This window comes from Suillus discolor (genome assembly GCF_016758755.1).
Source record: "Suillus discolor strain FC423 chromosome Unknown F5147scaffold_26, whole genome shotgun sequence".
NCBI lineage: Eukaryota > Fungi > Basidiomycota > Agaricomycetes > Boletales > Suillaceae > Suillus > Suillus discolor.
In genome coordinates, this window is record NW_024541273.1 from 4,025 (window position 1) to 272,830 (window position 268,806).

The 268,806-nt window shown below is 47.1% G+C and overlaps 69 protein-coding genes across 69 annotated transcripts; 35 read left to right on the plus strand and 34 right to left on the minus strand.

The window, feature by feature from the left end:
* Window positions 1-773: 773 nt before the first annotated feature.
* Window positions 774-1,222, plus strand: F5147DRAFT_612359 (uncharacterized protein; the record flags this gene model as incomplete). Its single annotated transcript, XM_041432460.1, has 2 exons — window positions 774-950; window positions 1,004-1,222. Coding segments are annotated over exons 1-2 (312 nt in total), but the record flags the coding sequence as incomplete, so codon positions are not given.
* A 987-nt stretch (window positions 1,223-2,209) lies between these two features.
* On the plus strand, window positions 2,210-3,387 carry F5147DRAFT_164271 (kinase-like domain-containing protein). The gene is made up of 7 exons (XM_041428348.1): window positions 2,210-2,437; window positions 2,499-2,529; window positions 2,580-2,617; window positions 2,667-2,696; window positions 2,766-3,031; window positions 3,088-3,191; window positions 3,242-3,387. The coding sequence occupies exons 1-6, from the start codon at window positions 2,363-2,365 to the stop codon at window positions 3,104-3,106; spliced, it is 459 nt and encodes a 152-aa protein (XP_041292981.1). The 5' UTR covers window positions 2,210-2,362; the 3' UTR covers window positions 3,107-3,191; window positions 3,242-3,387.
* A 276-nt stretch (window positions 3,388-3,663) lies between these two features.
* F5147DRAFT_635607 (kinase-like domain-containing protein) lies at window positions 3,664-4,559 on the plus strand. The gene is made up of 5 exons (XM_041432894.1): window positions 3,664-3,744; window positions 3,796-3,826; window positions 3,879-3,916; window positions 3,967-4,194; window positions 4,242-4,559. The coding sequence occupies exons 1-5, from the start codon at window positions 3,715-3,717 to the stop codon at window positions 4,458-4,460; spliced, it is 546 nt and encodes a 181-aa protein (XP_041292982.1). The 5' UTR covers window positions 3,664-3,714; the 3' UTR covers window positions 4,461-4,559.
* Window positions 4,560-4,584: 25 nt separating this feature from the next.
* On the minus strand, window positions 4,585-7,254 carry F5147DRAFT_693906 (uncharacterized protein). The gene is made up of 5 exons (XM_041437276.1): window positions 7,135-7,254; window positions 6,859-7,083; window positions 5,411-6,808; window positions 5,215-5,359; window positions 4,585-5,164 (listed from the first exon to the last, which is right to left on the minus strand). The coding sequence occupies exons 2-5, from the start codon at window positions 6,946-6,948 to the stop codon at window positions 4,725-4,727; spliced, it is 2,073 nt and encodes a 690-aa protein (XP_041292983.1). The 5' UTR covers window positions 6,949-7,083; window positions 7,135-7,254; the 3' UTR covers window positions 4,585-4,724.
* Window positions 7,255-7,875: 621 nt separating this feature from the next.
* On the plus strand, window positions 7,876-10,055 carry F5147DRAFT_652630 (uncharacterized protein; the record flags this gene model as incomplete). Its single annotated transcript, XM_041433653.1, has 7 exons — window positions 7,876-7,878; window positions 7,932-8,724; window positions 8,845-9,115; window positions 9,137-9,463; window positions 9,618-9,664; window positions 9,702-9,776; window positions 9,907-10,055. The coding sequence occupies 7 exons, from the start codon at window positions 7,876-7,878 to the stop codon at window positions 10,053-10,055; spliced, it is 1,665 nt and encodes a 554-aa protein (XP_041292984.1).
* Window positions 10,056-26,185: 16,130 nt separating this feature from the next.
* On the minus strand, window positions 26,186-26,434 carry F5147DRAFT_576684 (uncharacterized protein; the record flags this gene model as incomplete). The annotated part of the gene is made up of 1 exon (XM_041431341.1): window positions 26,186-26,434. A coding segment is annotated over one exon (249 nt), but the record flags the coding sequence as incomplete, so codon positions are not given.
* An 867-nt stretch (window positions 26,435-27,301) lies between these two features.
* Window positions 27,302-28,543, plus strand: F5147DRAFT_693974 (uncharacterized protein). The gene is made up of 4 exons (XM_041437277.1): window positions 27,302-27,627; window positions 27,683-27,697; window positions 27,748-27,851; window positions 27,913-28,543. The coding sequence occupies exons 1-4, from the start codon at window positions 27,328-27,330 to the stop codon at window positions 28,352-28,354; spliced, it is 861 nt and encodes a 286-aa protein (XP_041292986.1). The 5' UTR covers window positions 27,302-27,327; the 3' UTR covers window positions 28,355-28,543.
* Window positions 28,544-29,582, minus strand: F5147DRAFT_693977 (uncharacterized protein). The gene is made up of 4 exons (XM_041437278.1): window positions 29,379-29,582; window positions 29,313-29,327; window positions 29,152-29,255; window positions 28,544-29,100 (listed from the first exon to the last, which is right to left on the minus strand). Exons 1-4 carry the CDS (start codon window positions 29,571-29,573, stop codon window positions 28,563-28,565), a joined length of 852 nt encoding a protein of 283 aa, XP_041292987.1. The 5' UTR covers window positions 29,574-29,582; the 3' UTR covers window positions 28,544-28,562.
* Window positions 29,583-30,349: 767 nt separating this feature from the next.
* On the plus strand, window positions 30,350-31,719 carry F5147DRAFT_164568 (Chloroperoxidase). The gene is made up of 4 exons (XM_041428349.1): window positions 30,350-30,766; window positions 30,838-31,041; window positions 31,093-31,306; window positions 31,358-31,719. The coding sequence occupies exons 1-4, from the start codon at window positions 30,544-30,546 to the stop codon at window positions 31,581-31,583; spliced, it is 867 nt and encodes a 288-aa protein (XP_041292988.1). The 5' UTR covers window positions 30,350-30,543; the 3' UTR covers window positions 31,584-31,719.
* Window positions 31,720-33,858: 2,139 nt separating this feature from the next.
* Window positions 33,859-35,545, plus strand: F5147DRAFT_836894 (uncharacterized protein; the record flags this gene model as incomplete). Its single annotated transcript, XM_041444030.1, has 9 exons — window positions 33,859-33,912; window positions 33,964-34,181; window positions 34,234-34,361; window positions 34,415-34,538; window positions 34,598-34,804; window positions 34,861-35,156; window positions 35,207-35,339; window positions 35,382-35,444; window positions 35,513-35,545. Coding segments are annotated over exons 1-9 (1,203 nt in total). The 5' UTR covers window positions 33,859-33,911.
* Window positions 35,546-40,039: 4,494 nt separating this feature from the next.
* On the plus strand, window positions 40,040-40,397 carry F5147DRAFT_694002 (uncharacterized protein). Its single transcript, XM_041437279.1, has one exon. The coding sequence runs from the start codon at window positions 40,125-40,127 to the stop codon at window positions 40,302-40,304; it is 180 nt and encodes a 59-aa protein (XP_041292990.1). The 5' UTR covers window positions 40,040-40,124; the 3' UTR covers window positions 40,305-40,397.
* F5147DRAFT_694004 (uncharacterized protein) lies at window positions 40,287-41,957 on the plus strand. The gene is made up of 7 exons (XM_041437280.1): window positions 40,287-40,540; window positions 40,598-40,713; window positions 40,742-41,069; window positions 41,127-41,330; window positions 41,379-41,592; window positions 41,643-41,802; window positions 41,828-41,957. The coding sequence occupies exons 3-7, from the start codon at window positions 40,742-40,744 to the stop codon at window positions 41,948-41,950; spliced, it is 1,029 nt and encodes a 342-aa protein (XP_041292991.1). The 5' UTR covers window positions 40,287-40,540; window positions 40,598-40,713; the 3' UTR covers window positions 41,951-41,957.
* Window positions 41,958-42,177: 220 nt separating this feature from the next.
* Window positions 42,178-43,188, minus strand: F5147DRAFT_694008 (uncharacterized protein). Its single transcript, XM_041437281.1, has one exon. It carries the CDS (start codon window positions 43,097-43,099, stop codon window positions 42,614-42,616), a length of 486 nt encoding a protein of 161 aa, XP_041292992.1. The 5' UTR covers window positions 43,100-43,188; the 3' UTR covers window positions 42,178-42,613.
* Window positions 43,189-43,497: 309 nt separating this feature from the next.
* F5147DRAFT_576638 (tRNA-guanine(15) transglycosylase-like protein) lies at window positions 43,498-45,191 on the minus strand (the record flags this gene model as incomplete). Its single annotated transcript, XM_041431335.1, has 3 exons — window positions 43,498-44,817; window positions 44,879-45,062; window positions 45,127-45,191. Coding segments are annotated over 3 exons (1,569 nt in total), but the record flags the coding sequence as incomplete, so codon positions are not given.
* Window positions 45,192-46,452: 1,261 nt separating this feature from the next.
* On the plus strand, window positions 46,453-47,099 carry F5147DRAFT_694019 (kinase-like domain-containing protein; the record flags this gene model as incomplete). Its single annotated transcript, XM_041437282.1, has 4 exons — window positions 46,453-46,483; window positions 46,531-46,568; window positions 46,620-46,820; window positions 46,898-47,099. Coding segments are annotated over 4 exons (342 nt in total), but the record flags the coding sequence as incomplete, so codon positions are not given.
* Window positions 47,100-47,171: 72 nt separating this feature from the next.
* F5147DRAFT_164806 (uncharacterized protein) lies at window positions 47,172-47,814 on the plus strand. The gene is made up of 4 exons (XM_041428351.1): window positions 47,172-47,213; window positions 47,284-47,353; window positions 47,415-47,600; window positions 47,665-47,814. Exons 2-4 carry the CDS (start codon window positions 47,336-47,338, stop codon window positions 47,710-47,712), a joined length of 252 nt encoding a protein of 83 aa, XP_041292995.1. The 5' UTR covers window positions 47,172-47,213; window positions 47,284-47,335; the 3' UTR covers window positions 47,713-47,814.
* Window positions 47,815-48,439: 625 nt separating this feature from the next.
* On the plus strand, window positions 48,440-49,734 carry F5147DRAFT_164750 (kinase-like domain-containing protein). Its single transcript, XM_041428350.1, has 7 exons — window positions 48,440-48,570; window positions 48,620-48,676; window positions 48,727-48,912; window positions 48,964-48,994; window positions 49,048-49,085; window positions 49,136-49,360; window positions 49,408-49,734. Exons 1-7 carry the CDS (start codon window positions 48,553-48,555, stop codon window positions 49,627-49,629), a joined length of 777 nt encoding a protein of 258 aa, XP_041292996.1. The 5' UTR covers window positions 48,440-48,552; the 3' UTR covers window positions 49,630-49,734.
* Window positions 49,735-53,133: 3,399 nt separating this feature from the next.
* F5147DRAFT_760873 (uncharacterized protein) lies at window positions 53,134-53,819 on the plus strand (the record flags this gene model as incomplete). Its single annotated transcript, XM_041440503.1, has 4 exons — window positions 53,134-53,221; window positions 53,281-53,517; window positions 53,575-53,602; window positions 53,644-53,819. The coding sequence occupies exons 1-4, from the start codon at window positions 53,150-53,152 to the stop codon at window positions 53,817-53,819; spliced, it is 513 nt and encodes a 170-aa protein (XP_041292997.1). The 5' UTR covers window positions 53,134-53,149.
* A 2,467-nt stretch (window positions 53,820-56,286) lies between these two features.
* F5147DRAFT_164867 (Chloroperoxidase) lies at window positions 56,287-57,334 on the plus strand. Its single transcript, XM_041428352.1, has 3 exons — window positions 56,287-56,705; window positions 56,777-56,980; window positions 57,032-57,334. The coding sequence occupies exons 1-3, from the start codon at window positions 56,483-56,485 to the stop codon at window positions 57,223-57,225; spliced, it is 621 nt and encodes a 206-aa protein (XP_041292998.1). The 5' UTR covers window positions 56,287-56,482; the 3' UTR covers window positions 57,226-57,334.
* Window positions 57,335-61,150: 3,816 nt separating this feature from the next.
* F5147DRAFT_576633 (uncharacterized protein) lies at window positions 61,151-61,429 on the minus strand (the record flags this gene model as incomplete). The annotated part of the gene is made up of 1 exon (XM_041431334.1): window positions 61,151-61,429. A coding segment is annotated over one exon (279 nt), but the record flags the coding sequence as incomplete, so codon positions are not given.
* Window positions 61,430-61,761: 332 nt separating this feature from the next.
* Window positions 61,762-62,583, minus strand: F5147DRAFT_635631 (uncharacterized protein; the record flags this gene model as incomplete). The annotated part of the gene is made up of 1 exon (XM_041432895.1): window positions 61,762-62,583. The coding sequence occupies one exon, from the start codon at window positions 62,581-62,583 to the stop codon at window positions 61,762-61,764; it is 822 nt and encodes a 273-aa protein (XP_041293000.1).
* A 3,703-nt stretch (window positions 62,584-66,286) lies between these two features.
* F5147DRAFT_694062 (uncharacterized protein) lies at window positions 66,287-67,219 on the minus strand (the record flags this gene model as incomplete). The annotated part of the gene is made up of 4 exons (XM_041437283.1): window positions 67,043-67,219; window positions 66,863-66,986; window positions 66,682-66,809; window positions 66,287-66,629 (listed from the first exon to the last, which is right to left on the minus strand). Coding segments are annotated over exons 2-4 (219 nt in total), but the record flags the coding sequence as incomplete, so codon positions are not given.
* F5147DRAFT_164951 (uncharacterized protein) lies at window positions 66,880-67,846 on the plus strand. Its single transcript, XM_041428353.1, has 3 exons — window positions 66,880-67,219; window positions 67,278-67,573; window positions 67,624-67,846. Exons 1-3 carry the CDS (start codon window positions 67,055-67,057, stop codon window positions 67,793-67,795), a joined length of 633 nt encoding a protein of 210 aa, XP_041293002.1. The 5' UTR covers window positions 66,880-67,054; the 3' UTR covers window positions 67,796-67,846.
* Window positions 67,847-77,630: 9,784 nt separating this feature from the next.
* Window positions 77,631-78,097, plus strand: F5147DRAFT_694075 (uncharacterized protein). Its single transcript, XM_041437284.1, has 2 exons — window positions 77,631-78,008; window positions 78,078-78,097. Exon 1 carries the CDS (start codon window positions 77,645-77,647, stop codon window positions 77,861-77,863), a length of 219 nt encoding a protein of 72 aa, XP_041293003.1. The 5' UTR covers window positions 77,631-77,644; the 3' UTR covers window positions 77,864-78,008; window positions 78,078-78,097.
* Window positions 78,098-78,366: 269 nt separating this feature from the next.
* On the plus strand, window positions 78,367-79,461 carry F5147DRAFT_576478 (heme-thiolate peroxidase aromatic peroxygenase; the record flags this gene model as incomplete). Its single annotated transcript, XM_041431322.1, has 4 exons — window positions 78,367-78,589; window positions 78,648-78,851; window positions 78,900-79,113; window positions 79,164-79,461. The coding sequence occupies 4 exons, from the start codon at window positions 78,367-78,369 to the stop codon at window positions 79,459-79,461; spliced, it is 939 nt and encodes a 312-aa protein (XP_041293004.1).
* Window positions 79,462-79,688: 227 nt separating this feature from the next.
* Window positions 79,689-80,699, minus strand: F5147DRAFT_694081 (uncharacterized protein). The gene has a single exon (XM_041437285.1). It carries the CDS (start codon window positions 80,608-80,610, stop codon window positions 80,125-80,127), a length of 486 nt encoding a protein of 161 aa, XP_041293005.1. The 5' UTR covers window positions 80,611-80,699; the 3' UTR covers window positions 79,689-80,124.
* Window positions 80,700-80,907: 208 nt separating this feature from the next.
* On the minus strand, window positions 80,908-82,910 carry F5147DRAFT_635640 (tRNA-guanine(15) transglycosylase-like protein; the record flags this gene model as incomplete). The annotated part of the gene is made up of 5 exons (XM_041432896.1): window positions 80,908-81,893; window positions 81,954-82,136; window positions 82,170-82,328; window positions 82,390-82,573; window positions 82,642-82,910. 5 exons carry the CDS (start codon window positions 82,908-82,910, stop codon window positions 81,009-81,011), a joined length of 1,680 nt encoding a protein of 559 aa, XP_041293006.1. The 3' UTR covers window positions 80,908-81,008.
* Window positions 82,911-83,604: 694 nt separating this feature from the next.
* F5147DRAFT_576470 (uncharacterized protein) lies at window positions 83,605-84,134 on the minus strand (the record flags this gene model as incomplete). The annotated part of the gene is made up of 3 exons (XM_041431321.1): window positions 83,605-83,757; window positions 83,807-83,929; window positions 83,997-84,134. The coding sequence occupies 3 exons, from the start codon at window positions 84,132-84,134 to the stop codon at window positions 83,605-83,607; spliced, it is 414 nt and encodes a 137-aa protein (XP_041293007.1).
* Window positions 84,135-87,381: 3,247 nt separating this feature from the next.
* F5147DRAFT_165055 (uncharacterized protein) lies at window positions 87,382-89,274 on the minus strand. Its single transcript, XM_041428354.1, has 2 exons — window positions 89,101-89,274; window positions 87,382-89,039 (listed from the first exon to the last, which is right to left on the minus strand). Exons 1-2 carry the CDS (start codon window positions 89,261-89,263, stop codon window positions 87,406-87,408), a joined length of 1,797 nt encoding a protein of 598 aa, XP_041293008.1. The 5' UTR covers window positions 89,264-89,274; the 3' UTR covers window positions 87,382-87,405.
* Window positions 89,275-90,309: 1,035 nt separating this feature from the next.
* Window positions 90,310-91,491, minus strand: F5147DRAFT_760881 (uncharacterized protein). Its single transcript, XM_041440504.1, has 2 exons — window positions 90,804-91,491; window positions 90,310-90,749 (listed from the first exon to the last, which is right to left on the minus strand). Exons 1-2 carry the CDS (start codon window positions 91,372-91,374, stop codon window positions 90,625-90,627), a joined length of 696 nt encoding a protein of 231 aa, XP_041293009.1. The 5' UTR covers window positions 91,375-91,491; the 3' UTR covers window positions 90,310-90,624.
* A 1,609-nt stretch (window positions 91,492-93,100) lies between these two features.
* On the plus strand, window positions 93,101-95,981 carry F5147DRAFT_694101 (kinase-like protein). Its single transcript, XM_041437286.1, has 11 exons — window positions 93,101-93,665; window positions 93,721-93,745; window positions 93,801-93,868; window positions 93,929-94,035; window positions 94,087-94,116; window positions 94,171-94,453; window positions 94,510-94,583; window positions 94,636-94,716; window positions 94,766-94,981; window positions 95,032-95,179; window positions 95,235-95,981. Exons 1-11 carry the CDS (start codon window positions 93,198-93,200, stop codon window positions 95,745-95,747), a joined length of 2,013 nt encoding a protein of 670 aa, XP_041293010.1. The 5' UTR covers window positions 93,101-93,197; the 3' UTR covers window positions 95,748-95,981.
* Window positions 95,982-96,002: 21 nt separating this feature from the next.
* Window positions 96,003-98,575, minus strand: F5147DRAFT_165103 (uncharacterized protein). The gene is made up of 6 exons (XM_041428355.1): window positions 98,546-98,575; window positions 98,342-98,484; window positions 96,896-98,281; window positions 96,710-96,848; window positions 96,272-96,658; window positions 96,003-96,214 (listed from the first exon to the last, which is right to left on the minus strand). The coding sequence occupies exons 2-6, from the start codon at window positions 98,396-98,398 to the stop codon at window positions 96,090-96,092; spliced, it is 2,094 nt and encodes a 697-aa protein (XP_041293011.1). The 5' UTR covers window positions 98,399-98,484; window positions 98,546-98,575; the 3' UTR covers window positions 96,003-96,089.
* Window positions 98,576-99,678: 1,103 nt separating this feature from the next.
* Window positions 99,679-102,117, plus strand: F5147DRAFT_165133 (Sodium/calcium exchanger protein-domain-containing protein). The gene is made up of 17 exons (XM_041428356.1): window positions 99,679-100,066; window positions 100,121-100,241; window positions 100,291-100,316; window positions 100,367-100,424; window positions 100,473-100,521; window positions 100,580-100,589; window positions 100,638-100,659; window positions 100,706-100,863; window positions 100,912-101,030; window positions 101,083-101,126; window positions 101,174-101,253; window positions 101,303-101,392; window positions 101,445-101,491; window positions 101,547-101,586; window positions 101,644-101,690; window positions 101,753-101,820; window positions 101,867-102,117. Exons 1-17 carry the CDS (start codon window positions 99,728-99,730, stop codon window positions 101,878-101,880), a joined length of 1,332 nt encoding a protein of 443 aa, XP_041293012.1. The 5' UTR covers window positions 99,679-99,727; the 3' UTR covers window positions 101,881-102,117.
* A 407-nt stretch (window positions 102,118-102,524) lies between these two features.
* On the minus strand, window positions 102,525-102,972 carry F5147DRAFT_773437 (fungal hydrophobin-domain-containing protein; the record flags this gene model as incomplete). The annotated part of the gene is made up of 3 exons (XM_041441462.1): window positions 102,525-102,575; window positions 102,630-102,791; window positions 102,850-102,972. The coding sequence occupies 3 exons, from the start codon at window positions 102,970-102,972 to the stop codon at window positions 102,525-102,527; spliced, it is 336 nt and encodes a 111-aa protein (XP_041293013.1).
* A 2,406-nt stretch (window positions 102,973-105,378) lies between these two features.
* Window positions 105,379-107,640, minus strand: F5147DRAFT_799396 (Sodium/calcium exchanger protein-domain-containing protein; the record flags this gene model as incomplete). The annotated part of the gene is made up of 16 exons (XM_041443242.1): window positions 107,580-107,640; window positions 107,157-107,477; window positions 106,982-107,102; window positions 106,907-106,932; window positions 106,799-106,856; window positions 106,686-106,753; window positions 106,570-106,591; window positions 106,362-106,523; window positions 106,196-106,253; window positions 106,100-106,143; window positions 105,973-106,052; window positions 105,834-105,923; window positions 105,735-105,781; window positions 105,640-105,679; window positions 105,536-105,582; window positions 105,379-105,472 (listed from the first exon to the last, which is right to left on the minus strand). Coding segments are annotated over exons 1-16 (1,299 nt in total), but the record flags the coding sequence as incomplete, so codon positions are not given.
* A 1,063-nt stretch (window positions 107,641-108,703) lies between these two features.
* On the plus strand, window positions 108,704-109,177 carry F5147DRAFT_165223 (uncharacterized protein). The gene has a single exon (XM_041428357.1). It carries the CDS (start codon window positions 108,855-108,857, stop codon window positions 109,131-109,133), a length of 279 nt encoding a protein of 92 aa, XP_041293015.1. The 5' UTR covers window positions 108,704-108,854; the 3' UTR covers window positions 109,134-109,177.
* A 59-nt stretch (window positions 109,178-109,236) lies between these two features.
* Window positions 109,237-110,443, plus strand: F5147DRAFT_694134 (uncharacterized protein). Its single transcript, XM_041437287.1, has 3 exons — window positions 109,237-109,401; window positions 109,460-109,631; window positions 109,699-110,443. Exons 1-3 carry the CDS (start codon window positions 109,391-109,393, stop codon window positions 110,080-110,082), a joined length of 567 nt encoding a protein of 188 aa, XP_041293016.1. The 5' UTR covers window positions 109,237-109,390; the 3' UTR covers window positions 110,083-110,443.
* Window positions 110,444-110,830: 387 nt separating this feature from the next.
* F5147DRAFT_694136 (uncharacterized protein) lies at window positions 110,831-111,257 on the minus strand. Its single transcript, XM_041437288.1, has 2 exons — window positions 111,127-111,257; window positions 110,831-111,071 (listed from the first exon to the last, which is right to left on the minus strand). Exons 1-2 carry the CDS (start codon window positions 111,200-111,202, stop codon window positions 110,860-110,862), a joined length of 288 nt encoding a protein of 95 aa, XP_041293017.1. The 5' UTR covers window positions 111,203-111,257; the 3' UTR covers window positions 110,831-110,859.
* Window positions 111,258-111,675: 418 nt separating this feature from the next.
* Window positions 111,676-114,114, plus strand: F5147DRAFT_694144 (uncharacterized protein). The gene is made up of 10 exons (XM_041437289.1): window positions 111,676-111,816; window positions 111,864-111,946; window positions 111,996-112,063; window positions 112,112-112,231; window positions 112,281-112,503; window positions 112,555-112,769; window positions 112,822-112,986; window positions 113,038-113,694; window positions 113,742-113,835; window positions 113,888-114,114. Exons 3-10 carry the CDS (start codon window positions 112,007-112,009, stop codon window positions 113,968-113,970), a joined length of 1,614 nt encoding a protein of 537 aa, XP_041293018.1. The 5' UTR covers window positions 111,676-111,816; window positions 111,864-111,946; window positions 111,996-112,006; the 3' UTR covers window positions 113,971-114,114.
* On the minus strand, window positions 114,115-114,819 carry F5147DRAFT_694151 (uncharacterized protein). The gene is given in 4 exon segments (XM_041437290.1): window positions 114,115-114,557; window positions 114,610-114,661; window positions 114,698-114,718; window positions 114,732-114,819. 1 exon segment carries the CDS (start codon window positions 114,468-114,470, stop codon window positions 114,126-114,128), a length of 345 nt encoding a protein of 114 aa, XP_041293019.1. The 5' UTR covers window positions 114,471-114,557; window positions 114,610-114,661; window positions 114,698-114,718; window positions 114,732-114,819; the 3' UTR covers window positions 114,115-114,125.
* Window positions 114,820-115,378: 559 nt separating this feature from the next.
* F5147DRAFT_694154 (permease for cytosine/purines, uracil, thiamine, allantoin-domain-containing protein) lies at window positions 115,379-117,838 on the minus strand. The gene is made up of 11 exons (XM_041437291.1): window positions 117,528-117,838; window positions 117,391-117,481; window positions 117,231-117,338; window positions 117,114-117,173; window positions 116,942-117,061; window positions 116,855-116,891; window positions 116,765-116,796; window positions 116,510-116,716; window positions 116,408-116,453; window positions 116,076-116,353; window positions 115,379-116,004 (listed from the first exon to the last, which is right to left on the minus strand). The coding sequence occupies exons 1-11, from the start codon at window positions 117,688-117,690 to the stop codon at window positions 115,626-115,628; spliced, it is 1,521 nt and encodes a 506-aa protein (XP_041293020.1). The 5' UTR covers window positions 117,691-117,838; the 3' UTR covers window positions 115,379-115,625.
* Window positions 117,839-118,138: 300 nt separating this feature from the next.
* Window positions 118,139-120,354, plus strand: F5147DRAFT_694158 (Mob1/phocein). The gene is made up of 4 exons (XM_041437292.1): window positions 118,139-118,538; window positions 118,596-118,731; window positions 118,793-118,875; window positions 118,975-120,354. The coding sequence occupies exons 1-4, from the start codon at window positions 118,234-118,236 to the stop codon at window positions 120,209-120,211; spliced, it is 1,761 nt and encodes a 586-aa protein (XP_041293021.1). The 5' UTR covers window positions 118,139-118,233; the 3' UTR covers window positions 120,212-120,354.
* A 350-nt stretch (window positions 120,355-120,704) lies between these two features.
* On the minus strand, window positions 120,705-121,686 carry F5147DRAFT_694160 (histone-fold-containing protein). The gene is made up of 4 exons (XM_041437293.1): window positions 121,481-121,686; window positions 121,351-121,422; window positions 121,166-121,302; window positions 120,705-121,112 (listed from the first exon to the last, which is right to left on the minus strand). The coding sequence occupies exons 1-4, from the start codon at window positions 121,505-121,507 to the stop codon at window positions 121,037-121,039; spliced, it is 312 nt and encodes a 103-aa protein (XP_041293022.1). The 5' UTR covers window positions 121,508-121,686; the 3' UTR covers window positions 120,705-121,036.
* Window positions 121,687-121,691: 5 nt separating this feature from the next.
* On the plus strand, window positions 121,692-122,620 carry F5147DRAFT_694161 (thioredoxin-like protein). The gene is made up of 4 exons (XM_041437294.1): window positions 121,692-121,853; window positions 121,907-122,061; window positions 122,111-122,173; window positions 122,225-122,620. The coding sequence occupies exons 1-4, from the start codon at window positions 121,788-121,790 to the stop codon at window positions 122,439-122,441; spliced, it is 501 nt and encodes a 166-aa protein (XP_041293023.1). The 5' UTR covers window positions 121,692-121,787; the 3' UTR covers window positions 122,442-122,620.
* Window positions 122,621-123,758: 1,138 nt separating this feature from the next.
* Window positions 123,759-125,741, minus strand: F5147DRAFT_652660 (amidase signature enzyme; the record flags this gene model as incomplete). Its single annotated transcript, XM_041433654.1, has 6 exons — window positions 123,759-124,016; window positions 124,076-124,520; window positions 124,569-124,656; window positions 124,712-124,787; window positions 124,849-125,641; window positions 125,707-125,741. The coding sequence occupies 6 exons, from the start codon at window positions 125,739-125,741 to the stop codon at window positions 123,759-123,761; spliced, it is 1,695 nt and encodes a 564-aa protein (XP_041293024.1).
* Window positions 125,742-127,705: 1,964 nt separating this feature from the next.
* Window positions 127,706-128,050, minus strand: F5147DRAFT_773446 (uncharacterized protein; the record flags this gene model as incomplete). Its single annotated transcript, XM_041441463.1, has 4 exons — window positions 127,706-127,765; window positions 127,821-127,829; window positions 127,886-127,914; window positions 127,969-128,050. The coding sequence occupies 4 exons, from the start codon at window positions 128,048-128,050 to the stop codon at window positions 127,706-127,708; spliced, it is 180 nt and encodes a 59-aa protein (XP_041293025.1).
* Window positions 128,051-129,301: 1,251 nt separating this feature from the next.
* On the minus strand, window positions 129,302-130,331 carry F5147DRAFT_652661 (Chloroperoxidase; the record flags this gene model as incomplete). The annotated part of the gene is made up of 4 exons (XM_041433655.1): window positions 129,302-129,527; window positions 129,578-129,791; window positions 129,834-130,037; window positions 130,109-130,331. The coding sequence occupies 4 exons, from the start codon at window positions 130,329-130,331 to the stop codon at window positions 129,302-129,304; spliced, it is 867 nt and encodes a 288-aa protein (XP_041293026.1).
* Window positions 130,332-133,069: 2,738 nt separating this feature from the next.
* F5147DRAFT_773448 (uncharacterized protein) lies at window positions 133,070-133,402 on the minus strand (the record flags this gene model as incomplete). The annotated part of the gene is made up of 4 exons (XM_041441464.1): window positions 133,070-133,120; window positions 133,178-133,186; window positions 133,244-133,266; window positions 133,321-133,402. The coding sequence occupies 4 exons, from the start codon at window positions 133,400-133,402 to the stop codon at window positions 133,070-133,072; spliced, it is 165 nt and encodes a 54-aa protein (XP_041293027.1).
* A 576-nt stretch (window positions 133,403-133,978) lies between these two features.
* On the minus strand, window positions 133,979-136,457 carry F5147DRAFT_694186 (uncharacterized protein). Its single transcript, XM_041437295.1, has 9 exons — window positions 136,189-136,457; window positions 135,988-136,130; window positions 135,766-135,930; window positions 135,689-135,716; window positions 135,493-135,638; window positions 135,246-135,440; window positions 135,014-135,191; window positions 134,834-134,953; window positions 133,979-134,774 (listed from the first exon to the last, which is right to left on the minus strand). The coding sequence occupies exons 1-9, from the start codon at window positions 136,430-136,432 to the stop codon at window positions 134,248-134,250; spliced, it is 1,746 nt and encodes a 581-aa protein (XP_041293028.1). The 5' UTR covers window positions 136,433-136,457; the 3' UTR covers window positions 133,979-134,247.
* Window positions 136,458-136,745: 288 nt separating this feature from the next.
* F5147DRAFT_612440 (uncharacterized protein) lies at window positions 136,746-138,747 on the plus strand. Its single transcript, XM_041432461.1, has 7 exons — window positions 136,746-136,842; window positions 136,891-137,083; window positions 137,143-137,287; window positions 137,344-137,562; window positions 137,619-137,881; window positions 137,938-138,087; window positions 138,143-138,747. Exons 1-7 carry the CDS (start codon window positions 136,789-136,791, stop codon window positions 138,397-138,399), a joined length of 1,281 nt encoding a protein of 426 aa, XP_041293029.1. The 5' UTR covers window positions 136,746-136,788; the 3' UTR covers window positions 138,400-138,747.
* A 2,072-nt stretch (window positions 138,748-140,819) lies between these two features.
* Window positions 140,820-142,310, plus strand: F5147DRAFT_635689 (kinase-like domain-containing protein; the record flags this gene model as incomplete). The annotated part of the gene is made up of 8 exons (XM_041432897.1): window positions 140,820-140,938; window positions 140,993-141,228; window positions 141,281-141,346; window positions 141,407-141,592; window positions 141,648-141,678; window positions 141,732-141,769; window positions 141,823-142,038; window positions 142,092-142,310. The coding sequence occupies exons 2-8, from the start codon at window positions 141,004-141,006 to the stop codon at window positions 142,308-142,310; spliced, it is 981 nt and encodes a 326-aa protein (XP_041293030.1). The 5' UTR covers window positions 140,820-140,938; window positions 140,993-141,003.
* Window positions 142,311-152,582: 10,272 nt separating this feature from the next.
* F5147DRAFT_694256 (glutathione S-transferase) lies at window positions 152,583-153,529 on the minus strand. Its single transcript, XM_041437296.1, has 5 exons — window positions 153,429-153,529; window positions 153,315-153,367; window positions 153,016-153,252; window positions 152,806-152,959; window positions 152,583-152,757 (listed from the first exon to the last, which is right to left on the minus strand). The coding sequence occupies exons 1-5, from the start codon at window positions 153,494-153,496 to the stop codon at window positions 152,688-152,690; spliced, it is 582 nt and encodes a 193-aa protein (XP_041293031.1). The 5' UTR covers window positions 153,497-153,529; the 3' UTR covers window positions 152,583-152,687.
* Window positions 153,530-153,658: 129 nt separating this feature from the next.
* Window positions 153,659-153,948, minus strand: F5147DRAFT_694264 (uncharacterized protein; the record flags this gene model as incomplete). The annotated part of the gene is made up of 1 exon (XM_041437297.1): window positions 153,659-153,948. A coding segment is annotated over exon 1 (196 nt), but the record flags the coding sequence as incomplete, so codon positions are not given.
* A 63-nt stretch (window positions 153,949-154,011) lies between these two features.
* F5147DRAFT_694268 (uncharacterized protein) lies at window positions 154,012-155,001 on the plus strand. The gene is made up of 4 exons (XM_041437298.1): window positions 154,012-154,316; window positions 154,374-154,699; window positions 154,782-154,826; window positions 154,885-155,001. Exons 1-2 carry the CDS (start codon window positions 154,277-154,279, stop codon window positions 154,529-154,531), a joined length of 198 nt encoding a protein of 65 aa, XP_041293033.1. The 5' UTR covers window positions 154,012-154,276; the 3' UTR covers window positions 154,532-154,699; window positions 154,782-154,826; window positions 154,885-155,001.
* A 7,103-nt stretch (window positions 155,002-162,104) lies between these two features.
* F5147DRAFT_694304 (glutathione S-transferase) lies at window positions 162,105-163,044 on the minus strand. Its single transcript, XM_041437299.1, has 5 exons — window positions 162,944-163,044; window positions 162,831-162,883; window positions 162,532-162,768; window positions 162,317-162,470; window positions 162,105-162,268 (listed from the first exon to the last, which is right to left on the minus strand). Exons 1-5 carry the CDS (start codon window positions 163,009-163,011, stop codon window positions 162,199-162,201), a joined length of 582 nt encoding a protein of 193 aa, XP_041293034.1. The 5' UTR covers window positions 163,012-163,044; the 3' UTR covers window positions 162,105-162,198.
* Window positions 163,045-163,163: 119 nt separating this feature from the next.
* F5147DRAFT_694312 (uncharacterized protein) lies at window positions 163,164-163,408 on the minus strand. The gene has a single exon (XM_041437300.1). The coding sequence runs from the start codon at window positions 163,377-163,379 to the stop codon at window positions 163,191-163,193; it is 189 nt and encodes a 62-aa protein (XP_041293035.1). The 5' UTR covers window positions 163,380-163,408; the 3' UTR covers window positions 163,164-163,190.
* A 909-nt stretch (window positions 163,409-164,317) lies between these two features.
* Window positions 164,318-166,386, minus strand: F5147DRAFT_652668 (uncharacterized protein; the record flags this gene model as incomplete). The annotated part of the gene is made up of 8 exons (XM_041433656.1): window positions 164,318-164,380; window positions 164,433-164,459; window positions 164,530-164,601; window positions 164,679-164,988; window positions 165,041-165,850; window positions 165,900-165,961; window positions 166,097-166,140; window positions 166,221-166,386. The coding sequence occupies 8 exons, from the start codon at window positions 166,384-166,386 to the stop codon at window positions 164,318-164,320; spliced, it is 1,554 nt and encodes a 517-aa protein (XP_041293036.1).
* Window positions 166,387-171,980: 5,594 nt separating this feature from the next.
* On the plus strand, window positions 171,981-172,307 carry F5147DRAFT_576486 (uncharacterized protein; the record flags this gene model as incomplete). Its single annotated transcript, XM_041431323.1, has 1 exon — window positions 171,981-172,307. One exon carries the CDS (start codon window positions 171,981-171,983, stop codon window positions 172,305-172,307), a length of 327 nt encoding a protein of 108 aa, XP_041293037.1.
* An 11,355-nt stretch (window positions 172,308-183,662) lies between these two features.
* F5147DRAFT_576667 (uncharacterized protein) lies at window positions 183,663-183,995 on the minus strand (the record flags this gene model as incomplete). The annotated part of the gene is made up of 1 exon (XM_041431337.1): window positions 183,663-183,995. The coding sequence occupies one exon, from the start codon at window positions 183,993-183,995 to the stop codon at window positions 183,663-183,665; it is 333 nt and encodes a 110-aa protein (XP_041293038.1).
* Window positions 183,996-185,035: 1,040 nt separating this feature from the next.
* On the minus strand, window positions 185,036-185,431 carry F5147DRAFT_553589 (uncharacterized protein; the record flags this gene model as incomplete). The annotated part of the gene is made up of 1 exon (XM_041430453.1): window positions 185,036-185,431. A coding segment is annotated over one exon (396 nt), but the record flags the coding sequence as incomplete, so codon positions are not given.
* Window positions 185,432-193,679: 8,248 nt separating this feature from the next.
* Window positions 193,680-193,829, plus strand: F5147DRAFT_561916 (uncharacterized protein; the record flags this gene model as incomplete). Its single annotated transcript, XM_041430604.1, has 1 exon — window positions 193,680-193,829. A coding segment is annotated over one exon (150 nt), but the record flags the coding sequence as incomplete, so codon positions are not given.
* A 371-nt stretch (window positions 193,830-194,200) lies between these two features.
* On the plus strand, window positions 194,201-194,596 carry F5147DRAFT_576678 (uncharacterized protein; the record flags this gene model as incomplete). Its single annotated transcript, XM_041431339.1, has 1 exon — window positions 194,201-194,596. A coding segment is annotated over one exon (396 nt), but the record flags the coding sequence as incomplete, so codon positions are not given.
* Window positions 194,597-199,387: 4,791 nt separating this feature from the next.
* F5147DRAFT_773466 (uncharacterized protein) lies at window positions 199,388-200,743 on the plus strand (the record flags this gene model as incomplete). The annotated part of the gene is made up of 4 exons (XM_041441465.1): window positions 199,388-199,669; window positions 199,723-200,004; window positions 200,063-200,210; window positions 200,265-200,743. 4 exons carry the CDS (start codon window positions 199,388-199,390, stop codon window positions 200,741-200,743), a joined length of 1,191 nt encoding a protein of 396 aa, XP_041293042.1.
* A 7,267-nt stretch (window positions 200,744-208,010) lies between these two features.
* Window positions 208,011-209,814, plus strand: F5147DRAFT_773469 (uncharacterized protein; the record flags this gene model as incomplete). Its single annotated transcript, XM_041441466.1, has 4 exons — window positions 208,011-208,172; window positions 208,223-208,454; window positions 208,560-209,137; window positions 209,191-209,814. 4 exons carry the CDS (start codon window positions 208,011-208,013, stop codon window positions 209,812-209,814), a joined length of 1,596 nt encoding a protein of 531 aa, XP_041293043.1.
* A 7,791-nt stretch (window positions 209,815-217,605) lies between these two features.
* F5147DRAFT_836934 (uncharacterized protein) lies at window positions 217,606-218,179 on the plus strand (the record flags this gene model as incomplete). The annotated part of the gene is made up of 1 exon (XM_041444031.1): window positions 217,606-218,179. The coding sequence occupies one exon, from the start codon at window positions 217,606-217,608 to the stop codon at window positions 218,164-218,166; it is 561 nt and encodes a 186-aa protein (XP_041293044.1). The 3' UTR covers window positions 218,167-218,179.
* A 2,090-nt stretch (window positions 218,180-220,269) lies between these two features.
* Window positions 220,270-221,282, minus strand: F5147DRAFT_799464 (uncharacterized protein; the record flags this gene model as incomplete). Its single annotated transcript, XM_041443243.1, has 4 exons — window positions 220,879-221,282; window positions 220,666-220,827; window positions 220,460-220,607; window positions 220,270-220,405 (listed from the first exon to the last, which is right to left on the minus strand). Coding segments are annotated over exons 1-4 (780 nt in total), but the record flags the coding sequence as incomplete, so codon positions are not given.
* Window positions 221,283-227,952: 6,670 nt separating this feature from the next.
* Window positions 227,953-228,925, minus strand: F5147DRAFT_652676 (uncharacterized protein; the record flags this gene model as incomplete). The annotated part of the gene is made up of 3 exons (XM_041433657.1): window positions 227,953-228,206; window positions 228,250-228,387; window positions 228,844-228,925. 3 exons carry the CDS (start codon window positions 228,923-228,925, stop codon window positions 227,953-227,955), a joined length of 474 nt encoding a protein of 157 aa, XP_041293046.1.
* Window positions 228,926-230,813: 1,888 nt separating this feature from the next.
* Window positions 230,814-231,910, plus strand: F5147DRAFT_576545 (uncharacterized protein; the record flags this gene model as incomplete). Its single annotated transcript, XM_041431329.1, has 2 exons — window positions 230,814-230,941; window positions 231,589-231,910. Coding segments are annotated over 2 exons (450 nt in total), but the record flags the coding sequence as incomplete, so codon positions are not given.
* Window positions 231,911-242,477: 10,567 nt separating this feature from the next.
* F5147DRAFT_773479 (uncharacterized protein) lies at window positions 242,478-244,668 on the plus strand (the record flags this gene model as incomplete). The annotated part of the gene is made up of 3 exons (XM_041441467.1): window positions 242,478-242,775; window positions 242,854-243,092; window positions 244,267-244,668. 3 exons carry the CDS (start codon window positions 242,478-242,480, stop codon window positions 244,666-244,668), a joined length of 939 nt encoding a protein of 312 aa, XP_041293048.1.
* Between the last annotated feature and the right edge of the window lie 24,138 nt (window positions 244,669-268,806).

Here is a 268,806-nt window from a genome sequence, read left to right on the forward strand (position 1 = left end):
ACATGAAAAACTTAAATATATTTGTATACTTAGCCTTTCTACTGATACTGACAAACTGGTATAAGTCAAATATCTTGCTGGACTTGAGTGTGTTAGTGCAAGTCTTGGAAAGACTTGGCCAAGTACCATAAGGTTCTTCAACAATGTTAAGTTTTTCTGATGCCTTAAGTTGTTGAACTGCCTGCCTCTACATGACTTGGACTTAGTCAGGCCAACTCTATTTTCCATGTCCTAAGGTGTTGGCTGATACTGATGTGTGTGTATAGGGAGCCTCACTTGAATGGTCGGCCAGTACCAGTCCCACACCTCTGGCCAGCACCAATATACATGTGTAGGCAGTGGTCGGCCAGTACTACTCCCACACCTCTGGCCAGCACCAATATACATGTGTAGGCAGTGGTCAGCCAGTACCACTCCCACACCTGTGGTCAGCACCAATGTACATGTATATGTAGTGGTCGGCCAGTACCACCCCTACACCTGTGGTCAGCCTTCACGTATAGGCAGCCCCACTTCAGTGGTTGGCCAGTACCACCTTAACACCCTTGGCTGGCACCAATGTGCATGTATAGGCCGGTGCAGGCTGGTACCCATTCTAGGGCCATTTGGCACATCCAGGGCACCACTTCTACATAGGGCTATGACTGAAGTATGTGGCGACAAATCTTTCAAGAGATGGTAACTTTCCTGCTTGTACAGGAGGCCTTGGAGATATCTGGAAATGTCTCATGTCTACGCAATCTGGGGCCCAACGTCCGGTAAGTTTACAAACAGGGGATGTTACAGCTCCAGTGTTACGGTCATTTATCACAATCAAGGTCGCAGTCAAATCCATCAGGGTCTTGTCGGTAACAGGTATGCACAGTGGGGTTCTATCCAAAGGGTTTGTTCTGATTAGTCCGTGTCTCCCTCAATTTGCAGATGTAAAAATATTAAAAGCAATAGGCAAGGTGAAGGCATGAAGTAGTTCACCCTTGCACTCGCTGATGGATTTACTTACCAGAAAATTCGTCGCGAAGCCTACGTTTGGATTCCATTATTGCATGACAACATTCTCCCTCTGGAGGGTATTACCTTTGCCGAAGAATTTGGGTTACTTCCCGCGTTGGTCACTCCATGGATGGAAAATGGATCACTCGATGACTATTTGAAACGCGAATTTGTTGGTCTCTCGTGGGAAAGGAAGTTAAGTATGGTATGCATTTTATATATGCGAAGACGCGTTCAACCCTGACTCGACACTGCAGGTAAGGGAAGTGGCAGCTGGTCTCGAGTATTGTGGGTAGCACTCAGCTCTGCACTTTTGTTGACTGATCTCCTGTAGTGCATAACAAGGGTATTGTCCATGGTGACCTTACTGCTGTAGGTTTCATTCGCCGTATTCTACGCATAAATGACGGTTCCACATTTTAGAACAACGTCCTAGTCGGTAGTGATGGGAGGCTTTGTCTCGGAGATTTCGGTCTCTCGATGATCCTCGCAGAATCAGGCAACGCTACATTTAACTCGTGTCACGCGGGCAATGTCCGGTGGATGCCGCCGGAGGCACTTCGAGATGGGGATGAAGATGACGATGACGATGAGGCTAAAGATGAGAAACCAACCAAGGCCTGGGATGTTTACTCGTATGGTTGTATTATGATGCAGGTGCGTTGTGTGGTCTCATTCAAATGCCATGTTACTGATACCATGCAGGTGTTTTCCGGCAGACAACCTTATACCTGGATCTCGAGTATTATACAGGTTATGGGAGCAATGCAAAAGGGGCGCAACCCGTTCCGAGGCTACCAATCGGCTGGTATCGGCGACGAGATACAGCAGATTGCGCAACTATGCTGCTCAAGGAACAGAGAAGACCGTCCGTTGATTGGCCAAATTATGGAGTTCTTGTGGTCACAGACAAACATTGTGAAGACTATAAAGACGATGCTGTCGCAACTTCCAGTCACAGTGACACAAATATCGCAAGGAGTTCTCACGAAATGCGACTATCCCAATGGTTTGGACGTACTTGGTGCGGCTTTGAAATGCAAGTGGGTGCATGAGTCGAGGGAGACTGAGGTTAGTGTATTTTTATGGATCTACGGATCTATATGCAACGCATCAATCGACAGGTTGCAGTCAAGACTTTGAGGGATAATATTAACGGTCACAATGACATGAACAAAATATCTAATGTGAGTAAACACACAGTTTAGCATCGCTGTATAGATGAATCACCATTAAATCATGTATTGCTCGGCAGAGGATTTGTCGTGAGGTGTATGTCAGGGAAGGGTTGAGGCACAAGGCCATCCTTGCCCTCTATGGAATAACTGCAGGTTTTGGAATCATCCCGGGCCCATCCTTTGTATACCCATGGATGGCAGGCGGTTCGTTACGCGACTACCTGAAACAAGAGCACTCCGTTTTATCTGCACATCAGAAGCTGGATATTGTAAGTCATTTCAAAGTCCGTGGCATACTTAAATTCTTCGGCTCTGACCTCGAATGGGCAGCTACTAGAGGTGGCGCATGGTATCGAATATTGTCAGTGTCCCTCATAGCTGCGCGCGCATGGAACTCACGCGCGACTTTAGTACACAAGCAGGACGTTGCACATGGCAATTTAACGGGTGTATGCTTCCATTACATGTGTTACGCAAAGATTCTCACCGCATCCCTAGGATAACGTTTTCATTGACGGTTCAGGCCGTGTGCGCATCACAGACTTCAGTCACTCTGTAATACTGGCTGAAGCAGATAGTGACATGTTCAACGAGCAGCTCCCGGGAGATGCAAGGTACACTGCACTCGAGTCTATTTTCACGGGTGGCGGGACAAGAGCACCAAAGCCGACGAAAGAAGGAGATGTGTACTCATATGGTTGCGTCGCAATTCTGGTATGTTATACGGCTCATCTACTTTTGCATTTTACACCGCTATTCCCTAGGTATTGTCGGGAAAGGTGCCGTACTGGTGGATTTGGGAAGAGAACCAAGTACTTGCAGAAAAAGAAAAGGGTACATCACCTTTTCATCGTACTGCTGAGGTATGATCCTTGCTGTGTTTCTCTTACGCAGCCCTCAAAGGACCTTTGATCCAAAGATTGATGAAGCGCACCTGAACTTGGTGCAACAATGTTTGTCGGCGGTGAAATCCCGTCCTTCAATTGAGAAGGTTCTCTACTTAGTTTTAGTCCAAAGTTTCGGGTGAGTTACTAACCCTTCTTTCACGTCGCTGTTAGGCTCATCATCTTCAGTGCTGCTGATCTGACGACCTCGGTCAAACGACTCGATAATGTTCACCAGAACGCTGGAGGATTTGCAAATGTTCATAGGTGCAGGCTCTCTCTAAGAGGCATCGATGCCGTTCAACCAGTGGTTTTCCGCTACCAGTCTTCTTCCAGGTCAAATTGTGTTGACGTAGGTGTCTTGTCCGTCATTTCAATCTGCCTTCTCATAGCAATCTAGGTCGCAGTCAAGGAAATAATTTTGAGAGGCAATACAGACACGTTGATAATCATCAATGTCAGTGGCCATGATTTCCACCTTCATTCAACTGACTTTAGTCCTTTAGCGGTTGTCCAGAGAGATTAAGGTATGGTTGAAACTCAAGCACGAGAATATCGTTCCTCTCTGGGGAGTTGCAGATGGCTTTGGCTCCCTCCCAGCGCTTCTCTCACCATGGTTAGAAAATGGTGCGCTGAGCAGTTACCTCGAACGTGAGCACGAAATGCTTTCTCACAACAAAAAGTTTGCACTGGTTCGGTCAATTTCTCATTCTACCATAGTCCGCATGCTGATGTCTCTTTAGCTTAAGGACATAGCTCAAGGGCTTCAGTATCGTATGTTCGATGTTTTGTCGTTGATCCAAGAGTCGACTAACGCAGATTGCAGTGCATTCGCGGTCAATTACCCATGGTGACTTGAGCGGCGTACGTACACATTTATGAGTCATGTGAAAGCCCAACTGAAGCTTGTTTAGAACAACGTTCTCGTTGATAAAGATGGAAAAGCAAGCCTCACTGATTTTGGTCTTTCTGCTCTCGTTCCCGAGAGAATAAGTCAAGTAGCATTAAAGCCAACCTGTTGCGGAGGCACCGCACACTACATGCCACCAGAATACTTGGCGGTCGATGATGAGGGCAATGCGTCAGCGCCGGTATTTTCTCCGAAAAGTGATGTATACTCTTTCGGAGGGATCATGCTACAGGCACGTAACATGGATCATCAATATTGAATCAGCTCATATTTCTGCAGGTATTGGAGGGCAAGGTCCCATACCATTACATCCACAACCAGTTCGCCGTAATGAACAATATATCACGCGGAATAAAACCCAGAAAGCCACCCGCATCTGTTGTCATTGACAGCGATTGGAATTTCATGCAGACCTGTTGGTCAGGAGATATGGAGCGTCGGCCCTCTGACGAAGACATCCTGAAGTTTGTGGAAGGACGGACTAGAATTCAGTCCTAGTTAATCTTACCTCTGCACTTGTTTTTCTGTCGTGTAGATTAGGAACCATGGACGTCGCCTGGATACAATGTCTGAATTCCAATCGATCGATTCTATCACTTCTCCGTTTACATAATCAAGATTAGTATGGTATATTTCCTGTACAAAGTAAAGCAAAGTCACAGTCAACAAAAGCTACTAGACATATAGCACAAAGGACCGTTAAATATCGTAGCACGCATTCGTCATCCAATGACTCTGAATCATAATCCAACTCCTAGTCGCCTAACGCTTTGAATCATTAATTTCATCTTCATCAACAGATACCTCATCATCCGAAAAATACTGGTCCACAAATGCCATACGCAACGCCGTACTTGGGCTGAACAGTGTGAACTTCGACTTCCCCAGGTGGACCTTGACGACCGAAAACATATATCCTTTCGGTGGCGAGTCGCTTCGTTGGCGAATCTCGTCAGCGATCTCTGGCCATATGGGGTCATGCCCAGGAAACTGCTCAAGCTTGTGCACGGGGAGCACGTGGACCTCCGGCGGATATACACTCAAGTCTAGCATGAGCACAAGTTTATCTCTAAATGCAGGGAACTGCTGCTGTGCTTCACGAACGCGCGATTCTACATCTTTGGCCATTCCCGTGATTTCACTGGTTTCGAAGCCTGCAATGACTTGAAGACTCTGACGGATATCGCGTGAGCCCCACGGCCCTGTTGGCGATTCGAACGAGAATTATGAGATGAAGACTGAAGGGACTCACCAACGGTGCACCTTAGAACTTGACACCACTTCTTGTGTCCATTGTGCCACGCGGTCCTTTGGCATTTCTCCGAGCAATAGATCGATACCAAGCAGCCTGCGCACCGACGTTTTTTGCTGACAAAATTGGATGTGCACATTGGACACTGGCGCACATATGAGCACCCACATGATGGAACTAGTAATGATTAGCGTACTCCTGGACCACTGCACCTGTATTCGTGGAAGTTTATAGGTTCTACACTGCGATGGTCCATAGCATCGATAGTAGATGTCAGGACGAGTTCGAGAGCAACCCCCAACCCTTTGTCGCGTATCTCTCGTTTTTCCATAGGAGCACTTTGCATGCGAAACCAGTGTCGGAAAATTGATTCAACGACCCTGTGATACATGAAGAATGTGGCGAGGAGAAAGAGTAACTCTATGTCACCCAAACGGCCACGGGTTGGGTGATCGCGACGATTGGCGTGAGGCGGGCAAACAACCCCCTTCTCCAACGTTTGAATGAGGCCAGCATCGATTGCCTGGCACACACATGTCACCCCGTCATCTGCATCGCGAATAGCAGATGCAATGTACGCGTACCCCGACCACAGAACGTTCTGCCTACCCGCGAGTCCCAGCTGGGGATGAAAATCTAATTCCCTGTTTGCTTGCACCAAGATCTTAGGCAACATCTGAGCGATCGCGTCCACCACCGTGCGAATTGAACCTTGGCGGATAAGTTGTGCGCGGCATGAAACGTCTTGGCGACTGATAACCTTGATGAACTCGAAGGAATAATGGAGACCAACAGTGTAGAGATGAAGTTGTTTTATGCTCCGATCGCCTGTCGTCCATGATCGAGGTTCTTCTACAGCGGCAGCATCTCTGGTAATCCGACGGATGTATCTGAGAAGGGTGAAAACAACGGGTTTCACCCCTCCGGCAGCTTGTATATAACTCGATAATGGAAGAGTGATTTTGTCTGGATCTTCAGATTCAGATACGCAAACATGGTTTGTTAGCGCAAAGGACGCCCGGAGCATGGAAACAAGGCCGTCCGTTGTATTTCCAGGATCGCCTGGGAGCACATCTCCCTGAAGGTTTCCAATCAATATCCATAACTGCGCAACAAAGTGCTGCACAGAAATAGAAGAACGGAGTAAATGACGCCCTTCTTCCGATTGGGTGCAGATTAATGAGAGCGGAGTGATGCACAATTTCGCAGCATCAAACACATTGCAAAGATCAGGGCGCGGAGGAGTAACTGAGACATCATAAGGAGGAGGGAGGCAATTTCTAGCGAAGAACCGCATCCACGGGTATACTTCGTCCCACTTCCTCACAATATACTTTGTCACGGGATCGTCCTCGCCCTCAGAAGTTGAAGGAGTAACCGTGGAGATTTTCACCAATCCCATGAGAGACCACTTTGCACGCATGATGGCAGGAATAGTCTTGGGATTGATGTAGTTTGGTACTTGAATTGAATCAAGCGTCGCGTGGAAGATGGGTGCCAAGCAACAATAACGGGAGGTGTGAAGCATCGAAATATAATCAACCAGCCTTCCCAGATCTGCGGTGGATCCCTGTAGAGCCCTCTTTGCAGTGATCTTGAATGCATATTAGTCATGGAACGAATTGGTATGATAAGGGATCCAACTTGTGTTGCCACTGGCAGAGACTTCAGCGCTTGTGTTTCGTCTGCACTGATCCGCAAACTTGATCCCACTACAGCAAATGACCGTGACATTATGGATGGGTGGTATGGAATCTGAGAATGTGATGGGCTTTAGTGAGGGACAGTTGGAAATTGGTCGATATTTAGTATATAAGTTGAGCTTTGGGACAGTTATCATGCCGTGGTCAACACCCCAATTACAAAAGCCTCGTGTCTGTGTTCTGATGAGTGCACGTAATATCCATTGAGTGGCCTTACTGAAGCAAGCCGTTTCTTGAGCCATTAAAAAAAAGACCAGCTGCAGTATATCCGTAGCTTGTAGATGGCTGGATATCATTATTGTCGTGGTGGTCATTTGGTAGTGCGCTTGGTGACAGAGGAAGTTGAAGTATTATGTAATACTTAACTGAAACTTATCTGTTGGGAGCGTGCATGTATTGCACGTAATAAGAACATCCATTCGTCCAAATCCAAGCAATCGAATCACCATATCAACACTTCAAATGAAACTCTAAACGTGATTCTGCTCGACGAGCACATTCATCAAGTACTCAGGGTGTCTCATGCACTGCATCACTGCCTGGGCCAGCTGAAGCGTGTACACGTTCCTGGAAAGTAATCGTATTCCTGCGTCAGTTAGCATGATATTCTCCGAGGAACGTCAAGGACGAGGCATGGTTCTAATACGACTCACTGTGACTACATAGCAAATGTGCAACTTACTACGTCCTCTAGCAGTGCCATCCACGTTTGACATGGGTCCGACGGTCTGAACTTGAATGTCATAGCATTATGGCTGTCGTCCTTCTCGAATAGTAGTATGGCTACGGGAGACTGACTATCATAAGCAGTACTTGACTAGCTATAATAGCATATGCTGAAGGCCTACTCGGAGAAGCGGCGGACTTCGAAACAAACAAATGAGTGCAAGACCGTACCTCCAAGTCGATCAATCCATTCCAGTTATTGTGATCGTACTTTCGAGCAACTTTTGAAGTGATGGTGAGCACACACCACTGTTTTCCAGCGATATACTAACCTCATACTGGACACAGGACAGATCGATCAGTCAGGAAAGTGCCGTGTCTGCTTTTTCGACTGCCATCATCGCGCGTAGTTGTTATCTGTTCTTGGATTCAGGCCCAAAACCCCGCGCACCAGCCACTGACCTCCCTACTGAGATTCTTTTGAGGATCTTCCACCTGGTATACGCGGGGAACAGATCCCTACAGCTGGAATCATTCCACTCCGAGCACTTGTGTGAAGACTGGACACACGAGGAGCCCCTCTCCCCTGCACTGTTTCCTTTTGCTATCGCTGCAGTTTGTTCTCGTTGGTGTGATGTTGCAGCGACTGTTCCCGAGTTTTGGACTCGGATGACAGTTACGGTGGACAAAAATCCTACCGATATTGCTGCCATCCGAGCATGCCTGCGGTGGTCACGTTCGCTTCCGCTTGATATCACAGTCACGCGCAGCATCATTGATCACAACACTCCTGATGAGGTCGAGTGTCAGCGCGCCCAGAACGTCAGGGCGTTGCTACGGCCTCACTTGAATCGCATCCGTCGTCTGCACATCTCGGTGTTGCACAGTGCTACACTTCCTTTCTTGTTCACCAACCTGGATGGACCCGCCAAATTGTTGCAGAGCCTTAAGCTGGAGAGCGCTATCGACGATGGAGATTCCACACAAATACACCCTTCCCGTGGACCCCTCGTTACGCCAGTCTTAGATACACTTGACATCAGCGGTCGCTGCCTCCAGGATGGCTTGCTGAAAAGACCAGCCCAAACCGCTTTGATGTCAAAAATCACATCCGTTAACATTTCACGTTACCGTCCTTCCGGTGCAAACGTAGAGGGGCTCTCCTTGTGGCAGACACTCCGAACACTCAGCTAGCTTCCTACACTCAACGATCTCACTCTCTGTGATGTTCACTTTGACACAAACCAAAAAAATTTAGCAGGGTCTACGTTTTCACTCAGCCGTTTACAAACTCTCGCGTTCGAGAAGCTGGATAACAGCCATGTTCTCAAGGTTGTTTTTGCAGTCCTCATCGGAGTTCGTCTCTCGTCCACAACAATCACAGACTGTAAAGTCAACACTCTTGGTCGCATCGGCTTTACCGACTACCTTACGTTCGAGAACATGGACGTACCCAAAAATTTCATCAACATGCTCTACCATTGGAATGGGAGCAGTCTCACCCTTGACAACTGTGATGGCGTTGATGATAGGTTTTTTGACGTCATGAGTAGGCCTTTCAAGAGCACCTCCGAGGAAGAATGTTATATCGCGCCCAGGATGACGAAGTTGCAATTGCTGAATTGTGATCGCTTCACTGCTCCGGCGTTGAAGAGATTCATCCAAGCACGGATACGTGCTGCGAGTGCTCCGCAATGGGGTTTCCTGAATCCGCTGGCGACCGAGTCTGATGAAGAAGATATGCTCATGATGAACACGAAGGCGATAGGCTGGCTGGATGTCAGAGGTCGTGGGCCTGTGATCACGAAGGCAGATGCAGCGTGGTTATCGGAGCACGTCCAGATGTTTAGTTGGGACGCTTTGCAGCCAGATGGGAAGAGGTATGTGGTGGAGTATTATTCGAAAAAGGTGGTGGTCAAGTAGCATCTCTCTTGGTTATGCCAGCAGTTGGAATCTTTTCTTTTTCCGTCGTTCTTGAAAGCTTGAAATTTCGTCTTTGCTAGCTGCACACTCGAATGTTTTTGCATATTACAGACACAGCAAGATTCTTGTTATTTTCGACCCAAGCTTCGAGGCTCAAGGTAGCTAGATACATATCTCATAATCATCCCAGTGTAGCCCTCCATAACAATATTTTGATTCCTGCTGACCCACTCGAGTATCCCACTCCACCATTTCTGACGGTGTCGAGCTGTAAGCTCCGTGCCTGGTAACATGTATCATACGAGGTAATAGCAGTTGATAAAAGTCTTTTGGATCGATTAGAAGGTTTGCTTCGGGTCGTCTTTAAAATCTGCTACACAATATAATAACATCCATAAAGTAACGCCGATGGTTCTGTTCCATGTCGCCCCTCTGACAAGGCATTATGAGGGCCGACCTGCAGCAGGAACTTTGTTTATCACTTGGATGATATTTGAATTTTGGATTATGGTCGGTGGGCAGACGGGAACTACAAGATGCTCTCCGTGAACTCACCAACTATAATGATCTCTTGAGCTTACACCGGGTGCACCTCTGACATGCATGTGGCATTGTCTGCGGGACAATGCCCGAACCAACATTAGTGGTTTACGCTCTGAAAATAAGAGACTAATGCTAGAACTTCAAGTTGGCACGAAAACATAGCGGGCGCTGCTGTAGAAAATAAAGAGAGAAATAAAGACAGTGAGCGATACATGGCTGGTAGCTGGCTTGCCTGTTATAAGACCTTGGAAACAATCAGTGGAATATACAGCAGGTGTTTTTGCGAGAAATGATAATGATGACTTGCAATAGCAATGTAACATGTTAGTAGGTGTGGAGGTGATGTAGGGCTAGTACTACGGCACTGCAATTTGAGTCGGAGTTCGAAGACAAAGCATCTGCCCATCATCGACATCCGGGGTCTGGACTCCGCATAAGTTCTCAAAATGTATTATTCTCTGAAGTTCTGAACCACGAACCTGCAGTGGCCACCTCTGGACCCACCCGAACCTGAGGCCTGCGACTGTCACTGGACCAAACCGTGGTTCGGTTCGAGGTTCAGATCCTGAACCAGATGGTGGCAACTTTAGGTACTTAGGTGTGAACAACCTGTCACTCTTTCGGTCTATGTGGCCAATACGATCCGAGCATTTACTGAACAGAAACTGCTAGCGGTCAGCTGCTCAAGTCACTTAGATGTGACTACCTTACTGAATCCCGTCGGATTCCTACTTAACGTTACCCCAAACATGCTTTTCCGAGGCAATCAAGAATGGCGAATACCCAGTGAGCGTTCTCATCATGAAGTTCAACTATCAATTATCGAGCAAGGTCCAAACTTTCTTGCAAACTTCTCGGTTTGTCGATGTATTTGAAGTCATCTCATACTACCCCTAGTAGTTCAAGCCCTCGAATCGATGCACTACTCAAGACGACTAATCAGTCGATGGGGATAAGTTACTCTTCTGAACTCAATGCCTTACTTCGAAGTCCGAGAAATTGTGGTAACTTGTGATTACTTATGCAAAGTCAGGACCCAGGGAACTGAAGAACCTCGGACGAGTGAGAATGCTAGAACATAAGTATCGCGAGTTGTAAGTAAGTGATAACAATACTATGACCGTGGAAGCCACCACTGGGATGCCTGTCTTTTCGTTCACAAACGGATGAGCCGTCTTGTATCTCATGATCATTGGCCTAGGCCTTTACCACAGTATTTGGCTTCTTTTAATATATTTCGCTTGCAAATCTCTGGTTTCTGTCAAAGTTTAATTCGGGGATACTCTTCCAAACTCGTGTTCACCCCTGTGCCTGAAGGCCAGAGCAATGATTTTCCCTCCTCCACAGGGATCGTTGCGGTGGTTGAGCGCTGAGCGGTTTTATTTTGAAGAGGTGATGTGATCAAAAATGTGGGCGTTACAATCCTTCGCGCTAAATCTGTTCTATTGAGGCGTAAGTATTCGCGCCTGTTTCTGTGACTCATCAATAGTGCGACGAAAGAACAAAAAGCTTGGATTAAAGACAACGGCACAATGATTCATGCTAAAGTCATATTCCTTGCAGTAACCTACATAGCATCAACCAGTTACACCATAGTCGGGCGTACGAATTCCCCGTGATGATGCGAAGATTGCCAGGATATTGGTATTCAGCGCACCGTAAGCTCAGTCAAACGCGATGCGAGTCGCACGTCCCCCTTTGCGCATATAGACAAAGGCTGCCAGAATTCCAATCTCTCTAGAAATAGTTCATGCACGTTGTGCTCACTGCTCACATGAGCAAAGTCCTGAATGTCACGTCCACAGTGAGCACGATGAAATGTCATCACAATTACTGTATTCGGAGCGTGCGGTTCAACCACGAATGTGTAGTCTGCTCATTCGTTTGCTGACCATGACTGACTTCGAAAAGGCCCATCAATTCGATAGCAGAGTTAGAACACTTGCAAATTTGCAAGCGTACATACGAAATTTGAAAAGAAGCCTCGCAACTATCCGATATCGATATCCAACCTCCATGAGAAAACCATTACAGACCTCCGAGAAAATTTGATAACTTAGGGTTGCGCAAGAATGGTACGTCTGCTATGACCGCGCGGAAACATTTCAGGGCAACACCGTTCTTCATCTTGCCCTGGCAGAAGGTGCAACTTCATTCCCAACGAACATGAAATGTAAAAATGGGATTGGTGCGTCTGGTCTGGGCCGAGTTGAATCATGTAAAGCCAAAAGACTGGTTTCTAGCGTAAACTCGACAATTCATTTGTCATCGCATTGCTGCAGATCACACTTTGAATTATCAAACGCTTACCCAATCAAACGTTCAGCGGAGCCAGTGGGGAGACAATGAGCACTGCATTGATGAAAGGCGTCTGTGATCAGTGCGGGAAAGCGGGCGTTCTGCAGTTGCCCCGATTCGTGGGAAAGGTGCAGAAAGAGCACCGTAGCGGCCTTGCAGGTTCAGGGGAAGGCACTTCTATTTCAATTTGCTTGAAGGAGTGTTTGTTATATTTGCATAGTGAGCTCGTTACCATTGTCGTGCTTGTTTGAAACACATACGCATACTACACGTCTGAATCAGGAGGAATGTTGTACGAAGATGATGCAATCAAGAGTCTGACCGTAAATTTTATGTCAAGGCGAGGTACTCGTACTTGTTCGACGCCAGTCTTGTTGTAATTAGCCAGGGAACTCGGATAGAGAAGTGTTCCGAGTCGTGTCAAATTGTTCTCTCAACATGATTACTGGGGCTCTGACAGCAAACCAGATGACACCGCTCGAAAAACGTTCGATCCTGCCGTCATGATAGAGTCGCAGTTTACCCGTGACCGACCTCGAAAAGGCCCACCAATGATAGCAGAGTTAGAACAGTTAACCACATAGAAATCTGCACATAGCGTACACACCTGCAGCGCAGATCTCGAATCTCCCGAAAAAAATCGCTGGGAGCCGGAGTTCACATGTCACCGGGGGGATGATTGTCTAGAGCGTTATTCAGAAAAGCATGCGGTGTTATGTTCCTAAGTACCTGAAATGTGACGAGCAAGGTACATACCTGTAAGAATATGAGCTTTATGTATGTGTTTAGCGTCTAGTGAAGCAGTATAAAACCTACAATGAAACGTACAGTGTACACACCACTTCAGCTACATCCAGAATCATTCCACCAAATCCACTCACCAGTGATCAACACCAACAACCTCTAGTAAAATGGCACATCTCACTCCTATCGTCAACCCCACTTGGGTGTTCGAAGATCGCACACAGACGATCTACGCAGCCGCAGATATTCCCAATAGCGAACTGATGGTGACCTCTTCTGAGGACAGAATGGTCCGTCTCTGGGACTTGAAGACAGGTAAAGTATTGAAGCAGTTGGGGGGGCACACCGGTGATGTGATGGGATTGGCGGTATCGCGAGACGGAGAATTGATAGCGACTGGTGACGAGAACGGCGAGCTCATCGCCTGGCAGGCAAAAACCGGAGAGTCTCTCACCAGAGTTTCCAAGGCCCACGGCAGTGCAGTCCGCTCCCTGGACTTTTCACCCGATGGTGCATTCGTCGTTACCGCGTCGGCGGCACGCAACGACCAAACGGTCAAGTTTTGGAACACCAAAAATTGGGAGCAAGCCGCATCTTACGCCTGCGGTGATACTGTCCGCTGCGTTCGGTATGCGCGGTCCAGCGTACATGCGCTTGCAGTGGCAACAGATCAAGACATCCAAATTTACGCCGACGGCAAACTCCAAACGACGTTGAAGGGTCACAGTCACGGTACTCTGTCACTCGCCTGGTCTCCTGATGCCAAGCGCCTTCTTTCGGGAGGAGATGACCATGATCCCAGCATTAGGGAGTGGGAGACATCGAGCTGGACGCAGGTCGGTGAACCATGGACGGGTCACACGTACAAAATCAACTCCATCGCCGTTCATTCTGCTGGCACGCACGCGGTTTCTGCCTCTAGCGACAACTCTGTTCGTCTTTGGCAGCTCTCCGATAAACAAACCGTTGCCGTTTTCCAGCACACTTCTTCTGTCATTTGCGCAGCCTTCTCCGCGTATGGCGCACACATCCTTAGTGGAGGTTATGATAAGAAAGTCTCGGTGTGGACGGCACCCGCAGGCACTTTGCCAGTACTAGACACTCCCGACTTTTACTTGAAGGAAGTCGCGACAACGGTAATTTCTTGCTCATTAGTGAACCTTCGCCATCTCATTTGCATTTTTTGATGAAAAAGGTCCCAGTCACTGAATACAAGGTTCAAGAGTCTACCATTGCTGTAGGAACCCCCGTTTCCAGCTCTCACCTGCAGCAATCGTCTTTGACGACTGTCCAGCTGCAGTCAGTTTCGCATGCTCCACAGCCTATCACCACAGTCGAGCAGACAATTACTAAGATCCAACAGTCTGTTGCGAATGGGCAGACATCTGAATCTGTCCACACGGAACAAGCTCAAATTTCCCATGCTGAACAGTCTCTGATCAACTCCCAGCAATCTCTTTCCGGGGCAGCAACATCCGTCCGCACTGAACAATCTCAGATTTCCCATGCCGATCAGTCTCTTTTCAACTCCCAGCAATCTCTTTCCGGGGCAGCAACATCCGTCCGCACTGAGCAATCTCAGATTTCCCATGCCGAACAGTCTCTGTCCAGGGCAGCAACATCTGTCACCAAGTCGGATCAGTCTTTAAATGGCGGGCAGGTATGATTCCACCCTTTACTTGTATGGCGTCATTCAAAGCTTTTTCACGCAGACACTCGTAGTCACCGAGTCCGTGACTGCAAGTCCCCATTCCACTCTGCCTGTTTTGACGACTGCAAGCACCGATTCCAAATTACAGCAGTCTGTTTTGACAGCTGCAAGCACCGATTCCAAGCTTCAGCAGTCAGTTTTGACCACCACAAGCTCCGATTCCAAGTCTCTGCAACCTGTTTTGGCGGTTACAGTTGGAAACTCCGATTCCAAGTTTCAGCAGTCGAGTTCGACGACCGCAAGCTCCAATTCCAATTCTCAGCAATCGTCTTTGACCACTGTCCACTCGCAGTCTGCTTTGAAGGCAGAACAGCCTATCACCACGGTCGAGATTACCAAGGTCCAACAATCTCTTGCAAACGGGCGGTCATCTGAATCTGTCCACACGGAACAATCTGCCGAACAGTCTCTTTTCAACTCCCAGCAATCTCTGTCTGGAGCAGCAACATCTGTCACAAAGTCTGATCAATCTGTTCTAAATGGCGGGCAGGTATGACTCCATTTTTTACTTGTATGGCGCCATTCAAAGCTTTTTCACGCAGACACTCGTAATCACCGAGTCGGTGACTGCAAGTCCCCATTCCACTCTGCAGCCTGTTTTGACGACTACAAGCTCCGATTCCAGGATTCAGCAGTCAGTTTCGACGACCGCAAGCTCGGATTTAAGGTCTCAGCAGTTGACGACTGTTCATTCGCAGTCTGTTCTGGAGGCCGAGCAGCCTATCACCAAGTTCGAGCAGTCTGCCCTCAAGGCCGAGCAACACCTGTCCAAGGCAGGACAATATGTTGCCAAGTCTGAGATAAAGGTCGAGCGGGTTGTTTCAAAGGTATGATTTCATTCTTTACTTGTACGGCGTCACTCAAGCTTGTTCACGCGGCAGACGCTTGGCATCGCCACGGCTGAGCTCCTTGCTATCACCAAGACCATCCGTACTGCATCGATCAGAGGGGATTTGTCTACCGCTGAAAGGATCCTTACTCAAGAGATTGCCACCGACGCCAAGAACTTCGCCTCCTATGCCAATCGCTCTTTCATTCTGGCACGCAAACTCGACTGGGACAATGCGCTTCATGATGCGACCAAGGTAACAACGACTCATCATGCTCTAACTCAAAACCTGCTGACTTCAATGTTCTCGTAGTCCCTTGTCATAAGGAAATCGTTGCCTGGTTATATTGCCAAGGGTATCGCTCTCTGCGGAAAGCAGCGCCTCGATGACGCGAGGACAGCCTTTGACTTGTCATTCACGTTTACGCAGGGAAACATGGATACTACTGTCTTCCTTTACTTGATCAAGGCACGTTGATTTTTTCATCTTGCGTACTCCGCGCCTTACCGTGTTTTAGGCTATTGCGCTCTTCAATGCTAATAGACACAAAGAGGCAATGCTGCGTGTGGACCAGCTGGCTGCTGATCCTTCTGCCGATCCCATCGCTTGTGGCATCGTTGTGGTGAGTCTCCTGCTGGCAATCACGCTTGTGCTCGTCCGCTGACTGGTGGATCTGCGCTTCGTGCATTAGGCGAGTCTGCGACTCCAACTAGGAATCATTGCCTTTAATGGCGCGCGCCATAATGAGGCGGTTGAGCACTTCAGTGTCGCTGTCGACGCTAGCGCTGTCTTGGCTAAATCCCTCGTTCCTACTGCCTTGGAGGCCTTCACTGTGGTGCGTTGAATATGTCGTCACCGAAAAACTCACCGATCCTCAACTGTGCCTTTTTGTAGCTCTTTGGATGGGACATCGCGGCGTTGTGGCCAACCTCCAACAAGAGACTGATACGTGCGCTCCTTGGGGCTGGCAGGCTTGGAGAAGCTTTCGAATCGTACCGTTTCGCGATGGACACGAGTGCTGATATTACGAAGTCCAACTTACGTTCTTGGGCCTTGAGTGAGTCTTCCCAATGATGCTACCCATGCTACAGTGCTCAACCTTTTTTTCACTCAGCTCTCTCGTTGTGATAAATGGCGTAGTATGTCTTCCATGTGGGCTGTTATATATTTATATATCAAAACACGGGTCACTTCTATACTTCTGTGATTATGCGTGCCTGTTACTTTTATCGCTATGCTAACTTCCCAGACCAATGATTATGCAATGCTTTTTCCCTTTATGCTACCGACAGTGTGACTATTCTGCGACAATCTGTGTGTTCAACGTGTACCCTTCTTCAATCTATTCCCGTTCAATCTCTGAACACTTTGATCGAGAATCGCTATTGAAACTGATCGTCAACTGAACAATTCTTTTAGACTTCCTGGTTGTTCAAAGGTCTATTCACATGAGAAATGAGTTGTATGTCCACCGTTGTCTCGTCCTCTCCATCCGATGTTACTCTCCGGAATACACGATACACCATCATCTCTTGGATTACTCGCTTAGTAGTTATTTGGGCCAGCGGACGGGTACTCTCGCAATTTAGCCTCCACTTGCGTTCGCCTTTCAGACACCCACCAATTTCTGGATAACGATATCGGTAGTAAGTATTAGCAGCCAAACGGAATACCAGATTTGAAGACTTGGGTGCTAGTAGAAATAGACGTCTAGACACCCACCGACTGTCGTTGACCTTATATGTCGCCCCCCAAACTAACATAGTACGACTCTTTGACAGAATGTGTCTACGATATATCATGCTTAACGCCGCACGAAGCGTGAAATACCTTAATGCTTTAAATCAGTCCGAGGATGCAACCAATCACAACGAACCTTCTTCTCTCAGATCTCAGCGCTCGACCGGTCGGCTTGATCATAGCTAGTCAATATTCTGTCGTTCAACTACTAGTATTGGTCCTCACAAGCGCCATCTAATGGAAGCGACACATCAGGAGCATTCCCCATCCCAGCCTACTTCATTTCGATCTATTTTGACGCAGCTCTGCAGACAGGGAGCAGACTTCGCTATCACTGCTTACGCCACGCGCTGTTTCTAGTAGATCCTTTCCATGCCAGGAATCTGCATCAATAGTACTAGTGCTGGGATATTTCAGGTCGCTGGCACGTTTAGCGCCCAGTCTTTAGTCAAAATAGGCCTGCAGGGGTGTATCGTCCCTGCGAGTCTCTCGATTTGTTCGACCGGCAGAAATGGTTCTGCCAGCCAGATCTATAAATCGTTTAGTGACTCATCGGTGCTAAGAGCTGTCGAGACAAGTCCCAACGATCGACCCTAGTGAAAATCGGACAAGACGCCCTCGTACAGAGACGGATTTGTAAGTTTCGTGTAGTCAGTAAACTCATATCGATGGAAATACATGTTATACAGATACATGTTGAACAATCTGTGCACGATTTGAGCAGTACGTACTCAATGCTGCGCGAAATCCAACTTCAACGTTTCAATGGGTCGCCTTTCCAACAAACATCAAGCTCCCCGCCCAGAAGACCATTGCACCCACATTCCAGACAACGGGGCCGACTTCCCCAGTGGTGTTGTCAACCCGTGGCGTGGACCCGAGAAAAGCAGCGCAAAGAAAGGAGGTGCACGAAGATAGATGGATCCGAGTGCGTGGGTGACAGTCATGGCGGCGAATATTGATCATGAGAAGAGTCAAAAACAGGTGCGGGGGAAAGAGAGCTGAACTGAGTGTGAGTGCGCCACACATCTTCCTTCCTTCATGACTGATGCGAAGCAGGACGACGCAGACCAAAGAAAAATCCACAGCAGTTCACTCCTTTATACACAAAGTCTTCCGCTTCGCCAGTTGGGCCTTGTGCTTGCGTTTGGATTGGTTGTACTTGAGATGCTTGCGCTCCTGCTGGTTGACCTGATTGCGTTGAACTGTTGGCCTGGTTGCTGTTCGTATGTTGCATAGCTGCGGCCGCTTCCGCATCAGACTCGGGGACAATACCGATTCTCTGCAATGTGTTTTAATGCGAGGGAAGAGAAGGAAAGGCGAGCCACTCACATTTTCATCTTGAGCAAGAGGTACATCGACTGTGCGCATGGAATATGCTCCAGAAAACAACTTGAAGTTGAAATTCCAGTGTCGGGACTGTCGTTGGATTGGTTGGGATGCATTTGCAGGTCGCGTGTCGAAATGTATGGAACTGAGCAAACGATGCCAACGAATAAGAGACAATGGGCTTGCGCGAGGAGCTGAGCGACGAGACGCGTGGTCTGATTCGTCGCCAAAGAAATCATTGCCCTGTATCTTGGTGTCAGGCGAGAAAGGTCAAGAACCAGAAAGTACACTGACATATCTTGCCAGTCCAGTTTTTTTGGCCTGCTGATTAGACGCAAGACGGGGGTCAAAGGTCTAACGACATGAGAAAGGTGGAGTTGCTCACGATTGGTGGGCGCACAACTCTCGGTTGAGCTGGACGTCCCTGGTAAAAAGTGAGATGTGTTGTGAAATCGAAGCAAAGAAGAGTTGCCTTAAGCTTTACATTCCCATCATCTGCGCCCTAGATGGTCAAAACCGTTAGAAAGGGAAAGTGGACAACAAAGCGCATAGGCCCACGTACCACAACGTTTTTGAGCGCCACCTCCAGGCTCCATACATAGATTTTCTCGTCTAGTCCAGCGCTGGCAATGTATTTTCCATCGCGGGATATGGCAACAGCCCTGAGTTCGTCATCATGCAAGAGTGCATCTCCGATTGGCTGATTTATCTTGAGATCCCAGATGCGAATGGAGCAGTCAGCTGATGCGCTAACAATATAGCTTTCATTGGGAGTAAGACAGAGGGAATTGATGGCGCGAGTATGACCCAGAAGAACAACGAGTTCCTGTCCATCAATCACCCGCCACTTTCGGATGGTCTGATCAAGCGAGGCAGAAAAGATATGTGCGCCATCCTTGGACCAACACAATGACATCACCGCATGGTCATGTCCTTTGATCTCCATGAGCAGCTTGCCGTCCTTTGACCATATGCAGATCGGACCGTTCCCACCGCTCATGAATTTGTCACCTTGTGGAGAGTATTTGACGGCATAAACCCATCCGTGACTGGTCTCTATTGGTGGTGCTATTTGTCGACCAGTATTCGGGTTCCAGCGTCGTATGATGCCGTCTTGCGATCCACTTGCTATCTCCAGGGAATTGCGAGACCAATCAAGGCACCTCACTGCAGCATTATTCCCATCCCAGGGGTCGCCGATCATGCTGCCCTCCTTTATATTCCACAGCTGCAGTCTGCCGCAATCTCCACTTGCACAGACGACCATTTTTTCATCCGGAGACACTGCCATCGAAAGTATCCCTCCCCCATCGCTATTCATAGGTTTTCCCACTAGCTCTCCGTCTCTTTTCCACTGACGAATCAAACTATCTTCAGACGTGCTCATTATATTGCCACTAGTACCCAAGTAGGCAAGGCTCCATATGCATCGAGAGTGACCCTCGATGATATACTCGGGTATCAAGCTTCCTGCCAGACGTTCTGGCTTTGGTTTCTTCCACGACGTGGTCCGAGTATTGTGGTTGACGAAGTAGGACCGACCAAGTGGTGATATATGCCATTCGCATCCAGAAACAGCGAGATCTCCAGGATAATCTATGTTTAACGGTGAGTTCATCGCTCCTTGTCGCAATTTCATCCCTCACCAAGTCGCACTCCTGGTAAAGGCCGGTTCCATGAGACTATCGTGAGCGTGTCATCTTGATATACTGTGTCACTATCCGGCGACATTTTATACTGTTGCCACATAGGAGGAAGCGCTTCATTCCCGCCTGATTCTAATTGAGTAAGCTGGTGGGTATCACCAGGTGGCTGCTCACCTTCCCAAAGTGCGTCCTGGCGGTGCTGTGCACCATATGGTGGTAAATATTTTGCGCTCGTCCGATATATCGATGTGTCCAATGGTGCTTCTCCCTGTCTCCTTAACGTGCTCGACTCGGCCTCTTCGTGTGGCATGACCTTGATTGACATAGGATACTGGGCTGTACAAACGGTCTGAACAGAGAAACACTGCACAAAGTGGGCAATCGAGGGGACGGAGAGATACGCGTTGAAGCTAATAATGAAGAGATCTGCTATTTGGGTCAGTTGTGCATGCTGTAGTTGCGGACGCCTTGCTGACACCGCATGTCAATGGCTGTGCCACCACCGGATCAAGTACTTACCTCGGTCCGGTTCAAATTTTGAGGCAGTTCGATGTATGATATGTACGTCTCGTCAGCGAGTGGAATTATATGATGTTTGTTTGAGCAGATGCATACCATATCGAATCCGTACGCTGTGCATAACGCGTAACAGCACTCCCGAGCAAAGCCCTATTTCCGCCAGGACTGACGGGTAATTACAGAAACAGGGACATATACAAGGATCGCTTGATGTTTGCTGCGAGCAACATCCCCGAGCTGGACGTTCATACCGCTAGTGTCTGGACTCGGGTTCTGAACCATCTTGCGATGATACCACAAGCCAGGCAGCCCATCCCCACCAGTGTCACGTCCTCATCGAACCATTGGGTTCCATGAAATGAAGCCGATTTTCCCGAGCCCGTGTTTTCGTGTAGAAGAGCATAGGAGGAGGGAGAGAGGTGTGTGTATCAAAAGGGCACACTGGTGCTGAGCGTGCAAGTCACTGTTCAAATTGCAGACACTGATGCTATGGGAGAGGGACTGAATATGTGATTGGTATGCACGTTCGATCTACATATGAGCGCGACGTGACGTAGCTTCTCTGAAAAGCTTATTTCAGTATTGAAATATTGATGCGGTGCCATTTCCGAGTGCAAAGACCAATGTGCACGTGGTGGCTGTGCTTCTGTTGTGCACAAAGTCTTCCCGTCTTAGTAAGCAGATCTGTCAAAATTATGATGACGACCACCATTCCTTCATTAAAAACTGTGGTCACGCCATTGCTTGCCTTGAGCGCGTGAGCTCGTGCGTAGTACAGTCGTTTCATCGACAACACCATTGTCGACCAAGGACATTTACAATTTAGCCTTGAAACAAACAGTGATCCAACTTGTCTCAGATGAGTCGGCGCCAGAGCATCCAACTATCATGCCTGGAATGAAAAGTCAACCTCTACTCGACCGCCCTATCCGGAGCATCCTGTACGGTCTCTACAGTGAGTCGACACTGATATAGGTCGTACTCAATCTCATAACGCAGGTATCTGAAGAGAGTGGTGCTCCCGGAGCTAGTGAGTTCAAGGGAGGTTGTACTAAGCGAACGCTCTCGCAAGTGAAAATTGACCACCGGCTTCAGACGGCGACCAAAGCTGCGCGAAAGGAACGGGCTGTGTTGCTCGCTGCGCCAAGGAACACTTGGTTGTGGAGAATGCCGACGCCCCTTTTCCACCTAAGCCCTTGCCCGCCTCTACTCTCTCGAAGTCAGGATTACTAGGATTGCCTTGGCTCACGGCAGCCGACGTAGGTGTTGGGGAAGATTGAAATCATTTGAACAAACGAAGGCAGCGCGCGAGGAAGGAAAAGATGGGGCGTGATCTGACGTGGATGTGGACGCTGCAGGCTACGCATTGTCATAGTTGGTTCGGGTTTCTCGTCCCAGTCTAACCACAGCAGCTGAACAGGGCAATATACCATAGACTGAATGGCACGCCACTAACAGTAATTTCTTGTCAGGCAACGTACTTTTTTCGCTCAGTACCCGCCTGTCAAGAAATTTGGAGAAGAGGAGCAGATGAACGAGGAGTTTGCCAAGGAGCACTTGAACCCTCAGGTTTGTGCATGAAGATGGACCGGAGAGGGTGTGGGTGTGGGTTGGACTTCGATCCAAGTATCGAATTCGCGCAGGAATTTGTGTTTGCGGACGGTAGATGGGGTGTCATACCCGTCTTCAAGTTGCCAACCAAGGTCCTCGCCTGCATATCTCAGTAAGCATATTTCGTACTTCATAAATTTCAACCGATGGCAGAGCTTATAGGTGTTGGACTTTTCCACTGCTAGGCGAAAACACATCATCTGTTAAGAGTCACTTCGGTGGATTGCGAGTCCGAAATGGCAACCGACTAGCAACAGCGGAGAACTCCCTAACGATGGGGGTGAATTACTGATAGATACTTGTACAAAGGTATATCTAAGGTATGGATTTCGGCACTGAGCTTTGCACGCTCTCTGGCAGCAGGTTTGACGCTTTCGAATTTGCTTTTCGAATGCCGGACCCAAACATTGTCAGTCCGTGCCCATCCACTAGCACATACTACTAGTTCCCAGCCAGCCTCCAATCATGCGCACAAGCCCAAACCCTCTGCTGTGTCCTTTTCTCTTAACATTGCAGCCCTTCGCCATCATATCCCAATAGACCAGTGAAATTCAATAGTGCCGGTGCAAACTATGGTATTATTAGTATTCTTTTGCAAACTCTGACCCCGTTCGTATTCGATCTCATGTGCCTTTCGTATATTCTACGCGGGAGCTACACAGACACTAGCACAACCTCATGCTTGCTTCAATCATGTGATCCTTGTGAGAGAAATATATCAATGTCGTTGCGCATGTACATGAAACGGGACGAACTATATCTAAAATGCTTGATGCGTAAGCACAGATAAAAGGGAAGAGAAACGTTCAAGTAACATGATTTTTAGATGATTTCATGACTGATGTGAAGTGGAACGACGACCAAAGTAAAATCCACAGCAGGTAACTTCATAGGAAACTTCTCCCCTCCCACTGGTTGACTGGTGTGTTCCTGTTGGTCGTGCTTGAGACCCTTGTGCCCCTGCCAGTGCTTGAGATGGTTGTGCCCCCGCTGCGGGTTGACCTGTTTGCATTGAACTGTTGGTTTGGTTGGCGTTCGCACGTTGCATAGCTGCCTCCACTTCTGCCTTGCTGGGAGGGGCAATGGCGTATCTCTACAATTGTGTTGTCAATGATATCAAAGAATACGGATCATGATTGCGAGCCACGCTAACATCTTTTTTGCGGCCAGGAGCTACTTCAACGGTGTGACTGGAATTTCCTACGGAAAATAAGTTGAAATTCCAATTCCGGGACTTGCGAGGTGATGGTGGGGGCGCATCTGTAGGTTGGGTACTGAACCGGAGGGAACCAATTAAACTACGCCAATGAAGGAAAGATGAACTTGCAGGCGGAGCTGCGCGATCTGAATCATTGCTGAAGAAATCATTGCCCTGTATCAAAAGTCGGATTAGCAAGAGCTGGAGAACGAAAAATTCTACTAACGTATTTCGCCGAGCCTTTGGTATTGGCCTATTGTTTGAAGTGCAGATGGGCATTAAGGATCTAGCGAAACATACGAGAAAAAATGAGGTTCCTTACGATTGGTGGGCGCACAACTCTTGGTTGGGTTGGACGTCCCTGATAAAAAGTGAGATGCAGTGTGAAAGGGAAGCAGAGAAGACTTGCCTTGAGCTTTGCATTCCCATCATCTGCGCCCTAAATGATCAGAACGGTTAGAAAGGGAAATTGGACAACAAAGCGCATATACGCACCACAACGTTTTGGAGCGCCGCCTCTAGGTTCCATACATAGATTTTTTTATCTGGTCCAGCACTGGCAATATATTTTCCATCGCGGGACATGGCAGCAGCGAAGATTCTGTCATCATGCAAGAGTAGATCTCCGACTGCCTGGTTGGTCTTGAGATCCCATATGCGAATGGAGAAGTCATATGATGCGCTAACAAGATAGCGTTCATTTGGACTAAGGGAGAGGGATTTGACAGAATTGGTATGACCCCGAAGAACAACGAGTTCCTGCCCATCAATCGCCCGCCATTTTCGGATGGTGGTATCACCCGACGCAGAGAAGATATGTGCGCCGTCCTGGGACCAACACAATGACGACACCCAGCCTTTATGCCCCTTGATCTCCATAAGCAGCTTTCCGTCCTTTGACCATATGCAGATCGGGCCGTTCCCACCGCTCATGAATTTGTCGCCTTGTGGAGAGTATTTGATGGCTCTGACCCATCCGTGGATGGTTTCTATGGGCGGTGCTATTTGTCGACCAGTATTCGGATTCCAGCGTCGTATGGTGCTGTCTTGTGATCCACTTGCTATCTCCAGGGAATTGCGAGGCCAATCGAGGCACACCACTGCAGCCTTATGCCCCTCCCATGGGTCACCGATCATGCTGCCCTCCTTTATATTCCACAGCCGCAGTCTGCCATCTACACTTCCACAAACAACCATCGCTTCGTCCGGAGATGCTACCATCGAACCTATTTCTCCCCCATCGCTATTCAAAGGTTTTCCCACTGGTTCTCCATCTCTTTTCCACTGACGAATCGAACTATCATCAGACGTGCTCATTATATTGCCACTAGTACCCAAGTAGGCAAGGCTCCATATGCATTTGGAGTGACCATCGATGACACATTCCGGCATCAAGCTTCCTGTCGGACGTTCTGGCTTTGGTTTCTTCCATGACGTGGTCCGAGTATTGTGGTCGACGAAGTAGGACCAACCGAATGGTGAGATGTGCCATTCCCATCCAGGCACAACGAGATCTCCAGGATCATCTATGTTCGATGGTGAGTTCGTCGTTCCTTGTCGCAATTTCATCCCTCACCTAGTCGCACCCCTGGTAAAGGTCGGTTCCACGAGACTATCGTGAGCGTGTTATCTTCATATTCTGTTGCACTATCCGAGGTCGTCTTGTACTGTTGCCACATAGGAGGAAGCGCTTCATTCCCGCCTGCTTCTAATTGAGTCAGCTGTTGGGTATCACCAGGTGGCTGCTCACCTTCCCAAAGTGCATCTTGGCGGTGCTGTGCACCATATGGTGGTAAATATTTCGCGCTCGTCCGATATATCGATGAGTGCAATGACGCTTCTCCCCGTCTCATTGACGTGCTCGACTCGGCGTGTGGCATGACCTTGATCGATATAGGATACTGGACTGTGCAAATGAACTGGACAGAGAAACACTGCGCAAAGTGAGCAATCGAGGGGAGGGAGATATACGGCTTGAAGGTGATAAAGAGACCTGTTATTTGGGTCTGTTTTGTATACTGTAGTTGCAGGCACCTTGCTTGACACCGCATGTCAATGGATGTGTTACCATCAGATCAAGTACTTACCTTGGTCCGGTGCAAATCTTGAGGCAGTTCGATGCACATTGGTCTGTTATATACGTCTTATCAGTGAGTGGAATAATATGATATTCGTTCGAGCGAGTACATACACATATCGGACCTGTACGCTGTGCCTAGCGCGTAGCAGCACTCTCAAATAAACAGTAGTGACAAGTGATTGCATGACTGATGGGAACAGGGATATATACATACGGGAGTTGCTTGATTTTGGCTGCGCAATATTGCTATAATCAACGTCCCCGGGCGTTGATAGTGTCTTCTCGTCTTAGTAGGCAGAGAATTTTGAACGTTCGACATCAAAGCCGAAGTCATGTTCAGATGAACGACAATGAGCTTCACCGGCTTGCCCATAAATTGTAGTCAACAACCATAACCTTGATTTGCTGACCAGAGGAACTCTGATGTAGGCTACGTGGCGTCAATCTGAACGCTGTCACCTGTCTGCGTGACCTGCTGCACGACTTCACCCACAGCCGAACCGTTGCCGCGCTTTTGTGCACTAATAACAACCTCCAGCACGCTCGCTAGGCCCGCCTTCCACGCAACAGGACGCTTTTCCAGTGCCTCCCACTGTTCTCGCTCAAACGTGCGCGCTGACGAACGGGAAACATGCAGAGATCGAGTAGTCTGCGAGAGCTTTCCCGAAAGAAGACGCACGGATCACTATTCAAAAAAAGTTTGAGATAATTATAAACGGCAAGATGTCAAGAGGACGTACCATCGATCGCACACTTCTCTGCTCGACTGAATTCAATCGGCAGGATCGAGGTGACCTCTGAATATGGAAGGTCATGCATGTGACATGCCCGACGTGTGCAAATTACAGAAGACAAAGATTATCACGGCTAACGCGTGTATCGACCATGAAGATAAGGCATGGAATGAGGACCCTAGCAGACGATCGAAACACCAGACTCCCAACTTCCTCGAAACCAATCATCTACAATATCAATCTCAGTTTAGGGTCTCTGCCACTCATCGGTGATTGGAGTGTATCTGCGTGAATTCCCGTTGAAGTCGGTGGCTTTCATGAGTAATACTTCGGGCCGATCTACCAGGCGGCATTCGTTGACTAGAGGATCCTGGCAAGGATCTCCTACAAATCTCCAAGAGTGTCAGCACACGTAGTCCTGCGGCTGTCCTATGAGTAAGGACTAGATTCCGATGTGACAGTAATGGTGAGGTTGTGGGACGTTGAGACGTGCAAACCAGAAGACCCGGGACAACAGATGCTCAAACTCAAGAGTGGCTTCAACGAAATTTGCGGGCGGAGACAGGAATCAAATTAGGCTGAAATTCAGCTTATGTAAAGCCTTCAGCTCGTTTATTGAAGGCCTGGCCCGCCGCCGCCATGTACCTTGTACATAGCACGCACCGGCGTATCACCTAGAATGAATAATATCTATAGATCCCATGTATAAGAACTACTGACACATGTCCTATGCAGTAGTAGAATGAAGATATTCTTGTGTCGAAGACAAATAGTAATAATCCAATGACCAACGACCAATTTGAACGTCAACAGGTTCAACTGCCGCAGCCATCAATCGATGAGATCCAGAGGGTCTCCATCCTCTCTTCCATTCCTCAATTTCTCCCCATGGTCCTCACGGCACAAGAACATCGTACTACCGCATCGCAAACACTACTATGCCACCGAAAGTCCAAAACACGATGATGGCAAACCGTCATGGATTCACAGTCTCGCACTCGGTTTTTCATCGTGGATACATTCGCATAGAGACCCCGTACCACCTCAGCCCACTCAAAGTTCAAAGGGCAAAACGAATCGTTGGGTCCACTATACCGCACTTGGGTTATGGAGAGATGCTTCGCAGGACCAAATCAAAGTCAGTCTTCAATCTTAGTTCGAGGTTCATTCTAGTGGCTGATACGGCACCATAGAAAAGGTACTACGAGGTGTGGTTTGGTCATAGTCGATGCGTATCGTTGAGGTGACGCGCGTGTAGCTGAGCAGGCAACATCATCCTGACGTCTCTCAAGATCCAACTTCCCCCGAAATTTTTAGAAAGGTTACTGAGGCTTACGCTGTGCTTGGAAAGAAAAAGGCTCGGTGCGCTTGTTTATTTTTCACTCGGCCAACTATAGTATACTGGTTCTGAACATCATCGTAGACGGAAATACGATCAACATGAGCAGCTGCATTCTGCTCTTATAACGGGACTGCGACATCAACGGGCGGGAGAACTTGCCTCGTCTGAACCCCGGCCGGTTGATCCCACTTTCTGGGACCCAGTCAAGTCAGGCTCATCGATGATTTATCGTCCGCCTGCTGGATACTGGTCGGCGATGAACAAGCTCACGCGAGATAGGGAGTTGAAGGAAAGGGAGAAGGCGAAGTTGCAAGCTCAGGCGGCTTCGTCCTCTCCTCAGAAAGCCATGCCTTCTCATGACGGACCGGAAGAAAATGAGACTGACAGTGAAGTTCGGTTAAGCGAATTCCAACTGAAAGTAATCATTGTGGCAGTCTCTGCGGCATTCGCAGTAATATATGTGGATCGGGTCAAGAATTGGGTATACCAGGGCGCAAACACTGCAAGAGAACAACGAGAGTGACAGTAGTGCATCACAGGGATGTATAGAAGACCCTACGTCACAATCTGCTATAGATGCCTGTGCCATTGCTGAGCGCTGATGGATGGTAGATACCTGCGGGAGGTGTAGACGGACAGTCAATGTATGTATCAGGAAAGTACCGTTGTAGTATTAGGCTTCCAACTAAGTTTCTATGCGTTTCGACAAACTGATCGCAAAATTGATTGATTCATGCATGCGCACTGCCCCACGGCGCACCCGCGAACTGGGCTATCACTAACATGAAAGTTAAAAGTCCAGACACCGCAAACACACGCCCTACAACACTCTCCGCTGCAACTATGTCCTCGTCCGTTTGCGTTCTTTTTAGGCGTGGTTCTTCTTTAGTCATATTTTCATTGTTACCATCAGACGGGCCCGTTCCTGGTGAAGGATATGCAGACATACGACCCGTTGCTCGTTGGACGTGTGGGCTGGAAAATGGATTTGTGTGCGACCACGTATAGGACGTGCGCGAATGGGCACCGGGGGGAGGTTGATAGTAGGTGTATTTGCCTGCTCGAGCATGCTCCCATGGGTGGTCATAAGCTGCGTTTGGGTCATGCGCATGGCTGAATTTGGGGTCACGGTGCTGATGCTGACGTGCATTATTTTGCCATGCACTGCGTGACCCTGATCTATTGGAGGGACGTGCTGTAGTAGCTTGCGGGTGGTGAGAGGATGGTTGTGACGGTGATGCGTGGCGGATACTACGATCGTACTCTCGCCTGCCATCAAGTTATCAGGTCAGTACATCAGGCGAACGCTTTGAGACGTACCGCTTCCGATCATCCCCAAGCACTGCATAAGCTTCACTCACTGCGTGAAATTTTCCCCGTGCCGTACTGTCCTGACTGACGTCAGGATGATATTTCTTGCTGAGCTAAGAGTTGGCGATCTTCATCAGCAGACATCCTTGCTACCAATAAGGACGACTCACTTGGTAGAAATGTGTCTATCATGAGTTTGTGAGGGACATATAAGAATTCAAGAGAATGACCCATGCCTTTATTTGAGCCTTCGTCGCGGTGATTGGGACTCCAAGGGTTGCATAATGATCGCGCAAGTGGGCTGCTCGTCGACACGTGGATGAGAAGCAGCGGGCATTACGGTGTCCTTTATATCTCATTGCTGAAGTCATGAAAGGGAGCTTGTATGAGGTGGAAGCAAGCCCTGGCGTGCATCTTGCTGCTGCTGTCATGTTCGCTATCAAAGCTGAAGGAACCAAAGAGAACGTCCAGATTAAGCACCGAGATCACGTGATTCGCATTCGATTTCAAATTTTTGATTCCTTCGAACGACTTCACATCTCGGAATTCTACTGGTGAAGTATCCCGAACGTATCCTTCTAGAATTGACCTGTGCGATCGCTATAGGTTGATAACATCATTTCACAAAAAAAACGTATCGGTTACTCGTCGAGTCCGGACAGACTGGAGACGCTCAGCGTCAACTTAAATTTGATTTCGACAAAAAAGGACTTACCATGACGGTATGGCTATTGTCCAGCGGTATCGGTACCAGACACTTCTTGCTACTTGGCTTGGTGAGGAGACTTTTCACTGTCATTCGAACTCAGGTGTTTCCAGGTTCCTAAAACACCGCAAATACGAAACACTGCTGGGGACCCCTTTGATCCTCCCATGTGGTTTTTGTATGTGGTTTTCGGGATTGGACAAACAGGCGCTCCGAGTCGCAGGGCTGCGTCAATATTCAAGCTATCAAATGCCCAAAATTACAATTACAATCTTCTTCGGAACCGCCACGAACTCTCAGATCTGAACGTTGGACCATTCATTCCTAGATCGGAGAAGCTCGATGAAGCCTAGGCCACATTCGGACTTGAAAGCGATGTCTGTCAGACGACTCTTTCTTTCAATTCCTCCGAGTTCCTCTATGGTCTGGCTTAACCATACGATAACTAAAAAGCTATTGATCTCTCCTTTTGTCCGCCACTAATGTTGGGCCCTCCTACACGAGCCTCGGTCTATACTTGGGGGACATGGGATTCCACAGGCCAAACGTTTAGCACCGAGATACATAATCTTTTCCGTCAGTCCTATGACACTACTCCTGACGTTATTCGGATCCCTTGTACACTTAAGCTCCTTTGAACCGTACCTATTCATCTCTCTTCCTGTCCCCGACTTAACACCTTCGACATAGCTATAATGGGCCCCTTCTCCATCGTGTCCCGTCTTTTCCTCGATTTCGGGATCTTATCTTGGGATATCCTCCTTACGCTCTCCAATCTCGTGAGGAGGAAGCATCGCATCGGGCATGTCACCCCCCAGGGCCACCCAGGCTATGGAAAGCACTGGCCCGAGTATAGCCCTCCCAAGGAGACCGACTCCCGCTGCTCTTGCCCTGCGCTCAATGCGATGGCCAACCATGGTGAGTGGTCCTGCCAGTCTCTGTGCTTAAGCCTAGGTGGTAGTATTAGTGTTGACGATATTAAAACCCAGGTATCATCCCACGCAGCGGCCGCAACATCTCGTTTGTCGAGGTTGGCGATCATATCCGGACAACATACAACTTCAGTCCTACCTTCTGCTCATTTGTGCCGCGCTTTGCCGCTCGTATGCTCAAGAAAAACTACAACAAGGACTTGTTTGATCTGGAAGAACTTGACCTACATAATGGTATTGAACACGACGGATCCCTCTTGCGTGAGTGATTTGATATCCTTGTTTGTGTATGTCTGAATAATTCGTCTTTAGGCCTCGATTCTGCTCTCGAACAGGCGCAATCAACGAAGCATGTACCTTTCATTGAAGAGTTACTTGCGGCGGCTACCGGCAGGGACAAAGAAGATAACGCTGTCATCACTACCAAAGATCTCTCCAGGATACTCGGCAAGCGACGTGCAGTCGCACGCGCAGTAAACAAGGAGTTCTCTCTCAGCTTTTTCCATAAGATCTTTGGAAGCACGAAGTACGTTACTACATCATTCATTTTGAAGCACACTTTTGAACGTTCCGTTAGTGCCGCGACCCTAGTCACCGTCTTTGGAGGCCGTGTGGACGAGCTCCATAGCTTCCTCCATGAAGAACGACTCCCAGGGGGCTGGGAATCGCACATCCGCCAACATTATGGAATAACTCTGATGCAATTAAACAAGACTATACTAGGAATTGAGCTTGGCGTGTGCGAGCAGGATTGGGCAGAGGCTGCACGGGAGGCCGCAGAACGTCATAAGGTTTCTGTCTGAAAATGTGTCCCGAAGCTACGTGCTTGAACGTGACGTTGGAAACTCGTCTGACGTTACTGACCTTATCTGCTCTCACTTTAATGTTCCTAGTCGTTTCACTCACGATTGACAACAGAGATCACCCGTTGCGTTGCGTCTGATCTGATACTAGTAAAGACGCACGTTCCTCGTGTTCGAGAGATTGTGCAGACGCTTGAGATTGCATGAATAGCTTGAAGACTCGAACACATCCTCAGTCACGAACCTGTCAACGACTGACGAGCTCCGCAGCTGGCCCCTTGAATTTGATGCAGGTGCCTCCAGCTTTCAGGCAAATTCCTCAAAGACAAAACGCTTCTCTTCATGTTCGATCTTCGCGGTTGAACAAGCTGTTGAGCTTGAGCCGAACAATTGCAAATTCTGAACATGGCTCGCAAGGCAGGTATAACAGGTGAATACTCAACAGATACCCAATCAAGGACCTCATCGGCGGGTGCAGCTCACCCGGCGCAATGACCGACCATCTCGTGACTATTATCATGTGAATCTCTCACACCACCATCGCCTCCAATCCTAAGTAAGTTCTTATTTGTGTTAAAAGCTGTATCGAGCTTCGACGCATTAGAGTCTTCCTATGTGTTTGTATGGATTCCGAGTTCTCACTCAGCTAAGAAACCATCTCTCATGAACAGCAACATCATGTCATGTATGTTTCCACACATACTGTGTTCTCGTTGCTTCTGGCTGGTTGCGTGAAGCGAGTCTTCGGGGAGTCACGATGACAGATGTGGTGAATAATCTGCACCGATGCCTGTCATTCCCGTCGAACCAACTGAATTGCTACAGAGCGACGAGGGCAAGTGGTGACATTTCAAGTGGTAAGGATTATGGGTGAATGATTGGGCTCGTCAGGGAGGTGCTTGTCTTCTTCGGCACCTATCGGTTTACCAGCGACACAGATTGTGACCGAAATTTGGACACTCAGCACTGCATGGGAGGTCCTCGCACTGTGTCTTGTATTTTTCAATACTCGCGTCAACGCCGACCGAGTGATCCATTGGGGATCTTCGTGGTGTTGGTAAAACTTGGCACTTTGAGTTCGGTGATCAGATTTTCTGCTAACGTTCTGAACTTCTGCACGAGGCATGTTTGCAACCGCTTGCTTGCCTGTGATTAACGTCTCAATTATACCACCCCGGTCTTCCTTCACTCATGCAGATGTTTACACACCTTGTCTGTGGCGTTCGGTACGAGTACAATCATGTTGTGCAGGAACGAACACGTACATGCATCAATCGGCAGTGGTACATAATATCTGTGGTGTCGAGCCGGATCAAATTGGAAGTTTCATTCATATTGATTCAGCGTTTCAGTTAGATTTAGAGAACACGAATAGGTCTAGACAAAATAACATGTTGCAACTACTTTGTCTCAACTTTGTCTAGCCAGAAGGATGGTCGAACACAGGATGAACGATACAAACGGGAGATTATCGAGCGAAAAAGACGGCTCTAGTAAAAATTCCGCAGCAGCTCACTTCATACATATATTTGTGTCCCATCTGAAGCGCTGATAAGTTGTATTCATCTTAGGACAGGCGGAGGGGATGATTAGTGTTTGTTTGACCCCAGGGCCCAGGGAACAACGAGAATCAAGTTACTGTTTTGAGAAAAAGAACAAACGCTCGCGAGAGACCAAAGAGCTTTATAAGTGCCCAGGACAGATGTGATGACACAACAGACTTCCGACTAGTACTGTCGTCTGCAAACTCAATCTGAAATCATGAGTGACACAGGTAGGGGCGAGGCGCAGCTTCATTTAAGAACCAGAAGCTTGGGCATATAACAACGGAGACAATAGAGGAGAACGAGGCAAAAAGGAAGCACTCGATTCATTCTCGTCGGACCGGCAACCAAGTGGAGCCGTGACGAATTTACCCTAGGCCTCATGTTCACTGCCACTAGTACTGGACCTCTGGAGCATCTGCATCATTTGAAGGGTCTGATCCACGCGTGCTCGCAACAAGTTCAAGTTCCAGAACTCCATGTACGTAAGTATACAGCATACACGAGGTTTGTACATGCACGATTGGACTGTGTTCTACACAGCTCTTAAGTACTCCCTCGCTGGGCCCCTCCGTCTTATATTCCCTGGACCTCTTACCAGCTATCATCTAACCCACCCGACAAAATGCCCTCTCCGTCAGCCAAGGCTTCGATCAAAGCTTTTTTCAAGGATCTCGATCCCAGCAAAGTATTCGCAATTCGGTCGAAGCGCCCCAACAGACGCACACAGTGCAGCTCGACAACCCACCACGAAGACCATGACTCCATCTCTGCAGATATTCCAAGCGAGTTTCCCGTTTCTTCATCCACTCTCCATTCGAACTCATCACTACTAGTGCACCCTGGTTCTCTGGCGGTGAATCCAAGCCTCGAATTCTCCATCGATATTTCCTCCGCCATAGCCACCCATGGCAATTCCTTTGCCCGCACAGCTTCCGACATGGCTCAGACATTTTTGCCTGTCGTCCAGGCCGTTGCAGGTGCAATTCCAGTTGCCGGTCCTGCGATGCAAGCCGCTATCAGTGGATTATTGTCAATCCTTCAAATTGTAGATGTGAGAGGTTATTTTATTACCAGGATGTTTCTTGATTTAAAGACTATCACAGAGACGTACTCAGAATCAGGCGGACCTAGATCGCCTCAGAACACGACTTCGTCGACTAAGCTTATATCTGTACAACGCCCCGTCCACCCAGGATCCCTTTGAACAAGACCGGAGAGATGCGATAATGAAGTATATGCTTTCTTGGCATGTTCTTGACTTTACTGACATCGAGTCGCATTCAGGATGCTGCTAGACATACATGCCAAAGTAACACAGTTGTGCAACCGTGGTCTTGTATACACATCTGTCACACAGGACATCGTTGGATGCTCCAGCGAAATAGAGGATTATCTGGCGGATTATTCGGTTGTGTTCTACCCTCTCAAGACTGTCTACATGCACTCACCATTCCACTTTATTACTAGTGGTCATCTCAAATGCAAAATCAACACGACATCAACGAAGTGCGGAAAACTCTGGAGAAGCAACACGAAATCTTGATGGGAATTGGGAGCATGGTCTTCACTGGGCAATCCTCTGTGGGGCCGATTGTCACACTTGGCTTTGTCACACTTGTAGACGCAACAGACCGCTCACATACAATACCGATGGACGTCTGCGACTCGTTTGAGGTAAGCCTCGCTATGAGATTCATCTTGAGGGAGCTTACTCGTCCAATTCTCTTCAGCGATTCAATGAGCAGCTGCAGCTTCTATTCAAACACAACTCGAACCAAGCTCAAATTCAGAGACGGTATATGGAGCAAGGACAATACGATTTTTGCATTGACAACGACAAGCAAGTAATCCAACTTACAAGCCATGAATGGCCAAGAATCGAAGCAGGCATGACGATCGTCATGAGGGTCATCCTTGAACAAGAGACGCGGCCTGAAGTTGAATACCAATGTCATTTTTGCGGCGCTGTCAATCGCGTTGGCGCGGAGCCTTCACTTCGACCTCATGCTGGTTGCTCGATCAATTGGTGAGTATATTTGTTTTTTTCTTGGGCTGACAGCACCTAACAACCGAAAGCCGAGTATGCAAACGACGATTTCAGATCTCCCGCGGAAACAGTTCAAAGCAGAAAACACAATCCTGCATTGGCTACATCCCCGGAACTGAAGCAGAGATGCACCTTATTCGCAACTTTCATGTCCAGCAAACGGTATGTTATCATGAGACTTCGCTGACGGTCTTGAACTGAAAGCGCAACAACCCTAACCCTAACCTGTATGCTGATGGTGCTCTGGCCGTGTCCCGCTCTCAGTTGGTGCGTGTTCTCGTCTTTTGACCGGCTAACTCGACGCTGATGGTGCTCTGGCCGCGTCCCGCTCTCAGAAAGTGCGTGGTCTCGTCTTTTACGTTGCTTAGTCGACGCTGATGGTGCTCTGGTTACGTCCTGCTCTCAGGAGGTGTGTGGTCTCGTCTTTTGACCTGCTTACCCGACGCTGATGGTGCTCTGGCTGCGTCCCGCTCTCAGGCGGTGCGTGTTCTCGTCTTTTACGTTGCTTACGCAACGCTGATGGTGCTCTGGCTGCGTCCCGCTCTCAGAAAGTGCGTGGTCTCGTCTTTTGACCTGCTTACTCGACGCTGATGGTACTCTGGCCGCGTCCCGCTCTCAGACGGTGCGTGTTCTCATCTTTTTGCCTGCTTACCCGACGCTGATAATGCTCTGGCCGTGTCCCGCTCTCAGTTGGTGCGTGTTCTCATCTTTTCACCTGCTTACTCCACGCTGATGGTACTCTATTTGCGTCCTGCTCTCAGGCGGTGCGTGTTCTTGTCTTTTACGTTGCTTACGCGACGCTGATGGTGCTCTGGCTGCGTCCCGCTCTCAGCAAGTGCGTGGTCTCGTCTTTTGACCTGCTAACTCGACGCTGATGGTTCTCCGGCCGCGTCCCGCCCACAGTTAGTGCGTGTTCTCGTCTTTTGACCTGTTAACCTGACGCTAATGGTGCTCTGGCCGCGTCCTGCTTACAGCAAGTGCGTGTTCTCGTCTTTGACCTGCTCACCCGACGTTGATGGTGCTCTGGCTGCGTCCTGCTCGCAGCGAGTGCGTGTTCTCGTATTTTGACCTGCTTACTCGACGCTGATGGGACTCTGGCTGCGTCCCGCTCTCAGCAAGTGCGCGTTCTCGTCTTTTCACCTGCTTACTCGACGCTGATGGTGCTCTGGCCACGTCCCGCTCTCAGAAAGTGCGTGTGCTCGTCTTTTGACCTGCTTACTCGACGCTGATGGTGCTCTGGCCACGTCCCGCTCTCAGGCGGTGCGTGTTCTTGTCTTTTACGTTGCTTACGCGACGCTGATGGTGCTCTGGCTGCGTCCCGCTCTCAGGAAGTGCGTGTTCTCGTCTTTTGGCCTGCTTACCCGACCCTGATGGTGCTCTGGCCGCGTCCCGCTCTCAGTTGGTGCGTATTCTCGTCTTTTACGTTGATTACGCGACGCTGATGGTGCTCTGGCCGCGTCCCGCTCTCAGGAAGTGCGTGTTCTCGTCCTTTATGTTGCCTACTCCACGCTGATGGTGCTCTGGCCGCGTGCCCCTTGCAGCGAGTGCGTGTTCTCGTCTTCTACGTTGCTTACGCAACGCTGATGGTGCTCTGGCCGTGTCCCGCTATCAGCAAGTGCGTGTTCTCGTCTTTTGATCTGCTAACTCAACGCTGATGGTGCTCTGGCCACGTCCTGCTCTCAGGGCGTGCGTGTTCTCGTCTCTTGACCTGCTTATTCGACGCTGATGGTGCCCTGGCCGCGTCCCGCTCTCAGTTTGTGCGTATTCTCGTCTTTTACGTCGTTTACCCGACGCTGATGATGCTCTGGCCGCGTCCCACTCTCAGTTGGTGCGTATTCTCGTCTTTTACGTTGCTTACACAAGGCTGATGGTGCTCTGGCCGCGTCCCGCTCTCAGCAAGTGCGTGTTCTTGTCTTTTACGTTGCTTACGCGACACTGATGGTGCTCTGGCCGCGTCCCGCTCTCAGTTGGTGTGTGTTCTCGTCTTTTGACCTGCTAACTCGACGCTGATGGTGCTCCGGCCACGTCCCGCTCTCAGAAAGTGCGTGTGCTCGTCTTTTGACCTGCTTACTCGACGCTGATGGTGCTCTGGCCACGTCCCGCTCTCAGGCGGTGCGTGTTCTTGTCTTTTACGTTACTTAGTCGACGCTGATGGTGCTTTGTTCGTGTCCCACTCTCAGTTGGTGTGTGTTCTCGTCTTTTACGTTGCTTATGCAACGCTGATGGTGCTCTGACTGTGTCCCGCTCTCAGTTGGTGCGTATTCTTGTCTTTTGTCCTGCTAACCCAACGCTGATGGTGCTCTGGCCGCGTCCCGCTCTCAGGGCGTGCGTGTTCTCATCTCTTGACCTGCTTACTCAATGCTGATGGTGTTCTGGCCGTGTCCTGCTCTCAGGGCGTGCGTGTTCTCATCTTTTGGCCTGTTTACCCAACGCTGATGGTGCTCTGGCCGCCTCCCACTCACAGCGAGTGCGTGTTCTCGTCTTTTGACCTGCTTACTGGACGCTGATGGTGCTCTGGCTGTGTCCCGCTCTCAGGCGGTGCGTGTTCTTGTCTTTTACGTTCCTTATGCGACACTGATGGTGCTCTGGCCGCGTCCCGCTTTCAGCAAGTGTGTGATCTCGTCTTTTCACCTGCTTATTCGATGCTGATGGTGCTCTGGCCGCGTCCTGCTCTCAGACTGTGCGTGATCTCGTCTTTTGCGTGGCTTACTCGACGCTGATGGTGCTCTGGCCGCGTCCCACTCGCAGCGAGTGCGTGTTCTCGTCTTTTACGTTGCTTACTCGACGCTGATAGTCCTCTGGCTGCATCCCGCTCTCAGCAAGTGCGTGTTCTCGTCTTTTACGTTGCTTAGTCGACGCTGATGGTGCTCTGGCCGTGTCCTGCTCACAGCAAGTGCGTGTCCTTGTCTTTTGACCTGCTCACCCGACATTGATGGTGCTCTGACTGCGTCCCGCTCTCAGGTGGTACTTTTTTTTTCTTTTAGCCTGCTTACTTGAAGCTGATGGCGCTCTGGCCGCATCCCGCTCTCAGTTGGTGCGTGTTCTCGTCTTTTGACCTGCTTACCCGACGCTGATGGTGCTCTGGCCGCGTCCCGCTCGCAGCAAGTGCGTGTTTTCATCTGTTGGCCTACTTACCCGACGCTGATAATGCTCTGGCCGTGTCCCGCTCTCAGTTGGTGCGTGTTCTCATCTTTTCACCTGCTTACTCCACGCTGATGGTACTCTATTTGCGTCCTGCTCTCAGGCGGTGCGTGTTGTCATCTTCTGACCTGCTTACACGACGCTGATGGTGCTCTGGCCTCGTGCCGCTCTCAGTATGTGCGTGTTCTCGTCTTTTATTTTGCTTATTTGACACCGATGGTGCTCTGGCCGCGTCCCGCTCTCAGGAAGTGCGTGTTCTCATCTTTTGACCTGCTCACCCGACGCTGATGGTGCTCTGGCCGGTCCTACTCTCAGCAAGTCTGTGTCCTCGTCTTTTACATTGCTTGCTTGACGCTGATGGTGCTCTGACCGTGTCCCGCCCTCAGTTGGTGCGTGTTCTCGTCTTTTGACCTGCTTACCCGACGCTGATGGTGCTCTGGCCGTGTCCTGTTCGCAGCGAGTCCGTGTTCTCGTATTTTGACCTGCTTACCCGATGCTGATGGTGCTCTGGCCACGTCCCGCTCTCAGCAAGTGCGTGTTCTCGTCTTTTGACGTGCCTGCCCGTCGCTGATGGTGCTCTGGCCGTGTCCCGCTCTCAGATGGTGTGTATTCTCGTCCTTTGACCTGCTTACTTGACGCTGATGGTACTCTGGCCGTGTCCCGCTCTCAGTTGGTCCGTGCTCTCCTCTTTTACGTTGCTTACTCGACGCTGATGGTGCTCTGGCCGCATCCCGCTCTCAGGAAGTGCGTGTTCTCGTCCTTTATGTTGCCTACTCCACGCTGATGGTGCTCTGGCCGCGTGCCCCTTGCAGCGAGTGCGTGTTCTCGTCTTTTGACCTGCTTATCCGATGCTGATGGTGCTCCGGCCGTGTCCCACTCTCAGGACGTCCGTGTTCTTGTCCTTTGGGTTGCTTACCTGACGCTGATTCTTCGACGAAGTCCTGCCTTGTCAATGTGGCAGCTTGTGATTTCAATGCTGGTGGTGCTTCAGTAATGTCCTATTCTCATGGGGTGTGTGATGTCATGTATTGAAATGTTTGTTCTTTTTTGACGTTGATGCCACCAGAATTAGGTTTTCCGTGATGGCCCAACCAAGTCACGTCCAGGTATGCCATGCTATCTTTCCTGGTGAATATCCACGTCTAACTTTTTGCATTGCGCTGTCAGACGGTGAGTGCGTTTCTATGTTATGCATGTCTTTGAGTTGATTGTGAGTAGCAGGGTATGCGCATAACAGGATCGAGGAGATATAAGAAGACAGTGACAATGATTACAACGAGGATTTTTCAGCTGACGATGGGGAAGATTATGATGAGTGGGATGATATGGAGGACCATGAGGCCTGAGGAGACCATGTTTTATGGCAAGCTTTGAATGATGCGAGAAATTGCTATTCCCTGTACAATTGCAGACTTGGCTTCATGTGCTTTTAATGTTTGTTTCCCTATGTATATGTATGAACAGCATCTTCTTCTAGTGAACCTGGAGTGTCCAAGCTCAAGATTACTCTGTTCGAAATGCATGCCAAAACTCTGCTGTGCCTCACGTATTTTGTTTTGCCGCCATCATCTTGTCCTAGTAATCCCTCAACGTTTTATCCCGAGCAGTAGCTTCCTGAGGAGTCTGTATAACCATTTGAATCCTGGGCCTTAGTTGTTCAATATTCAATACGTCATTCCAAATTCAAGCGTTCCGGAAGGAAGCCGTCGACTTCCGATCGACTTGCCATCAACTTTTCAACTTGTCACTCATCGACACAACTTGCGTTTCCACCGTGTTCTTACAGTGCCCACATCATATCTCTGTATGGTACATTGCGCTACACTGTGTATAGCTATGTGTGTCTGCACCATGGTGGGCCTTCACGCGTACGGTTCAAGCTTCGCGTTGCGTTCGAACGGTACCAAGGCGTTTAGCATTCGTTATGCGAATGGTATTATTCCTTTCGGCTTGAATTATGCTACCCACATGTTAATTTATTACTGACTAGTATCCTTATTCTTGGCAGTCACGATCCTGTCGACAACTGGCGAGCCCTAGAGTTATGCAGATGCCTCCGTCTTCCGAGTCCAGGAAATGAAGCATTTAAGTTTCTCAAGCACGATCGAACCATTCTCTTCGTATGTGATTTCCTGTTTTCTCTTGGCCAATGGCCGGAACAATTGCGAATCCTGGACTTTGGATCATGATGCATCGTGGCAGAAACTTGATGGTGCCTATTGGTAGGTGGCCTACATAGCCTACTAGCGGATATAGAAGAAACCACTCTTTCCCTTCAGCTTGAATTCAAGTTCCTTCAAGATATTTCCTCTTGGAGAACATTAATGCGACTCCTGGGCCTGCAGCTACTCGAAATATAATGGATGCGGTGATACAGAGCCTTCTGATCAAAACAAACTCGAAGCCTTGTGACTGTCAACACAATGACACCAAACATTGCTTGTATCTCATATATTTACTCAAGCTTAGCACAAGCTCCCGTCTCCAACTACACCTTTAAACATACCTATTCACACGGAAATAATATGGGCTTCTTCTCTGACTTGTCCCATTGTTTCTTCGATGTTGGGATCATGGCTTGGGATGTGCTCCTCACGGTCTCCAACCTCGTGAGGAGGAAGTACCTCATAGGCGATGTCACCCCTGAGGGCCACCCAGGCTATGGACGGCACTGGCCAGAATTCATACCTCCCCAGTTAACCGACTCCCGCTGCTCTGCCCCGCATTCAATGCGATGGCCAACCATGGTGAGTTATTCTATAATTCTGGGTGATGAATCTCATTGGTATGACGGTATCTAAAACCTAGGCATCATCTCGCGCAGTGGCCGTAGGGTCTCGTTTGTCGAGCTCAACAACCATGTCCAGGCAACCTACAACTTCAGTCCTACCTTCTCTTTTTTCGTGCTGCACTTTCTCGCTCGCATGCTTAACAGAAACTTCAGCGAGGATACCTTTGATCTAGAAGAAATCGACCTGCACAATGGTATTGAACATGACGCCTCTCTTTTACGTGAGTAATTTTCTCCGCTTGTTCTTATGTTAAATAATTTGTCTTCAGGCCTCGACACTGCTTTTCAACCAGACCAATCGATAACACACGTACCCTTCATTGAGGAGTTACTCGCGGCAGCGACCGGCAAGGACAGGGACGGCAATGATATCATCACCACTAAAGATTGCTTTAGGATTCTCGGCAAGCGTCGTGCAGTGGCGCGTGCAGTAAACAAGGAGTTCTCGCTCAGCTTCTTCCACAAGATCTTTGGTAGCACAAAGTATGTTATTGCGTCATTCATTCCAAGCATCCTTCTGAGCGTTCTGTCAGTGCCTCGACCCTAATCACAATCTTTGGAGGTCGTGTAGACGACCTACACAGCTTTCTTCTTCATGAGCGGATCCCAGAGAGCTGGGAATCACGCATCCGTCAACCTCATGAAATGACTATTATCAACCTCGACAAGACTGTTTTGAGAGTTGAGGTCGGTGTGCGCGAGAAGGATTGGACGTAAGCGGCACGAGAGGCTGCAGAAAGCCATTGTAGTGTTACTCTTGGATGAAATACTCATGACGTGGGACACTGCATCTGGTTTTATTATAACCGTGGCACTTGGTACATACTGTATCATTCGTTAATCGTTATATAGCAATGATATATTACATATCACTGCTGTACGACGATTAACGAATGAGTAGTAAGATGCTATATTGCCTTTTGAATGTATATCTTGGTCGATTCCATCGTCTTTTGATAACTAAAATAATGCATTGCAATGAAACCACCAGCGTGATCGATCGAGGGGTCACTTGATGTTCGTCCACTGCTCCACCTCAGTCCAGATTAGGACAGTGATGCGCTTTGGAACGTTGCCACAAGTACTCGTACTAGTAGTAGTATAGATCCGCTATGTTGCGATAGTGCATGTTATTGTTATATTTCTGTATGGTACACCGTCCGCTGAGCCGTGCGATTGTACCACTAGTATGTATATTGCAGTAGCTTGAGCAGAGGAAGTAATCGGAGGGTACTAGTAAGCCTACCCTACCCTGGGCCCGTGCTGTACTTGCTCCGAGTCAATCCGATTGCTCTTGAATATGGATGTAGTCCGATAAGTAGTTAGTCCGAGGCGACACAAGGAATTTAGCAGTATGCAACAGCCAGCTCATTGTGAATGGAAATGAAATGACATTGTCGACTTGGACTCCTACCACCGATGATATGACTACTTACTGGAAGACCAGATGCAAGTACGTGTGCTACGATGAGCCTCGATTTCGTTCCAGTAGGGGATGAATTTGTTACACGCTATTATTATTGTCTCTTTCGTCATCCTGTAGACGCTTGAGGCAGTGAAACACCGCATGAATGCCTTCTCGAACAGCATCCACGTCCTCAGCCACAACCCTGCCAACGACCAACGAGCTCTTATCAGGATGCCACCGCAATATGGAGCCGCGGATCCTACTCTTCTTCGTAACAGCATTACTCCGAACAGAAAGAGACTCGAACAGGAACTCCGAAATCGCAGGTAACGTGAAAGCATCGGTATCTCTGGAAGAAGGCGCTGTCCGAAGCGGCCACGGGATATCTGCGAATGAGAGAGCTTCATCCGACGCGGCCAGCGCTTTCCACCGCTCATCGTAATCCCTCCATCTGCCTATTTTTGTCTTTTCTTCTTCTTGCAGCTTGAGCTCCGCGCGAATACGTTCTGTGCGGGCTTTATCGCGGCGCCCTTGTGCGTCGCGCAGAACTCCGCCGCCTCGAACCCACTCTATTTCGCTCATCTCTATGAGCTCCTGCTCCTTGTGAAGTCGATTGATACGCTCTTCATCGTGCGGCGGTTTCTCGCTACGCGTCTCGTCCCCTTTCCCAGGTGTGCTTTTGTCAACGAATGCTTCTTTGGTATTGGGGGACTGAGGTATGAATGCGGGGTATGGTCTTGACGTGCCTGATATCGGAGGAGGAAACGCGAAGTACCCTTTTGTGCTCATGCAGGATGTCAATCAGTGCAGATGAACGACAAGGTTGAACATGTCTGTTGATTATGTCATCCTAGGAACGGCCATCTGCTATCTCTGACAATACCAAGTAGGAACATGTATGCATTATGGTAACGGGAATGTATGTAACCGACGTTATGAAACTTACTGTACAATTACTGTACCTCATTAGAATGTACCGATCAAACTTTCTTTTCTTTCTGTGCCTCCCGCGCCAATCTTCCTTTACCCCGTGCGTGCTTCACGTCCTTCCAGTTTTCCCGAGCAGTATGGAACACTGACATATCCCCATCGTAAACCTCTTCAAACCTTGTGACCTCTCGGGCAAAAATGGTTGCTACTTCATGTTGATCAGCATGACCCGAAAGAATCGTTCGCACTCCAGTAAGCAGGGCATCAAGGACGGCGACATTATGTGCGACAAGGAGTGTGTGTGCAGACATCTCGTGGGTGTGTAAGAGGTGGTGCAGGTAGGCTCGTGTGAAAGGAGGTGAAAATCGTTCCCGGCTCATGCCGTCGTCTAAACGCGCTTGATGCGACTGAACGTCAACTTTGCTATGGTAGATAGGAGACGTGAGGGCAACTGGAGAGCATGCAGCGCAGGGGCAAACGGGAGTTTGAGACGAAGATGTTCTATCGCAGCCAGCGAGGAAGGCGTCTGACAACCTGACGAAGTCGTAAGCGTACTTCGCATCGTACAGGTTGTGACCAATGTCGCGTTTGCGATGGTCTGGACCACTGTCATGACTGCTGGGCACTGGAAAAATAAAATCGAGAGCCACTCCGATATCAGCTGCTTTTACAGCCCATCCCGCATCGGATACATCGACTCCAACATCTCTGATCAAACGCAGGATTTCGTGAGGGGATCGAACGTCCGTGACAAGGCGTGGTTTTGCGACCGGGAGGGGATTTAATGATGCACGGAGGAGTTCATCCAATGTGGGGGTCAGGGAGAGGAAGGAAAGAGGCTCGATCATGCTGGACGAGAGCGATGTGGGTGTATGAGCCGCGTTAGGCGTTGGCGCTTGTGCTAATGATTCCGAGTTCTGTAGAATCAAAGAGCTCTCTGCGATTTCGATGCCTCCGCCCTTATCGTTGTGGGTCAACGAAGGAGCTGGTCTGACATGAAAGGCGGCTAGGTCAAATGCATATCCAGCTACTCCTTCATCCAAACATAACAGTGGTTTCACAGCGTTCGCTTCCAACCCATGAAGAGTCTCCATGAGACTGTGCGAAGAGGCTCTCCTTGCGGAAGTCGAAGTACCACCAGCCATATGCACGAAGACATTCAAAGCAGCAGGAGTTGACTCCGTGGATGAGTCATCCATCGTGATTTCAACAGGACGCAACAGATCTGCGAGCCAAGCCGCACTCCGCTCGATGCTTTTAGTCATGCGTTTCTGCGAGTGCGGGGCAGCAGTAAAAGGCGTGTCACTGAGAGCAAATGCGATATCAGGCCGCATTGTCAGAACGTACGATCGCCAGTCTGCAGGCGTGACCTAAAAATGAAAATGAAAAGCCTTGATAGAGGAGACTCTACCTTCATAAACGAATAATCACCTTCCTCACGCCACGCATGCATGAAGCTGAAACATGTGAATTTCCATTTGGAGGCATCTCTCGAGCATCCAAAGGATCACGAAGCGAAAGCGAAACGATATGTTTCGAGCTGTCTAATCCAAAGAAATCATGTAGTGGCTGCGATCCCGCTTGATAAGTGGGTACTGGGGGTGTTTGTTCGAGGCTTGAAGTCGCAGATCCGAAGCATTATTCACCATCGGGGATAGCAGGGTGAAATGACAACTCACAATGACTCAAAAGATACGTTGATCCAGCTGATACCATTTGCAGAATATTGGACATGGTCCGATGAGAAAATTAGGTGTTGGGATGTCGATGAGATGGTTGGATGGAGTATCGGATGGTCGTGTCAGGCACAGCCTACCAACGCGGGGCCCGAACTGTTTCCCTTGGTCCAGGATGAAAGTGAGTCTGGGAAAGCGTGAGCCAATGCGCTGGGCTCCTCCAACTTGTGTCTGAGTCATAGCTAATGTGGTGATCTGATATTAAGATAGATGCAGAGGCGTTCTTAGAGAAAAGTTATGATCTTGTAGTATATGGGTTATGGTGCAAGCTGCAAGCTTGATCGATTGATCCCCGGAACTTTGAAAATTGAAGTGCTCCAGGTTCGTCAGGAGAGATATCCTTTGAAGGTAGAAAATGGTACGAGTCGAATAGATCACGTTTCTGCTTCAGAGCCAAGAAGGGCATGCATGTATGGTTACTATCATACTATGGTAGAATGTTACTAATGAACTCAATATTCAATCCGTGAATTGTAAACCTAAATTTACCGTTATATATATACAGAGAAGCTTCGAAGGCTGCAGACAACCCGAACAATACTCATAGATAAGAGCATAGCCCGATAGGTGATAGATCGATTCTTTTGCGCGTCTGGACACCTCTGGACACTTGTCCAGGTGATGTCCTTATCTATCATTTAGGGAGAGCGCTCTGTACTTACACCCTACTTGGATTTGCTATTCGACGTATCATTTGCACCCACACTCTCATCCAAGATGCCACCACACAACATTAATTTCAAAACTCCTCTCCGAGAGATCCCAGAGGCAGAACTCAGGAAAACTCAGAATGTTCCTCATCAAACCGGTGGCTTTGGTGATGTCTGGGAATGTATCTGGTCCACCTCTAATCCCCCTGTCACAGTGAGCCCAACTCCAAGCAAGTGTGCACGCAAATTGATTTGCTTATTTCTAGGTTGCAATCAAGGTAGTGAGGGTTGCTGACTCGGACAGTACGGCATCGGTGGAAAGGACTGCATTGGTGAGGTCTCGATATAGCATATCAACGTTACTTGCTGATTTCTGGTTGACAGGCTATACGGCGCCAGGCCTACGTTTGCGCAAATTTGTTGCACGACAACATTCTCCCTCTTTACGGTATTGTGACAGGGTTTGGAGTCCTTCCTGCGTTTATTAGTCCATGGATGGAAAATGGAACACTGCACCATTATTTGAAATTGGAAGTTGGTCTTTCGTGGGAAAGGAAGTCAAGTATGGTATGTATTTCAAATCTGCGGAGACACGTTGAGCCCTGACGTAACATGTCAGGTAAGGGAGATAGCAGCTGGTCTTCAGTATTGTGAGTGATGCTCTGGTCTTGCGCTTCAACTGACTGATTTACTGTAGTGCATGACAAGGATATTGTCCATGGTGACCTTACTGATGTAGGTTTCGTTCGTCGTACTCTATGCAGAAATGACGGTTCCACAATTTAGACCCACGTCCTAGTCAGTAGTGACGGGAGGCTCTGTCTCGGGGGCTTCGGTCTCTCGATGATCCTCGCAGAATATGACAACCCTACATTTAACTCATGTCACTCAGGCAATGTCCGGTGGGCGGCTCCAGAGCTATTTGACGAATACGCCAAGCCAACCAAGGCCAGTGATATTTACTCGTATGGATGTATCATGATGCAGGTGCGTCGCGTGTTCCCATTCAAGTATCACGATGGTGATATCAGGCAGGTATTTTCTGGCCTTCAACCTTATGCCAGTTTCGTGGAGGCTTTCCACGTTATAGCAGCAGTGGTAAGGGGGCGCGAACCGTTCTCCAGATTGGCTACTAGTATCAACGAAGAAATAGAACGGTTTGCACAACGATGCTTGTCAAGGAATATGGAATACCGCCCGTTGGTTGGCGAAATAGTGAAGTTCTTGTGGTCACAGACAAACATCGCGGAGACTATGAAGACGATGGTGTCGCAACCTCGAGTCACAGTGACACGAATATCGCAAGACGACCTCACGAAATGCGAACATCATCCATATGATCTGGGCGTCCTTGGTGCGGTTTTGAAATGCAAGTGGGTGGTGCGTGGGTCTGGCGAGATCGAGGTTAGTGTATATGCATTGATCTACGGAATTGTATGTAATACATCAGTCGACAGGTCGCAGTCCAGACTTCGGGGGATAATGTTGACAGTTACAGTGATATGAACAAAGTGTTTGATGTGAGTGAAGACACAGTTCAACTTCGCTGCACGGATTAATTCATGATGTATTGCTTGGCAGAAGATTCGCCGTGAGATGCATGTCAGGGAAAAGTTGAAGCACGAGACCATCCTTGCCCTCTATGGAATGACTGAAGGTTTTGGCATTCTCCCATCCCTTGTATACTCATGGATGGCAGGCGGTTCGCTGCACGACTACGTGAAACAAGAGCACTCTTATCTACCTGCGCGTCGGAAGCTGGATATCGTGAGTTGATGATTCAAAGTTTGTGGCATACATAGGTTCTTCAGCTCTGACCTCGAATGGACAGCTACTGGATGTGGCGTATGGTATCGAATATCGTCAGTGTCTCCCATAACTGGTCATGCATGGAACTCACGTGCATCCTTAGTACACAAGTGGGACGTTGCGCATGGCAATTTAACGGGTGTATGCTTCGATTACTTACGTTACGCAAAGATTCTTACTGCATCCCTAGGACAGTATTTTCCTTCACGGTTCAGGCCGTGTGCGCATCGCAGACTTCAGTCACTCGGTAATCCTGGCTGAAGCAGATAGTCAGATGTTCAGGGAGCAGCTCCCGGGAGATGCAAGATACACTGCACCTGAGTTTATCTTCACTGGTGGCCAGACGGGAGCACCAAAACCGACGAAAGAAGGAGATGTGTATTCATATGGCTGCGTCGCAATTCTGGTACGTTGTGCAGCTCATCAACTTTCTATGCATTTTACATTGCTATTCTCCAGGTATTGTCGGGAAAGGTCCCGTACTGGTGGATTTGGGAAGAGAGTCAAGTGCTTTCAGAAAAAGAAAAGGGTACATCGCCTTTTCTTCCTACAGTGGAGGTATGATCCTTGCGATGTTTATCTTACACAACCCTCAGAGGGTTTTTGATCCAAAGATTGATGAAGCGCACTTGAACTTGGTGCAAGGGTGCCTGTCGGCGGTGATATCCCATCTTCCAATCCAGAAGGTCCTCTACTTAGTTTTAGTCCAAAGTTCCGGGTAAGCCACTAACCTTTCATGCATGCCACTGTTAGGCTCATCATCTTCAGTGCTGCTGATCTGACGACCTCGGTCGAACGGCTCAACAATGTTCACCAGAACACTGGAGGATTTGGTATTATTCATAGGTGCGACTTGAAGCTCGATCTAAGAGGCATTGATGCCGTCCAACAAGGCTATCAGTCCCCTTCCATGTCAACTCGTGTCAATGTAGGTGCCTTGTCCGTCATTTCGTTCTACCTTTCTAATAGTGATCTAGGTCGCAGTCAAGGAAATAATTTTGAGAGGCAATACAGACATGTTGACGATTATCAATGTCAGTAGGCATGGGTTCTGCATTCAATCAACTGACTTTTGGTTCTTCAGCGATTGTTCAGGGAAATTATGCTATGGTTGAGACTTGAACACAAGAATATCGTTCCTCTTTGGGGAGTCGCAGATGGCTTTGGCTCCCTCCCAGCACTTGTCTCGCCATGGTTAGAAAATGGTGCGCTGACCGGATACCTTCGACGTGTGCACAAAAGGCTTTCTTACAACGAAAAGTTTGCACTGGTTCGGTCAATTTCTCATCTTACTATAATCCGCGCGTTAAGGTCTCTTTAGCTCAAGGACATAGCTCAAGGGCTTCAGTATCGTATGTTCGATGTTTTGTCGTTGATACGAGTCAGCTAACACAGATTGAGGCAGTGCATTCGCAGTCAATTATCCATGGTGACTTGAGCGGTGTATGTACACATTTAAGAGTTGTGTAAAACCCCAACTGAAGCTTGCTCAGAATAACGTTCTCATCGATGAAGACGGAAAAGCACACCTCACCGATTTTGGTCTCTCTGCTCTCGTTCCTGAGAGAATAAGTCAAGCATTGATGCCAACCAATTGCGGAGGCACCGCACCCTACATGGCGCCAGAATGCTTGGCGCTCGATGACGAAGGCAATGAGCCGGCGCCGGTATTCTCTCCGAAAAATGATGTATACTCTTTCGGAGGGATCATGCTACAGGCACGTAACCTGGATCATCAGTATTGAATCAGCTCATATCTCTGCAGGTATTGGAGGGCAAGGTCCCATACCATTACATCTCTGGTGGCTATCTAACTTTACTCACCTTGATATTACGCGGCATAAGACCCGAAAGGCCGCCCGCGCCTGTTATCAGGGACAGCGACTGGAATTTCATCCAGAGTTGTTGGTTAGAAGATATGGAACGTCGGCCCTCTGACGCAGACATCCTGGAATTTGTGGAAGCACGGGCTAGCATTCAGTCCTAGTTAATATTGCCTGCATTCCATTGTGTGTAGATTAGGAACCATGGACGTCGCCTGGATACAATCTCTGAAATCCAGTGAAATATTGATCGATCGCTTTTACCACTTCTCGGCTTATTCAACCCACAAGATTAGTATTGCATGTGTCCTGTACAAAGTAAAGCAAGGTCATAGTCAACGAAAGCTACTAAACATATAGCACAAGGACCGTCAAACATTATAGCACTTATCCAATGACTCAGAATCGTAATCCAAGTCCTAGTCGCCTAACGCTTTTGAATCATCGATTTCATCTTCATGAACAGATGCCTCATCATCCGAAAAATACTGGCCCACAAATGCCATACGCAACGCCGTGCTCGTGCTGAACAGCGTGAACTTCGACTTTCCCAGGTGGACCTTGAAACATATATCCTTTCGGTGGTGAGTCGCTTCGTTGGTGAATCTCGTTAGCGATCTCTGGCCATATGGGGTCATCCCCAGGAAACTGCTCAAGCTTGTGCACGGGGAGCGCGTGGACCTCCGGCGGATATACAGTCATGTCTAACATGAGCACAAGTTTATCTTTGAATGCAGGGAACTGTTGCTGTGCTTCACGAACGCGCGATTCTACATCTTTGGTCATTCCCGAGATTTCACTGGTTTCGAAGTCTACAATGACTGGAAATCGCGTGAGCCCCACGGCCCTGTTGGCAATTCGATTAAGAAGTATGAGACGAGGACTGACTCAGGGACTCACCAACGGTGCACCTTAGAACTTGACACCACTTCTTGTGTCCATTATGCCAAGCGGTCCTTTGGCATTTCTCCGAACAATAGATCGATACCAAGCAGCCTGCGCACCGACGCTTTTTGCTGACAAACTTGGATGTGCACATTGGACGCTGGCGCACATATGAGCACCCACATGATGGAACTAGTGACGATCAGCGTACTCCTGTACTACTGCACCTGTATTCATGGAAGTTTATAGGTTCTACACTGGCAGTCCACACTAGCTAGCCGCAGAGTACGGTCGTGGCATGACGGGGCGACTCGGCTCGTTAGATGGGGGTGGCCAGGCGCGGACGACCACTGATGTTGACTGGAATGCTAGAATCGAGACTGCTTTTCGTCTCACACATCATTGGCTTGTATTTTCTATTTATGATGCGCATGATGGTCGCTCTCGGGCTCGAATTCACAGCAGGCGAAAGCAACAAAAGCTTGGTGCATAGTACTGGAAACGCTCCCTTCCTGACGGGGATCAACGTTCAAGTCGGATCAAGACGCACTCGGTTATGACTGATTGGGAGCACTCTTGCTGAACCGGTGATGGCGAACTGCCTCGTGTCTTGGGCGTCTATGGAGACGAAGAAGGTTAGCGCGTGAAGGTAACATAAAAACGCACAATACACGCACCTCTGTAACACACCCACAATCCCTCAACACCATCAATGTCCAGTAAAATGTCACAGCTCATTCCAAGCACCACACCCATTCGAACTTTTGAAGATCATGGGGGGCGCATAACTGCAGTCGCAGTGTTCCCCGACAAACGACGAATGATTGCGGGCTCGGCGGACAATACACTTCGTCTTTGGGACTTGGACACAGGTGCTGTGTTGAAGAAGATGGAAGGGCATGGCAGGAAGGTGCAGGCATTGGCGATGTCACGAAATGGTCAAATAATAGCAAGCAGTGATGAAAATGGAAAGGTCATCACCTGGCACGGTGAAACTGGCGAATTCATCACTCAACCGATCGAAGCCCACTCCAACGCAATCTATTCTTTGGATTTTTCTCCGGATGGAACGGTGCTGGCCACTGGTTCATATGACAGCACGGTGAAGTTTTGGAGTACCAAAACGTGGCAGATGCAAGAAGATACAATCGAGTGTGGCAGTAATGTCTACTGCGTTCGATATTCGCCTTCTGGTGAACTTCTTGCCATCGCAACATACCAAAATATCCAAATTTATAATCCAGGCACAAGGGAACGCGTCGCATCTTTGACAGGTCACAAGTCATTATGGAAGGTGCCACTCGCGTGGACGCCTGATGGCACACGCCTTCTTTCTGGAAGTGGTAATTACATATGGGAGTGGGACACATCAACCTGGCAGCAGGTCGGTCGTCCCTGGGAAGGCCACACTGGTTATATTATCTACGCCATTGCCATTCATCCCGCTGGCACCCTCGTTGCTTCTGCATCTGGCGACACGCGTGTCCGTCTCTGGCGGCTCTCAGATCAACGAACCATCGCCGTCTTTGAGCATTCATCCGCCGCGACATGTGTCGCGTTCTCTGTGGACGGCAAGCACATCCTCAGCGGAGTTGAAGACAAGATCTCAGAATGGGCAGTACCCAGCGAGGCTCATTCAAAGGCGAGTTTCCATTCTGACTCTCATTACGCAATTCGAGCATCGTTCGTACAGATCCTTGACATTACAACAGCCCGCGATGCATGTCTAACTGGGGATTTGTCTGTCGCTGAAGAGCTCCTCACGCAAGAGATCCGCACCAACGCCAACGACTTTACTTCATATGCTAATCGTTCGTTCGTTATGGCACGGAAGCACAACTCGGACAACGCCCTTGAGGATGCAATCAAGGTGCGATCGACCCACCCATCTTACGGAAGGCTAACATTCATCCGTGACATAGTCAATCAACATTAAACCATCATTGATTGGGTTTATCTCGAAAGGCATCGCCCTCTGCGGAAAAGGTCACATCCAAGAAGCAATGGTTGCATTCGACGTTGCATCCACGTTCACAAACCAAGATTCAGAAACCAACCAATTTCTTCTCTTGATCAAGGTACATTTAATTCGTCTCCCATGCTATTTGCTTCATCCGGTATTCCAGGCCATCGCACTCTTCAACGCAGATCAACACGAGGAAGCAATGCTGCTCATCAAAGACCGGGATGTCGCTTGTCCGAATATCGATCCTCTTGCGCGTCGTGTCGTGGAAGTGAGTGTCATGTGGCCACACTCGGTCATCAATCCTGATATTCTCAACTTACGCAATAGACATATCTACGTGTTCAACTTGGAATCAAAGCTTTCGATGGCGCGCATCACGACGAAGCCGCTGATCACTTCACTGCCGCTATTAACTCAGACGCTTTCTCATCGAAATACATTCATTTCGCATACCAAGACTTGACTGTGGTGCGTCGACATGATGCATACATAATGCTGTCCATAACCTAGTTCTTTTTGCAGCTCTTCGGCTGGGATCTCGAATCCTTGCTGCTCACTACGCACCAGAAACGGTGCCAGGCTTTCCTTTCAGCAGGTAAACCCGACGAAGCCCTTGAAGCACACACACACATGATGGACGCCATCGACGACATTGCGAAGGACAGCTGTCTCGATTGGTCCAACGGCAAGTCTTCCATCATGTCACCCACGACTATCATGCTCACCCGCGTGTCACTCAGAGTTCAAGGAGAAATGCAGCACGCTCGCTGCGCACAACGACTGTATTCTTGGTGTATATACCTCTTTCCTTACCTCTTTCGATACTGACTATTATGCAGGCAGAGATCCCCGGCCAAGATCACGATGGCTATGATGCAGAACCCAATTTCTATGGAATGCATCAAGTGCGTGCATAGGCGTATCTTTCTGTTCTCTCTCACATAGTTTATTACAGTATTCTCAGGTTTCCGGGCCAAGATTTCAACAGCGAGCTGGGCGCCTTGGGCATCTCAAAAGACTGAGGCTCGCTATGACGAGGAGGTTTCAGTCAGTTCCTACACCTGCACCTGCACCACCCGCCACCTCACCACCCGTCGCCACCACCACTACCTTCAAAACTTACCTACGACGCATATTTACCCTACCACTCCATCATGCAACGCCACCTGTTGTCGACGTTCCTTTTGCCCAAGGTCGACAGGTGCGCTCGGTTATTTTGTTCGGACTGTTTCTTGGTGTCTCATATTCAAATCTACAGCGTAATGCTGCAGCGGGTGCTCCTGGGAGTGAGCACTCCTTGATACCTGATGAAGACCCTCCTTCACAGGATCCCAATACGCAACAGCAACATCAACCAGTAGCAGTTCAGGTAGACACCGGCGAACATGGAGGCGGCTTGTCCTGTTGTTGTTGCTGCTGCTGCTGCTGCTAGAAGCATTGGTGAACGTCCATGGGTATCTCAGTTTTATCGTTCATCTTGTCATGATATCCACATTGGCTTGAAGCGGTAGTTTATCGATCGGCATCAGCATCCTTTAGCTCACTTTTTGTCCTCCTCCGAGTCTACAGCTGATTGTGAACCTTGATTCTTTCACATGTAAATCTTGACTTGCGCACAAGTTACTGAGTTTCAGATATCGTGCTCATGTGCAATCACAGGGCCATTCCACATTCAAAGATGTCTCGTCGACTGTACGTAGTACTGGCAGGACGTGCAGCGGTTCATTCAAGTCTTCGCCGGCATCATTTTACACAGCACCCTTGCTGTTCTTATCTAGAAAATTTGCGTTACCGAGAACATTTCTGGACGGTTTCTAAATACTCTTTGTGTGACGAGTAGAACTGGCCACAGGCTGCTCAGATGGGTCGTGCTCTAACCGGTGCATAAACTTGACTTCGCCGAATTCACTGTCATAGTACGGGGCAGAAATACTCAGGCCCTGGGGTCAGTTCTGCTGGTTACAACCGGCAGGCAGACATAACTCTTGTCCGCAGCCAAGTTACATCTCCACGCGCAAGCCTGGAGTCGTGCCATGTTCTGCTATCATGATCCGGGTCTCTTGATGTTCTTTGCCATTCCCGCATCGACACATGATGCATCGATGAGCGCTCAGCGGTGAGCTACAGCCCCGGCCTGCCATATCATGGTCTTAGCTGACTCTGCTCGACGATCGATCGATCTTCCCGCTCAGAATTCAGCCTCCCATCCCTTCATTTTTCTCGCAGCTTGATACAATTCCTGCAAGGGCCGGAAGGCCTGATGTTTGGGAGAGATGAGCGATGGACGACAGTACTAGTATCCAGTTGCCTACCAGTTGCTTGTTATATTTGAAATCAGGAGACCGGGAACGTCTTGATGAAATGCACTGGAATTTCGCTTACTGGGAGATCACCCCTCGAGTGTAGAGGCCAAGGCGTTTACTGGCCAAGTGCACTTTGTCCATTACAGGTTCAGAATATCAATTCTATGAGGTGGTGGCTATCGCTAGTGACTCCGGTATTTTGCGATGCTCCAGTTCCATTGGCAAGACCTAGTATGCTAGCGTAACCGACGTGGAAGAATCAAGGATATTGTTGCCTTTTCTGAGGCAAAGCCGCCACCACAAGGCGCGTGAAGCTGCCAGTCGTTTTGCTTTCATCCGCAGTGCGCACTAGTGACGCCCGTTACATCCCCCGCTGTCGTTCTTGTCAAAGGAGGGCCATTCGTATTCAGTTTATCTCGTGGAAACTGGTCAGACGAAGGCATTTGTAATACAGTGGCTGGAGTGATTGGAGCGTACTAAGAATAGAGACGCGACTGCCACCTGTGTTATTTGTGCATGATGTGCCAGCCTGAGTGAGCGCTTTGAGACGTACCGCTTCCGATCATCCCCAAGCACTGCGTAAGCTTCACTTACTGCGTGAAAATTTCCCCGTGCCATACTGTCCTGACTGACATCGGAATGATATTTCTTGCTGAGCTAAGAGTCAGCGTAAACCATGAGTAGGATCCTTTGCTATCAATAAGGACGACTCACTTGGTAGAAATGTGTCTATCATGAGTTTGTGAGGGACTTGGGACTCCAAGGGTTGCATAGTGATCGCGTAAGTGGGCTGCTCGTCGACACGTGGATGAGAAGCAGCGGGCATTACGGTGCCCATTATATCTCGGTGCTGAAATCATGAAAGGGAGCTTGTATGAAGTGGAAGCAAGCCCTGGCGTGCATCTTGCTGCTGCTGTCATGTTCGCTATCGAAGCCTGAAGGAACCAAGAGAACGTCCAGACTCCAGATTAAGCACCGACATCACGTGACTCACGTTCGATTTCAAAATTTTGATTCTCTGAACAACTTCGCATCGAATTCTACGGGTGAAACTCCCGCATCCTTTAGAATTGACAAGCTTGTCGCTATAGCTGTTGATAACATCATTTCACAAAAAAAACACTTTGTATCAGTTACTCGTTGAGTCCGGACTCCACTCGAGACGCTCAACGTCAACTTGAATTTGATTTCGACAAAAATGGACTGTACTGCTATTGTCCAGCGGTATCAGTACCGGATACTTCTTGCTACTTGGCTTGGTGAGGAGACCTGTCACTGTCATTCGAACTCAAGTGTTTCCAGGTTCTTTGATCGTCCCATGTGGTTTTCGTATGTGGTATTAGCATTTGGGGATTGGACAAGCAGGCCTAGCGCTCCGGCTCTCGGAAGGCTGCGTCAATATTCAAGCTATCGAACGCCCAAAATTACAACTTCAATCCTCTTCGGAACCGCCACAAATTCTGATATCTGAACGTTGAACGTTAACATTGGGCCATTCATACCTAGAGCCGAGAAGCTTGATGAACTTGAAAGCAATGACTGTTGGACGAGTCTTTCTTTCAGTTCCTTCGAGTTCCTCTATGGTCTGGCTTAACCATGCGTAAACTAACAAGCTATTGATCTCTCCTTTTGTCCGCCACTAATGTTGGGCCCTCCTACATGAGTCTCGGTCTATACTTGGGGGACATGGGATTCCACAGGCCAAGCGTTCAGTACCGAGATACATAATCTTTTCCGTCAGTCCTATGACACTACCCCTGACGTTATTCGGATCCCTTGTATACTTAAGCTCCTTTGAACCGTACCTATCCATCTATCCATCTCTCTTCCTATCCCCGACTTAACACCTTCGACATAGCTATAATGGGCCCCTTCTCCATCGTGTCCCGTCTTTTCCTCGATTTCGGGATCTTATGTTGGGATATCCTCCTTACGCTCTCCAATCTCGTGAGGAGGAAGCGTCGCATCGGGCATGTCACCCCCGAGGGCCACCCAGGGTATGGAAAGCACTGGCCCGAGTATAGCCCTCCCAAGGAGACCGACTCCCGCTGCTCTTGCCCTGCGCTCAATGCGATGGCCAACCATGGTGAGTGATCCTGCCAGTCTCCGTGCTTAAGCATAGGTGGTAGTATTGGTGTTGACGATATCAAAAACCAGGTATCATCCCACGCAGTGGCCGCAACATCTCGTTTGTCGAGGTTGGCGATCATATCCGGACAACATACAACTTCAGTCCTACCTTCTGCTCATTTGTGCCGCGCTTTGCCGCTCGGATGCTTAAGAAAAACTACAGCGCGGACTTATTTGATTTGGAAGAACTTGACCTACATAATGGTATTGAACACGACGGATCCCTCTTGCGTGAGTGATTTGATATCCTTGTTTGTGTATGTCTGAATAATTCGTCTTTAGGCCTCGATTCCGCTCTCGAACAGACACAATCGACAAAGCATGTACCTTTCATTGAAGAGTTACTTGCAGCAGCTACTGGCAAGGACAAAAAAGACAATACTGTCATCACCACCAAAGATCTCTCCAGGATACTCGGCAAGCGGCGTGCAGTCGCACGCGCAGTAAACAAGGAGTTCTCTCAGCTTTTTCCATAAGATCTTTTTATTTTTTTTATTTTTTTTTTAATCCTTGTTTATTGTCCTGCGGGGCAGGGCCCTATGGTGGACACTACTTGCTACTTGCTACTTCGTGGTATGTACTCTTCCGTATTGTTATATCAACTCTTTACAATGGTCCCGGCTGATGCGAGGACAGCGGAGCCTTCTTAAGGCTTTGCGGGGTTATTACATTGGTGTTTGTGTTTCCCTTGGTTCTATCTCGTCTCTTCGTCCTCTTCTGGGGGCGACACGTCTCCGAAAATTGGCTCGAACCTCCCCGTTCGTGCGATGTACTTCAGCGTTGCTCTCATTCCTTTCCCTTCTCCCAGGAGATACTTGATGTTGCACTGACGCAGGCCCACTTCGTCTCTGAGTCTGTTGCGTTGTTGGGTGAATGCCGGGCATACCAGCAGGAAATGGTGAACGGTCTCCTCGTGCTCGTTGCATATCTGGCATTCTGCTGACGGAGCTTTCGATATGCGGTGTAGGTATTTGTTCAGCGCCACGTGTCCTGTGCGTAGTTGAAAGAGTAGCGAGCCGTGTTTTCTGGGTAGTGTATTGATGATTGTGGTGAATTTTCTCGACGGGGCTGACTGGTCGATTGATTGGAGTTGTGCGAATCGAGGGGAGTTGCGCATGATGGTATTAGCCTCGCTTTTGATCTCTCCCTGGAAGTGCTGCTTGCGTGCTGCTTTGCTGTGCGGTTTTGCTGTGCGGTAGGACTTTGATTCTTCCTTCCTTGTCTAGGAGCGACTTGGGGAGTTCCATAGCGCCTGATGATTCTCCCGCTGCGGCTTTCTTTGCTTCCTTGTCTGCCGCTTCATTCCCTTCTATCCCTACGTGCCCCAGAGTCCATCTTATGGTGAGCCGCCCGTCGTCCATCTTTGGGAGCGTCTTGCGAAGGTCGTCGTGGAATTTGTCCACCAGGTAGTGACCTGGTTTGGATCTGAACGCGGTGGTGGACCGAATCGCTGCCTGGTTGTCTACTCCAAGAGACATGGTGCCTCCCCTGCGTCCTCTTTCTTCCTTCAGTATCTGCACTGCCAGGATCATTCCCACTAGCTCTGCTTCGTACACCGTGTGCTCTTCGACCTTTCCCAGGTACATCCTCTTTGCTTTGACCACCTCCTCCCCTCTCATCAGCACAGCCGCTCCCCCCACACCTCCGTCTATCGCAGATCCGTCTGAGTATAACTTTAAGTCTTCATCGGTGAGCGTATCATCTGTTATTGCGTCCAGTGTGGTGTCCGCTATACGAATTTCGACGTCCGGATCCCATTTGGGATTGTGTCTGACCGGTTCGATTTTCTCGATCTTGAATGGATCTGTTTGGAACTCATTCATCAGCTTGTGTAGGGGTGATGGATAGCGTTTTCTCCCCTGGAAATTCCTACTTGCGCTGTACTCGTATGCTGACTTGATCCCCTTTGCTAGTGGGTGTGTCACCGGGAGCGATGCCATTCTCAATGTTGCCTGGTGGCATGCTTTCCTCAGAGTCTGTTGAAACGGAGGTATGTTAGCGTGCGTGTCTAATAAATCGGTCGCGGATGATCTTAGTCCCCCTGTTATCAGTAACATGGCCATCCTCTGCACTCTAGCCATCTGGGAGGCGAAACCTCTGGCTCCCCGACCTCCTCCTTTCGCGCTCTTTCCTTTGCTGACAAGGCCTGCGCACCAAACGTCGGCTGCATACAGCATTTTGGGTATGACGACGCTTTCGTATAGCTTCTTCATCAATTTTGCGTGGATGCCGGTTGTTGGGCGTATCATGCGCCTGCACGCCAGTACGTACTTCGTGCCCTTCGCCATCGCGTAAGCAGCGTGCTCCTTGAAGTTGAGGTTCTGGTCGATGATTACTCCCAGGAACTTGTGCGAGCTGGATGGTCTGATGGTGTGGTTGCGGATGGTGATTGGGATGCGGGGAGTTGGGATTGTTTTGCGATTGTCTAAAGGGTCTGGGATGCGTTTGCTAGATAGGCATATTAGTGCAGTCTTGTCGAGTTCAAACTCAGTGTTATGTCCTTCACTCCATTCTAACGCTCCCCCTTGCCTCTCCATCATATGCTTCAGCTTATTGTTGGCCTCCTCGTAGGATCTGCCTCTCGTGGCTAGCGCTACGTCATCTAAAAATCCCAAACTTAGCTCTCCCTTTCTTGGGTTGGGGTCAGCTATCCGTAGGACATCTGAGTTGTAGAATATGAATCCGAGGGGTGACAATGGGCATCCTTGGTCTATTCCGTCTATCACATTGAAGAGATTGGACTGATAGTCGTCAAAGAACAGGTATGTTGATCTGTTGTCTAAACGGCGTCGGTACCATTCTACATATTCACGTGGGATTCCGGCTTTCCTCAGGTTGTGCATGAGTTTGTTCACTATGACGCTTGGGAATGCTGCTTTGACGTCCAGGAACAGCAGTGAGACATGGTTGTTTTGTGAGGCCCATGAGTCGGTGACGAACTTAGTGAGTAAATGCAGGGAGTCCACTGTTGAGCATCCTGGTCGGCCTCCGAAGTGCGTGGCTGGAAGAAGGTTGTATCATTCTGCGATGTACGTTAGGTCGTCTGCTACACATGAGGATAAGATCTTAGCCATGGTGTCTAGAAGAGTTATCGGGCGGTATGCTTTTGGGGCGCTGTAATCTGGTCTTCCTGGTTTTCGTAGCACTATGGTAGATGACTGTTTCCATTTGTTTGGGTAGATGTTCAACGTAAAAGTTGCTCTGAAGATTTCGCCCATGAACGGGACTAGTAGGTCTGCGCATTGTTTGAATACCACATTGGTGACGCCATTGAGGCCGGGGGCCTTGTGTGCAGCTAGCTTGCTTATCGCGCGATGTATCTGGGCGTCTGAAATCAGTGCAAAGTCGCAGACGGGGGGAGGATACTCGTAGTTGGGGTCAACATGGTCATTTTCCGGTGGTGTCCTGAAGAATACGTCGTATAGTAGTTCACTCTTGCGTGCATTGTCCTGAGTTGCGCCGTTTTGGTTGTCCGCTCTTGGGTCCTGAAGCGTTTTGATTCTCGTTTGAATTTGGTCGTTGGGGGAGCTTGCGGCGTATCTGTGAAAGGTCCAGGTGCCTGAGGGATCCAGCTTGTCGAGCCACTCCTTCCAGTGTTCCGTCTTTGCATTCTTGATGCTCTCCGAGAATCGGTTGCGCGCTACCCTGTATTCCTCATGTATCGGATCATTTCTTCTGGCAAGGAATCGTTTGGCCTTGCGGCCTAACTTGTGTACCTCCTTGCGTTGAGCATCAAGGGTTTTGGACCACCATCTCTTGGCGTATGGGGATGGCTTCAACTTTGGTACCTTTTCTGCCACTGTGCTGGCGATGCATTGCGTTAGTGAAGGCTGTCTCGAAGGATTCGCGGCTGGTGAGTTCTCTTGGCTGTGGGATTGAGTCAAGTTTGTTGGACAGAGTTTCGCGGAACTTGATCCAGATGACTTCTCGGAAGTTTGACCTTGGGGTTGTGACTATTCGCTCGGGTGTGAGGTCCAGGGTGCTGATAATAGGAAAATGATCAGTTACTACCGGTCGCAGGTGATACTCTACACTGCATTTCGTGAAGGACTGCGCTAGCTGGGCGGAGCAGAATACGTTGTCCGGGCGGGTGAGGTTCTTGGTGTTGGACGCCTCTAGTGTTGCTATTGCCGGAGGGAGTACCTGCACTAAGTTGTACAAAGACAAGAGATTGATTAGGGCTCCTGCAGCATCTAAGTTCGCTGCAGTGAATAGATGCGTGTTATGTGTCATTTCCCACATGGGGTGGTGGCGATTGAAGTCGCCTATCCATACTATATGTTCATTCGCATCGCTGTTGTCACCTTGAGCGACCCTCGGCGCGCGGTTGCGTCTGGCGTTGTCTTCTGAACGCATGTGCGGTTCGAGGAAGTTGATTGTGGAGTCACTGTCGCAGGGGTTGTATATGTTGTATAAGCGTACCTTGCCAAATTGACCTGTGAGTTCTAACGCGGTGATATTGGGGGACTTGACCGGTACTATGTGCCAGTTATTTTTGGATAGTCTCTTGTTAACAAGGGTGAGCATTTGTGATCGTCCTGCGCTGTTGTGGTGGTCCGTCGGATAGACTACATCCCAGAACTGTTTAAGGTTAGAAGTGTTAGCGAGATTTACAGGGTTTAAATATGGTTCTTGTATACAGGCGATATCATACTCGTTCAGATTAAGGTTCTTTAACATATGTTCCCACGCGTTGGGCGATTTGCGTAAGTTTTGCTGCCATATCTTGAGACTGTCGTTTGCGGGTTGGGCTTCATTGTTGCTGTTATTCATTGGTCGTTATAGTGGTCTTGATCCCATCCTTCCAGGTTGTACTGATCATATGGGGAGCCGTATGGGGACTTGTTCCAATCAAGTTGCGGGGCGTGCTGCTGTTCTTCCTCCTGGTTGCGGCAGGGCGGTGGTTGTGACGGCTGCTTGCTGGCGATCCAGTTGTCTGGTAGGCGGGATTGCCTCCCTAGTGGTACGTGGTTCGCGTTCCGGTTGCCTTGGGTCCGACGGGGTTGTTGGTTTCAGTTCACTGTTCGCCATTCCCACGTTGGAGCATTCGGGGGAGGGTGGTGTTGTTGGGGCGCTGCCTGCTGGCGGGTCAGTTGTTCTGGCTCTCTGTCATTGGACAGTCCTTGGTTTGTCAGTGTCTCCCACGTGAGTGGATCTTCCGTGAGGTAAAATCGATACTTAGCATCCTCGTTCCGTTTCTTGTGGTTCTCCCATTTGCTTGTGAATGTGGGGCAGTTCCGACTCCAGGCGGCGTGTCCTTCCTCTTCGCAATTCTTGCAGCAGTATTGATTCTGGTCAGTGACTGAGCATGTTGATGTGCGGTGTGCTCCGCAGCATGTTCCGCAGGAATCGTTGTCTTGAGGACAATTTGCTGCCACATGCGATCCGTCGAATGAGTGACATTTTAAACATCTAGTGGGTTCCGAGATTAGTTTCCTCCCATATACCTTCTTGCCTTCCACCGAGAGCCCAAACTTGATTGCTTGGTTTGTGCTCTCTTTCGAGCCGAACGTGAAGATTGCGTGCGCTGTGCGCTGGTCTGGGTTGCGTCTTGCCATTGGCTTGATGTATCTGGCTCTGTGTATTGACTTAGATTTTAATCCGGCCTTCGTTTCGACCTCTGCTAATGCAGCGTTGTTCTCCGGCGAGAAAGCTATGGGGATGTTTTCGACTAGCACATTAAATGACCGGTCCTTGATGACGGTTTCAATACCGAAGTGTTCCAGGAACTTGCTTCTGTGTGCTGGGACGTTTAGCCATTGGACAGATTCTGCGGAGTCAAATTTGTAGAGGGCTCCTCCATGCGAGAGTTTGCAGGCTGAGAGGACAGCCATCTTGTCAGGGACCTCTGTGTTGTCCTTGGACATGAATTCAATCGCCATGGTGGCTTTCGCTACTAGTTGTGCTTCTGTTAGGTCCTTAAGAGCATTGGCAAAGAGTGGGGATCTCCTGTCTACTAAAATCTGTCGGGCTTGCGCCTCACTTTTCACCAAAGCTTTTGTTAGTAACGGAGAGGGGCTGTCCTTGGTTACAGATGCATATGACCTCTGGCCATTGGAGCCAGGCACATTGTCTGGTACGGAAGTCTGCTGTGGGGTAGCCAACCGATTGCTTTTTGCCGCCTCCACTAGTTCCGCCAATGATGATTGAACCTTCCTACGCACCTCTTGCACTGTGTCTTCCATGTCCTTCTTATGCTTCTCCAACAGGTTTTCCAATACTTCTACTTTCTCGTCCAACGTGGCGACTGGTCCTCCCATTAGGGCTTGGGTCTTGGCTATGATACTTTCGGTGTCGATGTTCTTATGGGCATCATGGACAGCGTATGCGAAAGCTCGCAGTATGTCCGTGTGCGTGGCTCCGAGGTTGGCTGCTGCGCTGAATTCAAAGAGTGCGACCGAAATAGACATTAGCGTGTTGCCGGCCGTGGGTAAGTTGAGGCCATGCGATGTGAGTGTTTTCCTCGCTGTGACTAAATTGTTGACGTCGGTCTTTGTTCCGAGACCTAGTGCGTGTTCCTCTATTGTCTTGCTGGATGAGAGTAGAGGCTTGCTTGCAGTGGTTTTGCGGTTGCCTCTTCCTGTTTGAGTTGCTGTGGCGGTATTGGTTGAGTCGTTTGACGGCATGGTTGGTGTTGAGCAGTGAGGGTGGCGTTCGAGCCGTTGAGTGACTGATGATAATTAGGGTCGAGCTTGAGGTTCCGGGTGTGCGCAGGGCGCCGTTGGGCTGCCTTGGCGCCGTTGAGCGCGTTTGATGCGGTTGTTTTCCGGGGTCCTAGTCGGGGTGCCACTTGGTACGGGTCCAAGGGGCGTTCTTCCATAAGATCTTTGGGAGCACGAAGTACGCTATTACATCATTCATTTTGAAGCGCACTTTTGAACGTTCCGTTAGTGCCGCGACCCTAGTCACTGTCTTTGGAGGCCGTGTGGACGAGCTCCATAGCTTCCTCCATGAAGAACGACTCCCAGAGGGCTGGGAATCGCACATCCGCCAACATTATGGAATAACTCTGATGCAATTAAACAAGACCATACTAGGAATTGAGCTTGGTGTGTGCGAGCAGGATTGGGCAGAGGCTGCACGGGAGGCTGCAGAACGTCATAAGGTTTATGTCTGAAAATCTGTCCCGAAGCTACGTGATGTTGGGAACTCGTCAGACGTTATCAACCTTACACACATCGTCTGCTCTCCCTTATTGATCGCGACACCTAGTACCCTTACCAATGAATATGATGAGTTCATCACCTTTGAATATACATTAATGTTCTTGGTTGTTTCACTCACAATTTACAATAGAGATCACCCATTGCATTGCGTCTGGTCTGAGGCTAGTAAAGGTGCACGTTCCTCGTGTTCGAGAGATTGTGCAGACGCTTGAGATTGCGTGAATAGCTTGAAGACTCAAACACATCCTCAGTCACGAACCTGTCAACGACTGACGAGCTCCGCAGCTGGCCCCTTGAATTTAAACGCAGGTGCCTCCAGCTTTCAGGCAAATTCCTCAAACACAAAACGCCCCCCTTCCTGTTCAATCTTCGCGGTTGAACAAACTGTCGAGCTTGAGCCGAACAATTGCAAATTCTGAACATGGCTCGCAAGGCAGGTATTACAGGTGAATACTCAACAGATGCCCAATCAAGGACCTCGTCGGTGGGTGCAGCTCACTCAGCACATTGACCGACCATCTCGTGACTATTATCATGTGAATCTCTCACACCACCATCGCCTCCAATCCTAAGTAAGTTCTCTACATAACTTATTTGTGTTAAAAAGCTGTATCGAGCTTCGACGCATTAGAGTCTTCCTGCATGTTTGTATGGATTCCGAGTTCGCACTCAGCTAACAAACCATCTCTCATGAACAGCAACATCATGCCATATATGTTTCCTTACATACTGTGTTCTCGTTGCTTCTGGCTGGTTGCGTGAAGGGAGTCTTCTGGGAGTCACGATGACAGATGTAGTGGGTAATCTGCACCGATGCCTGCCATTCCTGTCGAACTAACTGGATTGCTACAGAGCGACGAGGGCAAGTGGTGACATTTCGAGTGGTAAGGATTATGGGTGGATGATCAGGCTCATCAGGGAGGTGCTTGTCCTCGGCACCTATCAATTCACCAGCGACACAAATTGCGACCGAAACTTGGACACTCAGCACTGCATGGGAGGTCCTCGCAGTGTGTCTTGTATTTTTCAATACTCACGTCAACGCCAACTGAGTGATCCATTGGGGATCTTCGTGGTGTTGGTAAAACTTGGCACTTTGAGCTCGGTGATCAGATTTTCGTTCTGAACTTCTGCACGAGGTATGTCTGCAACCACTTCCTTGCCTTAACGTCTCCATTGTACCACCCCGGTATTCCTTCACTCACGTAGATGTTTGTACACCTTGTCCGTTGCGTTCGGTACAAGTACAGTTGTTGTGTAGGAACGTACACGTATACGTATCAACTGGCAGTGGTGCATGATATCTGTGGTGTCGAGTCGGATCAAATTGGAAGCATATTGATTCAGCGTTTCAGTTAGATTTAGAGACACCGAATAAGTCTAGACAAAATAACATGTTGCAACTACTTTGTCTAGCCAGAAGGATGGCCGAATACAGGACGAACGATACAAACGGGAGATTACCGAGTGAAAGAGACGTGTCTAGTAGAAATTCCGCAGCAGCTCACTAGATACATATATCTGTGTCTGAAGCGCTGATAAGTTGTATTCATCTGAGGACAGGCAGAGGGGATGATTAGTGCTTGTTTGAGCTCAGAAAACAACGAGAATTACTGTTTTGAGAAAATAGTACCCTCACACGCGATCTCAGTGAGCATGTTGCTCTCGGTTGAACGTTGCAAAGTTGTCCACAATGAAGATGAGATTAGGTACGAACCGGCAGGATATTGATTACACATAGAGTAAACGCTCGCGAGAGGCCCAAAGAGCTTGACCTAAACAGATGACGTCACAACAGACCTCCCACTAGTACCATGTCGTCTGCAAACTCGATCTGAAATCAATTAATCACCAGTGATAAGGGTAGGGGCGAGGCGAGGCGCCGCAACTTCGAACCAGAAGCTTGGGCAATGGGCATGTAACAACGGAGACAATAGAGAAAAAAGAAGCACTCGATTCATGCTGACAAAGTCCAAATGAGGTCGTCGGACCGGCAACCAAGTGGAGCCGTGACGAATTTACCCTACTAGGGTCTTTGTTCACCGCCACCAGTATTCGCGATCGCTGGAGCTGCAATATTGTTTCAATGTTTCAAGGGTCTGATCCAGGCGTGCTCGCAGCAAGTCATTCCAGAACTCTATGTACGTAAGTATACAGTATACACGAGGTTTGTACATGCACGATTGGACTGTATTCTACACAGCTATTAAGTACTCCCTCGCTCCCCTCCGTCTTGTATTCCCTGGACCTCTTACCAGCTATCATCTAACCCACCCGACAAAATGCCCTCTCCGTCAGCCAAGGCTTCGATCAAGGCTTTTTTCAAGGATCTCGATCTCAGCAAAGTATGCGCAATTCGGTCGAAGCGCCCCACAAAGAACAGACGCACACAGTACAGCTCGACAACCCACCATGAAGACAATGACTCCATCTCTGCAGATATTCCCAGTGAGTTTTCCGTTTCTTCATCCACTCTCCATTGGAATTCATCACTACTAGTGCACCCTGGTTCTCTGGCGGGGAATCCAAGCCTCGAGTTCTCCATCAATATTTCCTCCGCTACAGCCTCCCATGGCAATTCCGCCCGCACAATTTCTGACGTCGTTCAGACAGTTGGTCCTTTCGTCCAGGGCGTTACATCTGCAATTCCAGTTGTCGGTTCTCCGATCCAAGCTGTTATTGGTGGATTGTTGACAATCCTTCAAGCCATAGATGTGAGAGCTTATTTTATTACCAGGATGTTTCTTGATTCAAAGACCGCCACAGAGACGTACTCAGAATAAGGCAGACTTAGATCGCCTGACCTTACGACTTCAACAACTAAGCTGTTATCTGTGCAACGCCCCGACCCCCCAGGATCCCTTTGAACAACACCGGAGGAAAGCCATAATTGGGTATATACCTTCTTGATGTGTTCTTGAATTTACTGACATAGAGTCGCACTCAGGATGCTGCTAGACATGCATGCCAAAGTAACACAGTTGGGCAAGCGTGGTCTCGCATACGCATCTGTTACACAAGATATCACTGGATGCTCCACCGAAATAGACCATTATCTGGCGGATTATTCGGTTGTGTTCTACTCTCTCAAGATTGTTTGCATGCACTCACCATTCCGCTTTATTAGTTGTCATCTCAAATGCAAAATCGACACGACATGGACGAAGTGTTGGCAATTCTACGGAGGCAGCAGGATTCTGTGGGACCCACTTCCATGCAGTTAACCGCACTTGGTTGTGTGAAAATAGTAGACGCAACAGGCTATGAACATCCAATATCAGTGACCTTTTGCACCTCATTTCAGGTCTGCCTTCCCAACGTAAAATCCGTATTGGGAAGCTTGCTAATCAAATTCTCCATAGCAACTCAATGATATGCTCCAGGTTCTGTTCAAATCAGAGTCGATCGAAGCTCGAATTCAGAGACGGTATATGGAGCAAGGACAATACGATTTATGCATTGACGACGACAAACAAGTAACCCGACTTACAAGCCATAAATGGCCAAGAATCGAAGCAGGCACAACGATCGTCATGAGGGTCATCCTTGAACAAGAGACACGGCCGAAAGTTGAATACCAATGTCACTTTTGTGGCGCTGTCAATCGCATTGGCGCGGAGCATTCACTCCAACGTCAGGCTGGTTGCTCGATCAATTGGTGAGTATAATTGTCTTTTTTGTTGGCTGACAGCGCCTAACAACCGAAAGCCGAGTATGCAAACGACGATTTCAGATCTCCCGCGGAAAAAGTTCAAAGCGGAAAACACGATCCTGCATTGACTACATTCCCGGAACTGAAGCAGAGACGCACCTTATTCGCAACTTTCATGTCCAGCAAACGGTATGTTACCATGAAACTTCGCTAACAATGTTGAACTGAAAGTGCAACAACCCTAACCCTAACCTGTATGGTGATGGTGCTCTGGTGGCATCCCGCTCTCAGCTTGTGCGTGTTCTCGTCTTTTACGTTGCTTACTCCACGCTGATATGGTGCTCTGGTGGCGTCCCGCTCTCAGTTTGTGCGTGTTCTCGTCTTTTATGTTGCTTACTCGACGCTGATGGTGCTCTGGCCGCGTCCCGCTTGCAGCAAGTGCGTGTTCTCGTCTTTTGACCTGCTTACTTGACGCTGATGGTGCTCCGCCCGCGTCCCGCTCTCAGTTTGTGCGTGTTCTCGTCCTGTGACCTACTCACCCGACGCTGATGGTGCTCTGGCCGCGTCCCGCTCTCAGGGGGTGCGTGTTCTTGTCTTTTGACCTGCTTACTCGACGCTGATGGTGCTCTGTTCGTGTCCCGCTCTCAGAAAGTGCGTGTTCTCGTCTTTTGGCGTGCTTACTCAGCGCTGATGGTGCTCTGGCCACGTCCCGCTCTCAGATTGTGCGTGATCTCGTCTTTCATGTTGCGTACTCGACGCTGATGGTGCTCTGGCCACGTCCCGCTCTCAGATTGTGCGTGATCTCGTCTTTAACGTTGCTTGCCCGACGCTGATGGTGCTCTGGCCGTGTCCCACTCTCAGGCGGTGCGTATTCTCGTCTTTTGACCTGCATACCCGACGCTGATGGCGCTCTGGCCGCGTCTCGCTCTCAGATTGTGCGTGATCTCGTCTTTTGCGTTGCTTACTCGACGCTGATGGTGCTCTGGCTGCGTCCCGCTTGTAGCGAGTGCGCGTTCTCGTCTCTTGACCTGCTTACCCGGCGCTGATGGTGCTCTGGCCGCGTTCCGCTCTTAGTTGGTGTGTGTTCTCGTCCTTTGGTGTGCTTACCCGACGCTGATGGTGCTCTGGCCCTGTCCCGCCCTCAGAAAGTGCGTGTTCTCGTCTTATGGCCTGCTCACCCGGCGCTGATGGTGCTCTGGCCGCGTCCCGCTCTCAGAGAGTGCGTGTTCTCGTCTTTTGACCTGCTTGCCTGACGCTGATTCTCTGACAAAGACCCGCCCTGTCAAAGTGGCAGGGTGTGATTTCAGTGCTGCCGGTGTTTCACCGCCAGCGATTGCCTATTCTCATAGGGTTTGTGATGTCATCTGTTGAGTTGATGCCGTCAGGATCAGTTTCTCCACGATTGCCCAAGTCACGTTTCACCCTCGCACGGTATGTGATGCTATCTTTCCTGGTGAATATCCACGTCTAACTTTTTGCATTGCGCTGTCAGACAGTGTATTTTTATATTACGCATGCCCTTGAACTGATTGTGAGTAGCAGGGTATGCGTATAATCGCATCCACGAGGTATAGGAAGACAGTGAGAATGAATCCAATGAGGATGGAGCGCGCTTTCAGCCAGCGATGGGGAGGATAGAGGAGTGGAAGGATAGGGTGGACCATGAGGAGACAATGTTTTATGGCGCGCTTTGAACGATGCAAGAAATTGCTATTCCCTGTACAATTGCAGACCTGGCTTCATGTGCTTTAATGTTTGTTTCCCTATGTATATGAATAGAATCGTCTTCAGGTGAACCTGGAGTGTTCAAACTTCAAGCTCAAGATTACTCTGTTTGAAATGCATGCCAAACACTCTGCTGCTGTGCCTCATGTATTTTGTTTTGCCGCCATCATCTTGTCCTAATCCCTCAACGTTGTATCCCGAGCTGCGTTTCCGCTGTGTTCTTACAGAGTGCCCACATCATATCTCTGTAGGATACACTGCGCCACACTGTATAGCTATTGTTGAGAGCCGAATCGTCCGAGGGAGTTGAGAGAGAAGAGGCCGAGAGATCCGACAGATAGGTACGGCCAGAGGACGATAAGGTTGCTGGTCCGAGCGCAAGCCAGAACCGGCCAATGGGCAGCGTCGACATGACGTCGTACTGCGCCCTGAAATATACGTCAAAACGATATCTCTTTATTTCTGTTCGTTACTCACCTAGTATAAAGCCAGGCGGCTATCATAGCGACATCTCAGTTCTTCAAACGAGACTGAGATGTAAGTCCTAGTCGATTCCTGTAACGTCAGCGTTAGCTGACCAAAAGACCGTAGCGTACCTTGTGTTTCTAGGTACTGCACATGTCAATAAAGAGTTCTTCAATAGGGTACGGTTGAAAAATCCCCGCGACTTTTCAACAGCTGTTTATAAACAGACTGCCTCAGACCATTTATCAACAGGTGTTTTAAACAATTTTCAACTAATAGTTATTAACCGGTTGAAAAATATTTATCAACAGTGTGAATAATGTTTTCGCAGTGAAAAAATGTGAAAAATTAGAATATCCAGTCAACGGGCCTCATTTTCGACAATGGCGCTTTGTTCTGGTCCATCCAAAAGTCCTCTGAGTTGTCACTGCTGTGTCCAGTGTCCTCGGCAGGCACGTCATTGGTAGTTTGTTTGACTCATGTGGTAACAGCACGAAGAAGGTCTCTGTTGATATCACGAAACTTCACCGTCGGTTGTCGGTCGATAGGGTTCCTTTCGTGGTCTCATCTTTTCAGCCCAGCAGTGAATGTCATACTACTGTCCAATTTGAATCATGTCAACAAGTGTCTGAGCAATCTGGTTAGCACATATCGCCCATGTGAACTTCGATCCTGTCCGTTTGTCTGGCATGGAGTTAAAATTAAGGCTGGCGGGGTCGGAAGGGGTCCGATTGTACTTTTTCGAGCCTCGCAAGTTGATTCAAAATATTCCCACACGCCCTGGATTTATTCACAATTTTCAACAGGCCTTGGGACACGATGACTTTTCAACAGTGTTATTAACAGTTATTAACAGGTATTATAAACAGCTGTTGAAAAATATCGACTTTTCAACCGTACCCTATTCTTCAAACGAGACTGAGATCGTACCTTGTGTTTCTAGCTCCGTCTTAACGTTCCCGCAAAGTCCGTTCGCTATAGCTATATGTATCTGCACCATCATGGTGGGCCTTCATGTGCACGGTTCAAGCTTCGCGTTGCGTTTGACTCAGTACCAAGGTGTTTATGTGAATGGTATGATTCCTTTCGGCTTGAATTTTTTGAATTTTTTGGGTTTAATGTGAGTTATACGAAGCTAATTGGCCGAAAAAGCGGTTGCGTGTCTGTCGCGGAACTTCGAGTCCTCAAAAGTGACTCATCCTCTACTTTGCAAGCCTGCATGTGCGCTGGTCTAAGCCCTGCTATGGTCGTGCGGCCACACATGTACTTTTTAGGCTTGTTTGTCGGGCAACAATCCCAATATTCTTTCAAACTCCTCCTCTCCTATAGCAGAGTTTGAGGTTTGCCTGGCGAGTGACGACTGTAAGGGGCTCTCATCTCTTTCTGACCTCCTCTCGTCGTCTCGCCAGGTAGGTTCTCTTTAGTTTTATATTATATGATTAATCTCTTTCTGACCTCCTCTCATTGTCTCGCCAGAAACTTTTTGTGTCATAATTCATAATCTGTCACGAGTTCCAAATACGAACCATTATACTTTCCTAAATTCGAAGTCCTTTAAGCGCACAAGTATAGCGCCTGTAGTATGTACCTAAAGATAAACCTAAGAACATATTTATAGTTGAAGAAGCGCCTATGGCGTCTATTGTAGAATTACCGAATTCCCCTGTACCTGAATCACGTGACTTATCAGAAGATGACATCATGCCACACGACACTCTTGGAATGTTCCAGAGTCTTACTGCGGCTGCGGCACATGTTATGACATCTGTTACAGTAACATGGCATGAGTCCCCTGCCAGCAGACAGCCCTCCGCCACCGCACAGCTATAGACGATACCGGAGTCTCACCAGCTCTATGACGATAGATGACGATAGATGATGATAGACGATAAGCGGCAACTGCCGGCTTAGATAAGCGGTCTGGACCGCATATGACGACACATGATGACATAGGTCTAGAAGACCTATTTATGTTATCAAGATAGAAGGCAAGCCTCGTGTTGCCTCATGTACTGATAGAAGGGTGCCGCATAGACCCTATCTACAATAGAAGCCCGCCTCATGGACGCTATCTCTGACTCATGTAGATAAGCAGATTAGAACCCAGCTTCGAGCTGAGCTTAGATACGATAGAGTAGCCTTATATAAGGTCGAAGATTAAAGTAGATGTTCCTTACTTTAATCTTACTAGGTTTACCCTTGAACTCCTTGTCCCGCTAAAGCTACCTGCTCGACATCGACTCGTACCTTCAGTGACGCCTCTCACTGTCTGTAAACCGCTATCATCTCAGCGTAACCCCTCGTTAACCACCATGAGCTACGTTCGAGTACACAACCTTTGCTTGTCTGTAAAGGCCGACGACTCTCAGCACTCGGTACCACTGTCATGGTTGTCGCTGTTTAGATCATCCTAGTCGCACACAACCGTGTGTCGTAACAACATCATAGTTATATATAGAATCATACGATACCTTTAATTATTTTCATTGGTTAGTTAGTTCATACTCAGTTTCGATCTCCATCTCAATACATGTATATAGGTAGTGTCTTGTAGTCAGTAGTTCTTTAGTTCAAACCTCTTGTATCTCCAAGTGAGCAATCCAAGACATACCTGCTGCCCATCCTCTGTTGTGATCTTTCTTTGTTTGAGTCCTAGTTTCTGCCCTGCGTTAATTCGTTTAAAGGGTTGTGACATAATCACTTCATTTTCATCAAAATAAATTCCTCATGTCTAATAATGGAATTGGGTCATCACAAGCTATCTCCAGCACATCTCAAACCACTTCGTCTGGAGTGGAAGAAATTCCCGCACATTCGGACTCAGAGTGTGTTGAAAAATGTAATGAGATTATTGAACAATATCGTCAACGAGAAAACGCAAAGGCAGACACCATCCTTGCCTTGCATCAAGTCCTTCTTGAATCAACCAGTATCAGAGTCAGAGGAAGCCTCCCAGAAGCCCTGGCAGTTTATGTCGATATGCTCGACTCCGTTGATAGAGCGAATGGAAAGGCTGCCGAGCGGGGAAGTCAAGTTAGGAGAGGGTCACCTGTTTGTGAAACAGAAGAGCGAGACCTACCTCCAAGGGAAGAGATTCAAGAGGATGAAAATAGGGTCAGAAAGGAATGAGCAGGTTCCGAGTCTTCTGACGAGGATGAACCTCGAATCAAATGATCTCGAGGACACCTCAATACCTCCAAGTTTCCATGGCATGAAAAGCGAGTCAGTGCCATTGCCTCTTTGGCGCCAGATATCAGACAAACCTTCGACCAACTTGAATGATTCGCAGTTGACCCCAAAGCAGTTGTTTGGGACATCTTATCCATGCCTGGATGTCCACCATTCCCTCCGGAACAATGGCTCAATATTGTCCAATGGAAAGTTGTCGACTTGGGAAAGGTCCTTGAAGCCGCCCATTCCACGGACCTTGAACCCAAACAGACACACGTCATCGACGACAAAGTTGAACTCTCATTTCGGGCAAACAAATCTTCGGTTGGAATCCACTCAGCCTCAGATCATAACATTGCCTTCACCAAGTACATTAATGCCCTTACCTTCGTCTTTCCACAGCATTGGGAAGAATACACCAGTTGGAATGCTCACATGTCCGGACTCTTTCATGCCTTCGAAACCTCATGACATCATCGTGTCATCGAGTACGATAAAGCGGTCCACACCTTGGTGTCACTCCAACAACACTTATGCCTCACTGATCATTCCGCATTTGGAGAACTCCAATACACCTTCTTGTCCTCCTTTGGCGTGGGTCCCAATTCCTCCGAATCAAACTCTAGCGGAGGAGGGAAGTCAGATTGGGCAAGTGGGGGAGGAAAAAAACGAGACCCTTGTCACAAGTGGAATCGAGGAACATGTCTCAAGACCTCTTCGGAATGTTTCTTTGCCCATTGCTGTGACCGAAAGGGTTGTCGCGGAGCGCACAAGAAAACCGACTGTCCATGGCTCGGTAAGATTGGAGAAGGATCAAAATAGTCTTATTGCAGCGTCTCCTTGTCATAGGAGAAAGAATATCTGGAATGATCGCTCACATCCTCAAAGTCCGACTGCTCTGTGGACAGAATCTGCTAAACCTTTGCCTCGGCCTCCAAAACAAGAATTCAAAAATCTTTCAGCGCTTCGCACCATCTCGGATTTTCCGCATCTGTTTCACGTGTCTACCTCTATCAACATCAAGGAGTTTGAGTCCTTGCTTTCGGACCATCCTAATCCTGACTTTGTTAATTCTGTTTGTCTCGGTGTAAAGAGTTGATTCTATGTGGGCGCTACAAAAGTGTTACCTTTAGACTCAGAGTGTGAGTGAGATGTTCGTCCCAAAGAGACTGCCTATAGAAATGCTCCTTGATATAAAGCAAGGGATATCTTGTTAAGATCGAAGTGAGAGAAGGAAAGTTACCAAGAGTGCACTCGGTGTTCCGAGGATATGTCCGAAGTACCGAAGTACTTGTCTGAAGTGGTCCGAGGGTGGTCCGACGTCTAGAAACGAAGGTCCGAGGTTGCGCAAAGCGTCCAAAGAGCTTCTGCTGAACAGCGAAGGTTCCGAGAGAAGTATGGCGGGTGTATCGAAGTATAAGACTTGCGAAGTATAACTAAGCAAAGACTATCGGGAGAACTCAGAGACAGCGAAGAGCGAAATGGCAGCGGTCAGGCCAAACAATCATTCCGAATGAACAAAGATTGATTGTGTGAAGTATGACTATCCGAAAGTGACTCTACTAACTATGACTTGTAGCAGGGAAAGTGAAGTCCAGTGCGAGTATCTAGAGAGGCAGATCATATCCTATAGCGTGAAAGTCCGTAAACTGCGTAGGCAAAACTAGTAGCGAGATAAGACATCCGAAATGTAATAAGACTCGAGGCGAGCCGCTACAGAGATATGCATGTAATAAGGTGCAAGGTGTGTTGTTATACGTGTAACTGATGGGCCGACGACATATGTGCCCCTAGACATAATCAATAACAGATAACCAAGTGAAAAACGCACCAGCGAAGTCAAACAGACACAGACGGGACATGGTATGGAGGATCGGAACTGTATACAGGCCTCAGAAATAGATGGACGACCTCTGGACGACTCAGACGAGCGCGCGGAACCCTCGGAAGGTAAATGGAGTGTCGAGGAATATGTGTGTGAAATACCTATGGAATTGGCAGGATACGAGCTCAACGCCGATCCGAGTGCTACATCGGTCTTCGTGAAGGTTTCTGGCCGTTCGCTGATACGCACTATGGCGACTGGCCCTTAACTTTCGATAACTTTTCATGTCCTCTCAAGTCTGCTGCCGAAAAGGAGTTTGTAAAATCTCAAATCGATAAAGAAGTTGCGCTTGGTTGCTATTCGGAGGAGTTTGGACCAGATCTTTTACCAGGGATGTATAGTATGCCGGTACATGCTGTGCCTAAGCCTGGGACTAGTAAGTTCCGCTTAGTTACTGATCACAGCGCTGGAGTGTATGCTCTTAATTTGATGATCTCTCGGGATGACATTGCCAGGGTGACTCTGGACAACATTCAGCATCTTGGGAGTGGTCTCTGACACTATCGTCGATCTCATTTGGGAGGGGACTTGCAGCTTTGGAAGGCTGATGTCTCAGAAGCGTATCGTCATATGCCAATGCATCCGCTTTGGCAGATAAAACAGGTGGTAACCTGGGAGAATAAGCGGTTCATCAATTGCTGTAATGTCTTCGGTGGTCGCACTTCCCAATGAATTTATCACACTTTCATGTCTCTCGTAATCTGGATCGCCACCGTTAAAATTCTCATCTTCTATCTCTACATCTATGTCGACGACTCTTTTTCCTTTCAACGAAAGGAGGAAATGGAACTGTATGCACCTTACCACAAGGTGTTGCCTCGTAATCTTTGCAAGCTTCTTCAGCTCTGGGACCATCTCGGAATTCCGCACAAAGAATGAAAGCAGGTCTTCGGAATGGAGTTACCTGTTATTGGTTTTGATGTTGACCCCAACCTTATGCACATTAGGATGTCAGACCAATCGCGTTCAGATCTCATCGACAATCTTCATGGCTTTGCTATCCAAGGCACTCGGTGATCCTTGCAGGACTTTCAACGTCTTGCAGGACATCTTAATTGGGCTCTTAACGTTTATCCGTTGTTACGTCCTGGCCTTTCAGCAGTATATGCCAAAACGGCAGGCAAACTGGAGCAGAGAGCTTCAATCTGGATTAACTGGGATGTCGTTCGTGAGCTCACGTGAGTCATCAATCATCTCCTTACCTCTGATGGGATATACTTCATCCGCTCTCTCGCCTGGGACTTTCATCATATGTCTCAGGCTACGTTAACCATATATACTGATGCCTCTGGGGATGGGATGGGATATTGGTTCCCGTCTCTGAACCTTAGGTTTCAGTCTCGCCTGCCTGAGGGTTGCCCTTCGGGCACCATATTCTTCTTCGAGGTGTTGGCTGTCACTGCCGCTATTCTAGACACAGTTGCGCGGCTGCATCCCTATGACCGATTGGTGGTGTTTACTGACAACATGAACTTGGTCGCGATGTTCAACACCCTCACAGCACTACCTCCATATAATTGGCTTTTGTTGATTGCCATGGATGCTATCCTGGCTTTGCACGTGGATCTGCGTGTCTTTCATGTTGCGGGAATACATAACACGGTTGCTGACTGCCTTTCGTGCTGGAAGAATGAAGAAGCTGTTCGAGTATCTCCGGGATTACTCATCTCACCTTTTCAACCCCCTCGGAATGCGCTGGGGGCAGCGAAAAAATGATCTCTCAATCCTCTAATGCCAGGCAGCCGCTCCAGGAGGCCTGGTCCCTAGAACGTCTCATACTTGAACATTCTATTTCTCTTGGTTTTGCTCTTGATCCTGCAACCTCTCGGGCTTACTCATCTCATCTTAACTCTTATTTGTCTTTCTGCGCAACGCATCACTTTGCCGTGGAACCAAACACTGATACTCTATTGTTCTACGTGGTCTACATGTGCCAACACATACAACCTCGTTCTGTGGAATGTTATCTGTCAGGGATTGTTAGCCAATTGGAGCTGTACTTTCCATCCATTCGTCAAATTTGTCAATCTCAACTCGTGAAATGTTCCTTGCAGGGATCTGCACGTCGGTTTGGTCGCCCTGCAATTCAGAAACAGCCTCTATTACGCGATGATCTAGTCTGCATTACATCTAGCATGCCTCATCCGTTGTCGTATGACGACATCCTGTGGCTCACTCAACTCTTATGCGGTTTCTTCGGCCTCATGCGTTTAGGCGAGCTAGTGTGGCCAGACCAAGTTGAACTTCGTGATTATGCAAAGTTGTCTCTGCGTCACTCAGTTCATTTGAATGCTGATTATTTTTCATTTCTTCTGCCTCGCGATAAAGCAGATATTCATTTCAAAGGGAATGAAGTACTTATTCAACGGTGTGAGGGTCCCGTTGATCCTCTACAAAATTTTACGGCATACCTTGCCATTCGGGATGTCAAATTCCAACTGCAACCTTTCCTTTGGTTGCGCAGCTCTGGTAAACCACCCTGTCGGGCATGGTTTATGCGTCATTTGCGCGTATTTTTTGATGTCTCCATTGCGGGACATTCATTGCGCGCTGGTGGTGCAACTTCTCTTGCGGGTGCCAGTGTCTCACCATCCAGCATTCAGCGAATTGGGCGTTGGCATTCAGATACATGGGAACGCTATGTTCGTAAGAACCCGGTTTTGCTGCAAGTGTTGCTGTTTGGTGGACATTCTATTCACGATGGTCCGGCAACTTAATTTGGTGTCTCTTCCATCGCTTCGCTCAATTATATTTATTTATTTTCAAATCATTATTTATTTTCTTTCCCTCCCATCCCTCCCTTATTTATAACGTATAGCGGTCGAGAGTTCATGTCTTTCTATTGGTCGTTTTCTTGTTGTTATGTATTACTAGTTTTTCGGAGCGTCACGGCTTTTTCTCGCAGGTTTTTGGCTAGGCTCACTCTTCATGTATTATTAGTTCAAATTTCCATAGGACTCCCTGTCGTCTGCAGGGAGTCGCGTTTGCACCGGCTATCTCCACGCTTCCTCTGCCTTCCGCACGGGCCAATTAGGCTACCCACATCATGATGTTAATTTATTACTGACTGGTATCCTTATTCTTGGCAGTCACGATCCTGTTGACAACTGGCGAGCCCTAGAGTTATGCAGAATTGCAGATGCCTCCGTCTTCCACGAAATGAAGTTTCTCAAGCACGATCGAACCATTCTCTTCGTATGTGATTTCCTGTTTTCTCTTAGCCGGAACAATGGCGAACCCTGAACTTTGGATGCATCGTGGCAGAAGCTTGATGGTGCCTATTGGTAGGTGGCCTAGTACATAGCCTACTAACAGATATAGAAGAAACGACTCTTTCCCTTCAGCTTGAATTCAAGTTGCTTCAAGATACTTCCTCTTGGAGAAAAATGCGACTCCCGGGCCTGCAGCTACTCGACATATAATGCATGCGGTGATATGGAGCCTTCCGATCAAAGCAAACACAATCACACCAAACATTGCTTGTATCTCGTATATTTACTCAAGCTTAGCACAAGCTTCCGTCTCCAACTACACCTATCCTCACGGAAATAATATGGGCTTCTTCTCTGGCTTGTCCCATTGTTTCTTCGATGTTGGGATCATGGCTTGGGATGTGCTCCTCACGCTCTCCAACCTCCTGAGGAGCAAGTACCCCATAGGCGATGTCATCCCTGAGGGCCGCCCGGGCTATGGAGGGCACTGGCCAGAATTCATACCTCCCCAGTTAACCAACTCCCGCTGCTCGTGCCCCGCATTCAATGCGATGGCCAACCATGGTGAGTTATTCTCTAATTCTGGGTGATGAATCTCAGTGTGACGGTATTTAAAACCTAGGCATCATCTCGCGCAGCGGCCGTAGGGTCTCGTTTGTCGAGCTCAACAACCATATCCAGGCAACCTACAACTTCAGTCCTACCTTCTCTTCTTTCGTGCTGCACTTTCTCGCTCGCATGCTTAAAAGAAACTTCAGCGAGGATACCTTTGATCTAGAAGAAATCGACCTGCACAATGGTATTGAACATGACGCCTCTCTTTTACGTGAGTAATTTTCTCCGCTTGTTCTTATGTTCAATAATTTGTCTTCAGGCCTCGACACTGCTTTTCAACCAGACCAATCGATAACACACGTACCCTTCATTGAGGAGTTACTCGCGGCAGCGACCGGCAAGGACAGGGACGGCAATGATATCATCACCACTAAAGATTGCTCTAGGATTCTCGGCAAGCGTCGTGCAGTGGCGCGTGCAGTAAACAAGGAGTTCTCGCTCAGCTTCTTCCACAAGATCTTTGGTAGCACAAAGTATGTTATTGCGTCATTCATTCCAAGCATCCTTCTGAGCGTTCTGTCAGTGCCTCGACCCTAATTACAATCTTTGGAGGTCGTGTAGACGACCTACACAGCTTTCTTCTTCATGAGCGGATCCCAGAGAGCTGGGAATCACGCATCCGTCAACCTCATGAAATGACTATTATCAACCTCGACAAGACTGTTTTGAGAGTTGAGGTCGGAAGGATTGGACGTAAGCGGCACGAGAGGCTGCAGAAAGCCATTGTAGTGTTACTCTTGGATGAAATACTCATGACGTGGGACACTGCATCTGGTTTTATTATAACCGTGGCACTTGGTACATACTGTATCATTCGTTAATCGTTATATAGCAATGATATATTACATATCACTGCTGTACGACGATTAACGAATGAGTAGTAAGATGCTATATTGCCTTTTGAATGTATATCTTGGTCGATTCCATCGTCTTTTGATAACTAAAATAATGCATTGCAATGAAACCACCAGCGTGATCGATCGAGGGGTCACTTGATGTTCGTCCACTGCTCCACCTCAGTCCAGATTAGGACAGTGATGCGCTTTGGAACGTTGCCACAAGTACTCGTACTAGTAGTAGTATAGATCCGCTATGTTGCGATAGTGCATGTTATTGTTATATTTCTGTATGGTACACCGTCCGCTGAGCCGTGCGATTGTACCACTAGTATGTATATTGCAGTAGCTTGAGCAGAGGAAGTAATCGGAGGGTACTAGTAAGCCTACCCTACCCTGGGCCCGTGCTGTACTTGCTCCGAGTCAATCCGATTGCTCTTGAATATGGATGTAGTCCGATAAGTAGTTAGTCCGAGGCGACACAAGGAATTTAGCAGTATGCAACAGCCAGCTCATTGTGAATGGAAATGAAATGACATTGTCGACTTGGACTCCTACCACCGATGATATGACTACTTACTGGAAGACCAGATGCAAGTACGTGTGCTACGATGAGCCTCGATTTCGTTCCAGTAGGGGATGAATTTGTTACACGCTATTATTATTGTCTCTTTCGTCATCCTGTAGACGCTTGAGGCAGTGAAACACCGCATGAATGCCTTCTCGAACAGCATCCACGTCCTCAGCCACAACCCTGCCAACGACCAACGAGCTCTTATCAGGATGCCACCGCAATATGGAGCCGCGGATCCTACTCTTCTTCGTAACAGCATTACTCCGAACAGAAAGAGACTCGAACAGGAACTCCGAAATCGCAGGTAACGTGAAAGCATCGGTATCTCTGGAAGAAGGCGCTGTCCGAAGCGGCCACGGGATATCTGCGAACGAGAGAGCTTCATCCGACGCGGCCAGCGCTTTCCACCGCTCATCGTAATCCCTCCATCTGCCTATTTTTGTCTTTTCTTCTTCTTGCAGCTTGAGCTCCGCGCGAATACGCTCCGTGCGGGCTTCATCGCGGCGCCCTTGTGCGTCGCGCAGAACTCCGCCGCCTCGAACCCACTCTATTTCGCTCATCTCTATGAGCTCCTGCTCCTTGTGAAGTCGATTGATACGCTCTTCATCGTGCGGCGGTTTCTCGCTACGCGTCTCGTCCCCTTTCCCAGTTGTGCTTTTGTCAACGAATGCTTCAATGGTATTGGGGGACTGAGGTATGAATGCGGGGTATGGTCTTGACGTGCCTGATATCGGAGGAGGAAACGCGAAGTACCCTTTTGTGCTCATGCAGGATGTCAATCAGTGCAGATGAACGACAAGGTTGAACATGTCTGTTGATTATGTCATCCTAGGAACGGCCATCTGCTATCTCTGACAATACCAAGTAGGAACATGTATGCATTATGGTAACGGGAATGTATGTAACCGACGTTATGAAACTTACTGTACAATTACTGTACCTCATTAGAATGTACCGATCAAACTTTCTTTTCTTTCTGTGCCTCCCGCGCCAATCTTCCTTTACCCCGTGCGTGCTTCACGTCCTTCCAGTTTTCCAGAGCAGTATGGAACACTGACATATCCCCATCGTAAACCTCCTCAAACCTTGTGACCTCTCGGGCAAAAATGGTTGCTGCTTCATGTTGATCAGCATGACCTGAAAGAATCGCTCGCACTCCAGTAAGCAGGGCATCAAGGACGGCGACGTTATGTGCGACAAGGAGTGTGTGTGCAGACATCTCGTGGGTGTGTAAGAGGTGGTGCAGGTAGGCTCGTGTGAAAGGAGGTGAAAATTGTTCCCGGCTCATGCCGTCGTCTAAATGCGCTTGGTGCGACTGAACGTCAACTTTGCTATGGTAGATCGGAGACGTGAGGGCAACTGGAGAGCATGCAACGCAGGGGCAAACGGGAGTTTGAGACGAAGATGTTCTATCGCAGCCAGCGAGGAAGGCGTCTGACAACCTGACGAAGTCGTAAGCGTATTTCGCATCGTACAGGTTGTGACCAACGTCGCGTTTGCGATGGTCTGGACCACTGTCATGACTGCTGGGCACTGGAAAAATAAAATCGAGAGCCACTCCGATATCAGCTGCTTTTACAGCCCATCCCGCATCGAATACATCGACTCCAACATCTCTGATCAAACGCAGGATTTCGTGAGGGGATCGAACATCCGTGACAAGGCGTGGTTTTGCGATTGGGAGAGGATCTAACGATGCGCGGAGGAGTTCATCCAATGTGGGGGTCAGGGAGAGGAAGGAAAGAGGCTCGATCATGCTGGACGAGAGCGATGTGGGTGTATGAGCCGCGTTAGGCGTTGGCGCTTGTGCTAATGATTCCGAGTTCTGTAGAATCAAAGAGCTCTCTGCAATTTCGATGCTTCCGCCCTTATTGCTGTGGATCGACGAAGGAGCTGGTCTGACATGAAGGGCGGCTAGGTCAAATGCATATCCAGCTACTCCTTCATCCAAACATGACAGTGGTTTCACCGCGTTTGCTTCCAACCCATGAAGAGTCTCCATGAGACTGTGCGAAAAGGCTCTCCTTGCGGAAGTCGAAGTACCACCAGCCATATGCACGAAGACATTCAAAGCAGTAGGAGTTGACTCCGTGGATGAGTCATCCATCGTGTGTTCAACAGGACGCAACAGATCTGCGAGCCAAGCCGCACTGCGCTCGATGCTTTTAGTCATGCGTTTCTGCGAGTGCGGGGCAGCAGTAAAAGGCGTATCACTGAGAGCAAACGCGATATCAGGCTGCATTGTCAGAACATACGATCGCCAGTCCGCAGGCGTAACCTAAAAATGAAAATGAAAAGCCTTGATAGAGGAGACTCTACCTTCATAAACGAATAATCACCTTCCTCACGCCACGCATGCATGAAGCTGAAACATGTGAATTTCCATTTGGAGGCATCTCTCGAGCATCCAAAGGATCACGAAGCGAAAGCGAAACGATGTGTCTCGAGCTGTCGAATCCAAAGAAATCATGTAGTGGCTGCGATCCCGCTTGATAAGTGGGTACTGGGGGTGTTTGCTCGAGGCTTGAAGTCGAAGATCCGAAGCGTCACTATTCACCATACGGGGATAGCAGGGTGAAATGACAACTCACAATGACTCAAAAGATACGTTGATCCAGCTGATACCATTTGCAGAATGAACATGGTCCCTTGAGAAGTGTGGAATTACACCACGAGATGTTCCGATGAGAAAATTGGGTGTTGGGATGTCGATGAGATGGTTGGATGGAGTATCGGATGGTCGTGTCAAGCACAGCCTACCAACGCGGGGCCCGAACTGTTTCCCTTGGTCCAGGATGAAAGTGAGTTTAGGAAAGCGTGAGCCGACGCGCTGGGCTCCTCCAGGTTGTGTCTGAGCCATCGCTGATGTGGTGATCTAAAGTTGAGATAGATGCAGCGGCGTTTTTAGGGAAAAGGTATGATCTTATAGTATATGGGTTATGGTACAAGCTGCAGCCTGCAGGGCTGAACTTTAGGAAAAATTGAAAGGGGTCACCGTTCAATAACGTTCAATATTTCAATATTCAATTTGTATATTGAGACCAGTGCTTATCGCAGATCGGAGTCCAATCGGAGCTGTTAGATACTTTTTTTCCCACATTTTTCTACCCCCGCGGTGTTTATGTGTCCCGAGTCATGATGGCGAACAAAAACAAAATTTCGGATCAGTCAAAATGTTTGAGCTACGATTTGTATGTACATCATCGGTAGCCATCTAGGATAAACCAACGGAACAACAAAGAGCCATGCAGATTACAGTAAAAATATATATGAAAACAATGCCACTTCCAGATCCATAAATTGCAATAAAAACTTGATGTCGAGTGTATAAGCACCCGAATGCAATGCCTGAATGTGATTGAAGGTGAGAAAACAAAAAAATAAATGTAATGCCCGATGATATGCTTAGTGGTATATGCTTATGCTCGATGCCTGATATGAATCAGGATGCTAAGTAACAAATAATGCTTGGTGACAGCTGTGAGGACATGTGTCAATCAAAGATAGCCGGAGGGTGAAACGGCATACATGTCAAACGAAGGGATGTATCGCTGCTAAGCATCGTCACGAAGGAGACACAATTTGGGCTGCCAACTCCCCTGTGACACACGATGCAGTGAGACAAGAGCGAGCTGCTCGATGCGAATTCCATTAGGACCGATACGCCATCTCGAATTCGGGGGATCGCATTGAGTTTTCGCATGCTCCTGTTTAGGGTTAAGTAAACTTCAGACATGATACTCTTAATAGGCTGACCTTAAAGAAAGAGTGAACAGCGCCCGCAACTTTGACCGCCAGTCTTTCGCGTGTGTTCGGCGACCTTGTTTTCTTCCAGTCTTTAGAAGCAATTTGCTTCGTAAAAGATGGGTATCCAGGCCACTGATAGATCACATCAAATTTTCGTAAGCAATGCTTGGAGAGTACTTCAACAAGACGGATCCTTTACCTCAATGCGAATAGAGATCGTATCCCCAGACATGTCCGAGATGCGGTCATCACGTGCCTGGAGGTGGGTTGTCTGCCGATGTAGCAACTGTTCCAAAGGGATGCCAGCTCCCTCTGCGACGTTGAAAACGACTGGCATTCCACTTCCGGTGGTGAAATGAAAAGCATGTGTGGTCCCTACATTGTACAACTCTTGGGGGACTGTCGAACCTCGACCAGGAACATTTGATGAGATCGATGAAGTAGTTGCACTACTAGTCCCTCCAGACGACGGCAAAGAGTGGACGTTAGAGGCGCCGGTGATGCGCGGTGTGACCCTCCGTCCGTGCTGCACGATACTGTTAATGATATCCCCACCAAAAATCAAGATATTACACACCAGTATACCATCCGCTGAAGATTCCAATGGACGTTTTTGCGACGGGGAGATTGGGGATTGCCTGGAACCTGTTCCTGTCATGGAATCCGGGCCGTAGAAGCCTGGGCTCTGAGACGCCCTGTTTAGGGGTGTTGCCTGAGAGTGGCTGTAAGCGGTCACACCGCTTGTATTCAATGGACTTAACGTCGAGGGACCGCTAACATCCGACGCTACCATCGGGCTGTATCGCGGACTGTTTCGTAAACTTGACGTCATCGGGCTTGTGAGTTCCGTAGGTGGGGCGGGGGGCAATGTTGTGGTCAAGTAAGACTGGGGTTCTGGGAGGGGCGGTCCTACAGGATTGTCCCTGATGAGCTCCTGTGCTACAGGAGCCGACAACACGGGATCGAATGGCGTCTGGTACAGGTATCCAGTGTCATTCATCTCATGGAACGGGAGTTGATGGAAGTAATGCTGTGGATACTAGAAATCATCATAAGCGATGACACTCATCGCTTCTAGCTGGTAACTCACTGGTAGATTCGGCGGTACGCCACCCGCAAGGTTGTCATACATCTGTGGCGCATTGTGCTGGGGATCGTACACGTAGTCGCCAACGAGTCCAGTATCTCCAAACTCTGTAGCAGATGGTATCTGATTATACATGTCTTGTGGGATTCCGTGATAATCTTGTGCGCCACCGAAATCAGTGAAGGGGTCCTCCTGATCACCGTGGGGAGGGTAGCTATACATTGATATAGCGCTTTGAGGGGTTTGAGATATAGAGGCTATGGTCGCTCACGATGAATTGGGAGAGGACATGAGGGTGGAAGAGATGAGTTTGAAGAAATATGGGAAAAGCAAGCAGTCCGTGATTTAAAGGATGCCAATAGCCACCGCCACAGAGAACATTTTGACGGGGCCACGAGATGTTACGAAATACGGGCTTCGAGGATCGGTAAAATGGCCAATAATGCAGTGCAACCCACACATCCAAAAACAGCACACGTAGTGGATTTGGAGGGTGAAGCGGCGGAAGCTGAGAATGATACGAAATAGTGCCCAAAAGGTACATGGCGTCCGGGGGCTGTGACTTTCAGTGCCGACGAAAATACGGGCTCTAGAAAAATACGAGGAAGGTCGAACAGGGCGGCAGACCCCAGAACCAGCACGCGGGGCGGAAGGCACTATTCGTTGGTAGGCTGATGCGCTCAGCCCAATAATAGCGATACGTAAGGTCGAAGCGGAGGAGTGCATCGCTTCACTGCATGCTGGACGGGGAACGTGGTTGCACGGGCAACAGCCTGGAATATGTACACCCCTGAGTAGGGGCAGCAATGTGTACTTCATTTACATTATGAGGCTTCAGTACTCAGTCGAGTGGCGAGTCACGGTAGTCAGAACCATCATTGATCATCATCAGGAAATACAAAGACTGCCTATTACAGAATTCAGGACAGACACACACATATGACAAGTTGACAACGCACATACAAACAGGACCAGGGCCTTGAAGACCATAGGATATATGCTTGAAAATGGTTTGCGGACGGTCCAAGCATAAGGTTCAGCCTCTCATGCCACATGATACATCCTCGGATCGCGGATGAAGCTTAAGGAAGTGTGCTGCGGTTGTACTGGATTTTTCTCGGTTTGAGAAGCATTCACAAGCGGGCTCTAGCGCATCGTAATTCCAGGGTGACTAGTCCACAAGTCGAAGACAACAAAAAGCGCGTGTATGGTTGTCAAGATTCAAGAATGTGATAGTTCGGGAGAGTTCGGGGTCTCTGCTGTAGGTCCCAACAACTGTTACGTAAGTGAATTTCAACACAGCATAATATTATTAGTACCGTTTCCGCAGTTCGCACGCACACAGACAAGTTCGGATTCAGCAATATGCAGCTGTATCTTAGAAGCATCTATATCCATTTAATTGAATGGCCAATGGCCAGCCCGCCTCTGGTGAAGGAGCATTATCACTGTCCTTGGGTTATATCCAGTGCGCAAATGATCATTGTTCAACATCAATACGTAGCGATTCTTTTTCCCCCTTCAAACCACCGGCGAAATCCTGTCATCTTGTGGAACTTGCCAAGTTGCCACCTTAATTTGCAAGGTAGCCGAAAGGTCGATGAACAGACACTCATTCAGACATCCACGGTACGTCTCTCGGCTGAATAAGAATGTTGGTCGCTGCGTTACATTGCAATTTGTAACATGAGCGACAGTTTCCACCAGCGGATCCATGTAATTTTTCAAGTCTGCAGACCTCCAACAAATCACACGCATGCGTCCCATCCTTTTCCAGAATGTATTAATCGCACTGTCCGCACAGCAAGAAATTTTCTTTCACTCTCATACGAACTTGAACATGAATCTGAACTGCGGATGTGCACAACGTTCACGGCGGAGTTTCCGACATCCGGTGTACAAAATATTGTCATCTTTGCAACGTCTGACTCCAACGTCAAAGAGGTCCACAGCCCCTTCTGCGGATGACTATCGGACGTACGATCAACTTGTCATTTCCACAAAATCTAGGCCCCAGGAGATTATCGCTTACGGCACGGTTTTCGCCGACTCATCGTGACGCCACCGAACACACTTGTATACAAATGACTGCACCTGTCCCCCTTTGCGATAATGCACCGCTTTTCTGCCTGTCTCGAAGAGCAGAACCAGGGATGTATTTTGTGGACAGCAATTCAAACTACTGGAAACCAGGCATATGCAAACCTCAAAACCCCCGCGTAAAGCCAAGCAAAGCTGTGCAACGGTATAGTAATTCGACTCCCGAATTTGCAAACAATGTTAATGAACAGCCAGAACTTTGTTTTTTCTTATCTCAAACCATATGCGCAATCCAACAAATCGAGATTTTAACATCGTTTCTTGGAGGTCGTCTCTTCATCATGTCGTGTCCGTCAATTGTAAAGACAAAGTGTAAACGAAGTAATCAATGCGGGGTATGGAACACATGGGTACTGGTACAGTGTCGATATTGACAAATCTATCATGCGCGGCATTATTTCATCTTGCTTTGACCTACTTTCTAATTCGATAGAGCGGAGTTCTTCATTTCCCTCAGGCGAGGAATGACATCCTGGAACGCCGCCGCCTCCCAATCCCCTTCGTGACTCTGCATTTTGACAATGACACCGCTGCTGTCATTCTTGTCTTGTAACATCGGAGGCATACGCCCCTTTCCAAGTTTTGTTGCGGACATTGTGAGGGTCGGTGATGAGGTGTTTCTATGTGTGTAGAGAGACTTGGATATCGAAGCAACAGACCGAGATGAACTCTTCGGTCTGCGTAAGCGAATTATCGAGAACGCCTTCTTGCTACTGTGCGGACTATCCCCGCTTTCGGAGGAAACAGCCGAAGAAGGACCCACCCAGCTTGAAGGAGGACTCCACGCCCATTTCGCAGAGGGTAATTTGGGGGCTGGGGTGGCTGGTAACTGCGTCTGATGTGAAGCAACCGTTGTTCGCGTGTTGATTCGTGATAACGAGCACTCGTCAGGCGCTTGCGTCTGTAAGGGTGATAGTGGTGGGAGTTCAAACTCATCGTCTAACGAGAGCGGAGGTGAACTGGGGCCCACTGATCTGCTGCTATGTGTGAGAGAGGATTTCCGATTGAGGTGCGCAGATTTGTCAGACGTCAAAACGTTGGGTATGGGGAACAATGTTGCCGGCTCACTGACAGACGCTAGCCGAGCTGCCGTCTGATGTGTTTTGTGGGAGCGTGCGGATGCCGCTCGCGTAAGAGATTGTTCGTGAGTCACGGTTGTAGGTGAGGGAGAAGGAACGAAAGTTTGTGTTCGCTGATGCCTTTTGACCTTCTTCGGGATGACCTTGAGTGGTGGGGGTAGCTTGGGACGACCAAAGAATCCCTCGTCTACAGGAAAAATGGAAGCTGGCTCCCTGTTTGCATGACGCTGAGGGCTCCCGGAGGTAACAGAAGGTCGCTTGCTCAGCTCGTTTGAGCCGCCGGGGGCTGTCCGAGGCCTTTTTGGACGAGTAGATGAAGGGGTGTGACTCTGGTTTGACTGTGAAGTAGAAAAGCGACTTGCTACCGATGGAGACGATGGAATAGGTGGCTCTCTATTTGAAGTGCTACTGCCACCTTGGACAAACATCGGAGCTTCATCAGGAGCAGTAGATGCGGGAGTGGGGATCTTCTCGACTGGATCCGCATGATTAGCCTGAGCCGTTGCTGAGGGAGGTAATGGAGCGAAGTGTACATTGGCGGAGGTGATGTTTAGAACTGGCAGCTCGATGTTAATAGCATGATCTGTTGCCACAAGTGCGTTCCCTCGAGACGATTCGTGCCTTGGCTTAGACGAGGTGGGACTCGTATTGTGTGATAGCGAGTGTTGGAAGAACATGTCCGCCCGAGGAGATGATGTCCTGTCTAATTGTGACAGCACTGCTTCACTGCCCGCAACTTGAGGTTGCTTAAGGACAACAGGAGTCGTGAGTCCAAGTTCTTGTAAATTGTCTTTGATGGACTTGAATCGAGGAACATCAGGGACAGTGTTAACTTTGCTCTGAGGAAAATTCGGCGTTAAGGCCTGCGGAGCAGATCGCACTCGCGATAGACTCGGCGTCAATGTCTGTGGAACGGATTGTACCCGTGATAGACCATGTGCGGGTTCCAGTGGCTCGCTGGGAGTATGCGAGAGTGCTAAATGATGCAAATAATCAATGTTTTTACTTCACGCAAGATATATATGTATGATCCTTACCCTCTGTTGCGCCGGGTTGCTCTATCGCACATTTTGTGGACTTCTTGGGTGACCACGAAAAAAGGCTCGAAAAGAATCCCTTCTGCGCCACCTTTGCCATCGGTTCTGTTTTTGAATCCGCGCTCACTGGCACCCTCGCGCTCGGTGATGTAGGCATAACCATTGTGAATGACGGTTTCTGGGAGTGTCGATCTGCTGCATGCAGTTGGTGTCAACAACAGCGACTTGCATTGCCTCGACGTGAACACGGGTCAGTGAGAAAGCCTCTTACCTGCGTGGTTGATCGGTTTATCTGAAACGTAGTGCGCCGACCGATAACGCCTTATGCTGCTTTGTTCATGGAGCGAAGAGCAGAGGAAAGGGCAGAAATGCGCGGGGATAGATAACGGGTCCACAAGATCAGAGCCCGATAGTCAATAAATTCAGAGCTGTCCTGTTGGTATAGATTGACTATATATACGCTTGTGCCCCCCTACCTCCTCAGAAGGATGACCCCAGGCTGGGAAGTAAGAAGTACTAAATGAATGATGGCAGCCTTGGATACCGACTCCACGTTGCTTCATAGCATTGAGCTTGACTACGACAATGCGTGAAATGAACGTGGACTTTGGTTTCGCTTCCCGCGACTATCATATTCTTACCGATGTTATAACAACAGGTTCTGGTGTCATCACTGTGGTGCCCACAAAAGAGTCCCAAAAGCGCAACCGCAAGAGAGATGTTTCAGCCCATTGACTGACAGTTGACAAGTAACCATGATGATAAGTAGCGATTCAGGATGGTTGCAAAGTAACCACATACGTCATATGTTACAGCCCAGCGTCAAAATCCAGGGGTCGATCCTTAGCTGGATGACTTCCCGTGGGGCTGAATGATGTTGATTAGGATACAACGCTGGGATCGATTTGCAATGATAGAAATCAAAAATACGGCTAGGCTTTGGGATCAACGCAACCGATCGCCTAAGCTCGTAATCGAACTTGCTAGGAAACAGTTGGCCTTCCGAGTCAAGTTGGACGTGCCACGAGGCTGATGTGGCGACAACATGACAGGCCGGTGGCATGAAGAGGCAGGTAACATTAGTAACAGGCAATGTGTACAAAGGTCATGTGATGTTTGTTAGGCACCCGATCGTTTCAGTGGGAACAAAGTCGCAGACTGTTACCCGCTGCCACCCACCGCCACTGCGCAGCCAATCAGTGGTTATAAGTGATATTATTTTTACCTGCTGCTGCAAGATAAAATACGGTTGCGATCGGCGATCAAAGGTTAACGCAATGACGTAGAAATCAGTCTGTGTAATCCACAAAACGAATCAAAGGTGTATTACGAACTGATATACTCATATGAGTTAAAGATAACAAAATTTGTCCATAATGCCAAAAGTTTCTGTAATCAAAGGTCCGTATCGACTGTTCATGAACGCGAGGCTGGTGATGTGACCGACAGTGTCTCTTAAACATGAAAAAAAAAAACAAGAAACTGGAATGCAACGAGCCGCTGAACGTGCATTGACAACGTGTCCTATATTCGCCGCAAGAGAGCCGAGCCAGAGATGAACATCACCATTAAGGTAGCGATGAGGGCAATGAATGTGGGGTGGACAATGTGCTGCGAAATAGCGCTAGAACAACCTGCACAAGACCAGCCTTTTCGAACAAGTCAGTAAAAATAGTGACAGCCGTCGCGTAGACGTCGCTTACCGCTGGTGATAGGAGTATAAGCCTGCGGCGTATACAACGCAAATTGCAGCGCGCTGTTGGGCGTGAGCACACCCGGCTCGCGTACAGCATCAGGCCCTCCGTCTGCCCAAATTTCGAGAGTGTATTTTGCCTGAGCAAGCGGCAGGTTGGGATGGCTGGTTTGGTAGGTGTATGGGTCCCAAACAACGCTAGTGGCAGTTCCGGGAATAATCCCATTCGTTGGACCAACGGGGTACGTGTTTCCGTTCTCGCAGACAGCGGAAACGGTCAGGTGAGTGGGGGTGGCTAAGATGTAGCTGAAATTCCATCCAAACGTGATGAACTGGTTCTGAGCAATCTTGAAATAAGAAGTCGACTGCTGGGGCGGCTGGGTGATGGTAAGAAGCCCTGCAGGAGCTGATTGGGGGATGGATAGAAACGAGGAAGCAGTGCCCGACGCAGTCTGCGACTGTGAACCTGACACGGTGGATCCAGACTGAGTTTGAGACAGCGATTGGGATTGAGATTGGGATTGACTCTGGGACTGAGGCTGTCCTCCCTGTTGTTGACGCGCTTCCAGCTCGACTTTCATCCTGACCTTCAAACGACTGTTAAAAAATCAAAGAATGACAGCAAACGAAGACAACAAGATACGGCGACCACGGGCAATTAGGCGGGAACAAGCGGCGAATATATCAACGGAAAAACGTTGTTCGGGTCTGGCTCTTCGGTAATGGCAATTATTTTTCTTTATGGGTTCAACTTCCTTTTTTGGACAGACAATATTGATGCACAGATCCATAGTATGCATCTTGCTAGTGACGCCACCGAACGCACTTCATCATGAATAACATCAGTCACACCAGGTCCATTGCTCAAGCTTCAAGTTTTAGCTGCAATACCGCCTCGTGCCAAAACTGCGCTAATTAATACCATCATGTCTCATCACTGCAACCATCCGATATACAATATCTGAAAGGAGCGCTGTTTAGTTCTTCGATATCCACCTTCCTGTAATAAAAGATAGAACCCACTCAGACGACTTCTACGAGATCATAGCCCATTCGGGCAACATCACGGCCCTGGATTGGGTGGGACAATCATACAACTTCAACAGTTGTCTACCAGCCGACATTTCCTCAAGGCTCTGTCGTGTACACTGCCAGTGCCATCTTTATCGGAAGATGAGATGCAGAATTTGGTCTCCACATTGCGAATCAATATCGTGGCTGTAGAGGCGGCTTCGAAACTGTATGCCCTTCTTGAGAACCTCAGTTTTCCTCGTTTCGCAAACCCCAGATTGCAATTGCCTTGCATCGCATTTCTTCTCACAGAAGTCAGGTGGAGGCCTGGTCAAGACGAGGCTAGATATTTCGCCAGTATGGCGTCAAGGCAGACGGGCTACAAGACCTGCTTATTCAATTCTCGCCAGCAAGGCGTGCTCCGAGTCAGCAGACATTCTTGCTCGTCCGTCCGTGGAATCGGTATGGTCTCGGGCTGGTCAACTTTGCAGACGAGACGCAGAGCGTAGAAGATCTCGAGCCTGTCTCTCTATCAGATGATACATTTGGCGACTGTGCCGGATACAACGAGTCGGCTACGCGAGAGTTAAGGTCGATCGTTCGGCTCAGACAGCCTTCCGGCACGCTTTTGCTAGCGCAGCAGTGGGGTTTCCTTCCTCGCGCGCTGCCTTCGCTTGTTTAAATGACTCCAATCTTCGCCAACACCTACGTCGGCTGCTGTGAACTGAGGTAGTCCTAGTAATCCCGACTTCGAGATAATAGAGGCGGGTCAGAACTTATGTGGAGGGGATATCGTGATTCTTCACAACCAAGTGTAACGGGTAATACAGCCTGTTCCTCTCACGCAGCTTTGGTCACTGTCTGAAGCCGGTAGTCGATTTCTGCTTGCGAGAGCGTTTGTTTGGTGCAAAACTTTTCAACCTCTCTCGAGTTCAACAGCTCCGGGAGTACCGCTCTTTTCAAATACCTGTGTTATGAGATTGAGCACACCAAGACCCAAATTACTATTAACTCACTGTAGAGACCGTACAGGATGCTCTGGATGGGGTGGTTGAGTGGAAGGAATCGCTGTCCGTTTTAAAGTCAAATTGTAAATGTTCTTGGTCAACAATGGCCTTGTTGACCGCGCATGAGCTCACGCCCCGAAGGCAAGCAATGGTTCGGCCACGAAATAAGAGAATGTTGCCCATGTACAAGAATTGCGCGATGTGAAGAGCTCAGCCCTCGAATTTCAAATTTCAATCTGCTGACTAAGACGACGTTCAGGAATCCGACATCATCGCTTAACTAGTACTGGTGCTGGAGTGGTGTCCGTTAGCAAACGCAACTTTTTACCAGGACGACCATCCAGAACCACAGCTGTTCGACTACTTGCTAGCCTCAACGGTGTACCATGTTTGACGAAAGTCAGCCACCCTCTCCGAACCAGCCGGTTGTCGCGTTAGCTCCTCTGGAACCCGAATGGCAGCCAATCTTCCAGGCCTCTAATCAGATCGTGTTGTATAATCCAACATCTCATGCTCTGTCTATAACCAAGTCCTCTGGCCCACTAGATTTTTCAGGCTCGTCATCGTGTCCCTACTGCCATCGTCCTCTTCCCAATGGATTCGATAGAAATGACTCTTCTGGCAATATTCGGTCCGATTTTGGATCACATTCCCGAGCGTCAAATTACTTCCAGCTTCTTGCTGCCGCAAATCAGTCGTCCTCAAGGCCGTCTAGTCCCCCTTTGACGAGTGGCAGTGGGAGCCGACATGGTGCTTTCCCCCCAGAAACTATGGCAGAAGGTTACTTCAAGGCTTTTTTCCAGGAAGAGTATCGATTAGGAATGGGGGCAAATGGAAGTGTATATCTCTGCCAGGTCTGCTGAATTGCACTGCACCCTTATATAACTATTTCTCAAGTCCTGTGGGCAGCATGTTCTTGATGGGGAACCACTTGGTTAGTATTTTGCATGCAATAGTCAATGGTTTAATGTGTTGAACGAACATCTTAGGACATTTTGCTGTCAAGAAAATTGCGATAGGAGAGTCCCACTCTTACCTGCTCAACATACTGCGAGAGGTTCGTAACTGTGATGATATGTTGACATATCATGCACACTAACATTAATGTGCTACCAAGGTTCGCCTTCTCGAGTCTCTACACCATCGTAATATAGTAACGTATCATCACGCATGGCTAGAAACTTATCAGTTCTCTGCTTTTGGTCCGAAAGTGCCCACCCTACAGTAAGTACAGAAACGCCAACCGATTATAATTGATTTACCATGACTGCGCAGCGTTCTCATGCAATGGGCGGAAGGCGGAAGGTAACGCCCTCGAGCATAAAGATATGACTATCATTATTGACATTCGGCTATTAGTTTGGATGATTTCATTGCCCTTCGCCTGGGGCGTTCAATCGGACTTCCGCACATGCAATCTTCTTCATCGCCTGCCCCTGACGATCCGACTCCATCTGCACGCATCCGTGCATTTCGTGCGATGAAGCGTGCCCCACCAGAGGAACGCGAGCGATTACGCCGAGAGATGGAGGACCAAGCCCATAGCCGCAGGAATCATCCCTCATGGAAAGCTGTCCATCTTCTCAGTGCAGAGGAAGCGCGAAGTTTGTTCGCGGACGTGACACACGGATTAGCCTTCTTGGTGTGTTCTGATCGATGTATTAATGTTGACGTACTGATGATGCTTGGTATCTGAAGCATGATAAATCCATTCTTCATTTGGACCTCAAACCTGGTAACGTGCTACTGACTTGGGATGAAGGAAGACTCATGTAAGTGCGTTTTGTCTGGTTGTGGTGCTAATGTTAAGATTGTTATGTGCAGCCCTCGAGCAATGTTATCGGACTTTGGGACTTCCCGAGATATGGTACGGTCGAGTGGTGTTCGATCAGGTAATACGGGAACGTGAGTATTCGGTTGCTATCGCTTAACTTCAGCCTGCTCAACCCAACAGTCTCGAATACGCCTCGCCAGAGTCCCTTCCATCGCCTCTTACAGGAGTTCTCCGACAGATTGACTCTAAATCTGACATGTGGTCTCTTGGGATGATCCTGCACAAGATGCTTTTCTTCAAGTTACCCTTCCGCCACGCGACGGAAGGAGAAGCCACCGCATACGATGAAGCTGACAAGATGGACAAGCTAGAGCAAGAAATTTTGGGCTATACTGGGTGCGGTTAACTCAGAACCGCTTGTGATCTAGTTATAGACCAGCTCTCAGATTCCGATCAACGTCTGCACTTGCAACATCTTTCGAGTCCCGCCGTCTCCCGCGTTCGTTCCTGATATTGCTCGAGGGCCTCTTGAGCATCAACCCCTCTTTGAGACCCTCGTGCGAGCGCATAGTGAGCGCCATCCGAGAAGGACGAGTAAGCCGAATAACCTCTCGCGCTTGATCATTTTGTTGATACTCCATGCTTTCAGTTTGATCCTGTGGCGCCATCCATCCCTCCTTCCAACAAGTCTCTCATCCCACTGCGACGAAAAACTGATGAATCTGAAACCGTTCAGAACGAACAAACACCCCCTGATGCTTCCCTGACGCCTACAGAACACAAGCAGGAAGAAGTCGCCCAGGCATTGGATAGGAAAAGTCCCATGCTTCGTCTTCCTTCTCCACGTCCCGATCGTCGGGCTGACGTGGCGAATTTGATCGTAGAGAATCTTACTTTCTTACGCTGGCGATCACCGAAAATCGCGTGGGTTACCACACTGAAAGCCTGCATCCTTGCTGCGAAGGTACGTTTGAGTAAAGCACCTTTGGACATCGTATCAACAAGGCTATTGCAGACATTGTCAGCAGTATCTATGTGGCCCTCCCGCCCGGTCCTCCTCGGCATAATAGGACTTCTTGCCGTTCTGGATACGATGTTTGATGGTCTCGAAGCTTCTTTGGTGCTTGGGGTGCTGCATCTGGCGATAATTCGGTGGTGCTGAATTGGAATTTGATGCTTTGATGACCCAATTATCTCTCGAGTTACATGATTATGATGAAGTGGTATTGCCATTTTCAATATCGCGCGCCGCAGTTCTCAGGAGCTACTGATCGGTAAAAGTGTCAAAAGTTATTGTACAATATCATACCGCGATTGTATATACTATTGCTACTGTTTTACATACGGGCTAGGGAGCACTAGCCTCCGAACGTCGTTTGAACAATGCCATCGGGTCACCACTGCCGAGCAAAAGTCAACGAGCAAGTATTATGGGTGTGTATGTTTTGTGCATATCTTATTCTCAATCAAGCCAGTAAAGGTATAAGACGAACCAAATTATCCATTAAATGGGCTGGTTAATCGGTGGCTGCCTGTATTCTACCACTTTAAAGCCGTCTCCCCTTTTGATTACGTTACCTGGGCCTACTGCGAGGCGTGAAACCAGCGCTTCTTGAACAGCAGACAATACTAAAAAAACGAGCAATGAGTATCTTGCTGTCCATATCCAAGCATAGTCATCATTACCTGCTTCTTCTTCCCTGGCAGCCGGCCACTGGAAAGCTAGTGTAAGACCCACCCTCGGACTGAGTACTATGCATTCCTCTCGGCCTGCTCTGAGTTTGAGGGCCATCAGGAGATGCTTTCCAGGTAATCCCCTTAGCTCCTTGAGCATGTCGGGATCAAACCGGGGGTCGAATATATCAACATATTGTTGTACTGGTCGCGCAGAGAAAGTGACCGGGTAAGCTGAAAGATCTGTTTCCAAAACTAAACGTTCAATATCCTCTGGGTAGTCTTTTCGTGCTTGTTCCATGGCTTCTTGTATTCGGTCAGCGTATAGCGAATAGTTGAAAGTTTCCACAAGCATGATGAGAGGAAGGCTACCACGAATAAGCTTGGACCCGTCAAAACCTTTCAAAAGTCGGTTAGTACATGCCATATATGTGTAATTCAGAGACAGACCACCAGCTGAATGGAGGACAGGGCATGCAGTACGATGTCTGCTTTTCCAATCTGTTCTCTGGCAACCCCGGGAACAATATCGCGCGACGAAACACCCACAGCACCGATAGTGCGGTCGTCTATTGTTGTCATACGGACACTGGAAATGTCATAAGCCTATGGCGTACTGGATCAAACTAAACGTACCTGTAAATTCGCACACTTTTGTTCGTAAAAAGGCAACGGACTGGTTTTCCTGCAGACATTGAGTATCTGGCGGGCCGCTTGCTGGACTAAAATCCATGTCTGTTGCACTTCATCGTCTTTCTTCGCATGAGGTCCAAAACGAGCCATGTTATTGGCAGTTTGATCCATTACTCTTTGGAAGTGGTGTAATACTTTATGGTACATCAGAAATCGCGGAATGAGCTTGAGGACACCAGAGGCCATCTGCGGGCAGCGGAACCCAGCTTGCAGCACCAGCTGGATAAATCCGGCATCGAGGACCTGACATAGAGCCGGAATGCACGCCTCTGATTGACGCAGGATCACATCTATATAATCGAAGGTATCCTCTAGGATCATAGTGCATCTCTTTTCAGTCGAGGTTTCCGTCGAGGAATTGACCCTCACACCAGTGAGAACTGGCCATGTTTGAAGTAAAGCTGTCACAACATCCGAAGGTGCGCGGTGCAAGATGAGCTCTTCTTGGCACGTAGCGTCCATGATGCTGACCAAGGAAAGAAAGCGGATTAAAATTGATAGAGCATCGACAAATCCTAGCATCGCGGTCACAAACCCATAATTTGGAGTCGTGCGATTGTTCATGTCACCGATCTTCCTCCCGAACCACCGAATATATCGTAGTGCCGACGCTACGAATGGCTCGTATCCACCCATTGCGTCGAGCAGGTTATGCAGAGTAGGCACAGCAAATGGTGCCGGAAGCGCCACTGGCATGCATGCTGTAATGATTCCGACCGTAATCCTCCTCACGTGTCCCGTCATCTCATCATTGACGCCCTCCCTCCCGTCGTGCCGAAAAGATGCGTCGTGCCGGAGCAAATCCTCATCCTTCAATTTCCCGATATAAAGCCATAGCTTTGCAATGAACTGTTGAATAGACATGTTTGACTGAATCAGGTGCTGTCCTGCGACGGAGATTGCCATCTGCGAGAGGGCACGAGTCGTGATGGAGACTATCTCCACGTCAGAGATGTCGAAACCTTCTGGAACCCTCCGAGGCGGGAAAGGTAGAAAATGCCGATACATGAACTGTAGCCATGGAAAGAGAGTGTCCCAACGTCGCACCAGTGCATCTGTAATCATCTTGTCCGCGAGACTTTCGCTGAGAACTCCACGCACGCTAGCACACGTTTGTACGATACTCATCAATGATAATTTGGCCAGTATGACGACTTTCTGTACATCATCAGTCGGTAGAGGTTGATCGGGAATCACAGCTGGGTTCAGATGAGCGTAAAAGATGGGGAGTAAAGCCATGTTCGCATCGACATCGGTGGAATTATCGACCCAATGGTAGAGTTTGCGGACATCGTGCACCACGCCTTCCAGGGCTCCGTCTGTTGAGCGCTGGAAAAAGCCAGTTGACATCGTTTGGGATGGCCCAGGAGATTCAAAAACTTGATTTACCTGGATACGCTTGGGCAGATATTTCAAAGCGGTTCTCTCTTGTGCAGTTAAGGGCATATCGGTAACTTTTAGTACTGACAATGAACATTGGGCAGTGTATGACGAAAACGGCTGTCAATGGTCGTAAACGTTCTCCGATGTGACTGCGGCATATGGTATAAACACATGAAGTCTTTGCTTGGAAATGTTGTGATGAGCGCTTACCAAGTTCTCACTTTTAAGCGCCCCGATTAGTGGTTGACGAAGTTTTGATCAACAGGCCACACCGTGACCACATCGACCGAAAGTTGACCAAAGGGTTATGGTCCCAACCGGACCCGAAAATCATTACATTTGCGGTGAAATCAGGCGATGCTCCAACGCCTTTCTCCTGGAAACAATACTCTGAACCCCTCGTTGCAACCTCGATGTGCTCATTCATCTTATCCCAGTAATGCCCGTAATCGGAAGTATGCTAAACACCAGACACCGCTATCTTCTTGGGAGGCTATGAGAACATGGGGATTCTCGATGGTTGTGCCCGCGACTTGAGCACGAGATTACGAAGGTCGCCTGCGCCAACTATCAGTCCAGTATAATGATCAAGCTTCGTCAAGATTCGAGAGGACCAACCCTGACAGAGAATAAGCGTGAGCTACGTCGAAGTTAAGCCTGAAGCTGAGGAAGCCTTGGCTGCCGAGCTGGACGTAAATAACCTTGACAAGTCACTGTGATGTCGCTCATAAACCCGATTTCTTGTTCAGATGTGTCTTTCAAGCAGAATAATATGGGCTCAGCATCCCCCAAGGATCTCTTCACAGTCAACATCACGCTTCTTCAAGTTGGACCTTTCCTGACTTCCGCCGCACTGCACCACGCTATTCGAGTCTCTCACCTACTCAGCTTGGGTAACACTGGTGATGCCACCCTCTTATGGAAGTGCTGGTTCTTTGGAAAGGGAGACCTCTCCAAGAATGAGCCCAGATGCTTGTTAATACATAAATGCGAGTCAAATTAAGGGCAAAGGTCCGTTATTATCTTATACTGGTCCGAAAATCGGACTCGCATCCGAAGAGATCATCGTAAAACGCTGTGCAGAGCGCAAGCAATTCAAGTTCTATCGTGTAAAGTTGACTGTTGCTGCTGCGGAAGCAGAGTCTCAAATTCAAGAAGTTTGGTGCTATACTTTACGAGTTTTCTTCAGCGTAAAAGGCAGTGTACACCTTTATCCGCAGGCGGGATGTGTCAACTGTGGACCAGCTGATTATAAATGTTGTCTTCAGGCAATGCCGGCCAGGTAAAGGACTAAAAACTTCCACAAAGAACAATGATTCGACATATCACCAAATTCATCTTGGTGTGAATGCAGTTCCACTAGCCTCCGCCTGTGGTATCAACAATACCTGGATGTTGTGGCCACAGTTGGTGCCTCATATAAATGGCTCGAAGTTCGTACAATCAAACACATCCTACCAATCAACCATGTCCTCTTCAGAATCTGCACCGCTACTCGAAAATGGTGGCCATACAGGTCATAGAAACCTTCCCTTCACTCGTCGCGTCATCAATTTCATGAAAGGCGAGAGCGAGCCATCATGGGAGGAGTCGTTCAAGTTCTTTATTTTCGGGACATGGCTCAATATCCTACTCGTGTTTGTACCTCTAAGCTTCATCTCACACAGCATGGACTGGGATGTTGGCCTTGTATTTCTATTTAGCTTTATGGCTATCGTGCCCTTGTCCAAGGTGACAACTACTTCTATCATAACACTCTCAGAAGACTGACATCGTCGTGTTTAGCTGTTGGGCGAGGCAACAGATCAGTTGTCGGTTAAATTAGGAGAGACCATGTCAGGTCTCCTCAATGCATCCTTTGGGAATGCCGTAGAAATCATCATCGGGGTTGTTGCTTTACTCAATGGTTTGTCCACCGCTCTGAAGTTGTCTGCAAGTGCTCACGATGATCCTAGGTCAATTACGAATTGTTCAGACTTCCGTGAGTGTCATCATGCGGTTACTATTTGCGATAAAATGACGTTGGGTCAGATGATTGGATCGATCTTGTCAAACATATTGCTCGTCCTTGGTTGTTCGTTTCTGGCCGGTAAGGGACCCCTACCTTTGAAGGAGAGTATGGGCTCATTCGGTTTAGGCGGATTATACCATACAGAAGGACTTTTCAATGGTACCGGAGCTCAGGCGTGCGTCCTCTGTTTTTCTGTTCTTTAAATCCTTGGTTAAATTGCAACGTTTTTTTAGATCTGCCTCCGTAAGTTATCTGACTGATTCATTTAATGATTACTGACACCAAGCGTAGCTTATGACTCTATTGTGCATCAGTATGATTATATTCTTCAACTCGAGAGTTTCGCTAATATTTCACAGCGTTTGTTGTGCCTGCGGCCTATGCAAGTACTACGGACCCTGGCATGGAGAATTATTGCAGTAATCCAGATGAGTGTCCTACTGCGGGTCTTCTCTTTATTTCCAGAGGAACCGCCATATTGCTCCTAGGGGTGTACTGTGCCTACATTTGGTTTCAGGCATGTTCTAACACCTTATTTCTTTAATGTACTCACCCAAGGGTTTAGTTGAAGTCTCATCCCGATCTCTTCATCGCGCCTTCTTCACAAAACAGTGATGTAACGGTAGCATTGTCGGAAACGGACGAAACGGAGCCTCGCATGGGAACGGCCGCTGCTAGTGCTGCGTAAGTCTTGTTCTGTCATATTTTACATCTGGAGCTTATTCTCGTTCGTTAGACTTTTATTGGTCACTATTGTCATTGCATTTTGTGCTGAGCATCGTAAGTGTCCCACTTTGTTCCCTTCGTCTCATGTTCAATTGTGCCAGTGGTTACCTCCATTGAGGAAACTGCAGCCCGCTATTCCATCCCAAAAGCCTTCATTGGTGTTATCTTGTTGCCGATCGTGGTATGTTTCAAGCTGTATCCGACTAACTGCCTACCAATATCGTTTGTAGGGAAATGCCGCAGAACATGTTACTTCAGTCTGGATGGCAATGAAGAACAAATACGAGCTCACCATCACCATCTGCGTTGGAAGTTCGATTGTAAGTGTAGACCGTTCATTATAAGATTATGATTGTACTGATTATGGGACAGCAAATTGCCTGCCTCGTAGTGCCGCTTCTTGTGATCGTCGGTTGGATGTACGATCACGCATTGCATCTCGCGAGGTTTTGTTCTCACTGTCCTTTTTATTAGCGTCGACCAACCCCTGACGTTGCACTTCCACAACTTCGAGGTCGGTTTATTCAGAATATATTCCACGTCATCAGCCAAGTTTCTAACGAATCTTCAGACAATCGTGCTCTTCGTATCTGTCTTCCTGATCAATCTATTACTCATGTCAGTGTTGCCTTTACACATGGCAGTTACCCTCTCATCGAGACTTACATCACATATTTTAGGGACGGAAAAGCCAATTATCTGGAAGGTCTCATGCTCCTTACCCTCTACTTGGTCATCGCCCTCGCGTGTAAGTTGCCCATTGAACCCTTCAATCACATTCTCATTGCTATTAGTTTGGGTGGTCTGAGATACCATCGATTATTGTCATTATTGGCAACATATATTTTGCGACTGCTAGTAGATCAGTTTCTGCGCCACCTATTTCCTTTTGGTCCACCTGCGACACTAAAACATGTATGTACGTAGTATGACTTCATCGAGAGAAAGCATCATGCATAGATTCATTGTATTCATAATATTATGCAAATGTGAAGGCATAAGGTGTTCAAGACACACCATGCCAGGGGTCAAATATCAAAACAGCCGTAGTACTACTGTGCAGTCTTGATGCAAGAAGGAAACAGTGTCTTCTTGTAAATGAAGAGGTTGTAGAGTTTTTGATTTTTTGATTTTTCGCAATTTAATGAATGTGTTGAGGCAGTTCGTGGCTTCGGTTTTTCCAACTCTAGTATGAGATGTGATCAATTGATTGTTCGACGAAAGAGCTCGTATAGAAAATGGTCAGACAAGTTATGACAAGAGAGCAGTTCTTCGCTTTGACAGAGCAATGGCTGTCAGTTAACTCGACACAAAAAACATCATGATCGACACATTGCTGATACCAAACATCTTTAAGCCTCAAGAAAACTGTAACAAACTAACATCTACTGTCCATAGCTGCGCTCGATGATCTCCCACATTCCAACCGCATTCCTCCGTCACCTTCAAAACTCAATCGATGTAGATGTTGATGGGCGTGCAGCCGATGTTGATGAGCCCGTACTGCAAAGGTAACTTTGAGCAGTCTGAAATGGAAGACAAAAGTTGAATGCATACATATTGATTATCGCTGCAGCAGAGTGGCTCCTGAGAACAGGTCGCGCCAGCACCAGCGCCGACAATAGTGATTGGGGAGCAGCCAAGACCGACACGACCGAGGACGTCAATGTCAATGGGAACCTTTCCATGTGTCGTCGCGTTCTTATTGTACTCGTCGATCTATTGTTGGATTTTAAGCATGATTTATGAAGGATACTTCTAGCGCTATCAAACTCACTGTCTGAGTCCCTTGACAACACTGGATGTTCCCCGTGTCGCACTGGCTGCTTCCGCGGTGAACAAGGGGATTGGCGATTGCGAGAAGGAAGAGAGACGTGATGGATAAGAGACGAACAAACATTGTGTAAGACAGAAAAACGAGCTTTGGCTAAGTGATCTGGGGCGACTTGAACTGAGGGAGAGTAGGTAGAATTGCTAGGTTTTATACCCGCAGATAGACCCTTTGGCTTCGGGATCTCGTTGCAGTCACCGAAGCCCCGTCGGAAAAATACTTTTAGTCGATACCGACGGTGTATGTGCGTAGGTTGCAAGGGACTCGACATTTGGTCTTTGCCTGCCTACGTCTGGGTTGCATGGAAGGTACAGAATAGACAAGTATTGGTACCATCTAGTACCGCGGCCATAGTACCTCGATGACTGCAAATATGATACAAGACTTGAATCAGGATCTCGACGTTCAGTGATGTCCATACCTGTCTCGAGAGCCTCAAGGCACATATGTAGTCATCGCCTGCAGTAGGTGCACACATATATAAGTCCTTGGAGTAGCCATGCATGCATTGCTTGCAATATATTGAAACATTCATAACCCTCGGTAGGTCCCTTCGGCGGGAACACTGAATCCCCAATCGGAGGGATACTTTTAGTCTTGGTATTTGTGTTAACCGACATTCTGAGTCGGGCATGTTTGTACTGCATAAAAGACGCCCGAAAATAACGAACCTCCGAGGTGAAGCTTTGAAGTACCATCTAGAAAGGATATAGCAAGCTAGAAGCACGCCTACGTGCCCGACACGGTTTGGTCCGCTGATATATTGCAAGTACTTAATACGTTGACCGACGAGACCGGGTTTCCCTGAAATCGACGAAGTATTATTTAGACTCTGCTATTGTTTTTAAGAAACTTACTTACTAGTTAAGCTACGGCTCTGCGGTCGTGAGGGTGGCGGCGTGTCACGGTCAGCCTGAGTAATGATTGAACCAGAATCTACTATCTGCCGAGCCAAAGCAACTTGTGTTAGTAAAACTTGTTGTCATGAAAGTGGAAGAGCACCATCTAACTTGGTCTAAGCCCAAAACTTCTAGTTTTCTGTAGGCTGCAGCAGAGCAACAGCAGAATTTAATTACTGTAAATAATATTAATGACGATAATTTATTACGTACCATATGTACTTCACATTCCCAGGCCGTGCGCTGTTTGTGAACTTGAAGTTCAACGTTGCAATTCTTGAGCAGACTTCAAAATTGATCTTGTGCTTTAGCTTGACCACTGAAGAATTCTCCTTGTTCGGTACCGAGCGATCATGTTGTCCCGATCGCTACTTCCAACCATACACTGGGTGCTGCTGCGTATGGACATCACACTCCCGAAATTTCCAAAGCCTTCTCTCCAACTTTTTTCTCGAACAGTTAAGGCTACCTTAGTACCACTTCAAGGGAACTTACCTAGGGTACGAAGGAATTTGATGCAGCCACCGAGACAACGCATGGACTCTGATCGAATGAGCCTGATTCTGACTTGACATCCCTTAATCAGTGACAGTAATTTTTGGAGCAATGTGAACGTCGAAATTGAACTTACTATACGAGTTTGCAGGTCTCATGAACAAAGTACATCCACTTACACCAATGTAGTCCCTCGTGCACATGAAACTTGTTGAACGCCTGGCCTGGTGAGAGGGCTGGTTACGGGTTTGTCGTTGTATTTGGCCATGCAATCTATTTTAATAGTACTGCTGGCCATAGCAGATTTTACTCGTTCCAGTTGTACGCCATCGAATATGTGCGACGGAACATTGAAAGTGTGTTATCTCTAGGAAGCAGACCAGTGGCAGCAAGTATGGAACCTACTAGGGAACGCTCATTTTCATTCTGGTCTGTCCAGAGGAGACTAAAGCCATTTCTATCATTGTACATGTACAGAATCACTGGACAACTTACCGCGCGCAAATGCGAGTCGTTGCTCTTGTCTCCCATGAAGACTCGTATTAATGGCCCGGTGGCCCAGGTCCCGGTCGGTGTTGGTTCTGGACTGATCAATTTGTATCATGGTATGCACCTGTACTTATCATGCCATATGAAAGCCTGGCCCATGGCGGGTCGCTTCACTGATAGCGAGCCGATTTTCGAGCGTTTTTTATGCAATGCAAGTACGCTCGACTCAGAACGTCAGTCGACACAAATGCCAAGCCTAAATATATCCCTCCGATTGGGGATTCAGTGCCCCCGCCGAGGAGGTTTACCGAGGGTTATGAATGTTTCAATGTGTAAGTAATAATTACGAGTCACTGTATAGATATGTGGCACATACTACAGGCGATGACTACACATGTGTCTTGAGGCACTCAAGACAGGTGTGGACAGCACCGAATGTCAAGATCTCCATCCAATTCCTGTCTATATCGTTATTGGACATATTCGCAGCCATCCAGGTGTATCAGCGGCACTAGACGGTACCAATACTTGTGTATTCGATGTGCAATCGATGGTATTTCAGGCCACCCAAACTAATTGCAATGAGAATGTGATTAAAGGGCTCAACGAGCAACTTACATGCGAGGCCAATGACCGAGTAGAGGGTAAGGAGCATGAGACCTTCCAGATAATTGGCTTTTCCGTCCCTGAAACAAGTGAGCTGAGTCTCGACGAGAGGGAAACTGCCATGTGGTAAAAGGGAAACTAACATGAGCAATAGATTGACCAGGCAGACAGATACAAAGAAGACAATTGTCTGGACATTCGTTAGAAACTTGGCTGATGACGTGGAATATATTCTGAATAAACCGACCTCGAAGTTGTGGAAGTGCAACGTCAGGGGTTGGTCGACGCTAACAAAAAGGAGAGTGAGAACAACACCTCGCGAGACGCAATGCATGATCATACATCCAACCGATGATCACAAGAAGCGGCACTACGAGGCAGGCAATTTGCTGTCCCATAATCAGTACAATCATAATCTTATAATGAACGGTCTACACTTACAATCGAACTTCCAACGCAGATAGAGATGGTGAGCTCGTATTTATTCTTCGTTGCCATCCAGACTGCAGTGACATGATCTGCGGCATTTCCCTAAAAACGATATTGGTAGGCAGTAAATCGGATACAGGTTGAAACATACCACGATCGGCAACAAGATAACACCAATGAAGGCTTTCGAGACGGGATACCGGGCTGTAGTCTCCTCGATGGAGGTAACCACTGGCACAATTGAACATGAGATGAAGGGAACAAAGTGGGATACTTACAATGCTCAGCACAAAATGCGATGACGATGGTGACCAATAAAAGTCTCACAAACGAGAATAAGTACCCGATGTGATGAATGACGAAACGAAACTTACGCAACGCCAGCAGCGGCCGTTCCCATGCGAGGTTTTGTTTCGTCCGTTTCCGACAATGCTACCGTTACATCACTGTTTTGTGAAGAAGGCGCGATGAAGAGATCGGGATGAGACTTTAACTAAACCCTTGGGTGAGGATATTAAAGAAATAAGATATTATTAAAACATGCCTGAAACCAAATGTAGGCACAGTATGCCCCTAAGAGTAATATTGCAGTCCCTCTGGAGATAAAAAGAAGACCCGCGGTGGGACATTCATCTGGATTACTGCAATAATTCTTCATTCCAGAGTCCGTAGTACTTGCATAGGCCGCAGGAACAACAAGCGCTGTGAAATATTAGCGAAACTCTCGAGTTGAAGAACACAATCGTACTGATGCACGACAGCGTCATAAGCTACACTTGGTTAGTCGTCATAGCGATGAATAAGTCAGGTAACTTACGGAGGTAGATCTGAAAGCATTGCAATTCAACCAAGGATTTAAATAACAGAAAACCAGAGGACGCACGCCTGAGCTCCGGTACCATTGAAAAGTCCTTCTGTATGGTATAATCCGCCTATCGAGGAGCCCATACTCTCCTTCAAAGGTGGGGGTCCCTTACCGGCCAGAAACGAACAACCAAGGACGAGCAATATGTTTGACAAGATCGATCCAATCATCTGACCCAACGTCATTCTATCGCAAATAGTAACTGCATGATAACACTCACGGACGTCTGAACAATTCGTAATTGACCTAGGATCATCGTGAGCACTTGCAGATAACTTCAGAGCGGTGGACAAACCATTGAGTAAAGCAGCAACGCCAATGATGATTTCTACGGCATTCCCAAAGGATGCATTGAGGAGACCTGACATGGTCTCTCCTAATTTGACCGACAACTGATCTGTTGCCTCGCCCAACAGCTAAACACGACGATGTCAGTCTTCCAAGAGCGTGATGATAGAAGTAGTTGTCACCTTGGACAAGGGCACGATAGCCATAAAGCTAAATAAAAATACGAGGCCGACGTCCCAGTTCATGTTGTGTGAGATGAAGCTTAGAGGTACAAATACGAGTAGGATATTGAGCCATGTCCCGAAAATAAAGAACTTGAACGATTCCTCCCATGATGGCTCGCCCTCGCCTTTCATGTAATCGACAATGCGACGAGTAAAGGGGAGGTTTTTATGACCAGTATGGCCACCGTTTCCGAGTAGTGGTGCAGATTCTGAAGAGGACATGGGTGATGGGAGGGATGTGTTCAAAGGTGCGAATTCGAACGTTCTGCAAGAGAATACCTATATGGGGGCTTGTTGAGAATGACTGGAAGATCGGTCCTATGACACATCACCAATAATTACATGAAATATGCCGTGGATCGCAAAAACATCAGGAATCACCTTTACATCGCTCTGGGACATGTAGAGGGAACGGGCTAGGAGTTTTCCAGATTGCCCTTGCCCTCTGTACTACATACCATAATTGATGCCAAATTGATGCTAACGTTCCCGCCGGCTTTCTCCTCGCGTATCCGCCTTCACTCGTTGACACGCATGTCGCATAGCAAGCGCACGCTATTGTGGGTCATCGCACAGCCGACGTGCCCTGGCACACGCACTTAGTCATTCTTCCCGAGATACCCCCGTGTCTCACGAAAGGAAGTATATATGATCAGAGTTCTAGGTTTTATTAGCCACCATTATCATACCGCCGAAAAAAGGTTGTTCTCATACGCGTACCATGGTAAAGCGGGGCACAGGCTCGAGAGATAAGTTTGTTATCTAAAGCCAAAAGAGGTTGCGTCATATTGACCTCCATATTTTTCATTGGTTCTGCCATAATTTTGATTTGAGAACATCATAACATCGGAGAGAATCGGCGAAAGAACCAAGCAAAGCCTAAAGGTTTTGCTGGCAGTCCCTGTGACTACGAATAATATCAGTGGGATGATGACAAAACGTCCTGGAGATCAACAATGGAAACAGCGAATAGGATAACAATAATCATCCATCGTCTCTGTGACCAGCGATAATCAAAAAAGAATGACGTATTTCTCCTGGCCGGGCTTCAAAAAAGTATACACAAGTATAGCACCAACTGTGACCTGCAACGTCCACCTATTGATGCCATAAGCAGAAGCTGGTGGAACTGCATCCACATGAAGATGGATTTGATGATGCGCCGCATCACTGTTCTTTGTGAAAGCTTCGGGTAATACATTCCTTTACTTGGCCGACAATTGTCTGGGGACAACATTATAATCAGCTGGTCCACAGCATCCCGCCGACCTTCGAACAAAGGCGTACACGCCGAACAAGGTGTAAGTGGCGGACTTCTTGAATTTTAATAACCCTGGTGTATGGTGCTTAACCAAGACCACGTAAAGAGGTGTTTGTTCTATAGCCTAAATGAGAAGTTGATTGTTCTTGGAGGTCTTCGTAGACGGGGGTGACGAGATGTGCGAATCTGGAAAGGTGTCAGTAGAACTTCAACTGAGGTAATGATGTGGCGAGGTTCGCTAGAGAACTGGCAGGGGAAGGAGAAGAATGGAAGATAGAAAGAAATGCTACGCACTCTGCATGCTGAAATACGAGGCCGCATTTATGGGGTAGATAGTCGAGGCAGAAGTCGCTTTTGGTATTTGATGTAGGACATGAGGAAGTGATTGTCGAAATATGGATGTGACGGCGCGTGTAGTAGGTGGAGGCCGTTGTGGGACAAACGACGGTATGCAACACCTGGCTTGTCATTCGGTATTCATGCAAGGCCGTAAGCGCTTGTTCGTCATAAGAGATAAACTCTTCACGGTATCCGAAATCATGGGTAACAACATATTCTTATCGGCGTGTCATACCGGGGCCGCCGGCTATGAAGAAATGCCCGACGAAGTCATCCACCTTGCAGCTGGACTACAATTTTGGGGGTTCAATTGGAGCATGTTTGGCACTCCGTAGGTGGTCAATGGCGTGGAGTTTCTCAATTGTGTCGCTTGGCAGCTAGTATGTACTACGTGTACCAGTTGTGGCCACTTTATGTCTCAGATTCCATAAGCAAAGCAGATGGACCGAGCATCTCGGCAGTACATATATAAGTCGCATTGCAAGTTGTTTGGTATCCTGTACTTTCCTCCAGTCATAAAGCCATCTACATCATAGAGAACGTTCCCGTAACCCTCTCTTACTAGTAATATCGATCTGCGCGCCTAGTGGAAATGGATGACAGGCAAGCCCATTTTCCGTTTGTTCCAGCTGTATTGTACTGAAGAATTCCTCACTCGAAGTACTCCCAAGTGTAATATTTCTCATGAACATCGCGACATGGAAAAGCAGCATTTCTTAGACTTGGAAAAGGTCGAGGGGCCGATATCAGAATCGGAAGAGGAAGAAATATTAAGTCCCGACGAAGTTGCTCTTGAGATGCTTATCGTCTCCCTTAACTGGACACTGTTCTCGGTGAGTTCACATCGTCAGCAGTATTTTTTATCCTCTGATGATGCATGGTTTTATTTATCAACTTCAGGCTTTGATATCGGGGTCAGTTTGGTTCAACGCGCCGCGACTAGATTCCCCTGTTAACATCGAGGTCCCTACGCACGAATCTCAACCGTCTTCGCTGCGTTATACGCTCTCACACGGAGTCTTCTTTGTCGGAAGCTCTCTGAGTCTCTGCGTCGTACTCCTCATCGTTTTGAGCAAGATCCTCATGCGCCAGCGCACGCTCACTCTGAAATTCCCGCCTTTTGGCCCTCGTCACCTCCCCAAGCATAGGGTTCAACATCTACGCGCGATACTGGCATCCATGCCTCCATGGCTCATGAAGCTTTTGAAGTCACTGCAGCTTATCTTTCCATTCATTCAGTTTATGATTACTATGGCAATACTCTCGCTCGTCTGGTTCTTTTAGTATCCCGCTCTACCAAGGGTCCTTGCCAATTGTTCTTCCACTCTCTTGATACGAGAATGATACCTCATATCGCCTAGTTTATGTTTACCAACGTTATCCTTCACGAGGCTGGCAGTCCTTACCGCGCTGCCGCATGAACACGCCATCCCCGACTTTGCCTTTCCATTTTTACCATATCAGTACATTCATCTCATGTTCATGCCAAGTCATGCACGCTGTCAGCGTTTGGTGTGTCAATGCCCTGTCGCATGGAGGGCAGATAAAGAGTGATCGCTCCAGATTTATCTAAGACAATACTACTTTTGTTCAATGAGACCATCAAGTATTTCGTTACCATACGAGAAACAAGAAGACATTTCCCTGGATGACGCACTTCCTGATGATCTGTGGATCGGACGCTCAGTGGAGCACGTCGAAATGAAGAAACGTCACATCATCAGCAAGAGAGAACTCAACAGCGTGCCGGTCATACTGGGCGCATACCATATTTTTGTCCAGGCAAAGCCTTACATGCGCAAGTTGAGGCACTCAAAGACAACATTGTCAGAGATAGGATGTACTGCGATCAACGTGGCGAGGGAAGTAATGGGAAGGCGCATCAAGAAACACCGCAGGTGCACTTCATGAAATGAACTCACAAGCTTCGCCCGCAGGACTTCAGAATGTCGCAAGATTGTGAGGATGATGTTTGCCTCCAGTTATGCATCAGACGGCTTACGACCAATGCGCTGGGAAGCATGACGCAGGATGGGAGCAGTCAAACAATTCGTGTTATTTTCATAGCACATGGGCGATGCAGAGAGCCATGGGGATCGCATAATACAACGGGTCATAAAACAATGAGGTAGGCAAATATGCAAGCCAAGCACGGGGACCTCCGCAAAAAATGGACATCCTGAGATAATGATTCAATGAGAATAAAATATACAAGTACGACAAAACAGTCAGAGTGAATGAGAAGGGATTCCAATCATACTCGTCAAAATCGTCTTCGATAGCATCATCTGTCAGCCAGGCAGTTAAGAAGAGTGTGGATGTACTTACCCGTCCTTTGAAGAGAGTGAAAACTGTCTTGTTTCGAAAAAGACACCTTCATCACTGCCATCATCCTCCGAACCATTGGTAATCGATGTTGATGCCATTGACACGGCGACAAAGTCTGACGACGAAGAGGACCTAGATGCGGAACTTCGTAAGACTTCTGCTGATACTACTATGTCAATGTCTTACCCGCGGGTCTGTGAAAAAACCGCGGTATACCGCAAACACCGTTCATACCCGCAGAATTGGCGGGTCGGTGTACATCCGTACCGTGGCGGGTGCGGTGTTTGCGGGTATGGGTGTGGTGTGGCTTCAGCGACTCACCCGGGGTTCACCCGTGCTCAACCCTAGAAGGAAAACGAATGTTTCTGTCGAAGGCAAAGGGCACGAGTCAGCAAATACTAGAATCGAACCCAATTGCAAGAGTCAAGACGCACAGGTGGAATATACGTATAGGCATTATGCGAGATATCGCACATGCGAAAGGCAAGGCATGATTGAATATTGAATATTGAATCGCATGTGATACAAGTAGAGGACTACATACTGAGAACAGTGATGTAACGGAGCCTCGGGAACGGCCGCTCAGGCTGCTGTTTTGTTTCGTCATTCAAGTTCATTACATTGGGTACTCATCCTCGTTTGTTAGACTTTTATTGGTCACCGTCGTCATCACATTTTGTGCTGAGCATCGTAAGTGTCCCACTTTGTTCCCTTCGTCTCGTGTTTAATTGTGCCAGTGGTACCTCCATCGAGGAAACTACAGCCCGATAGCCCATCTCGAAAGCCTTCATTGGTGTTACATATCTTGTTGCCGATTGTGGTATGTTTCAAGCCGTATCCGACTAGCTACTTACCAACATCGCTTGTAGGGAAATGCATCATGGCCAAGAATGTCTTACTCAAGGCGCTACAACTGTCGCCTGACCTCGACGATGAAGTGCTCAACCTCATCATACTTTGAATTTTTGTTCAAGGCGATTCACAGGCAATCACTAAAAATATAACCGCTATAATAACAGTCGCAGTCGATGATGAAACACATCAGCCATCTCTCAAGACCGTATACGATAGTATTCTTCAATATCACGGGGGTCCAGTCCTTCTTGTACGTGACATGTTTTATTATATTTTGGAGCTCAATGGACTCCCTGCAGGAACCCCTCGACATCCTACCCGATCTCCTTCGGTGCCGCCGTGAAGAGGCCGTTGGCCTCATTAGACTGATGTCCGAGCACAGCAGTCCAAAGGAGGTCTTAATTGTCATTCAAGAGACTCTGGAACAACTAACCCAACTAGCCCGCGAAGATGAAACTGAAGAAGAGTACGCTCCTGGGTCTGTACAGAGTCTCATCAACGTTATCGTGTTGTCTACAAAATGTGAGTATATTTTACGTGTTGGCCGATTACTGATGTCTCATGGCATCATAGCTCTACCTAGGTTGACTCTTGGAAAGAGGACTGCGCTGAGCGAAGTCTCACCCTTGGTTTCCGGCGTTAGTTCAGCGGTCTCTTCGCTAGGACGTAACTTCACGCTCACGCTGGATAGTGGTCGTTCATTGCTTGAAGAGGTCTCTCGCATGTCGCAGGCGTTTTACACATGGATAATCAAAACAGGCAGCGAAGCAGATGCTGCGGAGGCAAGGGTTTGTCTACAACATTTGCTGTAGATAGCTTTGCTGACTCATCAACTTGCAGAAACTCATCACTTCGCTTCTCGACGCAACTGTTTTAGCGTGTGCATCGTGTATCAGGGCATCATTATGTGCCAGAGCTTTCGAGGTGTACTATCCTCGTCTTACACTGACTTCTGCAATCGAACCCGAGTGGCAAGATGGAGAGAACGCCATTCAGAGCATACTGGTACGTCAGAGAAACCGTCAAATATTATACTCTGAATCGTTTTTTTCTCAGAATACCCTTCGGGTAATGAACCTGTCACCACAGGATGTCCCGACAATGAGTTCGCTGGTCATGCTCGCTCACGAAAAAGAAAGCTATCCTTTACCGAAAGATCTATTCTCCAAGTTGCACTCGATGCTCGTGACTTCAATTCAGATAAATTTCGCCCTGGACGAATCTCTCTTCCTTATCTTTCGTTGCGTCACGCAAGATCGCACACAGCCTGACCTCCCACCTGACCTCGCTATGTCGCTATGCGTAGTTCTTCCTGCTTTGGCAAGCACCCATCTTGACCCGTTTATCAGGCATTTCAGTCTTCGGCTGATTGCACTGATTCTTGCGCGACTACCATCTGTGTTTCAGCAACAGATCTTGATGACCCTAGCATCTGACGCAGAGCTTCCTCAGATGCGGGCGGCCGCCATTGGTCTTCTTAAGGAATTTGTTCTAGACGCACTACAGATCCCCGCATTGTCGGGCGAACAAAACGTCTTTGCGTCACCACTGCTCATAAGATCCTTCGGACCAATCCTGTTCAGGACAATGCCGTCTGATTATTTGTCGACGGTCCAGGTGGCTGACGACATTGAGAAGTCCTTGGAGCCGTCTCGAATCACAGAGGTACTATCATTTTACTATGTACTACTACAACGGGACAAGGACAATAAGGTACGTTTTTTTATCCATCGATGTAAATTAAATTAACGATGTCCCAGACTGGTATACGAGATCCGGATAACATCGCGAGCGTAGAATCGTCTCTACTGCGGCCTTTGCGTTCTTTTCTAGAAAAGTGGTCGAACACTGCAGGTATGAGGATGTCGTATTTTTGTCTTGTGAAGCCTGATAGGTTCTTCTACAGCTAATCCTATTCTTTCTGTAATATCCCTGCAGATTGGCCTGGAAAGAATAGACTACGCTGTCCAGACCATTCGAAGCCGGTAATTAAGTAACATGGCTCGCTAGGTCGTCGAGTGCTCGAAGTGGAATAGTTCTAGTGGGCGACTTTGTAGGCAAAAATATTCACAACATCAACTTACAACGGAAATCCAATCCGAAACAAACTCGTCTCCTTGCGACCAACAAATGTTGGCATCATTTCATATAAGTTCTACGGCAATTTGTTGGGTACGCTGTCTGCGGTACTGCATCTGGCGAGCACTGTCAAGATTACGCCAAAGGGCCTGCATGTGTGGTCCAATTGGGATCGTGTGGAACACAGCCTGTAGAACTTTCACTTTGCCTCGACTACTCTGGAGTTTGACCTGATCATATCGGAGTGTTCTGCGCTCCGGACAAGTCTCGCGATCTGCGTATGGTCCAACGAACGCAACGCATGTGTTAATGCACATATGGTCAACAACAACGGAAAGCATCGATGAGCTGCCAGCAGTGCGTATGTCTTCATAGGCTGCTTCTGAAGAGTGTTCGAGTGCGAGGAACATTGAGAATGCGAAGTCAATACCAGGATCATCAACAGTACTGGGTAGGAAGGGGGATTACAGAGCCTCTCAAGAGCCTCGCCTTTGAGTCTGACGCCATCATCCAAGTGAGCTTCCCGAAGTGCACATATGAACAGCATACCCTGCTGGAGCTTCGGAAGGCGTGCCGTATTAGACAGTTCATCTAGGTCCAACTTGAAGTCCCAGAGTGAACTATATCTATGCTCGCGCGCGATCAAGTGGCAGCCATGGCTGGTCCAGACGTGGGTCTGGTTGGTGTTGCACGGGATCAGAGTCTTCATTCCCTCTGATGCATTGGGAGCACGTATAGCGATCCAGTATGTTCTATTGTGACATATGCTAACCCACTACACTAGGCTAAGGCCAGAAAATGTCAAATTACGATCCGGCAGAGCCGACAAGGTTTCCGGGGTCTTTTTCATTATGTTCTTACTTTTGGTACCTGTTTTTTGCCACGGCTTGGCAGCTGGTTTCGATTAATGGTGGCGAATCGTTACGCGTTACCATGCAGCCGCGGGGCGCCACACATGTGCATGACTTCTGATTCCTGTTCATATCCCACTAGTGAAACAGCCAGTACCTTGATGCCAGATCGCTTATGCGACTCAACTTGGTTCTCGCAGATCCGACAGCGGCTTCAGTAAAAGTTTCCCGCAACAGCCTCTATCGCACAGGCTGATCAATATTGTCAATTGACACGCGTGCAGACGCATGCGATGCCGGGACCCGTGCGTGTTATTCTTGCCACGTCGGGAGGCATCCCCGCAGCAGTTTCTCAAGGATGCGCGATAGTTCTTCCATGAATCTATACATTTTCTGCACACTCCACTCTTCTTCCCACTCAAACTCCAAAGCACCTATCTACGACGGCGGAAGATGTGAATTCGATGTGTTTGTTTCTCCATGGCTGTATACCACAGGATCGGCCCTTCACAGGTGATATCTCGGAGACATCGATTTGCAATTTCGTGAGTATACGATAAGATGCGGGAGGAGTAAACTAAACTAGATACGAGCGGCCCTAGATTCCTGTTGCTGTTCTGATTCAAGGTAAGCGGTATTAGGTATAGACACAGTAAGGCGGTACACGTTTCATAGCACGTCGTGTATATATTCTCTATCTCGACCAAGCGGTGCTTAATATTGGGTATTCTGGTATTTGAGCTCTAGCTTTCGAAGGGGTAAGTAAAGTAGACCCGCAAGAGGGAATGCAACCTCGAAACCGATGTCGCCTGAGGTCATGCCGATGGGGCCTGCATACCACAGCTGATTCATGCAGGGTATGATCAGGGCGAAAGACATTATGACAGCTGTGATGGCAGCCGCTCCCCAGGGTAGACGCCCTGGAACATTCCATATGGAGTGGTCATAGGTGGTGAAGTCGCCTTTGCGGAAGTAGTGGTGTTCGACAAGGAGGATGGCGCCGTAAGCACTCGCCCAGTACCCGATTAGTGAAAGGAAATTGGTCAACGCCGTATAGAATTTGTGGGCGCCCACAATCGATAAAGGCAATGCACTGTGGGTGTCCAGGGGAAAAATTTGAGATCAGCCAGTGACAAGATACACAGTATAAATGGGAAGACCGACATTACGGTGCCAACGATCGAAAAGACGTATCTCGGGACTCTTGACATAGCCGGGATCATCACTTGGAAATTGAAACACATAGAGTAAAGCGTGCACGCAATGTTACCGGTGACGCTCAGGCTGAGAAGAACGGTGAGGAACTTCCCAAAGTTACCGACCGGGCTGAGCATGGCCTCTAAGAGGCCACCGATGTTCTCGGCTGCTCCGTAGCCCGCGCTCCAGCTAGGAACGTTTGATGAAGCAAGGACTGCTGCAGCTCCAAGGCACTCGAGAAGGATCTGGAGATAAATCAGAAGACGCTTTGGGGGGTACCGATAAAGAGATTGACGTACGATAGGCACGAGATACCCCAGATATGCATACCAAAAGATCTTGGACCTGGAAATTTATACCTAAGCGAAGCGCAACGCCACAGGGCATGAAATGAAACCTACCGGGGAACGGTGGGCAAATAATACATTGTAAAATCGGATGCCATTGCCGAGTAGGTAATAACGAAACCAGCAAGAACAGCTGCGAAGCCGAAAATGCCAGGAGCGGTTGCAGGTGCCGCTGGTTGAGCGTTGTACAGGTTTTTACCACCCACGCCGAGTGCGACCAAGAATGCGATAAGAACCGGGAACCACGCGACACGTTCGTACCTGAAAGCTGTAAGACTAAAATTTTGATGGATAAATGATGCCGTTTACCAGTTGAGTACTCGGTAGCCCATAAAGGAGATCTGGAGGTGTGAACATTGTGAAGACAGAGGATTTCGAGAGTCACGTAAGAGAACGTACGAGGAGCGCAATGGCGAAGATAATGACAATGCCGACACTGATACGGGTTAGGTAAAAATGATTGATGCTGCGAGATGCCATACGCACTCCCAGCTCATATTACTAGACACGCTAGCTAGTGCCTGTCCGCCGAGTATACCATTAAGGATATTGAAGCCACACAGGCCGATCAGATTGAGGACAGCGGGTATAATGATACCAAAATAGCTTGTGGAAGGAAAGTCAGCCAAGTAACAAATAAGGAAAACAAGCACACTACCCAAAGCTATATCTGGATTGAATCATCTGACGCATGCCAGTTCGAGGTCCCCATGTATTTCTGTGGAAGAGAAGTCAAGTAATGACACGGTATCCATGTTCAGGAAAGTATACGAACAAATATGCAGGCAACGCGCATGCCAGGAGATTAAAGAATAAGATAACAAGACAGGAATCGCGAAGTCCAAGTTCGAAAGCGATTGGTCCGAGTGTTCCGGTAGAGAAGCTAGTTTATCTGTAAGAAACGAGCTGACAGCGGAAATGCTCTGAGAACTTACGAAAGGATGTTGAAGTTCATTGAGAACCAAACGAAGAAAATTTTATAATATTGGGTATCCATCTGCTCTTCTTCGGGAACTGGAACTATGCCTACGAACGAAGATCAGATGAGTATGTGGTTGTGAGGAAGACTCACCTCGTTCCTCCACGCCCCAGCTGAGAAGAGATCTTGCTAACGGGTGAGAGAGCCATCCGTGCTTGTCTCCGGGGACGATCACAGAGACACCATCCTCCCTAGAAGAAGAGTCCTTCTCAAGGTCGATGACTGAGTTCTTCTCGTGTAGATGATTGTCGGACATCGTGGAGATGAACGGGGGATGGCAATCGCAGAACTTCGCAAGGAGCGCCCTAAATATATAGATGATGAGGCACCATTCAAGTTAGATATCCACGCCTTGGACGTTTCAATACAACCGGGAGAAAAGATCTCGATGATCATGTGGTACAACAATCAGGTACGTACTAATCTACAAACCAACGAATTTGGAACAAATTTCATATGTAAATAAGCTAACCTAACTTACGGAACCTGAGTTCTCCCCGTCCATCCGTTCTTGTACATCCAAGTCCGCTCTGTCCCCCATGTATAATCATCACGCTGTTTCAAATTGCTGCGACTGATCGTCTCACAGATATCAATTCGGAGGGTTTCGACGGAATTCCGATCGCTTCCAGCAGAAGTACAACGCACGAGACGGCCCGTCCGGGACATCTAACCAAATTTCCAGTATATATACTAACTTGGAAGTTTATTCCCACGATCAAATTTAGTCAACCCTTGTGGGACGTTGTGCTCAACGCTCTCAATAGCGATGACAACCCCGAGCTCACTGTTACTGACGATGGCTGTAGCTGTACAGCGCCCACTACGCGGCTCACGCGTGTCCTCCTTCTATCCTGTCAAATCTCTCCCATCCTTGTCTTCTCTCGATAGCGCGTTCCAGCTTCAGGAATACATTTCGCTTCTTATTCGTCTTGACGTCCATGATGTTGATTCCATAGTGTCTCTTCCGGGAAAAGCTGCTTTCAAGGATGCCGAAGAAAAGTCTTCTGATCTTTCTGATCAAGTCGAACGTAAGCCTGATGATCCTGAACGCAAGAACGACGTAGCAGTCGATCGAGGTTGCTGGATTTATGAACAATTACGGTACCTCTCCTTACTCACTCGTTCAGTGTTTTATGCGTTAACTTGTTTGCCCATCAGACGTCTCGCACAAGACCTATCCCATCCCCTCATCACGATGTTGCAGCAGGAATGTACTCGTATCACTTGTCCCGAGATGAAGGCGGGAGAGTGGTTATATTTGTGTGTCGCACACGGTAATGACGGTGCTATGGAGGTTCGTTTGGTGATCATTTAAAAAAAATATGGTTTCTCTAACTGCTTATGTATATCCTCAGCAATGCTGTGCGATTGATTACATCCTTCATACGTTGGACAGCGCAACCGCACTATTAAATTCACCTCGAGCTTTTCCATCTCGGTGAGTCATGATCACGTCTCATAGCATCTTTGCTGATGTCCTCCGTTACGCCGCCTTCTTCAAACTCAAATCAACCATGCGTTCTTTTCGCGACACTAGTCTTTCCATACCTCCTACGTCATATCGACACTTCTCTTCGCTTGCTCGTCGCCTTGGCAGAATATTTGCGCATGCATATTTCCATCACCGAGAAGCCTTTGAGCAAGCGGAGGCCGAATCATCGCTTTACGCTCGCTTCTTGAAACTTACTAGTCAATTCGATCTTGTCCCTACCGAGTTTCTTGTCATCCCCCCTGGTACTGTCCTGTCAGGCAGAAGGGGACGCGAAGAGGACGTCGAACCTCCACGTCTTCTTGCAGCGGCCATCAATCCGCCACGTGAGCGGGAGGATCAAAATGCACCTACAGCAGAACAAGCACAACCTCCGAATGTTCGCGAGACGAGTCCTCCGGGACTGTCTAGTGATAGCCCGCGTGGCACCGATAGTCCACGCCGGCTGGGGCGCAATCGCACAGATACTATGGTGTTCAGTGAGGCATACAATGCTGGAGAAGAGCCTGCAAAAGGTGGCGACCAGGGTGTCACTGAAAGCGGTTTATTGCATACTGCGCTATCTGCTGAGCCTGAGGACTATTCGCAAGCCTCATGGTCCAGTCAGCCGAGTGAGTTCTCTCCCGACAAATTTGGGTTTGGCGTCGAAGAGGTCCCCGTCGAAGAGGTGCTCGTCGACGAAGTGGCAACCATCACCGGATCCAACTCTCCACCTTTGGAAGATCTGTCCTTAACGTTGCTCAAAGAGTCTAGCTCAGCTCCCCCTGAAGTACAAGATGTGCCGGAACGCGAGATAGAGACGACTCCGAATGTTGAACCAACAATTGAGATCGTTCAGGAACAGCCAGTTGTCGAGCCTGTAGCTCCTCAAGAAGAGTCTGAAGAGACCGCCGCCCTAGCTGAGCCTTCGAGCCCAGTAGCTTCCGCAGCTCCGCAAGATGTCGAGGCCAGTGTTATAGTGCCTGATATTGTGGAGGAGACTGTAGCTGCCGAAAAATCTGATTCACCGGAGCCAGTTCCAGAATCTGAAAAATTACTCGAGACACCCGTCGAGCCTTCTCCTGAGGCAGACGTAGTGGTCACCCTCGTGGAACCTCCGGCAGCATCATCTCCAGAGTCTGTGCCTGTTGACGACTCTCCCACGGAGCCCGAGGTTAGCCTTAATTTAAGCGAGCCCCCACCGTCAGAACCAATACCCCCGGAGAGCGAGAGTGATATTACAGATGAGGCACATGATGTAGATGAGGAGGCGGAGGTGGAGGTGGAGTTAGTGGAGAATCCATGACGCATGATGCATGATGTTTCGATCGTCTGCTTTGCTGTGTTCTCGTAGCATTGTTGTGTTTTTCCTCATCTCTTAATGCTTTGATGTTACATTGCGTGTCGACGAGCAAGCTACGAACTGATTGATTGACTAAATATAGCTGTCTGAGCTTTCGGTGCGTTATGATCGCAAGCGCCTACATACCTCTCGAATAGCGTCGTCATATGACGAGTTCCTGTATACGTATAGTTAGTTGCGTATGTCGTCGTGATTGGCAGATTACGTTTGCGGATGATCTCGAGAGTCGAGGGACGGGCGTTCGAAATAGAATTCGAAACTTTCCTGATTCATGTACGACGATGTCATCGTGCCGTTATGCAGAGATAGCAACTCATCGCAGGTTTAAGCGCTGAGCTCGGCCGGCTGGTTTTTTTGATTCCAGCAGTTCTAATTAATGTAGGGATCTCAATAATCCGTAGTAATGGATATGCGATGACGTGGTGACGCTTCATTGTGATAGCGGATGATCAATGAATTAATCATATGTATCCAGCTGTATCCAGCGGTACTCTTTTTAAGTGCTGGTTACGCACCGGGCTGCCACGTGAAAGGACCACCTGAGATGAATTAAAATCAGATGGTTGCAGTATATTCTACAACACAGCGTCATCTGCTGGATACAAGATGACCCTATCTGTAAGTTAAAGTATACAACAACCGAACGAGCTTGCCTCAAAATCAAAGGATCTCTAAAAGGACGCGGTAAACGGCTACACTGACCAGACCGAAAGAGGTATTCAAATCACTATTGGTACATATGCGTGGCGAGTGGAAACAATACTTTGATCATGCACCGAAACCGTACAACGTGCGCCCTGACCGCTTCAGCGCATAGACGACATCAAGAGCAGTAACTGTTTTGCTATAGTTCCGATGAGTCAACAAGCACTGAAGTAAGTTGATCACGGGGCTTACCGCTTAGCATGTTCTGTGTAAGTGACAGAGTCCCGGATGACGTTCTCCAAGAAAATCTTGAGGACACCGCGGGTTTCCTCGTAGATGAGACCTGAGATACGCTTCACGCCACCACGACGGGCAAGACGGCGAATAGCCTGGAGAATATGAGCATGCGAATGATTATAGAACACTATACCACTCACTGGCTTGGTAATACCCTGGATGTTGTCGCGCAGAATCTTCCGGTGACGTTTGGCACCGCCTTTTCCGAGTCCCTATGATTGTACTGTGAGTCAGCTAGAATAAGGTGACGCCAGCCAATGCTTTCCGGACCTTGCCACCCTTTCCGCGTCCAGACATGTTGTATTATTAACTAGTGACGGTTGTCGTAAATTTGTATAGAGGCGGATTGAATACCGCTGGAGTCGATGGTAGTAGTGAAAGAAGCTGTAAACGCAATGATACGCGGTGGTCACCGGTCACGTGTCATGTGGTCCTCACATGACCCGCTTATATCGTGCTTTCCAAGCACGTCACGTAGCAGCTTACTTATACCGTCCAGCATAGCCCACACATATAAACCCATCGCCCACAACATTCTTCAATCTCTCTCACATCCCACACTTCATTAACTCTCATAATGGTTGCTGAAATTTCCACCACGGCACAGCTTAAGGAGCTCACCACCGATGCCAACAAGCTCACTGTAAGTATTTGTGTCCTCAGTTGATCGATCTCAAGTGACATGTTTGTTTTCAGGTCATAGATTTCACTGCGAGTTGGTGCCCTCCTTGCCAGGCAATCAAGCCGGTGTTTGAGGGCCTTGCGAATGACAACGCCCATGTGAACTTCGTCAAGGTTGACCTCTCCGAGGGCTCGAACGAGCTCGCGAGCCTGTACTCCGTCACTGCGATGTGAGTTTTCATCCTCTTGCCATGTTTTTTCTGTGCTCATATTTCGCAGGCCAACCTTCATTTTCCTGGTAGGCGGGGAAGAAGTGCACAGGATCCGTGGCGCTAACCCGGCGTTCGTTCACTAAATTTCATCCTTGTGAATGCGTTCTAACACATATTCTAGTGGCCTCAAATCGGCTGTCGCGCAACACGCCAAATCCGCATCTTCTGGTGCGTTTTCTGGGCAAGGCCGAACCCTTTCGGGTAAAGGCGGATCTTCATCGTCCGCATCTACTTACAACGTATCGAACAGCTTAAGTGCCGCATGGTCGAATACGAATCCTCAAGCGAAAGTTTTGATTGCGCTTTGTGCAGCATATGTATTTTTTTGGCTGATATAGAAAGAAAAGGAATGAATTTTGTAGATCAGGTTTCGCGCTGGTGTATTACGTACAGATACGATACATCCAATAGTCATCGGATTTATGTTTGATGGATACGGGGGTGAATGAGAAGCTAGAACGGTCAGCGCAGGTATTGTGCGAGTCCATTAACAGGCTCAGCACTTTTGAAGGGACGCCTGGATCGTTGAAAACCGGAAAGGCAGGCTGATTTACTACATCCGTCAGTCCGACGATCATCATCGGAACATCTGGCAGTCGGCTTTAGTTCTTGATCTTAACCACAACTGTCAACAGCCCACGCATTGCAGCTAGCGCCATGATTAATAGGCTAGCTTGAGCCAGACTGCCAGACTGGACCCTTAGGCATCAATGTTCACCATGGTCAAGATGGGGAATGGCGCAAACGTCGAGCCTACGACTCAGGCTGGCCGCTGGGCCCTGGCGCAACACCATCGAGGTCATGTAAAAAGGCCTCCGAGTCTATACAATCAAGGGTTCAAGAAAGTGAATCGCCTTCCTCGCCAACATGTCAAGTGCAGATGTTGTTAATCGAGCTGCCGCTGATCTGATGCATACTTTGGCAGTCTGCACACCTAGGCTACTCCTCGCGGGTATGCGATCACGGAGTCGCATTCTTTCTTCATCCCAAATCTGATCATAATGACGCCTTCCTAACATGACGCTAGTCTGGATTCCCGTGTTGCCTCGCGTTGCACAAGCTTAAACGTTGCTGAAGCGCAATGGTCCTCGAGGTTTTGGCCTCCTTCATCGGTCGATCTTATCATTGGTAGAGGAGTCAATTCTGCAAGTGATTTCACCGCTCTAATTTATGATATCGTGATAGCGTCAGGGAGGTCATATCACGATTCGCCGCATCATTTAAGTTGGCTATAAATCAGCCAGATATCAGGCCTCAGGTTCTAGTACCTGGCAACTGGATATGATATCTACAATGAATTTCGATGACCCTGAAAGAGTTCAGCGCTCAGCATCCAGTGTGCTGTCACGGTCGCTTGAAATGTTGCGGATATGGTTGACGTGTCTATAACTCTGGGACCCCGGATTCTTGACACTGGCATATATTGGCCCTGCGCAATGAGTCTGTACATGTAATAGCTTTAAACCCTGTTTTTTGTGGAAACCCGGAAATAGAGAGACAGGCCTAGGGAGCCTGACAGCATGTTCGATTTAAATCCATGCCTAGAAATTTGTTTTGCCTGTTATTATTGTCCCTCTTTCCGAAAATGCTGTATGTGTTTCTGTACAGATGAAATGGAATGATGTACATGTCAGGGTTGGTACACAAGCACCTTTCTACAACGGCAAACCGACATAACCAGCACCTGCTTCCCTCAACAGGCGTTCGATCAGTTTCATGCCCTCCAAGACGCGCTCCTCTTCAAGCCGTCTTCCTACAATCTGCACGCCAATGGGGAGACCTTCCATAGCGCTTGCATCATACATCTTGTAGTAGTTTCGTTCGATGGCGTTTCGTGGACGGAAAGTACGCGGGAGAGCATCAGTTATCGCATCCACATGCGTGATTGGCATAACACCCGCACTATAATCAAGCTTTTCAAAAATTCAGAGTGAATTTCAGATCGGAGCTGTTAAAGAGGGGTGGAACATACCAGATTGAATAGGAACGTGTACCCACACGCTTTCCATCCGTGCCTCATCCCTCCGTGAGGAACAGCAGGAAGACTGTTTGGTACAGTAAGAATGAAGTCAACTCCTTCATCACCCTGGCGGCCTTCGACCTCCGCGTCTCGCCACACTTTGAACCAGCGAGAACGATAGTCCTCCCTGCGCGCAATTAGAGCATAGAATTCTGGTATGGTCTTCTCGTAATGAGTGTCGATCAGACCAGCATATATAGGATCGCGGCGTATGTAGCGGTAATACCAAGCATAGAGTTTCATGACGAAGTAGGGGAGACGAAGGCCGCGGAACGCTGAAATCATTCCAGCATCGTTGGACTCGAATGCGCGGTGGTTTTTGGAAGCCGTCTTGCCGCCATCAGCAAGGAGGAGCTGTGACGCAATTTGAAGACCTTCGTATGGGCTCGGGCACTGCCTGAAGTGGGATGAGAAACGCTTTCAGGAAAGAAGAAATTTGACCTACAGAGTGACAACTTCGTGGCCGTTCTTCTCGAGTATCGCAGTGACCGTTTTCAATGCTCGCGCGCAGGCAGGCGAGGGTGTCACAACACCTTTATGTAAATGTGAATATGCTGAGCTTAAACTCCATAGAGATGTTCCGCTTACCGTCATCCCACAGGACACCCCACCTGATGGGGCGATCTTCTGGAAGTTTGACATCTCTCCAAGGAATTCTAAGAACCTATATTACCATATTACCATGCAGCAACTTAACAGCACTGATATTCAGAAATTTTATTTACCGAGTAGTCGTAGTTCCAAGGCTTCATCTGGAACACAGCACGCCAGAATGTCTCTAGATCTTCCAACGTTCTGGTCATAGGGCTATGTGTTGCAGGAACGCCTTCCTGGCCAGGTATACTGGACGCGCTACCTTGCTTCAAGAATCTATACATACTTGATTTGATTGAATAGACACCAGAGAAGTGTGCAGGAGCCCGAACGCTCCCCGCGACATCTGTGCCTATCGCGAGTCTGGCTGCACCGAGCGCAAGGAGTACAGCTTCACCTGAAGACGATCCTCCTGAGGTGTAGCCCTTCTTGTGGGGATTGTCGGTAGAACCAAAAACATCGTTTGTCGACTCCAGTGAGAGCATAGTCATGGGAACGTTCGTCTTGACATATGGAACGGCACCTGCATCTCGCAGCAACCTCACCAACGCGCCGTCGGCAGCCATTGGTTTGCCCACAAGAGCTGAGTATCCCATGGAGGAATCCCAACCCTTCACACTTACCAGGTCCTTGAGCGAGACTGGGACGCCTGCCAGTGGACCTGATTTGTTCGCAGTGCTAGCCCAAGTCTCTGCAGATGCAATCATAACCTCGGTCAGACAGTTTGTCTGAGCATGCGCTTGAAGGGCTTTCTTAGAGTATGCAACGAGGATGTCTGATGGAGACAGAGATGATGTTTGCACAGAAGCCACCAGAGACGAAACTGAGCGAGACAGAATCTCTTTGTCCTGGGATGTTAGAGGCTCATGGTAGATAGGTTTGAGGGATGCGATACGGTCTGCTCGCTCTCGTTGCTTATCGCGACTAGTATGATTATGGACCTCGTCAGGGTTTGTTAAGGAAACAAACAATGATGATAGAAGGCTCACCATGCACGACGATGCGACAGATAAGAGAACCACATATTTTCTGAATCCGTACTAATGGCAAACCTTTCAGAAACCCCCCGTCAGTTGAAGAGGAACAGAGTCCAGATGTGTGAGAAGACTGGGAGCCGTGAGGACGCTCACGAACCTCAGCTGGTTCTTATCGTACTCGCATGGGATGGGCACGGGATTGAATTATGTTATATGTAATTACCTTGTACCACAAGGTCAACATAATAAGTATATTACATAATCAATGCATCACGTGCAGGTTCAAAGTTCGCTCTTGTCAATTATTATTCGGCTCCGCCTGCTTACCCGCGACATGCTCAGGTTACTGCCATGTGCGTTGACATACAATTTAGCAATCAAGATTATACATGCAATTTGTGATCCGTTCTGCCCACAATGTTGACGAAACTACTATCAAGGCAACAACGCTCTTCTCATGAATCACGACTATAAATGAAGTGATATCTCGTTGGCTCCACCACATACATCGAGAGATATCCATAAGTTAGCCTTCGAGGCCAATGTTAGACAAATAGATTCAAGCTGCCCGTTTGCTCGGTGGGATCCACTTGCGATGTGATCCATGTGCATCTCAAACCCTTGGGGTCATTCGGGCCATCCTAAGGCGCGTAGGTGAGTCATATAATATAATCATGGCTGCACAGCGACCTGCTCATACTACATAGACACAAATCAAGTCTTGACAGCAATCCTGAGCTGTGTGGCATTTTTGTGCTGCGGGTGTACATGCACTGACAGACACAGATACTGCCAAAGCAACAACGGCAAGGAAACGGAAACACATTTTCTGTGCGAGATAGTATGGAATTTTTTGAGGGGGATTTCGAATGATATCTCTGAGGATGGAGGAACACTGTTGGACAACCAGCTTTTATATCCTGTATATCCTTATGGGCGCGATACTGGTCGATTTGACAGAACCACCAGGAGCAGCGTGTTCAATTTGATTACGACCATTTCATAACCTAATGTTACTGAAATCCTAGATGTGAGTTTTCCCGTACGAATTACCTATTTGAACCGTCTCTGAACCCGTTTCTTCGCGACGCCCCCACTCTTTGCAATTCAGAAATCCAAATTGCTCCACTTATGCTATGTGCCACTATGTGCTGTTAGTAAACAACTATTTTTTTCTGTGACCTGGCATCCGCTGTCTCAGTTGTCGTGCATCATGCTACTTCCCTCGTACTATCGAGGGTATCGAGGACACCGTATGATATGTGGTACGGTACGGGTAGTAACCATATGGCTACCATGCATTGTACGGCCGTAACCGTATACAGTCATGGTGACCAGCCCTCGTACGTACAGCAATCGTTAAAGAGTCAATGGTACAAAATGGTATGTATTCGCTGCTTACCTGAGTTCCCATAATCAGCATAAAACAAATACTGTCCGCGATAATCAAAGCGTGCTTTGATTATCACTGCCTTTTGGCCTAACGGTTGATGGCGTAACGGTCGAGGGACGACAGTCTCGACTACTTACAGTCTTACACCCGTCAGTAATAACCACCACCTGTACTATGCCCTATCACTCAAATAATAACACCCTCACAGTCACTCCACAACGAAAGGAGAGTGGAACGTTATGCAACACTGTGGATACTATGGAAGGACAGATAAAATATTCGCAAGTTCAATTGATATAATCTTAATCTACTAACCTCTCACGTCAACCTACATATATGACGCAAACGACGAAATATGTCCAACATAGGGTTTTATGACCCCAAAGGATTCACTTTGAAACGAAACTATTGACTTCGAGGAACGAAGTAGATCCTAAGTCAGTTCGGTTCACTTCACACCGTGGTAACATACTAACATTGCGTAGTTGTAAAGCTCGGCTTGTGTACAAAATTAACATCACAAGGCCAATTGGATTTGACGCGAAGCAAGGCTTACACGAGGCACCTGGATACACTACATGCGAGGTCAATATGACGAGGTCTGATATGAAGCCTTACCTAGAAAGTTGGAGTCTCGCCAACCGCTGTGACAATAGGAGTTGCAGTCGAGCTCTCGCCCTGTGTACAATATTAATATCGCGATGCCAATCCATGGTTTCGATATAAGGCTTACACGGCCGTACTGGTGAATTACGTTTGAGGTTAATAACATAACGAGGTTTGGTACCAGACACTTACATTATAATTATAGGTTACCGGAATGGTGGCTACACATCGTATGTGAGTGAACAGTATTAGATTTTGTGCCAAGTCAGCCTTACCTGCGGCAGCATAGCTTGTAGTAACAAAGGCCGTCAAGGCAAGCAGAACATAGAGGGGAGCAGAGGACAAGCGAGTGGACATGATGCTGACTCGGAGTATATCTGTATCTGTTACGCTGTCTGATCTGTGACGAATCACGATGCTGAAGTCGGGTGGTTCTTGAGAAGCACACAAGCTCCAAAGGATGTAATTTAAGTATTCTTCCTTGGGACGTTAATTAACGGGACCCTACTAAATCAATTCCAGCGTTATCTGGAGCGTATCTTTATTTTACCTTTTGATGTCATAATGGTGTCAATAGACAGATTGCTACGCGGGCCATATTCGATGTAACCCCTTGCCACGGATTCAATTACTATTATGGGTCAATACAATAAAATCGATATTGAGTAGGTCTTAAACATTTGATGTCATACCGCGTCATTGGGCGCTCCTATCGTCTGCTACAGCAGCGCCTAACGAACGAGGTATGACAGTCCTACTCAATAACGATTTACGAGTGGTATTCAAATTTAACGTTTTGAAACGACTCGTTTATTGATCCATATAACAACGTCATGATGGATCCGTGGCAGGGCGCCACATAAAGTAGGGCCGGTCGCCCACCTAGCAATATCGAGATGATTAGCTCCGCTCAATTTGCGGTTTATTTTGCCTCGTATTATGTGGAATGTGAGAGGCTCATGGTAGATGGGTTTGAGGCCTGAGGGATGCGATACGTTCTGCTCGCTCTCGTTGCTTATCGCGACTAGTATGGTTATGGACCTCGTCAGAGTCTGTTAAGGAAACAAACAATGATGATAGAAGGCTCACCATGCACGACGGTGCGACAGATAAGAGAACCACATGTTTTCTGAATCCGTACTAATGGCAAACCTTTCAGAAACTCCCGTCAGTTGAGGGGATCAGAGTCCAGATGTGTGAGAAGACTGGTAGCCGTGAGGAACGCTCACGAGCCTCAGCTGGTTCTTATCGTACTCGCATGGAATGGGCACGGGATTGAATTATGTTATATGCAATTACCCTGAGGACGTGTCCGAGTCTTCAAGGTGTTCACGCAATCTCAAGCGTCAGAACAATCTCTCGAATATATGCACGAGGAACGTGCACCTTTACTATTTTTCGATCAGATTCAATGCAACGGGTGATTTCTGTTGTCAACTGTGAGTGAAACGACCAAGAACATTAATGTATATTCCAAGGTAATGAACTCATCATAATCATTGTTAGGGGTACTGGGTGTGGCAATCAAATAAATGAGAGCAGGTAAGGTCGGTAACGTAAGACGAGTTCCCAACGTCACGTTCAAGTATGTAGCTTCGGGGAGGATTTTCAAACAGAAGCTTCATGACATTCTGCAGCCTCCCGTACGGCCTCTGCCCAATCCTGCTCGCGCACACGAAGCTCAATTCCTAGTATGGTCTTGTTTAATTGCATCATAGTTATTCCGTGAGGTTGGCGGATGTGGGACTCCCAGCCCTCTGGGAGTCGTTCTTCATGAAGGAAATTATGGAGGTCGTCCACACGGCCTCCAAAGACAGTGATTAGGGTCGCGGCACTAACAGAACGTTCAAAAGTGCGCTTAAAATGGATGATGCAACAACGTACTTCGCGCTCCCAAAGATCTTGTGGAAAAGGCTGAGGGAGAACTCCTTGTTTACTGCGCGTGCGACTGCACGCCGCTTGCCGAGTATCCTGGAGAGATCTTTGGTAGTAATGACAGTGTTGTCTTCTTTGTCGCTGCCGGTAGCCGCCGCGAGTAACTCTTCAATGAAAGGTGTATGCTTTGTTGATTGCGTCTGTTCGAGAGCAGAATCGAGGCCTAAAGACAGACATACACAAACAAGCATGTCAAATCACTCACGCAAGAGGGATCCGTCGTGTTCAATACCATTATGTAGGTCAAGTTCTTCCAAATCAAATAAGTCCTCGCTGTAGTTTTTCTTAAGCATGCGAGCGGCAAATCGCGGCACAAATGAGCAGAAGGTAGGACTGAAGTTGTATGTCGCCCGGATATGATGGCCAACCTCGACAAACGAGATGTTGCGGCCACTACGTGGGATGATACCTGGGTTTTAATGTCGTCAATACCAATACTACCACCTAGGTTGAAGCACCGAGACTGGTATGATTACTCACCATGGTTGGCCATCGCATTGAGTGCAGGGCAAGAGCAGCGGGAGTCGGTCTCTTTGGGAGGCCTATACTCGGGCCAGTACTTCCCATAGCCTGGGTGGCCCTGGGGTGTGACATGGCCGATGCGACGCTTCCTCCTCACGAGATTGGATAGCGTAAGGAGGATATCCCAAGATAAGATCCCGACATCGAGGAAAAGACGGGACACGATGGAGAAGGGGCCCATTTGATTTTCCTTGTGTCAATGATAGGTATGTCGAAGGTGATAAGTCAGGGATAGTGAGAGATGGATAGGTACGGTTCAAAGGAGCTTAAGTATACGCGGGATCCGAATAATGTTAGCGGTAGTGTCACAGGACCGACGGAAAAGGTTCTGTATCCCGGTAGTAAACGCTTGTGGAGTTCCATGTCCCCCAAGTATAGATAGAGACTCATGTAGGAGGGTCCAAGATTAGTGGCGGACAAAGGGAGAGATCAATAGCGTCTAACAGACATTGCTTTCAAGTCCGAATGTGGCACAGGCTTCATCGAACTTCTCCGATCTAGGAATAAATTGTCCAACGTTCAGATCTCAGAGTTCGTGGCGGTTCCAAGAAGGATTAAAATTGTAATCTTGGGCGTTTGATAGCTTGAATATTGACGCAGCCTTCCGAGTCGGAGCGCCTGCTTGTCCAATCCCGAAAACCACATGGGAGGATCAAAGGGGTCCCCAGCAGTGTTTCGTGTTTTTGGAGTTGACGACACCTGAGTTCGAATGACAGTGACAGGTCTCCTCAGAGTCCTCACCAAGCCAAGTAGCAAGAAGTGTGTGGTACTGGACAATAGCCGTACAGTCCATTTTTGTCGAAATCAAATTCAAGTTGAGGTTGAGTGAAGTCCCGGACTCAACGAGTAACCGATACGGATTGTTTCTTTGTGGAACAATGTTATCAACTAGCGACAAGATCGATATATGTTCGGGATACGGGAGTTTCACCCGATGCCGAAGTTGTTCGAAGCAAAAATTTGAAATCGAATGTGAGTCACGTGATCCAGATGCACATTCTCTTGGTCCCGGGCTTGCTTCCACCTCATACAAGCTCACGAGAACGGCCTCTCTCATGTGAGTCATAAATGACTGTCATCTCTTGCTAGTTCCCAATGTCTCTCACTGTTTTATCACTCAAGATTTTAACACCTCCCATCTCCCTCCAAAGGCTCCCTATGATCGCTTGCTGCCTCCCGCCACCCTTCCTTGGTCTGGACAACACCTCAATTTTTGGTTCGGTTCTCGATTCTCGTCTAACTCGTCTGAACTAGGCCGCTTTGAAGGGATTATTACTTTCGACACATGAATATTCCGACTATCCTTATTCTACTACGTACCGCATAGGACACATGTGTCAGTAGTTCTTATACATGGGATCTAAAAATATTGATCATTCTAGGTGACACGCCGGTACGTTGTTAAGTCAGGCGGTGGCGGCCAGGCCTTAGATTACATAAGCTGAAAGCCTGTTTCCGCCCGTCGCAAATTTCGTTGAAGCCACTCTTGAGTTTGAAATTTGAGCATCTCCTGTCCCGCGTCTTCTGGCTTGCATCCATCATCGCTTCCGCTTCTGTCGTTTGGAGACGATGCCTTTATCCCTCCGTTGTCTAGCATCACAAATCACAGGGTATTCAACACCAAGATGTTCGCCTGAGTGAGTCGTTAGCAGCTTCTCGTCAAAATCGCGTAGAAATTTGAAAACGCATCATGATTCTTCCGATCATGTCCTTCAGGCTCTCAGCCTCATGTCTATCGCCTCTATGCGAGAATTTTGGCTGGTGTCAGTGCAAGATCAACTGGTGAAATATTTGATGGTGAGCCAAACAGTTCTCTTGTGGCCGTTCCAATTAGGCTGTTGGCTCTGTGTAACATGAATTTGCAATGGCACAGGTGGTGTAACCATCTCGGCGTTTTTTCGAGGGGACCGACAAAGACCTGAGGTCGGATCAGTATTCGCGAACTAGTGTGCCGGGGTGAGTGTCAGCGTGCTGGGCGGAGGATTCCATGCCTCCCGCCGTGACCGCTCTATACTTTTCTACTTTTGAGGCCCAAGAACAACAACATGCACCCATCCCATCCTTCCTCCAAAAGCACGTACAACGTTTCCTTTTTTCAATCAAGACTGACCCTCTGGTAGACCATGGCGAGTCTAGGTGAGAAACTTGTGCGATGCGATGTGTTTCAAAGAGGTTGTTCAGAGCTGTACAAGACTTGGAGCTGATTCAAACGAATGAGTCGAGACTTTCGGAACAATCAAGTGTGCCTGCCCACTAGAGGAAAGGTCCGAACTTTGTCGGCAGGGACCCGTTGATGATTCTACTGGTTTTGTGAGTACAAAATTCAAATTACTTCCTACACAGCCACAATTACAGACCAGTCATCACTTTAAAGTTCGACTTCCCACCCCACTCTCGAACATATTCGGCAAACAAACGCCCTGTCAGTAATAACTATTAACCACCACCTGCTATCACTCAAATAATAACATCCTCACACTCCACAACGAAAGGAGAGTGGAACGTTATGCAACACTGTCGATACTATGGAAGGACCACAACCAGGAAAAAACATTCGCAAGTTCAATTGATATAATCTTAATCTACTAACCTCTCACGTCAACCTACATATATACGAAGGAAAAGACGCAAATGACGAAACATGTCCAACATAGGGTTTTATGACCCCAAAGGATTCACTTTGAAACGAAAAAAAAAGAATTCGACTATTGACTTCGAGGAACGAAGTAGATTCTAAGTCAGTTCGGTTCACTTCACGCCGTGGTAACATTGCGTGGTTGTAAAGCTTTCGGCCTGTGTACAAAATTAACACCGCAAGGCCAATTGGATTTGAGGCGAAGCAAGGCTTACACAAGGCACCTGGATGCACTACATGTGAGGTCAATATGACGAGGTCGATATGAAGCATTGAAGCCTTACCTAGGAAGTTACAGCCTCGGCAACCGCTGTGACAGTAGTAGTTGCATCGCCCTGTGTACAATATTAAGATCCCGATGGGCCAATCCATGGATTCGATATAAGGCTTACACGGGGCAACTGTGTGAATCATGTTTGAGGTTAATAACATAACGAGGTTTGGTACCAGACACTTACATGATGGGTTACCGGAATGGTGGCTACTCATCGTATGTGAGTGAACAGTATTAGATTTTGTGCCAAGTCAGCCTTACCTGCGGCAGCATAGCTTGTAGTAACAAAGGCCGTCAAGGCAAGCAGGACATAGAGGGGAGCAGAGGAGAAGCGAGTGAACATGATGGTGAGTATATCTTGTATCTGTTGCGCTGTCTGATCTGTGGTGATGCTAAAGTCGGGTGGTTCTTGAGAAGCACACAAGCTCCAAAGGATGCAATTTAAGTGTTCTTCCTTGGTACGTTGGGAACCTAATATATCAATTCCAGCATTATCTGGAGCGTATCTTTATTTTACCTTTTGATGTCATAATGGTGTCAACAGACAGATTGCTACGCGGGCCATATATATTTGATGTAACCCCTTGCCACGAATCTATTATGGATCAATACAATAAAATTGTTATTGAGTAGGTCCTAAAATATTTGATGTCATACCGCATCATTGTGCGCTCCCATCGTCTGCTATAGCAGCGCCTAACGACGCGGTATGACATCAAAAAGAGTCCTATTCAATAACGATTTATGAGTGGTATTCAAAATTAACGTTTTGAAACAACTCGTTTATTGATCCATATAACAACGTCGTGATGAATCCGTGGCAGGGCGTCACATAGAGTAGGGCCAGCACCTAGCCGCAATATCAAAATTATTAGCCCTGCTCAATTTGCGTTTTACTTTGCCTCTATATATGTTTTGATGGTAAGCAAGGTGAAATTGAGTGCCTCAGTTTTGTTTTTTACAGTTCATTCGAAACGGGAATTGCGGTGCTCACATATTGCCGAACAGCCAACACTCCTCCTCGCAGACGTTGGGTGACGTCTTGCCACTCATCATGACGTCACTGTTATAGATCCAGCTAAGGGACTCTAAGAGCTAATTATTAGAGAGCATATCGACCCGAGATAGTGCATTGACAGGCATCATATATGAAATCAACAAGAGCGCACTCAAAGTCTCAATTGTTATTCATTTTCGTGAGAAATTTAGCAAGTCTTGAAGAGTGTTGTGTATGCCTTGTGTCCACACCCCAAGTTCCTTCTCCAACGACACCACTGTTTCGCGAATATTTCTTCCGAGCTCGCCGCCGTCGTTGTTTCTGCCAAAACCGATCATCAGTTCGTGTCTCGCACGCACTAGTGTTTCGTATGCAGCTTTGAGTCGCGCGGGGCCGGATGGTAGGAACGCGATATTCGAGGGTGGTGATGTGACCGGGCAGGGTTCGTCAACGGCCAAAAGCTTCCCGAGCTCTGCGAGGGCGACAGCACGTACAGGGTGGCCATCACGGAGAATGGCGGATAGCCCCATATAGTGCTTAGCTGCGATACGGATCGTCTCGTCCAGCAGTTCTTGTGTCATGTCAGCCGACAGCGAGGACAAGAAAAGTGATTGATGGAGTCCTATCAAGGGCAATAACGGGTGACAAGATGGCGTCAGGCCGGCAGACACAAGTCTCGGAATAATGTTGGTCGTCAGCTGTAAGGCCTTGTCATGATCTGTAAGGACAGATTAAGATTTACGTGGATGTCTTTCCTACGCAACATGAGGGACAAACCTGTATCTTGAATGGAAGTTGCCTTCGCCAATGCTTCTTGTCCGATATGAAGAGCGTCCATGATAAATGTAGGTGTAGCTACAACTGCACGGCATTTCACGCAGTGATATGTCTCGCTTTCTGTTATAAATGTAGTGTATGAACAACTAATATTCCAAGTAAAACGCCGACCGTTCTCACCGTCACTAGGCGCAGGGCACATCCCCCCACATGACTTTGGACACCATATGGACTCACGAGGGTCTATTATATTGTCGTCATGACATAGTTGACACTGACATGTGAAGTCATATGTCTCCTTCAACGCAGCCTGTCTTATAGAACGAGGTAGGGTGGTGTCGATATAGGATGTCAAAATCTGATAGCAATCGCTGGTTAGTGAGAGCGCTTCGAGTAAGTGGTTTATGCTCGCCTCCTCATTGGGTGAAATGTCTCTGAGCGCAATGACTTGCATCTGCGGCTCCTCTACGGAATTTCGAGAAGACCGAGGGAAAACTATGACTGCACCGGGATCACAAGAATGGTTGAAAAGTGCAATAAGCGGCGAGACCGACACCCCCACTGGTGTCAACGAGGGTGAAGTTAATGCGAAAGTATTCGTCACAAACTGTCAGATACTAAGCATGCGATGCCTGAATCATTCAATGAACAGTGCTTACTCTTGAAATTAAATCAGCAAGGTCGCCCGCAGATAAAATGCCAAACTCCGATAAATCTCCAGGAGAAGACAAGCCAAGATATCGAACCAGAGAGTGGGCAAGGTGGGTATTATTTTCAACGACATGAGGTTCCAAAGAATGTCGATCTAATCCCACCTCGATTATAACCTGCACTTGAATGTGATGCACGACTCACGAGACTGTAATGCATCGATTTCCTTTGACTGTCGTGCTGTAAGCGGTGTGATCCATGAAATACAAACTCTTACCCACCCAACTACTGTCAAACCCTTCCTTCTTTTTTTGCCACAAAATTCGACCCAGGCACCTGACAGCATCACTTGGGACAGACAAGTTTTTCGATGGTGCTGACTTGGCCCATTTCGTCAATGCAGAACATTCGAGTCGATGAAGTGACCAGTCATTTGTCTGACACGTCTAATACTGAGGAATTAGACCAGCGAAAAAGCGCTTTATGGTATTAGTGCAACTAACTGTGTTGCAATACCAAACTGTGCGGCATTTGGTACACCTCAACAATCCCGAGTTTGACGTGGCAGCACAAGAGGAGCAATGCGAGTCCAGATACCGGCTAGCAAGTGCGAATGAATACGGTCTTAGTGATATAATAACAGAACCTATGTCGTGTAAGCGATGTGTGACTCAAGAGTCAGATCTTGCAACAAATTTGCTAACCAGCTTTGATTAAATTCCTGGCCCATAAGCCTCTGCCTGATATTTCTGATACCCGCACCTCCACATTTTCTGGTATGCCGTGGTACACAGTGCCTCCATTGCTGGGAGTTGATGTAGTTGGATCATTGGGATGTATCGCTTTTGGAATAGTTGTGGAGTGGGACTCTTTGGAATTATCAGTGGAAGTCACATACGATCTTGATGCCTTAGATTGCCTTTGAGACTTCAGACTTGCAAATGACATGATGCACACGACCTAGTAATAATCGATCCCATAACACATTGGCTGGTGTCTGTTTGTCACTATTTATCCGACAGTACCTTCTGAATTCAATAAATCCAAACAAAAACCAGTAGGACGAAGGAAATCTGTCACAGGTTGTCCAAATTTTCCTCTTGAGTTCGAATCCCTCTTGAGGTTCGAAATAAATGTAACAAAAATTTCCACCCCAAGTTCGCTGGCAATTGCTAGAGTGGAAAAACTGGCGCACCAAATGCCAACAAGTTACAAAAGTTGTCGGTTTGTTTGTACATAATTGTATTTTTGAAACTCAGCCAAGATCTAATTGCACCACAAGTATATGTAGTTCATCCAACAAAATGCCTACCGCAGATTCAGTGTCAGTGTTCGCGGAAGGGACTTTCGAAGAGCAGGTATAGTTATACTCTCCTCGTGAAGACTTATCCCTGATCTCCGGTCAGATACAAGAGCTAGTGGATTATGCCACTCGAAGTAGCCCAGGGGATGAACGGGCTACTGCGTCACAATCTTTCCGGGATATTATTAAGCCAGCTGAAGGGGCTAAACCTATTGAAGAGGATCAGGAAAGAAAACGGAACGCGTTGACCTTTGTGCTAGATCAGACGAAAAGCTTGGGCGATGGATCAGAACAAGGTGCGTCCGGTGATCCTCAGCATTTTCTGCAGTGAATCAGATCTGATTTTGAAATGCAGAAATCGAGGGCTACTTTAACCTTCTCTTCTCTCACCTTCTGACACTATGGCCAACCAACTCACCGGAAATTAAACATCACGTCTCCTCGCTCCTCGATGTTCTTACTTCATCACCTTCCGAGCATTCATCAGTGAGGTATCGCGTGTAAGTACTACGTTTCCAGGACATTTGTGCAGGATGTGTGATCGGTTCTTCAACAGCATATCAAATTTGTTCAATGCAACTCCTCGTAATTCAGCTCTCCGCCTACCTATTTACACTGCGTTATTAAAAGTTGCCGCCAACAATGGAGAGCTCCACACTTTGCGTTTATCCAAAAAAGATATCGAGCAGTGGTTGCAAGAATGGGATATCTCTGGGGAAGAGCGCAGTCAATTCCTCAAGTCCATTGTCGATGCATTCATACAATCTGACCAGCCGTACGTATCATTACATTTGACTAATGAAGGTTGTGGTTGACATTTGACTCATACAGGGAAACTGCGTATCATCACACGCTTTCCTATGTTTCTTCATTACCATCCTCCTCGCCTGAAAGTCAATCCGCGGCGGTCGATGCCATAGCCTTAGCATTGCGCCTGCCCAGCTTGTTCGACTTTGACCCATTGTTCAAGTTGGACGCTGTTGTCTCAGCACAGGATCATGAGCTTTTCTCGCTTCTCCAGGTGTTTTTTAATAGCGGCCTACCAGAATTAAATTCATGGCTCGAAAGCCATCCCGCTGCTCTCGAAAAATATGGTATGTCGGTTCATTATTATTGATGCCACATATTTGAACTATTCACGGGCCTGCAGAACTCGACCGAGCACAGCTTGAGCGTAAAATCCGTCTTCTCTCATTTGCGTCACTGGGTTTTGCACACGTCGGGCATGACTTGCCATATTCAGAGGTCGCGTCGATCCTGCAGATTGAGTTGAGTGAAGTAGAGAAGTGGGCGATCGATGGTACGTCCTCTTGACATCCTGTCGTTTATAATTATTTGAAATAATCTTCGAATAGTGATCCGTACCGGTCTTCTTTCTGGAAAGCTTTCGCAGACCACTCAATCTCTACACGTTTACCGCTCGTCGGCGCGCACGTTTGAGCGAGAGCAATGGGAGGCACTGGAAAAACGTCTTGTTGCGTGGAAGGCAGGACTAGCGAGCGTGCTGGAGGTTGTTACTAGTGCACAAAAGCGCGGTAACGGTTCGGGTGCAGGTGAAGCCGTGCAGCAGGTCACGCAGACAGGTGAGAGCGTTCAGGTTGACGCTGCGTAGCCTACATCAGAGTTCCTCTGGTCAGTAAATGAAGGTCATGGTTGTTGACTGCGATTTGTGGGAAAGCCGGGGAAGTCTATCTGAACATGACTTCGATTTTGATGTCGAACGTTTAAAACTCTCCCTACTCAGACGAGCACACTTTGGCCTGGGCGCTATCAACGTCCAGGGGTGTTGATTACAGCAATATTGCGCAGCCAAGCAACTGAATCCTGTATATACTACGTAACGTGTTCCCGTCAATCATGCCATCACTTATCACTACTGGTGGTGCTTTGCTCGGGAGTGCTGCTACGCGCTATACACAGCGCACAGATTCGATGTGTGTATGCACCCGCTCAGACAAACGTCATGCTACTATTCCACTCGCTGAATGACAGCCTCAATTCGAACCGGACCGAGGTAAGTGCCTGATCCGATGGTAACACAGCTATTGACATGTGGCGCCTTGGTGGCACCTGCAACTACAGCATACAACAATGACACAAATAGCAGGTCTCTTTGTCGCCTTCAACCCGTATCTGTCCTCCCCTCGATTACCAACTCTGTGCAGTGTTTCACTGTTCTGTCTGTCTGTACAACGTGACATCCTGTATCGATCAAGGTCATGCCACACGAAGAGGCCGAGTCGAGCACGTCAACGAGACGGGGAGAAGCGCTATCGCACTCATCGATATATCGGATGAGCGCGAAATGTCTACCACCATATGGTGCACAGCACCGCCAGGATGCACTTTGGGAAGGTAAGCAGGCAACTGGTGATACTCACCAGCTTATTCAACTAGAATCAGGCGGGAATGAAGCGCTTCCTCCTATGTGGCATCAGTATAAGACGTCCTCGGATGGTGAAACAGAATATCAGGATGACACGGTCAGGATGCTCTCGTGGAACCGACCTTTACCAGGGGTGCGACTAGGTGAGTCGTGAAATTGCGACAAGGAGCGACGAACTCAATATTGAACATAGATCATCCTGGAGATCTCGCTGTTCCCGGATGCGAATGGCACATCTCACCACTCGGTCGGTCCTACTTCGTCAACCACAATACTCGGACCACATCGTGGAAGAAACCAAAGCCAGAATGTCCAGCAGGAAGCTTGATGCCGGAGTGCGTCATTGAGGGTCACTCCAAATGCATATGGAGCCTTGCCTATTTGGGTACTAGTGGCAATATAATCAGCACGTCTGAGGATAGTTCAATTCGTCAGTGGAAAAGAGACGGAGAGCCAGTGGGAAAACCTTTGAATAGCAATGGGGGAGGGATACTTTCGATGGCAGTATCCCCAGATGAAACAATGGTGATTTGTGGAAGCGCGGATGGCAGACTGCGGCTATGGAATATAGGGGAGGGCAGCATGATCGGCGACCCGTGGGAGGGGCATAATGCTGCAGTGAGGTGCCTCGATTGGTCTTGCAATTCCCTGGAGATAGCAAGTGGATCGCAAGACGGCACCATACGACGCTGGAATCCGGATATTGGTCGACAAATACCACCACTTATAGAGACCCGTCACGGATGGGTCAATGCCGTCAAATACTCTCCACAAGGCGACAAATTCATGAGCGGTAGTGCCGACGGCCCGGGTGTGATCCGCGTATGGTCAAGGAACGGCAAGCTGCTTATCGACATCAAGGGACATGACCATGTGGTGATCTCATTGTGTTGGTCCAAGGATGGTGCACACATCTTCTCGGGGTCGGGTGATAACACCATCCGAAAATGGCGGGCGATTGATGGACAGGAACTCGTCGTTTTTCGGGGTCACACCCACTACGTCAGATCCCTCTTTCTTACTCCCAATGAAAACTATATTGTTAGCGCATCAAGGGACTGCTCCATTCGCATCTGGGATCTCAAGACCAATCAGCCAGTCGGAGATCCACTCTTGCATGATGACCGACTCTGCGCCGTTGCCATGTCCCACGATGGAAAATACATTGCCAGTGCTGGACTAGACAAAAAAATCTATGTATGGAACCTGGAGGCGGCGCTCAAACATGTTGTGGTACGTATGCGCCTTGTTGTCTAATTTCCCTTCCTAATGGTTTTTTGACCATCTAGGGCGCAAATGATGGAAATGCAAAGCTCAAGGCAAGTCTTTTTCTGCTTCTCTTTCGCACTACATCTCACTTTTTATCAGGGACGTCCAACCCAACCGAGAGTCGTGCGGCAACCAATCGTAAGGAACCTCATCTTTTCTCGTTTGTTCTTAATGTCCATCTGCACTTTACACAATAGGCCATTACCAAAGGCTCGGCGAAATACGTCAGTAGAATTTTTCGTTCTTCAGCTCTTGCTAATCCGACTTTGATACAGCGCATAAAGATTTCTTCGGCAATGATTCAGATCGCGCTGGTTCCCTCCAGTTCAGCACCCAACCTACAGATACGCCTCGACCATCACCTCGCACATCCCGACATTCGAATTTTAGCTTACTTCTTGTAAGAAACTCCAGCCTCACCGTCGTTAGATCTTTGACCTCCTTGCCTCCATTCAGCCGAAAACTAGGATCGGAACTCGCTCACTGAGCAATACCCGTGCGCAATCATCACCCAATACCAAAGATAAAGCACCCACACCCCCTCAAATAGATGTTCGGAATATGTCCGGAACGGATGACAGGAACAGCACAGAAACCGGCGCTACCGTCGAGTCTAATACTACTTCACGGGATCACGCACCATCTCCAAAGCAGACTCAAGCACCGTCACATCCACTACAAGATCTTACTGATGACCTACAGGGAAGATCACGCTATCCGATCACTTCTGGAGGCTTTGGAGACATCTGGAAGTGTGATTTAGTGAAGCCCGATATGACCGTCCAGGTATGCTCAGCTTTTCGCACTTCCTACTCTTACCATCCTGATGATGACCAAGGTAGCAGTGAAGACTATTCGCGCTTTCGAATCCGACGACGAGGTCCTGATGCGGAAGAATAGTAGGGTAATGTGGTCTTCCACGGCGTCACGTGTATCAGTATATCTAATGTTGAATCGACTTTAGAGAGTGCGTCGCGAACTCAACGTTTGGGGCCGTCTCAAGCATCATAGCATTCTTCCGCTCTGGGGAGTAGCGACTGACTTTGGACCATACCCCGCAATGATTTGCCCGTGGGCTGAACACGGAGCGCTCACGGGCTATCTTGAGAGGCAAGAAAGCTCGTTGTCATCTCACGATAAGTTTTCCCTTGTAAGCTGTGTATCTAGCATCTCCAGGCGCTTACTGACCTCCTTGCATTTGCCAGCTGAATGACATTGTTCTTGGATTGCAATACCGTAAGTTTGTCGTTCACTGCACCCCATTTCTCAAATGCTGGTGTTTGGTTCAGTTCACAGCAAATCAGTCGTCCATGGGGACCTGACAGGGGTGCGTACGTCCGCACACAGAAGGTTTTCATTATTCACGTGTCAACTCTCCAGTCAAACGTCTTGATTTATGGCAACGGTCGGGCATGCCTCGCTGATTTTGGTCTCTCCACCATAATCCTGGAGTTCGTCGGTACCTCATATTTTACGAGCTCCATCCGCGGGAATGTTCGATGGGTAGCTGCAGAATTATGTGAAGTATCGGAGGACGACGAGCTGTCGCTCAGCACCGAGTGCGACATATACTCGTTTGGCAGCATCACGCTCCAGGTTGGTATCTCGATTTCGAACGAAATACACTGTTCAATTCGTACATGCTCTAGGTATTGAGTTGCAAGGTACCCTACCACAATGTGAAGAAGGATATTGCGGTGTTAGGACAAGTCATCAAAGGGATAAAACCGCAACCTCCTAAGGAATCGCAAATAGCGCCTGGGCACTGGGAGTTCATGCAGCGATGCTGGTCACCTCGTGCAAGTCGTCCGTCGGTTGCAGAAATCGTGACGTTTATAGCATGTGAACGACAATCTGTGTCATCCTAGCTAGTCCCTCTGAACATATATACTGACAGTACCAGTGCTAGGATGTAACAAGAACTAAGTTAAGGTATCTATACAGAAAATGCGTTGTGTGGTCACCTGGAGTATTTTCAAATACGAGGAAGATCATTTTAAACTCCTCATTAGGAAGGTGTTGTGGTTAGTTTGGAAGGAGCTGACCGTTCATCGACATCCCCCTCGGAAGCACTCAGTTTGTCGTATCATTGAACACGGTGTCAACACAGTATATTTTCAGTGTCCAGCATGCTAGAAGCACTGCCTAGACTCTCACAGTCCTTCTTTGCTGACGAATCGCCATAGTTCTCCAGGCAACTCAGGGCTGACTGCGATCGAATCACACTTGGCGCGAAGAGTATGAACTTTTGCAGTGAGAAACATGCATATGGTCTTCACCTCATGATCATCAGCGCAGGGTAAGTGAGACTAAAAATCAGTATCAACTCTCACTGACAAGATTAGCAGCATGATCATGATGGCTGCTCGACTGTAGACCCTTTGAGACTAGTCATATATGAATCGAAACGCAGTCCAGCCCTTGTCCATTGGACAGCTTCATCAAACTTTCCGCCTGCCATCTCGATCGAGTACTCGGGGTCCTAGAATCCTGGATCAGTCATTTCAAACCACAAGCCACAGGCGCCCTCGTTTGCAGGCCAACGATACCGTAATCGTGCCTACATTCTGAGCACATCTGGGCGGGCCGTGTGCTCAATTCTTACACAGCATATCAAATTTGTTCAATGCTACTCGTAATTCAGCCCTCCGGCTACCTATTTACACCGCGTTGCTAGAAGTCGCCGCCAACAATGGAGAGCTCGAGACTTTGCGTCTATCCAGAAAAGATGTCGAGCAGTGGTTGCAAGGATGGGATATCTCTGGGGAAGAGCGCAGTCCATTCCTCAAGTCCATTGTCGATGCATTCATACAATCTGACCAGCCGTACGTGTTATTCCATCTGACTGATGAAGGTTGTGGTTGACATTTGACTCATACAGGGAAACTGCTTATCATTACACGCTTTCCTATGTTTCTTCATTACCATCCTCTTCGCCTGAAAGTCAATCCGCGGCGGTCGATGCCATAGCCTTAGCATTGTGCTTGCCCAGCTTATTCGACTTTGACCCATTGTTCAAGTTGGACGCTGTTGTCTCAGCAAAGGATCATGAGTTTTTCTCGCTTCTGCAGGTGTTTTTGAATAGTGGCCTACCAGAATTACATTCGTGGCTCGAAAGCCATCCCGCTGCTCTCGAAAAATATGGTAAGTCGATTCATTGAGATTGATGCCACATATTTGAATCATTTACGGGCCTGCAGAACTCGACCGAGCACAGCTCGAGCGGCAGATCCGTCTTCTGTCATTCGCGTCACTGGGTTTTGCACACGTCGGGCATGACTTGCCATATTCAGAGGTTTGCAGATTGAATTGAATGAAGTAGAGAAGTGGGCGATCGATGGTACGTCCTCTTGACAACCTCTCGTTTATAATAGTCTTCGAATAGTGATCCGTACAGTCTTCTTTCGGGAAAGCTCTCGCAGACCACTCAATCTCTACATGTTTACCGCTCGTCAGCGCGCACGTTTGAGCGAGAGCAATGGGAGGCACTGGAAAAATGTCTTGTTGCGTGGAAAGCGGGCCTAACGAGCCTCCGTGCTGGAGATTGTTACTAGTGCACAAAAGCGCGGCAACGGTTCGGGTGTGGGTGAAGTCGTGTAGCAGGTTACACAGACAGGCGAGGGCGTTCAGGTTGACGCCGCGTAGCCTACATCAGCGTTCTTCTGGTCAGTGAATAAAGGTCATGGTTGTTGACTGCAATTTGTGGGAAAGCCGACGAAATTCATTGTGGTCTATCTGAACATGACTTCGGTTTTGATGTCGAACGTTCACAACTCTCTGCTGATTAAGACGAGAAGACACTATTAACGCCCGGGGACGTTGATCATAGCAATATTGCGCAGCCAACATCAAGCGACTCCATCCCTGGGTTGCCGTCAGTCATGCAATCATTTGTCACTACTGCAGTGGTACTTTGCTTGAGAGTCCTGTTACACGCTACGCACATCGTACAGATTCAATGTGTATATGCACGCGCTCAAACAAACATCATATTTTTCCACTCGCTCATGAGACATACATAACAGATCAACGTACATCGAACTGCCTCAAGATTTGAACCGGACCAAGGTAAGTACTTGATCCGGTGGTAGCACAGCCATTGACATGCAGTGTCAGCAAGGCGCCTGCAACCACAGCATGCAAAACTGACCCAAATAGCAGCTCTCTTCATCACCTTCGACCCGTATCTCTCCCTCCCCTCGATTGCCGACCTTGCGCAGTGTTCCACTGTCCAGTCTGTCTGTACAACGTGACATCATTTATCGATCAAGGTCATGCCACACGAAGAGGCCGAGTCGAGCACGTCGACGAGACGGGGAGAAGCGCCATTGGACTCATCGATATATCGGACGAGCGCGAAAGATCCACCACCATATGGTGCACAGCGCCGCCAGGATGCACTTTGGGAAGGTGAGTAGCCATCTGGTGATACCTACCAGCTTATTCAATTAGAATCAGGCGGGAATGAAGCGCTTCCTCCTATGTGGCATCAGTTCAAGACGTCCTCGGATGGTAAAACACTATATCAAGATGACACGCTCTTGATGGTCTCGTGGAACCGACCTTTACCAGGAGTGCGACTAGGTGAGGGATGAAATTGCGTCAAGGAGCGACGAACTCACCATTGAACATAGATCATCCTGGAGATCTCGCTGTTCCCGGATGCGAATGGCACATCTCACCACTCGGTCGGTCCTACTTCGTCAACCACAATACTCGGAACACGTCGTGGAGGAAACCAAAGCCGGAACGTCCAGCAGGAAGCTTGATGCCGGAGTGCGTCATCGAGGGTCACTCCAAATGCATATGGAGCCTTGCCCACTTGGGTACCAGTGGCAATATAATGAGCGCGTCCTGGGATAGTTCGATTCGTCAGTGGAAAAGAGACGGAGAGCCAGTGGGAAAACCTTTGAATAGCGATGGGGGAGAAATAGGTTCGATGGTAGTATCTCCGGACGAAACGATGGTTGTTTGTGGAAGTACAGACGGCAGACTGCGGCTGTGGAATATAAAGGAGGGCAGCATGATCGGCGATCCGTGGGAGGGACATGATGATGAAGTGAGGTGCCTCGATTGGTCTTGCAATTCCCTGGAGATAGCAAGTGGATCGCAAGACGGCACCGTACGACGCTGGAACCCAAATACTGGTCGACAAATAGCACCACCCATACAAACTAGTCACGGACGGGTTGAAGCCGTCAAATACTCTCCAGAAGGTGACAAGTTCATGAGCGGCGGGGACGGTCCGATCTGTATATGGTCAAGGAACGGCAAGCTGCTTATCGAGATCAAGGGACATGAAGACTGGGTGCCGTCATTGTGTTGGTCCAAGGACGGCACACACATCTTTTCCGGGTCAGCTGACAACACCATCCGAAAATGGCGGGCGATTGATGGACAGGAACTCGTCGTTTTTCGGGGTCACACCAACACCGTCCAATCTCTCTGTCTTACTCCCGATGCAAGCTATCTTGTTAGCGCATCAAATGACTACTCCATTAACATCTGGGATCTCAAGACCAATCAGGCAGTCGGGCATCCACTCTTGCATGATGACAGAGTCTTCGCTATTGCCATGTCCCCCGATGGAAGATACATTGCCAGTGCTGGACTAGATAAAAAAGTCTATGTGTGGAGCTTGGAGGCAGCGCTCAAAGATGTGGTACATATGTGCTTTGTGGTCTAATTTCCCTTCCTAACGGTTTTGATCATCTAGGGCGCAGATGATGGGAATGCAAAGCTCAAGGCAAGTCTTCTCTGCTTCTCTTCCACATTACATCTCACCTTTTATCAGGGACGTCCAGCTCAACCAAGAGTTGTGCGGCAGCCAATCGTAAGGAACCTCATCTTTTCTCGTATGTTTCGCTAGATTCTTAATGTCCATATGTACTTCAAACAATAGGCCATTACCAAAGGCTCGGCCAAATACGTCAGTAGAATTTTTCGTTCTTCAGCTCTTGCTAATCCGAATAGGGCAATGATTTCTTCGCCTATGATTCAAATCGCGCACTTCGTCGCGCAGCTCCGCCTGCGAGTTCGTCTTTCCTTCATTGGCGCACTTTAATTGGTTCCCTCCGGTTCAGTACCCAACATACAGATACGCCTCGACCATCACCTCGCGAATCCCGACATTGGAATTTCAGCTTACTTCCTGTAAGAAACTCCAGCCGCACCGTCGATGTGGCTCCCGCTCGTGATGAAGATGTGAGTGACTCGTCGTCGCTCCAAACTCGTTCCATTAAAATACATTGCAGAGATATGGCATTGTCCCTGAAACTGATGAGGAAGCGGCTGCAGCTATGCAACGTACGAACAGCAATCAGGCCAACAGTGCAACGCAATCAGGTCAACCAGCAGGGGCACAACCATCTGAAGCGCTGGCAGGAGCACGAGGGTCTCAAGCACGACCAACCGATACACACCAGTCAACCAGTGGGAGGGGAGATGTTCCCTACGAAGTCACCTGCTGCGGATTTTACTTTGGTCGTCGTTCCACTTCGCGTCAGTCATGAAATCATCTAGAAACTCTGTTACCCTGAACATTTTCATCTTCGTTCACGCATCAAGCATCTTAGATATAGCTCGTTTCGTCCCATGTACATGCGCAACGACATTGAAATATTTCTCTTATTAAGGGACGCGTGAATGAAGCAATCACGAGGTTGTGCCAGTTTCTGTGTAGCTCCCGCGTAAAATATCCGACAGGCACGGGAGATCGAATACAAACAGGGTCAGAGTGTGCAAAAGGATACTAATACCATAGTTTGCACTGGCGCTATTGAGTTTCGCTGGTTCATTGGGATATGATGGCGAAGAGCTGCAATGTTAAGAAAAAGGGCACAGCAGAGGGCCTAGGCCTGTACGCATGATTGGACGTTGGCCGGGAACTAGTATCATGGGCTAGTGGATGGGCACGAACTGACAATGTTCGAGTCCAGCATTCGAAAAGCAAATTCGAAAGCGTCAAACCTGCTGCCAGAGAGAGTGCAAAGCTCAGTGCCGAAGTCCATACCTTAGATATATCCCCTTTGTACAAGTATCCATCATTAATTCACCCCTCAACGTTAGGCAGTTCTCCGTTGTTGCTATCCAGTCGCCATTTCGGACTCGCAACCCACCGAAGTGACTCTTGACAGATGATGTGTTTTCACCTAGCAGTTGAAAAGTCGTCACCCATAAGCTCTGCCATCGGCTGAAGCTTATGACGTACGAAAAGTCCAGCACACAGCTGCCTGTGGGCTGGGTGACATTACGATAACTGTTGAGTGCACGATGCGAGACAAAGGTAAGTGAACGCCAAACATTTGGCCTCCATGTTGTATTCGCGTTGCTTATGAGCTCTTTGAACTTCGAAAAATATACCTGCTGCTATCCTAACTTTCTCGATATTAGAAACCTTTGTGAATCATAGCAAGAAGGTTTTGTGGCACGTCCCTTGCATCACACAGGTCGCCCTGACTGAGGTGTTCGAGTGGAATGTGAGATTTCGCTAACGACAAGGATGTGGCGGATGACGAAACTCGGACGGTTGAATGTTGAGCAACCCACCTTTGACTCTGACGGATCGGGCCTCCAAGGTACCAATAATGGTTAAGTGGAAGGCGTCGAAGAAGTGCCGCGAACCAGTGGCCTTGTCGATGCGCTGAGAAACGGGATAAAATGAAGACGAGGTAGGAATGGTATCGGGAAGGACAGGGAAATGGTCAACAAGGACGGAGATGTCTCAGGATCAACTCGTGTTCAGATGTTCATGGTGGGGCGAGTGTACAGGATGGTCAAGAGGAATGTAGAGGACCATTCTAGCATATTGTGGAAGCTACACTCTGTTGAATTGAATATCATAGAGATAATGGGCAGATTTGTGCTCAAATTCAGACGCATTGTATGAGCAAGTCATTAGTCGAGAGAAGGAGCAAGTCTTATCATAGAAGCCAGAAGCTTTGAGATGAAAATATTGCCACATACGAGACAAATGAATATACTTAGCGAGATATGCAGGCGAGGACTTGGTTGGCAACTTGAAGACGGGTATGACACCCCATCTACCCTCCGCAAACACAAATTCCTGCGCGAATCTGATACTTGGACTTCGTTTACACGATCGAAGTCCAGCCCACACCCACACCTTCTCTGGTCCATCTTCATGCACGAACCTGTGAGTTCAAGTGCTCCTTGGCAAACTCCTCGTTCATCTGCTCCTCTTCTCCTAATTTCCCGACATGCAGTTGATGTGTCGACTCATTGAAGAGACTGTCCAGGATGCTCTGGATGGGGCAGTTGAGTAGAAGGTTGCTTTGTTATTCTACGCACGATAGTTGGGTGCTCTCTCTTTGACACATTGTGCTCTGGTGCCGACTCATCTGAGACAAGCTGTTTGTTTCAAAGCCAGATTGTGAATGGCCTCGGTCGACAATGGCGTTGTCAATGAAACGACTATACTGCGCACGAGCTCACGCGCTGAAGTTAAGCAATGACAAGTTTTTCCGAAATGAAGGAATGGTAGTCACAAGAATTCTTACAATGATCTTACTAAACTTTCTGCTTGCTAAGACGAGAATGGTTTGGACACTATCATTGTATCAACGCCCGCACGGCGCACTGGATGTTGATTATAGCAATATGATGATTGCGCAGCCAACATCAAGCGACTGCTGAAACAAACATCATGCTATTACACTTGCTGACGAGACTTACACGTGTACACGACGGACTACAGTGCATCGAACTGCCTCAAGATTTGCACCGGACCAAGGTACCGATAGTAGCACAGCCATTGACCTGCGGTGTCAGCAAAGCGCCTGAAATTACAGCATGTAAAACTGACCCAAATAGCAGGTCTCTTCAATACTTTCAACCCGTACCCCTCACCTCGATTACTGACTTTGCGCAGTGTTTCTCTGTCCAGTTCGTCTGTACAACCCAATATCCTATATCGATCAAGGTCATGCCACACGAGGAGGCCAAGTCGAGTACGTCAACTAGATGGGGACAAGCGCCATTGCGCTCATATCGGACGAGCGTAAAAGATCCACCACCATATGGTGCACAGCACCGCCAGGACGCACTTTGGGAAGGTGAGCGGCCACCGGGTGATACCCACCAGCTTATTCAATTAGAATCAGGCGGGAATGAAGCGCTTCCTCCTGTGTGGCAACAGTATAAGATGTCGTCGGATGATGAAACACTATATCAAGATGACACGCTCGTGATTAGCTCGTGGAACCGACCTTTACCAGGAGTGCGACTAGGTGAGGGATGAAATTGTGTCAAGAAGCGACGAACTTACCATAGAACATAGATTATCCTGGAGATCTCGCTGTTCCTGGATGCGAATGGCACATCTCACCACTCGGTCTGTCCTACTTCGTGAACCACAATACTCGGACTACATCGTGGAAGAAACCAAAGCCAGAACGTCCAGCAGGAAGCTTGATGCCGGAGTGCGTCATCGAGGGTCCCACCGAATGCATATGGAGCCTTGCCTACTTGGGCACCAGTGGCAATATAATGAGCACGTCTGACGATAGTTCGATTCGTCAGTGGAAAAGAGACGGAGAGCTAGTAGGAAACCCTTTGAATAGTGATGGGGGAGAAATAGGTTCGATGGTAGTATCTCCGGACGAAACGATGGTTGTTTGTGGAAGTACAGACGGCAGACTGTGGCTATGGGATATAAAGGAGGGCAGCATAATCGGCGAGCCGTGGGAGGGGCACAACGCTGGAGTGAGGTGCCTCGATTGGTCTCACAATTCCCTGGAGATAGCAAGTGGATCACAAGACGGCACCATACGACGCTGGAACCCGAATACTGGTCAACAAATAGCACCACCGTGCATAGAAACCAGTCAGGCATGGGTTGAAGCCGTCAAATATTCTCCACGAGGTGACAAGTTCATAAGTGGCGGTGCGGACAATGTGATCCGCGTGTGGTCAAGGAACGGCAAGCTGCTTATCGAGATCAAGGGACACGACGATACGGTGACGTCATTGTGTTGGTCCAAGGACGGCGCACACATATTCTCCGCATCATTCGATGAAACCATCCGAAAATGGCGGGCGATTGATGGACAGGAACTCGTCGTTTTTCGGGGTCACACCAACACCGTCAGGTCCCTCTGCCTTACTCCCAATGAAACCCATATTGTTAGCGGATCGAGTGACTGCTCCATTCGCATCTGGGATCTCAAGACCAATCAGGCAGTAGGAAATCCACTCTTGCATGATGACGAACTCAGGGCTGTTGCAATGTCCTGCGATGCAAAATATATTGCCAGTGCTGGAATAGACAAAAAAATCTATGTGTGGAGCCTGGAGGCGGCGCTCAAACACCTTGCAGTACGTATGCGCTTTGTTGTCCAATTTCCCTTTCTGACGGTTTTGACCATCTAGGGCGCAGATGATGGGAATGCAAAGCTCAAGGCAAGTCTTTCTCTGCTTCTCTTTCACCCTACATCTCACTTTTTTTATCAGGAACGTCCGGCTCAACCCAGAGTTGTGCGCCCACCAATCGTGAGCAACCCCACCTTTTCTCATGTCTCGTTAGACTCTTGATTCCCGTATTGCGTCTAATCAGCGGGCCAAAAAAACAGGACTGGCAAGATATGTCAGTGTACTTGTTCTTGACCTTTCTCGCCTGACACCAAGATACAGGGCGATGATTTCTTTGGCGATAAATCAGACCACGCGTTTCGTCGTGCAGCTCCGCACGCAAGCCCATCATCCCTTATTCGTTGGCGTTGTTTGCTCAGTTCCATACATTTCGACACACGACTTGCAAATGCATCCCAACCAATCGAACGACAGTCCCGACACTGGCATTTCAACTTCAAGTTGTTTTCTGGAGAACCTTCCACACGCACAGTCGATGTACCTCTTGCTCAAGATGAAAATGTGAGTGGCTCGCTCTTCCTCCTCTTTTGTCGCATTAAAATGCATTGCAGAGATATGGGATTGTCCCTGAAACTGATGCGGAAGCGGCTGCAGCTATGGAACGTACGGACGGCAACCAGGCCAACAGTTCAATGCAATCAGGTCAACCAGCACGAGCGCAACAAACGCAAGCACAAGGTTCAACTGGCGGAGCGGAAGACTCCGTGTATGAAGGAGTGAGCTGCTGCGGATTTTTCTTTGGTCGTCGTCGTCGTCCTGCTTCGTATCAGTCATGAAGGATGGAAGATATGTGGCACGTGCGCGCTCATTTCAGCTTTTTTTTTCCTGCACCTGTGTCTGATTCCTCCCATAATCGATATTAGCCGCCAAGACTGTCACCCACGCACTTGGACTCATCTCTCTTCGCGCACCTCCTGTTCCTTGCGCTGCTTTTCCCGGTCTACGCCACGTGTTGGCAACACCACCTGGGAAGTTGGTTCCGTTTTTTGGAATGCAGCTCTTGATAATGCAATGATCTTTTGTGTGGATGTTTGCTGGAGAGGTGACCTGTTGAAATGTCGGAGTTCAATTTCGCACAGCGGCGAGTACGTACTGCTCGAATCGTACACAGATCGTTCAACATGTGTTTGTACAACTTGGACCCTCATCGATATGAGGCTTACTGACTACTCGAAACCTACAAATCTGACTATCTCCGTACGAGGGCGTCTGTCCCATTTTCACCGGGTTGAACGTTGGGACTTGTCTCAACAGTTCTTAGCATTTTCTTACGATGAATGGTGAATTCGCATCAAGGGCATGGAGCACCCGCTTCAGCGCGAAGCAAAGTTTGCTGCTGCTGAGCAAGTCATAAAATGCAAAGTCTACCTGAGCGCTTTTCCTGATATTCCAGTTTGCCTCAAGGTCTGCTTTGCGCTCGTTTCTTTGTATGGACTTTGACTAATGTTTTCGACGGGAACGAAACTCTTTGGGTAAAGGAAAAGGGACGCTTCTCTCTGGCACGCTCCGTGAAGCTCATGTATGTGTAACGTCCCCACCGGTTCTGTCATATTTTGATTTTGGATCAAAGGGATGCCAATAAGAGAGGAATTGGCAGGTGAAGGCAAGACATCTAACACGCCTCTGTTCTATCACAGCTCTACGACAAGCAGCAAGCCCCGATTGTGAACGTTTGAACGATCATACAATGTATCACGCTTTCGAGAATTTTGTACATCCCACTGACCAACTTTCATCTCCCGCAGCACAAATAATTGAGACGACCTCGTAGCGCTGGTTTATTCACTTTGCAAATGCATTCATATTTGAATCAAAAAAACATTTGTACAGAGTAATTGGATTCCTGCGTGTCTTGTTCAAGGCAAGCCCCTCCCGCTATTAATCGCGTTAGCCACCTGACTCGTGTTCGGGCGATTGAACGCATATCTACAAGACATGTAAGTCACCCCGCACCCATCATAAACATGCACTCACCGTTCATAACTGTCTAGATACAACGCTTCATCACTACAAGTCTTCTTGAACGCAGGATGCTCAAAAAGCCTCCCTAACCAAGCTTCAAATTTGGTTCCTCGCGGCATTTCAAACCCGCGATAGTGTTTCAACACATTAGTCGCTCTGAATATCCCTGTCACGACCTTGAGTGTCTTCTATTACCATTGATGAGTAGAAACTAAAACCCACATGGTGCGACCACGACGTCCGCCCATCCCAAGTCGCCACCTTCAACCCAAAGCCCTGTCCCCCCTACCTCTCTTTCCGCGCGTTCGAAAAGCTCGACTAATGATTGAATAGCTGCGTGGAACTCTTTCCCTTGAGAAATTTGGGCCTCTGGATCTTGAGCTTGAAGATACCTGTAAAACACGGGCACGAGCGTTCGGCTGATATGATCTGATTGGAACCGGACGAGCGCTTTCGCATCTGGCAAAAGAGCACGATTTATGTATGTGAGCGTTTTCAAATTTATGTTGGGTTTCACAAACATGGATCTGTTGATGGCGGGAAGAGGCTTCTGTGCGTCGACTTTGCAGCGATACTTGGTGGTCATCAGCCAGTTTTAACAAATGTTGGGATTCTGTGTGTGGGATGAAACGCACTCTTCGAGAAAGTCGAGGATGACGGTGCTTTCGTTTAGGGCACGAGGCGGATCGAAAGTATTGAGCATGAGCGCTGGAACTAGGCCTTTCGGCGAGACGTTTAGTAGTTCTTGTGATTTTTGATAGGGATCGACTTCGTCTGCCATCCATCAAAACACGCACACAGGCATTGTCATCACCATAGTTGATACATCAATGATTGGCACGCTGACTTACAATACTAGATTATGATCACCCTCGATCAGTCTGCTCTTCACTCAAGTACGACTCGCGGCAAGATTGTCTCACTTTGTAAGGAATCTCGAGATATTCAAGGGCAGTCCATACGCGTTGTACGAATGGGCAAAAACAGCTTGCGAAGAGGGTGATGTCTTGGTCTTGAGCGTGTTGTTCGACGGTTTGGAGAGCTGGTCCGGTGCATGAGCGGTGGTAGACTCTGCCAGAGTCGGTCATGGCTGTTGTGAGGGTTATGTTGTTGATGACGTTAGTAGTATCCCCAGATGACACAGTGGTTGTTTGCGGAAGTGGAGATGGCAGACTGCGGCTGTGGAATATGAATGAGGGCAGCATAATCGGCTACCCGGACCGATCGACCCCAGCCTGACTCAGACGGACTTAGAGACGATGGAACGAAGCCATGGTTCAAATACAGTGCAGCATCGGTAAGCCAGTTAGAACTCGAAGAGTGCAACTTGATATGCTTCTTCAAGAACAGTGCACCACTGCTTCGTTCGCGGTCCGCTGAGTCAGGCCTATGTATAAGCAGTTAATATTTTAATATCCATTCAATCATACGAACTTTGTTCACTTGCATCCCAATTTCATAGGCCTATCACGTTCCTCACTAGATGCCCAACCCTCGAGGAAGAAATGGGTATGCCATTGCTCGTAAGTACATTGATGCCAGCGCTAGCAGCTCTCCCAAATTTAACGCATAAGTTTCAGCTTCAGATGAAGCTATACGGCCGCCAGTGGAACGACTTGTTGCAAGTGGCTACACTAACCCAGAAATCATTTCTCGTCTTCGAGAACACAACCGGCGTGATGTTAGAGTTGGGATATTAGAAGCGAAAGATGAATATTCTGGGGCGACTGGAAGGTGAGTCTCGTATCGACTTTTTCATAGACCACCGGTATACTAACTCAAACGAAAACATTGAAATAACAATTGCTAATAGAGTTGTCAGTATCATGGGCTTCCGTCCGATGTGGTCGGACAGTTGACTCCAATGGAAAATGGTCAGGGTATGAACTGCATAGTACGATGATTCCTGGAGAGAATAGCATCATGGACGAATGAAAGGGCAAAAACGATGAAGACATCCTTACAAGGATGCCAGCATAGTGTCCAACCTGAGAAAGTTCGTCTCCGCGAGTGACTCCAATATCTCTAATGAGCTTGACAAAGTCCAGTTGTGGTCAGATATAAGTCCAGCGAAGGGAATATATTACTCACTTGGGGAATAAACGATGTGCACTGACAGTCATAGATGCTGTCAAAGCAACGACAACAGCGAGTAGAGAGAAACACATTTTCTGTGCGAGGTGATATGGGTTCTTCTGAAGGGGATCCTGAATGATCTCTGAGGATGAGGGAACACTGTATGACAACGACCAGCTTTTACATCCTGCATATGCTTATGGGCACGATTCTCATTGGCAGAACTGTTGTCACATGGAACAAATTTCGGCAGAACCTGCGGGAGCGTATTCGATTAACAACGACCATTGAATCATAACCTGCCTGCAGGCATCGACAATTCTCTTCTTCGTAACGACAGAACCCTCGTTCGAATCACCGGCCTCTCGTCCTAACCCCTCACTCTTCGCTTCATCATTCGAACCTGCACTGACCCTGCCAATGCAACGACAAAGTCAAGAAGTTAGCATCATTCTCGCCGATACTTACAGATCAATATTAGTTAATCTTTAGTGAAGCTAGTATTGCAAGTCATGTCACGTCCGCGGCAGGCACGACCGGCCAAAATGAATGAGGCAGTGGACACCAGGTCGCAGAATGAACCGGTTGTTCTTTCAAGACTAGCAGCGCGCGAATAGCATGAGTGGAGAAATTTGTATTTCTGAATTGCAAAGAGTGGAGTGCTGCCAGAGGCAGTTCAAGCGAGTGATTTATGCGAGAGAACTCACTATCATGAACTACTATACTAACTATGGCCCCAGTGATGACAGGTTGTGATACAAGGGTCGTAATTGAACACGCTCCTGCAGGTTCTACCGAAATTTCTGCCGTCTGACCTGAGCAATAACAATTCTGCCAGATTGATCAGAATCGTGCCCATAAGTGTATGCAGAATATAAAAGCTGGCCGTCGTCCTACAGTGTCCCCCCATCCTCAGAGATACTATTCAAGATCCCCTCAGAAGATTCCATATCACCTCGCACAGAAAATGCGTTTCTCCTTCATCGCCATTGCTGCTGCTTTGACAGCATCTATGCATGTCAGTGCACAGTGTTTGAACACACCTTGCAAAACAACTGCGGATTGCTGCACAGGCACGGTTTGTGGACCTAGCGTGAGTATGAGCAGGTCGCTGTGCAACCAGGATTCAACCGCATGACTCACCTGCGCGCTTTAGGATGGAGGAATGGCCTGCTTGATTGTTAGTTAGGTTACAAAATTGAGCCGGCAGTACGAAGGGCACGTGCAGACAGTAAGTCATGCTTCTGCTTTCGCTTTGGTATCATGGCTGACAGTGCAATGCCTAGTAGTTCGCAGTCAATCAGTACAGTTGTTTTGGGACAAGTTTTTGTATTGTTCGAGCAATGTGGATGTTTGAACTTATCTGAAAAATGATCGATTGTGCCTAGTCTTACTCGTGGTTCACTGAGCTTCAAGTCGAGTTCGAGGGGCTGTCGAAGGTTCAACAGAGCTCCAGCTAAAGCCGTTTCTGACATTATGGAGCTCAGTGCCGAAGTCCATACCTTAGATATATGCCCTTTGTACAAGTATTTATCAGTGATCCACCCCCAACGTTAGGTAGTTCCGCTGTTGCTAGTCGGTCGCCATTTCGGACCTGCAACCCACCGATGCGACTCTTGACAAATCATGTGTTTTCGCCTACTTAGCAGTCGGAAAGTCGTCACCTATAAGCTCTGCCATCGGTTGAAGCTTATGAAGTACGGAAAGTGCAGCACACAGCTGCCTGTGGGCTAAGTCACGTTAAGCACTTTACGATAACTGTTGAATGCACGATGCAAAACAAAGGTAAGTGAATGCCAAACATTTGGCCTCCATGTTGTATTCGTGTTGCTTATGAGCTCTTCGAACTTCTTAAAAATATATCTGCTGCTATCCTAACTTTCTCGATATCAGAAATCGTCGTGAATCGCAGCAAGGAGGTTGGTGGCACGTCCCTTGAGTCACATAGGTCGCCCTGACCGAGGCGTTCGAGTGGAATGCGAGATTTTGCTAACGACGAGGATGTGGCGGATGACGAAACTCAGACGGTTGAATGATATTGTCTCTTTAATTCGAGTTTGATGGGCATGCAGATGCCTGCTGGGTGCGGAAAGACTCGGAGAGTCAAATATCTATCGAGCCAACAACTTAGAGATGGGCAATTTCAGTTAACGAATATCAAGCTCATATGCTGAGCAGCCCACCTTTGACTCTGACGGATCGGGCCTCCAAGGTGCCAATGATTGCTAAGTGGAAGGCGTTGGAGAAGTGCCGCGAAAAAACCAGTGGCTTTGTCGATGCGCTAAGACACGAGACAAAATGAGGACGAGGCGGGAAGGACATCGGGAAGGACAGGGAAATGGTCGACGAGGACGGATATGTCTCAGGATCAACTCGTGTTCGAATGTTCCTGGTGGGGTGAGCGTATATGATGATCTAGGGGAATGGATAGGACCTTTCTAGCATATTGTGGAAGCTACACGTTCTGTTGAATTGAATATCATAGAGATAATGAGCAGATTTGTGCTCAAATTCAGACGTACTGGATGAACAAGTCCTATCATAGAACACGGAAGCTTCAAGACGACAATATTTTCACATACGAGACGAATGACTACACTTACTGAGATATGCAGGCGAGGACTTGGTTGGCAACTTGAATATGGGTATGACATCCCATCTACCCTCCGCAAACACAAATTCCCGCGCGAATCCGATACTTGGACTTCGTTTACACGATCAAAGTCCAACCCACACCCACACCTTCTCTGGTCCATCTTCATGCACGAACCTGTGAGTTCAAGTACTCCTTGGCAAACTCCTCGTTCATCTGCTCCTCTTCTCTTAATTTCCCGACATGCAGGTGTTGTGTCGACTCATTGTAGAGACTATACAGGATGCTCTGGATGGGGCAGTTGAGTAGAAGATTGCTTTGTTTTTCTACGCACGATAGTTGGATGCTCTTTCTTTGCCATATTGTGCTCTGGTGCCGACTCATCTGAGACAAGTTGTATCGCTGTTTGTTTCAAAGCCAAAATTGTGAATGTCGGTCGACAATGGCGTTATCGATGAAACGACTATACTGCGCACGAGCTCGCGCGCCGAAGTTAAGGTTTTTCCGAAATGAAGTTCGAACTTCGAATGGTGCTCGAATTCACAGCGAATGATTTGCTTACTAAGATGAGAAGCGCAACAGAAGTAGAGCCACCTCGGAAGTACTGAAATGAGCTTTTCAGAGAAACTCGTTCGCGCTCATATATGTAGATGGAACGGGCGAGCCAATAACATAATAATCAGACACTCTCCCATACTAATCAGTTTCTGAACTGTGTACCGTATAGTAAGCCCTTCTCTCATGGTCCGCATCTTGCACACTTAACACCAGTGTGCCCTTTCTACACATACACTTCCCTCTACCCTTCCCTCCCTCTCTCTTATGCTCTTTTTTCAGGTTCTACACGAAAACACAGCCTCAGGCAAATCGGCTTCGCTTCATCGAACTCAATGGTTTGATGGGAACGTGACACTGGTGGGGATGGGCTGCCTGGGTTGTGGTGTCATGACAAGATGGTTCAGAACCAGAGTCTGGATACTAGCTGTATGAACATCCAGCGCGGGGATGTCAATCGCAGAAAACATCAAGCGATCCTTGTATATGTCCCTGTTCCCGTCAGTTATATCATTACCCGTCAGTCGTGGCGGCGCTTTACTCGGGAGTGCTGCTACGCGTTATGCACAGCGTACGGATTTGATATGTGTATGCATTTGCTCAAATAATTCCACTCGCTGACACGAGACGTACATATTAGACCAATGTACATGTAACATCGAACTACCTCAAAATTTGAACCGGGCCGAGGTAAGTGCCTGATCTGATGGTGTCACAGCCATTGACATGCGGTGTCAGCAAGGGGCCTGCAGCAAAACTGATTCAAATAGCAGGTCTCTTCATCACCTTCAACCCATATCTCTCCCTTTCCTCGATTGCTGACTTTGCGTAGTCCGTTTGTACAGCACAGTATCCCATATCGACCAAGGTCATGCCACACGAAGAGGCCGAGTTGAGCACGCCAACGAGACGGGGAGAAGTGCCGTTTGAATCACCGATATATCGGACGAGCGCGAAATATTTACCACCATATGGTGCACAGCACCGCCAGGGTGCACTTTGGGAAGGTGAGCAGCTACCTTGTGATACACACCAGCTTACTCAATTGGAAGCAGGTGGAAATGAAGCGCTTCCTCCCATGTGGCATCAGTATAAGACGTCCTCGGATGGTGCAACAGAGTATCAAGATGACACGCTCCTAATGGTCTCGTGGAGCCGACCTTTACCAGGGGTGCGACTAGGTGAGGGATGAAATTGCGACAAGGATTGACGAACTCACCATTGAACATAGATTATCCTGGAGATCTCGCTGTTCCCGGATGCGAATGGCACATCTCACCACTCGGTCGGTCCTACTTCGTCAACCACAATACTCGGACCACGTCGTGGAAGAAACCAAAGCCAGAACGTCCAGCAGGAAGCTTGATGCCGGAGTGCGTCATTGAGGGTCACTCCAAATGCATATGGAGCCTTGCCTACTTGAATACCAGTGGCAATATAATGAGCACGTCTGACGATGGTTCGATTCGTCAGTGGAAAAGAGACGGAGAGCCAGTGGGAAAACCTTCGAATAGCGATGGGGGAGGGATACTTTCGATGGCAGTGTCCCCAGATGAAACAATGGTTATTTGTGGATGTGCAGACGGCAGACTGCGACTGTGGAATATAAAGGAGGGCAGCATGGTTGGTGACCCGTGGGAGAGGCATAATGCTGCAGTGAGGTGCCTGGATTGGTCTCGCAATTCCCTGGAGATAGCAAGTGGATCGGAAGACGGCACCATACGACGCTGGAACCCGGATACTGGTCGACAAATAGCACCACCCATAGAAACCAGTCACGGATGGGTCAATGCTGTCAAATACTCTCCACGAAGTGACAAGTTCATGAGCAGTGGTAAGGGTCCGATCTGCATATGGTCAAAGGACGGCAGGCTGCTCATCGAGATCAAGGGACACGAAACCTGGGTGACGTCATTGTGTTGGTCCAAGGACGGCGCACACATATTCTCCGGGTCAGCTGATAACACCATCCGAAAATGGCGGGCGATTGATGGACAGGAACTCTTCGTTCTTCGGGGTCACGCCAACGCTGTTAGATCGCTCTGTCTTATTCCCAATGAAAACTATATTGCTAGCGCATCAGATGACTACTCCATTCGCATCTGGGATCTCAAGGCCAATCAGACAGTCGGAGATCCACTCTTGCATGATGACCAACTCAGGGCTGTTTCCATGTCGCGCGATGGCAAGTACATTGCCAGTGCTGGACTAGACAAAAAAATCTATGTGTGGAGCTTGGAGGCGGCGCTCAAAGATGTGGTACGTATGCACTTTGTTGTCTAATTTTCCTTCCTGACGGTTTTGGCTATCTAGGGCGCAGATGATGGGAATGCAAAGCTAAAGGCAAGTCTTCTCTGCTTCTCTTTCACACTACATCTCACTTTTAATCAGGGACGTCCAGCTCAACCGAGAGTTGTGCGCCCACCAATTGTGAGCAACCCCATTTTTTCCTATATGTTTTGTTAGACCTTTGACCCCCATCTTGCGTCTAATCAGCAGGCTAAACAAACAGGACTGGCAAGATATGTCAGTGTACTTGCTTGTTCTTGACATTTCTCGCCTGACACCAAGATACAGGGCGATGATTTCTTTGGCGACGAATCAGACCACGCGTCTCGTCGTGCAGCTCCTCCCGCAAGCCCATCGCCCCTTATTCGTTGGCGTCGTTTGCTCAGTTCCATACATTTCGGCACACGACCTGCAAATGCATCCCAACCAATCGAACGACAGTCCCGACACTGGAATTTCAACTTGAAGTTGTTTTCTGGTGGGCATTCCACGCGTACTGTCGATGTACCTCTTGCTCAAGATGAAAATGTGGGTGGCTCACCTGTCTTCTTTCCTCCCATTAAAACTCATTGCAGAGAATTGGTGTTGTCCCCGAGTCTGATGCGGAAGCGGCGGCAGCTATGCAACGTACGAACAGCAATCAGGCCAACAGTTCAACGCCATCAGGCCAGCCACCAGGAGCACAACCATCTCAAGCACAACCAATCCAAACGCAAGCACAAGGCTCAACTGGCGGAGCGGAAGACTTTGTGTATCAAGGTGTGAACTGCTGTGGATTTTTCTTTGGCCTTCGTCGTCCCGCTTCGCATCAGTCATGAAGGATGGACGACGTGTGGTACGCTCACACTCAGTCCAGTCCTCTTTTCCCCGCAACTGTGTCTGACTCCTCTCATAATTAATATTTGCCGCCGTGACTGTCACACACGCACTCGGATCCATCTCTCTTCGCGCACCTCCTTTTCCTTGCGCTTTTTTTCTCGAGTCCACGCCACGTATTGACAACACCACTGGGGAAGTAGGCCCCGTCGTCTGGAATGCAGCTTTTGGTGGTGCAATGGTCTTCTTGGTGGGGAGCTTGATGTTTGCTGGAAAGGCGACCCGTTGAAACGTTGAAGTTGGATTTCGCGCAGCATTGAGTACGTACTGCTCGAATCGTACACAGATTGTTCAACGTGTGTTTGTACAACTTGGATTCCGATCGATATGAGCTTGCTGACTACTCGAAACCTACAAATCCGTCAATCTCCGTGCGATGGCGTCTGTCCGATTTTCACTGGATTGAACGTTGGGACCTGTCTCAACAGCTCTTAGCATTTGCTTATGGTGAATGGTAAATCCGCATCAAGGGCATGGAGCATCCGCTTCAGCGCGAAGCAGAGCTTGCTGCTGCTGAGCAAGTCATAAAATGCAAGAGTCTACCTGAGAGTTTTCCCTGATATTCCAGTTTGCGTCAAGGTCTGGAAATTTCTTTACATGAACTTTGACTTATAATGTTTTCGACGGAAACAAAACTCATTGGACAAAGGAAAAGGGACATTCGAGTTTGGGCTACTCTTTGAGTTCTCTCTGGCACGCTTCGTGAAGCTCATGTATGTGTATATCTGACCTTATCAATTCTAAAATTCTAAGTTATATCACCCGTTCTCGGCCTGTGCAGTTCTGACTGGAAATTGCAACTCTACGACAAGCAGCAAGCCCCGAACGATCAGGCAATGTATGACGCTTTCAATGCCCCCTAGACTGGGAATTTAGTACCTCCCACCGACCAACTTCCATCTCCCGCAGCACAAACAGTTGAGACCTCGTAGCGCTGTTTTATTCACTTTGCAAATGCATTCATATTTGAATCAAAAAACATTTGTACAGAGTCATTAGATTCCTGCGTGTCTCGCTCAAGGTAAGCCCCTCCCGCTATTAATCGCATTAGCCACCTGACTCGTGTTCGGGCGATTGAACGCATATCTACAAGACATGTAAGTCACCCGGTCCCCATCAGAAACATGCACTCACCGCTCATAACTGTCCAGATACAACTCTTCGTGACTACAAGTCTTCTTAAACGCAGGATGCTCAAAAAGCCTCCCTAACCAAGCTTCAAATTTGGTTCCTCGCGGCATTTCAAATCCGCGATAGTGTTTTAATACATTAGCCGCTCTGAACATCCCTGCTCCATCACGGCCTTAAGTGCCTTCCATCCCCATCAATGAGTAGAAACCAAGACCCACATGGTGCGACCATGACGTCCGCCCATCCCAAATCGCCACCTTCAACCCAAAGCCCTGTCCCCCCTACCTCTCTTTCCGCGCGTTCGAAAAGCTCGACTAATGATTGAATAGCTGCGTGAAACTCTTTCCCTGCAGAAATTTGGGCCTCTGGACCTTGAGCTTGAAGATACCTGTAAAACGCGGGCATGAGGGTTCGGTTGATATGATCTGATTGGAGCCGGACGAGCGCTTTCGCATCTGGCAAAAGAGCACGATTTATGTATGTGAGCGCTTGCAAATTTATGTTGGGTTTCACAAACATGGGTCTGTTGATGGCGGGAAGAGGCTTCTGTGCGTCGACTTTGCAGCGATACTTGGTGATCATCACCCAGTTTTAGCAATGTTGGGATTCTGTGTGTGGGATGAAACGCACTCTTCGAGAAAGTCGAGGATGACGGTGCTTTCGTTTAGGGCACGAGGCGGATCGAAAGTATTGAGCATGAGCGCTGGGACTAGGCCTTTCGGCGAGACGTTTAGTAGTTCTTGTGATTTTTGATGGGGATCGACTTCGTCTGTCGTCCATCAAAGCATGCATACAGTCATTGTCATCACCATAGTTGATGCATCAATGATCGACATGCTTACAATACTAGATCACCCTCGATCAGTCTGCCCTTCATTCAAGTACAGCAAGATTCTCTCACTTTGTAAGGAATCTCGAGATATTCGAGCGCAGACCATACACGTTGCACGGGTGGGGAAAAACAGGTTGCGAAGAGGGTGATGTCTTGGTCTTGAACATGTTGTTCGACGGTTTGGAGAGCTAGTCCGGTGCATGAGCGGTGGTAGACTTTGCCAGAGTCGGTCATGGCTGTTGTGAGGGTTGGGTTCTTGATGATGGTGGGGCGTTAAGTACTTTCGACTCGGGACCCTGGCCCGTCACCCCTGCATCGCCGCATTTGCGCTACTGGAACGCGAGAAAAAAGCCATGGAACGATGGCCGGTTGACGGAAATGAAGTGTTGAAGTTTATGATTTTGCGGAATTGGAGCATGTTGACCAAGGTCTTGCACCAAAATCTGTTGACAACGAGATCATAGTAGTTGATCATACCTCACACGACAACGGACAGTGGGACGTGGACGCGCTGATGTCTTCTAATGGTGTTTCCTAGTGACACTTACTATATACATTGTCATACACATAGCCTTGTAGCGCTTTGAAAATTTTGCCAAGCGGCGGCAGAAGTGGTGGTTCTGCCGCTTTTGCCGGTTATGCTGGCACAATTGCTCGCAAACAATTCTGCCCCCAGCACTAACTATCGGGGTTATCGATAGGGAAGGTTCGAACCAACATAGAACCGTTCGGGCAATGGTAGACCGCGAATCTCACTCAGTTCCGGACGGAACCAAGGAAGAACCTGACCCGTTGGTCAGGCCTCAGGCCCAGTGAAAACCGGTCAGTGCAGGAACGTGTGAGAGCGTGCCACATCGTGCACCGCCAGCTGAAACCACCCTCGCACGATCTCGACAAGAAATCCGGACGAATACACGATGCAGAAGGAGTCCATATCGTGCGTCGTCGTGCGAGAGTCGTTCAAGCTGTTTCTACACAATGTGGCACTCCCTTGCATTCCTTGCGAGCGGTTTGATATCGTGCGAGAACGGTTCATATCATATTGCTTCAAGCTGTAGCTACTAGTAGTACAAAATACGGATACAATCCATGGAATGATATGCAGTTGAAACAGAGCACGAAAACAATGGAATGAAGGTAGTCCGAACAGCGCAGGCACGCAATGTGCACGCTCAATGCAAAGTACCGTCGACGACTGCGCCGACTGTATTCTTGACCCAGACGTTCGAGGAAACCTGAGTAAAGATTCGGATCAATACTGCAAATACAACTTGAAGTAACACTCACCAATTGAACCGCTTCAGACTCATAAGACTAACAGAATCGGATGAGTTCAGCATGATGGTACTACTAGTAGTAGCAGTGAGAAAAAACGATAACGTACATTGCGCTGTTGGGTATCGAGTGCGTCCCAGTAGATACGAAACTCTGCTGTAGTCCCGTCTTTCTTGACTTGCTTGAGCCAACGAAGGATGCAAAGGTCCCTGTATCAATGTCAGTACTAATGATAGCATATAAGCAGGAAAGAAATACTTGCCTCCCGTTCTTCTTACTGCTGGGACGCGCCTTGCTGGCTTTCTTCGGCACTTCGGTGGGCTCGGTGACACTGTGAATGGGAACGCTGGAGACCGAAGTGGTGGGCTGGCCGTTTGGTATGGGTGTATCAACAAGGGGGGGTGTGACCGTGACAGTCTCGACCAGAGCCTCAGGAGACTCGCCAGCAAATCCATCGACGAGGGCATTGGGTTGGGAGATGGCAGCAGCAGATTTGAGAACTGGAGTTGTAGACTCGGATGATGATGGCAGCACCAGCAGAGACTTCTGGGGAAGAGTAAGACCATCACTGTCAATAAATTCAGAATTAGCGTTGTGAAGAATTTTAAAAATCGACATACAGTGGATTTTTCAGTTTGATTTGAGGTACTGTCCAAGTCTCGATGGCAGTGGGTTTATCGCATTGCGCTGCTGATGGTGTGAGATCGGTTGAGGTAAGTTCTTCAGGTTCTGACGAAGGGGTAGTAGCGCTACTGGACAAGAGTGGAGACTCGTATGTCTTGCGTCTCTTCGTGGTATGTGTGAGATCTTCTGGCATGGCACTCCGCTTCCGGTTCTCAAGATCGTCTCCATCTTCGTCATCGCCAGAATAAGAGCCTAGATCATCTTGATCGAGTTCCTCAGGTTTGACGCCCTTAGCCCTCGCTTTTGCTCGCCTGCGTGCCGTTCGCCAAGCCGAATACACGTTCTTTGCCAGTTCGTTTGCTTTCCAGTCGTTCGAGCAGAATCTGAGTTCTGGGTGTGCTGTACCGATAGCAATATGAAAAAGAAGGTAAGCTTGTTCAGATAAGCGTCCCCAGGATGGTGGTGCAATATTCTTGGATGCCAACATCTCGAAGAGTCGACGCATTGTGCGACGGATAGAATCAATAGCTGTCGACGCGAGAGGATTTCCATCTTCATCTTCTAAGAAAGGGACTGAGCCACGCGACTTGATCGAGCCACGTCCTTCAGTGCTGTTGCACCATATTTTCCAGTCTTCGATGTCCCAAAACTTGGTGTCGTAATCGTCGGAGCTCAACGGAGGAGGTCGCAAAGGCAGGGACTGGTCGATATGTGGAGTTTTTCCATCAGCATGAGGAGGCGGAGTAAAATTGTTGGCGTCGGCATTTCGTAGTCCCACACAATCAGCAAGCATCTGAAATGCATTCCTTACTTATAGATTAGCATTATTCTAATATCACTACACTCGAAACTTACTTTAGGGTGGTGCATTCCGTTCGTAATTCTAAGTTTTCCTTCTCTAATATTTCAATTCTTTGCTGTAAAGAACGTCAGTCATGGATGTCGCGCATATATGAGTCATGTAACCATGAATTGGTCTGTATCACGCATATATGCGCCCTGTAGAGCGGTAAACACCAGACATGACATCTGTGAATATAAATAAAACTTACTTGTGTGTGTCTGTGGTATGCCTGTGTGTGGCAGGAAACGAGTACTTTGAAGTGCTTGAAAAACGAGAGTCATTTTGTGAAGGAGAAATGTCCGAATTATAAGGTTGCTGCCACGGAAAATTACTTGATGTCGACTGATGCAAAGGAAGATTAGGAGTATTGAAAACAGGAGTAATTGGAGAAGGATATCGTTGTTCGGAGAAGTTTTGTGAAGCCTCTAGGTGTTGTTGAGAGAGCTTCCTCGACCTAGCAAAGTTATGGATACCACTTTCTGTGTTGACGGCAGACATTGTGGTGGTAGGGGAAAAAGGTAAAACCTAAACATAGACGTCATAGCAAGTGTCGGTAAATTCCGATTTGTATACTACGACGTCTACACCATGTCAAGCAATATTAGGGTCAAATAAAGTTCTTGTATTGAAGGAACAACAGACGAGTGATGTATCAGTGTCATAAAACTAGTTTCTCTCCTCAGCTTCCATTTCCCGTTGGTCTACCTCGTCTTCTTGATCCTGCTCAACACCAAATTGATAAATATCGAGTCCAGGACGCTCAAGAACAAAAAAGCGATCCTCGATGACTCCAGATGGTAGAGTAGGACGGTGCGGAATCATTGCGACAACAGATTTGATAGAGGTGACATCAACAACACAGAGTCCTTCATCGCCAAGGTATTTGCATGAAAGCACAGTTTGATTTGAAAGCTGAACAAGGTCAGCATCTGGAGCGGAGAAGACTGAGATTACAGCAATATTTGCATCGTGCCATTCACCAATATTCTCCATAGCAATTGCAACCTGTGTGAAGTACTGGACTTCTGCGAAGCGGACAGTCCCATCAATAATAACCTGTATACTACAATCAGTACATGCTATGTGAAGTACAGTTAACACATACTTTGATGTGACGTGCAATGCGCAATTTCTCAAGTGGCCGTTCTGATTCACGCCAGGCAGTGCGTGCAATTTGACCACATGGAAGTCGGAGTCGAGCCCAACGATGCATCTGGGGGAGTGGTGCATGGACAAAATCTTCGAGGAGGGCTACTGTTACGCTGACCGTCGGTTGGCGTGTGCGAACTAGGATAGGTCTTCTCAGCGACGACTCGAGTGAGTCTACTGAAGCTGAGCGTGGTCTAGCCTTGACGGAACGTCAAGGATTCCTCCGGCGATCTTGGTAAGACGGCGCTCGTCGAGATGCAGGGCTAGCGGATACGTGCTAAGTCGTATGGGGGCGACTTAGAAGTGCGGTCTCACACAAGGAAGCTGGTAAGCTTAGATGAGCAAGTTCTGGGGATGAACCTAGTAGATTAAAGTAAAGTCTAAGTACAATAATCTGTGTCTACTTATAGGGAAGTACTACAAGTATTCTAGCTCAGTCTGTAATCAATAGTATATCGTAAATCTATGATAGCCAGACATGAGGTTCAGATAAGATACATGAGGCTTAACCTCTGATCAAGCATGCTGCACCAAGGGCAGCTGCGCATAGGTACAGGAAGCGCCAAGCGCGCTCCGGATCTTCATGAAGCGACATGTGGTATGCATGCGCTGATCTAGGGTGACCATGAGGCGTACAGCCTCCATGGATCAGGTACAAGGCCATCTAGGCCAGGGGCGGGTCATAGCGCCAGGGGCGGGGTCGTAGCGGTCCAGACCACTGTCTTTCTGGGCGCGGGCGGCGCACCGCCGCGCGGGGAGTCTAGCAGAGTGGGGGCAGGCGTAGGCAGAGCAGGGGCTCTTATAGGTGTTACAGATGCCTGTAACAGCTACATGAATTGCTGGTGGACGATATGGTCGCTTTTCCCTCATTCGGAGGAGGACATACCCATTGCCAAGTTCTTGATGTCCACGTGGAAGAACATTGTCAGGGGGAGCTAAGAATGGCAGTATGGACTTGAGTGCATTTGCTTGGCATCGTCGGACAGCCTCCATTGAAAGGTTTGCATATGGGTTTGAAGGCTGTCGAATTTGTTGACCAAGGTTGCCAATGGTCCGTTCCATTGTCCACTGTGCATAACACACTGGAGGGCCTTTTCATATGGTTTCACGGACGAGATGATTGACCTGGTGTACACATGGTCGGATAAAATGAATGCGATCACGACGACACTGGTAATACAACTGCTCGAATTCAGTTTCCCACTCGCCAAGTAGCAATTGAGCCTCTCGAAGCTCGTTTTGTGAGATACTGTGCTGACAGACAATGTGAATCCCTCGTACGAGCTTGCAGAAATTTAGCCATATGTCTTGTGGAAGAATGGTATGCAAGAGTGCAGGTGCAAGGCCGAAAATGTAAAGCTGGAATTCCCAAGTTTTATACTGCGTGTTGAGTTTCTCTGCTGGATTGCGAGGCAGACGATCAAATGAGCCAGGTATGTGGTAGGTTGTTGCACCAACAATTGCACCATGCTCAGTCCAAGCATCATTGTCACGAAATATGGCCCAACGCCAAGTACGAACATCATCCGAAGTGTCGCAGTTGATCATGCCTCGCCATAAGCTTAGAATTAAATCTGAAATGTTTGCAATTAGATGCATAATGTCGGTGGTCAGACAATCAGGGATTCCGAGAACATGTGCAGGGTTGAGGCCAAGTAAAAGACTGGGTTTGACGATACCGGTTTCGGTTCTGCGCTTCTCGAATTGTGTTTGATTCGGAGAACTGACAAGGTGACGAAGATTTGTGGGATAGGAACCTGAACCAGTGGCAGGGAGATTGAAAACATCAACATCATCATGACTGCACCCTCGAACAGTATAGTTCAAGGGCTTAAGGAGGACGGGAAAGTAATGAGAGCCTTGGGGTTTGCAACGGCCAATAAGTCCACAGTAGACTCGACAACCATTTCTACCACTATGGCCCACCATACCATCAAAATGGACAAGGCCAAGAGCATCAGCTGTCGGAAGAGCAAGGAATGGGTGCGAAGTGAAATTTATGTTACGAGATGCATCCCAAATGCGAAGGCCTTCATTCTGTAGTGACGCAAGGTGATGAAAACCTGGAAACAAGAACGAGTCGAAGTTTTTTGGGTTTTTGGGTCCAGGGATTACTCCGCCAGGAAGAACATACTGTTTCTTGTAGCGGCGGCTGGGGTGATGGTCGAGAATTACCCAAATGTAGATCCAACAATCAGAAATTTTGCTTTGATAGAGCTGAGCACCGTCCATTGAGATCATAAGAACTGTGTCGTTCTCATTGATGCGACCCTGCATGACAGCTTCAAGGTAGTTACTGCCGCATATGAAATCATCAATGATGTGGAGTTCGCCGTCGTGCTGTTGCAAGTACTGAAAAATTGCAGCTGTACGTTCACGACGATAGTGCATGTGTCCCGCACTCTCGGGATCACGCCAAAGTGCTTGTAACTGTGGTCCCAGGGGAATGGTATGAAACTCGCGAACAGGAACCTGTTTACCTGTTGCTTCAAGTTTCAGCTGGTCATATCGGTGTGAGTCACAGAACGGGCACTGGTCGAGATCAGAAAAGGGACCGGTGAATGCAATACAAGTGTTTAAACACATGTGGTGTTTGATTGAGTCAATACCACTAAGTTCTGCAACGAGGCGTTCGACACCACAATAAGATGGGATATCTTCCGCTCCAGGAAAACTTCTTGCTGCAGAATCAGCAATCCCCTTATATGCAGCCTGAGCTGCATGTTCAAGATGAAAGTACATCTCGATACCGTGACGAATAATTGGACTTGCGATACGAGGTGGCTGCTGAGGCGGATTTCGCAGTTTCTCAAGAGCTTCAGGTGTAAGTTTCGCAACTGGGTCATCAAGAGATGCTGCACGAAGCGCTTGAATAAATGAGAAAGCTTGGTGAAATTTTGGGAGTTGAGAGAGCTGCTCAAGCTCATCAATATCAATGCCAGGAGGGTTGGGTGGCTGTGGTTGGTTTGCAGCGGGCTCGTCATTTGGTGGATGCGGAGGCTCGTCGTTTTGAGGCTGATGAGGCTCGTCATTTGGTGGATGTGGAGGCTCCTCGTTTTGAGGCTGATGAGGCTCGTCGTTTTGAGGCTGCATGTTCTCGTCATTTGACAGAGACATAGGCTCGTCGTTTCGATGCTGCATAAGCTCATTAGTACTATGGCCATTGAATAAAATAACATACATACATGTGGACTGGCCGTGCGAGTGCGTTTTCCAGGAGGAGCATGAGTTGGACTGGCACACCGCTTGCTCAGGTATTTACGAATCAGCTGGATGGCCTCAGGATCGTCCTGTGCATTAATGATTTGCTCGCGCTCCTCGTCGGTCTCTGCTTCACGCAGGTGGTCGTAGTAAGTAGTGCGCCCGACTTGCACACGTCTCCCTCCGTGTCATCAACAGACACACCAATATAAGTTAGACATAGTATCACTCGTATAGGTCTAGTTTCGGACCAAGAATGATTCCATTGAGAAAACAAAGGCTTGTTGAATTAGCTAGTATATGTACCTAGTAGATATAGGCCTAGTACTAAGAAGGATCAGTAAGTCGTAGGCATCGACTAAGCCAGAGTATAGCGGCGCCGGAATTGTGCTTACCTGGGTGAAGTGCACAACCTGAATGCAATTGAAGATGCGAGTGCAATGTGATTGCAATGCAAAGTGTCACGAAATCTGTGTAGTTGCGACACAAATGCGAAGGGAATGCAGAGTTCACGCAAACACATGCACCTTGCAAGAAAACAGGCGTCCATTGGTTATCAACTCTATCTACATGATTTGGCACTTTGCGTAATACTCTCGCACGCTCTCACACATTCCCGCACTGACCGGTTTTCACTGGGCCTCAGGTTCGGACTGGTTCTCATTAGTAAATTCACACATTGCTTAATTTCCTTTTTCGCTCTTATTTTTCCCACCCAAGAGCAGAAAGCGACAAGAACCAGAACACCTCCTTGTCACAAAGAGCAACAAGCTGCCAAGAAGATCCCTTCCTCTTGATTTGAGCTTTTTTTTCACTTGTCCTGCACTTTTTGCACTTTTTTTAGAATGAGTTACATTACAATCCCCTTTTTCGCACTTATTTTCAACTTATTCACACTTATTATGAGGAAAAACAATTTCATTTTGAGTGGACAAGAGGATTATTGCAATTTGCATATATAATGATGCATATAAAAAAACATTCTGAAGGCTTCATATAGTGTGAGACTATTGTATGAACCTGTGCGTGTTCTATCAAACGCTTGAGCTAAGTTTGACGTCTCATCATGGTCAATAGACATATCAGTGATGATCTGAAGAGGGCCACCATGTTGGATATTAAACCCTTTGCTATAGTCACTCAGTCCCACTCTATTATCTAAGTACCTACAAATATTGTTTGTTCTTGTGCCTTGTAGCTTCCCTCAGTTGACTTTGCATGTCCACTGAGGTTAGTATAGCGAACAGATTTTGCAGGAATGTTAAGACGGAGCTAGAAACACAAGGTACGATCTCAGTCTCATTTGAAGAACTCATTATTGACATGTGCAGTAGAAACACAAGGTACGCTATGGTCTTTTGGTCAGCTAACGCTGACGTTACAGGAATCGACTAGGACTTACATCTCAGTCTCATTTGAAGAACTGAGATGTCGCTATGATAGCCATCTGGCTTTATACTAGGTGAGTAAGGAACAGAAATAAGTGATACCATTGGCCGGTTCTGGCTTGTGCTCGGACCAGCAACCTTATTGTCCCCTTTCTGTACCTATCTGTCAGATCTCTCGGCCTCCTCTCTCTCAACTCCATTGGATGATTTGGCTCTCAACAGTTAGTACTATCTTCGTACATATGTTATGTATCTAACTGACAACACCTGTAGCTGAGCTGCTACAGGTTATGAGCCCTGCGCACCTATAGTGAAAATTTCAAATTAAGTGTGCAAAGAAAAAGACTCAAAAGGATGTCTACCTTGAACAGAAAACTCAGAGAGGATTTCCTCCATATCCCAAAGCTCACCGCCAATGGCAAGAACTGGATGATGTACAAAGAATGTCTTCAGTGGTCCATCGATGCTTGGGGGCTGCTCAGCCATTTAGATGGTACCGAGACAAAGCCCATGGATCCCCAGATGCTGCCTAGGGATCCACATGGGTATACCCCGGGGTGTCAGGGACCTGACCCACACCCACACCCCGAGGTATACCTGCACCCTTCGCGCGGGTGCGGGTTTTTGGGGGGTATGGCCAGCTCATACCCTCACCCGCACCTTTTTTTATTCATTTTTTAGATCAAGTTTTATTGTCCTTTGGGGTCGGAGACCCTATGTTGGACATAGCCCTATTTGAGTGTGGGGGGCTTGCTCCTGGCTTTATATCGTATCGTGTATGTACTTTGGGTGGTATGGGTCTAAACACGTACTCCGCTGGTAATGTGTCGGGCAAAGGGAATAACTGTTGGGGGGAGGTATGTGTAAATAAACAGGTGGATTGCGTGGGTGATATATATTGGTTTTCTTCATCATCATTGGGTGCCCATGCTCTCGTTCTGTTTCTTCTTCCATCTTCTGTTCCTCGAGTGCTGCTCGTCCTGCGAGCGGCCTTCCCTTCCTGTATGGAGATGAGGGCATTAGGTGAGTGGCGAGTTTAGTGGATTAGTAGTGTTTTTGTTTGATAATAATGGATCATTCTGCTTGGGGGGTATGTTTGTGCTGTGTGTTATTTACTGTGCATGTGTGAACTTATGTACTTTTAGCGAATCTTAATCTCACTGAATGTTGATTTGAGGTGTCCTGTACTATTGATGAATTGCATTAACGGTTTCATAGCTTCTTCAGCTGTGAGGAGGTAGGATATAGAGGTGGCTTGACGATGGAGTTTGTTGGATAGTATGTGACATTCATGGGCGTATTGGGGACAGTCGAAGAGGTAGTGATAGATTGATTCGTTGATTCCTGGACATATTGGGCAGTGGGGGGTTTCGCTTTTGTTGATATGGTAAAGGTGGAGCTTGAGGGGAATGTGTCGGGTGTGGAGTTGTGTATATATGCTGGTTTGGTTGCGGGGAAGGTAAGTGATGAGTTGGAGGAATCCTTTGGATGGCATGGAGGAGTCAATGAGGTTGGCTTTCATGAATTTGGGCGATAATTTCCATTGTGCTGTCCAGTGTTTCTTCAGTGCATTTTCATGCCATTGTTTCAGGGCCGAGATGCTGTCTGGTAGGGGTTTGTCTTGAAGAAATTTTAGGAGACAGTGATTCAGGCTCATTCCACTAGGACCTTTTGCAGCATCCTTTGCTGCTTCATCTGCTAACTCGTTTCCTAATACTCCCTTGTGGCCTGGTATCCAGCGTATCGTTAGATCCAACTTCTCTTCTGGATTCATTTGTTGTAAGGTGAGTTCTCAAGTTAATCTGTGAAAATGTTCTACTAAGTATCCGCCTGGTTTCATATTATGGCTCTCACCAGATTGAATGGCTGCACAATTGTCTATGAAAATGGAGACCTATGTTTTGTTTTGTTCTGTGGCTAGTATTTTTGCTGCTAACATTAGACCTACCACTTCGGCTTCATATACGGTGTGAGTCTTGTCCAGACCTAGATTTTTTTTTTCTTTTGAATCCTTGTTTAGTGTCCGTTGGGGCGGAGCCCTATGTTGGACATTACCTACATGTATGTACTGCTATCATATGAAGTCTACTTGAGTCTTGGTTTCGTATCTTTGACAATGGTTCCGGCATGAGTGAGAATGTTGGAGCCTTCTGGAGGCAATGGGGATGGGTGATATGCGGTGACTTTAGCGGGGTTCTTCGTCTCTCCTCGGCTACTTTTTCCTCTGCTCTTCCTTTTCCTCCAGGGGGGTCACATCTCCAAAGGTGCATTCAAAGTGTTTCATGCGTGCTATGTATTTCAGTGTCGCCCTCATTCCTTTGTACTCATTGAGTAGGTACTTGACATTGCAATTGCGCTGGCCGACTTCGAGTCTCAGAGCATTGCGCTGTCTGATGAATGATGGGCAAGTGAGTAGGAAGTGGTGAATGGTTTCCTCGTACGCGTTGCATTTTTCGCATTTGGCTGACAGGGTTTTTGAAATGCGGTGCAGGTGCTTGTTGAGCGCGATGTGACCCATACGGAGTTGAAACAGGATGGAGCTGTGCTTCCTTGGCAGCATCGCGACACTCTTGGCAAACTTGTTGGAGGGAGCGGAGCAATCTATGGTGTGGAGTGTAGCGAATCTCGGTGAGTTCTGTGCGATCTTCACGGCCTCATCCTTGATTTTGTGGTAGAGTACTTGCTTGACTGCTGACTTGCTTAGTGGCAGTTCCCTGATCTCCCCCTGGTTCATCACCAACAATTCTGGGAGTGTGTGACTTTCTGACGTGTTTCCTCTGGCCGCTTCCTTCGCCTGCACGTCTGCTGCTTCATTGCCCTGGATGCCCTTGTGGCCTGGTGTCCACCTGACGATGAGTTTCCTTTCGTCATTATCCGGGATGAGTTTGTGTAGGTTGTCATGGAATGTGTCCATTAGATGATGTCCCGGTTGGGAATGGAAGGCTGCTGTGGCGCGGATGGAGGCCTGGTTGTCTACTCCCAACGACATGGTGCCCCCTCTTCCTCCTCCCTCCTCTTTGAGCAGTTGGACCGCTAAGATCATTCCTACAAGCTCGCCCTCGTACACTGTGTGTTCTGTGTCCCACCCCAGGTAGAATCTCAAGCTTCGTACCTCCTCCTCACCTCTCATGATCACTGCTGCTGCTCCTACTCCGCCGTCAATTAGGGATCTGTCCGAATACGCCTGGATGTCTTCGTTGGCTCCCATGTCCTCTTCTATTGCTCCCTCTGTCTCGTCCGTGATGCGGGTCTCTACGTCTGGGGCCCACTTTGGGTAGTGTCTGACTGGCCATATTTTCTCCATCTTGTCAGGGTTTATCTGGAATTCATACATCAGCTTGTGGAGTGGAGACGGATGTTGTTTTCTCCCCTTAAACTCTCTCTTTGCGCCATAGGAGTATGCCGCACGAATGCCTTTAGCTAGTGGGTGGAGTTGTGGGAGCGTGGCCATTCTGAGTGTTTCTCTGAGACAGATTTTCCGGAGTAGCTGTTGGAATGGAAGGACGTTAGCGTGTGCATCCAGCATATCATTAGAAGATGATCTTAGTCCGCCGGTTATTAGGAGAGTGGCCATTCGCTGGACCCTTGACATTTGCGATGTGAATCCTCGCGCTCCTTTGCCTCCCCTTTGTTTTCCTCTCCCCTTGGCCACGAGGCCTGAGCACCACACGTCTGCTGCGTACAGCATCTTTGGGACTATTACCCCCTCAAACAGTCGCTTCATCAGCCTTCCATGCATCCCTTTCATTGGGCAAATTATTCTCATACAGGCCAGCACATACTTGGTCCCTTTTGCAAAGGCATAGGCTGTGTTGAAGGTTCAACGATACAGCGAGGCACGAACAATGCTCCTGACTGTATCTATAATTGTTGTAAGGTTGCGCGTTGCCTAGTCTGCTATACTTGAGACGACAAGTGCGTTCGACCCTAAAGGGGAAGCGAGTGCAGCAAGGATCTAGAGGTATGCACTGAAAGCGCTACTGGTTGGCCAATGCGAAGCGCGGGAAAGTGCAGGTGCGCGCGAGGCGCGAGAATGCGCGAAGTGCGGTGTAGAGACTCATGCCTCTCATTGTGCAATATGGCAGTTTTCACTGGGGAGTACATGGCATGAACTTGTAGCATCACTCTGTGTGCTACCTGCAGCTATCTCTATATGAGGCGCAGCTTTCCCGCGCAATGCGCGCCATGCGCGCGTACCTTTCCCGCGCTTCACGATGTATATGCGCGCGCGCTTTCCCGCGCTGTAGCGCCCTATAGCGCCAGCCATCCAGAAGCATCCATCCACTGTCCACCAAGTTCCCTAGTGCATATATTTCCATTTCTCACATTTGCTTATCGTTCCATCTTTATTTTTATCATGGACCCTTACTTACATATATCTTTACATACCTTACTCGGTAGCGCTTCGGCTCCGCATGACAGCGCTTAGGCGCCATACTTAAGCGCCAGCAGTACATACTATGACTTACTCACTTACTCTCCCACCAGAACAACAGAACACTTACTCTCCCACCAGAACGACAGAGGACTTACTGGTTACTACCCACTATTTACCTAGCAGAACATAGTAGAAATCTATTTGTTTACACCTTGCATCTCCCTTCTCTTGTCTTACATCATATCATCACCTAAGCAAACTCACTCTTACTCTCTCTTGTTTCCGCATACACGCGCGCGCATTCCCGCGCTTCGCGCATTCTCGCGCCTTGCGCGCACCTGCGCTTTCTCGCGCTTCGCATTGGCCAACCAGTAGCGCTTTCAGTGCATACCTCTAGATCCTTGCTGCACTCGCTTCCCCTTTAGGGTCGAACGCACTTGTCGTCTCAAGTATAGCAGACTAGGCAACGCGCGACCTTACAACAATTATAGATACAGTCAGGAGCACTGTTCGTGCCTCGCTGTTTCGTTGGACCTTCAACTGGAGCCCACCGCGAGGGGAACAGTCAGCAAGATCTAGTTCTGCGCATCTTCGCGTCTAGCGCCATTTAGCACATATAGGTCAATCTCTTTGCATTTTCACAAGCTAACCATTTTTAGTCGCGCTTTCTCGCGCCTCGCGCGCGCGCCTTTCTCGCACTTCAATGCCTTATAGAATGCCCATCCGTGGCACAACAAACGCGCCCAAATTCGACAGCACTACAGACAACCTCGCCGAGTTCATTGATGCATATGAGCAGCTCGCTGATGAAGCAGGACTCCAAGGACTCGACCGCATCAAAGGTATTATTCGCTACCTTGAACGCGATGATCGAGAACTATGGGGAGGCATGCCTGAAGCGGCAGTAAGCGATTACGACGCCTTCTTAGATGAGGTGAAGGTAATGTATCCTGGATGGGATGGCAAGAGACGCTATGCACTCGCGGACTTACGCGCCATCACGCGAGAATACGCTAACAAACCTATGCCCTCTTGCACCAAACTAAGCAATTACTTGCGCGCATTCAGGAAGGTTATGCAGCCACTTATGGATGAAGACCGTATTGGAAAGGCCGAACGCGACCGCTTATTCATGGAAGGAATCCCTAGAGATGCTCAGCCGCAAATTCGCTTGCGCCTTATGATCAAGTTCCCCGACCACTATCCACACGACCCATATCCGTTCATGGACGTCTTTGCAGCTGCACAGTTCCTATTACCTGCGCGCGCTTTTCCCGCGCCAAGCGCGCCAGTTAACGCGCCTGTAGTAGTGCCATTTGCGAACTTAGTCTCAGCGACCGCGCCAGCGCAAGCACCGGTGCAAGCCATGGTAACTAAGCACAAAGATCAATACTACGCGAGCCCCGCAACACAGGATACGTCCACTAGCGCTAGTGTGACAGCCGGACTCTTCTATCGCGCATCCTCAGATGTTGTACTTGACAAAAGGCCACCAGTTCCTATTCTTGCGCCTCGCGCGCACAATTTTCCCATGCCTTCGCGCGACTCACGCTCACCTGAACCATCAACTGCGCCAGCATACAAAGCTATACCAGACTGCATCGCTTTAGATCACGAACTCGAGCACGCGCCCGTAAAGCGCAACCAGAAGCGCACTGCAGGCGCCTCTTTGCCCCCATCATCATCTCTTTCTTCACCTGTTTTGCACACTGACAATTCTCATTTGCTGCCCATGTCAGCATCAATCGCATCGCCAGTAGTCAGGGATGACTCTAAACATCTATTGCACACCAATGCACCACTCAAACCACGCTCGCCTATCGCAATCGCATCGCCTTTAGTCAGGGATGACTCTAAACATCTATTGCACAATAACGCGCCCATTGTGGAAGTTATTACGCCATCGCTTGAAACACACTCACCTATCGCTATTGCATCGCTTAAGGAAGAAATCTTGCCAATCACGCCTTCACTGTCACCGCTATCGCCGTTCACATCGCCAGAGGTCAGGGATGACCCTAAACATCTATTGCACCTTAGCGCGCCTATAGAGGAGCCTTCTACCGCATCAGAGGCTCAAGTTGCACCTCGCGTCAACCAGACTTTGCCTCTGGTAATTCCATCTGTCACTAACGATCACGCGCACATCGCGCTTTTTGCTTCTAGTGACTATCCCTTGCCAGTAAAGCATCCGTGCATCACACTGCCCAACCACCAAGCAGAGCATGTCTCAGGCGACCCTGGGATGACTCAGGCGCACCATATTGCGCCTGAGGACGCGCAATGCGCACACCTAGAGGCATTGTATAGTTTCCCTCATCTCATTTCGCGTTTTTTGTCCCTTTCATGTTTAAAGCTCTTAAGGAGCTATATGAGAATTCCAAACACTTTAATGTCATCTTCGCACCACCCCTTGTTCACGCGCCATGATCGCGCGCATCGCGCGGTAATTCCCGTGCCTCGCGCATTCATAATTTTAGCAGAGTTTTCACACTATCACATTTCTATTGTTTCTCCCCTTTTAAATCACATTTCTGTTATTCAACACAAAATATATTCCAATCAGCCATCCAGGCGCGACTTAGGCGCGCGCCGGACACATACATATGCGCCTAACTCCCCCATCATCATCTTCAACTTCGCACTTTCCACATTTATTCGCATTCTTCATGTTTTTGCTTACCATGACAATTTCGTTCCTGCACACCCTGACGTGCACTATTCTCTTTCACCTATGCGCCTATTGCGCCTTGATAAACCACCCTTACAGCCCATTCACGCAACATTTGCGCCTAATTCCGAACTATATATGTCTCTCGCTAACACATTTGCAGAGAAATGGCCGTTCCTCGCGTGTTCGGCCAATATAATCAAATTCGCGCGAAATCGCCCCAAGGCGCGCACATCCTATCAGCTTGTAGAGCACCTCTACACCCCTTGCAGCGCCTCCCATTGGCGCGCCTTCAACCTGCAGCGCGTTGTGCAGGAATTCATTCTGCCAGTTACTAGCCCGCCTCGGAGTCACAATCAAAAAGGCTTGATGAAGAGGAACCAAGCACCCCAAGCGCGCCAGCCTTGCGCCTTCTGACCCTCGCCTATGCCACACACACCACGCGCTTCAAGCGCTTCAGCTGCGCACCAAAGAAAAACACATACCATTGCTGTTTCATAGGATACCGTTCGTTTTACCCTGGGTTTCGTCCAGTGCTCTTTCATTTTTAATTTCTCTCATTATAACACCATCCAAAGGACTAATAACACACAGATATATATGCATATAGGGATCGCCTAGAAGAATATAGAAGAAAAAACACCAAAACAACCTTAGATTGTGCCCGCCTAGCTCAATAGGATATTATTTTCTCTTCGCATGCATGACGCGGCACCATGCTCTTTTTACCTTAGAACGCGCAGATATGCGCGCAATCTTCCCGCACCCATGCGCCTCACGTGCGCGTGCGCTTCCCGCGCCTTGCTCATAGGAAGGTGTAGATGTCGACAGCCGCACGAAGAAGACAAGCCGGATAGGACATCCGCAAAGTTTACTGTTTTCTCTTCATATTTTCGCATAAAGTTTTACTCATGCTGTTCAAACCTTTAGCACCTAATATTTAGCGCACCTAGCAGGACTTGGTTTGGACATGGATTGGATCGCTCTTGGACCGCACCACTTCGCATCATGCTCATGCACGCATATTGGACTCAGAGATCATTGTGCAACAGCCCCTTGCACCCCCACATAATGCAGCGCATGCAACACTCACGCATGTTCTCGCGCCTTATGCGCGCGCACTCTCCCACGCTTCACGCCATACGTGCGCGCCTCGCCCACGCTTCGCACACCACAGCCATATCACTCTCACATCATCGCCTCACACCCATGGTGCATTATTCACACCAGAGTCACCCTTGCAATTCGCCATGCTATGCTGCATTCCCACGCCTCGAGCGCATATGCGCGCACACTTTCACGCACCTTCGCGCCTCGCGCGCACCTGCGCATTCCCGCGCTTCGTGCATATCATGTGATACATTCCTATGCGTGCACATTCATCGCCCAACAACCCAAGCATCGTACATGCATCGTACTCGCATACTATCACTTGAGATCCTCACCACACACGCGCTGAGTGGGGACACTCAGAATTTAAGTCCCTGGGAGATGTAGAGACTCATGCCTCTCATTGTGCAATATGGCAGTTTTCACTGGGGAGTACATGGCACGAACTTGTAGCATCACTCTGTGTGCTACCTGCAGCTATCTCTATATGAGGCGCAGCTTTCCCACGCAATGCGCGCCATGCGCGCGTACCTTTCCCGCGCTTCACGATGTATATGCGCGCGCGCTTTCCCGCGCTGTAGCGCCCTATAGCGCCAGCCATCCAGAAGCATCCATCCACTGTCCACCAAGTTCCCTAGTGCGTATATTTCCATTTCTCACATTTGCATATTGTTCCATCCTTATTTTTATCATGGACCCTTACTTACATATATCTTTACATACCTTACTCGGTAGCGCTTCGGCTCCGCATGACAGCGCTTAGGCGCCATACTTAAAGCGCCAGCAGTACATACTTACTTACAAACTTACTCTCCCACCAGAATGACAGAGGACTTACTGGTTACTACCCACTATTTACCTAGCAGAACATAGTAGAAATCTATTTGTTTACACCTCGCATCTCCCTTCTCTTGTCTTACATCATATCACCACTTAAGCAAACTCACTCTTACTCTCTCTCATATCTGTATACACGCGCACGCTTTCCTGCGCTTTGCGCCATACACGCGCGCATTCCCGCGCCTTGCGCGCACCTGCGCTTTCTCGCGCTTCGCATTGGCCAACCAGTAGCGCTTTCAGCGCATACCTCTAGATCCTTGCTGCACTCGCTTCCCCTTTAGGGTCGAACGCACTTGTCGTCTCAAGTATAGCAGACTAGGCAACGCGCGACCTTACAACAATTATAGATACAGTCAGGAGCATTGTTCGTGCCTCGCTGTATCGTTGAACCTTCAGCGGGAATGCGCGCGCGTGTATGCGGAAACAAGAGAGAGTAAGAGTGAGTTTGCTTAGGTGACGATATGATGTAAGACAAGAGAAGGGAGATGCAAGGTGTAAACAAATAGATTTCTACTATGTTCTGCTAGGTAAATAGTGGGTAGTAACCAGTAAGTCCTCTGTCGTTCTGGTGGGAGAGTAAGTGAGTAAGTCATAGTATGTACTGCTGGCGCTTAAGTATGGCGCCTAAGCGCTGTCATGCGGAGCCGAAGCGCTACCGAGTAAGGTATGTAAAGATATATGTAAGTAAGGGTCCATGATAAAAATAAGGATGGAACGATAAGCAAATGTGAGAAATGGAAATATACGCACTAGGGAACTTGGTGGACAGTGGATGGATGCTTCCGGATGGCTGGCGCTATAGGGCGCTCAAGCGCAGGAAAGCGCGCGCGCATATACATCGTGAAGCGCGGGAAAGGTACGCGCGCATGGCGCGCATTGCGCGGGAAAGCTGCGCCTCATATAGAGATAGCTGCAGGTAGCACACAGAGTGATGCTACAAGTTCGTGCCATGTACTCCCCAGTGAAAACTGCCATATTGCACAATGAGAGGCATGAGTCTCTACAGCGTGTTCTTTGAAGTTGAGATTTTCGTCTATTACCATTCCCAGGAACTTGTGGGACTTGGATGGTTGAATGGTGTGGCTGCAGATAGTGATGGCGGGTCATGGTTCTGATACTGTTTTGCAGGGGTTCTCCTCACTTGGTATGTGTTTCCTTGATAAGCATATTAGCACAGTTTTCTCAAGCTCGAACTCAGCATGATGTTGCTCACTCCACTCCAGTGCACCCCCTCGTTTCTCCATCATAGTCTTGAGTTTGGCATTTGATTCCGCATATGATGTGGCTCTGGCTGCCAGCGCAACGTCATTGAGGAAGCCTAAGCTTAACTCTCCTTTGCGTGGGTTAGGGTCAGCAACTTCTAGTACATCTGAATTGTAGAATATGAAGGCTATTGATGACAGCGGGCAGCCTTGGTCAAGGCCGTCTGACACGTTGAAGAGTTTGGACTGGTGGTCGTTGAAGAAGAGGTAGGTGGTTCTGTCTGCTAGTCTCCTTCTGTACCACTCGACATACTGCTCCGGTATGCCTTTCTTCCGCATAATGTGCAGGAGCTTGTTGGTGACTACGCTTGGGAAAGTGGCTTTCATGTCAAGGAATAGTAGTGAGACGTGGTCCTCCTTCGACACCCAGGCATCTGTGATGAATTTCGTTAGTAGGTGGAGTGAATCTACCGTTGATCTGCCTGGTCTTCCACCGAAGTGCGTTGCTGGGAGTAGGCTGTGTTGTTCTGCAATGTACGTCAGGTCATCTGCTACGCAAGAGGATAAAATCTTAGCCATGGTGTCTAGTAGTGTGATTGGTCTGTAAGCTTTCGGAACACTGTAATCCGGTCTCCCTGGCTTCCTTAAGACAATGGTCGATGAGCATTTCCAATCGTTGGGATAGATTTCGAGCTTGAATGTAGCGCGGAAGATGGGCGACATGTATGGGACTAACAGATCTGCACACTGAGTGAAGACTATGTTGTGTATGCCGTTCAGGCCAGGGGCTTTGTGAGGCACGCTAGTTTGGCTATTGCACGATACACTTGCTGGTCCGTGATGGGCTCGAAGTCGCATATCGGTGGGTCATAGGCGAATTCTGGGTCAACATAGTTGTTTTCCACTGGCGGTCTGAAAAAGACGTTATAGAGTAGCTTGCTCTTTCGAGCGTTGTCTTGAGTTGCTCCGATTTGGCCGTCGGCCCTCGGGTCCTGTAATGTCTTTATTCTTGTGTGGACTTGGTTGGCTGGATTGCTTGCGGTGTATTTGTGGAAGGTCCAAATTCCTGCCGGTGTCAGTTTCTCCATCCATTCATTCCAGTGGTCTACCTTTGCTCGTTTGATACTCTCTGAGAATCTATTGCATGCTGATCTGTACTCCTCATGGATTGGGTCATTTTGTCTTGCTTGGAGTTTCCTCGACTCTCTTGCCAGCCTGTGGACCGTTCTTCGTTCTGTGTCTAGTTCCTTTGACAACCAACATTTGGCATATGGGGAGGAGTTGGTTTTTGGGATCTTGGCTTCCACTGTCTCTGTTATACTACTTGTTAGTGCTGCCAGAGCCTGTTCAAACAGTGTGTGGGTCGTGAGTTCTGCTGGAGGGGGGATGGCACTTAGCTTGTCTGATAGGTGTTCTCTGAATTTCTTCCAGTCGGTCTCCCGGTAGTTGTGCTTAGGCGTTGATATGGCGTGTTCAGGTTCTAGATCTAGGACGGTTATGATCAGGAAGTGGTCTGTTATGACCGGGCGGAGTTGCAGTTTGACATTGCATTGAGTGACCATCTGTTCCATTTGCATTGAACAAAAGGTGTTGTCTGGACGTGTGAGGTTTCTTGTGTTCGATGCTTCTAAGGTGGCTGTTCCCAGTGGTAATACCTGTACAAGATTATACAGAGATAATAAGTTTATTAGTACAGCCGTGGCATTGAGGTTCGCCGCGGTGAATAAGTGGGTGTTATGTTGTGGTTCCCACATAGGATGGTGGCGGTTGAAGTCGCCCATCCACATTATATACTCTGGTTTTTCCTCCTGTTCACCTTGAGCGATGCGTTGCACTCAGGCCTGTCTGGTGTTGTGCTCAGTGGCCATGTGTCTTTCGAGAAAGTGCAGGGTGTTGTCATTGTCACAGGCGTTATAAATATTGTACATGCACACCTTTCCAAAGTCGCCCACTAGCTCGACCACCATTACATTTGGTGATTTGATCATTACGATGTGCCAGTTATTCTTCGAGAGTTTCTTGTTGACTAACATGATGACTTGCATTCTGTCGGGGCTGGAATGGTGGTTTGACAGGTATAATACACCCCAGTATTGTCTAAGGTTGGAGGCGTTAGCGAGCTTTACCGGGTTTAAATAGGGTTCTTGTATGCAGGTGATATCATACATGTTAAGGTCCAGGTTTTTTAACATATGTTCCCAGGCGGTGTAGGGATTCATTTCTGGCTAGGCTTGTAGAGACTGTTTTTACCTTACCTTATGTTGGCACTTTGTAGCTTACATAATGAAGTTACCTTTTCACCAGTTACCAGTATGAGTCTGAGTCTTGAGCAGTTTTTATGACATTTTCCCCTCCTCTGAGCCTTGAGCCTGGTCCAGAAACCCTTTAGGGTCGAATAGCAGCTAGGTTCTGCAAGACCCAACATTGTTCAGACTCACCATCTGAATTGTTGTACCTTCAGTGGGGAGTGATTTTCTAAGATTTTGTTGCCATATCCTGAGGTTGTCCCTTGCCGGTGGTTGGTCGTTGGGTTGTACAGGCATTTATTCAAAGTCTTGGTTGTCACTCCATCTGCCTGGGTTATACTCTCCCATTGGTGGTGGTGTTCATCAGGATGTCGCTGACTGGGTGCTGGTGTCGCTGGGTGTTGGGTCATTGCTTGGATTCAGAGGGCATTGCTGGGTTGGAGCCGGTTGGAGCCGCGGTTGCGAGGCCCACATGTCTGTTATTCTCAATTGTCCTCCTAGTGGGACATGGTTGGGGTTCTGGTTGTTGGTGGTGGTCCTTTGCGGTGAAGGTACAACTATTCAGATGGTGAGTCTGAACAATGTTGGGTCTTGCAGAACCTAGCTGCTATTCGACCCTAAAGGGTTTCTGGACCAGGCTCAAGGCTCAGAGAAGAGGAAATATCATGAAAACTTGCTGAGTACTCAGACTCATACTGGTAACTGGTGAAAAGATAACTTGATTATGTAAGCTACAAAAGTGCAAACATAACACTAAGGTAAAAACAGTCTCTGCAAGCCCAGCCAGAAATGAATCCCTACAGCGGTCTCTGTTGTCTTGTAGCTGTGCGCCACTCATCAGACCTGTCTCTTGGCGGCAGGTACCTTTGGGTTGGTTGCGGTTGGGGGGGCTGGGGTTGGGGTGGTCTTGTTTGCGCTTCTTCTTGATCGTTCCATTCGGTGTCTGAATTTGATACCTTCTCCCAGGTAAGGGGGTCATCAGTTAGGTAGTAGCGGTATGTAGATTCTGCATTTCGGTTCTTGTGAGTGTTCCACTTTGCGTTGAATGTTGGGCAGTCTCTACTCCAGGTGGCGTGGCCCTGGATGTTGCAGTTCACGCAGTAGAAGTCACTTTGGTCCTTTATTGTGCAGGTGGAGGTCCTGTGTGATCCGCCACATGTCCCGCAGGTGTCTTCCTCCTGTGGGCAGTCCTTGGCCATGTGCGAACCGTCGAAGGAGTGGCATTTAAGGCATCTGGAAGGTTCCGTAATCAGTTTCCTGGCATATACTTTCTTACCTGCGACCGAGAGGCCAAATCTGATTGCTTGGTTGGCGCTTTCCTTGGTGTTGAAGGTGATGATGACGTGGGCCGTTCGCTGGTCCAGGTTGTGTCTGTTGATCGGCTTGATGTATCTTGCCTTTGATATTGCCTTGGGTTTCATTCCTGCTTTCTGTTCAATGTCAGTTAATGCTGCCGGTTGTTCTGGCACGAAGCTGATTGGCACGTTCTCCACTATGACATGGTACGTTCTGTCTCTGAGTACGACTTCAATTCCGAAACCTTCGAGGAATTTGCTGCGGTTTGGTGGGTTGTTGAGCCAGGAAGCTGATTCTGCTGAGTCTAGTTCATATAATACGCCTCCATGGGGGAGGCGTCTGGCTGAGATGAACTTGATGTTCTGTGGTACGTCAGTTTCTTCTTTTTCCATGGCTTCCACCGCTAGGTTTGCTTTCGCGACCAGCTGGATCTCTGTGAGATTGATGAGCATGTTGGTGAAGTTTGGTGAGCGCCTTTCTAAGAGTATTTGGCGTCCTTGGGCTTCATTGCGAGCTAAGGCCTTGATCAGGGGTGCCGGGATTCCTTCCTTGGTTGCTGTCGCGTATGATCTCTGGTCTTTCTTTCCAGCTGTTCCTTCATTCGTGGTCGGGACGTGTTGCGGTGTCGCAGTGTTCTCGGCTGCGTGGGATACCTTGAGTACTACAGAGTTTAACTGTTTGCTTACCTCTGACGCTGTATATTCTAGCGTTGTTTTGTGCTTCTCTATGACTTTCTCTAGCTCTTCTATCTTCTCGTCCAGTGTGGCCACTGGTCCTCCCATCAAGGCTTGAACTTTCTTTACGATACTTGAGACATCAATTTCATGGTCAACTTCCAGCAGTACAAAGGCCATTGCTCGAAGGATGTCGATGTGGGTTGCTCCTAGGTTGGCTGAGATGCTGAACTCAAACAGGGCCATTGCTATTGGCTGAAGCATGTTGCCTGCTGTTGGTAGTACTAAGCCATGAGTTGATAGGATTTTCCTTGCCGAGTTCATTGAGTTGACATCGGTTCTTATACCCGTCCCTAGGGCGTGTTCTTCATTAGATTTGCTGATAGTTAGTAATGGTTTGCTTGCGGTTGTTTTACGGTTGTTCATGCGTGTTGGTTGGGAGGTGGTTGGAGGGTTTGTTGTGCTGGTTGGGGCCATGTTTGCTGTTTTTGGTTGGGTATACCTTGGTTCTTGGTTTCGGATTGATGAGGATCCTGTGTTGGTTGCAGCGTTGGGGCCGCTGTTTGGCGTCCTTGGCGCTGTCGGGCGCGATGTTGATGGTTGGGTTCCGGGGTCCTTGTCGGGGTGCCACCTGGTTCGGGTCCAAGAAGCGATCAGACCTAGATGATATTTGAGGGTGTGGGGTGCTTGGCCTTCATGTATTAGTACTGCAGCTGCTCCTATTCCTCCATTGTGTCTGGAGCCATCTGTGAAGATCTGTATCTTGTCTGTCAGTTCTTTTTGTCCCTTGATGGTGTCCTTCTCTTTTGGTGTTATGTGTATCTTGAAGGTGTTTTTTCTGGCTAGCGTTGGATCGTTGAATGGGATCTAGGGTTTCTGTGTTGTTTGGGTATATTCGGAACATGGAGATGAGATTGTGGAGTGATGAGCAGTGCCGGTGGGTGTTGCAATGCCTAATGATGTGCTGGAGGTGAGAGTGTAGGGGGTGGCGTGTCAGTAGGGTGGCTAGTCAGATAGCTGCACGATGGCATGTGCGTTGGAGGAGCATTGATCCAGGGAGCAGGTTGGAGTGTGCGTCTAAAATGTCAGTAGCAGTTGTTCTCATGGCACCAGTGATACTCAGTGTAGTGATCCATTGGACTCTAGCTAGCTTCTGTGCAATTCCTTTGGATTCTCTTTTCTCCATTCCTGTCTCTGTGTTGAAGGTCAGGCAAAACCATACATCGGCACCATATGTGTACTTTGAGACAGCTACTGTAAGGTATAATTTGTGCATGAGCTTTTCAGATATTCCATTGGATGGTTTCAATAGACAGTGGAGTTGGAGGGTGTATTTTGTGCCTTTGGCAATTGCATATCCTGTGTGATGTTTCCATGTTAGCTCTTGATCAATGAGTAGGCCTAGGCAATGGTGGTGCTCAGCAGGGGAGATGACAGTATCTTGTATAATTAGTGGGGGGCGATGGCAGGTTCTGCTGTGGGTGAAATCGATTAGTGCAAATTTATTGACCTTGAACTTTGAGTTATGTTCACGTGACCATTGGAGTGCTCCGTTCTGCCTTTCCATCATGCTCTTGAGGGTGCAGTGAGTGTCTTCAAATGTTGGTCCAATTGCTATGAATGCTGTGTCATCCACAAAAGCTAGGGCTGTTTCGTTGTTGCGGGGGTTAGCAATGTCTACTAGGTCAGCATTGTATATGAGGTAGGCAATCATAGAAAGAGGGTCTCCTTGACCTATACCATTGCATACTTCTATCCAGTTGGAGAGGGAATCATTGAACTTTAGCTGTGTTTTCCGGCCTGTTAGCATTCTAACTGTAAAGTCTACTATTTCTGGAGGTAGGCGGCATTTTCGCATGTTGTGAGCTAGTTGATTGGTGACTGCGTTGGGAAAGGCACCTTCGATGTCAAGGAATAGGATGGAAGTGACCTTGTTGTTCCACCATGCATTCTTGACTGTGGTTTCGAGTAAGTGCAGTGAGTCAGTGGTGGTGCATCCTGGTTGGCCTCCGAAGTGAGTATTGGGGAGGAGGTTATGGTGTTCTATTGTCTGAGTGACTTGTTCTGCTATTGGAGCTGTCAGTAGTTTGCACGTCATGTTGATGAGAGCAATCAGGCGATAGGCCTTTGGAACTGAGTGGTCTGCTTCACCAGGTTTGCGCAGTACCACTGTGGTGAATTCTTTCCATGGGTTGAAGTATGTCTTGAGGGAGAATACTGCATTGAAAAGATGAAGGAGGTATGGGGTCAGTATATGTTGCGCGCGTTTGAAGACAATGTTGCATATTCCATCTGGTCCTGGTGCTTTATACGGGCTGGTGTTGTTGATCATGCGGATGAGCTGTTCTTCTGTGATGGCAGTGAATGGTGTGATCGGGTCTGGATATTCAAAATTAGCTGGTACAGCGCTAGAGTTCGGAGGAGGAGGGAAGAAGGCTTCGGCTAGGGCTTTACTCTTGCCCTTGTTCATGACAGCTTCTGTGTGATTGCCATTGGTGTCTTTGGTCTTGAGTACTGGGATGCTTGTCCTGCTTCCATCTCCATATGGTCTAGTGATAAACTTGTTAGCGGTGTAGAGATACAACAATTGCTGGGCACTACACGAAGTAAGTAGCCAGCAATATAAAAATGTTGTGGTCGTGCACAGCCTAGTCTGCTTTACTTGCAAGACAAGTGCATTCGACCCGAGGGGTTAGCTATTGGATTGGTCTGTAGTTAGTGAAATGATAAAACAGTCAAAAGTCCGAGTGCGGGAAACAAAGTCCGAAGGTATATCTACGATGTCCGATGCCAAAGCGTCGGGTCCGATGTTTTCAGGTTTCAGGTTAGCGGGTTTTGGGTGCGGGTTTAGCGGGTTAGCGGCAAGGGCGATAGCAAATGTCGGGAAAGCGAGCGGTATGCGGATATATGATAACTGCGGGTATTTCGGATAGAAAGAGCGGTAATATTCGCAATGTCAACTGGGAACTACGAAATATCGGGTTTGACCACTAAGTATCGGGGAACGGCTCCCTACTACTTGGATAATGAAAATACTCGTAGTCAGTCCAATATATATATAAGTACGTAGAAATCCGGAAGGCCATAGGCGAAAGTAGCAGCCGACGATTTCAGGTCCAAAGTACATGTAAATAAACACGAGGCGCTGTGGATGATGGGAAAACATGTAATAGCGCTTGCTACGACGTGAGTAATGTGAGAAACAATCAACTATGCACCTAGTGGGGCTAGCAAGACAAGACAGGACATGGATAGGACAAGAGCGCGGGAAAATATCGGGTCTGATGCGGCCGAAACGTCAGGTCCGCTAGTCAAAGTGTCGGGTTTGCATCGGGTTGTGCGGGTCAGCATTGGGTTACATTAGTGCATAACAGGCATTGGACGTGTATCGAGAAATGAGAGAATATGTGTTCAGCGTGAGCTCCAGTGCTACAGTGGTGTATATACTGTCAGTGTCTAGTTCCTCGAGAAATTCTATCCAGTGTTCTTGTTTTGTTTTTTGGATGGCTTCAGTGACTTGGTTGCGGTATTTATGGTGTTCCTCGTGTACAGGGTGATCAGGCAGTCCACGCATCTTGTAGGATAGTCCACTTAGCTCATCTTTCTTTTTAACATTAATGTTAACTCTTTTGTCCACCAGCATTTTGCATGAGGGCTGGGTTTCGTGTTGGGGACTTTACTTTCAATGGTTCTTTTTAGGGTGGTGCTGAGGTTGTTGGCTGTGGCTTGGAATTGTTCTATGGATGTAATGGGTTTTGGTTCCGGGTATTCACTGAGGTTGGTTTGGAGTTGGCCATTGAATGTTGTCCAGTCTACATCTCGGAAGTTGGCAGTGATCGTTGTTGAGGCATGAGGGATTTTGAGGTCCAGGATGCTGATAATAGGTACATGATCTGTGCGTGGGGGACGTCGTCTGGGGGCAGTATTACAGATGGTGAAGGTGTTTCACCCGCACCTGTGCAGGGTTTACCTGCAGGTAGTACATATAAATATTAAGTTAGAAATATCAAAAAAAAATGATTGTAAAAAAGGACTCATTAAGACACTGCAAACAGTGGGCAATGACTTTGATCAGCATGGCTTGAGCTTGATGGAGGATCGACACACTGTGAATGGCAGACAACAACTTGGATCAGCATGGCTCGAGTTGAAGGAGGATTGACACACTCATTCACTGCAAACGGTGTGCAACAACTTGGATCAGTGTGGCTCAAGCTTGAAGGAGGATCAACACACTCACTCACTGTGACTCCCTATCCAGAGTCGAGTCTACATACACTGCATGCAAGTAAGAATGAGTGCCACCTCTCATCCTTTTCTCATCTTCAGCATCCTGGTGTTGTCTGCAAGTGTTTGTGCCACGTCAGCACTTGCTGGTGTGTGTTGGGCATTTGTGCATGGTGCTAGTGGTGTTGGATGCAGTGTGGTGGTCATTGGTGTTGGTGGTGTTGGGGTATGCACCAATGCCGGCGTGAATGGTGGGGGTGGGGGTGTGAATGGTGATGTGGCATCCAGTGAGTTGTATGCCCATCGTACTGAGTGCTTGCTGCTGATGTTTGGATGGTCTAACCTGTGCGCGGGTATGGGTGCTGTGAAAGGCAACCCCCACCTGTACCCTAGGTGTACCCTTACCTATGACCCGTGCGGGTTACCCATACCCATGCAGTTGCCTAACACTGCCTAGCAGAGGAGTGTCGTGGTACTAGCTATGCCGGACAAAGTAAAAGAGGTTAGCATATATAAAATGGAATTGAAAGAATGGCGCATGGGCCAGGCCATACCAAAACAGCAGATAGCAGGGATGATCCCTGACTCACTGTTTATTCAAATCAAAAATTTAGACATGACAAAGAAAATATTCATGCACCTCTTGAGCCTGTTTGAGCAGTGTTTGCGTGTGGTGTCCATGGAGCTATTGCGAAAGCTCCAGGACCAGAAGTGCACTGAAAAAGGAAACATCAGAGATCACTTTGACAAGATGCGAATGATCAAAGAACCACTGTCCTCGTTGGGACATGCACCTTCCAATGAAAGCTTCATGGCTATGATTATGAGCTCGCTACCAGTGTCCTACAACCCACATTTATCAGCACTGACAGCATCTGCTAAAGTATCGAGCGTCAAACTCACCTCTGATATATTGATGTCGACTATTGTTGATGAATACGACCGCTGGGCCTCAAAATCAAAGAAGGCTGGATCCTCGAATGACAACACTGCCTACAACACAAATTCGGGTCAGCATACTCAAAGGATAAAAGAAAACTGCCATAACTGTGGCAAGTACGGGCACATGCAAAAGGATTGCAGAGGCCCTGGCAGTGGAGGAGCAAGTGGAAAAGGTGTTACAGGCATCTGTAACACCTACAAGAGCCCCTGCTCTGCCTACGCCTGCCCCCGCTCTGCTAGACTCCCCGCGCGGCGGTGCGCCGCCCGCGCCCAGAAAGACAGTGGTCTGGACCGCTACGACCCCGCCCCTGGCGCTATGACCCGCCCCTGGCCTAGATGGCCTTGTACCTGATCCATGGAGGCTGTACGCCTCATGGTCACCCTAGATCAGCGCATGCATACCACATGTCGCTTCATGAAGATCCGGAGCGCGCTTGGCGCTTCCTGTACCTATGCGCAGCTGCCCTTGGCGCAGCATGCTTGATCAGAGGTTAAGCCTCATGTATCTTATCTGAACCTCATGTCTGGCTATCATAGATTTACGATATACTATTGATTACAGACTGAGCTAGAATACTTGTAGTACTTCCCTATAAGTAGACACAGATTATTGTACTTAGACTTTACTTTAATCTACTAGGTTCATCCCCAGAACTTGCTCATCTAAGCTTACCAGCTTCCTTGTGTGAGACCGCACTTCTAAGTCGCCCCCATACGACTTAGCACGTATCCGCTAGCCCTGCATCTCGACGAGCGCTGTCTTACCGAGATCGCCGGAGGAATCCTTGACGTTCCGTCAAGGCTAGACCACGCTCAGCTTCAGTAGACTCACTCGAGTCGTCGCTGAGAAGACCTATCCTAGTTCGCACACGCCGACCAACGGTCAGCGTAACAAAAGGGAGATTAGATGGGAAATGCAAGGACAAGAAACCTGAAATGGCTGCCAGTGCCAAAGACAAGGCGAAAGACGACGAGCTTGAAGGTGTTTGGTTAGCGCTGACACACACCAAACTTGTTTTGTGCATGGTCATGGCTACTTTTGAGCTTTGATGTTCTCTGCTTTATTCTACGAAATTACTAAGAATTTTCTATAAACACATTATGATTTGATTTGAGTAATTCTCAGACATAACAAACCCATAATACTACATAATAATCAATTAACACTTATCCAGTTTGAAGATAAGTTCCAAACATACCACAACACATTATTCAGCATTCTCTCACAATCTTATGACTGTTTTTTTACAATTCTTCACATTTTGTCTGTATGTTCTGAAACACATTTATGGTAACATTCCAACATTTCAACAGTTCATGTGTGATCAATGGCTTAGTCAGATGAAATGGATTAGTAAGATGAGATGGATTAGTCAGGAAACTGAAGGAAGAAAGTTAATGGATGGGAATATTTGAGAAGTGAACAAGTCATCATGGGACATTTCAACTATGACTCATTTTTCTGTCTGAGTCACTATGATTCATATTTCCTTAATTAGATAGTTACACAGCCACATTTAGAGTAGCATATAAGGGACCCAGTTTACCCTCTGAATAATGACAATCTCCCTTTTGAAATAAGCTTCCTTTGAGAGGACAGACATCCCTCTTTTAGAGAGAGGGAGGAGGATTTGAGTATCTACTTGAATTTCTCACCCTATATTTGTGTGAACATCTGAGTGAATATTAGTTTATTCCCTCCATTCTTTTGTCATCATTTCCCACAACATACTGATCTTCTGAGGCCTACCTTGAGCCAATCCTTGAATTACACTAGCTGGTACATGGTTATCAGTCATCTAGTTGTAGTTTCGTCACATTCTCTTTACAACACAGGATACCTTTTCTGTTGGGAGAATTTACATATTTTTAACGATTAGGAAGCTTGGCTGCTTTAAGACTACATCAAGAAGGTGCACTCTGTTCTGATTCTGCGTCATACTTATTGTGAGTGCCTAAGCAGCAGAGAAGTTAGTTTTGAAACCACATATTTTGGTTGATTCGATTGTGTTAGAGGCTTAGTTTGATCTCCTCTAATTTTTGAGAATAGGGAGTGTTTTACAAGATATTACTCTGATTCATTGTATACTGTTGTGATTCATATATCCATCTTCATATTGCACACCTTTGCAATCCTCTTCTAGTAGCATTGTGGTACTGCATCAAGCCAGTTAACAAACTATCAACCTTCAAGTACCTAAGCACTGCGTCAAGCCAGTTAACGGTCACTGCCTCAACCCACCTCAAGTCATTAGAAGTTTGTTTAGAAAGACCAGCTATTTACGCCTCCTCCCATGAATGACCACATTATCAACTGTTGACCATGGAGGATAGTGAGAACTGGTAATTTTATTGCCAATCACATCCTAGTAAGACAGCACATGAAACTGCAGGAACAGACAAACAAACCTCACTCACATACTTGATGCTAACAAGCTTGAGCCATAGCCAAGAACAGTGAATTGAGCTGTTTGACTCTGGTGCATCACAACATATGTCATTATACTGTGACTTGTTACAAGACTTCGTCAACATAGTCCCAAAGCCAATAACAACCACTGACAAACATACCTTTCAAGCAATCGGCAAGGGCAACATTATGATTCTGTTGCCAAACAGAAACTCCAGTACATGTATATTGCTGAAAGATGTCCTATACACACCTAAGATGAGCATGACTCTTGTGTCAATTAGCCAACTTCGCTTCGGTGATCTGAGTACATGTATATTTCCCAACCTAAGACAGGCACACACACACAAAATGTATCAATACGGCCCCGTGGAGTAGCAGACTCGTGCATCTAAAACAGCCAGCAGGAATGGTGGACTGGGGGAGGTCAACCCTCCCCCAGGGCATTTGCAGAGTAGGAGACACGGCGGGGACACAGGTGTCCCCCTTTCTTAGATAGAAATGTCCTACATAGGGTACAATACCCCAACTGGACAATGATTGGATTTTTTTTTTTTTAAATCAGCTGACTTACTGCAGCTGGATATGGCGCATTATTCCATGAGAGCTCCTGCAAGATATTCAATGATAAAAAGAAGCTGTTGGGAGAGATTCTGGTGAATAAGGGCTTATATAGTGTAAAAGGGTCAAAGAGACCATACACCAGAGCAGCAGCTGTAAAAGAAGTACTCACCATGTGGGAAGTCCATGCCAGACTAGGGCACATGGCACCAAGTACCATCACACAAATGATCCATGACGGTGTGATTACTGGAATAAATCTTGATGTGGCAAAAAAGACGATGGACAGTTGCGAGTCCTGCAAATATGCCAAGGCAATGCACAAGCCCATCAGAAAGGTCCAAGACCCGCCAAGACATGAAAACTTTGGCAACAAGGTCCACAGCAACCTCTGGGGCCCTTCACCTGTTTGAACTCCCGGTCAGAAGGAGTACTTTGTGTCCTTTACAGATGACTACATGCATTTCACACACCTTTACCTTCTGAAGTCAAAGGACCAGACCTTTGATGCTTATACTAAGTTTGAAGCCTGGGCTAACACCCAACTCAATGCAAAGGTTAAACATCTCCGCTCAAATCGCAGGGAGAGTTCACTAGCGAAGAATTTACACATCACTTGAAGAGTAAAGAAACAGAACAAAAGCTTACCATACATGACATGCTGGAACATAATGGGGTTGCCGAGTGCTTGAACAGAACTATTGTTGAAAGGGCGTGCACATTACTGCATGCAAGCAAGTTGCCAAAGTACCTGTGGGGAGAAGCTGTGATGCATGTCACCTGGTTGAAGAACCGTACCTCGATCCACGCACTGGAAAACAAGATGCCGTATGAGACGTTATTCAAAAGGAAACCTGACTTAAGTAATGTACTGGTATGGGGGTGTCAAGTGAAGGTTCACACTACGGCCAGGTCGAAACTGGACATGTGGGCTATAGAGGGCTGCTGGATGGGCTTTGACCTAGAGAGTAATGGGCACTGAGTGTACCTACCCAATAGCAGGCATGTCACTGTCGAAAGAAGTGTCACATTCAACACAGTAGAGGTGGATGTACCTCTAGAAGGAGCTGAGGACAGGGGACACCACACAGCATGAATCGATGATATCAGTTCAACTATCAAAGCACCAGTCAGCAGCATGGCACAAAGCATTCAACACTCACCAGTCAAACCAACAGTCCAGCCTCATCACAAACTATCCCTCCTCCAGACCATCTAGGTCCCCACTTTGAAGAACCTCCCCAACCACATCGTTCTGCAAGAGTTGGAGTGGAATCAGCATATATCAAAAGCTTGAGAGATGGCACTGGCACCACTGACGGACAGAACACAAACTTACCTCAAGGTATGTGACCTGTGGGGGAGTACAGCAATTTAGCTGCTGTAGCACTCGAGCTCACGCTAGGCTCATATCCAGCTATTTCCTGATACATGTCAAACATCTAAATCACTTCCTGATGTTATCCGACACTCATCCGCTCAATCCGATGTTTATCCACTAAACCCAACACTAATCCGACGGACCTGATGTTTCCTGCACATCGGACCCGATATTTTCCCGCACATTTGTCCTCCCTATGTCTTGTCCTGTCATATCTATCCCCACTAGGTGCACAGTTACTTGTTTTCATGTCGCTAACATTGTAGAACACGTTATTACATGTCCACAGTACATTGTGTCTTATTACATAGGACATCGGACCCGAAAATCAGCGCTACTACTTTCGCCTATAGCACTCCGAAATTCTACATAGATACTATATATTTCGCATACCTCCTACCTATTTACTGGACCTTTCTACCTCCGAGTAGGAGGAGGTCATCCGATATTCATAGTTCTTAGTTGGATTCCGCAATATCATCCGTTCTTTATCTGAAGCATCTGACAGTAACCCGCCATTCGCTATCCCTGACATTTGCTATATTCCCGACACTAACCCGATGCTAACCCGATGCTAACCCGACACAACCCGAGGCAAACCCACTAACCCGAAACCTGAAAATGTCGGACCCGACATTTTTGACATTGGACTTGTAATTATACCTTCGGACTTTGTTTCCCACGCTTCGGACTATCTTCCTTTTGTTATAACTGATTATTCTAATACCATACAGCAAACCCCTTGGGTCGAACACACTTGTCTTGCAAGTAAAGCAGACTAGGCTGTGCACGACCACAACATTTTTATATTGCTGGCTACTTACTTCGTGTAGTGCCCAGCAATCATTGTATCTCTACACCGCCGAGTTAGGAGTAGCCAACGAATGTGGGGAAGTGGATGAATACGATGAGGACATCTATGCAATGGTAGCCGGAGTTGCCGAAGTAGAGGCAACTGACCCTACAATGCTGGAACAAGCTCACATGAGAATTGACTGGCCAAAATGGGATGATGCTGTGCACAAGGAACTTACTGTGCTGAAAGATGCCAGTACATGGTCTATAGTTGAAAAGCCTGAAGGAGTGAACATGGTGGGATGCAAATGGGTCTTCTGCATTAAGAGAAACATGGACAGAGAGATAGATAAGTATAAGGCCTGGCTTGTAGCCAAGGGCTACTCACAGGTCTATGGTGTTGATTATTATGACACATATGTGCCTGTCACGCTGTGTGTGAGGAATGACAGCTAGATGAGAAGGGGTGAAAGGGTGAAGTGGGGTAAAACTCAAATAGACCTCTGGATGTGAGTATAAATTCGGCCCAAGGGGATTGCTACTGAGAATGATTCCTCTAAGTAAAATGTGAGGGGAAACTTTGAAACTAGTAAGGGTAACTGAGAATAGAGGGAGTGCAAGAACTTGTGCTGAAGTGATGCGAGCACAAGCGAGCTGCCGAAAGTGTGATACAATGCACGACCAAGCAGCCAAAGGTTTGATAAAGCATGAAGGTGTGTGCTCAAGCTGAAGGATATATATGAAGATTTGTGAATGCGAAAGTGATGCGACACGGCGATGAGACAGAAGGAGAGTTTTGATGATAGACGTGATGAAAGAAGTGCGAACATTAGCGCAACCTTCTAGAGGAGTGCACGCAATAGTATACCGAAGGTTCTAGATTCTTAGTCTGAGTGTTGCGTGCAAACAGATGATAATTTCGATGGGGAAAAAAAAAGATACATGAAAATTCACAAGTACTAAGTATATATGATAGTGCGCCAAAGCACTATTCGGAGCCAAGTAGGTAGCAGTAATATGTAAAAAGGGTCCATAATGCAAGTAATGAAAATATAAATGAGATAGCTTTGGAAACATGGTCAGTCTAACACAATTGAGATAAAATACGCACCAATGGACAAGCAGAGGACATGGATAGGATGGGGGAAGGACACATGACGGAGCTGAAGATAAGCCAATGTGAACCGATGCACATGCATGAGCCGTGGCCATTGGCCAACAATGGAAAAGATGTGCGCCATGTCAGTGATAGCATGCACTGTGTGAGGACCTGAGGGACACTGCAAAAATAGCCTCTACAAGGCTACAAGGACTCCAAGTCCTACAATGCGTCTCACATCACTCTGAACCATCACGGCTATTACTGCATGCAATGACTGGGATATTGACATCTTCGATTTCCATAGTGCTGTAGGACTTGGAGTCCTTGTAGCCTGATAGAGGCTATTTTTGCAGTGTCACTTAGATCCTCACGCAGTGCGTGCTATCACTAACATGGTGCACATCTTTTCCATTGTTGGCCGACAGCCACAGCTCAGGCATGCGCATCGGTTCATGTCAGCTTTTCTTCAGCTCTGTCGCACGTCCTTTCCCTGTCCTATCCATGTCCTCCACTTGTCCATTGGTGCATATTTAAACTCATTTGCATTAGACTGACCATATTTCCAAAGCTATCTCATTTATATTTTCATTACTTGCATTATGGACCCTTTTTACATACTACCGCTACCTACTCAGCTCTGAACAGTGCTTCGGCATGCTATCATATATACTTAGTACTTGAGATTTTTCATGTAGGATTCTTTTACCTCCCATCGAAATTATCATCTGTTTGCATGCAACACTTAGACTGAAAATCTAAAAACTTCCACATACTACTGCGCATGCATCTCTAATGGCCACTGTAGGTGAGGAATGTAGAAAGGTAAGAAGTGGGTAGTATGAAATATACTCAGATGGTCCTCTGTGCACGAATCTAATGTCGGCCCAAGGGAGTTGCTACTGAGAAGGTTCCTCTATATATGATAGTGGAGGGGAACACTGAACTGGGCTGTCGGATAAGCCTGGTGGGGCGTGTGATGATGAGCAAAGCGCAATAAGCGAAAGCGCTATGAAGCGCTACTGAGCGACAAGTATGGTGGCGCGCGTTGAGTGAGAGTGAAGTGTGTGTGCGGGTGGTGGAGCGCAGCGACTCTTAAGTGAGTCGAGAGACAAGTAAGACGACATTTGTATTTAAGAATATGAGGACTGGCGCTCGTGTCGGCTCTGGCGCTTAGTGTCGGTCGGCAGATACAATGGAGATTTTAGACTTAGAGTCCAATGTTTGTGCGGGAAGAAGATGATGATCATTATACAAAGGCAAGGTATATATATTGTAAGTAGCGTTAAGTGCTGTCAAGCGCTAAAGCGAGCCGGAAAGCGAAGTGAGTACGTGATGATATGTAAATAAGGGTCCGTGACGAAACATACGGAATATGTGCGCAAGCGCCGGAGATATGTCAGAATACATGAGAATAAATTAGGAACACGCACCGACGAACTGAACGGACATGGAATGGATAAACAGAGGATGAGTGACGGAACTGAAGGTGCGTGCACCGATGTGCGACCGAAACACCTGTGCGCGCGAGCGGCCGACGAAGCGCCAAGTGCGCAGAAATGAGATACGGGTCGTGCTGTGTTTGGGAGGTGATTGGGATGTTGGAGAATTAGACCTCTACGAGGCCACAGAGATGTTAGTCTCTACATCTCATAGGAACTTAGCTTCTGACTGTCCCCAGTCAGCGTACATAGGGGTGGATGGACTTAGCGAATTCTCGACGAGGAAAGTCACGTGATCGTGGGCAAAATGTGCCAAATCGGATGTGGAGCAGATCCACTGTGGTCGCATGAATTGTGGTGAGCGGGTGGAATTGTGCTGACATAATGTGGTTCATTTCTGGCATAAAAGCCGGCCATGTGTCGCGCTTCTCTTCTTCCATTCAATACTCCATCACATCTTCACGATTATCTTTCATCACCTGCTATCATGTCCTCTGCTATTTTTGATCCTGCCATGCTTACTGCTTCTCCCTCACCCTCTCCTGAGCCTGAGGAGCACGTCCAGAACAATGGCGACGCGTCTTTGGATGACGCCACTCTCGACACTGTGCCTCCAAAGGAGCTGCAGGAATCCGTCGCCAATCAGATCGAACGGTCCTGGGCGGTGGTACTCACTACCATGGACATTTGCGTGAAGACGTCACCTCCTCCGAAACCGGAGCTCCTGGAGGAGCAAGAATCATGGCTCCATGATTGGAATACCGCTATGGTAAGTTTCTTTCCGTTCTCCGCTTACTTGTTTTCTCATTGCTCTTGTTCTAGGCTGATATGACTTCCGTCTTTGAACGGGCGCGCGCCTTGCAGCTGCACCTTTCAATTGGTGATGCGGATTCTGTAGAGCTGAACGAAGGCAAACTTGCCGCCAAGACTTTGCCGAAGGCCGTCAAGGCATGGAAGGAGAAAGCGGAGGAGTCGGCTTTGACTGCGCACCCGGCACGCACTGAGAAGGCGAAGGCGGTAGAGAAGTCTCCTGAGAAGGGGAAGGGGAAGGAAGCCAAGAAGGAGAAGGAACCTTCTCCTGTTGTGACTGATATGGGGCGACTGGTGAGTTTGCTTTCTTACTTTTACTGCGCTTTTTCGGCTGTACTGACGCGCTCCTCAGCGTTTTGGTGGGTGCATGACTACTTCTTCGGTTACGCAACCGGCGGAGGTGTGTATGCGGTGTGCCGCGTCTGGCGCTAAATGCGTCCTTGAAGATTCAAACGCAAGGTGCAATCCTTGCATCAAGGCCCGGAAGGGATGTTCCTTTGGTATGTGACTTTTCTTTTGTTCTTCTTGATCGGGTCGCTGATTCTTTTGAGTAGTCGCGGCCAAAAACAAAGAGCATGTGTTTGTCCCGACTAAGGACAAGGTTGTGCCTCCTTCAAAGTCGACCACGCCGACCGTCGCCACTGACACTGGCACTGTGCCCGATGCTGGCGAGTCGGAGGTGGAGATAGTTGGCGAGACTACCGCCGATGAGGACGTCGCTGGTACTGGTAAGACTATCATGGTGCAGTGTGCCAAGCGTCCGGCTGCCGCTCGTTCTGGGCCTGCGCCGAAGCGCCCTCGCCTCGACCTTGAGGCTCAACTTGAGGAGGCGCGGATTGAGTCTGCGCAGCTTCGGCTTCGAAACGCCGAGTTGGAGACAGAGGTCGCCAAGTATCGGGAGATGCTCGTCGACTTGCGACAGCACACTCACGCGCAAGAGTCAGAATTGCTCCACATGAGCAACCAATTGTATTCTTTTGCGCGCGACTGGGGTTCTTGGGAGAACGAGATGGACGAGATGCTAGAGAAGTAGAAAGTGGCTGGTTCCTCCTTAGATACTTTCTTTAGATTAGAACTGCTTGTCAGCACCAAAGCGCCTTGTACTATAGTTGCTCCTGGTTCCACGTGGCACTTGTGCACCTAATAATATCTCGTTTGTCATGTCCGTCCATGTCCATATCCATTTCCAATGTCCGAATCGATTCGCTGGCCTGATTAATAAGGAGTTTGTGAGTAAGCGCATGTAGAATTATAGAGTCGTAAGGAAATACGGCAGTCGCACAAGCTGCGCGCTTGTCTTGTCTTCTTCGGGCATCTTTTCACATCTATTCCTTTGCATGTCCCTGTGTGTCGCTGATATTAGATGGTGTCGGTGCATAATCTATGAGTAAAAGGGGCGTGGCGCGGCTGCGCGCCTTAGAAATGGAAGGTCTATGGGGTAGTCATGCGCGCGCTTCTAGGTAACTTATCTTCAGTATGTACTTGATGGTTTATTATCGCCCGATCGGCGGTTATAGAATAGAGTCTGTTGGATGTATGTTCAATGCAATGCATGTGTTATGAGACATGATAAAAGGAAACTGAGGTTGCCGGTCGAAACCCGGGGTAAAACGGAGAGAATGGAAATTGACGGTATGTTTTTGTGATTGTTTTGTTGTTATATTTTGTTTTTGTTTTTGTGTGCGATGCGGAAAGTGGGAATATGTGGTTAGGATGTCGGGTGATATGTGGGAAGTGTTTGGGCGCTCTGGTTCATCTTCATCAGGTTCTTCAATATCCTCGTCGGCTAAATGATCAAGAGTCCCGTCATCTTTACCAGTGACGCTTGTCACCATAATGCGCTCATTGCTGCATGGATGGTAAGGGATGATGCGGAACACTGCGTAGCGTAATTTAAAGATAGTGCCGTCCAACTCGGCCAGCAGATATGAGCCTCCTTTTGTGCGGCGCACTATAATCATAGGTCCCAAGTATTGTGGCTTCGTCTTCTTGCTCAACTCGTATTCAACCTTCGAATTGCGCACCAATACTAAGGTACCAGGTGCATGGTTGTAATCGCGGATCATTGCATGAAAGCGCTTCTCGAAATCGCGGATAGACGTGTAGTGCGCCTTCATTACCTTGTCCCTGATAGCGCTGAGATCCTCTATGCGCTTCTGTAACTGCCGTGCGTGCCAAGCAATGAGTGCTGCAGTGGTAAATGGCGCGCGCACTGGCGTCGGCGCTAAGAACATAGCTTCTGCAAGGTCAATGGGGAAGATCGGCTCAACACTGTGCACCATAAAATAAGGCGATAAGCCCATTGACTTGTGCATGGTGATGCGCTCAGCCCAAAATATGGAATGAACAACTTGATACCAATGAGTATCATCTCCATCGCAAGTTTTAATGATGGCCTCCAGACATCATGGTGCTGGCGCTCTACTATACCGTTCGCTTGTGAGTTATAGGGCGATATGTGGATCGGATGGATATTGTATCTTTCCGCGAGCATGTCTGCGGCGAGTCTATAAGCGGGCGCGTTGTCAGTAATGATTTCGGTGATAGGACCCCATCTGCATAGTAGCTCTTCATATATGAAGGCCATGAGCGACTTGGTATTCTCCTTGCGCAACATGCGCCATTCGGGATAGGACATCAGTGCACAGCGTGCCTGTACCAGATACTCGTATCTGCCTGCTTTGGGCATCTTCATTGTATCGATGTGTACTCTGCGAAACAAACCTCCGGGCGTCGGTACCATCAGCGGTACTTGGAGCTTTAGTGTCTGCCTGATTTGGCATTCATGGCATGTGCGTGTATACCATTTGATATCGTCGTCGATGTGTGGCCACCAAAAGCACAACAGCAGCTGTGAGCGAACGGCATATACACCCTTATGACCTAGGTCATTGTGCGCTTGTTTTAGCAATCGATATCACTTATGCGGTTTCACCACGAGCTGGTGTTTACCATTTGCTTTGCGGCGCCAAAGATTGCCTTCAGGAACGAAGAAGCGCGCCACGTGATTGACGAACATGGTGAATGTATCATCTGTGATGTCAGCGGGTCTTTTGCGGTTGAGAAGGAATTGCTCTATCACGGTCATACGCTCGTCTATCGCTTGCGCTTTCTTGGAGCGCGGGACTTGCGGATCATCTGGTATTGGTTCTGTAACATCAAGAAAGGTGCATAAGACTGGTAAGCGCCTCAGCGGCTGCATGAACGGCACTAAGTGCGCGGAAAGAGCATATTTGGCGCCGGCTGCCTCTACTTGGAGTGTCCTTTCATTTAGGATCGCGACTCCAAATGAGTATGCACGGTCAATCCAATCCTTGTGATCATTGGCTTCCTCTGGATCCTTATCCACACGCGGCCTCCTTGAGAGACCATCAATGCCTGCATGTTTTGCGGCGGGTACGTGAACAAGATTAAATTGAAATAAAAGAATACCCGCGATCCATCGATTGATGGTCGCGTTGGGTTGCAGATCGGGATTGTTGATCATACCTTTGATATACTTCATGTCCACTTCGACCGTCAAATTGACAACACCGAATATGTAGACACACACGGCACATAGCGCGCGATATAAGCCGTAGAGTTCGAGTTTCGCTTGTGAGTAGCGGCTCTCTACTTCATTGAGTGCGATTGATCCGAAGTGATTGGGGTAGTGCTTGCTGTCTTCGCCTACTTGCAGCAGGATATATCCGATTGCGACGCACGATGTGTCTACCGCTAGGATGACTTCGCAGCTGCTTTCGTAGTCTATCCGCCGAAGCACGGGAGAATCTAGTACTGAATCCTTGAGCGTTTGCATCACTTGACGCTGCTCTTCACCAAACTCGAAAGGAACATCTTTCTTGGTCAAATTGATTAGCGGGCGCGCGATGCACGAGAAGTTACGAATGAAAATGCGCAAAACGCCGCATGTGCCTAGGAACCCACACACGTGCGACTGGTTCTTCGGCTCAGGCCAATCCCTAATCTTTTGTACCTTAGATTCGTCGGGCACGTGCCCTTCGAAAGTACACTTGTGACCGACGATGGTCGCGGATGGTGTGGCTAATACGAACTTGGTTGCGGATACCGTTGCACCTACGTTTTCTAAGCACTGCAAAATGCGATTGACGACGATGCAGTGTTCCCATATAAAGCGCCGTATGCCTGGATTATCGGGTATGGTCTCGTAAGAGCCATCCTCGTTCTGGTATCGGGTTTTACCGATTTGATCGGCACATCGTCTATGAACGACAACGTGAATTCCGGGATTTTGTGCTGTAATATGAATGCGGTGTTGCTTTGGTAAACCTGTACAGCGTTAGCGTGTCCTTGCAGAAGCGTCGTTAAATGATGCGGCCCTAGGGGTGTTCCAAACATAGTCATATCGCACGAATCCACATGAAGCGCGTGCTGGTCATAACTGGCGTACAAATCCAACATAGCATACACTGCGTATCCAGCGAACATTTCTGCTAAAAAGTCGGGAAAGGGCGGAACTGACGCATCGCAAATAGTGACTTCGTTGAGCGGTTGTAGGTCATGGACTAAGCGCAAGGAATGGCCGTCCTTCTTGATGACACAGAACCAGCATGAACAATAGGCGGCTGTCGACGGCTCATATACACTGTATGAAATCTTTTCCTTGATAATGCAAACAACTTTGCCAGTGATTGCGGGTGGGATCGGAATATTGCGCTGCAACCATGGGGTGTGTGGTACTGTCGGGATCTTGTATGGCGGAAAATATGTTTCATTGAGGCGGCCCCATTCTGAGGCACCCCAAGCAAATGCGAGTTCATGAACCCTAACGAGCCAGTGTACTAGCTTGAGCTCTTCAGGCCATAGCCAATTGGCTGGATCTAAATCTAACTTTTCAGCGCATGAAGCGGGTTCCTGGTTCAAATTCTGGGGGGTGAGTCGGTAAGTCTGGTAACCCAGCGAGCGGGTCTTCGGGTAGCTGGCGCACTATCCTATACTCTGGCGGCATAGTGGTAGGCACTGTGCGCACTGTCTTCGCGACTGGTTTATACACCAGCGCGTTGTAGCACTCGGATCGGTGTTGGGCTCGTATCCTGCCAATTCCATAGGTATCCCACACACGTATTCCTCGACACTCCATTTACCTTCCGAGAGTTCCGCGCACTCATCCGAGTCATCCGAAGGTCGTCCGTCCATTTCCGAGGCCTGTATACAGTTCCGATCCTCTGTACCATGTCCCGTCCATGTCCGTTTGACTTCGCTGGTGCGTTTTCCACTTGGTTATCTGTTAATGATTATGTTTAGGGGCACATATGTTGTTGGCCCATCGGTTATACGCATATCAAACACACCTTGTGCCTTATTACATGCATATCTCTGTAGCGGCTTGCCTTGAGTCTTATTTACATTTCGGATGTCTTATCTCGCTACTGGTTTCGCCTACACAGTTTCCGGACTTTCACACTGTAGGATATAATCTGCCTCACTAGCTACTCGCACTTCACTTCACTTTCCCTGCTACGAGTCATAGTCAGTAGAGTCACTTTCAGATAGTCATACTTCGCGCAATCAATCTTTTGTTCATTTGGAACGATTGTTTTGGCCTGACCGCTGCCATTTCGCTACTCACTGTCTCTAAGTTCTTTCCGATAGACTTTGCTTAGTTTTACTTCGCGAGTCTTATACTTCGATACACCTGCCGTACTCCTCTCGGAACACTCGCTGTTCATCAGAAGCTCTTCAGACGCTTCGCGCAACCTCGGACCTTCGTTTCTTGACGTCGGACCATCTTCAGACCACTTTCGGACCACTTTGGACGCATCCTCGGAACATTGAGTGTGCTCTTGGTAACTTTCCTTTCACATATTACAGTGACCTATCTCCATATAATACGAGGGAACGGACATGCATAATATCCCATATGATACGGGCCAGCGGACCATGGGCCCATGATAAAAATATCCTCGACTATGACGGATGGGCCGGGAGGCAAATTATTCCCAATGGAGGCGGGTGGGCCCATGCAGGGAATATATAGAGTAGATGAGTGGGCCGATGTACATGAATATTAGGTAGACGGGTGGGCCAAGGTAGTTGGATATGATGCAGATGGGTGTATTAAGGTAGATGTGTATGAGATAGATGGGTAGGTACTTGTTATCGCATTCACGGGTGGGCCCAGACACATATTAAATTAGACGGGTGGGCCGAGGGTATTATAAAATATTGTATTAGACGGGTGGGCCCAGACACATATTAATTAGACGGGTGGGCTGAGGGTGTTGTATGGGATGTTGTATTAGACGGGTGGGCCGAGGGTGGTATAAAATATAGATGGGTGGGCCCATGTGTATCATAATTGTAGACATGATGGAGCTGAGGTAGTTGTACATCAACCAAATCAGAGGAGGTAATAAATCAAAGTTACCAAGTTCCCGGAGCAGCAGGTGATCTCCTGACATGGCCTTTGATGGTGCACAGGTTGTCTTGCAAAATTTGGAATCCGGGGTGCGAAGCTTGTGTTGCCCTATGAGATGCCAAGTTCCAACCACCCAAATTTGGGTCAACCATACCGACTTCCGAGTTCCGGGACCCGGGAGTTGACAAATGAATATCTGATAACCAGCACACTTCCAATCAGGTAGTATTTCATTGAGCAATGGATCATCCAAGGGGTCCCTTATCGGACTCGGTAGTCAATATAGGCAAATGATAATGAAAACATGAAAGTTGTTATTATGCTATTTTTCAAACCCGAGACCCTGAAACCCATTGTTCAACATGTCCATTTTTCACTCACTGCACAAATCACCGAGTTTCAAGTGCCGAAACCCGAAACTCGAAACCCGGTGTGCAACACGTCGATTGTTCATTTACATTACACAGATCATTGAGTTCCGAGTGCTGAGTGCTGAAACCCGAAGCCCAAAACCCGAAAATATGTATGGAACATGTCCATTTCTTACTCATTGCACATATCACTGAGTTTCGAGTGCTGAAACCCGAAACTCGAAACCCAGTGTGCATCATGTCCATTGTTCAATTATATTACACAAGTCATCGAGTTCCGAGTTCCGAGAGCCAAAATACGAACCCTGAACCCCGAAAATATGTGCGCAACATGTCCATTTTTCACTCACTGCACAAATCACCGAGTTTCGAGTGCCAAAGCATGAAACTTGAAACCCAGTGTGCAACATGTTGATTTTTCATTTATATCACACAAATAACCAAGTGCCAAGTGCCAAGTGCCAAAACCCGAAGCCCAAGACCCGAAAATATGTATGCAACATTTCCATTTTTCACTTGTTGCACAAATCACCGAGTTTCAAGTGCCGAAACCTGAAACTCAAAACCGGGTGTGCAACATGTCCATTGTTCAATTATATTACACAAGTCATCGAGTTCCGAGTTCCGAGGGCCAAACCCCAAACCCCGAAAATATGTGCACAACATGTCCATTTTTCACTCATTGCACAAATCACCGAGTTTTGAGTGCCGAAACCCGAAACTCAAAACCCGGCATGCAACATGTTGATTTTTCATTTACATTACACAGATCATCGACTTCCGAGTGCCAAGGGCCGAGACCCGAACCCCGAAAATATGTGCGCAACATGTCCATTTTTCACCCATTGCACAAATTACCGAGTTTTGAGTGCCAAAACCTGAAACTCGAAACCCGGCATGCAACATGTCCATTTTTCATTTATATTACACAAATCATCGAGTTCCGAGTGCCAGGGGCCGAGACCCGAAGCCCGAGACTCGAAAATATGTATGCAACATTTCCATTTTTCACTTGTTGCACAAATCACCGAGTTTCAAGTGCCGAAACCTGAAACTCAAAACCGGGTATGCAACATGTCCATTGTTCAATTATATTACACAAGTCATCAAGTTCCGAGTTCCGAGGGCCGAAACCCGAACCCTGAACCCCATATTGGTGAATGTCAGAGATCTGGCCAGTCTGGGGCCAGTCTGGGGCCAAAGTCTGGGGCAGAGTCTGGGGCCAGAGTCTGGGGCGCTCGGCAAATGCGGCTGACCCGGGCTGAGTTTGAATTGTATTTGGTCACGTGCTTGCTTTGTGACAATTCCAAAGCTGCCCGCCATTGTGCCTGCTGTCAGCAGTAGTGTGCCCGTCGTAGATGGCTGCCGACACACCCGCCAGTCAACCCACCACATGCAGTTGGCATGCTATGTTCGTGCTCCGATCAAAATGGACCATATCATGGTCGCTCATCGCCCATCCTGCCTCATCTCTCCCGCCCATCTTTCCTCCTCGCCCAACTTGTTTCTTACCTGCCATCGCCTACATACTCTTGATAGTGCTTATCACAATGTCTTCCTTGCAACAGGCGGATGTCGCATTCCTGGCCAGATTGGCTCTGCGTGAATCTGCAGTTGGCCTTGTCACCGATTGCATGAATTGTGGGGGTACAGTTCCAATCACCATATGTCGGAGCGATGCGAATGGGAACTCGGGGAAGCCGATGGCAAGGGTGTGTTATCCGCATAAGTTATTGACCCTTTTATTAACCCTTCTTGCCAGCATCAATCATGTTCCTTCTTCCGCTGGTTCCCTCAAATTCTATCGCATCCAGACATCATGGCCCTCCTCCCATCATCAAGTCGTTCCCCAAGTCTCATCAGTTTTCAGCCGGCACCTTCTACCTTCATGAGCGGCACTAGTGCTGCTTCCGCAACTCAATTCCCTTCAATGCAACCTCTTGCCTCAACTGGCAATGGCAAGAAGCCACGCAAGCGAGGCATCAAATGCAACGGTGCCTTTTGCCAATGAGCGAGCACGCTGCGTTGCCCGCATGTGAAGTGCCTCACCCATTGTATCGAGGAGGCGGGAGGATGTCCAGTGCACCTCACTGAGACAGATAACCAGCAGCAGCACCCTATCGCGCAGCAGGAGTGGAATTGGGACTATGATCAGGAGGATACTCTTATGCTCCCTGCTGAGGATACTCTCGCGCTCCCTGCTGAGCCCTACTGGCATGAGGATGGAGTTCAGACGAACGACGGGCTGAGAGCACTTCAACATGCACTCCAGTCTGTTGGCGCTGGACGGCCTGCTGTGTTCCCATCATTTCATGATATTTTGATAGCTCCTGCACCATCGCAACCACCCGCGTCAACAACACAACCGCCCGCGCCATCGCAACCACCCACACTATTGCAACCACCCGCGCCATCCCAGCAGTCTCATCTGCCCCCTCTGTCACAAATCACCCGGCTGCCAATGCGCTCTCAGCATGGTGATGCCTTAGCTCCACATGCCTTCCCAGTTCATAAGCTGTCAAAGCCTCCGCATGTAACCGATCAACTTGACCCAATGTGGACAGGTGACCTCAATGCGCGTGCGCGAGAGGAAATTGAGAGCAAGAGGGTGTCAGAACGTCGCAAGGAGATGGAACGAGCTTCCAGGCAGCGCTTTGTCTTGTACTGGTTTGATGCTGTGAGTTACTTCTTGGTTTCCCTTTCGCCACAATACTTACTGCTGATGTGTAGGACAACACGCCAGTGTTGATGCAGTGGGCTGTTCACTGCCCGTACTTCCCACAATATCAGCTCTCAGATGATCCCGCCCTTGTCAACTCCCTTGGCAGCAATATTTCAAAAATCGACGTCTTTGAGGAAAGCTTCATGCGTTGGATTCCGTCAACGCTCGCTCACCCCTTCACTCTTGACTCGGGTTGCCACGTCTTCATACGACGTCATGGTGTCACTGAGTGCAGCGGCTTCGATGAGTTATTTAAGTCTTCCAAACTGTTGACTCGCCCTTCTCACATGCGCTTCAATATGAAGGGTGAGCGTGATAGCATACGCAAGAAGATGAAGCAACGACAGGCATCCACCCCGGCTTCATCATCGGATGTCGAGATTCTCGATGACGACATGCAACTTACACCTGAGCTCAAGAAGACAAAGCGACGACAGACATCCATCGCCGCTTCATCATCGGACGTCGAGATTCTGGACAACGAGGCGCAACTTACACCCAAGGTGTCCTTGGGAAAGCGCCACTGGGCTCAAAGCCCTGGCCAAGAACAAGAGATGCACATTACTACACAAGTGCGACTGGCACGAGATACCCACTCGATGTTACGACTGGGGTATGTCGAGCTGTCTTAGTCCGAGTGGACTGAGATTCGGCGAGACAGACGTGGTTCTTCTCTCGAATGAGAGGTTCAAAGGTTTCTGGCTAAGGCAAGTATCGGCAACTTCCTTAGAATGGTGGTTCTTAGATAGCAAGGTTGGAGACCTTGCTAAAGGACTTGTTCCAGGTAAAACCTAGTAGATTAAAGTGAAGAACTACATGTGGTACGCTATGTATCTATATAGCGAGAGTTCAAGCGGAGCTTGTAAATGCGTATCAAGATAGAAGGCGGACAGCCCGCTTGGTAAGTGATAAGAGATAAGAGATAAGAGATAAGAGATAGTAACCATGGTGCGGACAGCCCGCTTCGATAAGAGATGACTAGACATAGTGATGGTTACTGGTACGGAAGGTTAGCTTGGCGATGATATGAGTAAGGTTCTGAAAGGTGATTGGTCGCTCATTAAGAGCCGTATCCATGTACCATTGTCCGGTGTAGAGACTCATGCCTCTCATTGTGCAATATGGCAGTTTTCACTGGGGAGTACATGGCACGAACTTGTAGCATCACTCTGTGTGCTACCTGCAGCTATCTCTATATGAGGCGCAGCTTTCCCGCGCAATGCGCGCCATGCGCGCGTACCTTTCCCGCGCTTCACGATGTATATGCGCGCGCGCTTTCCCGCGCTTGAGCGCCCTATAGCGCCAGCCATCCGGAAGCATCCATCCACTGTCCACCAAGTTCCCTAGTGCGTATATTTCCATTTCTCACATTTGCTTATCGTTCCATCTTTATTTTTATCATGGACCCTTACTTACATATATCTTTACATACCTTACTTGGTAGCGCTTCGACTCCGCATGACAGCGCTTAGGCGCCATACTTAAGCGCCAGCAGTACATACTAAAACTTACTCACCCACCGGGACTGACTTACTCTCCCACCAGAACGACAGAGGACTTACTGGTTACTACCCACTATTTACCTAGCAGAACATAGTAGAAATCTATTTGTTTACACCTCGCATCTCCCTTCTCTTGTCTTACATCATATCATCACCTAAGCAAACTCACTCTTACTCTCTCTTGATTCCGCATACACGCGCGCGCATTCTCGCGCCATACACGCGCGCATTCCCGCGCCTTGCGCGCACCTGCGCTTTCTCGCGCTTCGCATTGGCCAACCAGTAGCGCTTTCAGCGCATACCTCTAGATCCTTGCTGCACTCGCTTCCCCTTTAGGGTCGAACGCACTTGTCGTCTCAAGTATAGCAGACTAGGCAACGCGCGACCTTACAACATTATAGATACAGTCAGGAGCATTGTTCGTGCCTCGCTGTATTGTTGAACCTTCACCGGTAACGAAGGAGAAACGAAGAGAATGAATATACCGTAACATTACCCCCGTGTTATGGTCGATGGCACCGGCATCGACATCACTAGTTGTCCTGGTTTGCATAGTAGATGGCGTTGGCGTCGGCATTGTGGAATTCCAATTCTTCTGGCTGTGCCAAGTACTCCCTATCGGCACATGCAAGGTCCTCTTCTTCCTTCTTATCTTTCTCCACTTCCCACGCGGCTAACGCGTCATAGAAGCCTTCGTCGGTATAAACCAACGGGAATGCGATTTTGTGAGTGGTGAAGGGGCAGTAGATGGAGAAGTGCCCAGGTTTTGTGTCGCCACAGACGCGGCAATAGTAAAGGGGGCAATTCTTGTGCTTGTGACCAAGCTTCTTACAGAGTCGGCAGATGAAGTTGGCGTCGGCGATAGTGCCGACGATCTGTTTTAATGAGGGGGATCTGATAGTGATGCTGGAGGAAGGGATAGCGGGGGGTTCTATGGTGAGGTCGATGACCTCGCGCTTCTTTCCTTTGGATGACTTTTTCTTGGTTACGCCGTGAACGACGGCGCTGCCACGGAGGTTTCTTCTATAGACCTCGTTGGGCGCTGGGATAGGTATCGGTGCAATGTTCCCTCCAATCGAAGTTGGATCAGGTAGAACAGCGGGGGGATTGTGAGTAATAGGAGGCAACGGGCGGCCGACTTGGAAGGAGTTTCGATCCGCAACAGTCTGTATAATTTCCCTACAGATAGTGCTAAAACCAAGAGGGAATAACTGAAGCGTAAGCGAGCGTATGCGCCGCTGGACGTGGTTGCAGGAGAGTCGGAGGGCGTCGTTTTTGATCTGGGCAAATTCTTCTTCGAGACGTTGGGTGGCTCTGATGATATGGATATAGGTGGCAGCGACTCCAGCTGGTACTGCTGGTTGGTTGTTGAGATAGGTTTCGATTTCGAGGGCGTGGGCAATGGAAAGGATGGTGGTTTCGACAATGACGTCGTCTTCAATGCTGACAACGTTGTCGGCAAAAGGGGATTCATAGAGGCTGATGGAGGAGACATTGGATTCAGTAGGAGAGGTGGTTTGTTGAGAAGACATGTTTTTGTTTTGTATGGCGGTGGGGACTGGTCGATTCAGTTTAACTTGTGCCTCTTCTTATAGGCGGAAAGCAGGTCTTCGGCGTTTTCCATATTCTCCGCTGGAATCCATTCGTTGCTTCCGGAAGAGTATCCTTTCCAGGACACGAGATAGCGTCTTCGTTTACCCGTGCCCTTATGACTCAGGACAGCTTCGACTTCGTATTCCTCCGATTGGTTGACTATATCTGGAGGTGGTTCTTCATAGTTCGGTCCGTGAATCTCTGTCTCCTGATAGGAGGATAGCTCAGAAGCATGGAACGTGGGGTGAACCTTCCATTGTTCAGGAAGTTTCAGGGTGAACGTGATGGGCGAAAGGACTGCGGTTATGGAGAACGGACCGTGCCGTTTGGGCGCAAGCTTCCTGGACGGGAGGGTGGTCATGAGATTAGTTGCAGATAGCCAGACCTTATCTCCTATCTTCCACGGTTGGTACTTCTTCCCGTGCGTCCTTTCTGCCATTCGTTGCATGGCGATATTGTGGCAAGAGATGGCTTCTTCTCTGATCTTTTGGAGGGTGCGAACCCTTTCTTCTACGGCAGGGGTATCCGATGATGGTAGTACGTGGGGAATACCGCGAGGTTCGTATCCCATCATGAGGAAGAACGGCGATGCGTTCCTTGCTTCATGTCTTCGGTGGTTATGCACGAATTCGGCGAGAGGTAAATGGTCCGACCATTCATGGGGGTTACTTCTACAGTATATTCGGAGGTACGTTTCTATCTCTTGGTTGAGTCGTTCAGTTTGTCCGTCGGTCTGAGGGTGATACGCCGTGGAGGCAGCGATCTGGTATCCTAAGAGGCGTGCTAGTTCTCTAGAAAACTTTGAAATGAACTGGGGGCCTCGGTCAGAGATCACCTTCTCGTGAAGTCCAAAACGTTTGAATACGTTTTTGAAGAATAGTTTAGCTACTCCTTCAGAAGAGATGTTCTTGTTACAGGGAGAAATAGTCACCCCCTTCGTAAGGCCATGGTCTACCACGACCATGAGAGAGTCAAAACCGTTGGAAACGGGGAGGTCGGTGACGAGGTCAACAGAGACCTGGGAAAAGGGGCGAGTGGCAGAGGAGGGGATGGGGACAAGGGGCGGTGAGACAGGGTGAGTGTCGGTTTTCATTTGCTGACACAGAGCACATCCAGCGACATAGGAGCGAATAAAGGTGCCCATTGCAGGCCACCAGTAGTCACGTTTGACGAGTTCCTCAGTTTTAAACCGCCCGGGGTGACCGGCGGTGGGATGGTCATGGTGACGGAGCAGTACGGCCATCCGTTGTGAGGGCGGTACATAGGCACGAGACTTATAATAAAGTACTCCGTCCAATATATTCCAGTCGGAGAGGGCCGACTTCATAGGAGGCAGGCAGAGTCCATCCAAAGCGTCACTGGCAGTGGAGAAAATGGGGTCATCCAAGGAGTTCTTGGTGAGGGCGGCGGAGAGTTCGTCGTCGATCAACTGTATAAACATGGAGTCTGGAAGGAGTACACGATCTTCGTTGTCGTGTTCACCAAGACCATGATCAGGGCGTCAAGAAAGTGCGTCAGGTGCAGCAAGTTTCGTTCCAGCAATGTGATGCAATTCGAGATCATAATTGGAGAGAACAAGCTGCCAACGTGCTTGTCTCCGAGAGAGTTTCTGTGCTTTAGAAAAGTAAAGGAGGTTCAGGTGGTCGGTGAATACGAGAACGGGGTGGGGATTTCCTTCCAGATAATGACGCCATTCATTGAGAGCGCGAATTATAGCGAGTAGCTCTCAATCGAAGATTTCATAATTGCGTTCAGCAGGGTTGAAGGACTGGGAAATATATTCACAAGGGTGGTAGACGCCGTTTTCGTCCGTCTGGAGGAGCACGGCCCCTGTTGCTACAAGGGAGGCATCAGTAGCAAGGGCGAATTGGCGTGTAGGATCCGGGTTCCTTAACACTGGTTTCGTCGTAAAACATTGCTTGAGTTTAACGAACGAAGTCTGAGCGTCAGGTGTCCAGGCGAAGACTTGATCTTTTTGAGTGAGGTTGATAAGTGGCCGGGCGATATCAGAGTAGTGGGATACAAACACCCTGTAAAAGTTGCAAAATCCGAGAAAAGAGCGGACATCTCTTACGGATGTCGGGGTAGGCCAGTCTTTTATCCCGTCAACTTTGGCGTGTTCCATGGCAACTTCTCCAGGTCGAATAATCATCCTGAGGTATTCCACTTCTGCTGCGTCAAAAGTGCATTTTTCCGGCTTGACGAATAGTTGTTCGCGACGGAGTATCTCCAATACTCTTTTCGTCCGTTCGCGATGTTCCGCGAGGTCGGAAGAGAAGATGAGCAGATCATCCATATATATGACGATCCATCCTTCATTGATTTCGTTCTGGAAACGATTGTTCATGTAGGATTGGAAAGTGGCGGGAGAGTTGGTTAAGCCAAAGAACATGACAGTGGGTTCGAACAGGCCTTCTTCTGTAGTAAAAGCCGCTTTCCATCTGTCGTCAGGATGGATCCTAATATTATTATAGCCGGACCGTATGTCGATCTTTGTGAAATGCTTGGCCTTGTAGAGTCGTTCTATAAGGGTTTTGGGGAGCGGGAGTGGGTATTGGTTGCGTATGGTCCAATCATTGAGGTACCGATAATCCTGACAAGGGCGTAACTCTCCGCTTTTCTTTCCTACAAAGAAGAATCCACTAGCTTGCGGGGATTTCAAGGGTATAATAAATCCTTTTTCTGTGTTTTCCGTGATAAAGGTCTTTACCGCTTCTCTTTCTTTTCCTGATAGTGGGTAGATCTTGGATGTCCTTGGCATGAATCCAGGCTTCAGATCGATTCGATGATCAATACCAGGCCGTTCCGGTGGTAACTTATTGAGACTGTCTTTTGCAAAAATATCAGCATAGGTGTGCAGGTAAGGGGGAACGAGTTCCTCGAAACTCTTTCTCATTTTTTCTTTCTCTCCGGCGACAGCGAATTCCTGAGCTTTGTTGCTAGTTTTCGAATATCCTTGCTCGTGCTTCGACGTGCCATCTTTGGTGAGGGGAGTGTCAAAAGAGACGTCGGAGATTATTCTGACTTGAGAACCGTCAGGGGAATATTCGATTAAGACGTCTTCATCGTTCAAGGGATAGAGGGAGGGGTCGACCACCGGAGGTGCATAGTTTTCCGACCATACATCTTCCTTGGTGTCGTAATCTGGCTCATCTTGGTCCGGTACAAGGTGGGGGAGTTCTTCGTCGGTGACTTCTTCAATAGAGGCCCGTGGATAGACGGGTGAAATGGGGGATTTCTTTAATTTAGAATTCTTCCATTCACGAGAAGGTTCTTTCTCTGCAGGGGTGGAGAGGGGGAACAGCAACGGTAGATTGCGTCGCTTTCTGAGATAGTCGATATTCCTTTCGATCTCGAGCGATCGCTCATTCAGTGTGAGAGTCAGTTCTTTGTTAGTCCAGTCGATTGACGGGTTTAGTGCTTTCAACCATGGGAACCCAAGTAAAATCTTGTCCTTCTTCGAGAGTTTGGTTATGTTGAACTTTCCTATCATGGTTCTCCCGTCAATTTTGACAATGAGAACGCAGTAGCGAGAGATGAGTCCTCCTCTGGCGTCTGATCCGTCTGCGGTTATAACGGGGAACGGTTTCGAGAGTTTGTGGGTTTTGATTCCGTGCAACTTGCAGAATTCCTCACTGATGAAGGTTCCGCTTGCTCCGGAGTCGATAACCATAGAGGTTTCGATGGTTTTGTTACGCTTGGTGGAAATAATAGTGGCTGGGACGCGAAGCTCCTTTTTATTTCCAAGTGATTGTACAAGTCGTATTGGGACAGGGGGTACTGACATCGACGCAGTCTCCCTTCTTAAAAATCCATCTCCACGAACCGTCGGTTTACCTCTTCGTCGTCATCACTGCTCTCCTCCTTTTCCACCTTTCTTCGGATGGGCATTTTCTGTTTCTTATCTTCCCTTGGGTGGAATGTAGTATCGTTGGCACGATGACCAGTCTGGTGGCATTTGAAGCAGCGTCCTTCTTTGAGGTGTCTCTTTACTTCGGATTCAGAGAGCTGATCTATCTCCATGGCGTCGCTTCTGCGGGGGGTGAAGTGGCGATCCCCGTACTTCTTCTTCTTATGCTGGTAGTGCGTGGGATTTTCTCGTTTCTGTATGGCTCTCAACCTCTGGAAAGCATTATCCAGGTTGATGCATGTCGCGATGATGGTTTCAAAGTCGTCTAGACTTTCTCCCATGTGGTAGAGGTTGTTGCGAAGTCCTACATCAAGACCTTCGCGGAAGAACTCTACTTTGGTGACGTTCTCGGTTATTCCCGCTTTATGGGCCAGGAGGCGGTAGTTGGAGATATAGGTGTGGAGGTCTCCTTTCATTTCAAGGGCTCGTACTTTAGCCATGGCCGTTCCGGCGGGGTCTATAGCTCCAAAGGCTTCTTTGAATGCGACTTTGAACTCATCCCAGGTGCCGTACCCAATAAGATTTCCTGCGGTATTCTTCAGTCTGGCGTTCTGGGCGGTCTCCATGAAGTCTTCTTTCCAAGCGGCTGCATTGCCCTTGGTCATAAACGAGAGCGCGAAGATTACTTTCTTCTTGTCGCTGTCGTAGATCTTATCGTTGATATCTAAATACGCATTACAGTTCAGCATGAACCGGTGCAATTCATCGCGGTCTCCATCGAATTTGGGGGGAGAACCGATCTTGATTTCAAATTCTTTGGTAGTGGTTGCCATCGTATTCAACGGTGGTATCGGCGGTAGCGCGCCTAGGTTTAAAGCTCCGATCAAGGGAGTTAACGAAGTCGTGGTGTCTTGCTGACGTCGCAGGTGGCGGCGTCTATGGTAGGACTTTAATCTTTTGTTACGACTGGGGTATGTCGAGCTGTCTTAGTCCGAGTGGACTGAGATTCGGCGAGACAGACGTGGTTCTTCTCTCGAATGAGAGGTTCAAAGGTTTCTGGCTAAGGCAAGTATCGGCAACTTCCTTAGAATGGTGGTTCTTAGATAGCAAGGTTGGAGACCTTGCTAAAGGACTTGTTCCAGGTAAAACCCAGTAGATTAAAGTGAAGAACTACATGTGGTACGCTATGTATCTATATAGCGAGAGTTCAAGCGGAGCTTGTAAATGCGTATCAAGATAGAAGGCGGACAGCCCGCTTGGTAAGTGATAAGAGATAAGAGATAGTAACCATGGTGCGGACAGCCCGCTTCGATAAGAGATGACTAGACATAGTGATGGTTACTGGTACGGAAGGTTAGCTTGGCGATGATATGAGTAAGGTTCTGAAAGGTGATTGGTCGCTCATTAAGAGCCGTATCCATGTACCATTGTCCGGTAACGAAGGAGAAACGAAGAGAATGAATATACCGTAACACTCGATGTCGCCAACACCATCACTATTCCCCAGTCAACCACCAGAGGATGACTTCAATTCCCGTCGCGCTACTTCAATGTCACCAATGCCACTGCTCGTGACATCAACATTCTTCTCATCCATTGAGTCTGTGCCTTCAACGTCTGCATCAGTTGCAGTCAATGACATTCGGCAACCAGCGCCACCTTTGGAAACTCACCAGTCAGCTCAGGCTTCTCCGTCCATCATTCCTGTGCATGTCCCAATATACGATCGTGGCAAGCCACGACGAGTCTGGCCACAGGGAATGTACACAGTTGATATGGTTGTCGGCTTTCAGCAGATGGACATCCCAAAGTTCCGTAACTATGGTCAGGAGCAGCTTTTTCGTCTCATCTTTGGTGACACTCCGTTTGTTAAGGCCACATATCATGAAAATTGCAAGGCGTGGCGCGAGACGCCACTGACCATCCTCGAGGCACACAAGCAAAGCGGGCGCACTCAAGATGGCCTTTGGTCGAACTGTCTTGCTGCGCGCCGCATTGCCTTGGGTCTGGAGAGCAAGAAACATAGCCGGCGGAAGTAGTGTCAAAGTATTGTCCCTCGGTTTGTTCTATACTTGTTTTATGTAGCACCTACGTTTGTTCTATATACACTTGTTTTATGTAGCGCCTACTATCCATTGCTTTGTCCGAACCCCACTGGCCGTCACACACTCAGATTCCTCGCAGTTCAGGCAGTTTAAGAATTTCTTCAAGGGCGTTTCTGTCACGCTCGTCCACCGGCCTGCTCGAAGATGATGTTGGATAGCAGGAGGGATATAAAGAACTCTTGAAGGAGGATCGAGGTCTTCGAGCGCCTTCAAAACCACACCAATCCAAAGTTGTTTATGAAACAACAACTTTGGATCAGTGTGGTGAAGAACCCTTGAAGGAGGATCAAGGTCTTCGAGCGCCTTCAAAACCACACCAATCCAAAATTGTTTCGTAAACAATTTTGGATCGGTGTGGTTTTGAAGTGAGTTCGAGAACACGACGGTCAAGGTAGGTATTCATATGAATCACATTCATAACAGCTTCTCTCAGCGCGAGTGCAGGACTACTTCAAGAAAGCTTGGGGCTGCCCACTAAACTATCCAAACATCATCTTCGATCGAGCACCTTCGACAAAAATCATAGGGCAGCAACACTGGGAAGTTGCTTCATTCAGACATTTTCTCGATGATAATCATCTCTAATATGATGTGTGATGCCTGTTTTTGCTTAGAGATTAATCCCTACAGCGCACTTTTAGTTTTACTTGGGCAAAAACCATGGGTTACTGCTAGTACTGATTCATTTTTAACTCGCACTGAGAGAAGCTGCGCTGTATTTTCGACGGCACCATTATTATGTACTAACAAAAATATCATACATTGGGAGGTCATTAAACATGTGGATGGTGAGGAAGTTTGCCTTGTGTGTGAAGGGTAGCAACAGTCATACAGTTTCGACGGAGGATCATTTCGTCAAGAAAAAAATCATACTTCACTGGTGTCATCTCTCGACAGATGTTGTGAAAACTGCCAAACCAAACATTTGTTTGCTCCGCAATCGATGAGTTGAAATAGTACCCCCCGTCGTCGTTGAGGAGTTCAGGGTAGGCCTTCATGTCACAGCGCTCGCGGCAGAACAGATCACTGGCCTTGTGCTTTGTCTTGTGATGGAAGGCATCTACACACATTCCCATTCCCTCGAAGAACGCAATCTTACGACTCTCAACCTCCCGCAACGTGTTGCAATTGGAGTCATAGATCAAGTGCTGCGGCTTACGTGCACGTGGGAGGGAGAACATTTTCTCGACCATAATCTTAAGAACATAAGTTAGCATAGTCCTTCCGACAGAAAACCAAACTTACCAGCACATTCAAGACAGCCTCATGGTGGTACATTGTACCACGACCAGAGATGATACCACAGGGACGAACGATGAGTTGTTCGTTGTTCGTACGCTGACGCCGGAATGTAGCCTTGATCTTGGATGGGATATCCTTGGCACTGCACCCATCGACATCCGAGACTCCAGTTGATGTGGTTGTTGGCGCCTGACGGAAGCGCACAGCACCAGACACATTATCGTGCTCATACCATTCTTCGACATCTTGAAGGGGGACGTCTTCTTCTGTGTGAGTCATGATCGGGGGAGAAACGTTATGCGTAGCAATTGAATCATTCAACTTCGCAAGTCTCTGGCGTTGTGTTCTGCTCTTGCCACTATGCGAGGATTCAACATTGGCAGCCTCCATTCGAAGATGAACCGGATCATCGCAAGATTTGTGCATCTTCCCATCAGCACCAACCGGCATCACTGGCTCACTACAGCCGTCCACAGCACAGACCGACTCGAGGTGGCGATGTTCTGCTGCACAGAAACGATGACGATTGCTCTTGAGAGCATTTTTGCACCGTGCGACAGCGCAACATGGCCGTCCGACTGTCACACCGTCAGTCACGATGACTTCCGTATGGCGAAGCATTCCATCTGGCATCTCCAATATCCGCATGCATCTGAAACAAGTATGAGGGAGCTCCTCCTGACCCTGGAGGACAATACAAGCGTTGCGTGCATACATGGCCTGCATAAGGCAACTTTTCTGGTTGCCGTCATGCGGCACTACCAGGCGTTCTCCTCGTAGTTGATGGTCGTCGAGTAGGGCAAGTATTACAAAGCAGTCCCAGACTTGCTCTGTCGTGATTACATTCCCAAATTGCCAGTGGTCGGTGTCATCATGAGTGCGACGTGTCTGGGCAATGCCATACAAATGACCACAGTTCGTCGCTGAAACACTAACATAGTATCAGTAAATAAGTGCATGAAAGGCAAAAACAATAGAGACTGACGCGATCTGCATGAGGTCCATCCAATGCATGGCAAGGTTGAGCTCGACAAATTGATGGTCTGAGACTTGAATGTGTTGTGGGATGCCGCTGTAGTATGTTCGGAGCTGGTCCTTGACGCTGTAGTTGAACTGGTAGTTCGTATTGCATTCTTCATAGGCATTACGGGTCAGTGAGGCTATCATACGCATAGAGCACAACAAACGCACCTCGACACTTTAAGTGCACTGTCCATGCAGGCTTTGCGCCCTCGCTGTGAGTAAATATGACAATGCGGCGCTGTTCCTCTTTCTTCAGCAGTGTGCCATGCTGCCATGCGGTGCAGTCGTGGTTGATGCAAGTCTTGACTGGTGGATATAGTGTGCATCCCACTGTGAGTTGGATTAGTATGACAATCATGATGCGATGTGTGGGCACAGTACCAAGTCCTAGTTCATAGCCATGGAGCTTGAATGCAACTTCATCCTCAGCGCTTGTCTCAGCACTCATTGGCAGTTCCCAGACGAGATCCTTCACAATGTACCATAGATTATCGACTGCATCGGATGACATGTCGAGAGACATAGCGAGAAACTTCGTGACACTGTCTGGAAGCACATCGGGTGCATGGGAGACAGAGATGCGCTGAGGTTGGGGTTGAAGGATATCATCCTTAAGGAGGCTAGCACGTCGGATGAAACTGGCAAGGTCAACATAGGTAATGCAAGCGAGAACAGGGTGTTTTTTTATTGCATTGAACAGATGGCCGACATCCATGACAGGCACTGATGTCACCGAGCGCAGTGTGAGATCAGCCTGCAAGAGGTCACAAAGGGCGGGTCACGACTCACGACTCACAATGGACGGGTCACACTGGTATTGCAAATGTGACCAGATATAATTAGAACTCCGAATTAAGCTCCGCACGCGTCAGCCGCAGCCCCAGACTTTGGCCCCAGACTCCGCCCCAGACTTTGGCCCCAGACTGGCCCCAGACTGGCCATTTCCTGGATGTCCTCACATATTGAGTCCCGAGTTCCGGGACCCCCGAACCCCGAAACCCGAGACCCGGCAGTCCACAATTTCGGGGTTCAGGGGTTGGTAAAATGTCTATGGATATACAAAAGGTTGATTCAAACATGTTTGAAAGATGTCTTACCCGGAACACGGGACTCGATTTTTGAGATGAAAGACATCTTTCAAACATGTTTGAATCAACCTTTCATATATCCATAAACATTTTACCAACCCCTGAACCCTGAAATTGTGGACTGCCGGGTCTCAGGTCTCGGGGGTCCCAGAACTCGGGACTCAATATGTGAGACGACACAGATATCTTTCAAAAGTTTGTAAATCAATTTGTTTGTAAATCAAATTTATTGTAGATCAAATTTTATTGATCTCCCCAAATTTCCCAAGTCCCAAGTGCCGACCCCCGACCCCCGAGACCCGGCAGTCCACAATTTTGGGGTTCAGGAGTTGGTAAAATCTCAGGGTTCGGGGTTCGGCACTGTGAAAATTTGACATTTATATTTTTGCGAGTGTTGTGCTTCTGGTGTCTGTGTGTAGAAATAGGATATATTGCACACCAGGGTTCAGGTGTGGGGTTTTCCCACTTCAGTACTCAATTATTGGTCAATGCCACACATGGTCGATTCATGTTTTCGTGCTTACGGGTTTAGATTTCGGTGGTTGATGGTAGGTATATGCACTCATAGTGTGCATGTATCCTACGTGTTTGATTCGCTGGTGGCTACATCAGCTGTATGTCTTGATGAAACGTATTTAGGCTCACCCATATATGTACCCATCTATGTACAATTCCCCCACGTCAGCCCACCCATCTATGTAATATCCCCCACGTTGGCCCACCCGTCTATGTAATACATCCTATGTTGGCCCACCCGTCTATATAATTATACCCCACCTCGGCCCACCTGTCTATGTAATAAATATTTTATCACACCCTCGGCCCACCCGTCTAATTAATATCCCTTATGTCGGCCCACCTGTATATGTGATATTCCACCACCTCGGCCCACCTGTCTATGTAATAAATATTTTATTGCACCCTCGGCCCACCCGTATATGTGATACTCCCCACGTCAGCCCACCTGTATATGTAATATGCCCCACATCAGCCCACCCGTTTATGTAATATTCCCCTACCCCAGCCCACCCGTATATGTAATACACCCCTGTTGGCCCACCCATCTATATAACAATATGTGCCTTACATCTCTCTTCAGCCCAGCTGTCTATAATATCCTACTCTACATATTACCCAGATGGGCCCACCCATCTCCATGAATGATCATATTCCCCCGGCCCATCCGTCAACATCAAGGATATATATATCATTGGCATACATGGGCCCACCCGTCTCCATCGGAAATAATATGTTACCCGGCCCATCCGTCGTCATCGAGGATATACACAACATGGGCCCATGGTCCGCTGGCCCGTCTGATACAGGATATTATGTAGGTCGGGTGGCCCGTATAATATGGAATTTGTCACTGAAGGGGCTCTTCCTTTCTCTCATCCTCGATCTTAACAAGATATCCCTTGCTTTATAACAAGGAGCATTTCTATAGGCAGTCTCTTTGGGACGAACATCTCACTCGCACTCTGAGTCTTAAGGTAACACTTTTGTAGCGCCCACATAGAATCAACTCTTTACAACGTGAAGCGCGCGATCATAATAATAATAAGAATTAAAGGTGTTTATAGATGCCTGATCAATAACGGAACAGGTTGACGATAAATGCGCATAATGCGCCGATGGTTGCGATGCAATATGAGAAACAGGAGAAACAGTACTTTGCGCGAATGTGGAAAATGATGTGGGATGCTCCTTAAGAGCGATAATTGGGCGCTTGAAGCGCGCACACTTTGCGGCGCTTCAGGAAGCATGCGAGAATGATTGAGACTAGACGAAGGAAAATACTGGTATTGGAGTGTATGCGGGGTATTGTCTCCCCGCAGATAATGCAGATCATCGATGATTAAAAACCCTTTTCTTCCTTGACCTTTGACGGGTGTTCCTGACATGGGAGACCGCTGGTGCAGCGCTCGCAGCGCTTTACCCAAGTAAGCGTCGGAATACGCAGTTCTTTGCGCATATTAGGGTCGGTAACCAGGATATCTTGCTCCCCATCAGGGAGATCAAACATACGACAGGTCGTTAGCTTAAAGAATGGGCATCCGAGAAGGATCTCGAAGCTCGCGCGAGGTATGACTTGTACTTGAAAGTACAGCAGTCCTCCTCTGAAATCGAGCGGTACATTTTCGATGACGCCGAGTGTTGCGTCCTTGTTAGTGTTAACCGATTCCATGTTTAAGCGATGGTCCGACTGCAGACCAATGCCGAGTGATTTCCATACTGCGGCCGGCATTACGACTACCTCAGCGCCTTGATCTAGGATGCAGGTGACTACCCGCCCTCTGATCGTAGTTGCATGAATGCAGCGCAATGGTGCAAAGTGGTCTGCGACTACTCGGCCGTCGTCGCTTTGCAAGCACTTAGCGTCGTAGTCGCGTATTCACTCATCTGAAACCGGGTGTCCTATTAGCTCATTGACCGATACTGTGCCGACCGTGACGTGCTTGGTGGTGGTAAGGTCACAGAATTGTTTGTGGACGTCGGGCGATATCGCAAATAATTCCCTTGTCGAAATGCTGATGCTGCTATCCAGGAGGCGCTCAAGGATGTGCTTGTCAGCGTCTTTGTCTTCCAGTCCATGCAAGTACCAATATGATGCCATTTTCGTTGCTGTGGGTGCCGATGATGAGGGTGTTGAGTCTGCGAGGTCAGTATGTGTTAAACTGGGTGAGAATGAAGATGAAGTTGCGGGAGCGGCGGTCGCTTTCCGCGCATCCTTTGTTTGGGGTGCAGTCATCATAGGTGCAGTTATCGTTTTTACAACTTCTGGCACCTTGCCCTTGCTTGACGAAGCTTGGATGGCAGGAGAGACAATCTCCTCCGCTTCAGTAGCTTGCCTAGACGTCGGTGCTGGCTTCGCGCAATTTTCACTGATGAGTTCTACGCCATCAAACCGGACGTTCTTTCCCTTACCTTCGCCTTTCGCAGTACCTTGCTTGGTATCGCGTCTGGTGGTTGCTAGTGCAAGCGCTTGCGCTGCGCGTAACACGTCTACTTCCTCCTCATCTATGTCAGACTCAGGATCCGCGACAGTGTGAATAAACGCGGACAGGTCGACATCTAGTACGACATCGACTTCAGATGATGCGCGGACATATAGCGCCGCGGTTACACTTGCGCTAGGGAGTGCCTCGTTCGCCTGCTTGTTAGTATGGTACCTATCAAGGCGATCTTTCAAGGTACCATCACTTGCACAACCAGGGATCCAATCTCTGCTTGTCAACACGAGCTTCATAGAAGTCTCGTGCACCTTACACTTGCTGGCGCTGATATATGCGTCCTTTTCCTGGCAGCAGCTCAAGGAATGGTCGTTCTTTCCACAGAACATGCAACCATGCGGCGGTGAATTGCCGGGACATCTCGCTTGATACTCCTGTTTTAAAACTGTACCTTGCGCCGGTTGCTGCAGCACTCGAGCCATCGTCACGGCTGCGCTTGGGTATGGTGTTAATACCAGCGTACCAATGGTTTCTGGGGCCGATGCTCCCATTCCTGGAATCAAGAATTTGGTGACCGCGTTGTAGCACTGGAGCTCGCGCTGAGCACATATTCTCTTATTTCTCGATACACGTCCAATGCCTGTTATGCACTAATGTAACCCAACGCTAACCCGCACAACCCGACGCAAACCCGACGCTTTGACTAGTGGACCCGACGTTTCGGCCGCATCAGACCTGATATTTTCCCGTGCACTTGTCCTATCCATGTCCCATCCCGTCTTGCTAGCCCCACTAGGTGTGTAGTTGATTATTTCACACATTACTCATGTCGTAGCAAGTGCTATTACATGTTTTCCCATCATCCGCAGCACCTCATGTTTATTTACATGTACTTCGGACCCGAAATCATCGGCTGCTACTTTCGCCTACGGCCTTCCGGATTTCTACGTACTTATATATATATTGGACTGACTACGAGTATTTTCATTATCCAAGTAGTAGGGAGCCGTTCCCCGATACTTAGTGGTCAAACCCGATATTTCGTAGTTCTTAGTTGACATTGCAAATATTACCGCTCTTTCTATCCGAAATACCCGCAGTTATCATATATCTGCATACCGCTCGCTTTCCCAACGTTTGCTATTGCCCTTCCCGCTAACCCGCTAACCTGAAACCTGAAAACATCGGACCCGACGCTTTGGCATCAGACATCATAGATATACCTTCGGACTTTGTTTCCCACGCTCGGACTTTTGACCGTTTTATCATTTCACTAACTACAGACCAATCCAATAGCTAACCCCTCGGGTCGAACGCACTTGTCTTGCAAGTATAAGCAGACTAGGCTGTGCACGACCACAACATTTTTATATTGCTGGCTACTTACCTTGTGTAGTGCCCAGCAATTGTTGTATCTCTACAGCGTCTACATCTGCGAAAGGATAAGGATCGCGCAGGTGATGATCCAGGAACTTGATCATTAAGCGCATGCAAATAAGTGCTTGGATGTTGCTGGGAAAACCTTGTAACCACATGCGATTCCTCTCGGACTTCCCTATGTGATCTTTCGCGATTAGCGAGTCAGCAATTTCCCGGAAGGCGCGACAATAATTGCCAAGCTCCATGAGCAAAGGCATCAGCAACCTCGCGTATTTGTGCGTTATGGCTTGGAGGTCGGATACTGCATATCGCTTTTCATTTTCGCACCCGGGGTACATTTCCATTACCTCTTTAATGAATGCATCATAGTTGCTTAGCTTTGCTTCGGGCATACTGGCCCAAAGCACGCACTCGCTATTTGGCAAGTAGCAGATGATACCCTTGATGTGATTGCCCCCTAGTAGGTTCGCGTCATCGGCACATGCTTCATAATCCTTGATGAAGGTGAGGAGGTTCTCTGCAGCGCCATCAAATTTTGGTGCTTTGTCCGAGCCGCGGACCGGCATTCTAACGGTTGTTGACATCTTTACTGGTTGGGGAGTGTTGATAATAGGCACAAGTTGTGTGGTTCTTATCGGAGCTGTTTGCGGGGCTGGGGGAATATATATAGCGGTGCGGTTCCAAATTGAGTTTGGTGTGATAAGGGATTCTGTTTCCTCTTTCTTAATAGCTGACACTTCAATTGATAAGGGCACGCGTGACCGTGATAAGGGTCCTTCTTTGATGGTTGCGCTAGAAACGGTTAGTGGGGTAAGCAGAGAGAGAGGAATAAAATTAGGGTCTGATGGATTCCTTGGCGTTTCTACAAATGCACCCAGCGGTAAGTTGCGGGGGTTGTCATGTGACTCAAAGTCATCTGAGGATTCGCCGTGTACTGATTCTTTGGGGGACGGCATGACTGGCGATGCGGGCGTGAACAGATTCGGCGAAAATAGAGATAGATCTGGGCGCATGGGCTCTGAGAAGTTCCGAGGGCGATTGCGCTTAACCGGAGTCAAAATTTCCTGAATGGTTGATAAGCGAGAAGAGGCAACCGCTCTTCTAAATTCTTCTAAGGCTTTGTTTCTTGCTACACGGTCTTTGGTAGGCCTGAGTACCCTACCGGCTTTCTCAGATGATCCCCTCACGGTGGGCTCCAGTTGTAGGTGAGGAATGTAGAATGGTAGAAAGTGGGTGGTGTGAGATATACTCAGATGGTCCTCTGTGCGCGAATCTAATGTCAGCCCAAGGGGATTGCTACTGAGAAGGTTCCTCTATATGTAATAGTGGAGGGAAACACTGAACTGGGCTGTCGGATGAGCCTGGTGAGGCGTGCGACAATGAGCGAAGCAGTCATATCCTGTATTGCGGACCTACATCCGACAATATTCCCACGCCTCATCCGGACCTCCGGACCCCCTGTCCATGTCCTTTATCTGTCCAGATGCCTGTACACCTGGATCCCTGTACCTTTGCATATCCAGACATCCGGATCCGAAACCCGGACACTCAAATCTGATATCCACTTGCCAGGATCTCCGGATCCGACCTATGCTTCATATCCGAACCCAAACCTTAAATCAGCGCTCATCCCCTTATGGTAATCACCTGTTTCCGGACCCAGACCAATCACCCCCTCATATCCAAACATCTCCGGACATCCGGATCCGACCCGCGTCTATCTTCCGTGCCTTTTCCCTTTGTATGCTCCTTCTCAAGTTAGTCTATACTCATTTTCCGTACCTCATTTCATTTCCGCCTTTATTTTCCTATGTTCTCATTTCCGTCTTCATTTACTATTTTCCGATAGACTAGTGTTTGACTTTTCTACATCCTCTGTCCACAGCCTCGCATAACTTCAGACTGCGCTGACTGATTCTCCGTTATGTCCTCCATAGTATATAAACCCTGTAGAAACTCCTGTATTTCCTTAGTCTGAATATTACACATATTAGTCCTCGCACTAGACCTCACACTAAGTCCTCATACTAGTTCTAGTCCTCTGACTTAGTCAATATCCATCTCAGGCCTAGGGAGGAATTCCCTAGGCCGGAGCTCTGCTCCTCTGCTCCTCTGCTCCTCTGCTCCTCTGCTCCTCTGCTCCTCTGCTCCTCTGCTCCTCTGATCCTCTGATCCTCCGATCCTACACTCCTCCGAGTTTCCGGAAGTTCCTCTGGAACTTTCCCGCGGTCCTCCGGACCTATTCTGCTTCGGACTTTGTCCCTGCAGCCTTTCCTCTGTATCCATTCTACTCAGGATTCATCCTGAGTAGCCATTACACATATCTGTACCAGGACGAAACCTCATAGTAATTTCTGGAAGTTTCCCGCACCCCTCCGGAAGTTTCTCACACTCATCCGGATCCGGATAGTCCTTCCGGACTTTCCCGCGCTCCTTCGGAAGTCCTATGGACTTCCTCCGGATGTCATCTGCAATTAAGGGCACATACTCGGGTAAGGGGCACAGCACACGAGCTGAAGCCAAGCCCTTCGGAACCAGTCCTACCCTTTGTGCATGGTCTTAACAGAAGCACTACAGAGCGACAAGTGCAATGGCACGCGCTGAGTGAGAGTGAAGTGCATGTGCAGGTGGTGGAGCGCAGCGACTCTTAAGTGAGTCCAGGAACAGGTAAGACAGTTCTCATATACAATAATATGAAGATTGGCGCTTGGGTGCGTTCAAGCGCTTTACTGTCGGTCGGCAGATATGACGAAGATTTTAGACTTAGAGTCCAACATTATGTGGGAAGAAGATGATGATCATTATACATAGAGGCATGAGTATATATATTCTAAGTAGTATTAAGCGCTGTCAAGTGCTAAAGCGAGCCGGAAAGTGAAGCAAGTATGTGAAGATATGTAATAAGGGTCCGTGATGAAACATACGGAATATGTGCGCAAGCGCCAGAGATATGTCAGAATACATGAGAATAAGATAGGAATATGCACCGATGAACCGAGCGGACATGGAATGGATGGATGGAGGACAAGCAACAGAACCGAAGATGTGTGCGCATATATGCGCGACTGAAGCACCTGCGCGTGAGCAGCCGACGAAGCGCGAAGTGTACTGAATGAGATATGAGTCGTGCTGTGTTTGGAAGGTGATTAGAGTGTTGGAGAATTAGCCCTCTATGAGGCCACAGAGATGTCAGTCTCTACATCACATCGCATTGGCACAAGTTCTTGCGCTCCTTCCATTCTCAGTTACCCTTACTAGTTTCTAAGTTTCCCCACACACTTTTACTTAGAGGAATCATTCTCAGTAGCAATCCCCTTGGGCCGAATCTATACTCGCATCCAGAGGTCTATTTGAGTTTTACCCCACTTCACCCTTTCTCCCCCTTTCACCCCTTCTCATTTAGCTATCATTCCTCACACACAGCACATTCCTCAACAGCAAACTTGACCCTAATGAGGTCATCTTCATGCAACTACCCCCCAGAATCCACATCAATTTTAAATTCAGAAACCCTGTTGCATGCCTCCATGTTGCGCTTTATGGCTCCAAGCAGGGAGCTCTTAAATGGTACCAACAATTATGTCATCTCCTCAAAGACTTAGGACTAACATGCGCAGAATCAGATTGGGGTATATTCTACAAACACATCAGCCCTGATATTCTCATCCTTGCTGCCCACGTCAATGACTGCACAGTCACCGGCAGCAATTGTGCACTTATCGCTAAGTTCAAGCAGCAAGTAGCTGCACACTACAAACTCATGGATCTGGGACCAGTCACATCTCTCCTTGGAATGAAGGTCATGCACGACCATGTTGCATGGACTATTTTGTTCTCACATGAGATCTACATCGAAGCCATCCTAGCTAAGTACAATTTCGCTGACTTTAAGCCCTGCTCCATTCCCATGGACCCAAACATATCATTATCCCTCTTGCAATCTCCAAAAACCTTGTGAAAGCAGAACATCCCATATCACGAAGCTGTAGGCTCACTAATGCACCTAGCTGTTGGTATGCGACCTGACATCACATTCACCATATCAACCATTGTGCAATTTGGTGTCAATCCAGGAATGGCACATTTGGATGCTGTGAAGTGCATCTATCACTACCTGGTCGGCATGAAGAAACTTGCACTCACCTTTGGCAGCTGCAAACAAGGACTGGAGGGATTTAGTATCAACACCAATGTCATGTCACAGGAGCATAGACACACAGTGTCTGGCTATGTGTTCTTGTTAGATGGCGGAGCAGTGTCTTGGGGGTTGAAGAGGCAAGAGCTCATGACTCTTTCAATAATGGAGGCCAAATACATCGCAGTGATGCATGCCACAAAGGAAGCAATCTGGCTTTGACATTTTGTTAGTGAAGTTTTTCACCCACTCACCCAGCCTACTGTCCTCCATTGTGACAATAAATCTGCTATTGCCCTCGCTCAGTCCGGAGTGTTTCATGCTCGGATGAAACATATCGACATGTGTTACCATTTTATTTGTTTTTCTGTTGTCAAAGGTTCCATCTCACTTGTTTATTGCCCTACAGACAGTATGATTGTGGACATACTTACAAAACCTCTTCCCAGCTTGAAAGTCAAGCACTTTGCCTCCACCCTTGGACTATACTTGGTTTGAGGGGGAGTGTTGGATATTAAACCCTTTGCTATGGTCACTTGGTCCTGCTCTATTATCTAAGTACCTACAAATATTGTTTGTTCTCGCACCTCATAGCTTCCCTCAGTTGACTTCGCACATCTGCTGAGGTTAGTACTATCTTCATACATATGTTATGTATCTAACTGAAAACACCTGTAGCTGAGCTGCTATAGGTATATACTAATATATATATAGTTGACTTCATATGTCCACTGAGCTGAGCTGCTACACACCATATGCCTTAGAGATCACGGACATGACTCTGATGATGAGATCTATCATATTACTACTATCTCACTCTCTACTCTTCATCATACTCAACAATGCCAGTGCCTAACCAGAGATGCTGTTAAGAATGTGCTCAAAGGGTCAGATCTGAAGGACTTGGCTTCAGCTCATGTGCTGTGCCCCTTACTTGAGTACGTGCCCTTAACTTCTGAGGGCCATAGGACGAAGTCCGGAGGTCCGGAGTCCAATGTGTGGGAATTCTGGCGGACATTCAGAAACAAAAGGAAAGACTAACCCGGACGAAGTCTGGACTAGAAAGAAACAGCAGAAGACTACCAAAGATAGAGGCAGAGATGTTAAGTCAAGAATCAATCCTAAGACTATTGGAGAACAACAAGAGGAGAAACTCAAGTTGGACAGAGGCAGGAATGAGCAGAATCATGATATTCAAACTGAGGATGTACAGAGAATTTACAGGGTTTATATACTACAGGAAACATAATGGAAGATCAGTCAGTGCAGTGCAAGGCTATGTATGAAGCATATGAAAAGCTTATCAATAGGATAACAGAACATAATAAAATGAAGTCGGAAATGAAACAAGGTCCAGATAAATGAATACAGTTGGATATGTAAATAACCAGAGGACCAGAAAAGGGGACATACGGGAGGGGAAAGAAGTGGAACAAAGAAGCAGGTCAGATCCAGACATCTGAAGATGAGTGCATGATCAGTCTAGGTCCAGAACACAGGATATGACAGATGTTGCAAAAGCACCTGCAATTAGACATGGCCATCCATGCAAGCTTATCTATATGGACTGCCAGTACCTCATCCAACTAGCATATCATAAACTCACTCTCTTCTTGGATAAGTACAATCATCATCTTGCCAAGTACCATCACCTTCCTGCATTACTTGCAACCATTCAATGCACTCTGACATGTGCAGGACTGAATGTCAAGCATATTCAGAAACTTACATCTGAAAGGAATTCCCTTAAGCATGCAGCATTCATCTGTCACATTAGTCAATATCCAGCACACTATTTGATCACTTTCAATGAAGTTTCAAAGCACAATAGGACATATGCACACATGTGGGGTTAGGCTTGTTATGGTGAGCATGTGGAGAAGCACTACTCATTTGTTTGGAAGTAGTAATTCTCAGTGCTTGGGGCTATGGCATTGGACGAGGGTTTTATTGAAACACAAGTTATTGAAGGGAGCTTCACATGTGAACTTTTTTTTACAGTTTTTGCATGATGATTTGGTGACTTGTGACCTACTCCAAGTCATAGCAAGCTAAATGTGCTTCAAGCTTCCCTGAACAAACCCTTATATTGCACCTCTCAGTGTCATTGACCTCAATAATGCTACTATTCACCACTCCCAAGAAGTGGTTGACCTGATTGAGGGTTATAGTATGTGGTTTCAATCTTTATGTGGCTCTTTTGGTACTAGGCTCAGGCCAACTCATTTGAAGGGTGTTGTGTTGAGTATCTCCCACCTTATTCTCCTGACTTCAACCCTATTGAGCAAGCATGGTCAGTGATTAGAAACCACCTTCATTGCAATGGATTGTCTCATGGATCTAAGGCGGAGCAGTACTATGAATTGTACAAGACATGCAAGGTAATCACTCCCAAGATGACTTGGGTTTTTTTTTCATCATTCTGGTTATATTTGAACATGCATCAGACAATGTAATACATACAAGTGAGCAATTGAATATCAATGAGACTCCTTCCAATGTTCCTCAGCATCTCATACTGCTGCAAGTTCTCCAATTGACAACACACACTCCATATACAGTTGATCATCTGATATCAAGCAAAGGAGATGCGGACCTGTAATTTGATGGCTATTGAGTTTATCATGGACTGAGAGTGGAAGATTGTAAGAATCACAGAAGGCTTGAAGGCTGAGATGAGGTAGGACTTGAGCTGGTTGAGAAGGCTGCTGGATAGTAGAAAAAACATCAGGCTGAGGTGCTGGAGTTTGGCGGGCTGTACTGAGGAGCTCTGCAAGGCCAGAAAAGTTGACAGTGGTATTTGATGACTGTTGTGTGCGAGGAATGATAGCTAGATGGGAAGGGGAGAAAGGGGGAGAAAGGGTGAAGTGGGGTAAAACTCAAATAGACCTCTAGATGCGAGTATAGATTCGGCCCAAGGGGATTGCTACTGAGAATGATTCCTCTAAGTAAAAGTGTGTGGGGAAACTTAGAAACTAGTAAGGGTAACTGAGAATAGAGGAAACGCAAAAGCCGATGCCAAAGCAATGTGAGCGCGAGCGAGCCACCAAAAGTACGATGTGATATGAGTGTGGATGAAGTGCCAATAAAATGCAATGCAGTGTGAGCACGAGCAGTCGCAATATGACAAAATGCGAAAGTGTGCGGTTAAGCTGAAGGGTGAATGTGAAAGGAGAACCATAAATGCAAGGGCAGGGCTAAGCAATGATAAGTGCTGAGAGCATTAGATGATATAAACACATGAATATACGACAATTGCCACTGATAGAGATGCGTGCTAGAGTGTGCTGAAGATTTTGGATCCTTAGTCCAAGACTTAGTTGCATGCAAACGGGTGATAAATTTGATGGGAGAGAGAAGTTACATGAAAATTCTAAGTATTGGATATATGTATGCGCGCCTAAGCAATATTCAGAACTGAGTAGATAGTGAGAAGTATGTAAGTAGGGTCCATGACACATCTAATGAGAATATAAACAAAATAGCTTGGGAAATATTGTCAGTCTAGTATGAATTGAGTAATATACGCACCAATGAACTAGCAGAGGATATGGATTGGATGGGCGGAGGACATACAACAGATCCGAAGAGAAGCCAACACTAGCCAAAGCGCGCGCATGAGCCACGGCCATCAGCTGATGATGGAATGCTCGTGCGTCATACCGATGGTAGCGCGCTGTATAAGGATCTGAGGAATAACACAAGAATGGCCTATATGAGGCCATAAAGACCATAGGTCTTACACCATTTAGTGTTTTATTTCTTCATCATTTAGCCAATGCAAGAATGTCATTGTCTTCAGAGGAGCTAGATCCCCTCTGTGTGAGTGGGTCAAACATTTTGCTATTTGGAAGATGGTTGATGTTGACTCTATTGATTTTTGCTTGCTTCAAAAGGCAATGTTAGTATCAGTGAAAATCTGCAAAAAAAAATCAATAACTATTGCTGATGCCCAATGGCATAAATGCTGGAAGGTAAGATGAAATGGGCAAGCTTTATCTTTGCAGTGGTAGTGGTCTTATAGATTATTAATGATCTTATCCTCTTCTTGCTCCTCAACAGTTGGTTCACAGACTTGGGATTGCTATCATTTATTTGTGTCAGTCATAATCACCAAAATACATAGCATATATCTACCTTTTTTGCCTTTTTTCATGGCTGCATGTCATCATCTGAATCCAGTGCATTCAGTGATTGCTAATCATTATCAGTGGACTGTAGTTGTTATTTAAGATACTACACACTCATTTCTGTGGCCTCTGTGGCTCTGCCTCATCATTTGATTCATTAGCATCTAGTGAGTTGCTGTTTGATGTTTCCCGAATGGTGACCTGCAGCATGTGAGCTATTATCACCAATGTACAAGGAGCAGTGTCTTACCTTGTGTTTGATAAGAACTAATGTACCCTCAGCACTCTTCTCCCCTTGTACTTGCTCAACCATCTCTGCATAATCTTCTTCTCTTTTGAGTGTGATATCCTTTGTGTAGGATTTTGGAATTGAGCAGGTAACAGTAGGTGAGTCAATATCTAAGTCAAACATTTGGCCTAAGTTATACAGCTGTGAGTGTTCCAAGAGATCATGTCATTTCAGTATATGTTATGGTCAACGCACACCCCCATTTATTCTCCTATCACCAGACTATGGTCTATGTCAGCTAAGACTGTACGGATACCAATTACTTTCCAGTACATTGTTCACTATATCACTAAGGTCTCTTATCGTTCTAGCAACCATTACTGCCCCCATGCACAGCCCTTATCTTGACTTCATTCATCTCACTGACTGCTTCTATCTTGATATGTACATCCCTACCATTTCCAGCCTGGTCTGTGCGCACCATATGGACTATTTGAGCACAGTAGCTACCACCTGTATTCCTCACTTTAATCTACTGGGTTTTACCTGGAACATCTGCTCTACTAAGGGATCTACCTTGGTAGTCTGAAACCACTATTCTAAGGCAGTCAGCATCACTGTCCTTAGTTTGAAACACGAACCTATATTCATAGGAAGAACTATGCTCTGCTATCAAAGACCATTCGGTCTTAGCAAAGAAGAACAACCCCAGTCGTAACAAAAGATTAAAGTCTTCCCTACAACCTTGCTATCCAGCAAGGACCCACCCCTGACCAACAGAAACTGACCACCAGGATCAGGCGAGAAAAGAGCAGATAGAACAACCTGACGACCCTTACCCCATTACTCAACACGTTGAACCTCAGTGCCATACCACCCCTACCACTGCTGAACCCTGCCATGTCCGCAGATAAGATCACTGAAATTAGGGTCGGGTTCCTGTCTGACTTTGATGGGAATCATGATGAATCAGACACCTACTTGATGTCCTGTATCGCCTATATAGACATCAATGAAAAGATCTACAAAACCAACAAAATAAAGATTATCTTCGTCCTCTCATTCATGAACAAGGGGAATGCGCGACTCTGGAAAGAAGACTTCTACAGACATGTGCAAGACCAGAACAGAAAAGACTCTGCCGGTCTGATCATAGGGTACAGAGATTGGACTACTTTCATAAAAAAGTTCAAAGAAGCCTTCAGACCGATCAACCTGGCGGGAACCGCTGTGTGTGAGGAATGATAGCTAGATGAGAAGGGGTGAAAGGGGGAGAAAGGGTGAAGTGGGGTAAAACTCAAATAGACCTCTGGACGCGAGTATAGATTCGGCCCAAGGGGATTGCTACTGAGAATGATTCCTCTAAGTAAAAATATGGAGGGGAAACTTTGAACTGGTAAGAGTAACTGAAAATGGAAGAGCGCGCGACGTTGCGCTTGAAGTGATGCGAGCGCGAGCGAGCCGCCGAAGGTGCGATACAATGTGCGACCAAACAGCCGAAAGTTTGACAGAGCGCGGAGACGCGGAGAAAAGCCAACGGTTTATATGAATGCACGACTAGCAGATATGCAAAGGAGATGTGATGTGACGATAGTGAGGGAAGAGAGCTCTGACTATAGATGCGATGAGTGATGTGTGGACGATAGTGCGACTGTTAATACAGCACGTGACGTAGTCGGCCGAAGGTTTCTGACTTAGAGTCTGAGTGATGCATGCAAACGGATGATAATTTCGATAGTGGGAAAAGAAGATACATGAAAAATCCTAAGTCTAAGGTATATATGATAGCGTGCGTAGCGCTGTTCAGAACCGAGAAGATAACAGTAATACGTATTAAGGGTCTATAACGCAAGTAACGAGACATACGCGATATCACCTTTGGAAATATAATCAGTCTAACGCAAATGAGATAAAATACGCACCAATGGACCAGCGGAGGACATGGATAGGACGGAGGAAGGTCACACGACGGAACCGACGAAAAGCGGATGCGAACCGAAGCGCGCGCATGAGCCGCGGCCGTTGGCCGACAATAGGAAGGATGCGTGCTGTGGTAGTGATAGCGCGTGCTGCGCTAGGACCTGAGGGACACTGCAAAAATAGCCTCTACGAGGCTACAAGGACTACAAGTCCTACACCGCCATGGTGTCATATCCCGTGTTCCAGACCCAGACCAATCACACACATCATTTCCGGACTTCCGGATCCGGCCGACTTCTATCTATCATCCGGATCTGAACCGCATCTATCTTCCGTGCCTTATCCCTTTGTACGTTCCTTGTCCAGTTAGACTATACTCATTTTCCGTACCTCGTTTCATTTCCGCCTTTATTTTCCTATGTCTTCATCTCCGTCTTCATTTACTATTTTCTGATAGACTAGTTGTTACGCTGACCGTCGGTCGGCGTGTGCGAACTTGGATAGGTCTTCTTAGCGACGGTTCGAGTGAACCTATGAAGCTAAGGGTGGTTCTCGGCTTGACGGAACGTCAAGGGTTCCTCCGGTTATCTTGGTAAGACGGCGCTCGTCGAGATACAGGGCTAGCGGATACGGCTAAGGCGCAGGGAGCGACTTAGAAGTGTGATCTAGACAGCTAAGCTGGGAGGCTTAGTTGAACAAGTTTTAGGATAGAACCAAGTAGATTAAAGTAAAGATCTCAGTACAATAATCTGTCTACTTATATGTGCTACATGTAAGTGTTCAAGCTCAGTCTGTATCTAATAGTATATCTGGATCTATGATAAGAGGCTGTGAGGTCAACCATGAGGCCAGATAAGATACATGAGGTTTAACCTCTGATCAAGCATGTAGCACCAAGTGCGACTGCGCATAGTACATGAGGCGCCAGGAGGCGCTCCGGATCTTCATGAAGCGGCATGAGGTATACATGCGCTGATCTAGGGTGTCCATGAGGCGCACAGCCTCCATGGATCAGGTACAAGGCCATCTAGGCCAGGGGCGGTGTCACAGCGGTCCAGACCGCTGTCTTTCTAAGTGCAGGCGGCGTGCCACTGCGTCGGAAGTCTAGCAGAGCGGGGGCTGGTGTAGGTGTTATGGATGACTGTAACACTAGTGTTTGACTTTTCTATATGTTCTGTCCACAGCCTCGCATAGCTTCAGACTGCGCAGACTGACTCTCCATTAAGTCCTCAGTAGTATATAAACCCTGTAGAATCCTTGTACTTCCTCAGTTCAAATATTATCTTAGACTCTGCTCATTCTCTTCTCCATCCGACTTGAGTTTCTCCTCTCGTCGTCCTCCGCTAGTCTTAGGATCGATTCCTATAGACTTCTCACCTCCGCCTCTACCTCTGGTAGTCCTCTGCTGTTTCCTTTCTAGTTCAGACATCGTCCGGATTAGTCTTATCCTTCGTTCCCGAACGTCCGCCGGAATTCCCGCACATCAGACATTGTCCAACAGCCCTCGGAAGTTAGGGGCATGTAGTTGGGTAAGGGGCGCAGTGCATGAGCTGAAGCCAAGCCCTTCGGATCCGACCCTTGAGCACGTTCTTAACACATGGCAAAGATAAGGGATCTTAAGATGAAAGGAGATCTCTAAGAATACATATCCAATTTCAAAACCCTTGCTCATCGTGCTGGAATCAATGAAGACGTCACCCTCAAACAGTTCTTTTTCGAAGGGTTGAACCGGAGCATCATGGATAAGTTATTCAAAGTTGTCCAGATCCCAGACGACTTTGATGAGATGCTTGAACTTTGCATCCAACTTGACAACAATCATCAAACTTACCAAGCCATCCAAAGACGTGGCCAACCCCAGAACAAGAACAAGTTTGGAGACTGCAAGTACCGTCCCTCCCATGACCCAAATGCGATGGAGGTGGGACGTCTTTCTGAGAAAGACAGACAAGAGCATATGAGAACTGGAAAGTGCTTTCAATGCCATTTGACTGGCCACCATGCCAATGACACCACCTTCCACCCCCACAAAGAAAGAAAGCAGAAGACACCAATCAGGAGGAAGGTGGAGAAAGAAGAAGCAGCATGAAGAAGAAATTGTGAATAGGCACTTCATGGAGAAGGATTTTTAAAGAGGAGTGCTGTAACGATGTCAGTACCTCCTATCCCGATACAACTTGTACAATCACTCGGAAATAAAAAGGAGCTTTGAATCCCTGCCACTATTATTTCTGACAAGCATATAAAAAACGTCAAAACCTCCATGATTGTTGACTCCGGAGCATGTGGAACCTTCATTAGTGAGGAGTTTTGCAAACTACACAGAATCCGAACCCACAAACTCGCGAAACCCTTCCCTGTAACCATGGTGGACAGATCTGATACGGTTGGAGGACTAGTGTCCCAATACTGCGTCCTCATTGTCAAAATTGACAGACAAACCATGATTGGGAAGTTCAATGTAACATGACTCACCCAAAAAGATAAAATACTGTTGGGTTTTCCTTGCCTTAATACCTTAAACCCCACTGTCAATTAGGTTAACAAGACTCTATCCCTTCCACCCACCAAATGATCTCAAGGAGTTGAATGAACCATCGACCAAAGGAGGAAACAAAACAACCTTCCCCCAATTGTTTCTATGAAAAAGCTGATACAGAGAGATCCATCTCATACTTGGGAAAACTCTAAACTGAAGAAAGAAGAACCTTTGCTCCCTGTGTCTAGCCCCTCCATAGAAGAAATCCCTGACAAAGAAGCTCCCCCTCCACTAATGCCTGACCAAGACAAAGTAGACTATGACACCAAGGAGGATGTATGGTCTGAAAACTTTGCCTCCCCAGTGATTGACCCTTCATCCTATCCCCTAGCCAACGAGGAAGTTCTGATAGAATACTCTACTGATGGCTCCCAGGTCTGAATCCTCTCTGATGTCACCTTTGATACCCCACTTACCCATGATGGCACCTCCAAGCAAGAGCAAGATTACCAGAAGTCTAGTAATAAAGCTCAAGAATTTGCCCAGGCAGGAGAACAAGAGAAAATAAAGAAAAGTTTTGAAGAGTTGGTTCCCCCCTATCTTCATACCTATGCCAATGTCTTCGCAAGAGATGGCCTTAACAAGTTACCTCCTGAATGACCAGGTATTGATCACCATATCGATCTAAAACCTGGTTTCACTCCAAGAACGTCGAAAATCTACCCGTTATCCGGAAAAGAGAGAGAAGCAGTAAAGGTATTCATTGTGCCTTCGAAGTCCCCACAAGCAAGTGGATTCTTCTTTGTAGGAAAGAAGAGTGGCGAGCTACACCCTTGCCACAATTATCGATACCTGAATGATTGGACCGTGCACAACCAGTATCTGCTCCCACTGCCAAAATCCCTCATTGAACGACTCTACAAAGCACAGTACTTCACAAAGATAGATGTCTGTTCCAGATATAACAATATTCGAATCCATCCCAGCAACAGGTGGAAAGCTGCCTTTACTACTGAACAGGGATTGTTTGAACCCACCGTAATGTTCTTCAGTTTAACAAATTCCCCCACCACATTCCAATTCTATATGAATGACCAGTTTCAACCCGAGATAAATGAAGGATGGCTCGTCATCTACATGGACGACCTCCTAATTTTCTCGACTAGTCTTACGGAACACCAGGAACGAACAAAGAGGGTCTTAGACACTCTCCGCAAGGAACAGCTATTCATGAAGCCAGAAAATGTGCCTTCAATGCAAAAGAAGTTGAATACCTCGGAATGGTCATTCATCCAGGAGAAGTAGCCATGGAACATGCAAAAGTAGAAGGAATTAAAGATTGGCCAATACCTACCTCTGTAAAGGAAGTATGTTGGTTTCTAGGATTCTGCAACTTCTACTGGGCCTTCATCTCTCACTACTCTGATATCGCAAGACCACTGATCAACCTTACAAAGAAGGACCAGGCCTTCGTTTGGTCTCCTGAGTGCCAAACATCCTTTGATCAACTCAAGCAGTGCTTCCTCTCTAAACCCGTACTCCGAAACCCTGACCCCACACGGCAATTCACCATCGCCACTGATGCCTCTTTAGTAGCTACTGGAGCCGTCCTTCTTCAAACAGACAAGAATGGGGCATACCACCCCTGTGAATATCTTTCCCAATCTGTGAACCCTGCCAAATGCAACTACAAAATCTTTGATTGGGAACTACTCGCTGTAATATAAGCCCTCGACAAATGGCGCCACTATCTAGAAGGAAGTCCCCACCCAGTGGTTGTATTCACCGACCATATGAACCTCCTCTACTTTAAGAAAGCTCAGAAACTGTCTCGTCAGCAGGTGCAGTGGCAACTCACCCTGTCCAATTTTGACCTTGAACTCCACCATGTCCCTGGAACAAAGCTTGCCACTCCCAATGCACTCTCCCACCATCCTGATTATGGACTAGGGAAGGGTGATAATGAGAATCGCATTCTGTTGCCTGAGTCCATGTTTATCCATTTACTCAATGACGAACTCATCACCACCCTCACTCATGATTCTCTCAATGACCCTGTGTTCTCCGTGGCTAGTGATGCCCTTGATGGTGTTTGCCTTCCCCCCATGAAGTCTGCACTGTCTGATTGGAAGATCAGTGATGGTGTGCTTTACTACAAGTCTAGGGTGTACGTTCCACCAGCCCATTGCTCTGTGGTTCTCGCCTAACATCATAATCACCCAACAACCGGTCACCCAGGCCGTTTCAAGACTGAGGAGCTGGTGAAACGTGACTATTGGTGGCCTGCTATGGGTACCTACATTCGCGCCTACGTTGCAGGCTGTGCTATCTGCCAACAGATGAAGGTGAACACTCACCCCACCATGCCGCCCCTGACCCCTATTCCCTCCGCTGCTACTCACCCCTTCTCCCAGGTCTCTGTCGACCTTGTTACCGACCTGCCACTTTCCTCCGGTTTTGATTTTGTCCTGGTCGTGGTAGACCATGGCCTTATGAAGGGGGTAATTATTTCTCCCTGTAATAAGAATATTACATCAGAAGGAGTGGCCAAGCTCTTCCTCAAAAACGTCTTCAAACACTTCGGACTCCATGAGAAAGTAATCTCAGACCATGGTCTGCAGTTCATCTCGAAATTCTCCAAAGAACTCGCCCACTTGCTAGGATATCAGATCGCTGCTTCTACTGCCTACCACCCTCAAACTGATGGACAGACAGAACAACTCAATCAGGAGATAGAAACTTACCTGCGTATCTATTGCAGAACCAACCTCCAAGAATGGTCAAGCCACCTTCCCCTTGCAGAATTTGTACACAACCACCGCAAACATGAGGCAAGGAATGCGTTCCCATTCTTCCTAATGATGGGATACGAACTCCAAGGGATTCACCATGTCCTTCCCTCTTCCGACCTACCCGAGGCCAAAGAAAGACTCAGAACACTTCAGAAAATCAGGGAAGAAGCCATCACTTGTCACAACATCACCATGTAATGAATGGCAGAAAGATCATGTAAAGAAAGGTACCGTCCATGGAAGATAGGAGATAAGGTATGGCTCTCCCCCGCCAACCTCATGACTACTCTCCCATCCAGGAAGCTTGCGCCCAAGAGATATGGACCGTTCCCCGTAACCAAAGTCTTATCTCCCATCACCTTCTCCTTGAAGTTACCGGAACAATGGAAAGTTCACCCCATGTTCCACACTTCCAAGCTATTATCCTATCACGAGACAGAAATCCACGGTGGATGGGTGGCACTCAGACCAGACAGAGGGAACAGGACAACTGGAATGGGCAAGGAGGTGACTACTGACATGCTCTAGCTATATGTACCTATGGACCTCGAGGCTTGGGCAGGACCCCTGACACCTTGGACAGACCCTGATAGACCCTGGAGCCCAAACCCCCTAACACAATGGTCTGAACTTCCCAGAACCACCTCCTGATATAGTCAACAAAGAAGAGTATGAAGTCGAAGCTATTCTGAGTCAGAAGGGGATGGATAAATGACGACACTATCTCATGTCCTGGAAAGGATACTCTTCCGGAAGCAATGAGTGGATCCCCGCAGCGAACTTGGAAAACTCTGACCGCCTATAAGAAGAGGCACAAGCTGGATTAGAATCCCCATCCTCCCTCACATCCAAATGTTCCCAATCAAAAGAAACATGTCTGCTCAACAGACCCCCTCTCCCACCAAATCCAATGTCTCCTCCCTATCCCTAAGTGAAACACCCTACAAACAGAACATTGAAGACATCGAAGACGACATCATCGTTGAAACCACTGTCCTCTCCCTCGCCCACGCTATAGAAATTGAGAAACACCTCATCAACCAACCCGCCACCATAGCTGGCCCCCTCACCACATACATTCACATCGCTTGCACTACGCAGCACCTAGAACTAGAAAATGCCAAGATCACCGATGATGTCACCAGGTTATCATGCAACCACCTCCAGTGGTGTATATGCTCGCTTACACTTCAGCTGTTCCCTGTTGGTTTTGGCAGTGTCTGCAAAGAAATTATATGACTCGTTGCAGTATGGAACACCACAGAAGTTGGCCGCCTGCCAGCTCCTACTCCTATCACTGCCCCCGCTGTTCTACCTATTTCAGCTCCAGTTGGAGAAGCACCTTCGCAACCCCTTCCTATCCCGCCTCCCACCGAAGTCTACCAGAGAAAGACTTGGAGGGGAGCCACAATTCATGGCATAATGAAGACCAAGTCTTCTAAAGGAAAGAAGCACCAGATCGTAGATCTCACCATCAATGAGCCTGCTGTAAGACCTATGGTCTTTGCAGCCTCGTATAGGCCTTTTTTGTGTTGTCCCTCTGGTTCTAATACAGTGTGCGCTACCCTTGGTATAGCGCGCAAGTCTTCCATCATTGGCTGCGGCTCTCGCGGGTGCTTCAGCTAGCATCGGCTTCTCTTTGGATCCATTGTGTGTCCTCCATCCGTCCTATCCATATCCTCTGCTGGTTCATTGGTGTGTATATTACTTGATTCACACTAGACTAACAACAATTCCCAAGCTATTCCATTTATATTTTCATTAAATGTGTCATGGACCCTATTTACATACATCCCACTACCTACTCAGCTCTAAATATCGCTTAGGCACACATACATATATCAGATACTTAGAATTTCCATGTAACTTCTCTCTCCCATCAGAATTCATCACCTGTTTACACGCAAAACTACAAGTCTTGACTAAGAATCTAAAAATTTTGGTACTCTCTCGCACGCACTTCTATCGGTGGCAATTGTCTTGTATTCACGTGTCTATAATATCCAATGCTCTTGGCACTTATCATCGCTCAGCCCTGCCCAGCGCGCTTTCAGTTCCTCTTTCACATCTCACCTTCGGCTTAACCGCGCTGTGGGTACAACAATTCTGATGGTGATTCAGAACAATGTGTTGGGTCTTGCAGAACCTAGCTGCTATTCAACCCTAAAGGGTTTCTGGACCAGGCTCAAGGCTCAGAGGAGAGGAAATGTCATGAAAAACTGCTGAAGACTCAGACTCATACTGGTACTGGTGAAAAGATAACTTGATTATGTAAGCTACAAAAGTGCAAACATAACACTAAGGTAAGAACAGTCTCTACAAGGCTAGCCAGGAATCAGTTCCTACAGCGCGCTGTCACGTTTTGTCACATTGCGGCTGCTCGCGCTCGCATCACATTGCATCTTATTGGTGCTTCACCTACACGTATATCACATCATACTTTTGGTGGCTTGCTTGCACTTGCATTGCTTCGGCTTCAGCTTTTGTGTTCTCTTTAGTTTCAGCCACCCTTACTAGTTTCTACATTTCCCCTCACACTTTTACTTAGAGGAATCATTCTCAGTAGCAATCCCCTCAGGCCAAATCTATACTCGCGTCCAGAGGTCTATTTGAGTTTTACCCCACTTCCCCCTTTCTCCCCATTTCACCCCTTCTCATCTAGCTATCATTCCTTGCACACACCGCCCCCACCATCACCGTCAAAATGCCCTCACAGTCTCGCACCATTGGCACCACAACTGACAGCAACTTTGTTTGCCAACTCTGCAAAGAGCTTAGTCATAAACACAAGAACTGCCCCATGTACTACTGCCGTGTTTGTAATACCCAGAAGCCTGGGCACTTTTCTATCTATTGCCCCTATGCCCCGAAAGCAGATTTCCTGTTGGTGTATACCGATGAAGGCTTCTACAAAGCATTGGCCAAATGGGAGGCCCAGAAGGATCATGAGTTAGAGGTAGAAATTGAGCACACCAATAGGGAGTACTTGGTGCAGCCCGAGGACAACCTGACTTTTCACAATGCCGATGCTGACCCCATCTACTATGCCAACCAGGATGAATGAAGTCGAAGTCGGTGACTTTGATCTTAATTCGGGGGTTCAACGCACACCCCCATTTATTCTCCTATCACCAGACTATGGTCTATGTCAGCTAAGACTGTACGGATACCAATTACTTTCCAGTACATTGTTCACTATATCACTAAGGTCTCTTATCGTTCTAGCAACCATTACTGCCCCCATGCACAGCCCTTATCTTGACTTCATTCATCTCACTGACTGCTTCTATCTTGATATGTACATCCCTACCATTTCCAGCCTGGTCTGTGCGCACCATATGGACTATTTGAGCACAGTAGCTACCACCTGTATTCCTCACTTTAATCTACTGGGTTTTACCTGGAACATCTGCTCTACTAAGGGATCTACCTTGGTAGTCTGAAACCACTATTCTAAGGCAGTCAGCATCACTGTCCTTAGTTTGAAACACGAACCTATATTCATAGGAAGAACTATGCTCTGCTATCAAAGACCATTCGGTCTTAGCAAAGAAGAACAACCCCAGTTGTAACAGTATATGGAAAACTTTGATGAGCATGTTTTTCAGGTTGAAGTCCTCATGAATGTATACAACTTCGTTGATTGCCTTCAGTTTCGCATTTTTACATTATTTAATGTGCCTACCATGTCTTGAAAGGGAACAAATTCAATATTAAACTGTAAGCCTTTACCATTATTGAATCCACTTATGCTCCCTGTGGAGTTGAGTAGTATCATTAGTATACTAGTGTAGACAGAACAAACTTATAGCCATCATGCTTGTCTAAATCATAGACTGGATCATCATTGAGCACTTGTATGGTGCTACCATATAGTACTATACATGATAGCCCTCACATCATGCAAAACTTTTTATTTATTTTGAAATATCATTATATTTGCAAATAGCTATAAGTAGTAGCCAAAGTACTAGCAAGTAGATCAATATGAAGCTAAAAACGAGCATGACAAAGTAAATAGTATAATGACATTAGTAGTAGCAGAGGTGGTGATAAGACAGCAGAAATATGAACAGTGTCACAGTCAGTTGGTAAAGTTCATGATTAGTTGTGAGATAAACTACAAAAATGAAAGACAATACTGTTTAGCAGATGAGTGCTGTTGAGGTCATGCACAATCTGAGAGGACATAGGCCGCAGCACCATCAGCATTGAGTAAGTAGGTCAACAGATGTGATCATGTACCATCTGAGAGTAGGATATGGCTGTGACACCATCAGCATGGTGTAAGCAGGTAAAAAGATGAGATCACTCATGAAAAAGGTAGGTTAGCATGGTGAAACAGCATAAAAATGTACAGTACATGCACTTCTGCAGCTTCTCTGCAGCTTAGAGAAAGATACTCTCAATCCTAAAGACAAGTGCCATATTAAAGAAGATAGAGGAGCAGAACAGCAGAAGAAAGGCATTGACTATGTGATCCAATAAGCTGATTGAACCATTTTGAAAGTCATGTGAGAATATGGGAATAAACATACATACACAAATGTTAGACTTGAATGTTTTGAATATCATCATAAGCCACTGCTTCAGGCTAGTGTGCATTCCTACCATTAATGGTTGGTACAATTTCCCACAAACCTTTTGACCTATCTATTTGAGTGGGTGATATTGAGCTTGGTCATGATTAGCTTACATAGTTGGAATTTTCAGCCTGGAGGTACATATACTCATTAAAATCATTTTCATATGGTTGATTTGTGACAGGCTATATCTCAACATGTTGGTATGGGTTTCTGTGGATCTCATTCATGAACATTTGAGGAGTAATACTATCAATCATATCAGCATCTGCATTGATCCACATACATCTGAGATGTCCATACCATATCTGCGAGCATCATCTTTAGAATAGTGAGCAAGTTGTGTGGCTAATAGTTGAAATTTTCAGCTGCTGAAAATGTTTTTACACTTCCAGCTTCCAGGATGTTCCATACATGCTGTTGCTCTTTGTAGCTACTATATAATGTTAAACTTAGTTACTTAGTATTTATCCTATGTTTTAATTTCATCCTTGTGCTTGTGCTCCTTTTTGCACTTTTTGCCCTTAACAAATATTTAGCACAAGTGAGTAAGTGCAATAAGTGCAAATAGCATGTAACAAGTAGTAAAAAAGTGCATTAAGTAATATGTCAATTAGCTGATGCTGGACCAAACCACAGTAGCACTAGGACCATGCACACGAGGCTTTAATATGAAAAAGACTAGCATATCAGGGTTAAGGAGATGTTTTTATGTTGTATTAAATGTGAAGAAAATATTTGAAATTTAAACTGACATAAAGATAGAGATATAACTTCAAATTTTGATACTATTTTAAATGAAATACAAAATTTCAAGCATTGGCAACCATATTCCCGCCAACCATATGTCAATCACAATAAGAAATTTAATCAGAATTTGTACGTGATCTCAAATTTGAAGTTTAATTCTGGCCTAAAATGTTGGACAAAACACTTTGGTTATCCCATTTCAGACACCTCTTAGGTTGATTATTGCCTATAGAGGTTTATACCTAAGAGGTATGTTTCTGCTGGTCTCCCTGGTGTTCTGTGGTCTTTCCCTATTGCTTTTGTAGACCAAATGAGTATATATTATACATAGACCAAAGACCATTGGGAATATATTATGGAAAGGACTGCACAGTAATTTAGACTATATATATATAATGAAATTTCCCTATTATATAGGAGTGTCTGGGGTCCATGATTTCTAATATTTTGAATCAAATTTCTGTCTATGTCTATAGTGAATAGTACTCATGGTTGTGTTTAGCCAAGTGGCTGTGATCACAGAATCAAAATCTGTTTCCATTTGAGTGCAATGAGTTTGAGACTCTTGGAAGGTCACATTTTTTCTGTAAGAACATGTCTTGAATGTTTGCTCATAGATAGTATCTCAGACATTGATCTTCATTGATCTTGGTCAAGTTGTTGCCAGATTTAAAATCTGTTTCTCTTGAACTGTGCAGGTTTGAAACCTGCCAATAACAACATTTTTGTTCTATGAAATCACACCTTGACATTTCCTTATCAAGATCAATGTCTGAGATGCTGTCTATCAGCAGATATTTAAGACATGTTCTAATAGCAAAAATGCACCATTCAACAGATTTCAAACTCCATGAGGAAATGTCAAAACATATTTTTATAGAAAATAAAATTTATCACTGATAGGTTTCAAACCTGTCATGGTTCAAGAGAAACAGATTTTGAGTCTGGTAACTAGTAATCACCTGCAATTTCATCTTTAGCAGGTTTTGAACCTGCAGAGACAGATTTAGATTCTGCTCTATGAACTGCTTGGCTAAGACCAGTTGAATGTACTTTCAATGAACTCATTCAAAAGTGAATTCTCATGGCACATTTATTTGCCTTTTGTTAGTTCTTTCAATATACGTCATTATACAGATCACAAACCTGCTTAGTTTAAGAGAAATATATTTTGACTCTGACAACCACTTGAATAAGCACAATAAAGAATCTCAGCCTTTGAGAAATTTGTACTTTTGTCTCCTTCCCCAGGTCATTAGGATCAAACTTGAAGGTTTGATGTGTAACCTGCTCTTCTTTTTCTTCAACCAAGTCAAGACCTTTAGAAAGAATTAGATTGTTCTTTTACTTATCCTTCCAAGTTTACGTTAAGACTTTGGTTGTGAATATCAACAGTGATCATGCTATTGAAAGAGCTGACAAAATGCAGATAAATGTGCCTTGAGAATTCACTTCTGAATGAATCCATTAGAAGTGCATCTTACTGGCCTTAGCTAAGCAGTTGATACGACAGAATCTAAATCTGTCTGCATGGGTTCAAAACCTACCAAAGATGACATTGTCAAGTGATCACTGGAGTCAAAATATGTTTCTCTTAGAATGTGCAGGTTTGAAACCTGCCAATGATAAAGTTACATTTTGTATGTATGCTGAGTGATGTATTTTTTTGACCTGCTCGGTCCAGGAAAATCAGATTTTGACTTTTATAACTCCTGAACTAGCAACAATGAAGATTGAAGTCTGAGAAACCGTCCATGAGCAAATATTCAATTGAGCATGTTGCAACATGAAAAAGCAATACATCATTTAACTGATTGCAAACCTGTGGGCTTTGATTGAAACATATTTGGAATCTATCATGGCAATGATATGGAAAAGAGTATTTATGATGGGTTTTGGAGAAAAATATTCATGAGAAAATATCAGAGTGTAATTGCATAGAATAAAAATATAATCATCGGCAGGTTTCAAATCTGCAAAGTCCAAGAGACATGGATTTTAACTCTAGTGACAACTTGACTAAGACCAATAAAGATCAATGTCTGAGATACTGTCTATGAGCAAATGTTCAAGGCATGTTCTCATAGAAAAAATGTGACATTCAATGGGTTTCAAACCTGTTACATTCCAATAGAAACAGATTTAGATTCTGTTATGACAGCTACTCAGCCAAACAGAACTTTTTTCAGCTTGCAAGCAAATCGACCATCAGCATATTTCAAGATGTGATTTCATATAAAACAAATGTCACAACTGGCAGGTTTGAAACCTGCATGGTCCAAGAGAAACAGATTTTGACTCTGGTGATCACTTGACAATGTCATCTTTAGCAGGTTTTGAACCCAAGCAGACAGATTTAGATTCTGTTGTATCAACTGCTCGGCTAGGACCAGTTAGATGCACCCCCAATGGACTCATTCACAAGTAAATTCTCAAGGCATATTTATCTGCATTCTGTCAGTTATGGTCACCACGATTGATTTTTTTTAACTCTACTCTTATCACAAAAGACATCAGACTTCTTCTGGGCCTCTACTTCAAGACCTATTTATCCAGCAATTGCTCCAAAAATGTGCTGATGGCAGACCACCATGGTGGGCTGATGATGTAATGTTAGAACTGACAAAATGCAGATAAATGTACCTTAAGAATTTACTTCTGAATGACTTTATTGGGAGTGTATCCAACTGGTCTTAGCTGAGCAGTTAATACAACAGAATCTAAATCTGTCTGTGTGAGTTCAAAACCTGCAAAAGATAAAATTGCAAGAGATCATTGGAGTCAAAATCTGTTTCTCTTGGACTGTGCAGGTTTGCAACCTGCCAGCAATAATATTTTTATTTTATGAAAATGCACCTTGACAGTTTGAAACCCATTGAATGCTGCATTTTTTTCTATTAGAACATGTCTTGAATATTTAATCATAGACAGTCTCTCAGACACTGATCTTCATCAGTCTTAGTTGAGTTGTCGCCAGAGTCAAAATCTGTTTCTCTTGAACCATGCAGATTTAAAACCTGCCAATAATAACATTTTCTTTTTATGAAATCACACCTTAACATTTCTTCGTGGATAGTTTTCTCAAAAACTCATTTAAAAAATGCATATTAAGTTGGATATGATAGAGAGTGACTTGGACAATGTTCAACAGTTGATGTGGATCATAAAGCAAGCTGCTACATATCATTGGTAGGTTTTAAACCTGCATAGTTCAAAAGACACAGATTTTGACTCTGGTGACAACTTAACTAAGACCAATGAAGATCAATGTTTGAGATGCTGTCTATGAGCAGATATTCAAGACATGTTCTAATACAAAAAATGCATTAACAGGTTTCAAACCCACACATTCCAAGAGAAACAGATTTTGACTCTGGTGATCACTTGACAATGTCATCTTTAGCAGGTTTTGAACCCACACAGACAGATTTAGATTCTGTGATATCAACTGCTTGACTAAGACCAGTGAGATGCACTTCCAATGGATCCATTCACAAGTGAATCCTCAAGGCAGTTCTTTCAATAATATGATCACTATAATTGATTCTTAGGCCTGTTTATCTAGCAATTACTCTGAAAAAGTGCTGATGGCAGACCACCACAGTGGGCCAATGATGTTTGTGATGTCTTTTGAATTAACAACTGGGTCATGAATGACAACTGACAATGGAAGAATCACATATGATTGGACTCAAGGAGAATATTAGAAATTAATGTTAGAACTGACAAAATGCAGATAAATGTACCTTAAGGATTCACTCCTGAATGGGCTCATTGGGGCTGCATCCAACTGGTCTTATAGCCAAGCAGTTAATACAACAGAATCCAAATCTGTTTGTGTGGGTTCAAAACCTGCTAAAGATAAAATTGCAAGGGATCATCAGAGTCAAAATCTGTTTTTCTTGGACTGTGCAGGTTTGAAACCTGCCAATGATATCATTTTTATTTTATGCACTCAGACCTTGACATTGACTCATGTGTACTTTTGCATTGTAGCTCACGCTCCCAAACATCTGCTTTATATGGTGTTTGTGGATGCACTTTTCTCTGTCCAAGAACAACTCTGGGCTCCATGTGACATGGCTCCGCATTTTGAGCACAAATGCCTCGAATCATGCTTTGGGGTTTCTATAGCTTTCATCTTGCTGCCATATGGTACAAATGTGTGTTCCATCTTTGATCCATGAGGCTTTGTTGATGCATGTCAATGAGCATCTTGATGATTGATTGCAGTAAAATCAAGTCTTATGGCTTCATCACAATTTCCATTGAACATTCTTTTAGAATAGGATTGCAAAAACTGAGACCAGAGTTAAGTACTAAAGATGAGAAATGTTCGAACATGACGTGGGCAGAAGCAAGAAGCATGCATCACCTCACCTAATTTGCTCATAGACTAAACTTTAGGTTAGCCTCCTGCCTTAGCTATCAGCTGGCGAAAAAAAATTCTGCTATAGAGACTCATATTTACAACTGACTTTCAGAGTCAGTTTATACACTATCCTCCGTGCCTTATCCCTTTGTACGTTCCTTCTCCAGTTAGACTATACTCATTTTCCGTACCTCGTTTCATTTCCGCCTTTATTTTCCTATGTCTTCATCTCCGTCTTCATTTACTATTTTCCGATAGACTAGTGTTTGACTTTTCTATATGCTCCGTCCACAGCCTCACATAGCTTCGGAATGCGCAGACTGATTCTCTGTTAAGTCCTCAGTAGTATATAAACCCTGTAGAATCTTTGTACTTCCTCAGTTCAAATATTATCTTAGACTCTGCTCATTCCCTTCTCCGTCCGACTTGAGTTTCTCCTCTCGTCATCCTCCGCTAGTCTTAGGATCGATTCCTATAGACTTCTCACCTCCGCCGTTTCCTTTCTAGTTCGGACATCATCCGGATTAGTCTTGTCCCTCATTCCTGAATGTCCGCCGGAATTCCCGCACATCGGACATCAGACTCCGGACTCGTCCGACAACCTTCGGACATTGTCCAACAGCCCTCGGAAGTTAGGGGCACGTACTCAGGTAAGGGGCGCAGCGCACGAGCTGAAGCCAAGCCCTTCGGATCCGACCCTTGAGCACGTTCTTAACAAACTTGATCTTTAGTAGGTTTTGAACCCACACAGACAGATTTAGATTCTGTTATATCAACTACTTGGCTAAGACCAGTGAGATTCACTTTCAATGAACTCATTCAGAAGTGAATCCTCAAGGCACATTTTATCTGCATTTTGTCAGTTCTTTCAATAGCATGGTCACTGTTGATTCTTTTGTTCTGCTTTTTTCCTCCAAAAGATTATCAGAGGCAAATGCAAGTATCTTTGACACAAAGTTCAATATATGACCAAAGTCTTGATGCAAACTCAGAATGATAAGTACAAGAGCAATTTAATTCTCTCCAAAGGTCTTGACTTGGTTGAATACGAAGAGCAGATTACACATCAAACTTTCAAGTTCGATCCTAATGACCTGGGGAATGAGGAAGAATACACATCTTTCAAGACTGAGATTCAAAAGAGCCATCCAGCCATTATTCACTTATGTATAAGGTTAAAGTGCACTGTATTTGAGATCTTTCATCATCATGTTGCTCTCCTCTCGCTTTTTGAAAGTGCTGTATTGCAGTCTGTATTCAATTCATCTGTTCAGCTGAGGAAAAACATTGCAAGTGACAGGGAACAGTAGACTTGCCTTGCAGATTTACTTCTGAATGTTTTCTTTAAAGATGGATCTAACTGGTGTTAGTCGAACAGTTGCTACGACAGAATCCAAATCTGTTTCAAATCTGTGTGTACAGGTTCAAAACCTGCTGAAGATGAAATTGCCAGTGATTATCAGAGTCAAAATCTGTTTCTCTTGGAATGTCCAGGTTTGAAACCTACCAATGATAAAATTCATTTTTTATAACACCGCACCTTGACACATGCTTATCAGAGTTGTGTTTTAGGCAAGTTGTTGTCCTGACAGAATCAAAATCTGTTTCTATTTGAGTGCAATAGGTTTAAAACCTGTTGAGTGTCGCATTTTTTCCATAAGAACATGCCTTGAATATCTGCTCATAGACAGTATCTCAGACATAGATCTTCATTAGCCTTAGTCAAGTTATCATCAGAGTCAAAATCTGTTTCTCTTGTATTTTGCAGGTTTCAAACCTGCCAATAGTAATATTTTTATTCTATGCAATTACACCCTAACATTTCCTGATGTAAGTATAAAAATATAAAAGCTTAGCATCCATGGAATTCACGCACTTAGGTTTGAAACCCATTGAATGTTACATTTTTTCTATCAGAACATGCTTTGAATATTTGCTCACACAAGTATGTAAGTCGCTTCTGAATGAGTTCATTGGGGTTCAAAACCTGCTAAAAATGAAATTGCCAAGCAATTATCAGAGTCAAAATCTGTTTCTTTTGGACTGTGCAGGTTTGAAACCTGCCAATGATAAAATTCATTTTTTATGAAAACACACCTTGACATATGCTCATGGTCAGTTTGCTTGCAAGATGATCAGAGTTGTGTCTAGCAAAGTGGTTATCATAACAGAATCAAAATCTGTTTCTATTGAAGTGCAACAGGTTTGAAACCCATTGAATGTTGCATTTTTTCTATAAGAACATGCCTTGAATATTTTTTCATGGACAGTATTCGAGACATTGATCTTCATTGGTCTTAGTCAAGTTGTCACCAGAGTCAAAATCTGTTTCTCTTGGACTTTGTGGGTTTGAAACCTGCCCATGATAACATATTTATTCTATGAAATCACACCTTGACACTTCCTCATGAATAGTTTTCTCAAAAACTCATCTGAAATGGTCTCAGCCATGATATTCACCACAATGAATTCAAAATCTGTTCTGGTCAAGGCCTACAGGTTTGAACCCCGTCAAATGATATATTTTTTGTGTCTGTTTGATCTTTTTTAATGCAGAAGGCTTGGGTGGTGAGCATGCAGTGGGGGAGATCATTAGATCTAAATCGGTAACATTATGATATGGTCTCTGTCGATGATTGAGATTGCTGCAAGCATCAGCAGTCTGTTTACATGTGTATTTGGGCATCAATTATACTTAGAGCTTTTTTCATTACATACCTCTCCCTCAGTTGTTCCACTCACAACTGAGGTGAGTACTGTAGTTGTCTAGACAGAACATTACTGATGTGTACTAGTGTTCGTGTTATTAGTCTCCATCCATTTTGGCTAACACTAGTTAAATGCATCTCTAAACAAATCATTCAGAGGTGAATCTGTAAGGCAAGTCTATCATTCACAATGTTCCTCCTCAGCTAAATAGATGAAATAAATATAGATTGCAACACAAAACTTTCAAACAGCAACATAACGATGAAAGGCCTCAAATATGATACACTGCAACCTTACAAATCAGTGAATAGTGACCAGATGGCTCTTTCAAATCTTTGCCTAGAATCTCAGCCTTTCCCCAGGTCATTAAGATCAAACTTGAAAGTTTGATGTATAAGTCGAGACCTTTGGAAAGAATTAAATTGTCATTGTACTCATCCTCCCAAGTTTGCATCAAGAATACCCACATTTGCCTCTGGTAAGTTTTTAGCAAACAAAAGTTTCTAATTTGTGCATAAATCCAACAGCAATATTAATCAAGCAAGTTTGAAATTACCATCAATGGTGATTATGCTATTGAAAGAACTGACAAAATACAGATAAATGTGCCTTGAGGATTCACTTCTGAATGAATTTGTTGAAAGTGCATCCAACTGGTCTTAGCTAAGCAGTCAATACAACAGAATCCAAATCTGTCTGTGTGGGTTCAAAACCTGCTAAAGATGAATTTGCCAAGTGATTATTAGAGTCAAAATCTGTTTCTCTTGGACTGCGCAGGTTTGAAACCTGCCAGCGATAAAATTCATTTTCTATGAAAACACACCTTGAAATTTGCTCATGGTTGGTTTGCTTGCAAGTTGATCACAGTTGTACTTAGCTAAGTGGCTGTCATAACAGAATCAAAATCTGTTTCCATCAGAGTGCAACAAGTTTGAAACTTGTTGAATGTCACATTTTTTCTCTAAGAATGTGTGTCTTGAATATTTGCTCATAGACAGCATCTCAGACATTGATCTTCATTGGTCTTGGTCAAGTTGTCGCCAGATTTAAAATCTATTTCTCTTCAACTGTGCAGGTTTGAAACCTGCCAATAATAATATTTTTATTCTATGAAATCCAAAATGGTGGAACATAATGAATCACGAGTTAATGCAAAATACATCATTATACAGATTACAAACCTGCTTAGTTCAAGAGAAATATATTTTGACTCTGGCAACCACTTGAACAAGCACAATAAAGAATCTCAGCCTTAATAGATAGATTTGTATTTTTCATTATTCCCCAGGTTATTAGGATCAAAAACCAAAGTTTGATGTGTAATCTGCTCTTCTTCTTCTTCTTCTTCTTTAACCAAATCAAGACCTTTAGAAAGGATTATATTGTTCTTGTACTTATCCTTCCAAGTTTGCATCAAGACTTTGGTCATATATTGAACTCTGTGTCAAAAACACACTGTGTGAACCTTCCATTGTCAGTTTTCACTCATGGACCCACTGTGGGGGTCTGCTATCAGCACTTTTTCAGGGCAATTGTTAGATAAACAGGTATCGAAGTTAAGAGCTCCAGCAGGAGTCCGTGTCTTTTGCAACAAGAGCATTATAAAAGAATCGACAGTAATCATGCTATTGAAAGAACTGACAAAATGCAGATAAATATACCTCAAGGACTCACTTCTGAATCATTGGGTTCATTGGAAGTGATTCTAACTGGTCTTAGCCAAGCATTTGATACAACAGATTCTAAATATGTCTGTGTGAGTTCAAAACCTGCTAAAGATGAAATTGTCAAGTGATCGCCACAGTCAAAATCTGTTTCTCTTGAGCAGTGCAGGTTTGAAACCTGCCAATGATAACATTTTTATTTTTATTCTATGAAAGCACACCTTGACACATGCTTATGGTCAGTGTAGGACTTGGAGTCCTTGTGGCCTTGTAGAGGTCTATTTTTGATTACCATTCAACATGCATCAGAAAATAGACCTCTACAAGGCCACAAGGACTCCAAGTCCTACACTGACCATAAGCATGTGTCAAGGTGTGCTTTCATAGAATAAAAATAAAAATGTTATCATTGGCAGGTTTCAAACCTGCACTGCTCAAGAGAAACAGATTTTGACTGTGGCGATCACTTGACAATTTCATCTTTAGCAGGTTTTGAACTCACACAGACATATTTAGAATCTGTTGTATCAAATGCTTGGCTAAGACCAGTTAGAATCACTTCCAATGAACCCAATGATTCAGAAGTGAGTCCTTGAGGTATATTTATCTGCATTTTGTCAGTTCTTTCAATAGCATGATTACTGTCGATTCTTTTATAATGCTCTTGTTGCAAAAGACACGGACTCCTGCTGGAGCTCTTAACTTCGATACCTGTTTATCTAACAATTGCCCTGAAAAAGTGCTGATAGCAGACCCCCACAGTGGGTCCATGAGTGAAAACTGACAATGGAAGGTTCACACAGTGTGTTTTTGACACAGAGTTCAATATATGACCAAAGTCTTGATGCAAACTTGGAAGGATAAGTACAAGAACAATATAATCCTTTCTAAAGGTCTTGATTTGGTTAAAGAAGAAGAAGAAGAAGAAGAGCAGATTACACATCAAACTTTGGTTTTTGATCCTAATAACCTGGGGAATAATGAAAAATACAAATCTATCTATTAAGGCTGAGATTCTTTATTGTGCTTGTTCAAGTGGTTGCCAGAGTCAAAATATATTTCTCTTGAACTAAGCAGGTTTGTAATCTGTATAATGATGTATTTTGCATTAACTCGTGATTCATTATGTTCCACCATTTTGGATTTCATAGAATAAAAATATTATTATTGGCAGGTTTCAAACCTGCACAGTTGAAGAGAAATAGATTTTAAATCTGGCGACAACTTGACCAAGACCAATGAAGATCAATGTCTGAGATGCTGTCTATGAGCAAATATTCAAGACACACATTCTTAGAGAAAAAATGTGACATTCAACAAGTTTCAAACTTGTTGCACTCTGATGGAAACAGATTTTGATTCTGTTATGACAGCCACTTAGCTAAGTACAACTGTGATCAACTTGCAAGCAAACCAACCATGAGCAAATTTCAAGGTGTGTTTTCATAGAAAATGAATTTTATCGCTGGCAGGTTTCAAACCTGCGCAGTCCAAGAGAAACAGATTTTGACTCTAATAATCACTTGGCAAATTCATCTTTAGCAGGTTTTGAACCCACACAGACAGATTTGGATTCTGTTGTATTGACTGCTTAGCTAAGACCAGTTGGATGCACTTTCAACAAATTCATTCAGAAGTGAATCCTCAAGGCACATTTATCTGTATTTTGTCAGTTCTTTCAATAGCATAATCACCATTGATGGTAATTTCAAACTTGCTTGATTAATATTGCTGTTGGATTTATGCACAAATTAGAAACTTTTGTTTGCTAAAAACTTACCAGAGGCAAATGTGGGTATTCTTGATGCAAACTTGGGAGGATGAGTACAATGACAATTTAATTCTTTCCAAAGGTCTCGACTTATACATCAAACTTTCAAGTTTGATCTTAATGACCTGGGGAAAGGCTGAGATTCTAGGCAAAGATTTGAAAGAGCCATCTGGTCACTATTCACTGATTTGTAAGGTTGCAGTGTATCATATTTGAGGCCTTTCATCGTTATGTTGCTGTTTGAAAGTTTTGTGTTGCAATCTATATTTATTTCATCTATTTAGCTGAGGAGGAACATTGTGAATGATAGACTTGCCTTACAGATTCACCTCTGAATGATTTGTTTAGAGATGCATTTAACTAGTGTTAGCCAAAATGGATGGAGACTAATAACACGAACACTAGTACACATCAGTAATGTTCTGTCTAGACAACTACAGTACTCACCTCAGTTGTGAGTGGAACAACTGAGGGAGAGGTATGTAATGAAAAAAGCTCTAAGTATAATTGATGCCCAAATACACATGTAAACAGACTGCTGATGCTTGCAGCAATCTCAATCATCGACAGAGACCATATCATAATGTTACCGATTTAGATCTAATGATCTCCCCCACTGCATGCTCACCACCCAAGCCTTCTGCATTAAAAAAGATCAAACAGACACAAAAAATATATCATTTGACGGGGTTCAAACCTGTAGGCCTTGACCAGAACAGATTTTGAATTCATTGTGGTGAATATCATGGCTGAGACCATTTCAGATGAGTTTTTGAGAAAACTATTCATGAGGAAGTGTCAAGGTGTGATTTCATAGAATAAATATGTTATCATGGGCAGGTTTCAAACCCACAAAGTCCAAGAGAAACAGATTTTGACTCTGGTGACAACTTGACTAAGACCAATGAAGATCAATGTCTCGAATACTGTCCATGAAAAAATATTCAAGGCATGTTCTTATAGAAAAAATGCAACATTCAATGGGTTTCAAACCTGTTGCACTTCAATAGAAACAGATTTTGATTCTGTTATGATAACCACTTTGCTAGACACAACTCTGATCATCTTGCAAGCAAACTGACCATGAGCATATGTCAAGGTGTGTTTTCATAAAAAATGAATTTTATCATTGGCAGGTTTCAAACCTGCACAGTCCAAAAGAAACAGATTTTGACTCTGATAATTGCTTGGCAATTTCATTTTTAGCAGGTTTTGAACCCCAATGAACTCATTCAGAAGCGACTTACATACTTGTGTGAGCAAATATTCAAAGCATGTTCTGATAGAAAAAATGTAACATTCAATGGGTTTCAAACCTAAGTGCGTGAATTCCATGGATGCTAAGCTTTTATATTTTTATACTTACATCAGGAAATGTTAGGGTGTAATTGCATAGAATAAAAATATTACTATTGGCAGGTTTGAAACCTGCAAAATACAAGAGAAACAGATTTTGACTCTGATGATAACTTGACTAAGGCTAATGAAGATCTATGTCTGAGATACTGTCTATGAGCAGATATTCAAGGCATGTTCTTATGGAAAAAATGCGACACTCAACAGGTTTTAAACCTATTGCACTCAAATAGAAACAGATTTTGATTCTGTCAGGACAACAACTTGCCTAAAACACAACTCTGATAAGCATGTGTCAAGGTGCGGTGTTATAAAAAATGAATTTTATCATTGGTAGGTTTCAAACCTGGACATTCCAAGAGAAACAGATTTTGACTCTGATAATCACTGGCAATTTCATCTTCAGCAGGTTTTGAACCTGTACACACAGATTTGAAACAGATTTGGATTCTGTCGTAGCAACTGTTCGACTAACACCAGTTAGATCCATCTTTAAAGAAAACATTCAGAAGTAAATCTGCAAGGCAAGTCTACTGTTCCCTGTCACTTGCAATGTTTTTCCTCAGCTGAACAGATGAATTGAATACAGACTGCAATACAGCACTTTCAAAAAGCGAGAGGAGAGCAACATGATGATGAAAGATCTCAAATACAGTGCACTTTAACCTTATACATAAGTGAATAATGGCTGGATGGCTCTTTTGAATCTCAGTCTTGAAAGATGTGTATTCTTCCTCATTCCCCAGGTCATTAGGATCGAACTTGAAAGTTTGATGTGTAATCTGCTCTTCGTATTCAACCAAGTCAAGACCTTTGGAGAGAATTAAATTGCTCTTGTACTTATCATTCTGAGTTTGCATCAAGACTTTGGTCATATATTGAACTTTGTGTCAAAGATACTTGCATTTGCCTCTGATAATCTTTTGGAGGAAAAAAGCAGAACAAAAGAATCAACAGTGACCATGCTATTGAAAGAACTGACAAAATGCAGATAAAATGTGCCTTGAGGATTCACTTCTGAATGAGTTCATTGAAAGTGAATCTCACTGGTCTTAGCCAAGTAGTTGATATAACAGAATCTAAATCTGTCTGTGTGGGTTCAAAACCTACTAAAGATCAAGTTTGTTAAGAACGTGCTCAAGGGTCGGATCCGAAGGGCTTGGCTTCAGCTCGTGCGCTGCGCCCCTTACCTGAGTACGTGCCCCTAACTTCCGAGGGCTGTTGGACAATGTCCGAAGGTTGTCGGACGAGTCCGGAGTCTGATGTCCGATGTGCGGGAATTCCGGCGGACATTCAGGAATGAGGGACAAGACTAATCCGGATGATGTCCGAACTAGAAAGGAAACGGCGGAGGTGAGAAGTCTATAGGAATCGATCCTAAGACTAGCGGAGGATGACGAGAGGAGAAACTCAAGTCGGACGGAGAAGGGAATGAGCAGAGTCTAAGATAATATTTGAACTGAGGAAGTACAAAGATTCTACAGGGTTTATATACTACTGAGGACTTAACAGAGAATCAGTCTGCGCATTCCGAAGCTATGTGAGGCTGTGGACGGAGCATATAGAAAAGTCAAACACTAGTCTATCGGAAAATAGTAAATGAAGACGGAGATGAAGACATAGGAAAATAAAGGCGGAAATGAAACGAGGTACGGAAAATGAGTATAGTCTAACTGGAGAAGGAACGTACAAAGGGATAAGGCACGGAGGATAGTGTATAAACTGACTCTGAAAGTCAGTTGTAAATATGAGTCTCTATAGCAGAATTTTTTTTCGCCAGCTGATAGCTAAGGCAGGAGGCTAACCTAAAGTTTAGTCTATGAGCAAATTAGGTGAGGTGATGCATGCTTCTTGCTTCTGCCCACGTCATGTTCGAACATTTCTCATCTTTAGTACTTAACTCTGGTCTCAGTTTTTGCAATCCTATTCTAAAAGAATGTTCAATGGAAATTGTGATGAAGCCATAAGACTTGATTTTACTGCAATCAATCATCAAGATGCTCATTGACATGCATCAACAAAGCCTCATGGATCAAAGATGGAACACACATTTGTACCATATGGCAGCAAGATGAAAGCTATAGAAACCCCAAAGCATGATTCGAGGCATTTGTGCTCAAAATGCGGAGCCATGTCACATGGAGCCCAGAGTTGTTCTTGGACAGAGAAAAGTGCATCCACAAACACCATATAAAGCAGATGTTTGGGAGCGTGAGCTACAATGCAAAAGTACACATGAGTCAATGTCAAGGTCTGAGTGCATAAAATAAAAATGATATCATTGGCAGGTTTCAAACCTGCACAGTCCAAGAAAAACAGATTTTGACTCTGATGATCCCTTGCAATTTTATCTTTAGCAGGTTTTGAACCCACACAAACAGATTTGGATTCTGTTGTATTAACTGCTTGGCTATAAGACCAGTTGGATGCAGCCCCAATGAGCCCATTCAGGAGTGAATCCTTAAGGTACATTTATCTGCATTTTGTCAGTTCTAACATTAATTTCTAATATTCTCCTTGAGTCCAATCATATGTGATTCTTCCATTGTCAGTTGTCATTCATGACCCAGTTGTTAATTCAAAAGACATCACAAACATCATTGGCCCACTGTGGTGGTCTGCCATCAGCACTTTTTCAGAGTAATTGCTAGATAAACAGGCCTAAGAATCAATTATAGTGATCATATTATTGAAAGAACTGCCTTGAGGATTCACTTGTGAATGGATCCATTGGAAGTGCATCTCACTGGTCTTAGTCAAGCAGTTGATATCACAGAATCTAAATCTGTCTGTGTGGGTTCAAAACCTGCTAAAGATGACATTGTCAAGTGATCACCAGAGTCAAAATCTGTTTCTCTTGGAATGTGTGGGTTTGAAACCTGTTAATGCATTTTTTGTATTAGAACATGTCTTGAATATCTGCTCATAGACAGCATCTCAAACATTGATCTTCATTGGTCTTAGTTAAGTTGTCACCAGAGTCAAAATCTGTGTCTTTTGAACTATGCAGGTTTAAAACCTACCAATGATATGTAGCAGCTTGCTTTATGATCCACATCAACTGTTGAACATTGTCCAAGTCACTCTCTATCATATCCAACTTAATATGCATTTTTTAAATGAGTTTTTGAGAAAACTATCCACGAAGAAATGTTAAGGTGTGATTTCATAAAAAGAAAATGTTATTATTGGCAGGTTTTAAATCTGCATGGTTCAAGAGAAACAGATTTTGACTCTGGCGACAACTCAACTAAGACTGATGAAGATCAGTGTCTGAGAGACTGTCTATGATTAAATATTCAAGACATGTTCTAATAGAAAAAAATGCAGCATTCAATGGGTTTCAAACTGTCAAGGTGCATTTTCATAAAATAAAAATATTATTGCTGGCAGGTTGCAAACCTGCACAGTCCAAGAGAAACAGATTTTGACTCCAATGATCTCTTGCAATTTTATCTTTTGCAGGTTTTGAACTCACACAGACAGATTTAGATTCTGTTGTATTAACTGCTCAGCTAAGACCAGTTGGATACACTCCCAATAAAGTCATTCAGAAGTAAATTCTTAAGGTACATTTATCTGCATTTTGTCAGTTCTAACATTACATCATCAGCCCACCATGGTGGTCTGCCATCAGCACATTTTTGGAGCAATTGCTGGATAAATAGGTCTTGAAGTAGAGGCCCAGAAGAAGTCTGATGTCTTTTGTGATAAGAGTAGAGTTAAAAAAAATCAATCGTGGTGACCATAACTGACAGAATGCAGATAAATATGCCTTGAGAATTTACTTGTGAATGAGTCCATTGGGGGTGCATCTAACTGGTCCTAGCCGAGCAGTTGATACAACAGAATCTAAATCTGTCTGCTTGGGTTCAAAACCTGCTAAAGATGACATTGTCAAGTGATCACCAGAGTCAAAATCTGTTTCTCTTGGACCATGCAGGTTTCAAACCTGCCAGTTGTGACATTTGTTTTATATGAAATCACATCTTGAAATATGCTGATGGTCGATTTGCTTGCAAGCTGAAAAAAGTTCTGTTTGGCTGAGTAGCTGTCATAACAGAATCTAAATCTGTTTCTATTGGAATGTAACAGGTTTGAAACCCATTGAATGTCACATTTTTTCTATGAGAACATGCCTTGAACATTTGCTCATAGACAGTATCTCAGACATTGATCTTTATTGGTCTTAGTCAAGTTGTCACTAGAGTTAAAATCCATGTCTCTTGGACTTTGCAGATTTGAAACCTGCCGATGATTATATTTTTATTCTATGCAATTACACTCTGATATTTTCTCATGAATATTTTTCTCCAAAACCCATCATAAATACTCTTTTCCATATCATTGCCATGATAGATTCCAAATATGTTTCAATCAAAGCCCACAGGTTTGCAATCAGTTAAATGATGTATTGCTTTTTCATGTTGCAACATGCTCAATTGAATATTTGCTCATGGACGGTTTCTCAGACTTCAATCTTCATTGTTGCTAGTTCAGGAGTTATAAAAGTCAAAATCTGATTTTCCTGGACCGAGCAGGTCAAAAAAATACATCACTCAGCATACATACAAAATGTAACTTTATCATTGGCAGGTTTCAAACCTGCACATTCTAAGAGAAACATATTTTGACTCCAGTGATCACTTGACAATGTCATCTTTGGTAGGTTTTGAACCCATGCAGACAGATTTAGATTCTGTCGTATCAACTGCTTAGCTAAGGCCAGTAAGATGCACTTCTAATGGATTCATTCAGAAGTGAATTCTCAAGGCACATTTATCTGCATTTTGTCAGCTCTTTCAATAGCATGATCACTGTTGATATTCACAACCAAAGTCTTAACGTAAACTTGGAAGGATAAGTAAAAGAACAATCTAATTCTTTCTAAAGGTCTTGACTTGGTTGAAGAAAAAGAAGAGCAGGTTACACATCAAACCTTCAAGTTTGATCCTAATGACCTGGGGAAGGAGACAAAAGTACAAATTTCTCAAAGGCTGAGATTCTTTATTGTGCTTATTCAAGTGGTTGTCAGAGTCAAAATATATTTCTCTTAAACTAAGCAGGTTTGTGATCTGTATAATGACGTATATTGAAAGAACTAACAAAAGGCAAATAAATGTGCCATGAGAATTCACTTTTGAATGAGTTCATTGAAAGTACATTCAACTGGTCTTAGCCAAGCAGTTCATAGAGCAGAATCTAAATCTGTCTCTGCAGGTTCAAAACCTGCTAAAGATGAAATTGCAGGTGATTACTAGTTACCAGACTCAAAATCTGTTTCTCTTGAACCATGACAGGTTTGAAACCTATCAGTGATAAATTTTATTTTCTATAAAAATATGTTTTGACATTTCCTCATGGAGTTTGAAATCTGTTGAATGGTGCATTTTTGCTATTAGAACATGTCTTAAATATCTGCTGATAGACAGCATCTCAGACATTGATCTTGATAAGGAAATGTCAAGGTGTGATTTCATAGAACAAAAATGTTGTTATTGGCAGGTTTCAAACCTGCACAGTTCAAGAGAAACAGATTTTAAATCTGGCAACAACTTGACCAAGATCAATGAAGATCAATGTCTGAGATACTATCTATGAGCAAACATTCAAGACATGTTCTTACAGAAAAAATGTGACCTTCCAAGAGTCTCAAACTCATTGCACTCAAATGGAAACAGATTTTGATTCTGTGATCACAGCCACTTGGCTAAACACAACCATGATCAGCTTGCAAGCAAACTAACTATGAGTAAATTTCAAGGTGTGTTTTCATAGAAAATAAATTGTATCACTGGCAGGTTTCAAACCTGTGCAGTCTCAGAGAAACAGATTTTGACTCTGGTGATCACTTGGCAAATTCATCTTTAGCAAGTTTTGAACTCATGCAGACAGATTTAGATTCTATTGTATTAACCGCTTGGCTAAGACCAGTTAGAAGCACTTACTGTAGGTAAGGGTAAAGGATAGACAGGAAGGGGTATAGGTATGCTGGCAATAGAGCCTGATTAGTGATGTATGGTCAAATGTGGAATGAGACTGAGAAATTTTGGAATGATCCAATGATAAGACTACAATGTATGTGTTACACAGTCAGAAAGGAATAGGAAAGGAAAACCACTTTGGTGGCATAAGTTAAGATGAGTCAGAAGGGGGAAACCACTTTGGTGGTCGAGTCATAGGGTGTGAACGTGCATGCACGTAGTAAGGGGAGGGCAAGAGGATCCAGTCAATGGATATTTGGTAGAGGAGTACAAGCTAGTAGATGGTGAGAGTGAGGGCGAGGATGAGAGGAAAATGATACGGGAGCCACATGACTGATGTTACTTATAACACTCTCTCTCAAACTGAGCAAAGATGGTCGAACCCTACCCATCTGCCATATACTGCTTGCATATTGAGCTTCAGGCCAGTAGTCAAATGAACCTTGATGCAGCTGCCCCATTCTGATAAGTTTTTAAGATTAGGTTTCTTCTTGAATAGCACTGTGATGCTTAGATCCATGCTGAGCAGGACTGAGTGTCTTTTGATACTTATGTCAGAGACTAGAGAAGATCATAGGTTCCACATCACTTCCATTTTTCATAGCAACAAGTCCCTCTTGGCTAATACTTATCTAGCATGCACTCATACTCGCATCCACTCTGTGTGCTTCAGATCTCCCTTCCAGGTCATCTGTCCATGACCTTTCCATATCCACCTATCTCTGCTGGCACATGTTCATTTTCTCTTTTGGTTTGACTAAATATTATTACATGTATCTGCATATTCTGTTCCATGCATGCCCTTATTATATATTACTTATCTGCCTCATTTTCATCACTACAGTCCTTGCTTACAGTGTATGACTTAAAGTCTCTGGTTCCAAGTATTGCTTAGGTACACATACATATATATCCTGTACTTACAATTTTCATGTATTCTTTCTATCTCCCTTGTAGAATCTATCATCTGTTTGCATACAATAATATCTTGACTCAAAATCTAAATCTTTGGCATACTTCTGTACGCACATTTTTATCAGCCATGCTAATGTTCATATTTCCATTGGCTGTATATCATCTAAATGTCTTTTCATCTATCATCATGCTGTTTTGCCTTTGTACTTTTGGCTTTCACATTGACCTTTCAGCTCAGCCATGTACTTTCATGCTACATTGTATCTTTGGCTGCACACCTTTGCATTGCATCATGCCCTCGGTGACTTGCTTACACTTGCATCACATTAGCACTAACCTTTGTGTTTCATCTATTCTCAGTTACCATTACTAGTTTCAAAATTTCCCCTCATATTTTTACTTAGAGGAATTATTCTCAGTTGCAATCCCCTTGAGCCAAATTCTCATCTAGCTATTATTCCTCATACACAATGGATTCCAGACACTCACTGGGATGGACATGGACTGCAAGTGAACCAAGGCCAGACCTCTATGGTGGAAGGCTATGGCTCTGTCTATTGAGGACAGACTACTACATGCACAAGGACTACCGACTACAAGCCAGGACTCCTGCCACCATGCCAGGACCCTGTTAAGAACATGCTCAAGGGTTCAGATCCAAAGGGCTTGGCTTCAGCTCATGCACTGTGCCCCTTACCTGAGTATATGCCCCTAACTTCTGAGGGCTATAGGATGAAGCCTGGAAGTCCAGAGTCTGATGTGTAGGAATTCTGGCTGACATTTGGAAACAAGAGAGAAGACTAATCTGGACGAAGTCCAAACTAGAAAGAAACAGCGGAGGACTACTGAAGGTAGAGGTGGAGATGTTAAGTCAATAGGAATCGATTCTAAGACTATTGGAGAACGACAAGAGGAGAAACTCAAGTAGGACAGAGGCAGGAATAAGCAGAATCTAAGATAATGTTCAAACTGAGGAAGTAGAGAGACTTTACAGGGTTTATATACTATAGGAGACATAACAGAAGATCAGTCAGCACAGTGCGAGGCTATGTATGAAGCATATGGAACACTTATCAATAGTATAATGGAACATAATAAAATGGAGTCAGAAATGAATAGGGTCCAGATAAATGAGTACAGTCAGATATGGACATAACCAGAAGACCAGAAACAGTGGCTAACCAAAAGGGGACATACAAAAGGGGAAAGACGCAGAAGATAGAAGCTGGTCGGATCCAGAGATCCGGAGATGATTGGGTGATTGGTCTGGGTCCGGAACACGGTGTGGTTACAATAAATCTGATGGTGATTCAGAACAATGTGTTGGGTCTTGCAGAACCTAGCTGCTATTCGACCCTAAAGGGTTTCTGGACCAGGCTCAAGGCTCAGAGGAGAGGAAATATGATAGAACCTTGCCGAAAACTCAGACTCATACTGGTAACTGGTGAAAAGATAACTTTCTTATGTAAGCTACAAAAGTGCCAACATAACACTAAGGTAAGAACAGTCTCTACAAGCCTAGCCAGGAATTAGTTCCTACAGCAGGATATGACATAGTGCCTACACAGAATCAACTCTTTACACCAGCCGTCCATATAATGCATCAGACCTCTTGCTCTGATTACCATTAATGTACATTCTTTATAGGTGATCCAGTTTGTGCCATCTTCAGCTAACTTGGGTATGTTGAATAGGGCTGAACTGGTAGCAGGGAGCATTGTGTCCATAGCTGGGGCAGGGCTCGTAACCTCTTGTAATGTATAACGATGTGTGTGAGGAATGATAGCTAGATGAGAAGGGGTGAAAGGGGGAGAAAGGGTGAAGTGGGGTAAAGCTCAAATAGACCTCTGGACGCGAGTATAGATTTGGCCCAAGGGGATTGCTACTGTTATGACTAAGATAAGTCGAGCTGTCTAAGTCCAAATGGACGATCTGCTATAAGCAAGACAGACGTGGTTCTTCTCTCTAAAGAGAGGTCAAAAGGTTTCTGGCTAAGGTGAGTGTAGGCGACTCCCTTAGAATAGTGTTTCTTAGATAGCAAGGTTGGAGACCTTGCTAAAGGACAAGTTCTAGGTAAAATCCAGTAGATTAAAGTGAGGAATACAATTGGTAACTACTATGCTTAAATAGACCGTATGGAGTGCACAGACCAAGCTAAGAAAGGAAGGCATAGGATGCGCTATCAAGATAGAAGTACAAGAAGATAGTAAGGTCCGAAGATAAGGGCTATGCATGGGGATGATATCGGTTGCTAACGTGATAAGTGGATTTAGTGATGACATGACAAATGTACTGGAATGTGATAACCCTCCTTGTGGTCTTAACCTTCATAGTCCATAGTCCGGTTCTATAGTCAAAAGTGGGGGTGTGAGTTGACCGTAACATTACCTCCTGGTTAACATCGAAGTCACCGACTTCGTCTTTAGTTATCCTGGTTCTCATAGTAGATGGGGTCGGGGTCGGCATTGTGGAATTCTAGTTCCTCAGGTTGCGCCAGGTACTCTCTCTGGGCATGCGCGAGTTCTTCCTCCTGCTCCCTATCCTTCTGGGCTTCCCACTCGGCCAAAGCTTCATAGAAGCCTTCATTGGTATACAACAATGGGAACTCTGGTTTGAGTGTTGCATAAGGGCAGTAGATAGAGAAGTGCCCAGGCTTCTGGTCACCGCAGACGCAGCAGTGGTACGATGCACAGTTTCTGTGCTTGTGGCCAAGCTTCTTACAGAGCTGGCAAATGAAGTTGGCGTCGGTTATGGTGCTGACAGTTCAGTTAAGTGAGGGAGATTTGACAGTAATGGTGGAGGTAGATGCGTCCATGGTGAGGTCAATGACCTCATGCTTCTTTCCTTTGGATGATTTGGCTTTTGTTATGCTGTGGACAGCAGCTCCCTTATGGAGTCTCCTCTTGTAGACTTTCTTTGGGGTCGGGACAGGTAGAGGTTGAGGGTTCTCTCCAACTGAAGCTGGATCAGGTAGAACAGCGGGGGGAGTGCTAGCAATAGGAGGCAGCAGGCAGCCGACTTGGAAGGCATTTCAATCAGCAACAATCTGTATAATTTCCTTGCAGATAGTACTGAAACCAGTAGGAAAGAGCTGAAGC

Bases quoted from the DNA above. Each gene is read 5' to 3' on its own strand.
- F5147DRAFT_164271 (XM_041428348.1), top strand. From the start codon at position 2,363: ATGGCAGGCGGTTCGTTACGCGACTACCTGAAACAAGAGCACTCCGTT. The intron at 2,438-2,498 runs GTAAGTCATTTC...TCGAATGGGCAG, and splicing joins CACATCAGAAGCTGGATATT to CTACTAGAGGTGGCGCATGG. The intron at 2,618-2,666 runs GTATGCTTCCAT...CCGCATCCCTAG, and splicing joins CACATGGCAATTTAACGGGT to GATAACGTTTTCATTGACGG.
- F5147DRAFT_635607 (XM_041432894.1), top strand. From the start codon at position 3,715: ATGCTTTCTCACAACAAAAAGTTTGCACTG. The intron at 3,745-3,795 runs GTTCGGTCAATT...ATGTCTCTTTAG, and splicing joins ACAACAAAAAGTTTGCACTG to CTTAAGGACATAGCTCAAGG. The intron at 3,827-3,878 runs GTATGTTCGATG...CGCAGATTGCAG, and splicing joins AGCTCAAGGGCTTCAGTATC to TGCATTCGCGGTCAATTACC.
- F5147DRAFT_693906 (XM_041437276.1), bottom strand. From the start codon at position 6,948: ATGTCACGGTCATTTGCTGTAGTGGGATCAAGTTTGCGGATCAGTGCA. The intron at 6,809-6,858 runs GTTGGATCCCTT...TATGCATTCAAG, and splicing joins CTCTGCCAGTGGCAACACAA to ATCACTGCAAAGAGGGCTCT. The intron at 5,165-5,214 runs GTGAGTCCCTTC...AATCGCCAACAG, and splicing joins AGTTCTAAGGTGCACCGTTG to GGCCGTGGGGCTCACGCGAT.
- F5147DRAFT_693974 (XM_041437277.1), top strand. From the start codon at position 27,328: ATGAGATCCAGAGGGTCTCCATCCTCTCTTCCATTCCTCAATTTCTCC. The intron at 27,852-27,912 runs GTGCGCTTGTTT...ACATCATCGTAG, and splicing joins CTTGGAAAGAAAAAGGCTCG to ACGGAAATACGATCAACATG.
- F5147DRAFT_693977 (XM_041437278.1), bottom strand. From the start codon at position 29,573: ATGACAGCAGCAGCAAGATGCACGCCAGGGCTTGCTTCCACCTCATAC. The intron at 29,101-29,151 runs GTACGTCTCAAA...ACTTGATGGCAG, and splicing joins CTTGGGGATGATCGGAAGCG to GCGAGAGTACGATCGTAGTA.
- F5147DRAFT_164568 (XM_041428349.1), top strand. From the start codon at position 30,544: ATGGGCCCCTTCTCCATCGTGTCCCGTCTTTTCCTCGATTTCGGGATC. The intron at 31,042-31,092 runs GTGAGTGATTTG...ATTCGTCTTTAG, and splicing joins ACACGACGGATCCCTCTTGC to GCCTCGATTCTGCTCTCGAA. The intron at 31,307-31,357 runs GTACGTTACTAC...ACGTTCCGTTAG, and splicing joins AAGATCTTTGGAAGCACGAA to TGCCGCGACCCTAGTCACCG.
- F5147DRAFT_694002 (XM_041437279.1), top strand. From the start codon at position 40,125: ATGGTACATTGCGCTACACTGTGTATAGCTATGTGTGTCTGCACCATG.
- F5147DRAFT_694004 (XM_041437280.1), top strand. From the start codon at position 40,742: ATGACACCAAACATTGCTTGTATCTCATATATTTACTCAAGCTTAGCA. The intron at 41,331-41,378 runs GTGAGTAATTTT...ATTTGTCTTCAG, and splicing joins ACATGACGCCTCTCTTTTAC to GCCTCGACACTGCTTTTCAA. The intron at 41,593-41,642 runs GTATGTTATTGC...GCGTTCTGTCAG, and splicing joins AAGATCTTTGGTAGCACAAA to TGCCTCGACCCTAATCACAA.
- F5147DRAFT_694008 (XM_041437281.1), bottom strand. From the start codon at position 43,099: ATGAGCGAAATAGAGTGGGTTCGAGGCGGCGGAGTTCTGCGCGACGCA.
- F5147DRAFT_164806 (XM_041428351.1), top strand. The intron at 47,601-47,664 runs GTGAGTTGATGA...TCGAATGGACAG, and splicing joins CGCGTCGGAAGCTGGATATC to CTACTGGATGTGGCGTATGG.
- F5147DRAFT_164750 (XM_041428350.1), top strand. The intron at 48,677-48,726 runs GTCAGTAGGCAT...TTGGTTCTTCAG, and splicing joins ACATGTTGACGATTATCAAT to CGATTGTTCAGGGAAATTAT. The intron at 49,361-49,407 runs GCACGTAACCTG...ATATCTCTGCAG, and splicing joins TCGGAGGGATCATGCTACAG to GTATTGGAGGGCAAGGTCCC.
- F5147DRAFT_164867 (XM_041428352.1), top strand. From the start codon at position 56,483: ATGGGCCCCTTCTCCATCGTGTCCCGTCTTTTCCTCGATTTCGGGATC. The intron at 56,706-56,776 runs GTGAGTGATCCT...ATCAAAAACCAG, and splicing joins CAATGCGATGGCCAACCATG to GTATCATCCCACGCAGTGGC. The intron at 56,981-57,031 runs GTGAGTGATTTG...ATTCGTCTTTAG, and splicing joins ACACGACGGATCCCTCTTGC to GCCTCGATTCCGCTCTCGAA.
- F5147DRAFT_164951 (XM_041428353.1), top strand. From the start codon at position 67,055: ATGCAAAATCGACACGACATGGACGAAGTGTTGGCAATTCTACGGAGG. The intron at 67,220-67,277 runs GTCTGCCTTCCC...AATTCTCCATAG, and splicing joins CCTTTTGCACCTCATTTCAG to CAACTCAATGATATGCTCCA. The intron at 67,574-67,623 runs GTGAGTATAATT...AACAACCGAAAG, and splicing joins GCTGGTTGCTCGATCAATTG to CCGAGTATGCAAACGACGAT.
- F5147DRAFT_694075 (XM_041437284.1), top strand. From the start codon at position 77,645: ATGTCTTTCTATTGGTCGTTTTCTTGTTGTTATGTATTACTAGTTTTT.
- F5147DRAFT_694081 (XM_041437285.1), bottom strand. From the start codon at position 80,610: ATGAGCGAAATAGAGTGGGTTCGAGGCGGCGGAGTTCTGCGCGACGCA.
- F5147DRAFT_165055 (XM_041428354.1), bottom strand. From the start codon at position 89,263: ATGGTTATGCCTACATCACCGAGCGCGAGGGTGCCAGTGAGCGCGGAT. The intron at 89,040-89,100 runs GTAAGGATCATA...TGCATCATTTAG, and splicing joins GCAACCCGGCGCAACAGAGG to CACTCTCGCATACTCCCAGC.
- F5147DRAFT_760881 (XM_041440504.1), bottom strand. From the start codon at position 91,374: ATGAAAGTCGAGCTGGAAGCGCGTCAACAACAGGGAGGACAGCCTCAG. The intron at 90,750-90,803 runs GTAAGCGACGTC...TTGTTCGAAAAG, and splicing joins TTATACTCCTATCACCAGCG to GCTGGTCTTGTGCAGGTTGT.
- F5147DRAFT_694101 (XM_041437286.1), top strand. From the start codon at position 93,198: ATGTTTGACGAAAGTCAGCCACCCTCTCCGAACCAGCCGGTTGTCGCG. The intron at 94,117-94,170 runs GTAACGCCCTCG...TTCGGCTATTAG, and splicing joins CAATGGGCGGAAGGCGGAAG to TTTGGATGATTTCATTGCCC. The intron at 94,584-94,635 runs GTAAGTGCGTTT...TGTTATGTGCAG, and splicing joins TGGGATGAAGGAAGACTCAT to CCCTCGAGCAATGTTATCGG.
- F5147DRAFT_165103 (XM_041428355.1), bottom strand. From the start codon at position 98,398: ATGCCCTTAACTGCACAAGAGAGAACCGCTTTGAAATATCTGCCCAAG. The intron at 98,282-98,341 runs GTAAATCAAGTT...GGCTTTTTCCAG, and splicing joins ATCTGCCCAAGCGTATCCAG to CGCTCAACAGACGGAGCCCT. The intron at 96,659-96,709 runs GTCTGTCTCTGA...GACTTTTGAAAG, and splicing joins TGTCCTCCATTCAGCTGGTG to GTTTTGACGGGTCCAAGCTT.
- F5147DRAFT_165133 (XM_041428356.1), top strand. From the start codon at position 99,728: ATGTTGTGGCCACAGTTGGTGCCTCATATAAATGGCTCGAAGTTCGTA. The intron at 100,067-100,120 runs GTGACAACTACT...CGTCGTGTTTAG, and splicing joins CTATCGTGCCCTTGTCCAAG to CTGTTGGGCGAGGCAACAGA. The intron at 101,127-101,173 runs GTAAGTGTCCCA...CAATTGTGCCAG, and splicing joins TGCATTTTGTGCTGAGCATC to TGGTTACCTCCATTGAGGAA.
- F5147DRAFT_165223 (XM_041428357.1), top strand. From the start codon at position 108,855: ATGGATGTGACGGCGCGTGTAGTAGGTGGAGGCCGTTGTGGGACAAAC.
- F5147DRAFT_694134 (XM_041437287.1), top strand. The intron at 109,632-109,698 runs GTGAGTTCACAT...TATCAACTTCAG, and splicing joins TTAACTGGACACTGTTCTCG to GCTTTGATATCGGGGTCAGT.
- F5147DRAFT_694136 (XM_041437288.1), bottom strand. From the start codon at position 111,202: ATGGTTCGGAGGATGATGGCAGTGATGAAGGTGTCTTTTTCGAAACAA. The intron at 111,072-111,126 runs GTAAGTACATCC...ATGCTATCGAAG, and splicing joins TCACTCTCTTCAAAGGACGG to ACGATTTTGACGAGTATGAT.
- F5147DRAFT_694144 (XM_041437289.1), top strand. From the start codon at position 112,007: ATGGCCAAGAATGTCTTACTCAAGGCGCTACAACTGTCGCCTGACCTC. The intron at 112,987-113,037 runs GTACGTCAGAGA...TTTTTTTCTCAG, and splicing joins ACGCCATTCAGAGCATACTG to AATACCCTTCGGGTAATGAA. The intron at 113,695-113,741 runs GTACGTTTTTTT...ACGATGTCCCAG, and splicing joins AACGGGACAAGGACAATAAG to ACTGGTATACGAGATCCGGA.
- F5147DRAFT_694151 (XM_041437290.1), bottom strand. From the start codon at position 114,470: ATGTTCCTCGCACTCGAACACTCTTCAGAAGCAGCCTATGAAGACATA.
- F5147DRAFT_694154 (XM_041437291.1), bottom strand. From the start codon at position 117,690: ATGTCCGACAATCATCTACACGAGAAGAACTCAGTCATCGACCTTGAG. The intron at 117,482-117,527 runs GTGAGTCTTCCT...CTTCGTTCGTAG, and splicing joins CTGGGGCGTGGAGGAACGAG to GCATAGTTCCAGTTCCCGAA. The intron at 116,354-116,407 runs GTACGTCAATCT...ATTTATCTCCAG, and splicing joins TGGGGTATCTCGTGCCTATC to ATCCTTCTCGAGTGCCTTGG.
- F5147DRAFT_694158 (XM_041437292.1), top strand. From the start codon at position 118,234: ATGGCTGTAGCTGTACAGCGCCCACTACGCGGCTCACGCGTGTCCTCC. The intron at 118,732-118,792 runs GTTCGTTTGGTG...GTATATCCTCAG, and splicing joins GTAATGACGGTGCTATGGAG to CAATGCTGTGCGATTGATTA. The intron at 118,876-118,974 runs GTGAGTCATGAT...TCGCGACACTAG, and splicing joins CCTCGAGCTTTTCCATCTCG to TCTTTCCATACCTCCTACGT.
- F5147DRAFT_694160 (XM_041437293.1), bottom strand. From the start codon at position 121,507: ATGTCTGGACGCGGAAAGGGTGGCAAG. The intron at 121,303-121,350 runs GTGAGTGGTATA...CATATTCTCCAG, and splicing joins TCCAGGGTATTACCAAGCCA to GCTATTCGCCGTCTTGCCCG. The intron at 121,113-121,165 runs GTAAGCCCCGTG...TCGGAACTATAG, and splicing joins TACACAGAACATGCTAAGCG to CAAAACAGTTACTGCTCTTG.
- F5147DRAFT_694161 (XM_041437294.1), top strand. From the start codon at position 121,788: ATGGTTGCTGAAATTTCCACCACGGCACAGCTTAAGGAGCTCACCACC. The intron at 122,062-122,110 runs GTGAGTTTTCAT...CATATTTCGCAG, and splicing joins CTGTACTCCGTCACTGCGAT to GCCAACCTTCATTTTCCTGG. The intron at 122,174-122,224 runs GTTCGTTCACTA...CACATATTCTAG, and splicing joins ATCCGTGGCGCTAACCCGGC to TGGCCTCAAATCGGCTGTCG.
- F5147DRAFT_694186 (XM_041437295.1), bottom strand. From the start codon at position 136,432: ATGTCATTTGCAAGTCTGAAGTCTCAAAGGCAATCTAAGGCATCAAGA. The intron at 135,717-135,765 runs GTGGGTAAGAGT...ACAGCACGACAG, and splicing joins AAGGGTTTGACAGTAGTTGG to TCAAAGGAAATCGATGCATT. The intron at 135,192-135,245 runs GCGAGCATAAAC...GATTGCTATCAG, and splicing joins ACATTTCACCCAATGAGGAG to ATTTTGACATCCTATATCGA.
- F5147DRAFT_612440 (XM_041432461.1), top strand. From the start codon at position 136,789: ATGCCTACCGCAGATTCAGTGTCAGTGTTCGCGGAAGGGACTTTCGAA. The intron at 136,843-136,890 runs GTATAGTTATAC...ATCTCCGGTCAG, and splicing joins AAGGGACTTTCGAAGAGCAG to ATACAAGAGCTAGTGGATTA. The intron at 137,563-137,618 runs GTACGTATCATT...TGACTCATACAG, and splicing joins TTCATACAATCTGACCAGCC to GGAAACTGCGTATCATCACA.
- F5147DRAFT_694256 (XM_041437296.1), bottom strand. From the start codon at position 153,496: ATGCTCAATACTTTCGATCCGCCTCGTGCCCTAAACGAAAGCACCGTC. The intron at 153,368-153,428 runs GTGCGTTTCATC...ATGACCACCAAG, and splicing joins ATCCTCGACTTTCTCGAAGA to TATCGCTGCAAAGTCGACGC. The intron at 152,960-153,015 runs GTGGGTTTTAGT...AGGTCGTGACAG, and splicing joins GGACGTCGTGGTCGCACCAT to GGATATTCAGAGCGACTAAT.
- F5147DRAFT_694268 (XM_041437298.1), top strand. From the start codon at position 154,277: ATGCCCAACCCTCGAGGAAGAAATGGGTATGCCATTGCTC. The intron at 154,317-154,373 runs GTAAGTACATTG...CATAAGTTTCAG, and splicing joins AAATGGGTATGCCATTGCTC to CTTCAGATGAAGCTATACGG.
- F5147DRAFT_694304 (XM_041437299.1), bottom strand. From the start codon at position 163,011: ATGCTCAATACTTTCGATCCGCCTCGTGCCCTAAACGAAAGCACCGTC. The intron at 162,769-162,830 runs GTTTGTGAAACC...CTCTTTTGCCAG, and splicing joins CCCGCCATCAACAGACCCAT to ATGCGAAAGCGCTCGTCCGG. The intron at 162,269-162,316 runs GTGAGTGCATGT...CATGTCTTGTAG, and splicing joins TATCTGGACAGTTATGAGCG to ATATGCGTTCAATCGCCCGA.
- F5147DRAFT_694312 (XM_041437300.1), bottom strand. From the start codon at position 163,379: ATGACCGACTCTGGCAAAGTCTACCACCGCTCATGCACCGGACTAGCT.